At 44.7% G+C, this 277,500-nt stretch overlaps 1 protein-coding gene across 5 annotated transcripts; it reads left to right on the plus strand.

Moving 5' to 3' along the window:
• Positions 1-61,927: 61,927 nt before the first annotated feature.
• P2RX1 (purinergic receptor P2X 1) lies at positions 61,928-218,038 on the plus strand. Of its 5 annotated transcripts, none has more exons than XM_075589992.1 (14): positions 61,928-62,311; positions 98,665-98,812; positions 101,186-101,257; positions 107,525-107,594; positions 119,560-119,592; positions 122,836-122,932; positions 123,241-123,321; positions 143,490-143,631; positions 148,315-148,445; positions 148,887-148,977; positions 212,956-213,021; positions 214,700-214,795; positions 215,724-215,851; positions 217,151-218,038. In XM_075589992.1, exons 1-13 carry the CDS (start codon positions 62,175-62,177, stop codon positions 215,820-215,822), a joined length of 1,263 nt encoding a protein of 420 aa, XP_075446107.1. In that variant the 5' UTR covers positions 61,928-62,174; the 3' UTR covers positions 215,823-215,851; positions 217,151-218,038. The 5 variants fall into 5 exon arrangements, with proteins under 5 accessions (XP_075446107.1, XP_075446110.1, XP_075446106.1 ...); XM_075589991.1 differs by having other exon boundaries at positions 61,930-62,311; positions 215,721-215,851; positions 217,151-218,035; XM_075589996.1 differs by lacking the exon at positions 61,928-62,311 and adding an exon at positions 90,903-91,085 and having other exon boundaries at positions 215,721-215,851; positions 217,151-218,035.
• The last annotated feature ends 59,462 nt before the right edge of the window (positions 218,039-277,500 follow it).

Here is a 277,500-nt window from a genome sequence, read left to right on the forward strand (position 1 = left end):
AGAGAGAGTGTGGTCTGAGAGAGAGTGAGGTCTGAGAGAGAGAGGGAAAGAGAGTAAGGTCTGAGAGAGAGAGAGAGTGAGGTCTGAGAGAGAGAGAGAGAGAGAGAGCGAGTGAGGTCTGAGAGAGAGAGAGCGAGTGAGGTCTGAGAGAGAGAGAGAGCGAGTGAGGTCTGAGAGAGAGAGAGCGAGTGAGGTCTGAGAGAGAGAGAGAGAGCGAGTGAGGTCTGATAGAGAGAGAGAGAGCGAGTGAGGTCTGAGAGAGAGAGAGAGAGAGAGAGAGAGAGAGTGAGGTCTGAGAGAGAGAGAAAGAGAGAGAGAGTGAGGTCTGAGAGAGAGAGAGTGAGGTCTGAGAGAGAGAGTGAGGTATGAGAGAGAGAGTGAGGTATGAGAGAGAGAGTGAGGTCTGAGAGAGAGTGAGGTCTGAGAGAGAGAGTGAGGTCTGAGAGAGAGAGTGAGGTCTGAGAGAGAGAGAGTGAGGTCAGAGAGAGAGAGTGAGGTCTGAGAGAGAGAGTGAGGTCTGAGAGAGAGAGAGAGAGAGAGAGAGAGTGAGGTCTGAGAGAGAGAGAGAGAGAGAGAGAGTGAGGTCTGAGAGAGAGAGAGAGAGAGAGTGAGGTCTGAGAGAGAGAGGTCTGAGAGAGAGAGAGTTAGGTCTGAGAGAGAGACAGAGTGAGAGTGAGGTCTGAGAGAGAGAGAGTGATATCTGAGAGAGAGAGAGAGTGAGGTCTGAGAGAGAGAGAGTGAAGTCTGAGAGAGAGAGAGAGGGGTCTGAGAGAGAGAGAGGGGTCTGAGAGAGAGAGAGAGAGAGAGAGAGGTCTGAGAGAGAGAGAGAGAGAGAGAGAGGTCAGAGAGAGAGAGAGAGAGGTCAGAGAGAGAGAGAGAGAGAGTGAGGTCTGAGAGAGAGAGTGAGGTCTGAGAGAGAGAGTGAGGTCTGAGAGAGAGAGTGAGGTCTGAGAGAGAGAGTGAGGTCTGAGAGAGAGAGTGAGGTCTGAGAGAGAGAGTGAGGTCTGAGAGAGAGAGTGAGGTCTGAGAGAGAGTGAGGTCTGAGAGAGAGAGAGAGAGAGTGAGGTCTGAGAGAGAGAGAGAGGTCTGAGAGAGAGAGAGTTAAGTCTGAGAGAGAGACAGGGTGAGAGTGAGGTCTGAGAGAGAGAGTGAGGTCTGAGAGAGAGAGAGTGAAGTCTCAGAGAGAGAGAGGGGTCTGAGAGAGAGAGAGGGGTCTGAGAGAGAGAGAGGGGTCTGAGAGAGAGAGAGAGAGAGAGAGAGAGAGAGAGAGAGAGGTCTGAGAGAGAGAGAGAGAGAGAGAGAGAGAGGTCAGAGAGAGAGAGAGAGGTCAGAGAGAGAGAGAGAGAGAGTGAGGTCTGAGAGAGAGAGTGAGGTCTGAGAGAGAGAGTGAGGTCTGAGAGAGAGAGTGAGGTCTGAGAGAGAGAGTGAGGTCTGAGAGAGAGAGTGAGGTCTGAGAGAGAGAGTGAGGTCTGAGAGAGAGAGTGAGGTCTGAGAGAGAGAGTGAGGTCTGAGAGAGAGAGAGAGAGAGAGAGAGAGAGAGAGTGAGGTCTGAGAGAGAGAGAGAGAGAGAGAGAGAGAGAGAGAGAGAGAGTGAGGTCTGAGAGAGAGAGAGAGAGAGAGAGAGAGTGAGGTCTGAGAGAGAGAGGTCTGAGAGAGAGAGAGTTAGGTCTGAGAGAGAGACAGAGTGAGAGTGAGGTCTGAGAGAGAGAGAGAGTGATATCTGAGAGAGAGAGAGAGTGAGGTCTGAGAGAGAGAGAGAGTGAAGTCTGAGAGAGAGAGAGGGGTCTGAGAGAGAGAGAGAGAGAGGAGAGAGAGAGAGAGAGAGAGGTCTGAGAGAGAGAGAGAGAGAGAGGTCAGAGAGAGAGAGAGAGAGAGAGAGGTCAGAGAGAGAGAGAGAGAGAGAGGTCAGAGAGAGAGAGAGAGAGAGTGAGGTCAGAGAGAGAGAGAGTGAGGTCTGAGAGAGAGAGTGAGGTCTGAGAGAGAGAGTGAGGTCTGAGAGAGAGAGTGAGGTCTGAGAGAGAGAGTGAGGTCTGAGAGAGAGAGAGAGAGTGAGGTCTGAGAGAGAGAGAGAGGTCTGAGAGAGAGACAGGGTGAGAGTGAGGTCTGAGAGAGAGAGTGAGGTCTGAGAGAGAGAGAGAGTGAAGTCTCAGAGAGAGAGAGGGGTCTGAGAGAGAGAGAGGGGTCTGAGAGAGAGAGAGGGGTCTGAGAGAGAGAGAGAGAGAGAGAGAGAGAGAGAGAGAGTGAGGTCTGAGAGAGAGAGAGTGAGGTCTGAGAGAGAGAGAGAGAGAGTGAGGTCTGAGAGAGCGAGAGAGAGAGTGAGAGTGAGGTCAGAGAGAGAGAGAGAGAGAGTGAGGTCTGAGAGAGAGAGCGAGAGAGAGAGTGAGAGTGAGGTCTGAGAGAGAGAGAGAGTGAGGTCTGAGAGAGAGAGCGAGAGAGAGAGTGAGGTCTGAGAGAGAGAGATCTGAGAGAGAGAGAGAGAGAGAGAGAGAGAGAGAGAGAGATAGAGAGTGAGGTCTGAGAGCGAGCGAGAGAGTGAGGTCTGAGAGAGAGAGAGAGAGAGAGAGAGAGAGAGAGAGAGAGAGTGTGAGAGAGAGAGAGAGTGTCGTCAGAGAGAGAGAGAGAGAGAGAGAGAGAGAGAGAGAGAGAGAGTAAGGTCTGAGAGAGAGAGAAAGAGAGAGAGAGAGAGGTCAGAGAGAGAGAGTGAGGTCAGAGAGAGAGAGAGAGAGAGAGAGAGAGTAAGGTCTGAGAGAGAGAGAGAGAGAGAGAGAGAGAGAGTGAGGTCTGAGAGAGAGAGAGAGAGAGAGAGAGAGAGGTCTGAGAGAGAGAGAGGTCTGAGAGAGAGACAGTGAGGTCTAAGAGAGAGAGAGAGTGAGGTCTGAGAGAGAGAGAGAGAGAGAGAGAGAGTGAGGTCTGAGAGAGAGAGGGAGGCCTGAGAGAGAGAGTGAGGCCTGAGAGAGAGTGAGAGTGTGTGAGAGTGTCTGAGAGAGACACCAACTGCGCACTGCAACAGTTAGGTATGTACAGTATATACACCTTTGTTTGTACTTTGGGCGCCGCAGAAAAATCCTGATCGCCTTGGGGAGCCTTGAACAGAAAAAGTTTGGGAACCACTGGGTTAGTGCCTCCTCCCTCTGGTGGATAGATAGAAAAGGCATAGCCTTGGCTTTCTCGCGAGCCACTCACAGTACGTGGGCGTGGCTCCTGCTTTCACGCCGAGTGTGGCAGGACGGCCTGTAGCCGAGGTCAGGGAACAGTCCAAACGTGTAGTTTCAGGATAATGAAAACGTTCAGTGGCTTTATTTCTCCACAACATAACATAACATGTGGGTACACTGTCCCTTTAAACCAAACAAAACCTGCTCCACATTGGGAGAACTGACTAACACTCCAGGCCTATCTAGCAGGCTGGCTGGCTAAACCATTTACCAAACCATAAGTGTATATTTAGCAGTCAGTAAAACAAATGAACAATTCTTACTTCGCTTGCAAGAGTTAGTTGGTGAATCCGTCTGGCTAGCAGCTCACATAGCAGAGTTCTCTGATCTAAGTCAGGCAGCTACTGCCAGTAACAACATCCTTTTATACCTTGCTGGTTATCAGGTGTCAGCTTACATCCTGATTACCTAGCTTCCTCCTGAGTAAACCTTCTGAGTGCTGGATGAAGCACTCAGACATATGTTTCCCAGGCATAACTGATAGGGGTTGACTTCACCCTATCACATATCTCCCCTGTTTGTGTGTGGCTAGGGTCCCACACGGCTGAAGCCCGACTCTCCACTCCTTCTCTTGACAAAAAATCGGCATTTCCATGGTCCTTTCCAGGTCTATGCTGTATATCAAAAGAGAAGGGTTGGAGGGCCATATACCACCTGTCAACCTTGAGTTTGTGTCCTTCATGGTGTTTAACCATTTCAAGGGCGCATGGTCAGTGACCAGGGTGAAGTGTACTACGGCGACATAATGTCTCAAGGCCTCAATTGCCCATTTTACAGCGAGGCACTCCTTCTCAATGACGGAATACCTCACTTCCCTTGGGAACAGCTTCCGGCTGATGAACAGTATGGGGTGTTCAACACCATCAAATTGCTGGGACAGCACTGCTCCCAGTCCTACTTCTGAGGCATCGTCTGGATGATGAAGGGCTCTTTAAAATCTGCGCTCCGAAGAGCGGGACCCTCTGACAGGCACTTTTTTAGCATGTCAAAGGCGTCTTGGCACTCCCAAGACCATTTAACTTGGGTCGGGGCACTCTTTTTTGTCAGATCTGTTAGGGGTGCAGAAATTTCTGAAAAATTGGGGATAAACCGCCTGTAATACCCTGCTAACTCCAAAAGGGAGCGGACCTGTGTCTTTGTCTGTGGGGTGGGTACTTCCTTTATGGCGGCCACCTTGCTAGCTAGTGGCCTTACTATCCCTCCCCCAACGGCATAGCCCAAGTGTCACGGGAGACTCCTGTGGCGGGTAGGATCTCGGTGGCCGGAACAGCAGGAAGCGAAGTAGGGGTCACAAGCAGGGGTCCGAGGCAGGCGGCAGGTAGCGAAGTCAGGTAACAAGCAGGGGTCCGAGGCAGGCGGCAGGTAGCAAAGTCAGGTAACAAGCAGAGGTCAGCAACGAGGAGACTGGAACAGGACAGGCAGGGCGGGACAGGGACTGAGAACAGGGAGCAGGGACTGAGACCGGGGAGCAGGAATAACCAGGGACAAGCCAGATTACTAGCAAGGACCTTTACTGTGAGCAGACTGCAATACAGGTACAGGTACATAAACAGATCAGGATCAAAGATGTGCATGGGAGTCTGACTAGAAGCAAAGGCAAAACCAACAGACAGGAAGCAAGCTATAAGGACAGAGACAGGAGCAACAAGAAGACAGACAGACAGAGGAACCCAGAGCCAACAGAAGGCAGCAGTACACCCAGTGGACAAGGAGGCTATGGCTAGGCAGGAGGTCTAGGCAATCCTGACATTACTCCCCCCTCTCAAGAGCGTTCTCCGGACGATCCTCCAGGCTCTTCCCGGAGGCCTTGATGAAAAGTGGACTCAAGGTGACCCACCTCTGGTGGTTTGTCAGCGGGCAGAGAGTACTCCATCGGTACAGACTGAAAAAGTCCATCAGAAAGCCGACAGAGGAATTCAATTCTCTCTTGGAACAGTTGAATGTCAGGATGCATCAACCCAAATGCCAGAGAATCTGTGAGCAGTAAGCTTGACTTTGCAGAGTAGGTCACAGGCTCAGCAGAGGACGCATCAGATATTCGTAGATAAACGGAAGAACGTGCGCTTGTCTTTACAGCAGGAGCAGAGGAGCCAGTAGATCCTCCTGACAACCCTCCAGGTTTAGCAATGTGTCCCTGATGGAAGGCCGACTCACGATGGCCTTCGGACAACACTCCATGTTTTGCAGGAACATAGGGATCAGCAACAACTCCGGACAACCCTCCAGGCTCTTCAGGGAAATCTTGATGGAAGGCCAACTTAATGTGTACGTCAAGTGCTGATGGGAATTCTGTGAGAGGTGCATTTATCCTTATCGCAAGAGCGTTGGCATCAGCATCAAGAATATTAGGCATAGCAAGGAACTTCACCAGGGATCCGTCTAACGTCATAGCAGGGGCATGGGGAACAGATACATCAGGCTCTTCACATGCGGCAGAGGGGACATATTCACTTTCCGTGGTCTCTTTTTGTGACCAATATATCTCTTTTAGTTTTGGAATCTGGAACTTCCCAATGGATACGTTCAACTCCATTGCAGAGGCATGGACATCAGGAATGTGGGCATCAATGACGGGTGCAGACTTTTCACATGTGTAAGTGGGAACATAGAATTCACGCTCCATGGTCTCCTTTTGTGACTGCCGTTTCGTGGTATCACCTAAAGTCTCATTAAGACCAGCTATTTGATTTTTCAGCTCTTGAAGCTGTCCTTCTGCACTTCTTTTCCCACTCAATGCAGTTGTCAGTTCGGCTTTTTTGGAGTTGAGTCGCGACTCCATATCTCCCAGCTGACTCAGAGTAAAGCTTAAATATGTTTCATCTTCTTCATTTCTGATCTGCAGCTGCCGGTACTCCTCCCGGGCATTGTCCAGCTCCAGCTGCAGCCGGACCTTATCACGGGCTGTGTGGTCCAATAATTTGCAGGCATCGGCCATTTTGACCTCATAGCGCTGTGTCAGGCCAGCCACTTGACAGACGGAAACCTTCTTTCTCTCCTCCTTTTTGGCAAGCTGTGTCTTGAGCTCAGCGATCTGCGCCTGCAGCACTGTGAGCTGCTGAGATGTGTGTTCAGCTGCTAGCTTTAGCTCTTCCTCCAGGGAGGCTCTGGTTATGCTCAGTGTGGCCTTCAGCTCCTCATGCTGTTCTTTGGGGACACACTGGGTACTCAAATAATCTTGCATCATACTTATTTTGTAGGCAGTCTGGAAACTTTCTTCCTGCAGAACTCGCTGCTTTTCTTCAGCATTTACCCATTTCTCTTTGGTGTCCTGCAGATATGTACGCAGTTCTCGCAGCTGACTCTGCAGCATATTTTCTGCTTGTGTGCGCCGCTCCAGGGAGACACGTTCTTCTTGCAGCACTCTCTCTGCATTCTGCAGTGCTGTCTGCACGTCTAACTTTTCCTGGGCCAACTGTTTCTTCTCCTCTCCTAATTCATGGAGCTTCTTATCTCCTTCACTGACTTGGACATAGAGATTCTTGCACTCTTGGGTTACAGTTTCAAAACTGATATTTAACCCTTCGAAGATTTCTCTCATAGAACGTATCTCTGTTGTCAAGTAGCATCTCTCCTCCCGATCGACTTCCATCTCTTTCTTGAAGTAGCAAATATCCTCATGGGAGATTTTAAGCCCGGTATTAAGCCTGTCAATTTCCTTCATAGAGATTTCCAGGAATTCGTTACTTTTAGAAGCGTGGCGCCGATTCTCAGCAGCATCAGCATATGCCTTTTCCAGCTCACCTGACATGACATCCAGGTCACTTTCCAACTGGTGTTTTTCTTTTTTCTGGAGAACACACTTAGCAATTGCTGAGGATAGACCGCTCTGTAGTGCAGCCTTAGCTTCTTGCGCTTTATCTAAACATCCATGAAGACAATCAATCTCTTTTCGTGCAGCTTGAAGCGTCTGAGTAGGAGCATCTTTCTTCTCTTCCACTATTCTTGGGATACGTCTGTGAGTTGCCTTAAGCTGCAGCATATCTCTTTCATCAAATGCAGACTCTGAGGTTAAATTTTCATTCTTAATTCCTTCTGCAACTTCCACAGTAATGCCTCCCTTCTTTTTCTTCTTCTTCTTCTTCTTCTTCTTCTTCTTCTTCTTCTTCTTCTTCTTCTTCTTCTTCTTCTTCTTCTTCTTCTTCTTCTTCTTCTTCTTCTTCTTCTTCTTCTTCTTCCTTGCTTTGAGAAGTTCTGAAGAATCAGTGGTACTGTGTTCACATTTACTGCTCAAGACTGTTTGAGTGGGAGCCATAATTAAACCACACTTCCCAAGAAACCAGTAAAGAGGAAATGTGTTTCCGAAACAGAAGCATTAGAATGAACAACAGGACTATTAGACACAGAGAGACACAAGATAGGAGAGCTGACCCTTTGAGACTTTAACATCAGTCACAGAGATATAAATGCAAGGAAAAAACATATACAGAGAAACCTGCAGTTATATCTGAATCTTTAGGCATTAGGCGTAGGGATATCATACAGACAGAAAAAACCTTCAGTTGAATCTGAAACTTTAGGCATTAGGTGTAGGGATATCATACAGACAGAGAAAACCTGCAGTTACATCTAAATCTTTATGCATCAGGCGTAGGGATATCATATAGACAAAGAAAACCTGCAGTTGAATCTAAATCTTTAAGCATCAGACGTAGGGATATCATACAGACAGAGAAAACCTGCAGTTACATCTAAATCTTTATGCATCAGGCATAGGGATACCATATAGACAAAGAAAACCTGCAGTTGAATCTGAAACTTTTGATATCAGGCATAGAAATATCATAGACAGCAGGAAACTAATACAGAGAAAACTTGTAGTTAGATCTGAAACTTTTGACATAGGAATATCAGACAGAGAACCCTGCAGTCAAATCTGAAACCTTTGATATCAGGCGTAGGGATATCATATGTTGCAGAGAAACAAACTTTAGGGGAACTTGCAGGTAAACCTGAAACCTTAGAACCAATCATATAAAAACTACAGATTGCAGGAAAAATCACAGTATGCAGTAACAAAATAATAGAAGCACTCTTGTCTTTTGAAATGAGAACCCTTTGAACAGCAGTGGTCCAACCAGTGATGCAGAGACAAGCCTATCCAGGAAATGAAAAGTCAGAGTCTAAAAGGTGGCAACAGGTACTGCAAGGGTTAACACAGGCACTGCACAAAAATAAAAATCTCAAAGAAAGCTGCAATAGTCTCTGCAGCAATAGTTCTAGTCTCAGAAAAAAATTTTTTTTTGTTATGAACGCAATAATTCTTGCAGAACACTTAGCAGCAACAAAAAAAAACCTTTCAAAATCCCAACTTGGATTTCCAAAAAAGAAACGAAAGTACTTATCTTCAACCATGCAGATGTGGTCTGCTGCAGCAGGCAGGAAAGGGTGCAGGCAGAAGAAGAATCTGTTCCAGCGAGACCCAGAAGTGGCCTTTGCTTTCTGTCACGGGAGACTCCTGTGGCGGGTAGGATCTCGGTGGCCGGAACAGGAGGAAGCGAAGTAGGGGTCACAAGCAGGGGTCCGAGGCAGGCGGCAGGTAGCGAAGTCAGGTAACAAGCAGGGGTCCGAGGCAGGCGGCAGGTAGCGAAGTCAGGTAACAAGCAGGGGTCCGAGGCAGGCGGCAGGTAGCGAAGTCAGGTAACAAGCAGAGGTCGGCAACGAGGAGACTGGAACAGGACAGGCGGGGCGGGACAGGGACTGAGAACAGGGAGCAGGGACTGAGACCGGGGAGCAGGAATAACCAGGGACAAGCCAGATTACTAGCAAGGACCTTTACTGTGAGCAGACTACAATACAGGTACAGGTACATAAACAGATCAGGATCAAAGATGTGCATGGGAGTCTGACTAGAAGCAAAGGCAAAACCAACAGACAGGAAGCAAGCTATAAGGACAGAGACAGGAGCAACAAGAAGACAGACAGACAGAGGAACCCAGAGCCAACAGAAGGCAGCAGCACACCCAGGGGACAAGGAGGCTATGGCTAGGCAGGAGGTCTAGGCAATCCTGACACCAAGTATTTTGTAGTGGATTTACACAGGGCACATTTTTTTGGATTTGCAGTGAGCCCTGCTTCTCTTAAGGACGTTAGGACTGCCCTTAACCTTTTTATATGAGACTGCCAGTGTCTGCTATAGATGACAATGTCATCCAAGTAGGCCGCGGCATATGCCCTATGGGGTCGTAGTACCTTGTCCATTAATCTTTGGAACGTGGCTGGAGCCCCATGTAACCCAAATGGCATAGTGACGAATTGGTATAAACCGAGAGGGGTGGCGAAGGCAGTTTTGCATTTGGATTCTTCCGCTAGAGGTATCTGCCAATATCCTTTCGTGAGATCTAGGGTGGAGATATACTCTGCTTTACCAAGAGAGTCAAGCAATTCATCCACCCTAGGCATTGGGTATGCATCAAATCTGGATACAGCATTTACCTTTCGCAGATCCACGTAAAACCTCACCTTCCCATCTGGTTTAGGGACCAACACTATAGGGCTACACCATTCGCTGTGGGACGCCTCAATCACTCCCAATTCCAACATGTCTTTTCGGCCCTCTGGCAATCTATATATAGGGACGGGACCATACTTTTACGCCAGGTTCTGTCTCAATCCTATGGGACACTAAATCAGTCTGCCCTGGCAGCTCAGAAAAAACATCTGGGAACTGGTCACATAATTCTAGTAGGTCTGACCTTTGTTCCGTTGTTAACTGCCCCCCCATGGGAACCTGATGGTCATTGCACGTACTACCCTTTGGAAGCTGTGGACCCAAATCCGTCTCTCCTTCCCGAGGGTGGATGAACAGCAATCTCATCGTTTTCCAGGGTTTCAGGAGGTTTACGTGGTAGATTTGTTTACCTTTCCTGGACCCTGGTTGAGAGATCTCATAGTTCACCTCCCCGGTGCGGCGGAGAACTTGGAAAGGACCCTGCCACTTCGCAAGGAGTTTACTCTCGGATGTCGGTAGTAGTAGCATCACTTGATCCCCAGGTTGGAAGACCCTCAAGCGAGCATTTTGGTTGTACTGCCTTTCTTGACGTTCTTGAGCAGATTGTAGGTTTTCCTTAGCAAACCGACCTATCATGTCTAGGCAGTTTCTAAGGTCCATGACATACTGAAGGGTATTCTTGGAGGAGGAGGACTCCTCCTCCCAGGATTCCTTCAGTAGGTCGAGAATACCCTGAAGTTGGCGTCCATATAGGAGCTCAAACGGGGAGAAGCCTGTGGATGATTGGGGAACTTCTCGTACCGCAAACAACAGGAAAGGGAGAAGTTCATCCCAAGCTCACTTTTCAGTGTCCACAAACTTTCTAAGCATGGTTTTTAAAGTACGGTTAAACCTCTCTACCAAGCCATCAGTCTGAGGATGGTAGACTGAGGTCCGGACGGATTTTACCTCCAATAACTTCAGGACATCCTGCATTAACTTTGCCATGAAATTTGTTCCCTGGTCAGTTAACATTACTTGGGGCAGTCCTACCCTAGAGAACAGTTCTAACAGCCTGTGAGCAACCTGTTTAGCAGTGGCTGATCTCAGAGGGAAGGCCTCAGGATATCTGGTGGCATAATTTACAACAACGAGTATAAATTTATGTCCCTTCGCAGAGGGTTCTAAAGGTCCGACCAGATCTACCCCAATTCTCTCAAATGGGACGGCTACCAAGGGCAGAGGGACCAAGGGAGCCGGCTTCTGTCCTTTTTGGCTAGTTAACTTGCATTCAGGACATGTCTCACATAGTTTCATGATGTCACCATGTATGCCTGGCCAGTAAAACCGGGACGAGATCCGTGGTCTTATCTCTGCCCAAATGACCACCCCATGGGAGAGAATGGGCTAGGGTGAACACTGTTTTAATCAACCCTTTAGGGACTAGCATCTGTCGAATGACCTCCCCTGTTTGTGTAACCTTATTCACACGATATAGAATGTCATTTAACAGTTCAAAATGTGGAAACACTTTTACACCTTGTTTGTCCATTATCTTGTTGTTGACCTGTACCACCTTGTCTAGCCAGAGCTGGGTCTTCCCTCTGCCTCTGACGGAAGTCAGGAAGATCCAGGTCTGGCAAAATTCCCGTATCTATCTGTTCCCCACCCTGGTCATCTCCGGCCATGACCTGCAGTCTTTTGGGCTGACTAATTTTACCAAGAGTCCCAGCCTTTCTTAACCAGTCCTCTTTTTCTGCACATCTCTGTTTACGTGTCTTTGGGACGTGGTGTCTACGGGGGAAAATCTCTGGGGAAAAAGGAAACAAGTCTCCGGGCTTCTCCGGAACCAGAGATGTAGGCTCCATAGGAGTAGGGGCCAACAATGTTTCAAAGTAGGGCCAGTCTCGGCCAAGTAGAACAGGAGCAGGTAGCCAGGGAGATACTCCCACTGGTAGGCTAGCTTCTTGATCCTTGATACGCAGTAGAACGTTCGCGGTCGGGTATCTCTTTGTATCCCCATTGATACATTCGATATTCCAAGGAGAGTCATAGGATAGTCTGTTGCTTGGAATTAGGCCCTCTAGGATCAGGGTTTTTCCAGATCCCGAGTCCAGCATGGCTTTTACTATTTTCCCCTCCAAAGATGCTGGGACTAACCATGGATTGTGGACCCTTCGGAGAAAAGCTGTGGCAGTGGTTCTGCCATATGAACAGTCCATCTCATCATCTCCTGAGTCTGCAAACTCGGTCATCAGCGGAAGCTCTCGACGGGGTTCGGTGTTTGGACTTCTCCGCTGTTGGATGGGATCCTCCCTTCTGGTTGGTGGTGGTATCCTCTCCACCGGATGGGTGACGGAAGCCCAGGTTTTCGGGGAATACTGTGGGTGGCAGCCTCCCTTGAGTGATCCAATAGCCTCGGACCCGGGACGGGCGTCTCTGCGGGAGTTTGTACCAGGAACCCTCCGAGATGGGAAAGGGTCTTCCGATCGGGTTGACTGGACCTCCCGAGCTGGCGGGTTGTAGACCCCTCGATTGTCTGTTCGCCTGCCTCTGGTATCACCGGAAGCAACTGGTGTTTGCACGGACCGTTCCCAGCTATCCTGTTGGGTGTCGTCGCCAAGGAAGTTTTCCACCAAGCGGACCGCTGAATCCAGGGAAAATGCAGCGTGTCTTTTTACCCAGGAGCGGGAGGAGGGGGGCAGTATCTTTATGAACTGCTCAAGCACAAACTGTTCAAGGATCTCTGCCTTGGTATGCTTCTCCGGTTGTATCCACCTGGTACATAAGTCTACTAAGCGGTGGGCTACGACCCGGGGTCTGTCTCTGTTTGTATATTTGACTGTCCGGAACCGCTGACAGTAGGTCTCTGGAGTAAGGCCTAGGCGATCCAGAATAGCAGCCTTTAGTTGCTGATAGTCCATGGCCTCGTCTGCTGGAAGAGCTTGATAGGCTGCCTGAGCTTCTCCTATGAGAAGTGGAGCCAGAGTCGTTACCCAGCGTTCAACTGTCCAGCCGTGGGCCGTGGCTACCCTTTCAAAAGTTAGGAGAAATGCCTCTGGGTCGTCGGTTGGCTTCATTTTAGGCAGCATCACCGGTGGGTTATTTGGAATCCCTGGTCTGCCTGGGGCTGGGCCTTCGACCAGCAGTTGGAGTAGCTTTTCATCTCGCCGGGCCTGTTGCTCATCTTGCTGGGCTTGTTGCTCAGTTTGCTGAGCTTGATGTTCTGCTTGCTTGACCTGCCATTCTATTTGACGGGCCTGTTGCTCAGCTTGCTTCTCTGCTAGCTGGAGCTGTTGCTCAAGGAACTGAGAAAAAAAATTCTCCATTTTTTTTTTCTGTGTGGCCTTTCAGATACAGGGGCCGTCCGACATCCCACTTCTGACACCACCTGTGGCAGGACGGCCTGTAGCCGAGGTCAGAGAACAGTCCACACGTATAGTTTCAGGATAATGAAAACGTTCAGTGGCTTTATTTCTCCACAGCATACAGTACATAACATGCGGGTACACTGTCCCTTTAAACAAAACAAATCCTGCTCCACATTGGGAGGACTGACTAACACACCAGGCCTATCTAGCAGGCTGGCTGGCTAAACCATAACCAAACCGTAAGTGTCTTTTAAGCAGTCAGGAAAAACAAATGAACAAGTCTCTTACTTTGGTTGCAGTAGTTAGCTTGATGTATCTGTCTGGCTAGCAGCACATATAGCCATGTGCTCTGGTCTAAGGCAGGCAGCTACTGCCAGTAACAACATCATCTTATAGCTTGCTGCTTATCAGGTGTCAGCTTACATCCTGATTACCTAGCTTCCACCTGAGCTAACCCTTATGAGTGCTGGATGAAGCACTCTGACATATGTCTCCCAGGCATAACTGATAGGGGTTGACTTCACCCTGTCACACCGAGCCACTCAATTCGCAGGGCATAGCTTAGCTTTGTGCCAAGCCCTGCACAACTTTTGCAAAGAAAAGCTTGCAACTTTGCAAACTTTTCCACATGGTCCTCCTGTTTTGGCAGAAAACCACTATTTTGGCAGGAAACCACTCTGGTCACTCACTGCAGTTCTTCTGAGGTGGGAAAGTACCCCTGGTTAGGCAAAACCCCCTCCAGTATGCTGCACACGTTGGCAGTTCAATTCCAAGTACACTGTGGTTCCCTGTGCCTCAAGCTGCTAATAGTATTGTGGTAGTTCCTCAAACGGAGATTCTGGCGATCCTGACTTTCAATACCCCACTCCCTTGCACACTATCTATCAATACTGTAACACCACCCCATTTGGCCCTAATACTGTAGTCCCTTTCCAAAGGTTTCTGGGCCCCTGGCAACCAAAATACCCCCTCCAGGCGTCTTAAATATCAATCCTCAGGGTGACAATGAATGAGAAACATTAGCATGTTGCTTCAGCACAGGTTCCCTCATTAGGGCAGCGCAGGATGCAGCTCCCTGGCGGAGAAGTTTGTCCCTTGCTATGGTAGACAAGAGTCCCCTGGAACAACACCTGGCCCCCCACATCCTTCTTTGTAGTTAGCTTTAAAGTGTACCTTCTTTCTCTTTCTTTGGCTTTCTTTCGCTGTAAAAGCCTGTCCTGTTGAGTATCTCAGCAGCACCTCCAAATCTAACAGTGTTTCCCCCACCCTCTGGGAGATTTTCCTGTGACAGGGTACCTGCTGGTTCACAGAAGCTCTAAGGTTCCACCGGTGTTAGTGGGGAAGACAGGACAGGCTTTAGAGGTGATAGATGGTTCTTTCTCACTCTTGGTTCAGCACCTCCATCTCTTGCAGGGTGCAGGCGGCAATACTTGCAGGAGAACCCTGTGATACTCCCCCTGATAGATTGCAGACTCAGGCAGGAGTATATCTTATGAAACGGGAACAGCTTTTATTGTCCAACAGCAATAATTGGCATACTCTGCATACTCTTGGTACCCAGCCTTGTGATGGTCCCTAGACTCAACCCCCAGGCATGGGCCCCAAAGATCGGCACTTGCTCTTACCCTATTCCCTGATAGAGTAGGAGGTATAGTCCTCACATCCACTCCCCTAAGGGAGGGGATGGAAGGTGGCCAGAGCCCTGCACACACTCATCCGTGGGACAGTCTCTCTCAGGGGAGAGATCTGACTGCACAGCTGACTGAACACTGCCTGCACGGCTACCAGGACTTACATGTTAGGCAGGGTAGATTAATAGCCAAAACCAGGCATGGCTACTGTACATATATAGAATACACAGATACCCAGTAAGCTCATTTAAGCCCCAAAAGTTACCACAAATGTAACAGTGTTTTCCCTGGGCACTTCTGATCCTGACCCATATGTAAGAAAATCCCCCCATTACATGGATGTGTGATATGTGGTGCACCTGCTGGTAACAGTTCTTCTGCGTCTCCCGCTGGGTTGGTATGGTGAGTATCACCATGACAGGCATCTGAGGTAGTGTTCTGAGTCCTACTCACATTCGGTACAGTGCCTCCACCCCATCAGGATCCCTACGGCAGCAGGGGGAAGTATCTGATGGGGAACTCCTTATTGGTGCATCCTTCCACTGAATAACTCCACACTCACACAGAAGGGATCTTTTGAACCAGGGCATCTTTAATGTCATCTCCTCTGGCAGACTGCCCCTCATCGCGGTCGTACTTAGCCGCGCATTGTCAGGCTGACCATTTTGAGGAAGGTTCCTTCTGCTCCTCCACTCTAATCAGCTTGGTTATTCCACCTCTCCCCTAAGGGAGACCACAGCTGTGCCAGATCCCTGGACACAGTGTGTAAGCAGCTTGTCTCTCTGCCACTTCAACTGCACAGCCTCACAGCTCTTGCATCAGACATCTGCACTGTCTGGATCTCATCTCCCACACTGCTACACTGTTGCAGACACTTGAACAACTAACTTCAGGAAGTGCTGTGTAATATATCAGCTTCCAGAGAGACCCACCTCTGTGTCACTAATAGTGGACACAGAGCATGCTTTCACTTCCTTTGCTACTATCTTACACATCACAGGGGTTGAGGGCAAACCTCCATGATGACTACTGACAACTCTGTCCTTTTAACAGGAGTTACTGCCAGCATGAGGAAGATATGTACACCATTTTTACACTTGGCTACAATCTCCCCCTGGTGGAACCCAGCGACCCCTGGTGGAACCCAGCGTCCCCTGGTGGAACCCAACGTCCCCGGCTGGGATCTAAATTTGCGGAACCTTCCTTCAGAGGCAACTGCAAAACATAACAATACAATACATTATTACACATTATGATGAACGCATTTCCATACTGTACATATAACCAGATACATCCTAACTTAGATGGTGTACAACCAGGATTACTCCCTGATGGAATATCCATTTTAATACTAATGCCTGAGATCAGGTTTCTTTACTACCTTACCCTCAGGAAATCTCTTGTACTACCATACCCTCTTAAGGTGGCCTGCGCACAGCATGGTCCACTGGGTTTAGAGCAGCAATACTATAACACTCTGGGTGACATACGGGACACCCACAATCAGCCCATAACTCTGGCCTGGATGCTAGTGGACTGAGAGGATCATGCCCATACACTTCCTTAAGGCATCTCCTGGAGATGTAAGCTATCTTTCCTGCTGTCTAATTATACCAATTCTCACCTGATACTTCACGATCCCAAATTTCTATGGAACTATCAGTATACCAATTCTCCTCGTCTCATCCTTCCTCATCATCAGAACTATATCCCCATCCTCATCAGTGGAACCCATCTCAAAATCAATTTCTCCCTCCCATGGATGGTGAAAATAAAGTAATAACTTTTGGCGATTCCTGGCCACTCGGTCAAACACTGGAGGTACATAGGGGTTTACCTGAGCAACAGGCACAATAGGAGCAACATTACCCAAATCCCCAGATTTTCCACTGGAATGAGTAGGCATACCATAATGCTTGAATTTCCCTTTAGCCACATGCTTAACTATAGTAGGGTTCATCACCGGAGACTTCACATATATTATCACTTCCCTCCCAGATCCCTCATCATCAGAGGTCACACAATCACCCCAGTCCTTAGGCCTTTCCTCGGAGGCACCCCGTGACTCCCCAGACCACCCTGGGCTCGAGCGGGACCCCAAGGGAGACGTGACAGGGGCAGGGAGTTGGGCAGTGGTCTTGGGCAAGGGGAAGGGGGACGTGTCCTTTACGCTGCGGTATGATGATCCGCAACTTGGTAATGCCCCGACCGCTGCCACCGCTGGGCAGGTCAGGCTCACCCGTCTCCTGGTTTCCGGGCTTCCGCAGGGTCTGCCAGCTCTTGCTCTTCTCTCCTCCAGACGATCTGGTACAGCACGGTGGTTGCGAGGGCACGGCCATCTTCCAACCGGTTCCGCTGTGTCCGGCAGAAGTGACATCATTGATCTCGCGGGACGAGGCGCTGCCATCTTGGGTTGGGTTCCCCACCGGAACCTCTTCCTCCAGAATGACATCCGCCGCCGGAAGTGATGGTTCTTCTTGCCGCTCTGCTTGGGCCTTGGTTGGGCCTTCCTTCGCTGTTGCCTCCATCGGAGCCTGTGGAGGGCAAGGGGGTATCTCACTGCTCCATCGGCTCGGGATGGTGTCCTCTCCGCCTTTCATGCTGGGAGTCGCCATGGCCGTGAAACTCATCCGCTCCGGTCGCACCAGCGCAGGTGACCGCGGACTCTCGAGACTCTGCTCCGCTATATCACCGGTAAGTGCCAACTCTTTTCCAGCACCGCTGTAGTGGTCCGCCGGTAGGCGCATCACCACTGATGTTAGGGCTTGCTTGCTCGTCCGACGAGGCAGACTCGGATGCTGGCAAGGGTACCTCTGCAGGGGACCGACAGCGAGGTTCCGGGTTCTCGCTGCGGTTGCAGGCCCCAATCTCTTTCTTTGTAGTACTGGTTAGGGAGACACTTTGCACAGTGGTCTCTCCTGTTCACCAGCTCCTCGCAACTGAGGGGCAGAAAGCGCACGTCCAGCTCCTCCCTCAGCTAGCTCCACTCTCATTTGACAAAGATAAGGACCCCTCCCCCTGGCAGATATTAGGGGAGGGTCCCACAGATTCACTGGGTGACCCAGAATTGGATCTGAGCCTGTCACAGTCCAGGAGGGCGCGGCCACAGCTTTCGCGCCATACCCCCCAGCAGGGTGGGGTCCTCATTTTGGCGCCAATCCCGGCCAACTTTCTGCAATCTTAGCATTTGCAGAATTCTCTTCACTCGGTCCACGTGGTCTCCCAGGGAAGCGGGAACCGCCATCTTGGTTTGCACGGCCATTCACTATAGCAACTGAGGTTGATACTTGTCTAGGGATCACCGTCTGGCAATCAGGTTCTCCATCCACTCCGCGCATAACAACAATGTCCTCCACACTGTCCTCCAGGGTAGCACCCCTGGATCCTAGGCAGGACAAAAATGGCGCGGCCACGGCCTTGGCGCCACTCCATAACAAACTGGCCAAAGTCACTTCAGTAGTCTGATCCTCTGTGGTATACACACCACGTGCGCTCTCTCTGTCTGGCGCTGGCCGCCATTTTTGATTCTCCGCACCGCGCGGAACTTCACCACTTGCGGTCGCCATCTTTACTTTGTAATTTCTACTATCACACATGGTGCTTTTCTCTGCGGGGCAGCTGCCATTTCGATGCAATAAAGAATGCCAGTGTACCACCTACATGAATCTAATGTATGTTTGACTCATGTTGCACTACCTCAGGCTAGGCTCACTCTCTCTGTGTATGCTGTGTCCACCTTCCTCCAGTATGTGCTCTGTGGTAAGTGTTCTGGCTCCTGGCTAGGGTACTCTGGCTTCTCCCATGCAGTACTAGGGCGTCTACGTACTGTTGGCTACCACTAGTGCAGGTCCACTCTGGAATTCCTGACCCACGTTAACCAAGCTATTCCCATGAGCATGGCATTCCACAACTAGCTGCATCAAGGCGACTAGAACAGCTACTATATAGCCCTCTCTCCAGATCCACTTTACTCCTCACAGGGTCCCAAGGGCGTGCTTTGCGATGTCACCACGACTTTCCTGACTACCCTAGGTCCCGTCCCATCCACAGCACTGAATGGCAGCATACACTCTCCCTGTTTCCTAGTGTGCCTAGCAAAAGCCTGTCCTGTTGATACAGTATCTCAGCAGCGCCTCCAACTGTAACAGTGTTTTCCCTAGGGTCTTCTGATCCAGACCCATATGTAAGAAAATCCCCCCATTACATGGATGTGTGATATGTGGTGCACCTGCTGGTAACAGGACTTCTGAGTCTCCCGCTGGGTTGGTATGGGGAGTATCACCATGACAGGTGTCTGAGGTAGTGTTCTGAGTCCTACTCACATTCGATACAGCACCTCCACCCCATCAGGATCCCTACGGCAGCAAGGGGAAGTATCTGATGGGGAACTCCTTCTTGGTGCATCCCTCTGCTGAATAACTCCACACTCACACAGAAGGGATCTTTTGAACCAGGGCATCTTTAATGTCATCTCCTCTGGCAGACTGCCCCTCATCGCGGTCGTACTTAGCCGCGCATTGTCAGGCTGACCATCTTGAGGAAGATTCCTTCTGCTCTTCCACTCTAATCAGCTTGGTTATTCCACCTCTCCCGTAAGGGAGACTACAGCTGTGCCAGATCCCTGGACACAGTGTGTAAGCAGCTTGTCTCTCTGCCACTTCAACTGCACAGCCTCACAGCTCTTGCATCAGACATCTGCACTGTCTGGATCTCATCTCCCACACTGCTACACTGTTGCAGACATTTGAACAACTAACTTCAGGAAGTGCTGTGTAATATATCAGCTTCCAGAAAGACCCACCTCTGTGTCACTAATAGTGGACACAGAGCATGCTGTCACTTCCTTTGCTACTATCTTACACATCACAGGGGTTGAGGGCAAACCTCCATGATGACTACTGGCAACCCTGCCCTTTTAATAGGAGTTACTGCCAGCATGAGAAAGATATGTACACCATTTTTACAAATGGCTACACAAAAAAAATATATATATGTGTGTATAAATGTCAAGACTGAGCGCTACTGGGCATGGCAATACATACTGTAAACAAACACAAACAGAGCCCAGTGCTACATCCAATGGCAAAAATACACAGTGAAATACCTATATATTCTCTTGTGAAAAGGGTAATTTAGTTTAACCCTTTGGCCAAAGCGTCTTAAGCCTGCTGCCACTTACAGCATTCTGTCTGATCATTCTTCCTAGTATTGTACAGGTTATTAAGAATTTTAATTAGTGTCAGGCCTTGCTATGGTCATGCCGTGTAAGTGGCAGCAGGCTTAAGACGCTTTGGCCAAAGGGTTAAACTAAATTACCCTTTTTACAAGAGAATATTTCACTGTGTATTTTTGCCATTGGATGTAGCACTGGGCTCTGTTTGTGTTTGTTTATAGTATGGCTACATATATGTAAGAATATATTTATTAAGAAGTTGTACGTCGAGAATATATATATATATATATATATATCCCAGAATCCTTTGCTGCAGTGGAAGTGCTGTATGCTGGGTGATAATGGGGAAAGGCGGGGTTGCAGACCTGCCTAAGACATGCAGATGAGCATACAGCTATATTTGCATATTTGCTTTCCTGTGGAGGGTTTTTGTCACTTTTTTTACTCACCATAACTTAACTCAGTATTATGGTTTAGCCTATCCCATAGCCTCTCTTGCATTCCCAGTAAAATCAACCCCACACTGATGAGACCCATCAAGGTCGAAACAGCTGTGTAGCTGAGACTGTGCCCTCTTGGCCTTGAGTCATCGTTCCGGAAGGGACTTAAGACTCATGCTGCTATTAGGGGGGTACGCCATCTCAGGCAGCGGGAGTTGATCAAGAGCGGACAAGGAGAGAGAGAGAGAGAGAGAGAGAGAGAGAGAGAGAGATGGTGAAGGGCCGGCACCTTGGCCTTGGGGGATCGTCCTGATGGACTAAACCCCCTCGCTGCTTTGGGGGTGCCGCACCAGATCCTTGACGGTCGGACAGACGGAGCATGACAGCTTGAGCGCAGGAGGCGGTCAGGAGCGGACAAGCACGTGAGCAGGAGAGAGAGAGAGTGACGGGCCGACGCCTTTGCCTGGGGGGATCGCCATAATAGGCTTAACCCTCTGCTGCTATTAGGGCGTCGCACCGAAGCTCAGGATGACGAGGACAAAGACGGCGGCGATGGAGAACCGAAAGCAGACCATCAGATTCCTGGTGGTTGAGGCGGAGAGAGCCCGGGTGAGACTCCAGTATATCGTGGAGGAGATCTTGATTGACCTGGTGGAAATGAAGATTGCACAAGTCTACTGTCTGCAGGACTTCCAGGAAGAGGGAATCTTTGATGTGACCTTCCGCAAGGAGGAGGACTGCTTGAGTGCATATGAGAGATGCAAGAAAAACGCGAGTGACCAGAGGATGAAGGGGATCAGTGTTATCCCAAGTTTTTTGTTGGAGGAAAGAAGCATAATTGTGCACATGTATGATCCTTTTGTGAAAAAGGAGGAGATAGCCTTGTTTTTGAGACATTATTGTGCAACTGTAAGAGATGGTGAAGAACTTTTGAATTGCTATGGGATATTTAATGGCAAGCGGGAATTTCACATACGTCTAAGACCGGACCCAGCATGTGCAGGGGGAGTGATGCACCCCCCTGCTGTTTTCAAGGTGGGTGGGAAAAAAGGCTTTTTGGAATATTGGGGCCAACCCAAGACATGTAAGAACTGTCAACAATATGGACATTTGGAAGAGAGATGTGGGGAGGTGGGAATGGTGTGTCACAACTGTGGTAAAGAGGGTCACGTGGCTGCAAAATGCAGAGTACAAAAGAAATGTGACTTTTGCTATGAGTCTGGACATTTGGCGAGAAAGTGTTTAAAGAAGAGTGAGATTTGGTGCACAAAAAGGAAAAGTACGATGTCATCAATTGTGGGTAATCGTGCTAGACAAATGACGAGACAGAGTCCAGAAAAGACTAATGTACAGGTGCAGAATAGTGAGAAAGGTCAGCTCAGAGGTTATGTCAGTGAGGATGGAAAGGGAAAAGAAGGAGAGGCGGGAAAACTTTTGGAGTTTGTGAGTGAAATATTGTGTGAGTCTGAAGAGAAGGAAGTATATCAGCTTACAACAGAGGAGAGGTTATTTTGTGACTTTCTGTGTGATTATAAAGAGAATGAAGAATGTCAGCCTAGAGTAGAGGAGGAGGTAGAGGTTGAGAGGGGAAGTAAGAAGGGTCTTTCTGTGGAAAGGGAAAAGTTAGTGGAGGAAGACTGTGAGGACGATTGGATAATTAGAAATGCAGCAGAGGTAGAAGCAGCATCCTGTAAAGCAAAAGAAGAGGAGAGGAGGAGAGAAGAGTTTTGTTCAGGGGAAGAGGTGGAAAAAGTTTTGGAGTTTGTGGGGATTGTAAATGGGGAGGAAATAATGGAATGGGTGTATGTTAAAAAGCAGGAAAAGCAGAAAAAACAGAAAAAGAAAGCAAAAATAAAGAAAGGAGGTTTAGAAAAGGAATAGAGGTATAACATTATGTAAAGAAATGAAGAGGAAAAAGAGAAAGAAAATGTAATGAGAATAGTATATATAGGGAGAATATGAGAATCCAGGTGGTGTTAGTTGAAGGTGTGGAAAAGTGGTTTTGTTGTTGTGTGTTTAGAAGGAAAAGCTGTGGAATGACAAGATAAATTCTGACCTTTTTTTGTAAAGAAAGTAATGTATTTACAGTATGTGTTTTTGAAGAAATGTAATTATGTGATTTATTATCTTTTGGAAAAGTTCTCATTTTCTGTTTGTAAATATATGTGATGTGAATAAAACATTAAAAAAAAAAAAAAAAAGGTCGAAACAGCTGTCTGTGGGTGGTTTTCTGGGTATGCACCTTAACCCTGGCTGTGCTCAAAGCTGTGACCATGCAGCAAGCTTAAGCCTATAGGGAACCATGTTAAAAATGGTTATTGAGGCAAAAAGTGTCACTGTGTGCTCATTTGCATGTCATTTCCCAGAATCCCTTGCTGCAGTGGAAGTGCTGTATGCTGGGTGATAATGGGGAAAGGCGGGGTTGCAGACCTGCCTAAGACATGCAGATGAGCATACCGCTATATTTGCATATATATATATATATTTTGAAAAAGAACGCTGCGGCGTTCGAAATGCATTGGATGGGTCTTTTGCCACATTAAAGTGCCCTTTTAATCATTTTTTTGTTCTGGTTTCTTCCTGCTCCGTTTGTGCTGGTGCGCTTTTTGGTCTCCCTTTTCCCTGTATTGCATTGAGTAGCTGCACAACCTGCCTGCCTGCCCTACCAGGATGTGAGTATTTGCATATTTTTCAGGGGAACCTGCCAATGAGACATATGGTGAGTGGGTTGCACCACACACCACCTGTCTTCAGGAGGATAGTACCCATTATATGACACAATAGGTACTATATCAATTGTTAGTACCCTGGTACAGTGGTCTGGCTTATTATCATTTTGAGATATACCTGCATTTGAGCGCTTCAGCTATTTTCCATATCATTCCATAAATGATCTAAAATCAAAATCCTCAATGGAATGTTTAAAAGCACCCAAGAACGGAAAACATTTGAACTCAGAATGATAAGACTCTTTGACACCAAAACCAAAGGACTTAATGCGTACATGGGTTTTCTCACACCCTATCAAAATTGCTTGTAATTATCCTGCTTGCCTCTATTCTTATCCCCACTTTCTCTCCCCCCCAGTATCCCTCCCTCCCCCTCCCCACCTTTCTTTGACACTGTCCCCTGGCTTCAAACACTTAACACCCTACCTTATCTACAGTAAATATCTGTTGTTGTTTTTTTTTCCTCTCTCCACACTGTTTTAGCCATAGATTCCTTTGTATATCAGTATTGCTGACCTGAAGAAGAGAGGAGAACTCTCGAAAGCTTGTCCTATGACATAAATTGTTAGTCCAATAAAAAAGGTATCACCTAATACTGAAGAACTTTTATATATATATATATATATATATATATATATATATATATATATATATATATATATATATATATATATAAAATAAACGAGTTCTTCAGTATTAGGTGATACCTTTTTTATTTTGACTAGCAATTTATGTCATAGGACAAGCTTTCAAGTATGGGCATAAGTCCTATTAGGCACATTTAGTCAATAGGACTATTGCCCATTACTGGGGGGGTGGAGGAGGGTGGAGAGAAGAGAGAGAGAAAGGGATGACTTGTTGGGGGTATGGGGGTGGGTGATGAGGTAGTTGCCCTGGGGTAGGTGGTTAGGCATCCCAGGTGGATGTGGTAGGAGTTAACCCTTTTAATTAATTTAGCGGTGTATAATGCTTTACTAGGCACTAAGGTGGGCAACGGGGTTAGGTAGTGTAGTTTTAAAGTAATATTTTTTTATCATCTATTTCAGGTTGTTTCCAGTATATTGGCCATAATACACATAGGAAAGACAGGGCTAATGCCAGCCTTGACTATGTGATACATTATTTGCGGTATTTCTGCTGTTCATTCCGTTAAATCTCAGAAGTTGATGTATGGAAGTTTTTACCTAACAATGCGGTGTTACAGTATGTCTGGTTTTTTTCTAGGATCTGATGCTTTTTATGGACCAGATTAAAAGTGCCTTATTTTTGGGGGTGCAACGTTGATGTATTGCACGATAACAATAAGGTACTTTTCTGGGCACTAATGCCGCATTATTAGATTACAGCAGATTGATGTATCTGGGCCCAAAGTATTGCATCTAGAATATATGCTACGTGGGTAAGAGTGCTTTTGAATGCTGTTTGTGTTCATGTAACTTTATTTTCTTGGGATATACTGTATGAAGGAGACTCTAGGGCTTATAAAACACTGCTATTCACCACTATCTGTTTGTAATTCAGAAAGCATACTAAAAGATTTGTCACACCATTATAAAATATGCCAAATGCAAACATAGTGAACTGGGAACGCAAGTTTATGAAACTGCTGGAAGAAAAAATCCATTAAGCAAGACCTTTCAGGGAAATGTGCTCATGCTTGGGTGAAGGGAAGTCAGTGCTTCAAAGGCAAATATCTGAATAGATCTCCCAGACTTCCTGGCTTGTTGTATACTTCTGAATATGCCTGCAATAGATAGACCAGCATTAAATTGTTGCATGCCGCCACAGTAGATAAAGAGTTAATTTGCTCTTTTTTTATATATATATATAGTTTTTGCCGCAAATCAGAGGCAAGAAAATTCCCAATAGGATCATTCAAAAGTACTCTTACCCACTTACTGTATATATTCTAATGTAACCCATAGACCCCCAACCAATCGCATATCAGGTCCCCTAAGGTGTTCTGTGGTCTGGCTACATGTCTCGGTGTGGTGCATACCTGCTGGCAACGGGAGGGCCTGAGTCTCCTGCAATGACATGGGGGACAACAGGACCTGTTTCTGGGGTGAATGCCTTCGTTCTCCTTCTACTGGTGCAGCGCCTCCATCTGTAGTAGGCCCCAGGGATACGGGGTGGAATCCCTACTGCAGAATCCCCTCCCAGGGATGAGAGATTCCAGTCTCACACAATAGGTCTTTTTCTATAGCAGCAGCTCTTTATTTCTCTCTCTCTTTGCAGCATACAATCAGGTATCACATAGGAACCAGCAGCCAGCTGTACTCCTGTAGGATGTCCCTGCCTCCACTCTAGACCTAGGGCCATCCAGAGTGGGTCTAGCTCTTCCCTTACCCCCTAAGCAGGGTAAGAGGTATTTGGTCCACCTCACTATCAGCTCTACTCATAGGCTTCTCACTCTCCTCTTCTCTCTAACTAACTACTAGACTTCTGTGTCCCACTAAATTGAAAGTGACATTGCTCTTTGTAGCTTCCAATAGGCACCGCCCCTGTGTCTCTTGATTGGACAGAAGGTCAGGTGACCTACCTTCACTGACTCAGCACAGTGTCAGGAGTAGGGAAAATCCATGATTACTCCTGTCACCCTGTCCTTAACAGGGATTACACACAGGAGGAGGATAGACATATAGCCCCTAATCTTACCAGGGCTACACTAATATATTGCATGTATTCTAATTACAATACCTTGAGTATTAAGACAGTTAATACATTCAGTAACATTTTAATTGGTGTTTAATAAATTAAGATTATATTTGTATTATCTATACAAATTAATCATGAAAAAATATCTATAAAAACTACATGACCAAATCGAGAACAATGAATACAGCAGAAATTTGACAACCGAGTTATAAAACCGTTCTCTGGAAACTAAATATGCAACTACAAAAAATAACTTAGTGTTATTTGACTGCTTGAGGATTTCACAATGATTAATGTGCTCCTGATGGGAAAAAAAGGGTAAGGCCCTCAGTGACTTTAATAACATATGATAGATAAAAGCAAACTTCCAGGTAAGTGAAAGAAGAATTGTTCAAAACCATGACAGGCCCCTATTCAACATGCTGTGAAGCCATTTTTCCTGATGCTGGACAAGATTTAAGCCCCTTTCATTTTAATGGAGCTGAACTCTTCTTTAACGTGGGGAACACGGATTTAAAGCATGTGGGTAGCTCCGCTCTCTGATACTATACATCTCATATGTATTTACTCTAACACGCTCCTACTGTCTCTGTAAGTTCTCCCTATTCCCATTATGCGTATTACTGCTGCGAAGCGCTTACTGTACATGGATGGCGCTATATAAACATATACATACATACAGTATATACAGTACATATTGAATAGGGGCCATAGACAAACACTAAATGATGATGTGATGGGGTGGCACTTGACTTACAGTTTGAAAAACTAACTGCCGTATAACCTTATGTGTAATTGGGAGCTAGCACAAATTCCAATATTTCCCATTTGGGTGTTACCCGTTACGCAAATGTACTTAAAATATGATTGAAACTCTAATCAATGTCTAGAAGTATGAAAACTGATTAACACAGGGAAAAATCATTGGGAATTTGATGGTTATTGTCCCACTAAATAACATGATCTATTCCAGCAAGCATTTAAAATCACATTGACCAAAGGACCAAATTGACCGAATGATTCAACAGAAACCGGGGCTTGTACGGCTCCATCTTAAAACAAATGTGCCATGTTATCTTTCCTCTAATTGTATCAATAGCAAGAATGACTGTTCCATTACAAAAGTCATTGGATTCATATTGGGATGAGCTTACTAAAGCTTACCCAGCTTCCAATCATCTGTATTAGGACAAGTGTCTTAAGCACTCATGCTGTAAATGTTTATGCTAAGCAGGATGGTGCTGCCTTGTTTTGTCTCCATAGAAGGCAAAGGCGACAGGGAGCTCTGGTAATGGAGCAGGAAAATCCGCACCCAGAGCACTGGGCCAGATTCTTTCCATTCTGGTTTCTGTGTATAGAAGAAAAGAACGGGACAACGGAATAATGCATTATCACTTCATACAGGGAAGAGAAGTGGGTGATAAAGAGGTTGAAATAAAGAAAATGTAACCTTTTAACCTCTAATACAGTATGTGCATGTTCTTTACATGTTGAAAATTGTCTTTATAAGAACATAGAGTAGAATACAGGCAGTCCTCGGTAATCTGACACAATGTGTTACTCAAAATGGCGTTGGATAGCGAAACGTTGTGAAGCGAAACACGTTTCCCATAGGAACACTCTTTAAATGAAAGGTTCCTGAAGGCACGTTTAACACTAAAATTCACCAAATATTTTACGCAGGCAATAAGATATGCAGCACACACATAAATTATATAGTGTATATACTGTATAATATATATAATATAACATAATAAATAATATATTATATAGTATAATATTATATTATATAGTATAATATTATATATATGCTCTTACGACGCTTTGCAACGTTGTGTATGTGTGTATATACACACATACACATAAACAATGTTGCAAAGTGTCGTAAGAGCGTTGGATAAGCAGTTTTGGCGTTGTAAAAATGAACATAGGTATGCATTGCATAGCGTTGGATAAGCCATTCGTTGTAAAACGAAGCGTTGTAAAACGAGGACTGCCTGTACAGGGATAAGTGAACCAAAAATAAAAGTAAATATGAGTAAGAAATCCACGAATAGCTGACAGTCTTGGAGGTATTATCACACAATAACACATTACCGTTGATGCACACATATCGTGCGATTTGCTGCAGTAGACAAATATCACGATTTGCGTGCTACCAAGTGGTAACGGCTGCAGTAACATCTGCTACATCTTTATATTGGGAGACTTACTGAGACAACAGGGGTAGGTATAGTGTACAAGTATTGTATTTGTAGTGCCTGGCTTGGAGAGTGAATGCATTTGGAAAAGGTCATGGAATCAGGACTCATAGCTACTAAAAAGCTAAATCCTGTGACTGCTGGAGGGGCCCAAGATGCATTGTAATTCACTTCAAGAGCACTCTGGCAGCTGACGTGCTGAAAGGTTTTCAGGTTAAGATGGGGGCAGGGGGTGGGAATGTGTTCAGGTGGATGTGGAAAGAAAGGTCTCTCCAGCACTGGAGAGGTTACAGCAACTTGACTTAGCCATGCCTCGAGCTGGACCCGTCTCCAATTACCAATAAACACACCATACAACTTCTTGGAAGAAATTAACGGCCACATCTTTATTTATTACATCAGATAAATATCTCATATTTATCTTCCCCTAGGGACCCAGCAAGATCACATCTACCAGAGCTTGAGGGATACCATCAGCTCATGCTCATCTAGTCATTCAGCACCTTAGTCTGAATGCACAGAGCCCTAGAAGGTCACCACCACACCATACGAGCCTAGTCTGAATGGTACCGCCTTACCCAATTAAAATACTTCCGAGGTTTGCGACCTCCCTCCAGGAGCCAATACCCGACTGAGTCCCCCTCCCAGAGTAACATTACTCCCGCCACACGCAAGGTTATTTAACAGGCCTTAAACTGGCCTTGCGAGCCGCCACTAGCCTCACTGCCTTTTCCAGCATGCCTTTCCACTTTTGAATAATCTTTCTCACTGTAGAATGATGGACTTTAAATTGTTTGGAAATTGCCTTATAACACTTCCCAAATTGATGGGCAGCAACAATTGCTTCTCTAAGATCATTGCTGATGTCTTTCCTCCTTGGCATTGTGCTAACACACACCTGAATGCTCCAGACCAGCAAACTGCTAAAACTTCGGCTTTTATAGAGGTGGTCACACTTGCTGATGATCAATTAATCAAGGGCATTTGATTAGCAGCACCTGTCTGCTACTTAGCATCTTAATTCCTATGGAAGCAGTAAGGGTGTACTTAGTTTTTCACACATGGCTTCTCCATTTTGGCTTTATTTTTGTTAAATAAATCATGACACGGTGTAATATGTCATGTGTGGTTGTTCATCTGAGGTTGTATTTACCTAATTTGAAGACATGCTAAGGAACAGTTGATTGTTATTATGTCCTGATATGTAAAACCATAGAATTCAAAGAAGGTGTACTTTCTTTTTCACACAACTGTATGTAATATCAACAAAGTGAAAAATCTATACACAATGTGAATAAAATCCCCTCAGTGAAACTGGACCATCTATGTATGGTGTAATAGGATTGAAGGTTGCCCTACAAGGTCGCATAGAATATAATCCGTGCTAGCCTAGGCTATTTCTTGCATAATAACAGTAACAATAATATATGTGCTCATATGTAGCTGAAATAATAAAAGCAACAGAGAACCTTAAAAAAAATGTCACCATCGTCAAACCAGTGTAACCCTGTTTCCCCCACCCAATCTCATTTAGGGTCTATCCTGGGGAAACCTGTGCTGTTACTCATGGTAGTGTGGTGCATACCTGCTGGTAAACAGTGGCCCTGAGTTTCCCGCATGGTGTTATAGGGGAGGTCAGGACATGCTTCTGGGGCCTTGCCTGAATCGTACTCACGGTGACAGCGTCTCCATCCCTTGCAGCCCCCAGAGCTGTGGGGAGAAGTCTCTGCAGGAGAACTTATCTCTTCTCCTTCCAGATAGATTTCAGTCTCAGCCAAGGAGTATGTGAAAACAGGTGTTCTTTATTCTTGTTACTCTCTCTCACACCAATCAAAGGCAGTGTTCAGCTTACACTGCAATCAATTCTCAGCAGCAGGGTCTTCATCCTTAGGATGTCCCTGGAACTACACTCCTGGCCACTGGCCACCAGAAGCAGTCCTTGCTCTTCCCTTACCCTCTGGTAGGGTAAGGGGAATAGTTTTCCACCTCTCCCCGCAGGGAGGGCCTCAGTAAGCAGAGCCCTGCACTACTGGGTTGGATAGACTAGCCTCTCTCAGTGGTCGAGGCTACTGGCTAAATTGAGGAAGTGCAGCTCCTTAAGTCAGTTCCAGTAAGAACAAGCCCCCTGCCCCTGATTGGATACTGGGCCTGATTGCACTACCTTCTCTGACTCACTGAGCTGCAAGTGTGGGGAAAACCCATGATTACTCCTGGCAACCTACCCTTATTAGGGATTACTGCCAGGAGGAGGGCAGACTTTTAGCCCAAAGCCAACCAGGGCTACACCAGCTATGAGGAAGTAGGCGGTAGATGATATATGGTAGTGTAGAGGGTTAACCTTAAATTATGTAAGAGTTGTATATACACTGACTAGCTTAAAGTAATCTTCTTTGCATCATCCCCAATATCAGCTGTTAAAACGGAAGGATGTGTCAGTCGTATTATGCTTCAAGTAAGGAAAAGGGCACAACGGGTCACTCTGAAATGGTATCTAATACCCCTTAAACCTATGTAATACATTGCATCATATGGTGTGTGTATAGGATAAGGTATGAACAACAAATAATCAGCTATCATAACACAATGCAGCTCCTATCAATAGGCGGACGCAAGGACACTGAAACTGTAGCAACCCGCCTCTAGCACTCCGACATCAACAGTGGCTATCAGCTGAGTTCTGTGTCTGTGTCAAGTTCTGTCAATAAAGAGAGCCCGCAGCTGCAAAGTTCAGTCCCGCGTATCGCTATGTGTCTGCTGCCTGCATAACAAAAACTCTACTTAACCATCGGCAGATGTATGTGATATGTGCAAATACACGACTGCAATCTAGCAAACTTGATGGAAAAAAAGGCACAATGGCCAACGCCATACAACCCGTCTCCTCGCCGCCGCAATACTCCTCCCAGTCCGCTCACTGTGTGGACGTCAGCGTCATGACGTCACTGCTACTCGACGCACATGAACCCGCTAAGGTAATGAAGGGGTTACGTCCAACTGCAAGGGCGCCGCAAGGCCTAAACACCCACCATGGGCCAAATACCACCTTCACCAACCCCCGCTACCCACAATAAGCATGGCACAGATGGTTAACCCTTTCATTTCCTTAGCGGTTAGCCGCTATGGTAATGAAGTGGCCAGATTCATGTCAGAGGTCTCCGGTGCTGATATTAATGGATATCAGCTCCGGGGTCTCCGTCATCAATCCGATGCAGGGAAAATGCATTTTTTTTCCTAAGTGCCGTCTCGACGCTTCTCGGCAGCTGCTTGCCAACTTTTTGTGGTGAGGCGATTTGGAGAGGAAATCTCCATTCTAGAGCGGAGATCAGCCTCGATAAGCCGATCAGGGCTACTAGAATTGAGTAAGTTTGAGAAGCTGGCGATAAGCGGCGATTTTTTTTTTCTCTGCAAAAAACCCCCCCATGATTTTTGCTCTTATCGCCAACTTATCGGGCTTACTGAGTCGCTGTAGGCTTTTTTTGGTGATAAACTGGCGGTAAGGGGCTTATTGCTGCTTATAGGTTGAGGCCCATTGTCTGTTCTTGTCTTAGGTAACCTTTTGAGTCCTGATTTACAATAACTGAACTTTGTAGATTTAGCTCTTAATGCGTTAAATACAGATAATGTGCATTTTAAAAATATCAGACTAAAGTCTAAGAATCTTCACGTTGTTATTTAACTTTTCATGTTTCCATGGTACTCTAATGTTCTCAGGATCTTTATCCCATTTCTTTTGTGATAAGGCTGCTTGTGTAATCTTGTATCCACGGGTAATATCTTCTTCCTTCATTTGCTTTTTTGTAGATTAATTAACCGGACTCAAATACTGTAAGTATAGTTTTCCCTTTAGCAGCCCTATATGGCGGTTCAACCAAAATTAATTAACAACTAGCTACCTTAGAAATATTCAGTCCCCAATAAAGTAACAATTTCACTTCTCAGTATCCTGTGAAACATCCTTTCCTTTTGTACAGGCCCATTCATTGCATGCATACCAGCTACAGTACATGTGTTTATGGGGGCTATGCACTAAGCTCCGAGCTATTGCGCTGGCCTGAAAAAAACCAAACACGTCTGCTAAAAAGTGAAGCCGGAGACGCGATTCACTAAGGAGATCAGCCCATTTTGTATTGTACGTGCTCAAATCTGCCAGATCGTGCGTGTTGTATTTCCCCCCCCCCCCCGTTATCATGCTTAAAGTAGGGAATAAAAGCGATCGTGCATTAACAATATTCATTTTAATAATAGTGTACATGAGCAGGGGGTCTCCGGAGCTGAACCGCATCCCCTGCACTGTATAGCTTCCGCGTCAAGTGACCGGGACATTTAAATTCTGCAGGGGATACCGGCACCCCATAACAGGGCCTGTATCTCATGAAGTAGGGGGTCCCCGGACCTCAAACCAATGCGGTTTAGCTCCGGAGACCCCCTGTTCATGTACACTACTGTCAAAAACACCAATAAAAATAAAAATTATTTTCTTACCGTTGCGGATATCCGCCATGGTTATGAAGCTGCATTCGTGTAATTTTTATTTATATTGTGCGGGAGCAAGGGGTCTTCCAAGCTGAACCGCATTGGTTTCAGCCTCTGGGCACCCCTACTTCATGAGATACAGGCCCCCTTTATGGGGTGCCGGTATCCACTGCAGAATGTAAATGTCCCAGTCACGTGACGCGGAAGTTTGAAATGTACAGTGGATACCGGTACCCCATAATGGGGCCTGTATCTCATGAAGTAGGGGGGGGGGAGCAGAGGCTGAAACCAATGCTGTTCAGCTCTGAACTAGAAGACCATTTTATTTAATAGATATTTATACATATATATTTAGGCACTGTTACCGTGAATGAGTTTCACTGGATGTGCACTGAGCTCTGTCTGTGTTTTATGTTCTGTCTCTGGTTTTAAATATATATTCCAGACAATATAAGAGAAATGCTGCACACCTCAAAAAGAAAAATAATGATACAGTTACTGGTGCTCCAGTGTTTGCACGAAAGCCTGCAATCAGTCCTGAACAGATGAACAAAGGAACATAGGGCACAACGGGTTTAGCAAATCAAACTCATTTATTCACGACGTTTCGACCATAATGGTCTTTATCACGTGACAATGGCATAAGTACATATAAATAGTGCCCCAATGTCCAGTCTGTATCTCTTGTTAGATAACCCCAACAGCTGTTAGCAATCCTCGTGGAGTTTACATTCTCATCATTTCTGTGTATCCTGGCATCCATCTTGCTGACGTTATCAATCCGGGTCCTTAGCAGTTGGAACGCTTGCGTTTCAGGTTCGCGCATGTGCGGTAGTTATCCGCTCGATCCTCTTCACCCTTCTATAATTTTGGAACGCAAAAAGCGCAGACTACTTGTGAGTCATTGCGCACGCGTGAGCCAGTCTCCCTGCGGTCCTGCAGGCATAAGGGGGGTTAGTTGATCTTCCATTTTCATCCAGCTGACGTCATCAGTCCGGGTCCTTAACAGTTGGAACGCATCCGGATGTCTCATCTGGTGCGTTGCAAGTTCGCGCAAGTGCAGTAGTTGTCCGATCGATCCTCTTCCCCTTCTGTGATTTTGGGACGCAAAAAGCGCAGACCAGTTTTAAGTCATTGCGCACACGTAAGTCAGTCTCCCTGCGGTCCTGCAGGCATAAGGGGGGTAGTTGATCTTCTGTTTTCATCCATTCACATCCATCTTTATCTGTCATGCAGTGGGGGAGGATATCTTCGTCATCAGAAGTCCACGATGTGAAAAGAAGGAAAAAAAGGGGGGGGGGGTTCTGAATCAGCATAACACTTTTTGAACAAGATGTATGATATACAATCTTACTGTGAAAAGTGATTAACAATAAATAAAAAGGTTGGTCTTTGTCAAGTCTTTTCAAAAACATAACCCACAAGGTGTATTCACATGACCATTTATTAATATAACTACAGCAGGCAATGACAGCAACCTATGGAGAAAAAAGGGTTTTATCTCTCCTCAATGAAACAGCTCAATGAAAAAAATCATTCAGTCCATTGGGAAATACAGTGTCTAATGTGTGGATCCAGAAGGATTCCCGCTGTAATAGTAAAACATCCTTGTCCTGACCTGCCCTAGCTTTATTAATATGTTCAATACCCATTAGTTTCAATGATGATATTGGGTGACTAAATTCGGAGCAATGTTTGATGAGAGCGGTATCCTCTGCACGATTACTGATTTTACTCTTATGTTCTATAAATCTGGTTTTGAGCATACGATTGCTCTTCCCAATATAACATAGTCCACAAGGACATTTAATCATGTAGATTATGTCTGTAGTTGTGCAGGTGATCCGCTCTTTAATACTGAACAATCTGCCACTCCTTGGGTGGTAAAACGTACCCCCTGTGTTCAGACTGTTGCAAATGCTACAACCATAACACTTAAAACAACCCACTTTGGGTGAGCTCAAAAAGTGTGGTGTCATATAATGTTTCTCATTATCAGCCTTAATCAAGATGTCCTTAAGATTTTCTCCACGTTTATAAGCAAAACGTGGGAAATCCTTACAGACCTCCTTTAGTATATCGTCTGTCTGTAGTACTTTCCAGTGCTTTTTGAGTGTTTTTTTAATAAAACCACTGGCAGTTGTGAATTTACTTACAAATGTCAGACGATCACTTTTAGAATTTGATTGCGGTGTTGTGTTTAAAGCCGTGATAATTTCAGATCTGTTGTGTCCCCTCTCAACAAATCTATCCTCAATCTCCTTTAGAGTTTCCTCCAATTTAATAGGCCTATCCACTATGCGTGTAGCCCTGATCTTTTGAGAAAATGGTAGCATTTGCTTCAATCGTTCAGGGTGGAAACTTGAAGCATGTAAAGTGCTATTTTTGTCTGTGGGTTTTCTATAAAGATCACTATGAAGTTCTCCATTTTCATATGTGAGGAGCACATCTAGATACGAAATCTGCTTAGTGCTCCAATTTTTGTAAACCTTACTGTGGTGTTCAGCCCATCCAGATAATCAAAAAAATTGACAAGTTCTTCCTCCGTACCCTCCCAAAGAAATAGCAGATTGTCAATATATCTACAGTAAAATAACATCTTAGTTTAATGTTCTGTAGGATAAATACATTTCTCCTCAAAGTCAGTCATATATAAATTAGCATAGGACGGGGCCACATTGCTGCCCATGGCTGTCCCTGCTGTTTGTAGATAAAAAGTCTGCTCGAACTTAAAGTAATTCTTATATAAAACGAAATGTAGGAGGAGCATGATATAATCCACAGGTGGATTTGATTTATGAGAATTAGTCAGATTTTGTCGAATGATGTCTAAACCACCATCGTGAGGAATTATGGTGTATAAATTAGTTACATCCATAGTTACCATGATAATGTTTTTTCCAATCAATGGTACTGTGCGTATTTTTTTAAGAAAATCAAAGGTATCCCGTATGTAAGATTTACTTTTAGTCACCAAAGGTTGAAGAAAGGTATCAATAAAAACTGCTTAGTGGTTGGTTAATGGAACAGGTGGCTGATATTATAGGCCTACCAGGGGGATTTTGCAAACTCTTGTGGATCTTGGGCAATAAGTAGATGACTGGGCGCCTTGGGTTTTTCATAGTAAGAAAATTTACTATTTCGTCACTAATCCATAAATTATTTAATCCTAATTGCAGTATCCCCTTGATTTTTGTTTGATACCTTAAGGTCGGGTCCATGTCAAGTTTAATATAACACTCTCGATTCTCTAATTGCCTCAAAACCTCTATTTTATACACACTGTAATCCTGCACTACAAGTGCTCCTCCCTTGTCCGCTTTTTTAAAAATGATGTTACTGTTTTCCCTAAGTTTCTTTAAAGCCTCCTTCTATGCAATAGTCAGATTGTAATGTGTGTAATGATGCTTTTTAAAATATTGTTTGACATCATTTTTTATAAGGCGCATAAATACATTTACACCTGAGTTTTTGAAGGGTGCAATAAACCTTGATTTTAGTTTGCACCGATTAGGGTTTACCTGCTCTTGTTGCTGCCACTGCTGATCTTGCTGATCTGTGGGTCTAGAGAAAAAAGATTTTAAATTCAAATTTCTTTCAAATTTAAACAGTTGAACCTCTAATGCAAAGGGATCAGGTCTTGTAGTAGGAACGAATGAGGGACCTTTGGATAAAACACAAATATCCATTTCTGTTAATTCATGAGAAAACAAATTAATGATCAAATTATGCTTTGATGGTCGTGGGCGAAGTACTGGAGGCGTTCTTTGAACTTCTACGGCCCCTCCTTGTCTTTGGCCCTTGATGTCTGTCCTCGTCCCTTGTCTAAAAAAGACCTCCCTGGGGTTTGGGTTACTGCACTCTCCGCTGATGATGTGGTATCAGAGTCACTCGTGAAGCCTGTGGCTTTTTTGGCCACCTTTTTGGATTTTGTTAAATTCTTTGAACATCTATCTGCCTTTCTCCAAAAATAGACATTATTATCTTTATAATCTGTCACTACCTTTTTAAACTTTTGTTTCTTGAAGTGGATTAAATCATCCTTAAATTTTTGTAGCTTGGTTTTAAGCTCATGTAATGATTGGACAGTGATGTCATTCTATATATATATATATATATATATATATATATATATATATATATATATATATATATATTGCCATGCTCAGTAGCACTCCTCTGTGACACTCATATGCTTATATATATATATGTTGTGGTTATTTTGGGGGGGTTCAATGGGAGCTTGTTATGTGTCCAGTATGTTTTACAATTCTTGTTCAGCTAGTCTTAGCTGATTGGAGGGTGGCAACCTCCTACCTAATTGAAGCTTACCCCCTTCCACATTTAAATGGTTAAAAGCTCACTCCATAGCATCTCCCACTCTCAGGGGAACTTGCTTGCTTGCAGTTTGGTTGTGACAAATCTAATACAGAGTGCTTTTCCTGGTAATGTACAGGTGAATAAAAGCTTCAATCAGACTTAGAACTTTGCAAATAATATTGACAGATTTATTATAAATCATTCTTCCTGGTATTCCACAGGTTATTAAGAATTTATATTAGTGTTAGGGACCCCTGGAAATGTGGTCTGCCGTGCAGTGGCTCAGGGGCTTACAACAATTTTGGCCAAAAATGTTAAACTAAAAGACCATTTTATTTAATAGATATTTATACATATATATTTAGGCACTGTTACCATGTATGAGTTTCACTGGATGTGCACTGAGCTCTGTCTGTGTTTTATGTTCTGTCTCTGGTTTTAATCAGCTCTGAAGACCCCCTGCTCATCTAAACTATTATAATTTTAAATAAAACTATTTGTGAAGAAGTTTTGCATTTCAACGCTAAGGCAATTAATGTCCCCTGATGTTCGTGTACAGTATGTCCCCTTAGTTTACTGGGGGTATCTGTGTGAGAGTCCATGGAAGGAGTCAATCCCTTCACTATAGTATGGTTGTAAATTATTTTGTATATATTTTTGTTTATTGGTTTATTTATGGAGATGGTAGTGTAGGTCAGGCCTGCATAACTCCAGTCCTCGAGGGCCGCAAACAGGCTAGGTTTTCAGGATATCCCTACTTAAGCATAGCTGGCTTAATTAGTGACTCAAGCTGTGCTTAAGTAGGGATATCTTGAACACCTAGCTTGTTTGCGGCCCTCGAGGACTGGAGTTGTGCAGGCCTGGTGTAGGGGTTAAGTGCTGAAATGCTGAAGTGATGATAATTAGTCAACCTCCTAGACAATCATTTGAATCACACTTTCGCGTGTCAATTTTAATTGTTCACCCTATATAAAGAGCCCATTTTCTGGATCATGTGTCGGTGCTGTTGGGAGGAAGGGCGAGATAGACAGAACTTAGTGGTAGGAGGAGAGAGTTGTTGATTATTGAGTGAGTGGTCTTGTGTTATTATATTTTTTTCTCTACATTTTTGTATTGTTAGTGTGAAAGAACTTTTTTAGTGTGTCATTTATGTTTATATTTGTTTTTTGTGACTGAGTAAGTGACTAAGTGAAATAGGGGATGAGTAGACGTGGGAGTGGTGGCGAGTGGAGGAGTGGCGGTGGCTGGAGGAGTGGCGGTGGCTGGAGGAGTGGCGGTGGCTGGAGGAGTTGTGGGGAGTGGAGGAGTGGAGTGGCACGTACAGGTATGGTCCATCCTGCCAGGGCATGTACGTCCTGTGCCGGTCCGTCCCATTATACTACCCCAGGTGGGGAAGTGCAGGTGGGGGAGGGTAGCAAGTGTAGTGGACAGGGAGAGAGGGACAGTGTCCAGCATCCGACCAGTGATGCTGAGCAGGCTGATGGAAGTGATGAGGGGCCACCATCAAGACAGGCTCGTGCTGAGGGCATCCGAAACCCACGGTTTACCCATCGTGAAACTGAAATACTTGTGGAAGGTGTCATGGCTTCGTTTGACCAACTATATGGCTCAATGTCATGTAAGAATTTTTTTAAGGATTGTATTCAAATAATGATATTTGTATTTTATTAAAACATTCTGTTTCTGAAATAAATTAGTTACGTAACATTGAGTTGATAAACATGTATGCTATAACGGATGTGTGCAGCTGATTGGGCACATTTTCATAATCACAAATGCACGCATGACATAGCCTAATAGGTGTGTGTAACTATATAAAAACACAAAAAAGAAAGCGCCCGATCCTAGTGCAATATGTCCAAAAAATACACATTTATTTCCCTAAAAAAAATCCAACAAAATGCTAACTCACAAACAACAGATTAAAACAAGCATTTTATGAGATATACTCATGCACCGGACGAGGGAGGATACAGCTACTCAGCTCACTCCGTGTCGTCACCGCATGAATCTGCAGGGCTCCACTGGGTCTCCGTCCAGCAGGAACTCAGGAAGCGACACTGTGGTTCAGATAGTCCTCCGGAAACAAGGCTGGTGTAAGACAAGTTCCGGGTACAATTGTGTACTGTGTCTGAGCTGGAAAATAGTTGCCTCTTTCATATGTTGAATCCAAGATGCAGAAGATAAGTGTCCACTTCAGCAACGCAACATACACCCTACGCATTTCTTCACATTACGTGATTTCATCTTCTTCACCTTCCCCTGATGAAATCACGTAATGTGAAGAAACGCGTAGGGTGTATGTTGCGTTGCTGAAGTGGACACTTACCTTCTGCATCTTGGATTCAACATATGAAAGAGGCTCCACTCAAGAACCTTCTTTCTATGTTGGGCAGAAGTGAAGAGACGGTCTAGAGGCGGCGAGATGCCGGAAGGAATATGACTCTGTTGACAAACAATGTCCTTAAGAGCTCCAAATGAGGAGGCAGAGAGAATATATTTGGGAGAAAGAATTAGTTTCTGCTGATCCTCAGAAATATCATCCATAGAAAATTGACGGGATAATGTGTCAGCCTTGATATTCTTAGTTCGAGGAAGATAGGAAATTATGAAATTGAATCTGGAGAAATATAGTGACCATCTGGCTTGGCGGGCTCCAAGGTGGCGAGCTCCTTCGATGTAAAGTAAGTTCTTATGATCCGTGAGGATCGTTATGGGGTCGTCAGTGCCCTCCAGAAGGTGTCTCCATTCTTCGAGTGCCAGTTTAATGGCCAAAAGTTCACGGTTCCCAATATCGTAGTTGCATTCAGCCGCAGGATTTTTTTTCGAAAAGAAAGCACAAGGGTGCAACCTGGACAAATGATTCTTTTTTGGGAGAGAACAACACCTACCCCAACATCAGAAGCATCAACTTCAAGGGTAAACGGAAGTTGGGGGTCAGGGTGAACGAGAACTGGAGCGGATACAAAAGCCTTCTTAGGAAGAGAAAAGGATTGAAGAGCCGCTGGGGACCAGGAGGCCGGGTCCGCTCCTTTCTTGGTTAATTCAGTCAAAGCAACTACTAGAGAGGAAACATTTTGGATGAATTGACGATAATAATTAGAAAATCCAAGAAAGCGCTGGACCGCCTTGAGGGTGGTAGGTTGAGGCCAATCTATGACTGCTCTGACCTTGGCAGGGTCCATGGTGAGACCGGTGTCTGATATGACATATCCCAAAAAACTGGTAGATGGAATGGACATTTTTCAAGTTTGGCAAAAAGTCTATTTTCGCGTAACCGAAGAAGTACCTGTTTTACGTGAGAGACGTGTTCTTGAATGGATTTAGAAAAATTAAGAATGTCGTCGAGATAGATGATTACAAAGGAATTGAGAAGGTCTCTAAAAACTTAATTTACAAAGTCCTGAAACACGGCTCGGGCATTGCAAAGACTAAAAGGCATGACTAAGTACTCATAATGTCCGTCCCTGGTGTTGAGAGCAGTGTTCCATTCATCACCCTGGCAGATCCGGATAAGATTATAGACACCACGTAAATCTAATTTAGAGAAGATGTTAGCTCCTTGTAATCGCTCGAATAATTCAGAAATGAGAGGCAGAGGGTATTGATTTTTCACAGTGATTTTGTTAAGTGCTCGGTAGTCTATGCAGGGGCGTAAGACTGTGCTCAGCGATCTCTGACTGCAGACTGAAGGTATAAATAGGAGGAGACGCCAATAGCCAGCCAGGGCGGAACCAGGAAGTGGGAGAGTATTGGCTGCTGGTGCACACAGGTGTGCCCTAGGAAACAGCCTAATCAGGGTTGAGTGTAGTAGTGCTTGCGCGCCGTCCCACACGCGTCACAGAGGCTAGGGGGCGCAGTCTGAGTACAGCGTCGCTCCCACGCCGATTCATGGGAGCAGAGGAGGCGGGACCCATCGCGCGCCGACCCGCGCGCGTCATGGAGGTAGAGGGGCGCGGCCTGACTCGCGCGTCAGCAGGGAGGCTGGAGGAGCGTCCACGACGTGTGACAGGGCGAGGAGCGGGATCAGGGTCTGTGGCAGCATGAACAGGTAGCGCAGGATCCGCGCGCGCACGTGTCACAGGACCAGGAGATTGCGCAACTTGAGTGTCTGCTGCAGAAGGACCCGAGAGGTGAGGAGACGGTCTTTGCGTGCCAGGATGGCGAATCCTCACAGTGCGGGGGGCTATGTGCCTCACAATACGGATCCCCCTCTCTCCTCTCTCGCCTCTCTCTCCACTGCAACATAATCTCTCTCCTCCTCCTTGCAAAATACAACACAAAACCGTAATCTGGTTGCACATTCATAGCACACTGGAAGGTAAGTGCCTCCTTCTATCGTTTAAATAGGCAGCCTAATAAGCAACATGATTGTAAATGATGACACGTGTGTTGTAGTCATTAATTGAAGTCATTCAAACATTCATTATAGTTTAATTGAGATGTGTTACACACATAATAAAATGTGATGTAATCATGAAATATACACCATTCATAAATCCACAGTCAAAGCGATGCTGCGACACAATATGAGTAATTGCTAGAAAATAATGACACAATCATGACATTTGTATGTAACATGTTGAGTCATGAAGGTGTTACATCACAAGAGGTACTAGTTTGTTTGTATAAAGGTGTGGCTGAAGGTTGGATTATTGACAGGATGGTTGTTTTCTGATCACGGAGTATTGCCCTTTAAATTAACACCCTGCTAATGTTTGCTGGTACACGATCAAGTTAGGAAGATAGATGTAATTACATTGTTATTCATTTAAAAACAATAATGTGTTCTCCTTTAATTCAATTAATGATAATCAGCTCAGCGGGACACAGAGATATTCTCGCCAACACCCGGGGACCCCCATACAGGCGCGATGACAACCCGTGGACCTCTCTGACTGCTAAATGTATGTCCTTTATTATACAGCTTAATGTATGTCAAATGGTGAAATACAGTATTATCCATACAGTATGTAGATAATATTAATTTTGCACAATACTTTAGTGTATGTGTTAAGGGGTTGTATTCATTTAAATGTATATATTTTTTTGGGGGTGCCACAGGATTGGTACCGCATGCCCGTTGACAACCGCGGCCACCCGCGGCCTCCCCCGGGGATCACCCAGTAACACCTGCGGCCTCCCCCGGACTCCCGCGGGGATCACCCAGTGACACCCGCTGGCCTGTTGTATGGATGGTGTGCCTGCAAAAATGTAAACAAAGAAATTTTTCTAAGTCCTGCTCCTTTAGCGCCTGCCTTGGGCTGGCGTGTTTTTTCAAGCGCGTTTTTAAAGAACGATCTCTTAGCGTAGCTTAGAGAATCCCGCAGACTGGCAGAAATCAGCGTATTTAGCTGATCGTACGTGTTTGGTGGGACTTGAAAAAAGTTCAGGAAAAAAGCCAGTTTAAGAGCGTAAAGTGCCTGTTAGCGCTGCTCTGTGAGTCACGCTGAGCGCAATATCACGTTCTAAAAGCACTTTGCGCTCTTAAAGCCACTTTACGGAGCTTAGTGCATAGCCCCTTATGTGTTTGACTAATGATGGCTTCATGCTTAATATATGAACAATGGGCAAAACAAAAACAACAACTTACATACTGTATAGATTTGAGGATTGCCAAACCGTCATCACCAAACGACTTTAGATAAAAGAATTGTAAAAACCCTCCAGAGCATTTGTTTTTCATATATATGGTAAATGGTGAAACAAATTATTTAAAATATTTTTAATTCGGAAAAAAAAAGTGTTTTTTTAAACTGTTGAATATGCCCATATATTTAGCCCATGCTGGCCCGGGGAGGGACCCTTTAAAGGAGACTGATGGGGATGTTTACTAGGTGGGGCTATTCTAATACACCTTATCCTCCATTTACTTGAATAGGCCATGAGGTGTCTTATGGAATAGTAAATATACACTGAATCTTTCTAATGTTGCATATTGCATTGGCACGCTTCAAAAAAAAAAGAATCTTGATTGCCACTTGGGGACAGCCCAGTTGTAATACAACAATAAAATACAGAAATAAGAACATTGTGCATAAAAATGAAGATTCAGTACTGTAGGCACTTGAGTTCCTGCCCAGAAGAGCTTAAAATTTCAGTGAACTAGGAAACACAGAAATAGCTTTAATGCATTTTTGCACCTTGCTGGGTATATTCTGTTGAAAGTATTAATTAATATATTTACATTTTCTTCCTTCTCAATACTTTTTCTGAATTGTTTAAAGCTTTTGAATCTTAGAGCTGATTTATTTTTAAGCTTTTACTGGTCTGTACTGTCATTTCTCCATTTTGTTGCAAACCCGTTCCTTTTAACAGAAAAATGGTATGAACAGGAACCTACTTCATCTCTCTCTCCTTGGTGATAAAAGTCGGCATGTTCACCACATTGGGAAACATCTGAAAACTTCCAGGGAGGTTTGGTAGGAAAACACAGGGAATCTCTTCTCCTCAAAATGACGCATAAGGCCACGGTTATAGTGCCGGCGATGCCGTGCGTCGCCGGAACAAATACATGGATTCGAATGAAGCTGCGTGCGACCGCGAGCTATGGAGCAACAGACTGGTGAGGAGACAAATCAATTTGTTTTTTTGAGCGCGAAGGTCGTGTCACGGCCGAGTCACACGAGTAGTTCAGCCAATGAGGGCGAACTGCTCACGTGATCCTCCCTTATCGCCTCCCGATGCCTCCTGCCTGCAGTGCAGTGCAGGTTTTACGTGCGCACAATGTGAATGCCGGCAGTATAATCGCTGCCTTAGGTTGAGGGAATTTTTTGTTCAGGGAGAAAGTAAAGACGTGTAAACTTTTCAGAGAATTCTGAGGAAGTCTCCCTCATAGACACGGACTGTTGGACATTATGATTCACAGATGTACAGTGCTGCTTTCGTAACAAAATGCAGTGTGGTTTCCGTTTCCCGTTGGGTAGGAAATGCACCAGCTACATATCCTGCTGGCTGTTAAATTTGTTAGATAACTATAGTAAAAGATAAGGAAAGCTTGTGTATTTGTGTAAATATGCACATTTATGTTTGCTTTCAGCCAATATAATTTGCAACAAACATCTGATTGAAAAAAATACAGATAGAAAAACATAGATTTACAATATACCCACAATTATAAGCAACATAATGTTACAGCCATAATAGTCCAATCAAATATACAGGAGGAAATGTATCAACACCACAGATGTTTTTGATAAAATGTTTAATGGACTAACAAATTTTTACATTGACAAGCCAACAGGATGTAGCTTGCTCCTTTAATTACAGAAGGATGGAGATATTAAAGCTGCAGTTCAAGCTCCCTTTTTTTTTTTTTTTACTTCAATAGTTTCATGTGGGCAATCTCTAGTTACCTAAAGAACTGCATAGCTGCCGGTCAATTCGTTCTCCGTCTATTGATCGGTCGAAGTTTGGCGACATCTTTAGATATGGGGAATGTAAATGGTTGCTATAGTAACAAGCATGCTTGTTAAAATAGAATACAAGAAAATTGGTCTTTCAAAGTTGTTGTTTTTAAAACAGAAAATTCTAAAAGTATTTTTTTCTTACTACAGAACTGATTTATTAAAAAAAAACACATGCAGGATATTGCCTGAACTGCAGCTTTAAGCTTTGTTGCGAAAAAGGCATACAGTTCTAGAAAAACAGAGGTAATGAAACTCCACTTGAAAAGACTGCTAGAGCAGTCGAAACATCACTTATGCTGTTGGCCTAATACATTATTTTTTGTGGCAATCCGTAGTGCCCTGACTTGTTTTCTTATCTGGATCTAGAAAAACAAAGATAATGAAATCTTTAACAGTTTGTTGGTCTAGTCATTAATTCAGTATTGTATGACACAGGTACTGTACAATTAATCAGCAATCTGCAGTGCAGATATGTATTTGGAGAGGGTAGGAGGCGAAGTTTAGGTGTGTACAGTGATTACAAGTTCTGTTTATACAGTATAGAGCTGACGAGGCAACATGCTTTTCTGTAATGTCTCTTCTCCTGCCTCTGAACATCCTCATCAACCTATTTCTAAACTTGGACAAAAACATAGAAATGTAAGACAGTATCCTGATGCAAACCAAAAGCTGAATGTATCTTAGTTCATGTGTTCTTCTTTCCTGCGTGTTTTTAAAATGGCCTTTGAGAATTACAGGGGTAATATGGATGTCAGGCAGGCAGTGTCCTGTTCGGGAAATGTGTTGTCCCACAGGAGTTCTTGTATTGGTATCTTACTGTATGAATCTGTGTTGATTCACCCTGACCTGTATGGTTTCCTCAACATAGTTTATATTGGTGTGTTTCCTACATTTTATAAGATACACCACATTGCTGGATTTGCAGGTGAATGATCCTTTATATTGATCTTATTGTCCTGAGCCGCGGTGATGGTGATTTATGTGCATGTACGTTTGCCAGTTTTATATTTCTTTGCAGGGATGTGTTCCCTTTCATTCTATTGTCTGGTGAGATGTCACGGTTTTTCTAATAAGCGCCTTGGAGAGTTTGGTTGGCTATCATGGGTGGCTATGGAAATATAGTTTTTATTCTTTCGTGATGATACCTTTTTCACTTGCATGTGGAGGGGATTGCATGTTATGACTAGATGTATCTGTTCAGTTTTGCTGAAAATGTATTATTTTTCAACTTTCTTCCTGAAATTATTTCCCTTATCCCAATGCAAGTCAATGGAAGTGTTCAAGATCTCATTTTAAACCTCACTGAAAGACCTTTTACAGGCTGGTCAGCATGTGAGGGCTTCAACCTCAGACATTTAGGAAATGAATGAAGTACATTACAACATCAAACAATATCACCTCAAAAGAGTACAGTAGGTACAGGATAATTACTCACATTTCTACACAATATGCACAGTATGCAATGCTTCATGACAATTTATACAATCAGCTGCTTTCATTGCTCTGGCACCCACCTGTTACACCCCTTGCCACATGTGTTAAAGCCGAAAAATTACAATAATACAATAAATACACAAAATAAGTTATGCGTAAAAAAAAAATGACAAAAATCCACCACCGTTTGGTTTATGGACCTGTCTGAGACCTGACGGTGCACATAAGTGGTACTAATAAAAACCTTATTTTAGACATATAAATATATATTGAGTAATGTTATGAATGTTTTCATCATTAAAATATGTTTTAAAAGTGGGACTACTACACTGTGAATCATTTTTTACGCTTATGCTATAAAAATTAAGATCAATTTTTGTGGAAATTAGATCCTTTTTTGGCTATATAAGTTGTGTAGCTGTAAATGAATAAATAATAAACTTTTAAATAAAATTCTTTTGGCCATCAACAGTGGACTTTTCTCTCTGACTTCTCCATTTCCCCCTTTCCTCTCTCTGACCATCACCTCATCTCATTTTCTCTCTCTCGCTTTTCCCCTTCTCCATCTCCATCTCCCCCTCGTTTCTGCTGAGACCTGCACTCTATTAACCTACTAGCCTTTGAGTCCACTTTACGCTCCTTCTTCTCCTCTCTCAGTTCTGCTCCAGACCCTGAAAACCTGGTCAGGAACTACAACTCTGCCCTATCCTCCTCTCTTGATCTACATGCCCCGCTTTCTCTCTGCCGTTTTCACCCTTCTAACCCCAGACCCTGGCTAAATTTCCCACAGGTGCATGCTGCGTTCCTCCACTCATTCCTCTGAACGCCTCTGGAGGAAATCTCACACTCTCGCAGACTTCCTTCACTACAAATTAATGCTATCCTGTTTCAATTCTGCCCTCTCTGAGGCTAAACAAATGTACTTTTATTCACTAAATCAACACAAGTCTAACCCATGCCGAATCTTTTCTGTCTTTGACTCCCTACTGAGACCAACCTCTGCTGCCTGTTCTTCTTCCTCCATCTCACCTCAGGACTTTGCCGACTATTACTTTACAGGAGGGGTACTTTACAGGAACAAATCCTCCCTAAGTCTCCTGGTCAGAAAGCGTATTGCACAGCAGATGCTAATGCCAATTATTGACTATGGAGACATAGTATATGGCTCGGCTCCTCAAACCCACCTTAGCAAACTTGACACCCTCTACAATTCAATTTGTCGTTTTGTTCTCCAATGCAACTATAACACACATCACTGCGAAATGCTCAAAGAACTAGATTGGTCATCACTCCAGTCTAGGCGCAAAGTTCACCTTTCCTGTCTCACCCTCAAATACTTTCTGGGCAAGCTACCCAGCTACCTGAACAAGCTCCTCACCCCTACCACATCAGACTCCAAAAGACTATTCATGGTCCCAAGGCTCAACAAAGTATCCAGACGTTCCTCCTTCTCCTTCCGTGCACCCCAAAACTGGAACAACCTACCAGAGACTCTCATATCCACCACCAGCTTAAGTTCTTTCAAATCTAAGGCTGTCTCACACTTTAATCTGGTCTGTAACTGTTTCATACGCTCATAATATATATTTTCTTTAACTGTGCACGCAATGTCTCTGTATATAATGTATACCTTGTTCATTTATGTAACTGTACTTGTAACCATGTATTATTTGTTTTACTCTGTGCCCAGGACATACTTGAAAATGAGAGGGAACTCTCAATGTATTACTTCCTGGTAAAATATTTTATAAATAAATAAATAAATATTTCAAGGAAAAGGTGGAATCCATACATCAGGACATCCCCTCTGGACATCCCCTCTGTATCCCCCTCTCATCCTGCACCTCTTCCTAACTCTCCTCCTGCCAACCTTGACTCTTTTCCACTGTCACAGAGTAGGATGTCATTGCTGATCACTTCTTCACCCTCTACCACCTGTCCTCTTGACCCCATTCCCTCCCATCTCGTAAAACCTCTTGCTCCTACTATAATCCCTACGCTCACACACATTTTTAACTCCTCCCTCTACTCTGGTACCTTTCCCTCTTCCTTCAAATATGCAACAGTTAGACAATTACTCAAAAACAGCAAGCTTGACCCTACCTGTCTTTCTAACTATCACCTCTATGCTGATAACACACATTTACTTCTCAACCCCTGGCCTTACACCTGCTGTACAGACCAAACTTTCTGAATGTCTCTCTGCTATATCATCCTGGATGGCCCTCGCCGCCTTAAACTCAATATGGCTAAAACAGAGCTCCTCATACTTCCTCCCAACCCTGAGCCTACTACCTCCTTCCACATTAATGTTGGAAGTACTATCATTCACCCAGTAGTCCAAGCATGCTGCCTAGGGGTCACATTCGACTCCTCTCTCACATTCCCTTCTCACATTCAAAAGGTAGCTAAAACCTGTCTTTTTTCCTCCACAATATTACCACCTTAAACCTTTTTCTCTGACTGCCCCACACCTCTGGAATGCCCTTCCCCTCAGTACCCGACTAGCACCCTCTCTATCCACCTTTAAGACCCACCTTAAAACTCACCTACTTAAGGAAGCATATGAGTAGCTCCATGGCTGATAATTAACACCTCATACATGAAACTTGGCCCCCTGCAGACGCACTTACCAGAACTCCCTCCTACTGTCTCTGTACGTTCTTCCTACCTACTGGTACCAATTCGATTGTAAGCTCTTCGGAGCAGGGACTCCTTTTCCTAAATGTTACTTTTATGTCTGAAGCACTTCTTCCCATTATGTGTTATTTATATTACAGATGCAGCGGCCGTTATTGAAACACTTCACGCGGTGTATACCTCGTAATACCCATGTCATGGCGCGGGATTTCTTCCAACCGTACCGCGGCGCAGGCGAGTGCAGAAAATGGCATTTTAGTGTCCTGGCTTTTAAATACCTGAAAATGACACAGTAGCACAGTACTGTACACATTCACTCATTTCATTGCATTTCATTGCACACAATCCATGAAATTCAAACAAAGCAACCGCGATAAACACGCGTGCCTGGGACGATTGGCCGCGTTAATGCCGCGTGGAGTACAGCAGCGCACACGAAAACGGCGCGTGATTTGTTTGAATAACGGCCGCTGCATCTGTGTTATTTATATGATGGTAACATATATTACTGCTGTGAAGCGCTGTGTACATTAATAGCGCTATATAAATAAAGACAGACATACATGTAGTGTACCACCAAACAACACGTTAATGAAAACATTTAATTATGTAACAATATTTTATAAAATGGACACGTAGCATGACTATGTATATTTGTGACAAGTCGTTTAAAGGTGCAGTCCTTACTGTATGTGACCCCATCTTGCAGTAAAAGGGATAACGAGATATTGGTGATTAACAATCATATGCACTGTCTCCTGCATTGCTCTAAATATATTACAGTACTGACCGAGACTATCTGCTTGACAAATAAAACTACGGATTCACTAAATACAGTATGTGTTTTAACTTGATGATAAAAGATTAATGGCATGTTCATTGGTAAACTTGTTTTACTTAATCTTATATTTTAAAGCAGCAAAACACGTGAAATTTATATAATTAATCAGTTCTGTGGTATTACTGTATATAATAGTGACAGTTTTATTATTATTATTATTATTATTATTATTATTATTATTATTATTATTCAACTCTTAATGTAATTTTTAATGAGTTTTAAAGCATCCTTTGATTTCTATAGCAAGTTTTAACCCACCACCCAAGCAATGCAAGATCTTTACAATACTTTCCTGTTTGGGATAATTTGTTGCAAATGTTCACAGCAGTTTGAGCTGTAAACTATAACAATAGATAATGTTGCCTTAGTAATATAAGGATACATTGTAACTGCTGAGTTACACTGACTGAAGCAGCCATTATGTTAGGCACACCATCAGGATTTTGACAAATTTATAACAGGAGCACCAAACGATTGTCATCTTAGGTAATTATATATAATTATATATGATATGTGTATATATATAATTATACATTGTCACATGCTTTAGGCTGCAGCCACGCTGCCGCTGAGCTCACTCATGCTTGAGAGCGGTGACATCACCAACTCTCCAAGCATGAGCGATCGGCTGTCCTGCAATAATTTTAGAGCAGGAGCGGGGGGCGTGGCTATTAAGCAAGGGGCGTTTCATTGGCTGGATCGGGGCTGTCTGTGTCTCTGTGTGTGTCTCTGTGTGTGTCTGTCTGTCTGTCTGTGTGTGTGTGTGTCCCTCCATTCTCTCCCTCCCCCTCCCCTCCATTCGCTCGCTCCCCCCTTCTATCCATTCTCTATCCCCCTACTCAACTCTCTCCCCCCCTTCTCTCCATTCTCCCCCCCTGCACCCCTTTCCTCCCCTCCTTCCCCTCTCCCCTTTCACCTCTCACAGCTCAGCCCCGCCCCCCTCCCTCAATGCACATGCCCATGTTTAGCTTTGTCAAAGCATAGTCGGCCCCCCATACAGTAAGGGAATGGAGGTTTACACGAGCCAGCAATATTCTGAGTAGGGGATTGCTCCAAAAATATAAGCTATGATTACTATATTTAAAACGTTGTTTTTCCAGTGATTAGCAAGGTATTTATTCCTGACCTACAGTATTTCTGCTTGTGCACTTTAAATGCTGACATCCAAGTTGCTCTACTTAACTTGACAGTGTTAACCCGTCCATCTCTCTCCACTCAGCCCCCCCACCTTCCACCTCTCTCGGCTCAGCCACCCCTCTTCCACCTCTCTCCACTCAGCCCCCCCACCTTCCACCTCTCTCGGCTCAGCCACCCCTCTTCCACCTCTCTCCACTCAGCCCCCCCACCTTCCACCTCTCTCGGCTCAGCCATCCCTCTTCCACCTCTCTCTACTCAGCCCCCCCCTCCTCTTCCACCTCTCTTCCACCTCTCTTCCACCTCTCTTCCACCTCTCTTCCACCTCTCTTCCACCTCTCTCCGCTCAGTCTACACTGCCTCTCTCTCCCCATTGGTCAGAGCAGGGTCATGTGACCCTGCTCTGCTCTCGAAAATCAAATTGAATTGTCTCCCCAAGCACCAAGCTTGGGAGAGCTTACGTGCCCGCGCGCTGTGTGAGCTGGGACTTGAGTATTAAGATTCCAATAAGTAAACTCGGCAAGCGCCGTGCGCTCAGCGCTAGCGTGGACGCAGCCTTACACATCCAAATAAGAAAAAGAAAAAAAAAGTGGGAAAGTAATATTGCTGTTTTAAAGTAAACATTAGCAATATAAACTTTACCAATTAAAGTTTATGTCCATTGATAAAGTGTCAGCCTTTTAACAGCTGGTCCAGCAATATATTTCAAGTCCCATACGACAGTAACATAGTTAAAGCTCTTAGATATGTGACTTATTCTGCCAGCTGTGCACTGATAGTCACATGCATCCCGTTTTATATTTGTCTTTTTGATACAAGATAAGCAATGATGTTTCCAGCTCAGGACATGACATGCCGTTTTAGAGCCATGCACTGCTCCCTCTAAGAAGCACCATATCAGTTTGAAAATACAGTAATAAATACTTTTTATGATGGTTAGTATCTGCTAGGTTTGTCTGTTATAGCCGGTGACTCCCAAGTTGCGCAATAAATTGAACAGATAAAGTAAAGGTAAGAATGTAGTCATCCCACACTTTTTGATTTAGGAATATACGGTAGAACTCATCTACTGTACTGTAAAATTCCCCTTCTAATGATAACGTTCTATCCTTTTATTTATTTGCTGGAGCTCACAGAAAGATAGAGATATCACCAGAACATTTAAGTGCATATTTTATGACTTGTATTTAGAACTGCAAAGAAAAAAGTTAGTTAATTCCTATACTCCCACAACAACCTGCAAGCATTTCTAGATGCAAAAGGTTTACATTTCCAAATGAACAGAGATGATCAAGACTTTGTGGCTCTTCAAGTCTTTAGTTATTGTTCTTTCTTATTAACTCGTATTCGATTCAAGCTACAATTGACATACCACACCATCACTACCATATGGAGCCCTTTGATTTTCTTAAGTTAAGCTGCATAGCATCATTTGAAAAAAAATGTGTTTGAGAAATTAAAGAACTATATGCACAGGAATACAAAAATACAGACATTTATTAATTGAATTTTGAAAATGACTGATGTTTTGCCAAATATTTTTCTATATAAACCTTTTTATAATGTTTACTATAACACTTTCCTGTTATACTCCATGAATGGTGTATACATAGCGTGCATGCCATCAGCTCAATACATTTAACTACTGTATATACTGTATGTACTTTGAATTTGGTCTATAAACCACACTGTTACTGTAAATTAGTTGTTAGTGTGTTCCATAAAAAAGCATAGTGGAATCAACTAAATGTGCTTCAAAATAAGCCAGTTTCCATCATATACAGTACAGTACAGTATAATGGATAGAAAAATAGAAAAATATTGATGACAGTTTGTTATGGAAACAACATGATCCCATTGCACATTATAACAATGTCCAATTGGAGTTGGAACTACAAAAAGCTTCGCATTGATATGAAGGGAAAGCATTTTGCAGAGGGTTAACTTAAATGTAAATATCTGAAATTGTTTAAGCTAGAAACCTGCAGCTTTAATGATTTACACATTATATGCAATGGCCAGGGCGCAAATAGACTCCAGATGGGTACATAAAAAATAAACAAAATAAGATGGAAGTAGATTAGAAAAAAATATAGTGTACAAAATGTAGATGGACCTCCTTAGTAATTGTTGACCCTATGACAATGCACTCACAAGTGTGTCTCTTTAAGCTGTAGGTCTCACTTGTAGGCTTCTTACCCTCTTTCTATTAATGCTCCAAGACATACAGTAGAGGCAACTCTTATTCGAACAAAAACCAGTGGCAATTCCCCAAAAAACCCAGGAAACACCCAGGTACATTCTGAATACATGCCTTAAACTTTCCTTAAACTAGCCCCAGCATTTCTGCATTGATTAATGGCCTATCAGATTAACAGCGGGGGTCCCTGGCAGTCCCATTCAAACTGAATTGGACTGCCAGGGATCCCTGCTGTGTTAATCCTATGGGTCGTTAGTCAATGCAGAAATGCCTTAAACGTGCCTCAAACTAGCCCAGAACATACCCAGCACATACCCAGCACATACCCAGAATGTAACCCGGCTAGTTTACGGCAAATGTTAGAATAAACGTTGCCTCTACTGTATGACATTACACAGAAATGCCAATTTAGTGTTGTAATTCTTTAAATATACACTACGCACAATCTTGAAATTGTATTTATAAAAGTATTTTTTCCCCCGTAGTTTATTTCCCTGTGCTCTATATCTACAGGTGTCCATCCCCGTATCTTCATCTCGCTGCAATACCACCTCCATCTGACGTCACCCCATGGCTGCACGTCTGGGTTTCTCTTGCGTCACACGCTTCTTAGCAACTGCCCTACACATTTCCACAGCACAGTGATATGAAGCCTCACAGCTTTTTCTGATTCTCCCGGTGCGCCGTGACCTCACACGTTCTCACACCTCTCCCTCTTCACCTGCTTCCGCGTGTGTAGTGACATCAGACGCAGCACTGTAGATGATTCTGCACCAACACACAGAAGATCCTATTGACTTGAATTAGCCTTTACATTTGGAATCCCAGAAATGTTACTATTGTACTCTATTGAATAAGCCTCTATGCGTAATATGTACTAAGCAGTACTAGGCCATAAGACAACTTTACAGCCCATTCAAGTAGCTGGTGGGCCAGATTTACAAGTGGATTTCTAGCTCCAGAACACTCCTTACAGCTACTGCTGTATTTAAATCTAGAATGATACTGTATCTCTTTGCACTTGTATGATGCAGTTGGATTCTGAAAGATGCATTACAGAGAATATCTTCCGGTTAAAAGGAAGGTCTCGCTTTTTACTTTAAAATGATCAACTTAGGCCGCGCTTATAGTGCGGGCGACGGCGACGCGACGGATGACGTCACCCGTCGCCACTAGCAAAAGTTGTAATTCGCTTTCCGGCGACGTTGCGGGCGACCAGGCCTTTGATTGGTTCAGAGGCTGTCACATGTTGGGACAGCCTCTGACAAATCAAATTTGACCAGCTTCAAAATTTCGCGCCACCAGCATCGCTCCCGAAGCTCTGTGCTTACTATAAGCGCACACGCGACGGCGGCAATACATTTGTTTTGCCGCGACATCGCATCGCCAGCACTATAAGCGCAGCCTTGGGAGTGATTGTAGAACCTAGAATCACAGTATTTGTGGAGAAGATGCATAACCATAAGGGAGCAATGAGTGGACATAAACCACCATATATGAGATAAGGATGAAATCTTCCCACAGCCTCTGAAATATCTACTGTAGTGGAGGAATAACCCACCCCGGGTCAACTACCCCTTTCACCCACCCCCTCTATGCCCAATAAACATTCAAATACAATACAATACAAACACCAATACTAGCCAAATACACCCATTGATTGTCAGTGTCTTTACTTATGCCTTCAATGGGAGCAAAGATAATCCAAATGGCAATGAATGGGCACCCTAATACCCACCCCATCTACCCCAGCCCCCTCCGCTGCCCAACACATACAGTAAAGTAATGGAAAAGATCCCTATTATCCAGACCTGGATAATAGCGCATTTGCCCATTAAAAATATAACAATACCCAGCCAGCATATAGGAAATACAAGTTGTACTTAGCCCTGTAAGGATGAAGGCCGTCCTCCTCCTCGGCTTCAGTGGGTGCCGACAGTAAAATAAAAAACTAACTACTGGCTACCGCTATTATAATTAAGGGGTTAAAATAACCTCCCCCCACCCTCCCGCTACGCATTCAGGAGAAACTTAACCAGCTGCCATATGGCAACTTCCCCCACTCCCTCTACCCTTTGATTGTCACAGTGGCAATGATTGGGGAAGCAAAAAATTAAAATCAATCACTAAATAAAATACATAAAAATAAATAAAATAAAAAAACATCTTCCAATAAACCCATTGAGCTCCTCCCCGGCTGTCCAATAGTAACGGTCCTGCTCCGGTCAAATTTCCCTGCTTCCATCGGCACCGGCTGTGAAGGACATCTTCTGCTGCTCCCACCAGCTGAAGAATGATGTCACCACCTGAAGAATGTCTGCCATTGCTCACACTGCCACCAGGATCTCGCCGTGTACCTCCTCACCTTCCGCCACGGTCCTCCTCACCCTTCGTTGCCGGCTGCAGGTAAGTGAAAAGTACTTGGCAGGGTACCTGGTATTTTGAACACATGATACATAAAGCTTGGTCCCCTGCAGACGCACTTACCAGAACTCCCTCCTACTGTCTCTGTACGTTCTCCCTACCTAACAATTAGACTGTAAGCTCCGCGGGGCAGGGACTCCTCTTCCTTAATGTTACTTTTATGTCTAAAGCACTTATTCCCATGATCTGTTATTTATATTATCTGTTATTTATTTGATTACCACGTGTATTACTACTGTGAAGCGCTATATAAATAAAAACATACAATACAATACAATACCGGCCTAGCAAATTTCTATTTTTTTCCCCAGGTACCTGGCACTTTCTAGGACCCAGTACAAAACTAATATATATGACTCTGGCTATAAGATGAACGATCTGAAGGTGGCTATACTCAAAGGTAATTTTAGAACACCCTCAAAGAGAGACGGTTGCATGAATACAAATGTATGCAACTGTTTGGGACACTTAGCGGTGGCCTAAACCGAGACTGCAGCTTCATGAGTCACTAAACTGAAACTAGAGAACTCTCTTCCCATGAGTGCTAAAGGCCATGTCTATACATAATGCGCTATATCAGCGTTTCCCATATGGTGGCCGCGTGGTGTCCCCGTTTCTCCCCCCCCCTCAAGTAAAAAAAATGGCGGCGATTCCCCCGCGGTCCCGCGCGCATGCGCAGGACAAGCAGGCCCCCCCCCCCCCGCTCCCAATATGGGACGGAGGGGGAAGTACTAGCTCCTACTGCGACCCGCTTCCCCCCGCGGCCAGCTTCCCGTGCTCCCCCCGAGCTCACCTCCCGTGGCCCCCCCTCCCACACCTCCAAGCCCACCTCCCGTCCCGGGCAACTGCCTTTGGGATATCAGGGGCAGCAGGGGAAAGCGTCCGGCGGCAAGGTAAGTCAGCTCACCCAGTCACTGTCATCCACCCAGTCACTGTCACCCACCCAGTAACTGTCAAAGTCACTGTCACCCACCCAGTCACTGTCACCCACCCAGTCACTGTCACCCACCCAGTCACTGTCACCCACCCAGTCACTGTCACCCAGTCACTCTCTCCCACCCAGTCACTGTCACCCAGTCACTGTCTCCCACCCAGTCACTGTCACCCAGTCACTGTCTCCCACCCAGTCACTGTCTCCCACCCACCCAGTCACTGTCACCCAGTCACTGTCTCCCACCTAGTCACTGTCTCCCAAAGTCAGTTGGTGCGGGAGATAGGCGCGGGGGTGGGCAATAGTGGCTGAGGGGTCGCTGGTGGGCAGGGGGAGGCGGTGGAGCCGCCTGCTTGGATCGCAGTCCTTTTCTCTCTCCCCCGCCTCCCCCTCCCTCCAGTCACTCACATCCGTTGTTGCCTATAATTCACTGTGTGTGTCTGTGTGTGTATAGGGGAGTGTGTGTGTCTGTGTGTATCAGTGGCTGTGTGTGTGTATCAGTATCAGTGTGTGTGTGTGTGTGTGTGTGTGTGTGTGTGTGTGTGTGTGTGTGTGTGTTTGTGTATCAGTGTCTGTGTGTGTGTGTCAGTGTCTGTGTGTGTGTGTGTGTGTGTGTGTGTGTATCAGTGGCTGTTTGTGTGTGTGTTTATATCAGTGTGTGTGTGTATCAGTGTGTGTGTATCAGTGTCTGTGTGTGTGTATCAGTGTGTGTGTGTGTGTGTGTGTGTGTTTGTGTGTGTGCGTGTGTGTATCAGTATCAGTGTGTGTGTGTATCAGTGTCTGTGTGTGTGTGTGAGTATATCAGTGGCTGTGTGTGTGTGTGTATATATCAGTGGCTGTGTGTGTGTATATCAGTGGCTGTGTGTGTGTATCAGTAGCTGTGTGTGTGTATATCAGTGTGTGTGTGTGTATCTGTATCAGTGGCTGTGTGTGTGTGTGTGTGTGTATCAGTGTGTGTGTGTGTGTGTGTGTGTGTGTGTGTGTGTGTGTGTGTGTGTGTGTGTGTGTGTGTGTGTGTGTGTGTGTGTGTGTGCATCAGTGTGTGTGTGTATCAGTGTGTGTGTGCATCAGTGTGTGTGTGTATCAGTGTGTGTGTGTATCAGTGTGTGTGTATCAGTGAGTGTGTGTATCAGTGAGTGTGTGTATCAGTGTGTGTGTGTATCAGTGTGTGTGTGTGTATCTGTGTCTGTGTGTGTATGTGTAGCAGTGTCTGTGTGTGTATCAGTGTGTGTGTGTATCTGTGTCTGTGTGTGGTGTGTATCAGTGTGTGTGTATGTGTGTGTGTAGCAGTGTCTCTGTGTGGCTGCGTGTGTGTCAGTGGCTGCGTGTGTGTCAGTGGCTGCGTGTGTGTCAGTGGCTGCGTGTGTATCAGTGGCTGTGTGTGTGTACCAGTGGCTGTATGTGTGTACCAGTGTCTGTGTGTGTGTGTGTGTGTGTGTGTGTGTGTGTGTGTGTGTGTGTGTGTGTGTGTGTGTGTGTGTGTGTGTGTGCATCAGCGGCTGTGTGTGTGTGTATCAGTGGCTGTGTGTGTGTGTGTATCAGTGGCTGTGTGTGTGTATCAGTATCAGTGTGTGTGTGTGTGTGTGTGTGTGTGTGTGTGTGTGTGTGTGTGTGTGTGTGTGTGTGTGTGTGTGTTTGTGTATCAGTGTCTGTGTGTGTGTGTCAGTGTCTGTGTGTGTGTGTGTTTATATCAGTGTGTGTGTGTATCAGTGTGTGTGTATCAGTGTCTGTGTGTGTGTGTATCAGTGTGTGTGTGTGTGTGTGTGTGTTTGTGTGTGTGCGTGTGTGTATCAGTATCAGTGTGTGTGTGTATCAGTGTCTGTGTGTGTGTGTGTGTGAGTATATCAGTGGCTGTGTGTGTGTGTATATGTCAGTGGCTGTGTGTGTGTATATATCAGTGGCTGTGTGTGTGTATATCAGTGGCTGTGTGTGTGTATATCAGTGTGTGTGTGTATCTGTATCAGTGGCTGTGTGTGTGTGTGTGTGTGTGTGTGTGTGTGTGTGTGTGTGTGTGTGTGTGTGTGTGTGTGTGTGTGTGTGTGTGTGTGTGCGTGCATCAGTGTGTGTGTGCATCAGTGTGTGTGTGTATCAGTGTGTGTGTGTATCAGTGTGTGTGTGTATCAGTGAGTGTGTGTATCAGTGAGTGTGTGTATCAGTGTGTGTGTGTATCAGTGTGTGTGTGTGTATCTGTGTCTGTGTGTGTATGTGTAGCAGTGTCTGTGTGTGTATCAGTGTGTGTGTGTATCTGTGTCTGTGTGTGGTGTGTATCAGTGTGTGTGTGTATGTGTGTGTGTAGCAGTGTCTCTGTGTGGCTGCGTGTGTGTCAGTGGCTGCGTGTGTGTCAGTGGCTGCGTGTGTGTCAGTGGCTGCGTGTGTATCAGTGGCTGTGTGTGTGTACCAGTGGCTGTATGTGTGTACCAGTGTCTGTGTGTGTGTGTGTGTGTGTGTGTGTGTGTGTGTGTGTGTGTGTGTGTGTGTGTGTGTGTGTGTGTGTGTGTGTGTGTGTATCAGCGGCTGTGTGTGTGTGTGTGTGTATCAGTGGCTGTGTGTGTGTGTGTATCAGTGGCTGTGTGTGTGTGTATCAGTGGCTGTGTGTGTGTGTGTGTATCAGTGCCTGTGTGTGTGTGTATCAGTGCCTGTGTGTGTGTGTATCAGTGCCTGTGTTTGTGTCTGTGCAGGCCAGTAGTGTCTGTGTCTGTGTGGGTGTCTGTGTGTGGTCAGTGTCTGTGTTGGTCTGTCTGTGTGAGTGTCTGTAGGTCAGTGACTGTGTGCGTCTGTGCAGGTCAGAGAGAGAATGGGGGGTGGGGAAGAGAGAATAGAGAGGATTGAGAGAATATATTAAATCTGTATGGACATTCATAACTGTTTTATTTTACCTATAGGCGATAGCATTTTTAGTGGGTCACGAAGGAGAAGTTAAAAAATAACCGGGTCACGGAAAAAAAAGTTGGGGAAACGCTGCGCTATATGAATGCACATACAGCTGTCTCATACACATACATATGTACAATGTAATTCTATCCTTATATACCAATAGGGACCATATAGTATCCACACACATCAACAGTAATGCTACAGCCTCTTTCATTTCTACACCTACCCACACCCTTGGTATACACACCCACTCCACACACACCTTTTGTAAAGCGCTGTACTGTATACTGTGGGCACTTTATAAATGTATATTTACACATATACACACACATATAGTTGTGTGAAAAAGAAAGTACACCCTCTTTGAATTCTGTGGTTTTACATATCAGGACATAATAACAATCATCTGTTCATTAGCAGGTCTAAAAATTAGGTAAATACAACCTCAGATGAACAACAACACGACATATTACATGTCATGATTTATTTAACAAAAAGAAAGCCAAAATGGAGAAGCCATGTGTGAAAAACTAAGTACATCCTTACTGCTTCCATAGGAATTAAGATGCTAAGTAGCAGAGAGGTGCTGCTAATCAAATGCCCTTGATTAATTGATCATCAGCAAGTGTGACTACCTCTATAAAAGCCGAAGTTTTAGCAGTTTGATGGTCTGAGCATTCAAGTGTGTGTTAACACAATGCCAAGAAGGAAAGACATCAGCAATGTTCTTAGAGAAGCAATTGTTGCTGCCCATAAATCTGGGAAGAGTTATAAGGCCATTTCCAAACAATTTAAAGTCCATCATTCTACAGTGAGAAAGATTATTCAAAAGTGGAAAACATTCAAGACAGTTGCCAATCTTCCCAGGAGTGGACGTACCAGCAAATTCACCCCAAGGTCAGACCGTGCAATGCTCAGAGAAATTGCAAAAAAAATAAGAGTTACATCTCAGACTCTACAGGCCTCAGTTAGCATGTTAAATGTTAAAGTTCATGACAGTACAATTAGAAAAAGACTGAACAAGTATGGTTTGTTTGGAAGGGTTGCCAGGAGAAAGCCTCTTCTCTCTAAAAAGAACATGGCATCACGGCTTAGGTTTGCAAAGTTGCATCTGAACAAACCACAAAACTTCTGGAACAATGTCCTTTGGACAGACAAGACCAAAGTGGAGATCTTTGGCCATAATGCACAGCGCCACGTTTGACAAAAACCAAACACAGCATATCAGCACAAACACCTCATACCAACTGTCAAGCACGGTGGTGATGGGGTGATGATTTGGGCTTGTTTTGCAGACACAGGACCTGGGAACCCTGCAGTCATTGAGTCGACCATGAACACCTCTGTATACCAAAGTATTCTAGAGTCAAATGTGAGGCCATCTGTCCGACAGCTAAAGCTTGGCCGAAATTGGGTCATGCAACAGGACAATGATCCCAAGCACAAGAAGAGTGGGCCAAAATTTCTCCACAACGATGTGAGAGACTGATAAAGTCATACAGAAAACGATTACTTCAACTTATTGCTGCTAAAGGTGGTTCTACAAGCTATTGAATCATAAGGTGTACTTAGTTTTTCACACATGGCTTCTCCATTATGGCTTTATTTTTCTTAAATAAATCATGACACAGTGTAATATGTGTGTAATATGTCATGTGTTGTTGTTCATCTGAGGTTGTGTTTACCTAATTCTTAGACCTGTTATTATGTCCTGATATGTAAAACCATAGAATTCAAAGAGGGTGTACTTTCTTTTTCACACAACTGTACATACACACACACAGACGCACACGTACACACACATACATACACACACATACACACACACTCTTACTATACATCACTGACATACGGGGACCATTTAACACCTTAAGTCATAAATCGCATACTGCATAGGGGGGGGGGAGATAGGCTTCAATCACAGACACATTCCAAGATGCACAGTTTTTATGTAAAACCCTTTCTTGCTTTATCCATTGTAACATCGCTGGAAGAAATGATCAGTGTATCTCGAAATCTCGCACAAATAAATATAGTAAATGAATAGCGCCAAGTGAGATGGAGATAATTAACATAAAATTAGAAAAATATGTGACTGTATATCTAAATAAGGAATTGTGATAAATTCACATGTGATAATAACAAGGGAATACAATCAATTAACATAAGACATAAGAACTAGCCTAAAAACCTAGCATATTAATATATCAATAGTTAATATGAATAACCAGTGGGAAAGACTCTTTAAAATGAATGTATCAGATCAAAGCATCCCAATCCAGACCCTATAAAGAGAATAAGATGTCCTCCTTAACAAAGCCAAATGTCCAAATGAACAGGAGACTTTGGCACCTTTCTGTAGGACCAGCCATATCCTGATAAATTCTATTAAAAAAAACTAAAGAAGAAAGTGCACGCTCCATAGCGTAATAAAAGTATAAAAAGAGAGAACAGAGATGCACTCACAATAGTAAAAATGTTAAAAGCAATATAGGTGATATGTAATAATCAGAAGCCAGCATGTTCCCAGTACGATGAACGTTTGCAACCTTGGATAGGTGAAAAAAGTCAAGATGGGTTAAACTCAGAGAGGTTCAAGTCACACACCATGAAAAGTTAAAAATCCAGAGCTAATATTATATATTTTTCCCAAGCGTCACAGAAAAAAATATAATGTACTTTTCTAAATGATGAGCGTATTTAACAAAAATAATTAAAAATAGGCTATTTTTAATACTTTGTTTTTAAAACCTTTAAAAATACTTGTTTTAAATCAATACACTGATATATAGATTGTGTGAGTGTAACATTGAATAAAAGATTTTTACAAATTCATATTTACTTTATTCGATTATAAAGTATTTGGGAAAAAAACTACTTTTTTTTAGCATTTGGACTGACTTTCTTTGTGTAATATCTGAAAATAACATTAAATAATGGATATCATTATAATGTAAAGGCTCTGCTGGAAGGGAAAAAAAGCATACAGTATACAGTATGATTTGTCTAGGTTTATACATTGCTAGCACTAAAAACTCCCAAATTCCTTCAGACCTCAGCACAAACACCTTCAGTTCTCTCATTCGTTAAAATAAGTAGTGCTGGTACTAATAATAATGGTAGAAGTAATTAAAAAAAAGTTCTAAGTCTGTTAAAAATTGGGTAGTGCTCATAAGATCTCATTTTAGTGGTCTGGGGTTCAGCGACCTTTTTTTTAATTAACAAACCTATAGTTCCCACTATTTTTTATTCACACATCTCCACTATGCTATTGTGCACTAAATAGCATTGAATTATCTGCTGCTACACGCGCTACTGTGGTGCGGGGCTGGATGTTGAAAGCAAGTAAATGATGACGATAACACGCCCCTTACAAAGCCACCCCCAGCCTAACCAAACAGGACATGGACAATTTGGAGGAGGCAGTAGGTTTTTGTAAATTAAAACTTTGGGGGCTCTTAACATTGCTTGCCACTCAACCTGCCTGCACTGAAAGCAAATTCCCCCAGATGTCAACAGAGATATTTCTTTTTATGCCTCTTAAGCAAATAAGGAGTTACCAAGATACCAGGGACTAAGGAGCTCCACCCTTGCACTCAGAAGAAGCTGCTGCTCTGACTTGGTGGCGTTGAATGAAGTGAAGAGAGAGATGGGGCACAAGATCAAGGAGAAGCTCTCCACTTTTCTTTTCGAGTATGACACCCCTAGGATGGTGCTGGTCCAGGATTTGAAAGTGGGACTGACATTCAGGCTTATCCAGCTTGGAGTTCTGGGCTACATTATAGGGTAAGACGGCTGCACTGCAAGAATGCTGATCAGCTGGGAGTGTGGGGACATAACAGCGGTGCTGCTATTTCCAATGTATACAGCTATTACATGCATCATGCATTGAAGTCTTATTGCAACAAGCAGTTACCAGTGACCCAAGTGTCCTTAAAAAGTAGTGGTATTGTGCCTGATCTAAAAGAAATACATTACATATACTGTATTTAGACACTGCACAAAGGTTTTCATGGAGGCATTTCCAAATAAATGTTTTTATTTTTAATGCATTCTGATTAAAAAGAAAGCAGAACTGACGGTTTCTATGGTATATATAAATGTAAATGTACATTTGGCTTGCAAATAAAAAGTAGTGGTACCCTTTAACTGTAATACAGTGTTTGTTTTAAACCCCTTCCAATCATTTGGCAAAAAAGGTGCCTTCTATTTTATACCATGCTGGAGTTAGTCTGATTCATGTTCATAATGTTTTTTTATTATTGTTTTGACATTAAAACTCAGATTCAGGTGCATTTTTTTACACACACACATTTTTTTAGCATGTTCTTGTATAACACTGCTAGTTTTACCAGGCGCTTTACAGGGATATTTTGCAGGCACAGGTCCCTGCCCTGTGGAGCTTACAATCTATGTTTTTGCCTGAGGCACAGGGAGATAAAGTGACCCTGAAATATAGTCTTTGATGCAGTGGAGAGGGAAATAATGCTGGGAAATGATGCCTAATTGTGGCGTTACTAGAAGTGAGTAACGCCAAGTTTACGTATAAGTTAAATAATGTAATGTTAAGTCCCCGCATTAAGCTTAACGGACTTTTATGGATATGCGTAATGTGCATATCATTTGCATGTCATTATCACTAATGTCCGTTATAGTTAACGCTATGCTCTTTACAGGAGAAAACATGCTTAACAGTATGTTTTTGTCCTTTAACCCCTTAGTGGCTACGTCATGGGCTTTTTAATCTTGTTTTCCGTGGGATATCGGGTTCGGCGCTCCGAATGTGATCTGGTACGCAGGGAACCAGAAAAGGAGGACTCCTGCTCTTCGTTTCCTGAATTGTGTAACGCGGAGACCACATGACCGCACAGCGGAGCGCCATGTGATCGCGATGGGCTAGAGGGGCCGTAGCACCCTGCTGTTCCAGTGTACACAGATGCAGTAAGACTTAGGCTACGATGCAGTAAGACTTAGGCTACGATGCAGTAAGACTTAGGCTACGATGCAGTAAGACAGGCTACGATGCAGTAAGACTTAGGCTACGAAGCAGTAAGACTTAGGCTACGATGCAGTAAGACTTAGGCTACGATGCAGTAAGTCTTAGGCTACGATGCAGTAAGTCTTAGGCTACGATGCAGTAAGACTTAGGCTACGATGCAGTAAGACTTAGGCTACGATGCAGTAAGTCTTAGGCTACGATGCAGTAAGACTTAGGCTACGATGCAGTAAGACTTGGGCTACGATGCAGTAAGACTTAGGCTACGATGCAGTAAGACTTAGGCTACGATGCAGTAAGACTTAGGCTACGATGCAGTAAGACTTAGGCTACGATGCAGTAAGACTTAGGCTACGATGCAGTAAGACTTAGGCTACGATGCAGTAAGACTTAGGCTACGATGCAGTAAGTCTTAGGCTACGATGCAGTAAGACTTAGGCTACGATGCAGTAAGACTTAGGCTACGATGCAGTAAGACTTAGGCTACGGCCCCAGTTGTCATGGCTGCACACACGCCAGAGCATCTTGCGGATCATGCACCCGTTTCAATTGTGTAACGCAGAGACCACATGACCGCACTGCGGAGCGCCATGTGATCGCGATGGGCCAGAGGGGCCGTAGCACCCTGCTGTTACGGTCCCCCCAGGACTCAAAGGGTTTAAAACACACTGTTAGTCTTAACATCAATTTAAGTTAGGTTAATGCCACTTAAAGTGGAGCTTTGTGGATCTTAGCCTAGAAGAGTAAGGGTTCTATGGCCCTTATTCTGTAAACTGCAATAGTGCTAATCCGGCATTATCGCATGGAAAGCCCTATTGAATTCAATGGGCTTTTCAGTGCGATAGTGCCACATTGGCGCTATCGCAGTTTACAGAATAACCCCCTATGTGTGGATTCAGGAAAGATCAGTGCTACTGATAATAAAAAGTTTGTAACGCTTTTTAAACCACGAGTGCATATTTTCTACCGCTTAATAAAAGAAAAACACAGAAGCGCACCAAGGGTTAAGAAATATGTATTACACAGTTAGTATAGTAACAAGTAAAAACTTACATATCAAAATAAATATGTCCAGTAGCGGCCAGTGCATGGATATTGGGTCCAAAAGAGTAGGTAGGCGCAGGAGGTATTTGCTGGTACTCGCAGATCAGTCCCGCGCGCTGGGGCTGACTTGCCCGGCAAAACTCAGTTCTTACTTCCGGGTTGCGGGGTGTCGCAAGACCCGTATGGAGTTGCCCTCCGATCATCTGTGTACTTCACGTCCCACTCGAGCGAGCAGATAGAAACAGCTCAAATCTTCGTGAGAAAACTGGGACTAGTGCAGCCACACGTCTGGACACCAACATGCACTGTGTGAACTCCGCAAAGCATTTCACACAATTCAGTGCTTCATCAAACGGCCTGATGAAGCACTGAATTGTGTGAAATGCTTTGCGGAGTTCACACAGTGCATGTTGGTGTCCAGACGTGTGGCTGCACTAGTCCCAGTTTTCTCACGAAGATTTGAGCTGTTTCTACCTGCTCGCTCGAGTGGGACGTGAAGTACACAGGCGATCGGAGGGCAACTCCATACGGGTCTTGCGACACCCCGCAACCCGGAAGTAAGAACTGAGTTTTGCCGGGCAAGTCAGCCCCAGCGCACGGGACTGATCTGCGAGTACCAGCAAATACCTCCTGCGCCTACCTACTCTTTTGGACCCAATATCCATGCACTGGCCGCTACTGGACATATTTATTTTGATATGTAAGTTTTTACTTGTTACTATACTAACTGTGTAATACAGGGGTGAGCAAACTTTTTATGCCGAGCCCCCCTTTTCATCCATGAAATTTCTCGGGCCCCCCCTGCCTGATGTAATCAAAATCACATGACGTCAGTGCATGTGCAGTGCATGACGTTAGTGCGAACCAGCTTTGTAACGCCCCCGCCACGCGTCTACAAAAAAAGTATTTATAGCACAAATTACATAACTTAAAAATAAATATTATAATATTTGTCTAATAGCGTTCCCATTTCTGCTGTATTATTAATCTCTCTCTTCCCGCCACATTAGAACACCTCAGGACCTCTCTAACCTCTTCCAGTCTCTCCCTGTATTTCTCACTCCCCCTCCAGTCCCTCTCTATTCCTCCCCTCAGTGTCTCCCCCTCCCCCCCCACTCTCTCCCCCCCACTCTCTTTCCCTCCCCCCAGTGTGTGTCTCTTTCTCCCTCCCCCCATTGTCTCTCACTCTCTCCCCTCTTCCAGTCTCACACTCCTCTTCCAGTCTCTCCAACTCCCTGTATTTCACACTCCCCCTCCAGTCCCTCTCTATCCCTCCCCTCAGTGTCTCCCCCCACTCTCTTTCCCTCCCCCTGTGTGTCTCTCTCTCTTTCTCCCTCCCCCTAGTGTCTCCCTCCCTCCATTGTCTCTCACTCTCCTTCCAGCCATTGCCTCTCCCTCCCCCCAGTGTCTCTCTTGCACTCTCCAACCAGCTATTGTTTCTCCCTCCACCCGGTGTCTCTCTCACACTCTCCCTCCAGCCATTGTGTGTCTCTCTCCCTCCTGCCAGTGTCTCCCTCCCTCCCACCAATGTCTCTCTCATCCCCATCCCCATGTAGCTCTTTCACCCCCCCTCCCCATGTCACACTCACTCTCACCCCCCTCCCCATCTCACACTCTCACCCCCCTCATGTCACTCACACCCTCCCCATGCCTCAGTCTCACACTCACTCCCCCATGTCCCAGTCTCACACTCACTCCCCCATGTCCCAGTCTCACTCTCCCACCCCCCATGTCCCAGTCTCACTCCCCCCCCATGTCCCAGTCTCACTCCCCCCCCCATGTCCCAGTCTCACTCCCCCCCCATGTCCCAGTCTCACTCCCCCCACATGTCCCAGTCCCCCCCCACATGTCCCAGTCCCCCCCCCATGTCCCAGTCTCACTCCCGCCCCATATCCCAGTCTCACCCCCATGTCCCAGTCTCACTCCCGCCCCATGTCCCAGTCTCACTCCCCCCCATGTCCCAGTCTCACTCCCCCCCCATGTCCCAGTCTCACTCCCCCCCCCCCATGTCCCAGTCTCACTCCCCACCATGTCCCAGTCTCACTCCCCCCCCCCATGTCCCAGTCTCACTCCCCCCCCCATGTCCCAGTCTCACTCCCCCCCCCCCATGTCCCAGTCTCACCCCCCCCATGTCCCAGTCTCACTCCCCCCCCATGTCCCAGTCTCACTCCCCCCCCCATGTCCCAGTCTCACTCCCCCCCCCATGTCCCAGTCTCACTCCCCCCATGTCCCAGTCTCACTCCCCCCCCATGTCCCAGTCTCACTCCCCCCATGTGCCAGTCTCACTCCCCCCCCCATGTCCCAGTCTCACTCCCCCCCATGTCCCAGTCTCACTCCCCCCCCATGTCCCAGTCTCACTCCCCCCCCCCCCCATGTCCCAGTCTCACTCCCCCCCCATGTCCCAGTCTCACTCCCCCCCATGTCCCAGTCTCACTCCCCCCCCCCCATGTCCCAGTCTCACTCCCCCCATGTGCCAGTCTCACTCCCCCATGTCCCAGTCTCACTCACCCCATGTCCCAGTCTCACTCCCCCCATGTGCCAGTCTCACTCACCCCATGTGCCAGTCTCACTCACCCCATGTCCCAGTCTCACTCCCCCCATGTCCCAGTCTCACTCCCCCCATGTGCCAGTCTCACTCCCCCATGTCCCAGTCTCACTCACCCCATGTCCCAGTCTCACTCCCCCATGTGCCAGTCTCACTCCCCCCATGTCCCAGTCTCACTCCCCCCATGTCCCAGTCTCACTCCCCCCATGTGCCAGTCTCACTCACCCCCTCTCCCCATGTCGCTGATGCTGCTGTGTACTGTAGCACAGCGCAGCACAGCGCCACCTAATGGCCAAAAGAAAAATTGCAGCTGCAGACGGCTTTTTTCCCTCTGCTCCTGGCAAAATCGCCGCTGCTTCCTGCGCCCCCCCTAAACAATCTTGCGCGCCCCCCAGTTTGCGCACCGCTGGTGTAATACATATTTCTTAACCCTTGGTGCGCTTCTGTAAGACAGGCTACGATGCAGTAAGACTTAGGCTACGATCAGTAAGACTTAGGCTACGATGCAGTAAGACTTAGGCTACGATGCAGTTAGACTTAGGCTACGATGCAGTTAGACTTAGGCTACGGCCCCAGTTGTCATGGCTGCACACATGCCAGAGCGTCTTGCGGATCATGCACCTGTTTCAGCCGCGACCTGCGGTCTGCGGCTGTGCTTGATGCGACAGGGGGGTGTGGCGGGGCGCGGCCATGACGTCACGCGGCTGGTTCGCCCTCTGGCTGAACCGCCGTCGTGACGTGGCCAATGCGATCGCGCTAGGCGATCGCGCTTTGCGGCTTGTGCGCGCACACACGCCGACTGGGGCCTGTCCCATAGAGGGCTGTGTCTTATGTGAGGCAGGCACGCTGCAGCAGCTACTGGGGACATAGCCTTACTGTCCTCTGCACCATGGACAAACAAACCAATGAGCGCCAGGGACAGTGTCAGCCACGATGGAGCTGTGGGGGGTTTATGCTTCTGAATGGTACCCCCCCGCATTGTTAATTTTTTGGTGCTGTAACCACAGTAGTCACGTGACCAGGCGTGGCAGCGTCACCGAAGATTGTTAGGCTTGTTACATCTGTCAGAGACAAAAGAAGACAGCCCAAAAACGCAAATAGTGAAGTATATCAAATATAATTCAATTAAAAATAAGGGTAAGTATTCTGCGTACATAAAATCAATAGAACATGGGCATTGTATGTGATCAACACAGAGGTTACCAAACGGCAAAACCGGAAATTCGAGCAGGGACAAATGTCTCGGGTGATTTTGTGATTTACAGTCTCACAGAGCCTTAGGCTGAGTCCATAGAAGGACAAGCAGCGCTGAGCCGTGCGGACGCTCTGCGCTGAGCCCCTGCATCCTCCATGAGGATGTCTTTAGAGGGGGCTCACGCGAGCGTCCGCAGGCGTGCTGAGGTGCTGGATTTTTCAGCCGACAGCCAAACTGTTTTTCAGAGCACTGTCGGCTGAAAACATCCAATCAGCGTGGAGCAGCGTCAACGTCACGTTGCTGTGACGTCGGCGCCGTGACGTTGACGTCGGTGCGTCGCGAGCGATTGGCCCAGCGACGTCACTGCCCCGCCTCCCTCAGTCTCCCCCCGCCTCCCGATCGCGCCCGCTGGCTCGCCTGCATGGGCATGAAATCGCGCAGATTTCAGTAGGCGAGCCTCAGCATCAGCGCGATCCAGCCCTGCTACCCCTTCTATGGCCCCAGCCTTATGCTTATCCACAAAAATAAGAAAGAACACAAAAAAGTTGACAAACAGATTGATGTAGCTTTTATTACAAATTATAATTCAGTGAATAAAAACATAGAAAATATAATCTCTAAACACTGGGGTATTTTATGCAACAATCCCATTTTGGGTGCTCATCTTGTTAAATCACCTAGATTTATATACAGGAAGGCTAAAAATCTGAAGAACACACTGGCCCCCAGTGATATTGGCCAGGTACTCTGGGAGACTGTGAATAAAGGGTGGTTTAGTTCACAAATCTTGGGGAATCACGTCTGTGGCAAATGCTCTATTTGTAAATTCCTTCAGCCAGATAGAAAAAGTATCATGTCTAAAACAACTAAGGAAGTCTTTGTTATTGACGACTTCATTTTATGCACTTCTACCTTCATAGTGTATCTCCTGGAATGTTGCCTGTGGGTTACAATATGTTGGCAGAACCAAGCGTAGCCTCAAAGTACGCATTCAAGAACATATCAGAAACATCAGTGTTGCAGGGTACATGCAACCACACATGCGGGTTCTTTGGATAAGGCTTATTTATTTGAGCCTTAAAACATACAGCACACCAAAAACAAATAGCTTCTCATCAGAAAACAAAAGAAAATAGCTTCTTCTTCAGAAGACAAAACAAAATAGCTTCTTTTTAGCAGACAGAACAAAATAGCTTCTCTTTAGCAGACAAAACAAAAATAAGGCAGCTTCTCTTTTGTATGCAGGAGACAGACGGTTCATCACCCATGTACTTTGCAACACAGACCTTACAGCAGTAATCTCTTCAGCATTTTCGGTCCTGTCTCCTCACCAGCTCTCTTGCATGTGTGTACAGCCTGGGGTTTTAACACCTTGATTATGCAGCTGGGGTCAGACTAATTAAGCAGCCCTTCTCAACTTAACCTCGTCACTGCTGCACTGCAAGCCTAAACATAGGTTTTCCAGGCATATGGTTGGTGACGTTCATTCACCCTGTCACATTCCTCCCCTGTTAGTGTGTGGCTGGAGCCACACACGGCTGAAGCCCGATCCTCCACCCCTTCTCTAGAAAAGAAGTCAGCATTTGCATTTTCTTTTCCAGGCCTGTGCTGAATCTCAAATGAGAAGGGTTGGAGGGACATATACCACCTGGTCAATCTAGTATTGGAGTCCTTCATGCTATTTAACCACTTTAAAGGAGCATGGTCCGTCACCAGAGTAAAATGGACTCCAGCCAGGTACTGCCTCAAAGCCTCGATTGCCCACTTTACTGCGAGGCACTCCTTCTCAATCACTGAGTAGTTTTTTTCCCTCGGGAACAATTTCCTACTCAGAAAAAGGATCGGATGTTCCACTCCCTCAAACTGTTGTGACAACACTGCCCCTAGCCCTATCTCTGATGCATCGGTTTGCACTACAAAAGGCCTGTTGAAGTCTGGGCTTCTAAGGACGGGACCCTCTGATAGACACCTTTTTATGTACTCAAAGGCTCTCTGACACTCCCTTGACCATACCACTTGTGTAGTGGCAGACATTTTTGTGAGGTCCGTTAATGGGGCTGCAACTTCCGAGTAGTTGGGGATGAACTGCCGGTAGTACCCTGCTAAACCCAGCAGAGAGTGTACCTGCGTTTTTGTTTGGGGGGTCGGAACTTCTTTATGGGCAACTACCTTGTCGGCTAGTGGCCTTACTTTTCTACCTCCCACTGCATACCCTAAGTATTTAGTTTCCGCCTTACCTAAGGCACATTCTTAGGGTTGGCTGTGAGCCCTGCCTCTCTTAGAGATTTGAGGACCGCTTTCAACCTATTTAGATGGGCCCACCAGTGTTTACTATAAATGACACTGTCATCTAGGTAGGCTGCGGCATAAGCCCTATGGGGTCTCAGCACCTTATCCATGAGTCTCTGAAATGTGGCTGGGGCTCCATGCAGTCCAAATGGCATTGTCACAAACTGGTTTAAACCCATGGGAGTGGCAAAGGCTGTTTTGCACTTGGACTTTTCCTCTAAGTGTATTTGCCAGTATCCTTTTGTTAAGTCCAGCATTGATATATATTCCGCGTTACCAAGGGCGTCAATTAACTCGTCCACCCTTGGCATCGGATATGCATCAAACTTGGATACTGCATTGACCTATCGGAGGTCCACACAAAATCTTACGTTCCCATCGGGCTTAAGGACCATAACTAGTGAACTACACCACTCATTGCATGATTCCTCAATCACTCCTAATGTAACATTTCTTGTACCTCCTTCTCTACCAGAGCCCTACGACTCTCAGGCAACCTATAAGTACTTTTACCCCAGGTGCTGTGTCGATCACATGTGAAATTAAATTAGTTTGCCCTGGCAAATCAGACAAAACATCATGGAATTGTGTAATTATTTCTAACAAGTCCCCTTTTTGTTCAGAGGTCAACTGTCTACCCATTGAGATTTTATTGTCACCCACGATGTTCTCCCGTGGGGGCTGAGGAACCAAATCCATTTCCTCCTCCACCGGGTGAATGAATAGAGACCGCTGCATCTTCCAGGGTTTCAGCAAGTTCACATGGTAAATTTGTTTACCCTTCCTGGACCCTGGTTGAGCGATCTCGTAATCCACATCACCCGTGCGGCGGAGTACTTCGAATGGGCCGTGCCATTTGGCTAGGAGTTTGCTCTTACAACTGGGTAACAACAACATTACCTGGTCTCCCGGGTGAAACACTCTCATGCGAGCATTCTGATTGTAATGTCTCTCCTGACTGTCCTGGGATGATCTAAGATTCTCCCTAGCAAAATGGCCGACCACATCAAGGCGCTTCCTAAGGTCTAGTACATATTGCAGGGTATTCTTAGAAGGGGACCGCTGTTCCTCCCAGGACTCCTTTAGGAGGTCTAGGATACTCCGGGGTTGGCGGCCATACAGCAGTTCAAATGGAGAGAATCCCTGGGAGGCCTGGGGAACTTCCCGCACTGCAAACAGCAGAAAAGGGAGAAGTTCATCCCAGGCTCTCTTCTCTGAATCTACAAATTTCCTCAGCATCCCTTTTAGAGTTCGGTTAAATCTTTCCACCAATCCGTCAGTCTGTGGATGGTAGACCAATGTCCCAACCGACTTGATCTCTAGTAATTTTAAGACATCCTGCATCAGTTTAGCCATAAAATTTGTACCTTGGTCTGTCAACATAACCTGGGGAAGTCCAACCCGTGAGAACAGCTCCAACAACTTGTTGGCTACTTGCTTCGCCTTTGCTGTTCTCAGGGGGCATGCCTTGTTGCATAGTCAACTATTACAAGAATAAACCTGTGTCCTTTCGCAGAAGGATGTAGAGGTCCTACCAAGTCTACCCCAATCCTTTCTAAGGAATTGACACTAAGGTAGAGGAACCAAAGGGGCTGTTTTTTGTCCCTTCTGACTAGTTAGCTGGCACTCCGGACATGCCGCACATAACTTAGCAATATCACTATGCATCCCTGGCCAATAGAATCGGGACGAAATACAGTCCAATTTTTATCCCTTCCCAGGTGACCACCCCAAGGGACAGTATGGGCTAGAGTGAACACAGATTTAACAAACGCCTTGGGAACCAATATCTGTCTGGTGACCTTCCCTGTTTGTGTCGCCTATTCACCCTATACCGGATATCATTTGATAATTCAAAATGGGGGGATACTATCACCCCCTGTCCATTTAAAATCTGCTCATCAATTTTTACCCCCTTGTCATACTGTCTTGCAAGGACTCGGTCTTCCTTTGGCCTCTGGCGAAAGTCAGGGAGGTAAAGGTCTGATAAATCTCCAGGGCCCATATCCCCCTCCCTCTGGCCATCTCCAACCATCACTTGTGACCTCTGGCTACTATAATGGTCACCTTGAGACCCAGATTTCTGCAACCAGTCCTGTTTGTCAGAGCGTCTTTGCTTCCTAGTCTTTGGAACCCGGTGTCGGCTTGGGAAAAGGTCTGCCGAGAAGGGGAACAGTTTGCCATGGTTCTCCTGAGCCACAGAATAAGGCTCCTCGTGAGAGACTGGGGCCATTAGGTCTGAAAAGAAAGGCCAGTCCCGGCCGAGCACAACGGGGGCAGGGAGCCAAGGAGTGACTCCTACTTCGAGGTAGGCCTCCTGACCCTTTACATGTAGCCGGATTTTGGCCATCGGATACTGTCTTACATTGCCGTGTATATATTCTATGTTCCATGGAGAGTCAAAAGAACACACGTTAGGCGGTAACAGTCCCTGGAAGACCATAGTTTTCCCAGAGCCCAAATCGACAAGGGCCTGGATGGTTTTTCCCCCAACCTGGGCTGGAAGTAGCCAGGGCTTGTAGTTTTCTCCAGTGGAGGCCGAGGCGACGGTCCTGCCGAATGAACAATCCATCCGTGGACAGTCCACATGCCGGTGGCCTTGTTCTCCGCAGGCAGAACATGGAGAGGGTTCCCTCGTAGGAGGGGGCCGTGGATAGCGCTCTGCTGGACCAGACACTGGAGACCAGGCATCTGGTGGGTCCTGTGGGCGACGTCCTCGGAAGCTCCTCTCATTTTGCGACGAGCCAACATCAGGAAGTAGATGAGGGTCTCGGCGAGGACCAGCATTTGGACTCCGCCCTTGCTGGAACGACTGCGCCTTCCGTTGGACTTGGCGGTTGCGCGTGGATGGCCGTAGGTTCCCCGTTGATCCGACCTCCTTCTTTGGGCGTCCGCAGGTGCCAGTGGAGTCGGATCCGTCGGGCCCAGGACACTCGTCTGCTCCTCAGCCCCAAGGAAGTTTTCCACGAGTCGGACCGCCAAAGCTAGGGTTTCAGCAGTGTGGCATTTTACCCACGAGCGTGCGGAATTTGGTATTATTTGTAGGAATTGTTCCAAAACCACCTGCTCAAGAATTGCCTCCTTAGTGCACTCCTCGGGTTGTATCCAGCGCATACATAAGTCTAATAACCGCTGAGCGAGGACCCGGGGTCTCATCTTAGCGATGTACTTCATGTTCCAGAACTGCTGCCGGTAGGTCTCTGGGGTCAGACCTAAGCGATCCAGTATGGCGGCTTTTACTTGTCGGTAGTCCATTGCCTGATCTGCAGGTAGGCCCTGATATGAGGCCTGGGTTTCTCCTATGAGGAGCGGGGCCAAAGCAGTTGCCCAGCGATCTGCAGCCCAGCCCTGAGCTTTGGCAACCCTTTCAAATGTCAGTAAAAAAGCCTCTGCATCCTCGTTCAGAGCCATTTTCCTCAGGAGTACCGGGAGTTTGTTTGCAAGTTCTGGACTGGCAGACCCCTGGAATTGGGTCAGCAGCTTGGCCATCTGCTCCTACTGTGCTGCCTGCTGCTGGGTTAGGAGCTGGGTTTGCTGCTGCAATAGTCTTTCATCTCTCTCTGCTTGTAGCCGGGCCTGCTCCTGCATTAACTGTCCCTGCTGTCTGGTCTGCTCGCACAGAAACTCTTAAAAAAATTCTTCAATTTTTCTCATTCTTGTGTGTGTGTGTGTGTGTGTGTGTGTGGCCCTTTAACTGCAGGGGCCTTTCAAAATCCCACTTCTCACACCATATGTTGCAGGGTACATGCAACCACACACGCGGATTCTTTGGATAAGGCTTATTTATTTGAGCCTTAAAACATACAGCACACCAAAACAAATAGCTTCTCATCAGCATACTAAAGAAAATAGCTTCTTCTTCAGCAGACAAAACAAAATAGCTTCTTTTTAGCAGACAGAACAAAATAGCTTTTCTTTAGCAGACAAAACAAAAATAAGGCAGCTTCTCTTTTGTATGCAGGAGACAGACAGTGCATCACACATGTACTTTGCAACACAGACCTTACAGCAGTAATCTCTTCAGCATTTTCAGTCATGACTCCTCACCAGCTCTCTTGCATGTGTGTACAGCCTGGGATTTTAACACCTTGATTATGCAGCTGAGGTCAGACTAATTAAGCAGCCCTTCTCAACTTAACCTCGTCACTGCTGCACTGCAAGCCTAAACATAGGTTTTCCAGGCATATGGCTGGTGACTTTCATTCACCCTGTCACAATCAGGAATGTCTTTTACAAGCACAGTGTGTCGCGCCATTTCTTGGCGCACCACAATAAGGATCCTTCTTTGCTAACGTTTAAAGGAAATCAACACGTTCCGTGTAATAGGAGGGGAGGAGATAGAGTTGAGACTCTTTCAGCCCAAGAGACATTTTGGATACATAAGTTAGATACAATGTCACCTAAAGGGTTAAATGAAGACGTAGATGTCTGGGCGTTATATTAACCTACCTGGCTAGCTTTATAGTGATTTAGGGCCTTATGCAGTAAGCGCCGATAAGGCTTTTTTCGGCATTTTTTGCCCTCTCGATTCAGTAAGCTCCGATAAGTGGGAATTATCGACAACTTTTCTTCCCGATAAAAAATTATCGGCAGCCGGCTGCCGATAAGCCACTTATCGGCACTTTTTGAACTCGGTGGAATTCAGGTAGCCCCGATCAGCTTTTCGGTGCTGATCGGCACTCCAGAATGGAGAGTTTATCGGGAATCCAGCCCGCCAACTAAAGTTGGCAACTTGGTGGAGGAGAAGCATCGACAAGGGCGACACTTAGAAAAAATCAGGCCTTTTTCCTGTCTGTGATTGATGCCGGGGGTCTCCGGAGCTGATATCCGCACCGGAGCCCCCCGGCATGCATGCGAGGCAGGGAAAATGCATTTAAAGGCCACTTCATTACCTTAGCGGCTAACCGCTAAGGCAATGAAGGGGTTAACCCACCGTGCCAGGTTTATTGTGGGTAGCGGGTGTGGGTGAAGAGGGTATTTGGCCCTTGTTCTTTGTTTAGGGCTTGCGGGGGGGTTGCGGGTGCACTTAACCCCTTCACGACCGTAGCAGTTAATACCGCTACGGTCATGAAGGGGTTAAGCCCTACCGCTACCCACCCGCAAGCCCTAAACAACCACCGTTGGGGCTAATACCCCCTTCACCCACCCCTACTACCCACAATAAAAAATAATTACACACAGCAGCCCCACACGAAATAAATAAATCTAAATAAATAAATAAATATCTCTATATAAATAAATAAATAAGTATATATATATATATATATATATATATATATATATATATATATATATATATATAACCCCAACAACCCCTAACATACACATATATGCACATCAATGATACTATAGGCCGGCGGGGGCCCTCGGGTGTTACCCGCAGGCCTGCAGTACCAATTATGTGCCCCCCCAAATTAATGTCTAAACACATACATACTTATAAAGAAATAACCCCCCCCCCTTAACACATACAGTATAGTAATGGCCACAATTACTATTATCCACAAAGGGATAATAGTGAATGTGCCCATTTAAAATACATAAACAGCAATAAATACATTAAATACATATAGCACTCACCCATGCCCGGCTGCCACGATGAAGGCCATCCTCCTCTTCATCCTGCCCATGCCTCCTCCGCTGCTGCAAAACAGACACAAAAATGAAAACATCCAATGTGATGTCCCCTAACCCCTTAATCACCATAGCGGTTATTAACTGCTACAGTCATTAAGGGGTTAACCCACCATCACTCACCACTCGGGACGCCTACATACCCTCCCACACTAACCCCCCACCCCGTGAGGCCTAACCACCCTCACCCACTACCCACAAGGGAGGCCTACCCACATACCGTTGGGGAATCCGCCCCCCCCACCCCCAGTACCCACAATAAAAACAATACAGTGACACAAAATAAACATCATTATATTTATTAAATACATTACCCACCCCCTGTGCCTCCCCATAAATATAAGATTTATCCTTTTACAAACAGGGTTCATAACACAGCCCCACGCGAGTCTCCGGTGGGCTGGCGGGGCACCTGACAGACCTACAGGGTACCAGCAGCCCTTTTCAAACAGGTTCTGGAGGCCTGTTGGTGGGTCCCGCCAAGCGCCATGGCCCCCAGGTGGTCTCCTTGGGTCACCGTGGGCCACAATTGGGTCCCCACGGTAGGCCCAAGGATGTCTGGGAGCCCCAGATCAGACCCACAGGTGTCTGCGGGGCCTCGGGTGGTTCCCACGGGGGTCTGGGGAACTCACGAGTGCTCACTACGGGTCCGCGGTGCCCCCGCGGATGTGGGACCACCGCTTCATCCCCGCACCTATGGGTCGGCGGTGCCCCCACGGATGTGGGACCACCACTTCATCCCTGAAGACTACGGGTCTGAGGCCACCGCTTCATCCCCGCAGGTATCACCCGTGGAACCACCAGTGGGAACTCCATCCCTACTCTGTTTGTAAAAGGATAAATCTTGTATTTATGGGGGGGCACTGGGGGTGGTTAATGTATTTAATAAATATAATGATGTTTATTGTGTGTCACTGTATTGTTTTTATTGTGGGTACAGGGGGTGGGGTGGGGTCCCCAACGGTATGTGGGTAGGCCTCCCTTGTGGGTAGTGGGTGAGGGTGGTTAGGCCTCACGGGGTGGTGGGTTAGTGGGGGAGGGTATGTAGGCGTCCCGAGTGGTGGATGAGGGTGGGTTAACCCCTTAATGACTGTAGCAGTTAATAACCGCTATGGTGATTAAGGGGTTAGGGGACATCACATTGGATGTTTTCATTTTTGTGTCTGTTTTGCAGCAGCGGAGGGGGCATAGGCAGGATGAAGAGGAGGATGGCCTTCATCGTGGCAAACGGACATGGGTGGTGAGTACTATATGTATTTAATGTATTTATTGTTGTTTATGTATTTTAAATACACAGGGGGTGTATGTTGTTTATTGCAATGTTTATTGGGGGCAAATGTCCCCAATAAACATGCTATTCTGCCTTAACCCTTCATTGCCTTAGCGACTATCCGCTATGGTAATGAAGCAGCATTTATGTATTTTTAATAATATTGTGCGGAAGCAGGGGGGCTCCTGAGCTGAACCGCATTGATTTGTGGCTCAGAGACCCCCTGCTTCCCGAGTTACAAGCCCCGGTTTGGGGCACCGGTGCCAGTGTCGCCGCCATATTTATAGCGGACACGGCGCGAATGGGACGCTATAAAGATGGCGGCGACACTGCCACCCGATGACACATTCCGGGGCCTGAAACTCGGGAAGCAGGGGGTCCCTGGTCCACAAAGCAACGCGGTTCAGCTCAGGGGACCCCCTGCTCACAGTACACTATTATTAAAAATACATTCATGCTGCTTCGTTACCGTAGCACATAGCCGCAAAGGTAAGGAACGAGTGTTTATTGATATGTGTGTTTTACTGATAGTGTAGATGTGCAGAGGGTCTCCGGAGCTGAAGCGCTTTGGTTTTAGGTCCGGGGACCCCCTGCTTCCCGAGATACAGGCCCCTTTATGGGGTGCCGGTATCCCTCTGCTTTTTTTAAATTCCGTGGTCACGTGATCGGGACCTTTAAATGCAGCGGGATACCGGCACCTCATAAAGGGGCCTGTATCTCGGGAAGCAGGGTGTCCCCGGACCTGAAACCAATGCGGTTCAGCTCCGGAACCCCCTGCACATGTACACTATCAGTAAAAGTTGTTTATAAATACTTTATTTTTTGCCGATGTTTGCGCTGAGAGAGCGGCTGGTCTCTCTCTGCTGCAAACACCTATCGGCAGAAAAGGCGTATGGGAAGGCTTATCGGGAGCCAGGCTGTATCGGCACAGGCTCATCGGCAGTTTTGCTTTCCCAGTGATTCGGCAGGGATCGGCATGGATTCGGCCCTTACTGAATACTGCGAGGGCAAATCGCCAAAAAAAGGCCTATCGGCAATACTTGCCGAAGAGATTTTATCGGAGCTTACTGCATGAGGCCCTTAGTTCTTTCCTCTCTGTTTACATTATTACCATAGTTGTTGACTCTGTATTATATTGTCCTTCTTCATCCATTCTAATTACTGTTTTTCTCATTACAGATTTTATACGGCTTATGTTTAAATAAATGTATTGTGTATGCTTATCATATGTAATTATTTCCCAGCTGTCGCGATTTCCTCCGCTACTAACCCGATTGGTTGTTTGTGTTTGGTCAGTTAGCCAATGCGGGAGGTTCGACAGTTATTTAGCGTCTCTTGGAAACATTGTTGAATTAACCCCTGATGAAGTAGCATTTCAGCTACAAAACGCGTAGGATTATTGCTTTTTATTCTTCAATTGCTAATTTTAGCCATATTAGTTCTATGGGTTACCTCCCAACACTGTGTGTGTGTATGCAATAAGTCTGATGCTCTGTCTCTGCGACACACCACTGAGGAGGGGGTTGCAAGTAGCGGTGACGTCACTGACCGGTGCATTACACCTTGAGTGTTTATCTGAGGTTATACCCTGTATTAAAGCCTTACTTTGTGATCCATGGAATGGTAATACATAAATGCGTGTACCTGTGGGCTTACCGTCATCGAATCATTTATATGGTGCGATTACTGCATCTAAGAGCATTATTCCGCTCTCTACCTTGGAACTGATTTAAACAGGGAATAATGATTGGTATGAGACTGCCGCGTCCCTGAATAAAGCAACCTCAGCTCACCAGGCGTGGAAGGTTAAAAACGGTTTATTTGACTACATAAAAACGAAAAAAAGAGACAAACAAATACAAAAAAACACCTACGCGTTTCAGGCTCTAGCAGCCCTTTCTCAAGGAGTATAGTTGGGTCTGTGAGATAAGCTCATTAATATAGCCCCTCCTGTGAACTGAACAGCAGCTGTGGATTGTTATGTAATCAGACAAAATCACATTGGTTGTCATGACAATGGGAATAACATGCATGGTATAAAAAACACAACTTGATTCATGAAATTTCCTGTCACGAAATAACTGACTTTCATTTTACTGGCTGTTTCTGGACTGCAGACCGATTGGATTGATTATTTGTTTGAACTTAGACTGTAGAAGGAACATTTGTTGATTGATTCCATAATAATTTTTCCTACCACCCTACAAGATGGATTCAGAGATTGAAGTTGATACAGATAAAGAGCCTACTAACAGGACACATTTTGCATTTAATTGCTTTGACCTTACTGATTAAAAAAGGCCAATTCTGTATTTGACAAAGACCATGATTTAGTATGTGAAGATGCACAAGATCTTAAGAAATATTTTCAACAATTGGAGAAATTAATCTCACATGATCGAAGGGTTTGGTGGGAAATCACTACACTTGAAAATTAATAAATGAATAAGAGGATCCCTAGAGGGTTAAGAATGAAAAAATCTGGCTGAAAAAGAAGTACAAAAATTACAGGATAAATTACAAGAATTTACCCATATGAGTGAATTTAATGAGCTTGACGAGAAACTTGCTGTGAATATTACCAAATTTGAAAAAAATCTTATGCAAGCAAAACAAATAAAATATGATCGTGATAGACTTGATTACGAACGCAATCAAGTCTATCTATGGCAAAAGACACAGCCAACTCAAAAAGCTCAGAAAAAACACTCTAATGAAAATAAAACACAAGGTTATAATAAACCCACTAAATCTATTCTGAAGAAAGCCCAAAAAATGAGACAACAAAATAGAGATACAACTGATGCAGAAACCACAGATAATGAATCAAATGCACATGGGGTGTCCTTCTCAGAATATGACTCATTAGCTTCCTCTACTGAGGAAAGCACTACGTTTGGACACACTGGGTATAGTCCTAATCTTATTTCGAAACGCCAAACTATGTCAAAAAACGGAGAAAGAAAGGCCACAATCCAAAACCAAATATAGGGGGAAATCCTTCGAAAAAGAGACGCCAATAAAAATTGAGGATACTAATGTTATCAACTTGTCACATCACACTCTAACAACATCTGAATTAAGGGTCTTAGACCTCGGTTTATCATTTGCTCCTGATAGAAATTTTGATCTATTTACCACAACAGTAGATTTATTCAAATTTGTTAGAAAACTTTCCCTAAAAAGATTTTTCAAACTGAAGGAACAAAATATAGAGCATTCTACACAGACAGTTTCAACAAATAATGATAATATAGGAGACACAGAGGTGAAGATATTTGACATGCAGAATCAACTTACATTTAGAGATCACTGTTTTTTTAATGACATGATGGAATTATTAGATGAACACAAACCATTAGTAGATCCTAGTGTTAACTTTTTGGGATGCAAACCTTCGGGACTACATAACAAATCCAAATTTTGTCCGGATAAAATGGGAGGCACAGCAATAGATTTATTCAGTCAGGCTGTACAAAGAGATTTACTTCTGTTATCTAAAGGTATACAATTTACCAAACAACCATTGAACCGAGAGAATGTGCACCCAGAACTGAGACATGCGATCTCTTCCTTAAAAAACAATGACAAAATCGTAGTCAAAAATGCAGACAAAGGAGGCGCAGTCGTAGTTCTGGACTATGCATATTATCAAACAGAAGCATTAAGACAATTAAATGACCAAGCCTCTTATCAGATTTTGTCCATAGATCCCACGAAGAGGTTCCAAACTGAACTCAATGACTTAATAGAAATAGGAAAAGATCTTTATATCTTATCTCAGAAGGAGTGTGACTATCTACATTGCTTGCACCCTATTATTCCTGTTTTTCATCACCTGCCTAAGGTACACAAATCCCTTGATGCACCACCGGAACGTCCAATAGTTTCGAGTATAGGAGCACTGGGTGAACACTTATCTATTTACATTGATTATTATTTACAACCCATTGTACACACCCTCCCTTTTCACTTATTGGACACTTCTCACCTCCTCACACTTTTTCAACACTACCCTTGGTCTTCGGATTTTCTCTGGGTGACCTTGGATGTTTCTTCTCTATATTCTATTATTGCACATACACATGGCCTTCAAGCCACTAGATATTTTTGGGAATTAGACACATCACTGTCACCACTTCACATAGCTTTTTTATTAGATTGTATCCACTTTTTACTCACTCACAATTATTTTTTATTTTCAGGGTCCTTCTACCTCCAGACACGTGGGACTGCCATGGGCACATGCTTCGCACCTTCCTATGCGAATCTTTTCATGGGTTGGTGGGAAGCAACCCACGTGTTTGGAGATAGGAACATTCACTTTTATCGTCGCTACATTGACGATCTCTTACTCATTTGGAATGGCACAGTAGAAGAATTAAATTTGTTTATTGAATATATTAATTTTAATACACTAAATTTGATTTTCACCTCACAATATCACTCTACCTCTATACACTTTCTTGATTTGAGACTTTATGTAGGTCTTGATCAACAGGTACATACGGACATTTTCCGTAAAGAGAACGCAAAAAACACTCTATTACATGCAAGCAGTGGACATAGTCGGAGTCTTTTCAGAGGTATTCCCTATGGCCAATTCATACGCCTTAGGAGGAATTGTTCAAACACGGAGGACTTCCAGTTGAGATCTATGGAACTAACAGATCGGTTCCTATCCAGAGGCTATAAAAAAGATATTGTATCTGAAGCATATCAAAATGCGTTACAACTAAACAGAGACGATCTTATACACAGATCCCTGGAGAAGAACAAATCAAAGATGAATAAAAATGACAAAAAGAAACTCGGAGGTTTTGCAATAGATACACCGTATTTTATTACAGTATTTAGTAAACAGGCAGATGCAATAAGAAATATTGTAAACAAACATTGGCCCATCTTGACGATAGATCCCCTACTTAGAGGGATGACCACAATTAAACCCGAGTTTGTTTTCCAAAAAGCTCAGACGTTGGGCAATATGGTCTCTCCTAGTGTCATTAGGAAAGATAGATTAGGCACTAAGAAGGAATTCTTTCCTAATTTAGTGGGATGCTTTGCTTGTGGGAAATGTAAAATCTGCAAATATGTTCTACGGTCCAAAATGTTTAGCAATATAGATGATACTAAATTTTAATATATCCCCTGTTTCATAAATTGCAAGACCGAATATGTGATCTATATGTTGATTTGTGGGTGTAATAAGAAATATATAGGTCTCATTGCACGTATGTTCAAAATAAGAATTCTTGAACACGAGACTTATTTTGAAACAAGATCAATTGCACCCAGTGTCCAAACATTTTAGTACATGCCAGAATGGGTCTCTTAATAATTCTAAATGTATTGGTATTGAACATATACAAATCCACTACAGAGGTGGTGATAGAGTTAACACACTCTATCGCAGAGAGGCCCACTGGATTTTCACACTGGATACATTGATCCCAAAAGGGCTTAATACAGAGTGGGACCTGAAATATTTCCTCTAATGTAATTTATATGGTCTTTACTTGTGATTAATCTGCTATGTTCTGATATCAACCTCTCACATTGAGAGAAAATACATTCACTGTATAGTTGATACATACAATCTATGTTGAGTATCCTTGTGTTTTCTTTTGCCTTACGACACTTATTATACTATGATTCTTAAGTTCTCTTCTGTTTTTCCTATAGTAGTTTCTATGTTCATATTTGTTGTATCAGACAGAAGAATTAACTGTTTTCCATATTGATGTGTATTTTGCCTTGTGCAATTTATTATTAATCAGTTTTTCTTTGGTTTAAACTTGTTACTTGATGTTTTTTCTATTACGATGAAATACAATATAGATATAATATACTTTACGTATTACATATATCTTTTGGTTTTAGAGAAATTTCATGAATCAAGTTGTGTTTTTTATACCATGCATGTTATTCCCATTGTCATGACAACCAATGTGATTTTGTCTGATTACATAACAATCCACAGCTGCTGTTCAGTTCACAGGAGGGGCTATATTAATGAGCTTATCTCACAGACCCAACTATACTCCTTGAGAAAGGGCTGCTAGAGCCTGAAACGCGTAGGAGGTGTTTTTTTGTATTTGTTTGTCTCTTTTTTTCGTTTTTATGTAGTCAAATAAACAGTTTTTAACCTTCCACGCCTGGTGAACTGAGGTTGCTTTATTCAGGGACGCGGCAGTCTCATATCAATTATTATTCCCTGTATGCTGTTCTTCTGCTTGGAGAGACGCACTGTGGCCTGGAGGACACGTCATATGGGATTTGTTGCTGCACGGAGATCACTCACGGCACTCACGGAGTGAGGGGAGCGTTCCCGGACAGACCGGAAGTAGGTGTACATGCCACCGGCACTCGGGAGCTCCAGCAGCTTGAGAAGGAAGCAGACGGCAGCAGGTTGGAGATTTCGTGAGGTCTGTACCAGGACCGGATCAGACGAACTTGTGGAGGCAACGGAGGCTACACTGAGGGATCCAAAAGAGAGGTAACATACATTTCCTCCACGGTGTATATATCCCAAGTAGCGATATCCAAAGGAACTCCCACTCCACATACTCCTATCTCTGATCCTATCTCCAATCAACATAAACCACATCCCACGTCCTTTATTCTACCTCAAGACACAGACCACAGTTGTCCCATATATTATTGTTCATTATCTACTATTTCTATGCTCTCCGTTTAGAGCTTTGGGTAGCTTTCCTTTTGAGAACTGATTTAAACACCTGATGTGGGGAGTTTCCACTGATGAGACATACGCTCCGAGATGGACTGATATTGCTGCCTGTGAGGGAAGCCACCGAGACGACCTCCCGATATCATCCAGGACTACTCAACCGAGGGATGTGTACCTGCTCGAAGTTCCGGTTTTGCCGTTTGGTAACCTCTGTGCTGATCACATACAATGCCCATGTTCTATTGATTTTATGTACGCAGAATACTTACCCTTATTTTTAATTCAATAATATTTGATATACTTCACTATTTGCGTTTTTGCGCTTTCTTCTTTTGTCTCTGACTCTCTAGGGTTTAGGGGTGTTTAGCCACACCCTTTGATACGGCTGCAGACGCTCTTCAAGACCTGTCACATTTTTGTATGTTTTTACAGTTATCAGTCTCTGATCATAATATTTATGAGCTGTAGGGTATATGACATTTGCACTTTATATATTTTGTCACTTTTTGCACATATTTATCAGTTTGTAGTTGAGTTTAGCTGCGCACTTTATTCCTTTATTGTTACATCTGTACCTTCTTCTGGTGTACCTTTAACCCTTAGGGACCATGTGTGTTTAACGATTGAAGCTTTCCCCAAATCCCACAATATATCTCTCTTTTTGAGTATATAGAACTGTTTCCCCCCCCCCCCCCTCTGGGAGATTTTGCCTAGGCTACTGGTACGTGTGGTGCTGGTTACCTGTGAGGGTCCAGGAGAGATGAGCTTCTGCGATGTTGTTGGAAACAGGACAGGCTTTAGGTGATCCTCAGGTTCTTTTCATTTGGTGACAGCGCCTCCAGTCATAGAAAGCTACAGCAGAGCTGCAGGCAGTCCCTACCAAGACGGTTCTTTTCTCCTATACTTCTGTCCAATAGACTGTGACTTAGCCAGAAGTACAGTATATAAAAGGGGTCTTTATTTGATGAAGCCACTACAGATGGCGTTTGCATATAGTGGAGAATGGGTTTCAGGCCCTTGGATGGTGCTGGCCAGCAGATAATTTTGAAGCCTTGTGCTATGCACAGATCTTGGCTCACTCAGCCCCAGGAGGGGCTGAGCTCCTCTCCCTTTCTCGGGTAGGAAGGCACTGACTCTATATAATTTGGAAGGCATCCTCCCTAATGCAAAAGGGATGGCCACAGGGTCTGCACAATGATTGGCTGCAACACAAACCAAGGGTCACCTTCTCTCTTGCCACTCAAGGAGGCTGTGTGAGGGGGGGGGTAAACCCCACAGGATAGCCCCCACAGGATAGCCCCCACAGGAAATCCTGTCACTACCAGTAGCTACTAGGACTTGCGTGACAGGAGGGCAGAAAGATAGTCTGGACCAGCCATGGCTATACTCTCCCCTAGGTGAAAATTTCCATGTCCTCACTGGGATCCAATTTGGGCACCATCAGTAACCTGAAGCCTGCAAAACAGAACAGCTTACCGCAGATGTATAACATAACCATAAACAGTTACACAGACAATTAGCCATATCATCCACCGGTTTGCAGCGATGATGAATACTTAGCTATTCTTCCAACGGGAAGAAAAAGAAAACCCTCACTTATAATATTTAGGGTATAGATTTTTTGCTAGCCAAACATCAAATAACTTGGTGCAGATGTAATACACCTTGGGAGGACCAGGGCACTGCCTAACTTCTACCCTATCCTTGTAGATACATGTACCCATTAGCCATTTGCCCATAACAGAACGTATTTTGGAGTCAATAATATATCTGTCATCAGAAAATTTGGTCTTAATGATTTCTACAATATATATATATATATATAATGGACATGACGTCATCGCGTTGACGTCGTGGAGGGGGAGCTAGGGTGAGATTGTTCCTGATACTACTGATGGGATAGTTGGAGCCGAGTTACAGCGGGGCTGTGACTGTACCTTGATCACGGAGGTACTAGCTTACAGCACGGATATTATGTCAACCACATGCTGATATACCTAATTGCGCTGCAAATGATCGTAAGATACATTAGACTGGTGGAGGTAGAATTTGTGTTATGTGAGTAACCAGACTGCTGGAGGTATTATTGCTGACATAGGAGTTGAATATACATGCTCATCTGACAATACTGCCTGTATACTCCACCCAGAGATAATGCTAATACCCCCATCTAACCTTCTAGCACTGAGTATTACACCAGATATTGCTACTAATGGTGCGCTACTAATCTGTGGTGCGCTGTGTTACACCTCTAACTGTTTAGGTCATGACTGTTAGATATCATCAAATACTTATTGATCCTACTAGCTAGAGCTCTCCATAAAGAGTTTAGCTAATTATTTGCAATCACCCACTGTGTCTCAGCTGTAGTTCAGGACATTCAGTTAAGGGATGTATTATATGACATTATTTTGGGAATTGCCCTAGATATCCCTTAACCTCACTCTCCCGTGAATTAGTGTTTTAATTGGTTTTATATTAGTTAGTGTTATTGCGTCGAGTATATCATTTGTGAATAATGTATTTTTTATTTTTATATCTGCATTTGGTGGTAATTGTCCTCCCACAGTGTTGGGAGCGGTTACTTGATGGTACCCCATACAGCCCTTTTCACTATATTGCTAGTGGGTATTTGAACCCTGCTTTATTAGGTTCAGCTTTGTTGTGCAGAGATTGGGGATCTTCTTGGGAATATCTCTCTGTTTCCCTTATATGTTTTGTCTGATTTCTACAACAGCCTGTCTGAGCCATGCCTGACTGTTGTTGTCTATCTCATCCATAAGTGGTTCAGGTAAATATGGAAAGGTATATCCATGAGCCTGACGGTACCAGTTAAAGATAGCCCTGTCAGCTCTACTGAACTTCAAAATCTTACGGTTAGCTCCCTGACCAGGCAGTACCCAACATTAAGGTTCACTGAGCTCTACCCCCATGATAGAATAAAGAGGGGCCCGTGGGGACTCTCACCCCTAAATTAATATTGCCCACCCTCTTACGAAGGGCTTCAGGTATTTCCTCCTGGCACAGTTGACCTTCTTCCCACCAGTGGTCCACGATAGAACATGGCTACTGCTGGTGGATGGTTCTATTTAAACTGGGTGAATGGCCCTGAAACAGAGGGTCCCACCACTTAAGTGATTACGAGGACTAATTTTTCTCATGTGGACTACTGGACCTTGTGTCCATCTGGGAGGACACACGAGAAATAGAAGTTTGCTGGGACAAGGATGGGACCCTAAATGACTTAAATGACCATGGGGACTTAGCTACCGGTATCCGGTTTGCATAGGATATTTCTCCCTCAGAATCATCCTCTGACCATCCATCTTTAACACCAAAGTCCCAGTCCCTCAAGTCCATTGACATACCAGGGGACAGCTTATAACTAGGGAACTTGGTTAACACAAAGGGATCGGTAGCAGGGGCCAAAATATTGGATTAGGAGCCAAGGGCCGAAGCCTAGGATGATCCCATACATAACGCACAGGGTTGGCTTTACCCTTACTCCCAGAGGATGGTGTTGGACTGGATACAAGTGTGTCTCTGTTTCCCCATGCTGTGTGTGTCTCTCTCTCCCCATGCCTTGTCTGTGTCTCTCCCCATGCCTTGTGTGTGTCTCTCTCTCCCCATGCCTTGTGTGTTTCTCTCTCTCCCCATGCTGTGTGTGTCTCTCTCTCCCCATGCCTTGTGTGTGTCTCTCCCCATGCCTTGTGTGTGTCTCTCCCCATGCCTTGTGTGTGTCTCTCTCTCCCCATGCCTTGTGTGTTTCTCTCTCTCTCCCCATGCTGTGTGTGTCTCTCTCTCCCCATGCCTTGTTTGTGTCTCTCTCCCCATGCTGTGTGTCTCTCTCCCCATGCTGTGTGTGTTTCTCTTTCCCCATGCTGTGTGTCTCTCCTTCCCCATGCTGTGTGTTTCTCTCTCCCCATGCTGTGTGTGTGTGTCTCTCTCTGCCCATGCTGTGTGTGTCTCTCTCCCCATGCTGTGTGTGTCTTTCTTTCCCGATGCTGTGTGTGTGTGTGTTTCTGTCTCCCTATAGTGAGTGTGTGTCCCTACCTGTCACTCTGGAAGGTTGGGAGCGGGAAAGCCATCTTGAGCCCTGGCAGCAGACACCGGAAGTTCTCACTGCTGAGGCTCCAAGCTCTGTTCCTGCTCTCCTCCCTGCATTCTTGCTCTCTGCTGCCCCCCCCCCCCCTGCTCTGATGGTGAAAAACAGAACAGCCACAAAAAAAGGGACATTTGAAAGAATGTCGAACAGCCGGGACACACATTAAAAAAAAACGGGACATCTGGTCACCCTACATTTAGTTGTATGCTGCGCACCAAAGGAAGTCACGTAAAGATTTTAGTGAGCCTTGAGTGAAGCTAACACCTGCAAAATGTGCATTTTCTGCCACATGTTTTCAACTAAGAGCTGCTTAGCACTGACTGTGCCGCCCCCTCCTCCCTCCCCCCCCCTTACACATGTACAACATTTAGCTAGCTTTGCCTAGCAGGATTATTCTCTACTACAGGGGTGCAAAGTTTTTTTGCTGCGCCCCCCCTGTGTGCCGGCTCCAGAGCTCGCGCCCACCCTCCCCAGTGACCTGGCATCAAATGACGTCACGTGACCCCGCAGCGTCATTTGACGCCCGTTTCCATGACGACGCGTCATGTTACATGACCCCGCGGCATGTTGTCATGGCGACGTGACCAGAAGCCGGATGAATCCCGGTAAGTTCAAGTTGCAGAGACCTCGCGGTCCCCTCCCCCCCTCCCCCCCAGCATTTAATTGAAATGCCTCGGGGAAGAGCGTGGGGTCTCTGCAACCGCCCGTGCCCCCACAGAAAAATCCCACACCCCCCAGTTTGCGCAACGCTGCTCTACTACTGTACATTGAGAAACTGACCCTCTACCTTTTTTAACTTAAACATATAATTATGTTTTCAGGTGAGATCAGGAACAAACTGTGGTACTAAGCATTTTACAATAGCAAAGCACTGCAAAACACTGTGCCACTAATAGCATGTCACCATGCCCTCACCTTGCAGATAAGTACAAAAAATCAACTAGCCTGCCATTTATTTTACCTGCCCACCCCTGCTTACCTTTATTGTAATGCTGATCTGTTTCATAGCAGTGCTACACGTGGTCAGTTAACCCTTTAGATGTTCAGTTATTTAATTATTACTATAGTATTACCGAATGTCCAGTTAATTTTGAAAGGATTGAGGATCTGTTCAATTAATTTAATCTCCGCCCCCTCTCTTTAACTCTCCTCCCTTGCTCTCACACACCGCTTTCTCTCTCTCAGATCCTCTCCACCAGGCCCCACCTATTGAGCAGGGGTTCGGGCTCTAGCTAACGCTGGAGGGGGGCCCCTCCAGTAGCAGAAGTTGGGCCAGACTTGCGGCGGACCTAACTTACATTTCCTGAGCATCTGGAGTGGATATAAGAGGTTATGGGCCTGGTGGGGATGAAAGGGGGCAATTGGCCTGGGGCAGGATGTAAGGGGTAATCTGCCTGCGGGGGGGTATAAGAGGGTAATGGGCCTGGGGGGCATGTAAGAGGGTAATGGGCCTGGAGGGTGCTATAAGTGGTAATGGGCCTGGAGGAGGCTATAAGGGGGTTATGGGCCTGGGGGGGGGGGTATAAATGGGAACTGGGCCTTGGGGGGAGGTATAAGAGGGCAATGGGTCATGGAGAGGACAGAAGCATGTGGGCTTACCTGGGGCCCTCAGATTGGCCTGCGGTTGAATAAGAGGGCCCTGCAAGTCCGGCAGAGGCCTACAGAAGGAGAGCCTGGGGAATGTGCCCCTTCCAGATGGGCATTGGTTAGCAAAAGGAAGGGCCCTACAAACCTGCAAGGGGGCCTGGGGAAGTGGTTGGGCCTTTTTGGCTGCACAGGCAATAAACTGTCGGGTTACCCCCCTGCCAGGCCCCTTGACTGGCTTGTCCCTGAACTACAGTCCAGACTGTCGCCCACCTGTCTGCGGCCCTGTCCCTGCACCTCCCTCTGTCGGCAGATAATTACCCGGCATAAATTGCCACTCACCTTGATTAAGTGGACAAGTGGCAATCTGCAAGGCTGCCTTTAATAGGAAAACACTGTTTGACAGTATCTAAAAAGCAAACACTCTCAGTGTACTGATCCTTATCATAGCAATTAACAGGACCGCAAATAGAAATCTTGGTACCCAGGAAACAATTTTAAAGGCCCCCGATCTGAGTGTGTCCACTGCCTTCGAAGATTGAGGGGGCCTGTTAAGAGCCCTGTGGATGAGGCCTGCAGAGCTGCCTGCTGGGAGGTGCCCATGGAGGTACCTGTCAGGGGAGACTCCCTTCCACCACCCTACAGCATGTTGCCTGGGCAGGCACCTCTACAGACACCTTCCAGCAGGCCCCCTTTTGCAACCCATTTCAAAAGGCGCCCTCGATGGATCAGGCCACCTACCTACAGGGTGCCCAGGCCCCTTTACTCACCGGGCCCGGGACAGTATTCCCAGCTGTTCGCCCCTGTTGGGAAATAATGACTAAGCTTTACAACTGCCTGTGCTTTCGAGTGGCCATGGCATATAGAAGTGTAACCCCCCTTTGGGTTACTAAATGTATATCAGGGGTTAATGTCTGGTGAGTTGTTGCAAGGCAATAACCTTTAAGGTATTTTTGCAATTCAGCCAACTGCCATGTAAGCCCCTCCCCTATTCTAGAAGGAGTTCACACATGATCTTGCCCAGTAACAGGGGTGGAAAATGTGATGAGGAGCCGAGCCATGCCTCTGTATCTATGGTGACCTGTGAGGTCACTAAGTGGTATAAAGGTAGAGGTAAAGGGGGTTGGTCCTTAGACCCCAGGAAGACCACAGGAGTGCCCCATCAATATCAGAAGGACTCCAGGTGTCTGCGTTTAGGCCTAGTCTAGTAAGTGTAAAACTCTATGTTTAAGGATGTAAGATCACCTTTGTTGTTTTATAGTCAGTGAAATATCCCTACATAGATGAGCCACTCACTAGCTAATGGGAAGGCCATAAGGATATAGTGAAGGATTGTGTGCATGGCAGTTGTCCTTTGCATGGGATTCCCAAACACATGGGGTCTCCAGGGCTGTCACATATCAAGGTTGTAACAATACCAGCCTTGGAAGAAGTAAGCACACCAGGTCACTAAAGAGGACAGCTGGGGTCTTGTATTAATGAGGGGTAGATGGGAACCCTGATGGCATTACATCCCCAGGCAGAAGTTCTAGGCAAGTGCCTGCATGTGGACTCCAGGATCTTAGAGATTATGGAAATGGATATTCCCCTTTGACTATGTTCATGACAAGAGTGATGTAAGCCATGTGTGCCACCCTGTGGAGATGTATGGACTCCAGGAAGAGAATGTAAGAGAGAGAGCCTCTCCTGTCAATAAAGCCTGTCCTGTTTGTATAAATGTTCCTGGCACCCTTCATTACCACCCCGAGAGCTTACACTACCAGCCAGCTAAATGCCAGCACCCTGAGAAGGTAAAGAGAGTCTATGGCACCACATCTACACAACCTTATAGTAACACTCTTTAGGAGCCGGGCAGGGGGGGGGGGGTACAGAAGGATACACAATGTGGTGCCAACTGATAAAAATGTATCTTCATGTGTCTCTTAACATCAGAAAAATCATGTGTGGCAGATTTCAGCACAGTCACAGTTTGATTACAAGATGTTTCTAAGGACGAGAGACGTTTCAGTTTGTTTTACTTGAGAATTTTATTGGTCTTTATTCCACCATCTGCTATAATGCCGGATCATGAATAAATCCCTAAAGTTAATGAATTTACATTACATGCAATAAAATGCAAGAGGCCTCTCATAAAACAAGATTACAACATTAAAAAAATGAAAATGTTGTGCTGGAACTTGTTCACCAGCTGTCAAAGCTGCTCCGGATGTGAGGAAATTATTAACTTAAATTAAATATTGAGAGAAAATAGCTGCCAGATCCTACGATACCCATGATTCAGCTGATGATGACTTACAGTAGGGCAACTTTTGTCAAATACTTTCTACTTGTCTGCAATTTCTTGAAAACACATACTAGTGTACAGTATTTTAAATTGGAATTCCTGTCATTTATTAGACCAATCTGAGCTACAGGTGTTGTAAGATTTAGGGGTATGTAAGAGATGTGTGCAGAGTTATGCAAATGGAGACCTTTTATGGTGAAATTAACATAGGGCTTTATTGAGCCGGTCTCTTTAAACAGCACAGCAAACAAAACTATACAAAAGCAACAAACACCTATCCCTTTGTAAGGGCTAACTTACTTCCCCAGTCCCTCTCTTACAAGACTGGGAGGAAAAGCCCCTTACCAGTTTATCACCCCCCCCCCCCCCAAAGTCTCAAAAAGGTACCTCAATGCAGGTGGCCCTTCAAGCCAGTCTCTGGTTCTGGATGGATGAGTGTTTGTTGAGGGTCCAACCTCAGGTAGGTTCCTGGGTTTGCTGCACCCATGAAAAGAGGGCTGTTCCCTTGGTATCTTGTTATCAGCACACAGTATCCTGTATGCTCAAGAGAGTCTCTCTCCTCATGTCAGCACCCTCAGTGCTGAGGAAAATCTCTTTCCTGTGTCTCACATAAGGCATTTTTACAGAGCTCTCATTAGTCCATGTGGAGACTGGCTAATTGAGTGGATGCAATTAACCAGCTCCATGCTGGATTCAGAGTACTGTTGTACCGGGTAGCGATTTAAAAAAAAAAAAATAGGTAACGGTACCCGGCCAAAATCAATGGTTCTACCTGGCCGGTTACCCGGCTACCCGGCTACCCGGTTTGAGACTTACCTGGCGATAGTGTCCTCCGGCCGGTGGAGGACAGCAGGAATCCCTTACCACGCGGCTTGCTTCCTTAATGCCTGCAGTTCACAGATCACAACACGCCCGCCCCACCTCCGCTCCTGCCCGCCCCACCTCCCCTCCTGCCCGCCTCACCTCCCCTCCTGCCCACCTCACCTCTTCACCTGCTCGCCCCATCTCCACTCCCCCCACCTCTGCCGCACCTCCGCTCCCGCCTGCTCCTCCACTCCCATCCACTGCACCTCCGCTACACGTCCGCTCCCGGCCGCCGCACCTCCGCTCCCGCCCGCTTCTGACCTCCGCTCCTGTCTGCCGCACCTCCGCTGCTCCAGACCTCCGTTCCCGCCCGCTCTTCCTCCGCTCCCGACCTTTGCTCCCGCCCGCTCCTCCTCCGCTTCCGACCTCCGCTTCCACCCGCTCCTCCTCCGCTCCCGCCCCGCTCCTGTCCGCCGCACCTCCGCTGCTCCAGACCTCCGCTCCCGCCCGCTCCTCCTCCGCTCCCGACCTAGGCTCCTGCCCGCTTCTCCTCTGCTCCCGACCTCCGCTCCGCCTGCTCCTCCTTAGCTCCGACCTCCGCTCCTGCCCGCTCCTCCGCTCTTGTCCGCCTCACCAGACCTCCTCTCCTGTCTGCCGCACCTCTGCTGCTCCCGACCTCCGCTCCCATCCGCCACACCAGACCTCATCTCCCGCCCACTCCCGACCTCTGCCGCACCTCCGCTCCCGCCTGCTGCTCCTCCTCTCCCGCCCGCCATCGCACCTCCGCTCCCGTCTGCCGCACCTTCGCTCCCACCCGCTCCTCCTCCGCTCCCGCCCGCCGCACCTCTGCTATAGAATCCTGCTGTCCCACGTCAGCTGAAAGGTAAGTAATTAGATTTTCAGGTACTCTGACATTACCCGGCGCCGGGCCCATTTCTCAGTTGCCTGGTCCGGGTAAGGTCCGGGCAGCTGATAATGTGCCGGGTTACGCCAGGTACCGGGTAATTCCGGGTACTCGGTACACCACTAATTCAGAGTTCTGCGGAAGCTTTATCCAAATAGGGCTAAGTCCCTGTTACTATACGTTGCGAGATCACCGGTCTGACACAGAAGCCACATTGATTTTAGAGTTGATAGATTATACTCCTTTGTGTTTTTGGTACTGCCGCCACATGTGGTCACGCGACAGTGGTGGTGGTAGCAGCAACAAAGGATTAACGCAGTAGGGCGTCCCGTTCGAATGCATGAACCCCTCCCCATGGCTCCATCGCAGCAGACACTGTCTCTGGCGCTGCTGCTTTTTAATTGTTTGTCCTCAGTGCCAAGGACAGTAAGCCTTACTACTTCTGTATTCCTTTCAGCCTGCTTCAATTTACATGATAAATCCAAGACTTAGCAAAATGAGATAACTCACAAAAAATGGTTGAAAATGACAAAATGGATTTGCTTCTTTATATATTACATTGGTAAATAACCCAGAGTGTGATTTAAAGGAGTAATTCCCCCTACTTGATTTTTTTTGTATCCTCACCCGTTTTTTACATAGCTGGGAAGCATGGTGTCCCTGGAGCTGAATAGTGTTAATTTTAGCTCCAGCGATCCCTGGTTCCCGAGATACCTGTGTAGAGCTGATACCGTCCCCGGCAGGACAAACACTGCAGGTTTAAATCTCTGTGTCTTGTGGGCCATTAGGAAGCTGCAACATAATCCGTTGCATCTTCCTGCTAGCCTGCATGACGCAGTGGATTTAAATACAAAGTACCGGTGCTACATTTCCTGGTAAAATAAATACACAATAGTGCTATATGTTCCCAATAAATATGTGGTAGGTATCATCACATTCTATGAAGGACACTTGCCCACTGCTAGTGCGCATGCGCGATCATAGTTTGGCGATTGCGCATGCACGGTCCGACAAGTTGTGATTGCGCATGCGCGCCCAATGCAGAGAAAAACTGGGACAGTGGCCAGGAAAGTCAGGACCCGGGACAAGTGGTGAATAACTGGGAATGTGCCGACTAAACAGGGATGTCTGGTCACCCTACTTAATGGTATTTTCTATGTCTCAAATATACAAGAAAGAGACTACATAGTGCAGGAGATCTTGGATACAGAATATACTTTATATGAATAAAAACGGCACGTCAAAGTGTACATTCACACTTTGCCACTGTAAAATGTGCATATAACAATGTGAACACGGAATACATTTAAATATTACAGAAGAAACTAGTCACTTTGCATTTTGCAGTTAGAATGTTTTTATTTCAGTGAAACTCCCATAAAGTAGTATGAAAGTATAATAATGTACAGTATGTCTCAAAGTGCCCACTCTGATTAAAATATAAAAAAGTAGAAAACACTATATTATGAGTCACTGTGCATTGCATTTACAGTGCTTAGCGGTCACCACATTTTTATTTCAGTGAAACTCCCCTAGTATAAAAATGGATATCTCTATGTGCCCACTCCAATTAAAATATAATACTTGCTATACTTGCAGAAGTAAAGGCCACAGAGGATGTGTGTATGCACATTCTTGTCTATGGAACGCATAGGATATGTGTGACTTTGAATTGGAATTTCCGAGGAGGAGGGCTGGAGAGTGGGGAGGGGGTGGGCATGAGTTTCTCAACACGTGAGGGAAAGGCTGACACGTGAGAAGGGACCTTAGACACTGGTATTTCGCCTCGGGAGGGGGGGGTTGTCCGCTTGCTAGAATTTAAGTTGATGAGGGGGGACTGCTTTGTCTATGCATCCATGAAGTCGATAGTGTGCAAGATCCCACAGCACTAATATAGACACTGAATACCTATAAATATTTCAGAAGAAACAAGTCACTTTGCATTTACATGTTTTGCGGTTACAATGTTTTTATTTTAGTGAGACTCCCATACAGTAGTATAAAAGTATAATAATGTACAGTATACATATGTCACAAAATGCCCACTCCGATTAAAATATATATAAAAAAAATTAAAAAGAAAAAACTGTACTACAGCAAGTCACTGTGCATTGCATTTACAATGCTTTGCGGTTACCACAGAAGACAAGTTCGTAAAAACTGTTTCATGGAAACTACCCTAGTATAATAGTATAATAAAATATGTATCTATGTGCCCACTCTGATCAAAATAAAATATCTCTACAGTATTAAAAAAGTTGAAAATATTAATAGTTTTTAGATTTCAATTGACATCTTCTGTATGTCAGTTTGACAGTTTTATTCTGTAAAATAATTGAGAGATTATTTACTGTACCTATTAATAAACAAGAAATAATTCATGCATAAAGTACAGTGTCTACAGTATATGCATGCAGGTCTTTGAATGTAGGTCTGTGGCATGCATATGCAGGTCATTTGAGAATGATAGTTCTACTGTTCTGTATGTAAACTTATATTTACCTTGATTATACACAAGCTGAAAATTGGGGGCAGCAACCCATTGTTGATGCAAGGGCTGTGTTGTACATAGTTGTTAGAGTCAATCATGTAGTTGGGCTCTAGGTTCATCTCATTTTCGGAGCTGGCTAGTTCATACTTGTAATGGTATTGGGGCAGGTACTCGGGTGGAGGCAGGTACTAAGGTGGAGGCAGGTACTAAGGTGGGGGCAGATTTGAGTGATCAGTTCGGGAAGCTCTATTATTCAATCTCTTTCTCCTTCGAAAATTGCCATCATTGAACATACCCATCCATGATGCGTACAGGGCCCAGCACCCACCCCACTTGCCGGTGCGCAGTGTTTTAACAAAGCAATCATTCATGCTTAAGTTGGTTCGAATAGAATTCCTCCAGCCTTTTTTATTTGGTGTTTTTGCGTAAAATGGGTACATGTTAACTATATAATGATAGATTTCAGGTAGAGACACACTCTTATCTGCCCCGACTTGAATTGCACAATATATCAGATAGGCATAACAGCCTATATAATATATTTTCTTGTGTGGCCTGGAGAAAGCGCCATGCCCCATGCATGTACAGTATAAACGTTATGAGCCAGATTTGGTTAATGCATAGTGTTTTTTTAATAGAGTGCGAAACTGCGCAGTAGAGATCTGCAAGGTTATTAGACAGAGACGTGTACATTTTATCTTGTATTCAGACACCTGCGGGTGTACTACTGAACTCCTACTATTTCCCGATGGGTGCTTCGCTGGACCACACTCACAGTCGCCCTGCACCCCCTTTATCCTGCATCCGCTGACCTTGTGCGGATCGCTGTCGCCTGGCTCTTTATCACCACCGGTAGTTGTGAGATCCCTCAGGATGCAGAAGCTCTCCTTCCCGTATGCTCCACCAATGCTTCTTTATTTCTCCGCTCCCCCTTAGTCTCTACTCTCTTAAAGCCATTCCCATTATGAGTCACATGCTGAGTGCACATTGGAGAAGAGTCTGGCAGAGGGCAGTTTGTGTGAGTGCTGTATGCATTTTAGAAGGGGTTACATCACCAAGGACTTTACTTCACTTTTTGCATCGTATACTGTACGTCAACTTGTGTTTTGAGGAGTGTCAATAGGAGGGGTTTGGGAGGAGTTACATAGTGCACAGATTATAATGAGATGTATCAAACTGTGCACCTCTGTGTGTCCCTTTTTCTCCTTTCAATCTGCGCCCCAAAATCCGCCAGGTCTGAGGTGACGTTAATTTTGTTGCTTAAAAATGTGCGCCTTATGTATGGAACAGGAGGAACAAGTTTGGTACATATGACGCAATTTTGAAGCAAAATTGGAGCAATGTGTTAAAACATGCTTTTCTGTATGTTGGTACTGTACATAGGAGCCATTGTGTTTCCACTCTCCTTGTCAATTAGACTATAAGCTCAATGGAGCAGTGATCTCCTTACAATATGAGTGTATGTCAATGTTGTCGTTTTGTGATTATTGGCTTCACACCCCTTTTGTACTGTACTATGCTGCACAATATGTTGGCACGTTATCAATTAAATAATAATGAAGCTGTGCATACATCAGCTCAAGATTTGGGCACGGTTGGTACATTGTAGCAATAAGTAGTGAGGATTTGTATCTCTTCCTCATGCCCCATAACATGCTTTTTCATTGGCTTATCAACAAACAGAAAAAAGTGTTAGGTGTACAGTACCTAAAATCACTTTGAGAGTATGTACTGTACGTAGGCCCTTGGTGACTTTTTACAAAGCATGTCTCTGGCAAACAGAGTACTTAAGTAGTAGGTGATACCGTTTCCTTTGATCAAGCAGCGCTGCGCCTACATAAATGCTACATACTGTACTTTGTAAAATGTGTTATTCACAATTGACCCAATAACCTGTAATTCCCAGAAACTCATAGAAGCTCACATGAAAAAAATATATTCTATTATACAATATAAGAGAGTAAGAGAGTGTATGTATGTATATATAAAGCCTTTTTTTTTTAATACATTTTTATTTGATATCAATCTGAGTGCTGTCTCGGTTCTTGCTGCGTGGTCTTGGACTCCTGGTCTGCCTGGTAAGGAATCTACATTTTATATATATATATATATATATATATATATATATATATATATATATATATATATAAATAATCACCTGTTAATGATGTACTTAATTATTTGTTGCTCCTTGAACTCAAAAGTTCCCTTTGGTACCGACCATTTTTTTTTTTTAAACCTGTGCTTATTCTGTAAGTAATCGTTATAATATATTTTATTGTGGTTTTTCCCTTTGTGTTTAGATGGGTGTTTCTGTATGAGAAAGGTTACCAGTCTGTGGATGGCATCATCAGCTCTGTCTCCATTAAAATGAAAGGCTTAGCCATTACCAACGTATCAAACTTTGGCCTGGAAATCTGGGATGCTACAGACTATGTTTTCCCACCCCAGGTAAGAGTTATGTGTGTGGTCTTTGTAATGGCATCATTCATTTGAGGAGGTAAGTACTGCAGGCTAAGGGGGAATATGTTCTCCCCTGAAAATTAATCTGGTTTATTGTTTAATGGCACTTGGTATATTTATGTTTCTATGTCTTCCCACAGCTCATTCTTCATAGAGAAAATGCATTTTAAAGCCATGGTTCCTTTTAGACAACCCAATTAATAATAATGAAACATGTAACTTAACAAGTCTAGAAGAGATTTGACGATTTGAAAGCTATGTACGCTATAATTTCATCTAATACAATCCATCAAAAGGAATCACGGCCTGGAACAAATCCCAACAAATATGAAATGTTTCTTTTGCTTGTTTATTTATATAAAGACATTCAGGAGGAGATGACCGCTTCTCTGATAAAGTCTGAATGAAGAATGGCTCTGTGCTGCCTCAGTCCCGACTTCTGTGTTTTCTCTAATTAACACAAATGTAACCAATTATAGTAGCCTTAATTATCCCAGTCACAACTTGCTTAGGAATGTATTGCTCTGAAAATAAAGCCCACGAGGACTGAACTTCAGCGCCGCTGATGTCAGTACGTCTGTCCTCATAACTGTAATTTTCATCAAAACTGCTTTTAAAACGTAGGCCACGTAGATAAATATTTGAAATCACTGCAGGTTTCTTTTGCTCATTTAGCTATACGCCCTTGATTACAGTAGTCTGCAATGACAGTAGGTATATTCTGTGGTATTTAAACCTTTATTTAACCTTTATTTATTTATAGGTATTTAAACCTGGTGCCCCAGGACATAGCCACAACGTCATGGGGTCTGGAACGCAGGGAGTCATGCTCCTTTTGTGCTCATTTTCCCCTATCTGAAACACAGCGAAATAGAAGAGGAGGGCTGCTGTTCTGTTTCTGGGTTTAGGGACACTGCGATCACGTGATCGCTCTCTAAGGAGTGCTCACGTGATCACGATTTGCCAGAGGGACCATGGCACTCTCCAGGACCAAAGGGTTAATATTGTACTTTTTGCAGTTAGACCTTTGGGCCTAAATTTTGCTGGGCAAATTACTATGTACTAAATAATAACATCCATTAAAAAGATGTGTTACACGTCAGATTGCTTTCACTTTCTTGCAGCACAAACTAAACTGGACTACATTTTTAAAGTAGCCAAGATCTGTAAAGCATTTTGGCGAATAAACTGTTACATTTAGACAGATGTAGCAGGCTTCAATGTTCCTCCAGATAACACAGCATATTCTATTACAACAAAGGAAAACCACAGTTTCCAAAGGTAACAATGCAGTGTTTTTGCAGAATATCCCACCATATCCCAGGAGAAGGGGACAATTAAGTCTTCTACATACTTTAAGTATAGTGCTCACACCAGCTACCCTCAAACCCACAGTATTAATAATAACCAACAGTGGAATTCCTTTACTGTGTTTTGGTAAGGGTTGAAGTACATTAGCATCAGGCTGTGAAGGCGTAAAGGGGTAGCTTAGCATTATAGATGTGCAAACTTTTTGTGCGCTTAGTCAAACTTGTCGAATATCACCTGTTTCGATTTGGCGACGAAAATCGTGGCAAATTAGATTAACGCTGTAAAGGCAATGGCCATTGCATTCTTGATTACTCTCACTTTTAAAATTCGAGCAAACATAATGAAAAAATCATGGGGCTGGTATTTTACCACTTTAGGAAAGGTGAAATAGCACATTTGTTCAAAAGAACATTTGGTGCCAAAAGTTGGATCAAATTTTTGCTGCGAATCTCAGCAAATTTACACATCACTACTTAGCAGTAGGGATGCTGCCTTTGAATTGGATACATTTACAGTTTTCATCACAGTGTCATCTCTCATTGTGAGAGCAAGTCGCTTCATTTCCCTATACCTTAACCCTTTGAGTGCCAGAGGGGCTGTAGCACTCTGGTTCTGTGATCACATGATGTTCTTCAGAGCATTCACGTGATTTCTGCGTCACAACTGATGATGGGAAACGAAGAGTTCTCCTCTTCTGTTCTCCTGCTGGCTAGATTATGTTCAGCGGTCCACAGGAGCTCAGAACGAGATCTCCCCTAGTAAATGAGCAAGAAAGCCCATGACGTAGTCACTATGTCCTGAAGCCCCTGGAGTGCCAGACATCGTGACGTGGTGGCTATATCATGGGACACAATTAGTCCATCTGGATGTACCCTTGCCTGGAAGATAGAATCCTAATCAAACGACAGTCATAGACTGTTTCTGCAGTTCAGTGAGAACAGGTCACAGGTCACATGGGAGTTCAGTTTACACTTCACCAAAACTAGAGACTCTGAACTGAAGCCTCCAGCTAATTTCTCACATGGTGTCATTTTTCTCCTCTTTCTGCAGGGGGACAGCTCTTTCGTGGTGATGACTAACTTTATTGTTACCCCAGAACAAAAAATGGGGTTCTGTAATGAGGTAAACACAAATAAACTGTTGTAAAGATGAAATGGTCATTTCTTATTGGTATAATTTCATAACAAGATGTTGGGTTCTATTATGCTTGTGATGGAGATGGTAAAACAGTTCAACTTCAGTGCAGTATATAGACATACTGTTGCAGATGTTATTGCACCATTAATGCAATGTGCTGCGTGAACGCTAGCACGTTATTTAACAGGTATACTATTGAAAACAATAGCTAAGGAAATAACACGTTATTTAATGTTATTCTGTGATGTCAACACGTGTTTTACTGGGGTAATAAATGTATTATTTATCGGATCATAATTTCTGTCCTTATCGTGGATATTTCACAGTGTCCAAGTAAAGGCCCGAAATGTTAATCCTATAAATAATACATTTTTCCTGATTATTCAAAGACCACGTGAGTGCCGCATTCATCATTCAACTATCTACTCTCTACAGTTTTGCAGAGTCCCTGTGGCAGATGGACACATTGGGGCCTATTCTAGTAGGTTTGATAACCAACTCATCGAGCTTTTCTGGCACTTCCTGTGCGATTTGGCAGATTTGCTATTGAGAAAGCTACGATGAGTTGCCAAACTTGGACGGGAAGTGCATTTTCCAGAGTGGTCTCACTCTTGGCCAAACACACCGAGTGGGAGCTTCAAACAGCAAAATAGCACCATTTCGATAAGATCACGCTTTTCTAGTAGCCTTTAATGACATCAGGCCTCTGAAATAGCGAGCTTATCACAGATCTCATCTCGCTATCCCAAGGGTGGCGAGAAGGGAATTGAGAGTTGGACTTAGAAATTTATTTTTATTTTTCCTGCATTGGATTGATGTCGGGTGTCTCTGGAGGTGCTACACATTAATACCAGCTCCGGAGACCCCCGGCTTCAATCCTATGCAAAAAAAATACATTTGCAGGCAGCTTCATTACCTTAGTGGCTAACAGCTAAGGCAATGAAGGGGTTAAATACTATTTTCCTGTTTATTGTGGGTAGCAAGGGTGAGTGAAGGTGGTATTTGGCCCATGTGGGTGTTTAGGCCTTGCGGGGGGGGGGGATGAAGGAGGAGTTAACCCCTTGATTACGTTAGCAGTTACTACCGGGAAGGTAATGAAGGGGTTAACCCATCCCACTACCCACATGATAGACATAAACACCCACCACGGTCCAAATACCACCTTAACCCACCCCTGCTACTCACAATAAACATTAAAATACAATACTAGCCAATACACCCATCATTGCCAGTGGAATTACCTATGTCGTCAATGGGAGCAAAGATAACCCCAATAGGAATGAATGGGCACCCTCTCTACCCCAAATAAGCCCCCCAACACATACAGTACAGTAATGGGCAAAATTACTATAATCCAGATTTGGATAATAGCTCATTTGCTGATTCAAAATAAAACATAATCTAGCCAACATAAAGTAAATAAAAGTTCTACTTACCCAAGCCAGGATGAAGGCAGTCCTCATCACCATCCTCCGTGTCCATGTCCTCCGTGGGCTGCAACAGTATAATAAAAATACAGACTAATGGCCACTAATCCCTTTAATCACCATAGCGGTTAGGAACCACTATAGTAATTAAAGTGTTAACCCCCCTACCCCACTACGCACCCGGGAGGCCTAACCTACCTCCCGGGGGCAACAACCCCCACTCTCTACCCATTGACTCGCACAGTGGGACATCATGCCCATATAATATGGGCATGATTCACCACTATGGCAGTCATTGGGAAACCTAAAAAAAAAAAAAAACTAAATACACAACAAATTAAAAAACCAGCACCAAATATGTATAATTAAGCTGGTTAACCCTTTAATTACTATAGAGGTTACTAACCGCTAAGGTGATTAAGAGGTTAGGGGCCATTAGTTTGTATTTTTATTGTACTGCTGCAGCCCACAGAGGACATGGACGGGGAGGACGGTGATGAGGACGGCCTTCATCCTGGCAGGGGTAAGTAAAACTTTTATTTACTTTATGCTGACTGGTTAATGTTTTATTTTGAATGGGCAAATGTACCAAATCTGGATAATAGTAATTTTGCCCATTATTTTATTGTATGTATTAAGGGGATTTGTTGGGGGTAGAGGAGGTGGGTAGTAGGGTTGTTGTGTTTTTTAATGTTTCTTGGGGGCAGAGGGATTGGATGAAGGGTGAGTGGTTGCCCAAAGGGTGGGTGGTAAGGCCTCTAAGGTGGGTAGCGGGAGTGGTTAACCCCTTCATAATCATAGCGGTTACCACAGCTATGGTAGTGAAGGGTTAACTCCTCCCACAAACTTCCCGGCAGGCTTAATCATCCATCCTGGGACACTACCCCCTTCAGCCAACCCCTCTCTTCCCCCAATAAACAGAGTACTCAGGTTTAACTCCTTCATTAAGGAAAAGGGGGAGTGGACTGGGCACTTCTAAAGTGATACAAAAGTGATATTAAATAAATGTAATCACATGCAAAGTGCAAAGTGAATAAAGTTTAAATACGTGATTAATCAATATCTTTCACCAACCCATAGTGAGAAGTAATGATGAAACAATATATACAGTGAATGAATAAAGCTGCTCAACATCCAAGTGGGACTGTTCTTTGTCCCAAGGGTAATGGATTTCTTCTTTGAGAGGAGGAGCGCTGAATATATCCAATAATATGTGGAATGAAAGAAAACAAAAATAGTGCAGATGGTATATGACAGTGATTGGATAAACAATAAAGCTCTGATGAGATTGCACTCACAATACTTCCAGATAAAGAGAGTGTGTCAGAGATACATCTCTCTCTGACTGGAGCCCTTTTGTGGAGAGATGGTGTAGTCACAGGATATCCCTCAGTATGTATGTATTTATTTATTTATTTATTTTATTTATTTATAAAATATTTTACCAGGAAGTAATACATTGAGAGTTTCCTCTCGTTTTCAAGTATGTCCTGGGCACAGAGTAAAACAAATAATACATGGTTACAAATACAGTTATATAAATGAACAAGGTATACATTATATACAAGACATTGCGTGCACAGTTAAAGAAAATATATATTATGAGCGTATGAAACAGTTACAGACCAGATTAAAGTGTGAGACAGAGACAGAACATAAAACACAGACAAAGCTCAGTTTTAGCACATCCAGTGAAACTCATACACGGTACAGTGCCTAAATATATATGTATAAATATTTATTAAGTAAAATGGTCTTTTAGTTTGACATTTTTGGCCAAAATTGTTGTAAGCCCCTGAGCCAACGTCACGGCAGACCACAATTCAGGGGTCCCTAACGCTAATATAAATTCTTAATAACCTGTGTAATAACAAGAAGAATGATTTATTGTGGTTATTTTGGGGGTTCAATAGGAGCTTGTTAGGTGTCCAGTATAAAGTGTGAGACAGCCTTAGATTTGAAAGAACTTAAGCTGGTGGTTGATATGAGAGTATCTGGTAGGTTATTCCAGTTTTGGGGTGCACCGAAGGAGAAGGAGGAACGTCCGGATACTTTGTTGAGCCTTGGGACCATGAATAGTCTTTTGGAGTCTGATCTCAGGTGATAGGTGCTGCATGTGGTAGGGGTGAGGAGCTTGTTCAGGTAGCTGGATAGCTTGCCCAGAAAGTATTTGAGGGTGAGACAGGAAAGGTGAATTTGCGCCTAGACTCTAGTGATGACCAATCTAGTTCTTTGAGCATTTCGCAGTGATGTGTGTTGTAGTTGCATTGGAGAACAAAACGACAAATTGAATTGTAGAGGGTGTCAAGTTTGCTAAGGTGGGTTTGAGGAGCCGAGCCATATACTATGTCTCCATAGTTTGTAGTATGGTTTGTAGTCGTCAGATATACAATGAGAGAAAGATGCCACAATAGTGTGTAATGTTTCACCAAATATATTCACAGATATAGGATAAAGAGTAACAAATTCACATTTTCCATATTAAAAAATTCATTGGAGAGAACCGCCGATATAATGGAGCACTGCGCAGGTAGAAACAGCTGTGTATCCCAGTTGCGTCTCAGCTAACCCTTCCGCATACGTTACTTCCGGACGACATCACACGTGTGGGCGGAAGGATATCTTGCCTCTGGGTACAGCTCCGAATGCCCGTGCTTCCAAGTTCCAGTTCTCCCAAGCTAACACTCTGACTCCACGCGTTTCACTCGTTTGCTCCATCCTATATCTGTGAATATATTTGGTGAAACATTACACACTATTGTGGCATCTTTCTCTCATTGTATATCTGACGACTACAAACCATACATACTGAGGGATATCCTGTGACTACACCATCTCTCCACAAAAGGGCTCCAGTCAGAGAGAGAAGTATCTCTGACACACTCTCTTTATCTGGAAGTATTGTGAGTGCAATCACATCAGAGCTTTATTGTTTATCCAAACACTGGCATATACCATCTGCACTATTTTTGTTTTCTTTCATTTCACATATTATTGGATATATTCAGCGCTCTTAACCCCTTCATTGCCTTGAAATTGTTCGGAAATAGCTTTATAACCCTTCCCAGATTAATGGGCAGCAACAATTGCTTCTCTAAGATTATTGCTGATGTCTTTCCTCCTTGGCATTGTGTTAACACACACCTGAAGGCTCCAGACCAGCAAACTGCTAAAACTTCGGCTTTTATAGAGGTGGTCACACTTGCTGATGATCAATTAATCAAGGACATTTGATTAGCAGCACCTGTCTGCTACTTAGCATCTTAATTCCTATGGAAGCAGTAAGGGTGTACTTAGTTTTTTACACATGGCTTCTCCATTTTGGCTTTATTTTTGTTAAATAAATCATGACACGGTGTAATATGTCATGTGTTGTTGTTCATCTGAGGTTGTATTCACCTAATTTTAAGACCTGCTAAGGAACATATGATTGTTATTATGTCCTGATATGTAAAACCATAGAATTTAAAGAGGGTGTACCTCCTTTTTCACACAACTGTGTGTGTATATATATATATATATATATATATATATATATATGTGTGTGTGTGTGTGTGTGTGTGTGTGTGCGTGTGTTTGCAGAATACTTCTGTAAATTGCATGGTATTATACATTTTATTATTTGCTAAAGGTGTGTTCTCATGCATGACATTCCTTGACATGCCCCCTCACGTCATGACCGCGCCCACCCCCTTGCTCACTTTCCAAAAACCTACAGTCCACACATCGCCGGAGAGGCAAGTAGCACTCGCGCTCGCTTTCACTATGGACAAAGCCTAAGTTAACACATGTTAAAATGAAAAAAAGAGAAGAGAGAGCGCACGCCCCATAGTGTAAAATTGTACATTTATTGGAAAGGAGGAGGAGGGGGGGGGAAGAAAGGGGGGGTGAAAATTCACTCACAAAAGTAGGTGAATAAAATGCAATGTGTGATAAAATCACAGCCAATCTGGTTAGTCAGCATGTAGAATCAGCAGTCCAACTCTCACTTGACACTGCAGACAGATGGTAACTGATGCAAGACTCCAGAAGCTCCTTCCGACAGGCAAAACCAAGTTTGTGGAGATCAAATCGTGTCTCCTACAGCAACTGGCCTTAATGTTGATCTGCGCTCGATGCGGCCCGTCATGCGCATGCGTGGTGACGTAATGCCGCTACCCTGAAAAGGACTGGTTAACCCCTTCTTTCCATTTTTATTGTTTATTACATATTGATGTGATATATAATGTATTCACTTAATGAGCACATAGGATATTATTAATATATTATTATAATATAATTTTTAATATTTTTTAGGATATTATCAATCCATATATTTTTTAATATCCTTTAATTGGTATCACATCATTATTGGCGCTACTTTTTATCTCTTCTCACATGTTAAAATGAGTACAGTATTCCCTAAAACAAATAATGTGACCTTAATCCAGTTTTACAACATTGAAAATGTGGTGTTATTTTTTTACCCCATGTATTCCTAAATCAAATGTATCCCAGATTCACTAAGCACCGTTATGAGTAACGCTGAGAAATATGCTTTTGTTATTTAATTCTCCGCTCTCTCGCTCGCTCTCTCATGTAAAACCACTATAAAACATACTGGACACCTAACAAGCTCCTATTAAACCCCCAAAATACCCACAACATATATATAAGCATATGAGTGTCAGAGGAGTGCTACTGAGCATGGCAATATGCATTAAAACCAGAGACATAACATAAAACACAGACAAAACTGAGCTTTGTCTGTGTTTTATGTTATGTCTCTGGTTTTAATAAAACCACTATAAGCCAGAATTCTCACCAAATCTCTTTGTTGTTGTAGCTTCCAGATGCAGCACCATGCAAAACCAATGATGACTGCCAACAAATCACATTTACTCGACAGGGTCAAGGTAAAAGACATTTGCTACAATTGCTTTGACATATATTTTTAATTCTTCCTAAAGCTATTTAAGTCACACTTACTGTAATGCTGGCGTTACTTGCATCCAGACAAAAGTCCTATTTCAGAGTCTGGTTAGGAGTAACCCTAGAGTTACAGTAGACATGACTTAAATAAAGTAGCATTATTTACCTTTTCTCTCCTCCTCAGCAAAAGCCTTATTTAAGGGTATGGATGAGAATGACGTCAAGATGTAAATAATGTCAATTTATTTGAAGACAATGTTACCCTAAAATAACATAATGTTACTCCCACACCAATGACCTCAAGTACCACTGTTATTTTTGCATATAATTATGGTTCCAGTCCTTTCATAGGGACCAGTGTCAGAAAATTGCCCTTTAAGTTAATTCTTCAAACACAATCCTGCTGATTTGTGGCGTCCCTCAGGGACCTGCCATTGCCCTTGTTCAATTCAATACATATGTTAAAGCTCTAGGGGACATTATATAGAGAAAATAAATTCAGGTCCATCAGTATGTGGATGATATCTAGTTGATGTTGGACATCTCTAACGATCCATCTCTAATTGGTTGGCATTGCACTGGCTACAGCTTAATGCCTCTAACTCCGAGCTGCAACTGATTGTGCTTTAGGGCCTAACAGATGCTATGAGTAACGCCTTCAAAGACCTAAAATTCAATAACTCCACCATTCCAAGGAAAGAGAAGGTGAGAAGCCTTGGAGCTATTTTTGACAAAACATCATTGATCGGCCTCATATTGCAGCTACAGGGCAAGTTAGTGTTTCATGCGCTCCAGCGCTGGATTCTTATCCCTCATATAATTGACATGATAATATAGACACAAACACTGAATATTGGGGCTAGTGAGGTATGACAACATAAATCTTGATAGAAGTGGAGTCAGTGAAGGGACATATTAATCTCTGAAGGTCAAGGCTGAGGGTTGTGAACCCAGTCACAAACTTAATTGGGATAGTCCCAGGCTCACAGCTTAAGATATGTAGAATAAGATAGTTGTACTCACATAGATGTAGCCCAGTCCAGTGTGTCTTGGTAGGCGTGCAGCCAGAAGAAGTAGTAGAAGTCCACAATAGAAATGATTCAGCGTACAGCCAATGGAGTGGGTCCCAAACAAAATTAGTAAAAATAATCTTTATTGTTCCATGGTTAAAAAACGGAGGTAAGCACCCTCCTAAGCATTTCGTGCCTATATGCCTTTATCACTTTATAGGCACGAAACGCGTAGGAGGATGCTTACCTCCGTTTTTTTAACCATGGACCAATAAAGATTATTTTTTACTAATTTTGTTTGGGACCCACTCATTGGCTATGCGCTGAATCATTTCTATTCTGGACTTCATATTGCAGCTATTTTGGAGAAAAAAATGTTACTTCTAATTCCATTGGCTGAGACCAATTAAAACGTTTCTCTCGAACACCAATCTACAGATAGTAGATCTGGCGCAGTAGACATATTATGGTCCATTCAGTTGTCCTTATGGGCCATTATGTACAGCAGGGGTGCACAAAGTGGGAGGCGCGCCTCCCAGGGAGGGCATGAGAATTTCCAGGGGGGGCGCGGCGGCTACAGAGGTCCAGATATTCTCCCCCAAGGCACTTAAATTAATTGCCGGGGGGACCACGCGAGGCCTCAGCAGCTTCTCATACCTGATATTCGACGACGTTTCGCCATGGTAACCGGCGTCATTTGGGTGACGTGATATCATGTTGACGTGACATCATATGACCCTGCGACTCAACGCCGGAGCCTTGCAGGAGAGGGGGCGCGAGCCAGGAGGTGAGAAGGCCCCTGATGTACAGCATATTTTTTTTAGGATATAAAGTGTGAAGTGTTTTTAAACTTGTGCCAATGTTCATGCACAAGGGATAAACACACTTCTCACAGCTTTATTTACAACATTAAATGTGGTGTGTTTTCGCCCCAGTAAATTGTCTTTGGGACTATCTAGGTAACAATCCATGTTGGTAATTCCACAGATTGATAGCAGAAGGTCACTGCTTTTATTTTATGTATTTTTGTTTTCTTGTTGGGACTCTTTTAGTTATTATTAAAAGGAATACAATTTTCAAATGTACAATACATTAAAAAAACTTTCCCTTTTTGTTTTTGTTTTTTACACATTTGCATACTAACACTAGAAAAAAAATGTGGGATTATATAATAATATTAATGAGCTTGATGTGTTATTTTTTTAAGTACATTTTGTAATCAATGCAATTTTTGACTTCTATTAAAGAGGTCTGACTGCCTCTCTGGTGGAGTAGAGAATTGTCTGATGCTTATCTTTATGGGGTTTTTTTTTTGAGTGAGTTAAAACAGGCAGACACAGACAGAACTGGAAGCCCCGGGAGATGAGAATATGCCAAAGATGTGAGCTAGGAGAGGTAGAAGATGAAACGCACTTCCTGCTGCGCTGCACACAATACTCTGAAGTGAGGAGTGCCCACCTAGAGAAACTAACTGCTGTTATCCAGAACTTTAATAATATAGAGGAGAACCAACAAATAGCGATCCTCCTGGGAGAAGATGAAACCACAGCAGAACTGGCTGCACACTACATCAGCACCTGCCACAAGCTGAGAGACTAACCCCCACATGCCTGTGTGAAACTGTTACCCATATACCGTGCAATCATTATACCCTACCCCCTATTATTCACGCTTTGGCAATACTGAAATGTTCTTTCGTCATGCCAATAAAGATGATTTGATTTAAAGGCAGCTCTTGCCCTAAGAGCCAGAAGACTACTGTAGCTCTGTGTGCCAAGTCTAGGTTTTCCTGTATATACTGCATTAACAAACCAAAGTTATTCCTAGCGCACTTCTATTAAAGATGAAAATCCAAATAAGTATACTGCCGGTGCTCACTGCTCATGAGGATCTCCCTGCCCGAGTCCCAAAGTATATGCAAAGTCCTCCAGAAGTACGCACAAAAACTTAATACAAAGAAATCAGTGAATTTATTGAGCCATAAATCCAATGTTTCGGTTGTAAAGACAGCCTTTGTCAACGAAACGTTTTATTCATTTAATGTAGATGCATGTGTGGTTTTTGGAACGCATATGTGGGTCATTTGGGAATGACGGTGTACAGTACAGTTCTGTATGTAAACTTTTGTACATTGTTTACATTGGTTAGACATCTTGAAAATTGGATGGCAGTGACCCATTGTTGATGCAAGGGGTGTGCTGTACGTAGATGCTCAAGTCGATCATGTATTTGGGATGTAGGTTAATCTTGTTTTTGGAGTTGGTTGGTCCGTAATGTTAATGATATTCGGCAGGTACTTAGGCAGAGACAGGTACTGAGGCTGGTGCAGGTACTGGGGTGGAGGTAGGTAGTTGGGATGTAGGTTGATCGCGTTTTTAGAGTTGTTTGGTCCGTACTGGAAGTGATAAGTGTTTTAGGGCAGGCACTCAGGTTGGAGCAGGTACTCGGGTGGAGACAGATTGGAGGGACCAGTTTGGGAAGGTCTATTATTTAATCTATTGTTCCCGACCCATCTCTTTCTCCTTCGAAAGTTGCCATGATCGAACATGCCCATCCATGATGTGTACAGGGCCCAGCACCCACCCCTCTTGCCAGGACACGGAGGTGTTCTAATAAAGCAATCATTAATACTTAAGTTGAGTCTAATAGAATTCCTCCACTATTTTTGGTTTAGTGTTTCTTTGTAGACTTTGTACTTGTCAACGATATATTCATAGATGTCAGATACAGTTGCTCTCATCAGTTCTGACTTGAATGGTGCAATATATCATATAGACATAACTGCAATCCTGTCTAGTTGGGCAAGGAGTAAGAGCCATGTCCCATGCCATGCATAGCTCAAATGTTATGACAAATTCCATAAATGCATAGTGTTTTTTTTTAACAAAATGTGAAACTGCAACAGTACTGCACCGACACACTTTATTCGAGCAAATACCCGGTATGTACCTGGCAGATACCTGGAATGCGCCACTCCTAACCTCTGACAAGCCCCGTTGCATTTGCCTTCCCAGCCTGGGTTCATGCCTGGCTGATGGGCGGCTGATCTGTTAAATGATAATGATTAGGATTTAATAGGCTGCAATGCTTCGCGTGTCTACCAGATGGCATAAATTCATGAATTGTAATGCAGTTTATATATATATACTGTGCAGTATTGCAGCCAGCGGGAATAAAATGCTTCAATCCCTGCTTGGAAAATAACTCAATGTACTCGGGCAGAAAACAGTCACAAACCTCAATACACCCGGGTATACCCGAATTCGTGGGACTAGCCAAGCTCGAATAAAGTGTGTCGCCAGTGTAGATATGTGCATTATTGTACAAGATCATTAGACAGAGAGGTGTACATTTTATCTTTTCCTCCAAACACCTGCACTCACTGCATTGTACCATTCAGAGTATCATTGGCAAAGATATTCAGTGCGTAACCTGCCGGACATGCACTGAACTGCAACACCACAAATAATAATTCTGTCTGACCACAACCAAGGTCCATGTGCCCAGTTGCGGTTCAGCACGGCGAGGCTACGGATGAAGTGCATATTTTGGGGCCTGTGGCAGGATGGCCTCGTGGTGGGATCAGTAAGAGTCCCAAACAGTGGGTAAGGCTTTAACTTCAGTGGTTTATTTTCCACAATCAACCAAACAATAGGCACACAGTTCCTTTTAGGAAAAAAACATAAAATAAAACCCTACTCCGCTTAGGAGATTAACTATATAGTATTCCTTAGCTATCCCCCTGGATATGTCTGGAGTGATATGCAAATGTCTTGGGTGAAAATATACAAAATCCTTATCTGTGTTTAAAGAACTCTGTCCCAAGAGAGTCCATGGAATCCCTTCTGGATACTGCAACGGCAGCTTTAATTCCTCCACAGGGTTGTAACGCTGGTTCCTCGTAGACAGGGCTGTGTCCAGCAGGCTTGTCTCTTCTCGTGGCAATCCTCTGTCTGGGGAACCAGAGCCACCAGCCTTCTTCCTGGTTTGGAAAAGTCTCTCTTACTTCCTGCTTATGTCTGGCACTTTATACAGCTGCCTGTTAGCTTCCTTAACTCAGCACTGATTGCCCTGGTACTCTGATTGGGTTAACCCTCTGACTTCTGGTTTCAGCAGTCAGAGGTATGTTTCCTCGGCATAATTATCAGATAACGACCTCACCCTGTCACAAGGGCCAATTACATATAAATCATGTTCCATCTGTACTGCATTAATAACATGCATCATGTCAGTAATTTACTATTCTGCCATTAGGCACCTACAGCCTGCGATTTTTTTTGTCACTGTATGTATGACATACCTACTGTAAGTGGAGTTTAGTTCATTCTTAGATAGTCATTGCAAGGTCAGAACTGGTATTTAATTGTTGCACAGTAAAGTCATGGCAGTATACAGTATTTCATACAACTCTTTCACTAATTACCCTGATTGTCCAATGCAACCACTCCCATATCACATTTTTTAATGGAGCAAAATTGAACAGCAACTTTTCATCAAAGCCACAAAGTGTTACATAGAGTACAGTATAATTAAAACATATTTTTTAGTACAAAAAAAATGATTATTTGCTGTATTTAAAAGTTTTCATCTCTTTGCTCATTTACAGCATCAAAATTATTTATTTATTTAGAAAATGTTTTACCAGGAAGAATACATTGAGAGTTACCTCTCGTTTTCAAGTATGTCCTGGACGCAGAGTTAAGATGACAAATAATACATGCTACAAATACAGTTACATAAGTGAACAGGGTATACATTATATATAAGACATAGCATGCACAGTAAGAGATAATATATATTATAGACGTATGTAGCAGTTACAGACCAGGTTAACATGTGAGACAGCTTTGGTTTTGAAAGAACTTAGACTGTTGGTGGCTGTGAGAATCTCCGGTAGGTTGTTCCAGTTTTGGGGTGTATGGTAAGAGAAGGAGGAGCGGCCGGATACTTTGCTGAACCTTGGGACCGCGAACAGTCTTTTGGAGTCAGATCTCAGATGATAAGTGCTGCATGTGGTAGGGGTGAGGAGCTTGTTCAGATAGGTGGGTAGCTTGCCCAGAAAGTATTTGAAGGCAAGACAGGAAAGATGAGCTTTGCACCTAGACTTAAGTGATGACCAATCTAGTTCTTTCAGCATTTCCCAGTGGTGTGTGTTGTAGTTGTATTGTAGAACAAAGCGGCATATTGAATTGTAGAGGGTGTCAAGTTTGCTAGGGTGGCTTTGGGGTGCCGTGCCATATACTATGTCCCCATAGTTAATAATTGGCATTAGCATCTGCTGTGCGATACGCTTTCTGACCAGCAGACTTGGGGAGGATTTGTTCTTGTAACGTACACCTAGTTTGGCATACAGTATGTTTTTGATGTCGGGGTATCAATGTGCATCCCGAATGTTAAATGAGAGTCAAACCATATGCCCAAGTATTTAAAACTAGAGCGGGAGTTAGGGTGGTTTTAGCGTTGGTTCTGATCTGGAGCTCAGTCATTGGAAGCTTTCAAAATTTAGCCTGGTTCCCAAATACCATTGTTACAGTCTTGTCAGTGTTTAAAAACAGTTTGTTTTGGGAAATCCAATTTTCAAATCTCAAAATTCAGATTGTATATGGGGTTTAAAAGTGCAAGCAAACGAGCATGAGATCATAGTGTGGTCAGAGTAGCTCACCGTTTGTTGACTTGTGTAGAAGAGTTTGCAGAAAGATGCAGTCCCCAGTCACCTCTAGTCAAACTATAGTCTAACTACTGTATATATTCTCACTTAAAATGATCACTTTAAGATGCCAATGCGTCACTTAGACTGGTGTTCCTTTATACATCTAAGCAGTCACATGACCCTCCCCACAATAAATCTGCCTGCTAGACAATTAGCAGCACACCGTTAAAAAAAAAATACACCTTTTGATATTCAAACATACCAAGATCCAAAATTAAGGTGGGGTGGGTATTTCTTTTAAGACAGTGGGTTGCAGATCAATCAGTGGATTAAGACATACCTGTGAATTGACAATGCAATTAGATCCATGTCACATCAGCTGAAGTTATAGATCTTGCATGAAGAACAATAAATATATACACTATAGTCTAACTATATATTCTCACTTAAAATTATCACTTTAAATACATCACTCTTAGATGCCAATGCTACCCTGAAATTAACAACATTCAAAAATGAAATTAGTAGAGCCACTCTCTTTACAGTGGTTTCCTTGTTCAAGATTATCAAACGCTTTTGTCATACTGCTGCGGCTCATTTTAACCTACAACTTACCCGCGATGGTTCGGGGCTTTTTTTTTTAGCCACCGAACTCAGCCGCATCTCGGCCGCTTGCCAGCCCCTCTGCCGTTCAGCGCTAATGGCGCTGAACAATGGAGCAGGCGCGCTGAACAATGGAGCAGGCGCGCTGAACAATGGAAACTAGCGGCGACAACAAGAAAAAAAAACGCGTCTGCCCGCACATTTGGAATACCCGCGGTGGCAGCCGCAGGAGAATAAATGCGTCCGCCACTGTACCTACTAATATGTATAACGGGCAGTGGATATTCAAAGTCGAGTGTAAATAGCTGCTTGGCTATTCGCACTCGTGGAAATAGCCAAGCGGCTATTTACACTCGACTGTGAATAAAATGGGAAAAAAAAAAACATCCGAGCCAAGAATTGAACCCTGGTTCACTCAACTCATAGGCAGCAGCACTACCACCCAGCTATAATAGCTGCTGTTGCATACTAGTGAATAAAGGCATTTAAGGTAGACACAACACTCCCCTATTGACATTCCAGTCTAAATAGCTGCTTGGCTATTCGCACTCGAGTGTAAATAAAATGGAAAAAAAAAACATCCGAGCTAAGAATCGAACCCTGGTTCACTCAACTCATTGGCAGCAGCACTACCACTGAGCTATAATACATACTGATGTATTGTAGTGAATAAAGACATTTAAGGTAGACAAAGGTACACAGAGATGTGAAGGGGGGATAAAACGGAGAGATGTGAACGGGGGGGGGGGGCAAACGGAGTGGTGGTGTGGGGGGGGGCAAATGGAGTAGTGGTGTGGGAGGGGCAAACGGAGTGGTGGGGGATGGGGGGAGAAGAGAAGGGGGGAGAGAGGTGAAAGGAGAGAAGGGGGAGAGAGAGGAGGGGGAAGGGGGGAGAGAGAGGAGGGATGGGGGCATAGAGAGGAAGGAAGGGGGGAGGGAAGGGGGGAGAGAGGAGGGAAGGGGGAGAGAGGAGGGAAGGGGGAGAGAGGAGGGAAGGGGGAGAGAGAAAGCAAGCGGGAAAGAGGGGAGGGTCGGGGGAGAGCGGAGAGGGAGAGAGCGGGGAGGGGGAGGGAGAGAACAAGGAGGGGGAGGGAGAAAGCGGGGAGGGGGAGGGAGAAAGCGGGGAGGGAGAAAGCGGGGAGGGAGAGAGCGGGGAGGGGGTGGGAGAGAGTGGGGAGGGGGAGGGAGAGACCACGGGGGAGGGAGAGCGCGCAGGGGGTTGAGAGCGCAGGCGGTAGAGAGCGCAGGGGGTAGAGAGCGCAGGGGGTAGAGAGCGCAGGGGTAGAGAGCGCAGGGGGTAGAGAGCGCAGGGGGGAAGAGAGCGCAGGAGGGGAAAGAGCGCAGGGGGCGCGGGAGAGAGAGCAGGTGGGGTGGGGAGAGAGCGCAGGGGGGGGCGGGGGAGAGAGCGCAGGGGGAGTGGGGGAGGGAGCGCAGGTGGGGCGGGGGAGAGAGCACAGGGGGCAGGGGAGAGCGCAGGGGCGGGAGAGAGAGAGCGCGGGGCGGGAGGAGAGAGAGCGCGGGGGCGGTAGAGCGGGGGAGAGAGCAATGGGGGGGGAGAGAGAGAGATGGGGAGAGAGATAGAGATGGGGGTGGGAGAGAGAGAGGAGGGAGGGGGAGAGAGGTGAGGCGTGTGCGCTGGTGGCGGCGCCGCCGAGGAGCGTGGATAGCAGTGTGACGGGACCGGAGAGAGGGAGGGAGCGGGTGGAAGGGTGAGATCAGCAGCGATGAGGCGAGGAGCGTGGGTAGCGTTGTGAAAGGAGTAGCAAAGTAGTCACTGTGGTCCTGCCAAGTGAGCTGCCAAGTCCAAGTGAGGCCAAGAGGAGCATGCGGTGTGAGGGGTACGCCGTGCTGTGACGTCAGCCCACCCTCAGGCCAATGAGCTGTGGCCGTCCGTTGGCCAATCACAGGGGGAACAAATACACACCCAAACATTTTTTAAGTCTTATATATATATATATCATATATATCAGTTGGCACACTGTAAACATAAGTAAGATGCTGATGCTTGCCCCATATGCACATGTAAAAAGTAGAATTTACCAGATTGGAGTCCGGAAAAAACGAGACAGCACACAGTCTTAGTAGTTCCAATGCAGTTGTAATCAGAGTAACATGGCACCACCTCCAACGTTTCGGTACACTCAACGTGACCTTCCTCAGGGACGTGCGTCCCTGAGGAAGGTCACGTTGAGTGTACCGAAACGTTGGAGGTGGTGCCATGTTACTCTGATTACAACTGCATTGGAACTACTAAGACTGTGTGCTGTCTCGTTTTTTCCGGACTCCAATCTGGTAAATTCTACTTTTTATATATATATATATATATATATATATATATATATATATATCCCCTCTCTCTGCCCCCCTCCCTCTCCCCCCCGCCCCCACTCTCTCCCCCTGTTTCTCTCCCTCTGGCTCTCTCCCCCCTCCCTCCCTCCCTCTCCCTCCCTCCCTCCCTCTCCCCTGCTCTCTCTTCCCCCTCCCCCTTCTTTCCCCCCTCTCCCTCCTCTCTCTCTCTCTCTCACCCCCCCATCTCTCTCCCACCCCCTCCATCTCTCTCCCCACCCCCCATCTCTCTCCCACCCCCTCCCCCATCTCTCTCCCACCCCCCCCCATCTCTCTCCCACCCACCCCATCTCTCCCCCGCCATCTCTCACCCACCCCCCCCATCTCTCTCCCACCCCCATCTCTCTCCTACCCCCATCTCTCTCCCCCCCATCTCTCTCCCCCCCCCTATCTCTCTCCCCCCCTATCTCTCCCCCCCCCTATCTCTCCCCCCCCATCTCTCTCCCCCCCCATCTCTCTCCCCCCCCCATCTCTCTTCCCCCCCCCCATCTCTCTCCCCCCCCCCCATCTCTCTCCCACCGTAGAGAGACAGCCCCTCAGGCCCATCTCTCAGCTCCAAAATCCATCTCTCAAACATACATTGGACTAGCATCACTTTGCAGAAATAAATAAAGCATGAAGTCCTGGGGATTGTCATTTGAGACAAAACTAAATAGGTAAATGCTGCACTGAGGTTTTTTTGTTTGTTGTGAAACAAAATAGGTAAATGCTGCACTGAGGTTTTTTTGTTTGCCTACTGTACCTCAGCATCAATGTAAATACACTGTGGGCTTTATTATATGTAGCCCTTGTACCCCCACCCTAAGTGATATTGGGGTCATCTGCTTCTCTGGCTACTCCATTTAGGTGTTGTGCTATACCTGTGTGGCAACAGAAGGGCTGAGTGCTCCGCGGTGTTGTGGGGAGAACAGGACAGGTTTACAGGTTACCTTAGTCGTGGGTGCAGCGTCTCCAGTCAGCATGGGTCCTTTGTATGGAAGGAGAATCCATACTGACACCTAGTTCTTGATTCTCAGACAGTGATCATACTGGTGATGGTACAACTGTGTTTATTGGCAGGTACATATCTCACAGCATGGCATTGCTTTCTTCTTTGGCCTACTCATATTAATGGTTCCCCTCCTAGGCCTCCTAGTGAGACCCAGGGCAGTTGATCCTCACTCCACAGGGGGAGGAGAAAGACAGAGAGAGAGAACCCAGAACTTTGTGAGAGTGCCAATATTTATATCCTTTGGGTGTCACTGTAACTCTGACTCATAACAAGCCAGATCTAGATACTGATAGGCCATCACATTTAGTATGTTGTCCAATCAGTACCCCCCCCCTCAGGCTTACACTCTCAGGCTTTTGCTAGGCCCGCCATTGGATACATCTAATATACCCAAAGCTGCAAAAGCACACAGCACATAAAAATTGTGGTAATAAGACAGAGTATTTTTTTTTATTGGGTGTGATGTTAACTCCGTATTAACGGAGGTTCATGTATCTAGGCCATAGTTATGTCACGTTGATATTGAATAAGTAATGAAAGCCGGAAGACAAGTCTAATGGTATAGCATTACTTAGTAGATATGGGCTTACATCTTTCATTACTTATTTAATATCCACGATGAAGTAACAGAAGGTGTATTATTGCTTAGCAATATGGTCCATAGTCTTTCTGGAGTTGACACATGCAGCCATCCCCAGAAAGTATAGTACTGTAGTTGTAAGTGTATACAAAAAAGTTAGTTTGACTAGTATTGGGAGAAAATGACAAAATCTACAAGTCACAGAGTAAATACAGTAGGTATTTTTTATGTGGCCTTTCTGCATTACACTTAATGTTTTGTTAGTATTACTTGACTGCAGCGTAACCAGTTATATCTTGCTTTGTTGATAATGTCACTTACAAAATGTTCCTAGGTTCCTACACACCAAACATGGTCAGAGATGGGTCTGACACGATATAATAATAATAGCATGTTCTTGTATAGCGCTGCTAGTTTTACATAGCGGTTTACAGAGACATTTTGCAGGCACAGGTCCTGTGGAGCTTACAATCTATGTTTTTGGTGCCTGAAGCACAGGGAGATAAAGTGAGTTGCCCAAGGAGCCAACAACAGGAATTGAACCCGGTTCCCCTGCTTCAAGCTGAGTGTCAGTGTCTTTACTCACTGCTCCGCTCCTTCTTCCAATATATGATTGTGACATTGGGTCATTGTTAGACTCCAGCTATTCTTCTGTTACTGTACAAATATACACTAACCTTTACAGTATAGTAACTAATTACTTTGAGCATGTGGTGAAACTTGTTTTTGTTGTTTCTTTATTTTTTTTGCAACATCCCATGATAACAAGGAGAGAACAATGGCCCACCAATGAGTCTTTCAGGTAACTTCAGAACAGCTAGTTATACTTTGGTGGTGGGTTTAAACTGTGAACTAGTCCTGTTAGTTCAAATGGAAATAGGAAAGCAATACATTTTTGCACCAGATTTATCACAGTATTAGTGAGTAGAAGTACTTTATTGTGGAAGAGAACTTTAACACATTAGAGTTGTATATTACAGTGAAAGAGGTAATATCATAATAAAGGCAGGCTAGACCGTTTCTACAATATTGTCCTATAGTATACTGTATACTGTATATAATGTCAAAGTTATTTTCTTTTAAACTATTAGTGCTCTAGTTTATCAAGTGCCATTATTGAGATGTATTTTGCCCTCTGATATATATTTATAATGGGTTTCCTAATCCATTGTGTGCAGTGTTTATTTGTCTAATGTCAATATTCTTGTTCTGTGTTTTCCCACGAAAGCTTTGCCTCTGACACATTTGCCAGCATGTGTCACTTGCTGCAATAATCAGTAGCTGAACAGTGGGCAGATGTTTTTAATTGAATGCAGAATAAAGTATATTACCACTGGTTTTATGTGGTACTGCTCCATTAACTTCGGTGGGAACAGTACAAATATATCCACAACATCTGTTAACATGAAAGAAGTGACAAACTTATAAAGCCTAATCCTGCGGACAGCAGCAATTTTTCCAGGATGTAGGAATTCCAAGCAGTAGTCCAAGAAAATGTTTAGTCCTCGTCTTCCTTCTCTGCCATGTTCTTCTGCTTTTTTCTGTATACTGGTTCCGGAGTAACTACATCTCACTGGAGTTTACCTGACCTGTATCCTACAAGGTGTAGAAATGCCTAAACCACAAGTTTAATCTCCATAAATTATGTAAACAGCATAAAATACAACATACATTTATATTAACTCTTCTATCACTGCGTGTTACATAATAAACAGCGATGGCCTAAAAGGAGAAGAGGCAGAGAAGCAGCACACGTTTTGAGAGGAATGGTTGTAGGTGAGGAGGAGGAGAGAAGCTGCTGAAGTAAAAGCGCGTTAGGGAAGAACAAAAGGAGATACTGTATGGGAAGACACAGAAGGAGAAATTTAAATGAAATCCAGATACCTGGGGGTTATTTATTAAAAACGGGCACAAAACTAGTGTAATTCATTTTTCTACAAGATGTATCAGAGTATTTGAAGAGTTGTATATTACAGTGAAAGAGTGTGTCACCATGAAGGCAGGCTACACTGTTTCTAAAATATTATCCTATATATGAAGAAAAAAAAAAATGTTATTTTAAAGCTCTACTTTATGAAATGAGATCATTGAGTTTTATTTTGCCCTCTGATTCTAGAGGCTGCTACAGTATCTTAGATTTGTGGTATAATTTATGAATGGCGCCCTTAAGTGGATTGAAATCACTACCCTATTGTAACATCTTATTCTGAAGCGGCACATTTGCTTCCTTCTTTTTTAAATAATAATGCAGATGACAATAGCGTGGAAAGGATATAAAAGACGGTTTCACATGGGCTTCAAAACAGTGCGAGATAGGAACTGACAAGAGAAATCTGGTCTTTCTTACCTTCTCCAGCTTCCAGACTGATAAACGGTCTATGGGAATTCCTGCGGATAGGTCCTGCCACAAGGGGGGGGGGGGGGGACTTTCAATTTTGTAGCATCTCCAGTTGCACAGTATATACATCCCATCAATAAATTAGGGATACATGCTGTGCTGAAAAAGGAGCAAACCTGAGATAGATGCTAATGGCTGTACATGCGAGTCCCATCCCACACTTCCTAAAAGGATTTCCATACCAACTGTTCTGTCATAAGTTACATCCCAAATCAAAGATGGCTGACTCCTCACTTATTATATTTTGGCTTTGTGACTGTCTTATAGTGTATATTTACAGTTTAAGAAGTATAACCTGACTTGATTGATTAGTATATGTAATAGCAACCAAGCTACTAATATTTAAACTGCAGACAGCATCATAATAGTGTTGAAAAAAACTCCCAGTTAAAACTGTGTTGTGATCTACTACACCCAGAACATTTGGTGGAACAGTAGCAGATGCAGCACACGTGGCAAAATGTCTATGCATTTGTGGGTATGGGAGCAGTGGGACAGGGCAAACAAATATGCTTCTCCTGGGTCTCATCAGTCTCTTGTCCTGCCCAGAATAGTGATAATAGATATGGGGTGGCCAACTGCAGTCCTCAAGAGCCACTAACAGGCCAGGTATTAGGGATATCCCATCCTCAGCACAGGTGGCTGAATCAGTGGCTCAGTTATTTTGACTGAACGACTGATTGAGTCACCTATGCTGAAGCAGGGATATCCTTAAAACCTGACCTGTTGTTGGCCCTTGAGGACTGGAGTTGGCCACCCCTGTAATAGATTATTTACGAATTATCCCATGAAAGGGAATGTAACCAGTTACTGCCAGCGAGTCCTTCATTGCATTGTGGTCCGCTCTGGTAGGGGTTAAGGGACCAGCAGTTTCTTGACTGTCGGATTCCTCCATTATCCTAACCTAACAAGCCGACCCACCCAAAGCCCAATAAAACAAAAAAGACACCAACTTTGGATGTGAAACAGTCACAGCATTATCCTTTACAAACATAATATTTGCCAGTCAATTTACATTCTTAACATATTTACAACCATATGTCAGCCACTGACTAATACCAAGTGGGCATCCATACCCCCTTTACACCAAACGTTAGATCAACCCCTGCCATAAAGCTTTTATGTGTTATTCCTTTCCCAAACTCCATGGAGGCCAAACAACCTTGTCCATTGATTAATATTTTCCTTCAGCTGGCAAGGAATCCTGCTTGTATGACCATACATATAGTACATCATAATAAAACACTGCCAATATGCTGTACATCCATCTTTTTAAAATACATAACACACAATGATTGAGGGGTGAGGGAAACGTAGCCCTATAATGCTCGATATAAAATGGTTGCCCTGGACCATCACTGTTTGCCCAACTGCCCAGTAGGCTCCGCCCACTTGTCAACCACTATTTCAAATTTTATAAACGTAATTCTTCATTTAATCCTTCGCTTGGCGTCACCTCAGTCATGAGACCCATTCCCAAAAGGTCCATGGGTCTCTGCCCCCTCCACACATGAAACAGTTAATAGGCCTGTATCTTACACAAAGCAATGTATAAGGAGAGTACAGTATTATGTATGGTGTCACACCGAGGAGCAGTACGTGCTTCCTTCACTTTAAGTATGAAGCTTTTTATTGTACCTTTCACAGGGGTGTTGACTGGAAACTGCAAACCTTTCAATGACACCATCAATACCTGTGAGATCTATGCTTGGTGCCCTGTAGAAAATGATTACCATGTTCCTAAGTAAGTTTTCCAATCTCATGCTGGCAATCTTTACAGTACTTGCACCATGTACAATATTTTAACATCTGTATTGCAGCTTAGCATCTCACACTGCTTCAAGAACTGTCTTCTGATTTATAGCCATATACAAAGTCAATGATTGGCACTATCGCAGTTTCATGAATAACCCCCTCTGTAAATTACTAACGCACTTTATCACAAGGGTCTGCTTTATACATAGGCAACAACATTACATGTTAAGATAACTTGGCAGTTGCTATTGTTTCTATATAAAATATATTTATTTTCATATTTTATTTTATTTTCAGGCCTCCACTACTGTCAGAAGCTGCAAACTTCACCTTATTTATTAAAAACAGCATCAGTTTCCCTAGACATCAAGTTAGTAGGTTGGTATGCACTGACTTTAAAGACATGTATATTTGCTTCAGGTGTTGTGAACAGGTTACAATGGGAATTTTTCAAATCCAGTCTCTGTTATCTTTTCCCCTTTCATAGCTTAAAAAAACTCTGGTAGATCTCAACTGGCATTTACCTCCCTGAATAACAATGTGTCAACGTTCTATGAATGTCACAAGGGCTGGCACCCCAAGGACCCATATGATGCTCAGAGAACGTCACAACTTTTCTGCCTCTTTCTAGGGCTGATCCAGAGAAGCAGTGAATTCTATCGGAACAGAAGTTGAGGGCTCTCCACTTCTGTTTACATCATCAGGGGCCATCCATGGTGATGTGATCACTATCCCTAGTGAGCATGAATTTGTCATCCCGAAGTTAGGTGACACTGTAGGATAAAAGCAGCAATTCCGGGTACTCTATATGTACTTGTATATGAGACAAGGGTTAATACACAGTTGACGTGTGCGCATGCGCATAATGATGTTTACCGGAAGTGACGGGGTCATGGTTACCAGCGCAGCGCAAAAGATACTTTCATCCAACGCGCATGCGCAGAAATGGGGATTGATGCCGCACGCATGTGCAGAAGTGGCAGGAGCCGCATGCACATGCGCAGAAGTACACACTCATGAGAAGGCACAGAAAAACGAAGAGCCGGGTGGGGGGAGAGAGGAAGAGCACAACCTGAGGAGGTACTGGATACACAAACACACAAAAGACTTTTGAAAGTAACAGCATTTGCATACTTTAAAATCAACAATATATGTATATTAATTTACTTATCATAATTCAGTTGTATCATCTATTCCAACTGATACCATGGACATTTCTGCTGGGGAAAAAAAATGTTTACTCTCAAAAGTCTTTCATTTCACATGATTTCACAATCATAAAAATCAAAACACAATTTCACTGACAAAAGACAAAGACGTTTCACTTAACATGCACGCTCTCGGCACTCACCTTTTTTTTCTTTTGAATTAAAAAAATGTATTGAGTATCGAATATTCTCATAACTTTATCCCCATAGCTCCTAGAATAGTGCCACCTACACTGTTGCATTTGTATAATTAATATATACATGTAGTCACCACGTTTGCCAACGTAACTTCTACTTTTGCATGAGAAAACAGATATCAGAGATATAACATAGACCAACCTGTCGTTTTTGGTCTTAACTTAAACAGCGGAACCCACCGGTTAAAAGTATAATCTTCACCTTCTTGTGAACTTTATCGTATGTCACATATCTCACATTTAGTAAATGTATAAGGAAGATGCAATATTAACTTCATGTCACCTTTCTCTGCTACTAACAGGGGTTGAATTTCCAGAATGTAGAGTCCCTTTGAGGATGACCCACAGGGCCTCTGGTATGTCTGGGTATGGTCACCAGACCTCCATAATATACACATATAATTTTAGTGGGCCATCAATGGTAACTCCAGGTTAAGCTCTGGTACACTGGGTACTATTACCTGTCGCCCTCATCTAAACATCTTGTTTGACCCTTTGGCTTACATTGAATAAAAAGAGGTCTTTTAAAAAGGTCCATTAACCATTAGTGTCCCAGATTATTAAAATACAAAATATTTTAATGGTATTATTATGAAATGTACTTACTTTTTTTGTTAAATAACTACAGCCAGGGAGTCCTCTGGATTTGAATCGCGTTATTATTAGCTCCAGATACCCCCTGGTTGCCTGTTTAGCTACTGGTGGTTTCGTCCCCTTCATGAATTCAACATATTGTAGTTGCTAAATCTGAGTCTCGCGGGCCAAATGGAAACTGCAATCTCATTGGTTGCAGCTTCCTATTAGACAACAGTTTAAGTATCCAGGAAGTAACACCGGTAACTAAACTGGTAAGAATATAAAATGGGAATCTGGGGGTCCCCCGATATGAAAACCCCACTGTTCCTCTCTAGAGGACCCCATGGTTCCAACGCTGTAAAAATGTTTATTATGGAAGCGCAGTAGTGCATCCAAAGTTAAAGTTTTATCGGGCTTCCATTATAAGCCCCCTTTTTCAGTTGCTCATAATTCTCTCACAAATTAGTCAATCTATCGGAAATTATCGATTGGTAAGGTGAATGTTTGTGGAAAGTTTTAGCACAATTCGTTCAGTTGTTTTTGAGTTACAGGGGAGTCAAAAGTAGGTGTGTTCAAAATGTGTAGCCTATTGTTTAACATGGGAAGTTGTAGGCACTTGTAACAAAGAGGAAAGAATGGATTTGTGCAAAAGTTGGCATTGAGTTAGTGGCTTATGGAAAGAAGTGCCTTTGAGTGGTTGGTTTTTAAAAGGATAAGGTGTTTTGGAGAAATGTAAGGTTAAAAGATAAAAAATTTCCCAGGCCGCATCATCAACTCCAGACATGTGGGGGAATCTGAGACCTCCACTCTCACGTCTCTCTTTTCAGCCAACGGGTTCAGACTTCAGATCCCCCTGGACCTGATGTCCAATGGATCCGTCCGCACTGCACATCTCTGCTCCACTCATAAGGTCTCCTCTCTGCTCATTCTGTACATCAGAAAATTGGCACCTGACTGTGAGGGGAGGTTACCAAAGTAAACTGATATGAGGGGCAGTTTGTAAGGTAAAATAGATATGGGGGGGGCAATTTCTGATGCAAAATAGATGAGTGGTTAGTTACGGGTGTAAAATAGACATGAAGAGCCGTTACTGAGGCAAAAAAGATATTGGGGCAATTACTGAGGTAAAATAGATAAGAGGGGCAGTTTTTGAGATAAAATGGATATGAGGGGCAGTCACTGAGGTAAAATAGACGAGGGGCTAGTTAATGAGGTAAAAAGGATATTAATTTATTTTACTTGTTTATTTATAAAATGTTTTATCAGGAAGTAATACATTGAGAGTTACCTCTCGTTTTCAAGTATGTCCTGGGCACAGAGTAAAACAAATAATACATGGTTACAAATACAGTTACGTAAGTGAACAGGGTATACATTATATACAAGACATTGCATGCAATGTTAGAGAAAATATATGTTATTAAGAGAAATTGCTGGATATAGATATGAGGGGCAGTGAGGTAAAATAGATATGAGGGGCAGGTACTGCGGCAAAAAAAGATATGGGCAATTACTGGAAATAGGGGGTAGGATGGTCCGTGGTTCACAGCAACTTCAGCAGCCAACACATGGATGTCTAAAAAAAACTTTATTGATCGCTAGCAGCAAACATCAGGCAACCACTCTAACATGTTTCGTCCAGGCTATGGACTTTTTCAAAGAGTGCTGATAGTGTATGGCAGCCAAATAGATATAGGGAGTGGTGAGTGTATGCCACCAATAGAAACAGGGAACGTATTTAAACCTCACCTGTGGTAGATTAATCATTAAAGTGGATAACTATCTCCACAACAATCCCCATAGCAATGGCTGCACAACAAGGTATTTACAACATACACATGAAAAATCTTAAAAACAAAACAGAACATATAATGATACATTTTAAAACACAACTACTGATGTTTTAAGTTACCAGCATCATTATTATTATATAAAGCTGTATCAATTAATGGAAGTATACAGATGTATAACAAAGGATTTCATATATCTAGTACTTATAAAATCTTTTCAGTACTTATAAAGCATTTTCAGTATCAAGATTCACCTTAAAGGGATATAAACATTTTATCAATTTATTCACATAATTCATATCCATGAATACAGTGGCAACCGCATGACAGACAGTAACTTAATATGTCACCTCCCAGATCACAATGTAATTGGGTGAACACTGTGAACCCACCCCAAAACTTAGCGATTACCCCATCAGGAAGTGTTTCAGTTCCCACTCCTGATTGATGCCGGCCGGATGGAGTGTGTTCAGAGTGTACACCCAATACATTTCCTGTTTATTTAATACCCCCTCTCTATGGCCTCCTCTAGCGTTACAAGGGATATGTTCAATTGCCATATAGGAAAAGTTGGCTATTCCCCCTTTAGGGCATCTGGAGAAGTGTCTGGGAACTGGATGAGATACATCATTCTTTTTAATAAGCCTGACATGCTCAGCAATGCGGGTCTTGACTGGCCGAATGGTTCGTCCCACATACAATTTTTTGCAACCACATCTCAAAAGATAAATGGTGTAGGATGTATTACAATTCAAAAATTCTTTAATAAAATATTTTTTTCCATTGATGTCAGTTAGGACAAATTTTGTACTATGAACATATTTACACATGGAACAATTTCCACATGCATAAAAACCTTTAGGAATACTACCAATTCTTTTAAGATCAGTTTTAGTTTGAAAGTGACTTGGCGAGAGGTGTGATGCTAGTGTCTTAGCCCTACGGAATGAAAATTTTGGTCCCTTCAAGGTAAACTCAGCAATATCCTTATCAAGGCACAGGGTGTGCCAATGTTTATGCACAATGTCGTATATAAGCTTGGATTGGCGACTATAAGTCGTGATGAATAATGGACTCATATCACTATACTTGCTCTTAGATTGTATGTACCCCTTATGATGTTTGTCTTTTTTCTTTTTATCGAGGATTCCAGGGCGATCCAAAGTCATAGCGTACTCGTATGCTGTCTGGATATCTGTATATTTGTAACCCCTGGCTTGGAATCTCTCAAATAGTGCTTGTGACTGCAAAGAGAAATTCTCGTCATCAGAACATATCCGTCTCAACCTTACAAATTGGGCCCTCGGAATACTTTTGATTAAAGATTGTGGATGACAACTTTTGGCTGACAGTAGTGTGTTTCGGGAGTTTGGCTTGCGAAATATGTCAGTTTGGATTAGCATGTCATGGTCTATGTAAAGGAGCAGGTCCAGATAATTGATGCAATTTATATTTTGTTCATAAGTGAATTTGATATTAACATTATTGATATTAAGTGTGTTTATAAATGCTACAAGTGATGATTCATCGCCGTCCCATATAATAATGAGATCGTCGATGAATCTTTTATAGTAAATAATTTGTGAACGATAAGAATTATTACTGTGATATATATATTGTGCTTCCCTATATGGCAATTGAACATATCCCTTGTAACGCTAGAGGAGGCCATAGAGAGGGGGTATTAAATAAACAGGAAATGTATTGGGTGTACACTCTGAACACACTCCATCCGGCCGGCATCAATCAGGAGTGGGAACTGAAACACTTCCTGATGGGGTAATGGCTAAGTTTTGGGGTGGGTTCACAGTGTTCACCCAATTACATTGTGATCTGGGAGGTGACATATTAAGTTACTGTTTGTGATGCGGTTGCCACTGTATTCATGGATATGAATTATGTGAATAAATTGATAAAATGTTTATATCCCTTTAAGGTGAATCTTGATACTGAAAATGCTTTATAAGTACTGAAAAGATTTTATAAGTACTAGATATATGAAATCCTTTGTTATACATCTGTATACTTCCATTAATTGATACAGCTTTATATAATAATAATGATGCTGGTAACTTAAAACATCAGTAGTTGTGTTTTAAAATGTATCCATTATATGTTCTGTTTTGTTTTTAAGATTTTTCATGTGTATGTTGTAAATACCTTGTTGTGCAGCCATTGCTATGGGGATTGTTGTGGAGATAGTTATCCACTTTAATGATTAATCTACCACAGGTGAGGTTTAAATACGTTCCCTGTTTCTATTGGTGGCATACACTCACCACTCCCTATATCTATTTGGCTGCCATACACTATCAGCACTCTTTGAAAAAGTCCATAGCCTGGACGAAACATGTTAGAGTGGTTGCCTGATGTTTGCTGCTAGCGATCAATAAAGTTTTTTTTTAGACATCCATGCGTTGGCTGCTGAAGTTGCTGTGAACCACGGACCATCCTACCCCCTTCTTCCCGTGTCATCATTTCCGGAGGAGCACGCTGACGCCAGCTACACCAGAGGAGGAAGCCGCTGCAGAATTCCCTGCACCAACAGGGACGGCTTTTTCGTGAGTACTCCTAACCTCCACGCGGTATTTCAGGGAGATTATTGAGGCGGTTAGTGCCGGGCTGTGATTTACTTGGGGGCGCCCCTTAGGGAGGTGTCCCCCTGTACCTCTATCCGGCTTACTATTACCCAACTCCCTGTTTTCAATACCGGAGGCTTATTGTTTCATTAATCATTGCTGGGTCTCTCTTCAATCAAGTTGCCATAAAGTGTGTGCACTACCTGTTAGCAGCCTCTGTATACTGGGTAATTCCAAATTACTGGAAATAGATATGAGGTAAAATAGGTATTAAGGGCAATTCCTAAGGTAAACTAGATATGATGGGGGCAATCACTGAGATAAAATAGATATGAGGGGCAGTTAGGCAAAAAATATATTAAGGGCAAAACAACTGAATGGATTTGTGAATCTTGGTGAAATTTGGGTTGGAATTAGTGGCTATGGGGTAAACGTGGCTGTGAATGGTTGAGTTTTAAAGTGTTTTAGAGTTAATATAGTTACAAAGACAACACACAGACCTTCTTATAACTCTCCTTTAGTCATGGCGATGGAATGTAATTGCAATAAGCAAACGGGGGTGTAAAATCAACTTTATATTCTTCTGTTATTGTTACTGTATGAATCACACAGGGTCTCCTCACTGTCAGGAGCCAATTGTCTGATGTTTATAGGTTTATCTTCTAGCAGCTTCTTCACAAACCCCATAATGTGATGATTAGGCAGTTAATGGAGAAGTTCCTCCTTTCAGTCTTATGAGTGATATTAATAAGAAGTTTTAGGCTTGTCAATGTGCAGCAGGGGCGTATAGATTGTGGAGATATATAGCACCATTTCCCCCACCCTATGTAAGATTTGGGTCACTACCTGTGTATTTCTGGTGCGATGCATACCTGTTGGTAATCCAGGAAGCTCTGAGTTGTTCCGTGATGTTGTGGGGAGAATCAGGACAGGCTTTCAGGGTGCTTAATTCTTAGTTGTCAGCGCCTCCAGTCATCGAGGATCCTGGAGCCCCAGGAGGATCCATGCTGACACTTTTTGTATGACCCAGACAGTAAGTCACACTATTATATAGTTCCATGATTCTTTATTTTCTTACAGCAGAGGTCACAGCTTCCATGATTCCCCTGAAGGTCACCTTAAGGCTTGAGGCCCATCTAGGCACCCTCCTGAGCTCTCCTGTATCCCATGATGGGATACAAGGTAGATGTTACCCACTCCACAGGGGGAGGGAAGAGACTCTCTGACTTCTGGGAGAGTGCCAGTATATACCTTGGGGGTAGGGCTTGTAACCCTGCCTCATAACAGGGCAGGTCGGATACTGACAGGCATCACATTAACCTCATGCGACCCAGCCAGTAACCTCCTCCAGGCTGACACTCTCAGGTTGTTGCTAGGCCCGCCCCTGGATACAGTAAATGTATCCAAGGCTGCATTGGCAAACTAGGCCTTCATGAGAAATTAAACCTTCCAGTGCCTGTCCCTGGCAGGACCTATACTGTTAGGGCCCAAAAGAAGAAATAGCATTCGGAGGCTATATATGTATATATATATATATATTAAATTATATAATAAAAAACGAATAGACGATACCGTTCTGTGGCTAACTGTAGGCGGACGCTCACAGAGGTATGCAAGGGAGACTGGTTATGGTGAAATTAAATAAGGCTTTTATTGCGCCTGTTTCCTTCACATCAGGAAACCATCCAAACAAGGGGTAAACAAAGCTTCTATACACTTGGGAGTATTTCTAGTGAAATACTATGCAATCCACAAGTCCCTTTAGATAAGCATGTCTCCCAGCCCCAAACATATAGCATGAAATGAACAGATATAAAAAGTCTCATAAATGAAAGTCTTATCTGTTAGCTGGGCTGCTGTAGGGGAAGCTTCTCTGCTCTCTTGGAACCGCACCCTTGTGTGCACAGGAAATATCAGGCTCCAGGTTAGAATCTTGTCCCCTTTGTCTTGTGGTCAGCTTGTCGCTCAAGACATCTGTCCTTCCTTGGTTCAGCCCAGTTGTGGACTAAGGAATCTCTGCTCTGTCACCAAGTTCAGCTCAGGTGTGAGCTAAGGAGTTTTACTTCCTGTATCAAAAGACAGGCTTTTCTAAGCAATCTAATCAGGCAGGTGGTGTTTGTTAATTGACTACCAGCAGTTAACCACCACACTGCTGGATTAGAGGCCCATTACCTGAACAGGGATAACTCCCCTGTTACACTAACGAAATGCTTTTATTTGTGCGAGCTTTCGAGATACACTGATCTCTTCTTCCGGCGGTGTTACAATGGATAAAGCAAGAAAGTTTTTACTTAAAAACAACAACCTATCCCTTCCCCCTGTGCAGTATGCGATTTATGATTTAAGGTGTTATATATATATTCAGATATGGTGGGTGAAAAAGGCGACATATATATATATATATATATATATATATATATCTGGTGCACTCAAGAGCATAAAAAACAAATACTTAGCTTTGTGTGTTGTGCAAGCAGAAGGGCCAGGATCACCAACCTGTCCTGGGGAGTATATAGGAAGAGAGGAATACGTAGCACTCGCCTGATGAAATTCAATATGGAATTTATTTATACCATCTGGTCAAACACATAAAAAAAATGGGCGATGTTTCGAACCACAATTGTCCTTTGTCAAGCTCCTAAACTCAGTGTACCAAGCACTGACTTTTATAGTGAACGTAGAAAGCATTTGGTGCCAAAACCTAAATCACAGCAGTGCCACGGTAAATGGCCACAGGTGTGTATAAAGGAGATATCACAGAGCGCATGTGAAGCATTAGTCCACATAAATCAGGTTAGAAAATGTCAACATAGGCATCCTCAGCATAATACCGGAAGGCCAGCACTGTCCCTGCTCAATTGTGACTCGTGTAGGCATAGCAGACTGCGATTGCCATGTAAGGAGTGTATTGCTATGTTCGCATTTAAGCTGCTGCTGCCGTCGACGATGGCATCCTTAGCGACGTGTGTTTTTAGGGGAAGTACACCCGGGTATACCCGAATTCGTGGGACTAGCCGAGCTCGAATAAAGTGTGTCGCCAGTGTATGGAGCACTGGTTCAGGAACCCTCGGCAACCGTTGGGGTCCCCAGCATACCGGTTGGGCGTAGGTAATCTTGGCTCAGTGGTATGTGTCGTGAGTGCGGGAATGGTTGCAAGTGGCGCGGCGTTGATTGTAGATATGGTCAGGCGTCTAACTTGCTCGGTAAGGGTATCTACGTCTTGTTTGAGTTGGTGACTAGTTGTTCCTTAAGCGTGAATGATCCGGTAAGTTGCCGGAAGCATTCCTCATGTGTGTCTAGGCGTCGGGCCACCTCAGCGGCGTCCATGTTTGTTGGGCTGAGTATATTGTCATGCTGCGCTCACCACAAACAGGACGGAAGACCGCGGGGCTGAGGTGGGGATAGAAAGGCACCGACCCACAACCACGCAGTCCTGTCCGGAATGCGTAGTCCAAGTCGTACCGCGTCGTAGGGTTGGAGAGGTCAGGGTAGTCAGGGTACTTGCCGTGATCCGGGATTGGAGAGTAGAGGATAGTAGATTTCCGTAGCCAAGGTCCAGGGTAATAGAAGGTAGAATGGTCGAGAGCGAAGCCGGGTTCAAAGTGCTGGAGAAGGTAGGAGTCCAAAGAACAGCCAGGTTCAAGTAATCAGGAAACAGACAGGTCAGGCCAAGCAAAGTTCAAGCAACACAAAACAGCAGCGGTGAGCACAATGCATAAACAGGAGTTTATGCTCAGCCAGGAATGCCAGACAGGAGCAGGTATATATGCAGGGAGGATCCAATTACATTGCAGGGGTGTGATCCGGTCCTCCAATGGTGTCCAAGCAGCAGTAATAGAAACAGCCTGCAGGTCATGCTTTCCTGGTGATTGCCTTTGTTGCCGAGCAACCCGCGCGCGTGCGCGATGCGCGTCGCGGAGCGCTGACGTCACGCGGGTGGACGGCCGAGTTCCCTCCCAGTGGGAGGTGCTGGCAGCTTCTCACTGAGCGTGCGTGTACTGCCCTAGCCGTGCGTGTGCGCATAGGAACGCCGTGTGACGCGTCAGCGGGGCGGTCCATGACCGGAGTAGCTGCGGATGTGACAGTATGCCCCCCTTGAGGGGAGACCTCCAGGCGACCCAGAGATAGTTTTTCCGGGTACCTACGGTGGAAGGCATAAATGAGACGGTTGGCATGTACCTGACGATGAGGAATCCACTCTCTCTCTTCCGGGCCATAGCCTCTCCAGTGTACGAGATATTGCAATCCTCCTCTGGACATCCTAGAGTTGAGGATAGTCTGTACCTCGTATTCTCGTTGACCTTCTACCAGTATAGTTTGTGGAGGTTTAGGTTGCCCCTTGGAGGAAGAGTCTTGTAGGTATGGTTTTAGAAGGGAGGAGTGAAAAACAGAGGGAATTCTCATAGAATTAGGCAGTTCTAGCCGATAGGCCACTGGGTTGATCCTTTTAGTGATGCGGAAGGGGTCAATGAAGCGTGGTGCCAGTTTGGGTGAAGTTACCTTTAAACGAATGTTTTTGGTGGATAACCAGACCCTTTGTCCTACAGAGTACCCTGGGACCTCTCTTCGGTGACGATCCGCTTGTCTCTTCTGTAGTCTACCAGCGTGTTGTAGGTTTAGATGGATCTTCTGCCATAAGTCTTGTAAGTGGAGGATCTTGTCCTCTGCGGCCGGGACTCCAGACTTCGAGATGAGAGAAGGGAGTCCAGAAGGATGGAACCCGTAGTTGATCATGAACGGTGATTGTTGAGATGATTCATTCCGAAGATTGTTATGGGAGAATTCTGCCCAAGGAAGAAGCTCTGCCCAGTCGTCTTGAGTATCAGCCACAAAGCACCTTAAGAATTGTTCCAGAGACTGATTGGTGCGTTCAGTTTGCCCATTGGTCTGGGGGGGATAGCCTGACGAAAAATGTAGTGTGACGTCCAGACTCTTACAGAACGCTCTCCAGAATCGTGAAATGAATTGGGATCCTCTGTCAGATACTATGACCCGGGGAGTACCATGTAACCTGAAGATCTCCCTGATGAAAACGTCGGACAACCTAGATGCGGTGGGTAGGCCTTTCATGGGAATGAAGTGTGCCTGTTTTGAAAACCTGTCCACCACTACAAGTATGGTGTCCATGCCTCTAGATTTAGGCAACTCAACAATAAAGTCCATAGATATGTGTGTCCATGGACGTTCTGGGATGGGTAATGGATGAAGGAGACCCGCAGGTCTGTTGTGTGGTGTCTTGTTCCGTGCACAAATAGCGCATGAAGATACAAAAGCTCGTATGTCTCTCCGCATTTTAGGCCACCAGAACGTGCGTTCGATGAGCTCAGTAGTTCTTTTGGTGCCAGGATGACCAGCTGTCTTGGATGAATGTCCCCACTCCATGACTCTCCTCTGGTAAAGAAGTTGAGTGAACAAACGATCCTCTGGAACCTTAAGTCCTGCTGGGATGTTGTTTTGAGCCTTGGTAATATCAGGCAAGGCGCTGAAAGTACTGGCTGCCACAATGCAAGTGGATGGAAGAATGGTCTCCTGCTGTTCCACCTTGCTATCCTCTACCAGGAACTGTCGAGACAACGCGTCGGCTTTAATGTTCTTAGAGCCTGGGATATATGAAATAAGGAAGTTGAAGCGTGTAAAGAATAAGGACCATCTTGCCTGGCGAGACCCGAGTCGCTGTGCTCCCTCAATGTACAGTAGGTTCTTATGGTCTGTTAATATTGTGACAGGTGTCTCCGTACCCTCTAGTAGATGTCTCCACTCCTCCAAGGCCAGTTTGATCGCGAGGAGCTCCCGGTTACCCACGTCATAATTCCTTTGAGCGGAGGAATTTTTTTTAGAAAAATACGCACAGGGGTGAAGTGGAGCTTGAGGATTCTTTCTCTGGGAGAGTATAGCACCTGCTCCTATATCGGAGGCGTCTACCTCTAAGGAAAATGGTAATGAAGGATCTGGGTGTACCAAGATGGGTGCTGAGGCGAATGCCGTCTTTATCCTCTCGAAGGCCTGGAGAGCTTCGTTAGACCAATTAGTAGGGTCAGCTCCTTTCTGAGTGAGCGCCGTGATGGGTGCTACTACCGATGAGAATCCTTGAATGAACCTCCGGTAATAGTTGGCGAAGCCGAGGAACCTTTGGATAGCCTTGAGGGAGAGAGGACAGGGCCATTCGAGTACAGCTTTGACCTTGCTGGGGTCCATAGCGAGTCCAGTGTCCGATATAATATAGCCGAGAAATGAAGTAGATCTTTGGTGGAAATGGCATTTCTCAAGCTTAGCAAATAAGTGGTTCTCTCTTAAGCGCTGCAAGACTTGTTTGACGTGAGTAGAATGTTCCGGCACGGATCTGGAAAAAATTAATATATCATCCAGGTATACAATCACATGACGGTCCAGAAGGTCTCTAAAGATGTCATTAACAAAGTCTTGGAAGACCGCAGGGGCATTGCACAACCCAAACGGCATAACTCAGTACTCGTAATGCCCGTCGCGAGTATTGAATGCTGTCTTCCATTCGTCTCCTTGTCTGATTCTGACCAGATTATAGGCGCCTCTGAGATCCAGCTTGGTGAAGATCTTAGCTCCTTGGAGTTTGTCAAACAATTCTGTTATTAACGGAAGGGAGTAGCGGTTCTTTATGGTAAGTTTGTTGAGACTGCGATAGTCTATGCAGGGTCTGAGGGTTCCGTCCTTTTTCTTGACGAAGAAAAAACCCGCCCCCGCAGGTGATGAGGATTTACGAATGAACCCCCTCTGAAGATTCTCCTGGATATATAGTCTCATAGCCTGAGTCTCAGGTATGGACAATGAGTATGATCCTCCTCTCGGGGGCATGGTACCGGGTAGAAGATCGATTGGGCAATCGTACGCACGATGTGGCGGAAGTTCCTCTGCCTGGCGTTTGTCAAAGACGTCGCGAAACTCTTCATATATCTCCGGTAGATGTATCCTGTCAGGATCCGTGAGTTCCAGACCTGCCACCGATTTAGGAGTCGCTATGCAATGTTCTAAGCAATAGGAACTCCAACGTAGAGGCGTGGACTCTGTCCAGTCGACGACTGGATTGTGGATCCGGAGCCATGGGAGTCCTAGAATAACGTCCGTGGAGGGAGTGTGGATAATATCCAGTGTTAAGGTCTCGGAGTGAGCGTCACCGGTCGAGATCTTAAGGGGCACAGTTTGCAAGGAAATGAACGCAGGCTGCAAGGGTCGTCCGTCGATGGCTTCAAGGGCTACCGGTCGATCTTTGGGTACCAACGGTATCTTATTCTTGATTGCGAAATCTTGGTCAATGAAGTTTCCCCCTGACCCCGAATCCAGAAAGGCCCGTGTCTGTACTGTGAAGGTCTCACCGGATATGGAGATGGGTAGGTAAATCCTAGTAGAGGGTTGAGGAGGGGGAAAGGTTGCAGTGCCCAGCGTGATCCTCCTTATACTCACTGGGCTTTGGCGTTTCCCGGTTTAATGGGACAGTTGAACACCAGGTGTCCGTTATTGCCACAGTAGAGGCACAAGCCCGCTCGTCTTCTCCGTTGCCTCTCAACAGGTGAAAGAGTAGTCCCTCCTAGCTGCATGGGTTCGTCTAGGATGGGAGTTGTGGAGAGTAGAGGGCCTATGGTGGAAAAAGAGGAAGATTGTATACCTCGAGGGTGTTTGTTCTTTTCCATCTTTCTCTCTTGTAGACGCTGATCCATGCGGATGCATAGGTTTATCAGATTCTCCAATCCAGCAGGGCGATCAAGAGATGCCAGTTCGTCCTTCAGACGTTCGGACAGACCCTGCCAGAAGGCAGCAGATAGGGCCTCATCGTTCCAGCCGGTCTCCGTCGCCACCGTCCGAAAATCCAGGGCATAGCGAGCCACAGTCCGGTCTCCCTGGGAAATATTAAGCAGAGTAGATGCGGCGGTAACCTTACGCCCTGGGGTGTCAAACACCCTTCTGAACTCGACGATGAAGAGGGCGAGGTTTGAAGTCAGATCGGGGCGTTGCTCCCAGATAGGGGATGCCCAGGCTAGAGCGGCGTCCGTCAGCAAGGAGAGTATGTATGCGACTTTTGATCGTGAGGAAGGGAAGTGCGAGGGAAGTAACTCAAACTGTACTGTATGGAGCACTGGTTCAGGAACCCTCGGCAACCATTGGGGTCCCCAGCATACCGGTTGGGCGTAGGTAATCTTGGCTCAGTGGTATGTGTCGTGAGTGCGGGAATGGTTGCAAGTGGCGCGGCGTTGATTGTAGATATGGTCAGGCATCTAACTTGCTCGGTAAGGGTATCTACGTCTTGTTTGAATTGGGTGACTAGTTGTTCCTTAAGCGTGAATGATCCGGTAAGTTGCCGGAAGCATTCCTCATGTGTGTCTAGGCGTCGGGCCACCTCAGCGGCGTCCATGTTTGTTGGGCTGAGTATATTGTCACGCTGCGCTCACCACAAACAGGACGGAAGACCGCGGGGCTGAGGTGGGGATAGAAAGGCACCGACCCACAACCACGCAGTCCTGTCCGGAATGCGTAGTCCAAGTCGTACCGCGTCGTAGGGTTGGAGAGGTCAGGGTAGTCAGGGTACTTGCCGTGATCCGGGATTGGAGAGTAGAGGATAGTAGATTTCCGTAGCCAAGGTCCAGGGTAATAGAAGGTAGAATAGTCGAGAGCGAAGCCGGGTTCAAAGTGCTGGAGAAGGTAGGAGTCCAAAGAACAGCCAGGTTCAAGTAATCAGGAAACAGACAGGTCAGGCCAAGCAAAGTTCAAGCAACACAAAACAGCAGCGGTGAGCACAATGCATAAACAGGAGTTTATGCTCAGCAAGGAATGCCAGACAGGAGCAGGTATATATGCAGGGAGGATCCAATTACATTGCAGGGGTGTGATCCGGTCCTCCAATGGTGTCCGAGCAGCAGTAATAGAAACAGCCTGCAGGTCATGCTTTCCTGGTGATTGCCTTTGTTGCCGAGCAACCCGCGCGCGTGCGCGATGCGCGTCGCGGAGCGCTGACGTCACGCGGGTGGACGGCCGAGTTCCCTCCCAGTGGGAGGTGCTGGCAGCTTCTCACTCAGCGTGCGTGTACTGCCCTAGCCGTGCGTGTGCGCATAGGAACGCCGTGTGACGCGTCAGCGGGCCGGTCCGTGACCGGAGTAGCTGCGGATGTGACAGCATGCATGTCAAGGAAGCCTCTTTACTCTTCCTCCAGATACCGTAGTCAGATGCCGCAGAGCATCCTAGGCAACCACACAGGGCGTCCCTCTGCATTTGTCCTCAGAAATAGAGCAGTCGATCAGAGTATTAATGCAAAATAACCTAATCAAAACACACATTACCAAACATAGGGGTGACACAAAGACTCTGTAGAGCAGGGGCGCGCGCGCCCCCTGCCTGCTCTCCTCCGTTGTACACCCCCACGTGGTCCACGGCATCATTTGATGCCACGTTGCCAAGGCAACCGTGACACCACATGACCCCATGGTGTCATTTCACGCCGCGTTGCCATAGTCATAAGTACTGAAGCCGGCTGAATCCCGGTAAGTAGAGGTTGCAGAGGCCTCGCACAGTCCCCTGGCATTTAATTTAAATGTCTTGGGGAAGAGCGTGGGACCTCTGCAACCGCCCGCGCCCCCCAAAAAATATCGCGACCCCCAGTTTGCGCACCACAGTTGTAGAGCATAATAGAGAAAGAGAAAGACACATACAAATAGCCAATGTACTGATACTGAATCAAAGTAGATACCATGCTGAGAGACTTGAAGATAGAAGAAATTACTGTCAGCCATAAGGGTAACATATAGAGACAATAGCCCTAGCAAGGGAAAAGTACCTCCAGAAATATAAAAAATAGTCACGCATATATCTATGCAAATATAACTTTACATGAATCAACCACAAAAAGAGATACGTACAGTAGGGCCAAGAGACATACTAGTATGTATGTATGTCTTTTTTTATATAGCGCCATTAATATACATGAGGGACGATTCACTAAGCAGTGATAATTGCTTTTAAGTACGATAAATGGCTGCCCGATTCACTAAGCAGTGATAACAGTGTTTTATCGTCCGATCTTCCAAAAAAGTGGCAAACGTGCTGTATTTTGCCCTTCAGCACGATTCACTAAGCAGTGATCAGTGAATCGTACTTTAAAAGCATGCCAGATTTTTGCACCAGCTAAAGGCTGGCGCAAAAGAAATGGAGAATAAAATCATTGTTTACGTTTATTTCACCACACAATTAATACAATAGGCCGGCGGGTGTCCCCGGGTTATCCCTGCTGGAGTCCGGGGCCCTCGGTTGATCCCCGCAGGAGTCCGGGCCCTCAGGTGATTCCTGCGAGAGTCCGGGGCCCTCGGGTGATACCTGTGGGTGTCCGGGGCCCTCAGGTGATCCCCGTGAGAGTCCGGGACCGTCGAGTGATCCCTGTGGGTTTCCGGGACCCTCGGGTGATCCCCACAGGAGTTCGGGGCCCTCGGGTGATCCACGCGGGAGTCCAGAGTCCCCGCTGGCCTATGGTACCAATCATGTGGCCAACAAAATAACAGGCAATACTTTGAAAGAAATAAAACAACAGCACAAATAAAACCACATTACAATGCAAAATGAACATATTACTAATGCCAAACCAAACAATTGAATGGCACAGTGGGTACATCATGCCCATATAATATGGGTATGATTTAACACTATACCAGTCAATGGTCAACCTAAAAAAACAATCACAAACATGATCCAATGCTGTTACGGTGTGCTCACCACAAACAAGGTGGGACCTCGGGGCCGAGGTTGGAATGGATAGAAACACCACCCACAGCCGCGTGGGCGCGTCTGGAGTGTAGGTTGGTCGATATAGCCGGGTCGGGGTTGGAGAGGTATGGATAGTCGGTATACTTGCCAGGATCTGGGTTGGAGAGGTATGGATCATTGCAGGTACTATTAGCCAAGGTCTGGATTGGAGAGGTGAAAATGGTCGTTGTCTGAGTGCCGAGGTCAGGGTTGGAGAGGTGTGGATTGTCGTAGATAGCCGGGGTCAGGAGTACGGAAGAGCGGAGTCCAAAAGCGAAGCCGGGTCGTACCCAGAGCGAGAAACAGCAAGACAAGGCAAGACAGTGGAGGCAGAGAAGAGATAAACACAACGCAACTATGATTATGCTCATGTGAAAAAAAGAAAATGTGCTAATAGCGCTGATGCAGTAATTAATAATTCGTGTAATTTACCACTAAAGGTGAATACCCAATAGGTCTTATAAGATAGGCTGCCAGGAAAATGACCACTCAGATCACATATAACACAAAAAACAGAAAATAATCCAGCGCCAAAAATAAGTCCACAATAGCAGATAAAACAATCTGACCATATAGAATGTCCAGTCCTTTTGACCTGGGATCCTTCAGGTATATCTTGAAGGATGTCTCACAATATGTGGAGAGAAACAAAAAAACGATCATAGTGTGTAACTGAATTACTGTTGATATAACAAAACATACAATTACAAATGAGACAATACTAACAGACAAACCAACTTGTGCTAACAAAACTGGACAACACCTAATGATGAGCTAAAATAGACTAATTTAATAGAATTATATAATAACAATAATAACAAAATGTCTCCTACACAGGGAGTGATGACGTGAAATATTCTGCTCCAGTGGGGGGAAATTGTAATCCTACCTACAGCAAGCAGGATTCAGAAGGGCATAGTGGATAGTTTCTACCCTTGCTGGCAGGTCTCAAGACCAGTATGTCCGTTGCACTTGCCCCAGAGTGTTTGCGACAGCGGTAGAAACTATTTAGCCACGCCCACTAGCACTCCGTTTGACACTTATATACATATATATATATATATATTATGTGGTAATGGTATCTGTGTGTTTATTAATTGTATGTATATGGCTGGGTCCAGGATTAAGGGAGATATACCCAGAAGCAAGGTGGAGGAGAAGAAAGAGAGAGAGGAGAAGTGAGAATGGGATTTGTGGGGGTGATTTTTATTGAGAGGTGTAGAAGTTGTTGGGAAGGAGGTGTGTAAATAGTGGTGCAGTGTCTGAACAGGCATAGGCGGAGGGAAGGATAGAGGAAGAGCTGTGGATTGAAGGAGAGGGGGGAAATTGAAGAGAACTAAAACGTTTACAAAGGAGTGAGGAAATGGCAAACAGAAAAAACAATAGGGAGGGCATAATGAGATGCAGGGAGAGAGGTAGGAGGAGAGAGTCCCAGGTATTGGAGGAGATGAGGAGTAGGAGGTGAAAGAGCAGGTTTATAAATCAGGCCTGAGAGCACAGTTTAGCAGTGAAGATTAAATAGCAGCATAGAAAGTTAGTCTTTAGATGTGAAAAAATTGTCAGCATTTACAGTATGATATTCCATTCATTTCATTTGACATGATATAATATGATATGATATTCCATTAATTTCATATGATATAATATTTCATTCATTACTAGAGATAAATAGAAGAATACGGTATGTGTCCCTTTTCCTTGTTTTATAGGTAGGGAAGTGTCCTTTGAAGTTAGGCTCCCTAGTATGAAGGAAGCGGAGAAGGGGGTTACCCTAATCACAGCCCTGGGACTAACCTGGAGTAATAATAATCTGGAGTCCCTGACACAGTACCTTGATAAGGATCCTGTAAGAATAATGTGTATGTCACACCTACCAAATATACCCCGGCGGTGAAGCGCTGCAAAAGAGCTGAGCAGGGCAGAGTCGCGAGTTCAAGACCTCTCTAGCACAGAGAGAAAGCGAAGCCCAGAAAGTTAAGGGAGTATTATACGATGTCCAGTCAATTATGTATATAAACCTAACTAACCAGCCACACGTTTATAGGATGTATCTCTCCAGGAATGCAGTAATGCACCTGGAGAAGACGCTGTAGTCAAATGTTATGTAAATGAAGACTATCTGTTCATAACTACAATGTTCCTGGTGCCCATCATTTCCACCTCATTGCCCAGCTGCACGGATTCAACACCCTGACAATGTAACACACTGAGTAAGCCAATAAAACCTTCTGGTGTAAACTCCCTAGGAGCCGGGCAGGGAGGGTTACATATGGTCCATAGGATAGAAATTACATTGAAAAAACTTTGTTAAAATGTAGCTAAGCTTTATAAGCAAATCCTTCAAAAGTCTGAAAATGTTGAAATTAAGGTGACATGCAACCTCAACTCCCCTATGCTTTGCTGACAATTTACATCACTGATGACATCACAAATGAAATTATCCCATCACATCATTGAATGTGGGGTGGATAAAGGGAATTATGGAATTGGTAAAGTTGACATCACATATGTCAGGATGCATGTAGCACACTTAAGACTATTACTATAGCACCGTGGACAATTCCCTCCCAATTGTGTTCATTCCTCCAAAGCTATCATCACAATGAAGAATGGGGGAGCAGTGTGGAGGGGTCCTGATACTTGTGGGATGTGGAGGATGGGTAAAGAAAAGGATCAGAAAGGACTGATACATGTGGGGGGTGGAGGGATAAAGCATTCCCAGATACATTGGAGGCAAGCAGAACAAAGAGATCACAGAAGCCTCGTGCATCTGTCGGGGGTAGAGTGAGAAAGACATTATCCTTCTGGTTGGCGGGTGGAGAAAGGCACCTGGAAAATATAATGCTTGTAGGATGAGAAGAGAAAGGTATCAGAGAAGCCATATGCTTGAGGGTCGAGAGGGAGTAAGGGATTGGAGAGGTCTCATGTTTCTTGGGAGCAGGAAGAGAAGGGTCCAGAAAAGCCTGATGTTTGAGGAGTGGGCTGGAGGAGAAATGGACCAGAGAAGCTTGGTTCTTTTGGGCTGCATTCCACATACTCTGATGTGATGGGATCATGCCGTTTGTAATGTCATATTTGATGTAATTTGTGAAGTCATGTATGATGACATAGGCAAAGCATGGGGGGGAGGGGGTTAAGGTTGTGTGTCATCTAGATTTAGACATTACCATACTTTTGAAGGGTATGCTTACCAACCTTAACTATACTTTAACAACGTTTTTTCAATTTAATATATATATACCCGTATTATTCTGGGACTGCTGCTTTACTTTTGATACGGAACATAGGGAGCCCATTTCCTTGAGGTCAACACATTTCCCTTTGGATGTTACGGTCTATAATAATTTTGTGCTGTGTAAGTACACTGTACTGTATCTGGGAATGTTTTTTTTAATTTTTTTTTATTATGTGTACTCATCATTTTATTAACTTATTTTTCAGAACGAATTTAGTGGAGTCCGTAACCAGCAATTACCTAAAAACATGTGTCTACCACAAAGAAAAAGACCCATTATGTCCTGTGTTTCAGCTGGCATACATTGTGGAGCAATCAGGACAGAAGTTTAGTGAGCTGGCCTACAAGGTATTGTGTAGTGTTATGAGGATATAGTTTTCATGTGTTAAGAAAGTGATGTACTCTTGTTCTGTCCCAAGCTCACTGTGGCATGTGAGTAGAGACAGACAGCATAACTCATTCCCTGTTGTCATTCCTTCTATTCCTTCTGTAAACTTTATTGTAATACAACAGTAACAAAGGGAGGACTTGGTAGGTAGCAAATATCAGGGAAAGGTAAATTACATTAACTTTACCAGGGGATAGATGAGGTGACTGCTCATAATGACTGCTGGCTGAAAAAGAGAAGACAATATGACCTGACATGCAGGAAAAAAAGCAGAGAGAGACAAAGAGCCAGGGGTTCTGCATCATACCATTCAGCCAGTGAACAACATTTACAACATTAACCACTGTTAATGACAGCAGTAACAGAACAGGGGAAAAATGTACAGAGGCAGAACACTCCCCATCTGGTATCAATAGATACCACTATAATATATATGTAGAATATATAAATAATACAATGAATAACAGTATACGTCCATAGTCCATATAACAATGTGATACCGGCCAGTGCCACTTGGGCTCCAAAGTCCTTTTGGCGATAAGGCTGCCAAGTAGGTGCATCAGTCCAGGATGGATGGGTGCTCCTCAATGTCTCTTTAGGAGCCATAGAATGGGTGGGATCCACAAGTAATAATAGAGACACCCAGGTGGTGGTATCTTCAGTCCTTATAGTCGTGGTAAAAGTTCTGGTTCTGACAATTTCTGAAACTGCAACCATGAATGTTGTCATGGCTCATGGGAGAGTTGAGCTAAACCTGACTCCAGATTCGTTGAGTCTTGTTCGTTGAGCAATTTCAATCGTGAGTTCCCTGCACACTTGGGGATTGGTAAGGCGATCACCTATTCTCATTAGGTTGCCCTTGTTGATTGTAATGATTTAACTTCCAGAAGGAGCTCCCTTCATAGAGGTCCCTTTTTCCACAGGCACAGCTGATCTCATCGACATGTGTTTCCTTCAGGACGCAACTAGAGAGAATCTTCTTGCCTCCGTTATTGTGCTGACGGTGCTTAACCAATTGCAGAAGTACCAACCACGACGGCTGTCTACTTTACCACTAGGGGTGTGGCCGAAAGAAGTGGTTACATGCTTGAGACGTGCAAACGCTCGCTGGAGCATTATCCATTTTGAGGAACAATGGGATCCATGAATATCCTGAGATGTCATGTTTGTGACCACAGGTCAGACTTCAGGGCGGATATCTGTGGCTACTTCCGGAATCATTAGTTCAAATATGTCTGCTAGAAATGATGGCAACTTATCAGGTTGTGTCAGAGACTTTGGTTCTGTTGGTGGTGACGTGATCTGCAGGTGAGCTGTAAACGCTGACCCAGTAGCATGGTCTGTAGGGTTCTGGTCTGTAGGCACATGGTGCCACTGATAGGTTTGTGTGGATTTCTCAATTCCTTATACTTTGTTTAGAAGATGTCCACTGGGTGAATGGAATGGAGGTGAAGCCGTCCAACTGTTTGTCTTGTGTTTGAAGATTTCCTTGTCAATCACCTTAAGGATATCTTTCTCTTCCTTTGACGAAGGTGGTGCCTCATCTTTTGTCATCTGGACTTCTGTACATCCTAGACCATTGTCACATTCCTCATATATAATGATGTCTTTATGGTTTTCAGGGGTATGTTTCTCTTAATTGACAAGCCTTTATTCCACCTGGATATGGCTAGGACATGGTTTGAAGAGGGATGCATGTCCATATTCTGTTATATTTGTTCTTCAGGCATCAACATAGTCTGATTTGTGCCCTTTGTCAACACATGTTGCCCACTATCACCCATCCTAGGTCAAATCTTTGGACATACAAGGCGTTATGGGTTCTGTTGCGCTGTTCACGGATTGTGTGTACCCTCAGGATGTCCCTGCCAAGCAGTAGTCAAATCTGGACATTGTGTTCTAACGGCAGGATGCGGTCGGCTATTCCCCTAAGGTGTGGGTTATGACGTGCCACATCTGGTGTGGGAATCTCATTCCTGTTTACTGCCATCTGATTATACTCTATAAGCGTAGGGATTGGTATTTTGAGTCTACCATCTATGGAACACATGATTTAGCCATTTGCTCTCCTCCCTGTTGTCTCCCTCAGTCCTGCGCATGTTCTGAGTATGTAAGGGAAGGCTCACTTATCTCGGGTGTTGAATAAGTCAAAGAATTCTGACCTGACGAATGATTGGTTACTTTGATCATCGATGATTGCGTACATCCTAGTAGCCCTCTCTGGTTGTCCCTTGGGGTATACTGCGACAAGGCATATTTTGGTGCAGGACCTCCAGTCATGTCCTTCTCCACAAACCTTGTGCACTTACTGTAGATGTGACAGATGGTGATGATGTTTTCTCTTCTCCCTTCTCCCCGCCATACTTTGTCATGGTGGTAGGAGCGTTGAGTAGGAGCGTTGAGTTGGTCAGGTATGAATATTTCTGGGTGTAAAGCTGCTACATGCTTGTCACTATCATATTCTGTGCATTTGATAGCTTCTTTACAGTCTCAGAACAAGTGACTTGTGGAATCACAGCATTTGAAGAAAGCTCCAAGTTCTTTGAGTAGGCTGCTGCGTTCCTCTATGGATTTGGTTTCTTGTATATGGGACATTCCCTGTTTGGGTCCTTTGTCTTTCTGCTTGTAGCTATAGAATGGTTGGGATTTGTATATATCATAGAAGACACGTCTGTCGTGTACACCGACATGGGTGTTCTGGTGTTACCGTATCTTATCACCGGTACTTCACTTTTGAGGTAGCTTGCATTGGGTGCAGTTGGTGTACCTATGGTGAAGCTGGGATCATTTCTTGTTTTAACTGATTAACAAATAAAGTTTGAGAAGAATGAAAAGGGGGGGAAGGCGACTTGTTTCTCCCTTTTGTATCTTGAACCTTGTGAGATCCATCTTTCTTGAAGGTTATGAGGCAATTTCTCCAAGATGAGTTTCACTCCACGAGCGGTGTCTAAAGTTGAGACCATGTAGAAATGGATCAGCTTTTGCAGATTCCAGATACTGCCGGCTGGTATCCCGCAGCGGTTAGCGTAGTGATAGCTGTACTTACAGGTGTCTGTTGCTCTGACCCGTGTCCTGGTGGATGTCCGAAGCGTGACCCTTGGTAAGCCTAGCTGTGGGGATGTAGCGCAGGGGTAGGTCTGAGGGCTGTACCTCACTGTGTAGCTAGATGGAGCAACAGGGGCCTGCAGGCTCTGTGAAGCTGATGCAGCAGCTGCTGTGTGTCTCAGCCTGCTCCTGTAGAGCTGTCCCTAGCTCACTGTGGCAAGTGAGTAGAGACAGGCAGCTTAACTCATTCCCTGTAGATGTACACGGAGTCCTTCTTTTCCTTCTGTTATCTTTATTGTAATACAATAGTAACAAAAAAAGGTTGGACTTGGTAGGTAGCAAATATCAGGGAAAGATAAATTACATTAACTTTACCAGGAGATAGGTGAGGTGACAGCTCATAATGGCTGCTGGCTGAAAGAGGAAGAGGATATGACCTGACATGCAGGAACAAGGGCAGAGAGAGACCAAGAGCCAGGGGTCCTGGATCATTCCAGTGAGCCAGTGGAAGCGTTGCTAGGCAACAGGCTGAGAAGCCAACAAAGGAGGTAAAATTTTACAACATTAAACACTGGAGTGAAGCAGTAACAGAACAGGGAAAAAACATACAGGGACCAAAACAACTTTACAGTATGCGAAATTCACAAAAAGATTTTAATAATTCTTTTTCTGATCACTATCTTTTATGTTTTGTAGGCATTGTTAAAAAAAGTAATGTTAATTAACTTCACAATAGAACACCGTTTTGTTCAATTATATTTCAGAAGCTAACTGAGCCAATTTACTGAACCACTGAAAATGCAACACAATGGCAATTTGACCCTAAAACAATGCATGCATTTCATGATTAAATTATTTGCTTCAAGTGAATTAAGCCAATACATATCATACGCAAAACTATAGGTCATGTGGAACATCGCTATGATGCAGAATATGTGGTTGTGAATAAGAGACAGTTCAGAGTAACCATACAGTAACAACATTTTATTACATTTTATTACATTTAAGCTAACTTTTCCATTGTTTTTTTATTTACAATTGCCCACTGTCCTCGTCTTTCTTTTCATTCAAGAAATGCTATATTACTATAAGTCAAAAAGCATCCTCCAGCCAATTAATTTGAATGGGCTTTACTACCTTTCGGTTTACCACTGCTTAGTAAATATATCCATACGTCTTGTTTTGCTTTAATCATTACTCTTATCACAGGTCGAATCTATGAAACGAAGCTTCTTCCTGTAGGTTTCCACTTCGTTGTGCGTTGTATAGCTACTGTCAGTTAGCACTTAAACTCCTATGGATGAGAATAGGTCCAGGTAGGTGGAGGTGTTTTAACTGTAAGGCCATGATCAAAGACCAGATTCACATTGAGCGAATCTTCCCACACAAGCTACAGTATTAGCCTCAGTCTATGTCGAGTCCCATACTCTGTTGACATATTAACTAAAGACAACATAAATGAATTAAAGCTATTAGCCACAACCTGAGCTTTCTTTAATAAATCTGGGTTTGCACCATTTTGGAAGCCAAATGATTTTGAGAGTTTCTCTCCATAATGTTGATGTGTTATCAGTACTATGACATCATTTGTATTCCAGGGAGGAACAGTTGGCATTGTAATAGATTGGAACTGTGATCTTGACTGGCCTGGGAGGTACTGCAAGCCTAATTATCACTTCCATGGACTTTATGATGCTGAAAACAAGGCCTCACAAGGCTTTAACTTCAGGTACGGCCTGCAGCGAAGGGGATGATATAAAGTAAATTTAGCTGAGATTAAAAATAAAAAATAAACACCAGTAAATAGTTGTGAGGTTATTAGATGAACATATTACATATTTCCTGATTTTACTGGGTCTTCTTCCGTAAGCCCAAGCACTATCATTCAAGGGTGAATTGTGATAAGTCTTATTTTTGCTACTGTAATTAGCACACTTAATTAGAAAGTAGCTGATTTGAATATGATTTTATCTCATGTAAATTGATGAATGCATTGTTAATCTCAATCAATTTCCCATGGCTGTAAAGCATGTGTAACGTATTAAATTAAGCCCAGTTGCTCTTGTCCATGGGAATTTTTCAACCGAAAACTGCCCAAACAGTGGTTTTGGAGAATATAGAATAAGGCCCTAAGTATTGATATTGATCACAATTGTCTTTTTGATAAAAGGCATGCAAGATACTACAAAGAGGATGGAATTAGCAAAAGAACCTTATACAAAGTTTTCGGGATACGGTTTGACATCTTGGTAGATGGAGAGGTATGTTTTATAATATATATTAACATTGATGACAACATTAAAAGGGGATGATTTCACTCACAAGGTAAAAGAATTGTAAGTGGCTAGTTAAAGTTACTATCGTGTAAACAGTCTCTCGGTGATGCGCCTTAGGGCACAGTCGGTTTAATAATGTGGCTGCCTTGAAAGATAACGCTGCAGCTAGGGTTGCCAGGTGTCCGGTTTTCACCCGGACAGGCCGGTAATTCTGCTGCCTGTCCGGTATAAAATTGGAGGTAAAACCGGACACCTATGTGCAGTGGTCGACAAATCACCAAAAAATCTACTCGCCGAACAAGAAAATCTACTCGCCACCTAGTACCACACGTGTGCTGCTTGGGCCAATAGGAGCTCGCCACGATGTTAAATCCATTCGCCCGGGGCGTGCAAATGTATAGGTTTGTCGAACACTGCCTATGTGTATTACCATTGTTGCGGCAGTGGTAGCGCGAGGGCTGGCATGGTCAGTGGCGAGGGCGGTGGCGAGCGTTAGTGCTGAGAGGGCGGGCGGAGACAGTGAGAGGGAGGGCCGGGATGGTGGCCGGGCAGAGCAAGGAGGACTGGCGTGCTGTCCCTGATTGGGGAGAGGACAGCCAACCAGAGGACAGCGGAGGCGGAGCCCACACCCCGGCAGGCCAGAGACATGTTCTGTGCTATCTGTCCTGCAGAAGATAGGTAAAGTACATTTTATATGTATTGGGGTCGTGGGGGGGATATTTTGTATGTATTGGGGAGGTGGGGGTATATGTTATATGTATGGGGTGGTGGGGGTATATTTAATATGTATGGGGGTGGTGGGGGTGTATTTTATATGTATGGGGGTGGTGGGGGTATATTTGATATGTATTTGGGTGGCGGGGGTATATTTGATATGTATTTGGGTGTTGGGGGTATATTTTATATGTATTTGGGTGATGGGGGTATATTTTATATGTATTTGGGTGGTGGGGGTATATTTTATATGTATTTGGGTGGTGGGGGGATTTTTAATATGTATTGGGGATGTGGGGGGATATTTTATATGTATTAGGGATGTGGGGGGATATTTTATATGTATTGGGGATGTGGGGGGATATTTTATATGTATTAGGGATGTGGGGGGATATTTTATATGTATGGGTGTGGTGGGGGATATTTAATATATATGGGGTGGTGGGGGGATATTTAATATATATGGGGGTGGTAGGGGTATATTTTATATGTATGTGGGTGGTGGTGCTATATTTTATATGTATTGGGGAGGTGGGGCTATATTTTATATGAATTGGGGAGGTGGGGCTATATTTTATATGTATTCGGGAGCGTGTTTTTTTTATATATATATATATATATATGTATTTGGGGGGGTCGCAACTTTTACCATTGTGTCCAGTATTTTTGGACAAGCCATCTGGCAACCCTAGCTGCAGCATTCATATCAAAAACAATTTTGAGTGTTCAGTGGGACTTTTTTGTAACCTGTTTTTAATTGTTTATTCAAGACTATTATAGATAATAATCTGATATTTATTGATAAACATCTGATGCTTAAACAACAAGTTTAATGCCAGATTAGATTTGTGCATTTAAGGGATGCATTGAGAAAGAATAACGGTATCTTTATAATATTGCAGTTCATCCCTTAACTACAGCAAAGCCTACTTCCCAAACCACATTCTGATTTAAACAGAACCAAATCAACACACAGGGAGAGATCCATAAAGCTCAGCTAAATCAGGCCTCATAATGTGACATTAACGAAAACATTAACTGATATTTTCCCCGAGGTTAACACATATAAAGCTAGATATGTGTAAAAACAAAGAACAAAGGGGACTCTTGGTAGAAGACACAATGAGATTATGGTGGGTTAAAAAAAATGCCAGAAAGTCCTTACCATAAAAAGTACAATAAAGAAAGTAATTTAAATACCACATTTTGTGGTTATAGAAACCTTAATAATGGCCAGTGACCGTTATTAGATCTACAGTAAACCATACCTATGTAAAAAGGAATGAGTGAAGTTCTCAATAAATTCCCACTAGACTTCATACCAGTATTTGCTGAAGAAATTAGCAATCATTTGACCAAGATTATTAAATATATAAATCAATGGCAATTAACACCGGATCGGAGCTTAATGAATCCTGATGTAAGAGAGATCTTCAAAGTGTTACTAGTCCTTGGGAGATATTACTGATACCAAATCACTAAAAGCTTTTCAAGGTAGTAAAGTAAGGGGCTTTGTACAGAACTTAATTTTTAGTTATTTAGCATAGAAAATGCTTAATAAAGAAACTGCTTGGAGCTGGAGCATTCCAAATGAACATTTATTACTAGAATCCTATAGAGAAAACGTATGTTTAAACATTATACGTTATATAGTGCCAACAATATACAGTACAGTATGCAGCATCTTACAGTACAAAATAGACATTGGAATACAAGGAATTGTATTACAATTAGTGTAACAAAATGAAGAACATGATAGAAAAATTCATCTCTTTCCGGGAGAGTTTATCATCTATATTGACACACGGAGTGCTCATTTGCATATCATTACCCAGAATCCCTGGCTGCAGTGGAAGCACTGCATGCTAAGAGATAATGGGGAAAAGCAGGGTTGCAGACCTGACTGAGGCATGTGAATGTGCTCAGAAGTGGTATTTTTATTTGATGTAATCTATGTGTACAAGGATTTTACATAGAATGTTCCTAAAATGCACAACATTTGAGTATTCTTTTACGTTTGGCTGGTATTATAAAACATGTTTGTGCATGTGCTTTTATCCTAATATTTGTGACAGTTCAGGGGATTCCTTCCCCTCCATGTGTCCCTGATGCCCCGCGCTTGCCTACCTCTTCTGATCCTTCCCTGACTTTCCCTGCTATTCTCCCTTCCTCTGCGGCAGCCTCTGATGTCATCCCGGTGTCAGCGCGTGCTCCCCACAAGTCACGCGCACCCACTCGGTCTCCCATTCCCTGCTGCGGTGGTCCCTGCTCACAGTCCCCCTAGGTTCCTGCTCCACTCCCCTGACCTCCGGTGGCTTCTCCCTCTGTTTGCCCTCCTTCCTCAGCGGGTGCTCCCGCGGCTCCGTGCGCCTCGTGACGCAGCCTGTGCGCGCGCACTCTAACCTTACAGAGGGCGCGCACACACGCTCCTCTTGTAGGCTCTCTCAGACTCCTGGCTCCTCCTCTCATGCTCTTCAGGCTATCTCCCTCACTGGCTCACCTGTCTCCTCCTCTTCTCCTCCTCACCTATCCCTGCCGCCTCCAAGCAGATGTGCAAAAATGGAAGGTGGGCTGCAAGGAAGCCATTAATAGTACAGAGACAGAAAAAGAAGAAAATTTAAGATTAAAAAAAGAAAATTCGGAGTTGACAAACCACGTCAATGGAAAGAATGAAAAGCTGCACGAGCTTGAAAAAATAAAGAAACGGTTGGAAGATGAGAAATTTGAAGCAGAGCACCGACTGTAGAACCAACTGCAAGGTCTGCGTACACCTCCAGAATGTCGAGGAGAAGCAGCGAACTTTGCAGGAAGAAAATCTGCAGGCTGCTAAGGAAATACAACTGCTGCAGGAACGTCTGATTACCCAGTGCGTCCTCACAAAGCAGCAGGATAAACTGAAGGCTACCCTGACCATCACCAAAGCATCGCTAGAGGCTAAGCTTAGAGACCAGGTGACTCGGTACAAGAGGGAGCACAAAAAGGTCCAGAAAGTGAGACGAGTATCTGCAGCCCAAGCGAAGAAGTTCACAGTGCTCCACAAAATAAAGAATGATAGGTGGAAGCAAGCTCGGAGAAAGCACAGGGAAGAAATAAAGACCCTGAAAGGAGAATGGCAGGAAACACTCAAGAAACAGAGTGAGACTCTGCAGTCCACTAACTTAGAGATGCCTCCAATACAGGAAAAGGTATTGGCTCTGTCCAAGCGTCGGTATCCCACAGTAACTAAGACCCTTGAGGACAAGTGTACAGTGAGAGCTGGGGACACCACTCACCTTCAAAACAAGATTACGAAGTTTGAGCCACCTAAGAAAGCACTAGCCAAACCTGCAATCGCCCAATAGGCAACAAACAGAGGTTGGACTACAGAATCTAAGCCAGAAGAATCCTTAGCTGAGGAAGCTGAAAAGATAGGACATTCTCTGGAAATGGAGCTGGAATCGCAACTCAATCCCAAAGAAGCTGAAATGGTGACTACATTGTATGGGAAAAGTGCAGGAAGACAGCTTCAAGAACTGAGGGCTCAAATGGCTGTTATAGGGCGCTCTGGTGATACCAGGAAATGGACATGTTGTGCTAAAGTGGAGCACATGGGAAGGATGGCGAGAGAGCGATTTGCATAGGCGATCTGCGACAGTCACCATAAAGTCTGCCTACAAAAAGAGGAGTGCCCGACACAGGGGAAAGCTCAGGAACACATGGTCAGTAGAAAGACTATACTTGGGAAAAGTTCTCCTTGAGCGACTGTGGACTGCTGAACTCAAACACCTTCTGGAGGAGACACTACTAAACTGGAGGAAGGGCTCCAATCCCAGCAGGACTGAGGGTTCTCCTCCATCCACTCTCATTCAAGTCCCAGAGATATCTCGAGTGAGAGTGGAAGGATGGGCTTTGGCCGTGGCAAGCCCGAGCTTCCCACAAACAGGGGAGGTATGTAACAGGGGACTTACCCTGTTCAGAAAACTTGCCTCTAATCCAGCAGTGTGCTGGTTAATTGACCAGCAGCTGGCTGATTAGAGGTGTTAGAAAAAGCCTGCCTTTGAGACAAGAAGTAAGACTCCTTAGCTCACACCTGAGCTGAACTATGAGACAGAGCAGAGATTCCTGAGTCGCACAATTGGGGAGACTGACCAGAGGAACTGCTGTCTTGAGCTGCAGAAGGACTGGACTGTATGCTGATTGCAAGACAAGGGGACCAGACTTCAAAACCTGGACAGACATTGCTGTAGCACACAAAGGTGCTTACCCAGGAGAGCAGAGAGGACTTCCCCTACAGCTTCAGGAGAACAGATAAGACTTTCTTTTGGAACTGTAATATATCTGTATATATGTTTATATTTTGGGGCTGGTAAATAGCTTAGCTAACCAACCCAGTCAGAGAGGGCTGAGCTACATGTGTAGATAGTCTCCAAAGCAGAGATAGTTTTTTTGTTTGGCTTATTTTCATATATTTTTGCTGTGTTTAATGCGACAGGCACAATAAAGCCTTGTTTTAATTTCACCTTAAAACAGTCTCCATTGTGTACCTCTGCATATGTCCTCCTACAGTGGAGGGTGCTGCTTCTAAAAGGATTGGCCTTACATTTATGAAAGAAAAAAAAGAAAAAATTAATTATTCCTAAGCTCCTACCAATTGGGTTAAAATATACTAATGAGATGTTTACATTTAGAGCCTAAGTGTGTGTAACAAAAGAGTCATTTGGTTGCATCTTTTGATCAAAACATGGTTCAAGCCTGCCAACCTCGTCAAGGTAGACTTTGTTTAGCAGGTACCTGCACTGTGTGTGTGTTTGTGTGTGTGTGTGTGTGTGTAAGAACAATAAACATGAATAATAACACAATATAATATACCGGGGGAAGTGCTACCAGTAACTTGCTTTCCCTATTACAATGCTGCCATTTAGGTCCACGACCCCACCACAGTCAAGAGGATTAGAATGGCGTAGATGACCAAAGGGGAGGGACAAAACAGAGTAGTATGTCTGTGCTGTATAATATATATAGATAAGAGAAGCACTTACAACTGAAGAGATGAATATGGATTAGTCTTTCGTACACGTGAAGCTTGATCTTAACTGTCAGATACCACAATTAAATGCTCTCCAAAGAAAATGGCACTAGTGAGGTAGCCCAATCTTTCACCGCATACACAGGAACCGTATTGTCATTCAGAGATCAACATATTCAATTGGCTTGTAAAAATAGAGATCAGGTATTATCTTCGTAGACCAATGTAAGTCAGAGATAGATAGTGCGCATACAGTAGATTAAAAATGTATAGTTATTAAAAAATTAATCAGCCTGAAAAATATCAGTGCTATAAAAAGCAAATTGATTGCAGAAAAAAGGGAGAAATCTATATTGGATCAATGAGGCTGTATAAACAGTATATGCCGAGTCCTAATAGTGTAAAAGTCCTTTACAAGCTATATCCCAGGTTTTGCATATTAAGTTAAAGGCACATCCCATGTGAGAATTAGTGTCTCAGCCAACAATAGTTTAGCAGATTGTTCTCCTTACCCCCTACAATGACGCTCTTCTGGGTGGTGGGACCGAAGGTATACTCCTATGCCAAACAGTACACAATCGGCTTATCCCCGGCTTCTCCTCCTGCACTCACCGCTTCCGCATCACGTGGGGTGGTTGGCTCGCGTCTCGCGAGATCTGCAATGGTTGCCGTTCACACACTTGAACTCCACTACATCCCACACCGTTCTCACAGCGCTCTCTGAGCTTTCCTATCGGCAGGTAGTTTGGACACTGAACCAACAAGAGTCACACAACTTCACCGTTGATCCTCCACTGATTCTCTCCCATAAAAGTAATTCCCTACGCGTTTCGACTCGTGTCTTCGTCAGGGGTTGATAATACACTATCTTTCCCTACCTACTTATAGAGGCACCTCCTCCCTTACATTGATTAATTAATAAAATGATCAACGCAGTTGTATCAAGACCTCTTAATTGAAATTGGAACTACTATGAACGTAGATTTATTGTTCATACATAAAAAAGCAAACTAAGATATTTGGAAAAAAATATAATCAATGGGTAGCATATGGTATATAACCAATATACTTCATGGATACCAAGTTCCATATTAAATTAACCCTGCAAGATATGAGTAATGTCTTTCCATAATCTTTATGACAACCCACATATGTGAGAGATAACAATGGAGGCTATATAACAGTACTCAATCAATTAAAGCTACAGGAATTGGCAAAAAAGTTTCCCTTCTTAATCAAAACATAATTACGTATAGGGATCAGGAACATAACAAGCAATTGTAGACACCATAGTTGTAAAGATGGACGCTCATGTAATTATAGGCATTATAATACTAATTAACACCTAATATTCTAAACTTATATGTTGTTGATATAAAGATATCAAAATAACAACATATGAATACAGGTACTTCTTAATCAAATGAAGATAATTACAAATCATGAGACAAAAGAGGGGAGCCCTCTCAGAGGAACTATAAATGCATATTATTAAATCCACCACGGATATATAGATGCAGCGGCCGTTATTGAAACACATCACGTGATGTATACCTTGGAATACCCATGTCATGGCGCAGGATTTCTTCCAACCGTATCGCCTTAAGACGCGAGTGCAGAAAATGGCATTTTAGTGTTCTGGTTTTTAAACACCTGAAATTGACACAGTAGCACAGTAGCACAGTACTATACACATTGCAATTCATTCATTTCATTGCATTTAATTGCACACAATCCATGAAATTGAAACAAAGCAACCGCGATAAACACATGTGCCTGGGGCGATTGGCGGCGTTAATGCCACGTGGAGTACAGCAGCGCACACGAAAATGGCGCCGTAATTTGTTCGAATAACGGCCACTGCATCTGTAGCCTACACTCTGATCTTCTAAATCGAACAATTGACAGCTGACTTTATGAAAAACATGTTAAGGTATAAATAGAATAAACCCTATATGTAATCTAGAATCAAACATCCATCTAATAATGAATATTCCTGAATAAAAGAATGCACACAAATTACCTAAATCGAACAATGAGCTATATAGTAACTGGAGAAAGACCTACATCGCACAATGAACCTAAAATAGTAGAAATAACCCTATATGGGATTTATACAGCAGTCTAAAGGTGGACACATCTGGATTATACTAACTCGGAAATTGCTTAGAGAAAAACTTAAATCGCACATTAGACCTACAAAGATAATAAAAATAACCCTCTATGGGGTCTACACAATAATCTAGAATTGTAAACATCTGGAGACCAAAATATGCAACTATCAACTATAGCAACATTTGCCTATACCTAAACTCATATTGAGAACAGTAGGTGCAGAGAAAGGTGAAGAAATTGTGTCCCTATAATATATAGTAAGCACAGTAAGAATAAATCTGCAGCATGAAATATAACCTGAATCAAACATTTGCTTATACATAAACTCATATTGAGAATAGTAGGTGCAAAGAAAAGTGAAGGAATTGTTTTTCCTAATATATATATATATATATATGTAGCCATGTGTAAAATTGGTTTACATATCTCCTTCATACTGGCAGTAATCCTGGTAAGTATGCAGGTTTGCCAGTAACAATCATGGAGGTTTGCCCTCACACCCTGGTGAGGTGTCATATGTATACAAAGGAGGTGACAACATTCTTTGTGTCCACTATTAGTGACACAGGGGTGAGTCATTTCTAGAGCCTATATAAGACACAGAACTGCCTAAAGTCAGTGTGTCGATCAGGAGTTCAAGTGTGTGTTAATCAAGGGATCAGTATGGTCCAGTTCTGTAGGTCTGCAGCAGTTAAGGCTGTCAGATATACCAAATAGAATCTACACTGTGATCAGGAACCTGACACAGGTGGTGATCTCCCTGAGGGGAGAAGTGACCCAACTCCATTGGGAGGGAAGGACCTTCTGAAGGGAGGTACAGCATAACGATGAGCAGCTAAGAACAACCACTGTGAGGGGCTGGCTGCTAAAGATGCTAATAAAGATGCCCAGATTCACCAGACCCTTGCTGTGTATGTGTGGAGTCATTGCACAGAAGGAGGCACCACAGAGGAGGTCCTCATCAGTTACATCCCCCTGCGTACGCAGAGATCCTGATGAGGTGGAGGCGCTGCATCAGATGTGAGTAGGACTCTAAGCACACTACCTCAGATGCCTGTCTTGCTGATATCCCCATACCATCTAAGCGGGAGACTCAGGAGTCCTGTAAGCCAGCAGGTGCACCACACGCGACATACATGTAATGGGGACCAGTTAGACCACAGGGGCCAATGTGAGATTGGGTGGGTCTGGAAAAACCGTTACATATATATATATATATATATATATATATATATATATATATATATATATATATATATATTGTGACAAACGGCTTACTCCGGGGCTCCGTCGTTTGTCCGGGACTGTTTAGAACACGGTCTTTTAGGGTAGGTTAAATGATGAGGCGTCACGTACTGTTCCTTTAAACAGGCTATGCCTGGTTTATTCAGTCCCAGGCACTGAGACTGCCACAGTGCATACAACAGAAAACAGATCAAAACAAAAGCTGCTCACCTGAGCGATAACTTAACTTAGATATCCCTGACTCAGGGTTGGAAGTGGCTTTTCCACTTCCAACATCAAAACACGGTACTTTTGCAGTCTTACACAAATGAACAGAAAGATTGAACCTGTTTGGGGAAGAGGCTTCTCCCCTCTGTAGTTCAGCAGCCTTCCAGCCTCCTGGCTCTTGTGGGGAGACCAGAGCAAACAGGAAATCAGTCTTTCATACCTGATTCCTAATTAGCATGACAGGTGACAGAAATCAGGCAGCAGACAAACTCTGGTCTGGATCTCTCATCCCTCAGTTCCAGCGCTTGCCAAACTGTGGGATGGAGTGTATGTATTATAAGGCTGCACTCCCAGGCCAAACAGGATAGAAACTGTCTAGTATCCTGGGAGCCCTATATACGGAATTTATTACCATCCCCTGTTTTCTGTCACATATCCTCCCCCCCAGCTCAGACCTCGAGGGATGAGCGACCATGGATATTAGGGAGTGCATCCTTGACAACCCGTCAGCATTGCCATGTTTGTGCCCTGACCTGTGTTCCACAGAAAATTTAAAGGGTTGTAGGCTTAGGAACCACCTGGTCACTCTAGCATTCTTTTCCCTGTTTTGACACATCCAGGTAAGGGGTGCATGATCTGTGACCAACCGGAATTTTCTCCCCAACAGGTAGTATTTGAGCGTCTCTACAGCCCACTTTATTGCGAGACACTCTTTCTCTACTATGGAGTAATTTTTCTCCTGGGGATTTAGTTTCCTACTTAAATAAAGGATGGGGTGCTCCTCACCTTGAGACTCCTGGGAGAGTACCGCCCCCAGCCCTACCTCAGATGCGTCGGTTTGGACTACGAACTCTTTGGAGAAGTCAGGTGTGACCAACACTGGTTGGGCACAGAGAGCTTCTTTCAGGCTTCTAAAGGCCTGTTCGGTTTCGGGGGACCACTTTACCATTAGCGGTCCTCTTGCTTTTGTGAGGTCAGTTAGTGGGGTTGCCTTAGTTGCAAAATTGGGAATAAACCTTCTATAGTACCCAATTAACCCCAAAAAGGTCCTTACTTGTTTTTTTGTAACTGGCCTTGGCCAATTTTGTATCGCCTCCACTTTGAGTGTTTGGGGTTTGAGTAAACCTCTGCCAATAGAATATCCCAGATACTTGGCCTCCTCCAGACCAATAGTGCATTTAGCGGGGTTAGCAGTTAGTCCAGCAGACCGGACTGCGTCAAGCACAGCTTGGACCTTTGGAAGGTGGGATTGCCAATCTTCACTATGGATTACCACATCATCCAGGTAGGCGGCAGCATACCGAGCATGTGGTTTTAAAATTTTATCCATCATTCTTTGGAATGTGGCGGGAGCTCCATGTAAGCCAAAAGGCAACACCTTATACTGAAAGAGGCCGTCTGGGGTTGAGAAGGCTGTCTTTTCTTTTGCCCTTTCTGTGAGGGGAACCTGCCAGTACCCTTTTGTTAGGTCTAGGGTTGTGAGATATCGGGCTTTGCCCAGTCTCTCTACAAGTTCATCTACCCTGGGCATAGGATAAGTATCAAATTTTGACACCGCGTTTAGTTTCCGGTAGTCATTACAAAACCTTGTTGTACCATCTGGCTTTGGGACTAAGACTATAGGGCTGTTCCACCCACTTTGGGATTCCTCAATTACACCTAGTTTTAGCATTTTTTTAACCTCTAAACTTATAGCCTTTCTTTTGGCCTCTGGGATTCGGTACGGTTTAAGGTTAACTCGGACCCCCGGTTCAGAGACTAGGTCATGTTCAATTACGCTAGTTCTACCTGGCCGTATAGAGAAGATTTCTTTGTTTCTTTTCACTAAATTCTGAACCTCTCGTTTCTGATGAACAGACAGGGTTTCAGCTATGCTAACCTCTGGGTCAGTTTCTTGATTCTCTGACGGACCTGGGGGTACTAGGGTTAACAAGACTTCTCTATCTTTCCAGGGCTTGAGTAGGTTTATATGGTAAATTTGCTCAGGTTTCCTCCTACCTGGCTGTCTTACCTTATAATTTACTTCTCCCACTCTTTCCAAGACCTCATATGGCCCATGCCATTTAGCAAGGAATTTACTCTCCACGGTGGGAACCAGAACTAGTACCCTATCACCTGGAGAAAAAATTCTGACCCTAGCACCCTTATTATATGTATTCCTCTGTGCTTCTTGAGCTTTCTCCATGTGTTCCCTCACTATGGGTAGGACTGCAGCAATGCGGTCCTGCATCTGGGCAACATGCTCTATTACACTTCTGTAAGGGGTAACCTCGTGTTCCCAAGTCTCTTTGGCTATATCCAGTAAGCCCCTTGGGTGTTGGCCATACAATAGTTCAAACGGGGAGAAGCCTGTGGATGATTGGGGAACTTCCCTAATGGCAAATAACAGGTACGGTAACAAACAATCCCAGTTTTTCCCATCTTTATCAACCGCCCGCCGTAACATGCTCTTTAAGGTTTTATTGAACCTTTCCACTAATCCATCTGTTTGTGGATGATAGACTGAGGTTCTGAGATGCTTGATTTTTAGGAGTTTACATAGCTCTTTCGTTACTTGGGACATAAATGGTGTTCCCTGGTCAGATAGAATCTCTTTAGGAATCCCGACCCGGGAAAACAGAACTACTAACTCTTTTGCTATGTTTTTAGCTGAGGTGCTACGTAGGGGAACTGCCTCCGGATATCGGGTGGCATAATCTAATATTACCAATATATGCTGATGTCCCCTAGCAGACTTTATTAGGGGTCCTACTAGATCCATAGCAATCCGGTCAAATGGTACCTCTATTATGGGAAGGGGTACCAATGGGCTGCGGTACGCCTTGAACGGGGCGGTGATCTGACATTCTGGGCATGAGGAACAATAATTCGTAATTTCTGCCAGAACCCCAGGCCAATAGAAGCTTCGGAGAACCTTTTCTTTTGTCTTTTCCACCCCTAGGTGTCCCCCCAATGGATGACTATGTGCGAGGTGTAATACTACGTTACGGAATGTCCGTGGTACCAACAATTGTTTAGTTGTAACTGATTTCCTTTTATCAACCCGATATACTAGGTCGTTCTCTACCTCGAAGTAGGGGTAAGCAAGTGACCTATCTGGTTGGCCAGGAGTACTATTCTGGTCCCGTATATTTCCCCTTGCTACCGCTAATGTGGGGTCCTCCCACTGGGCCTTCTTAAAACTCCCAGGACTGACCTCTAGGTCAGCGAGGGTCTTATCCGGTTCTGGGGTGGTAAGTGTCTGCTCAACATCTTGATTTGGGGTATTCCCTACCAAAGTAGTGATGGGGAAGGGAATTTTACAGCACTCCTCCTTTTCCCCCTTCTTATTTGGGCCCTCGTCAACCTCTATTTCTGAAAAAGGGAAAGGATTTGTTTCTTCTAATACTTCGTTATGGTCCGCTATTGAACTCTGGGCGCTATTCTGAGCGGGGGACCACATTTTTAGAAAATGGGGAAAGTCGGTCCCTATTAACACATCATGTGCCAGTTTGGGTACAATACCCACCTTGAAATCTAAAGAACCAAACTCTGTTTCAAAAAAAACATCAACAGTGGAATATTCATGATTATCCCCATGTATACAACAAATTGCCACTCTTTGTGAACTGTTTCCCTGTTTCTTCTTAATGGGCAAGAGGTATTCGGACACTAGTGTGACCATGCTCCCAGAGTCAAGAAGTGCCCGAACCCTCTTACCATTAACCTTTACAAATGCCCACAGATGGTTATTCAAGGGGTCCTCTGGGCTAGGGCCCATACATTGGGACAACAGCGAATAAGGTTCCACGCTGTTGCATTGCATGGGCTCATCATTTAGTGGGCAGATTTTTGCTGTGTGGCCCCTCTCATGACAATTTACACATTCAGGTACATAGTCTGTGTCCCACTTAGAGCCTTTTCCCGGCTCCCCATGTTGGCTATTGCCCTTAGTGTGCGAACCACTGTTGCTGGTGCTGCGTGAAGGTGGTCGCCGCTCTTCAGCGCCCCTTAACCCCGGTACCCTTTTACCGTCTCTGGAAGAGTCCTGGAACCTCGGGTAGTGGGGTTGCTCCACGACTGTGGGTTGCGGGTGCTCTTCTGCTGCATTGTACCTTTCTACGAGGGCCACAAGCTCATCCGCATTGTGGGGGTCACTCCGACTGACCCAACGGCGTAAGGCAGAGGGAAGTTTCCTCAAGAACTGGTCCATGACCAACCGTTCCACGATGTGGCTGGCTGAGTTGATCTCGGGTTGTAGCCACTTCCGGGCGAGGTGGATTAGGTCATACATCTGGCTTCGGGTGGCTTTATCCATCGTGAAGGACCATGCGTGAAACCTTTGGGCGCGAACAGCCGTGGTTACGCCGAGGCGGGCGAGGATCTCGAACTTCAATTTTGCATAGACGTTAGCTTCGGCTGGCTCTAGATCAAAGTAAGCCTTCTGGGGTTCGCCGCTTAGGAAGGGTGCGATTAGACCAGCCCACTCAGCTTCTGGCCATCCCTCTCTCTGTGCCGTGCGTTCAAACGTGAGAAGATAGGCTTCCACATCATCCGAGGGTCCCATCTTCTGTAGGTAGTGGCTTGCCCTGGTCATTTTCGGAACTGGGGCTGCCACTGCCAGTGGAAGGTTACTGATAGTCCCCCTCAGGATCTCGAGTTCCTGCTGAAAGCCCTGAGCGAACCGCTGTTGCTCCTCTCTCAGCAAGCGGTTTGTCTCTTGCTGGTTTGCATTCGCGTTTTGCAGGGCTTCATTCGTCTGTTGCTGGTTTGCATTCGCCTGTTGCTGGTTGGCATTCGCCTGTTGCTGATTGGCATTAATCTCTTGCTGGGCTATTAGCAGCTGTTGCTGGGCTGCATTCGTCTGCTGCTGGTTTGCATTAGTTTCTTGCTGGGCTATTAACAGCTGTTGCTGGGTTTCATTTGCGTCTTTCTGGGCAGCGACATTGCGTACCAGCGCACCCACCACGTCTTCCATCTTGTTTGCAGAGGATGAAAAAAACTTTTTTTTTTTTTTTTTCAAAGTTCTTCAACCCGCAGACCCCCTAGTGTTCTGCCCGCATTCTCCACCATATGTGACAAACGGCTTACTCCGGGGCTCCGTCGTTTGTCCGGGACTGTTTAGAACACGGTCTTTTAGGGTAGGTTAAATGATGAGGCGTCACGTACTGTTCCTTTAAACAGGCTATGCCTGGTTTATTCAGTCCCAGGCACTGAGACTGCCACAGTGCATACAACAGAAAACAGATCAAAACAAAAGCTGCTCACCTGAGCGATAACTTAACTTAGATATCCCTGACTCAGGGTTGGAAGTGGCTTTTCCACTTCCAACATCAAAACACGGTACTTTTGCAGTCTTACACAAATGAACAGAAAGATTGAACCTGTTTGGGGAAGAGGCTTCTCCCCTCTGTAGTTCAGCAGCCTTCCAGCCTCCTGGCTCTTGTGGGGAGACCAGAGCAAACAGGAAATCAGTCTTTCATACCTGATTCCTAATTAGCATGACAGGTGACAGAAATCAGGCAGCAGACAAACTCTGGTCTGGATCTCTCATCCCTCAGTTCCAGCGCTTGCCAAACTGTGGGATGGAGTGTATGTATTATAAGGCTGCACTCCCAGGCCAAACAGGATAGAAACTGTCTAGTATCCTGGGAGCCCTATATACGGAATTTATTACCATCCCCTGGTTTCTGTCACAATATATATATATCTCAACTTGAGACCTGTGGGTTAAAGATTAACATTATGACCAGCTTCTTCTATGAAGATCAAGATTTATAATATTAAACACTACCATGGACTTAAAGTAGCTATTATGCTCCTGGACATTCATCTGGACCAACCTCACTGTAATTCATCCTCAACACTGATTTTTATTTATTTGTGTGAGCAAACCTCTCTAAATGAGATGATCTGGGGTTCAGACATTTTCTTCTGATAATATTTCTCGTGTTCAATATGGTTGACAGGTGTGGGGCTTTGCACATCTTCCTAGACAGCATCAATTTGCTTATATGCGATTGTAAAGTACCTCTTGCGTATGCGCGAGTTTAATGTAATATGTAATATGTATAATGCAGATATGCAACTCTATCATGTATACATTGTAGGGTTACCTTGAATTTAGCTCCAACTATGCACAAGAACGTTTCTTGATGGACCCTGTCCAATTAGTATAGTGGATGAGTATTCCCCGCATTGCGCTGTTTTGCGCATGCGCACTATACAATATGGCGTCAAGTAGGTTGTCTAGGTATTTACCAATGTTTCTTACAAATCCACCTATTATGGCTGCATTGCGCATGCCCTTTATGCTTATGTTGCGCATGCGCATCACGCTTTAAGCCTGAACATAATTAGTATATGCTACCACATTGTGCTGCACTAACTCCTGTGTCGCGGTTACAATGCGCATGCGCATTACGCATAGTGATGCCACACAGGAACTGAATGTAGACACCATGCGCCTCACCTTGACACACGGAAGTATGGACTATCAATTATAGTAAGGATTATGCACAGCTGTTTACCTCCTCTTTTGGCGTGAATAACCACCCTTTTTAAACAGTGTTCTGTCCTAGCTTCCTCACCACTCCAAGTTTAAGTCCTCTGACGAAACGCGTAGGAGTGGGGGCGCTAGGCAGGACCCCTGAATTATGCAGTCACGTAACTATGCTACCTAACATTGCTGTGATAATTTTTCTGGACATTGAACGCTTTTGATACTTATGTGTGCAATATACAGGCTATTTAACTTTGCACTCGTTTGAGAGCACGTATCCTTCATGTTACATGCGTGTTGTTTTTTGTATAGAGTGATCCTCAGAGCTCAGCAACCAATTTCCACAGAGACTCAAATTGCTGTGGGTCTGGATATTATATCTGCTTTTAAGAGGCAGAATTTATGCTTGATGAGGAAGTATTTTATATACTGGCTAATCACTCCATGTCCTTGGGGACTTATTCCACCAGATACATGTCTCATTAATTTGGAATTTGAAATAGCCTGTCAAAGAGTTTTTTGCATATCAAAGTGATTCTTACCTTCTTGTCTACACTAGGCATTGGGGTTTACACTAATAGTTTACCCCTTCTTCATGCAACAGTGTTTCTTTTTGATAGTATTCGTGTCAGGGGTCCTAGCCTATTTTTTAATATTTTTGTACTGTTACCTATTTTTCTTTGTGTCAAGTAATAAATTGTTATTTCTTTTACAGTATACCTGAGTGCTCCTAAGCGGGTCTCTTTCTTCTTCTTGTTATATATATATTTATATACAGTGGTTGACAAATCACCAAAAAATCTACTCGCCACACAAAAAAATCTACTCGCCACCTAGTACCAAACGTGTGCTGCTTGGGCCAATATTTACTCGCCCGGGGGTTAAATCCACTCGCCCGGGGCGAGCAAATGTATAGGTTTGTCAAAACCCTGTTTATATATATATATATATATATATATATATATATATATATATATATATATAAAGAATAAATCTACAATATGAAATATAACCTAAATCGAACAATTTGACATACATAAATGTAGATCATAGGAACAGTCTTAATTCAAACACTTAACAACACAGTTGTAAACATCAGAGCGTAATACCAAACAGAACATATATATATTTAACAGTATAATATTCAACCAAAAGTGGACAATACATATTGTCAATGAAAAGATGTGTACAATGGAGTCAGAACAGCTTATTGACTCCTAAGGTCTCACTCAGCATATTAGTCTCTAAGAAATGATCCCAGGTCTATGTCAAAATTAAGCCATATTGGGATAACGTTTTGAGAGTATAGATCCAGTATGTTTCTTGTTTGGAAATTTGGGTTGTTTTATTACCACCCCTCCAATTATGTTTCACCTTATCAATCCCCATAAATTTCAACCTCTTTGGTTCTTGATTGTGATCATCCTTAAAATGTTTTGACACGCTATGCTGAGTGAGACCTTTTTCAATGTTCACAATATGTTCTGCAATTCCCATGTGACGCGGAAGTGGTGAGTGCGGGAGGAGAAGCCGGGGATAAGCCGATTGTGAACTGTTTGACATAGGAGTATACTGCTCCGGTCCCACCACCCAGAAGAGCATCATTGTAGGGGGTAAGGAGAACAATCTGATAAACTATTGTTGGCTGAAACACTCATTCTCACATGGGATGTGCCTTTAACTTAATATACAAGAGCTGGAAAGGCCATTTACACTATTGGAACTTGGCATATACTTTTTATACAGCCTCATTGATCCAATATAAATTTCTCCCTTTTTTCTGCAATCAATTTGCTTTTTATAGCAATGATATTTTTCAGGCTGATTAATTCTTTAATAAATATAGATTTTTAATCTATGCACACTATCTATCTCTGACTTACATTGGCCTACGAAGATAATACCTGGTCTCTATTTTTACAAGACAATTGAATATTGATCTCTGAATGACAATACTTTATATATATATAAACCTCGTTATAACGCGGTACTGAACCTCGTTATAACGCGGTACTCGGGGTCCACCCGATGCCACCGCATTATAACCGGATCTTGGAAAAAATGGCCAGGAGTTCCACGTCCGCCGGAGGAGGAGAGCTGGGATAACTCTCCCAGCGTTCCCAGACCCGGCAGGGCAGTGGCAACTCCACGCAGGACTTACCCGGCATCTGGCAGCTCTTTCATCTCCCTGCTTCAGCTTCCCTGCTTCAACTTCCGTCTGACAGCGTGCGAACCAGCTCCCTTAAAGAGACAATGAGTGTGTGTGTGTGTGTGTGTGTGTGTGTGTGTGTGTGTGTGTGTGTGTGTGTGTGTGTGTGTGTGTGTGTGTGTGTGTGTGTGTGTCTGTGACTGTTTGTCTGTGTGTGTGACTGTGTCTGTGACTGTGTCCATAATGCATCACCTGATTGCATAAAAAAGTAATTGATTTCTCACAACTCTGCAGTGAATAATATACATTTGTGGTAATTTAGTGAAATTAATGAGGACATGTTTATAAAAGACCCTGGATAGGACTGAGAACCAAAGTGCCATAAATGAAATACAGCGGGCCTGAGTTAAAGGAAGGAAACAGAATTTATACTGCAATGTGTGTCTTCAATGTGTTCAAATATGCCTATCAATCAATCAATCAATCAATCATCAAGAGATGGAATTTTGTTGTCCTTAATTTGAGCGGAAATGTGAAAAGCTAATAAACATACAGTACAGTACCGTGGTTAGGTTTGCATGAATAATTTCCTCTTGTGCACGATCGACTTAACATATGACTTGTCTACAATATGATCTAACAAATGACATCGCAATTACAGTAGTTTCATATCAATATGCACCACTGCATGGAATTTATTAAAATATTTTCCATTTGATAATACATACATATAGTATGAGAGTTAATCACAGCATTGTAATGAATACATTTCGTCATTTAAACACTGTTATTACCCTTTCCACCTTACATTTTCCTTTTGTACCATGCTCACTACAAGATGTTTAGGTAAATTAGGCTAAAGCCTATTTAGGTAGAAAGGGTAGAGAAGAACCCAGTGTAGCACTCAGGTTCACCCTCTGGTGATTAGTGTATGATTTAAAATATAAACTTTATTAATACAACACATATATAAAATTATGGGTGTTAAAAGGACGTACTAGAGGTCGTAGGATCGTAATACTGACAGCCATAGGGCTCGCAATCAATATAATAGACGTCTCCTGTTGTGTATCAATATCACACAGGAAACTAAATCCTGATAAAAAACCTCAGTGAGGGTGAAAGGTAGGGTTAACTCGACGATGTACTATATCACCAGGTCACAGTAGGCAGTATATGCATAAACCATAAGTGGTAATGTTGTGACTGGTGGTGACTGGTGTACTGAAACAAATATATTGTGCACCAGTAGGTCTCAATGTGCAGTCTGAAAAACCTTCCTCACGGGTTATGAATGTGCGCACAGTGTTGTGTGGAGCTGATCACAGGTAAACCCCAGGGGTTCACAATATAGACATATAGTACCCTATAGTGACCTCTGCAACACTGTCACAAATGGTGATAGTTGATAATGTGCTTAGCGTGAAATGGTGGGCACCCTAATGTGACCAGCTGTGCACATGGATAAACACTGCATGTGAGGAGGCGGAGGCTGTATATAATAGTGATATTAGCTCAGTAGCAGTATATTACAGCACATATCTAACAGGACTGCAGTAAGTACTAAGTGGGGAGCAATAACCCTAACAATATTACATGACAAGAGGCTCTAAGTGTCCATCGGGGCACTGGTAGCCTGTGTAATAGTGTGGGCAGGACACCGCATTAACTCGCGGTCAGAGACATGAATGCGGAAGTGATTACAGCCCTGCGCTTGCACGTGTGGAAACAGAGCCGACGCGCGCGTTTCGCGAGGGGCTTTCTCAAGGCGAAACAGTAAGAGTTACTAAGGGTACCCTGCAGGTGAGCAGGTATATATAGGGAGCCTCCAGATTGGTGACGTCACTGCTTAACCCTTGATGTGCCCGGCTTTGCGTGGAGCTGCAGCAGAATCGCAGTAAGTATACCACAGTATATGACTGCAGAGCTGGCACAATAAAAATTTATCTGTCTGATTCATAATTATTACTAGTATGGTTGTTACAGGTAAGTCAGGCTTTCACACAAGTAAAGGTTAAATTACACTCTATTTGGGCTGCAAGGGTAATGTACAGATGATGTAGTCAATACAGTTAATTAGATAATATTGGGGGATGCTAGGGTCCAGAGATGCCCTAAATGGATTCTTAAATACTAAAGTAATGGATTGATAATCAGGATCTGGAAAAACCTGATATAGGCACAGCAGAATAGAAGATACATCTGTTATTATACACATAGATGACAGTGTATATAATGAGCTTGACAAAGCGCCCAACATAGTGGCTGTCACAAAAAAGGAGTGTACAGGCATCCCTCATTGAGTCCTCTCGGAGAGAGTGTTCCAAGTATGTAAATCCATCTGGACTCTTTTTGGAGTAGTACCTTGTCCCAATCTCCTTTTCTCTGTCCTCGCAAAGGGTGTTCGATCCCGCAGAAAGAGACCGCCTTGAGATCACCGTCATGACATAGATTCACATGTCTCGACAGTGGTTTATCAGCCTTATTCCTGATGGTGCTGATATGTTCCAGCACCCTTAGTTTCAGACATCTGCTAGTTTTTGCAACATATACCTTCCCGCATATACATTTGCCCTGATATATGACCCCAGTACTCAGGCAGTTGATAAAGCTGCGTATTGGGTACCGCTTGGTATCATCCCAATTACCAAATTGTTTGGTGGTGGTCATATACTGACATGCCTTGCATCTCTGGCAGGTGTATGATCCGCTAGGTTTTGGGGGAAGCCAGGTCCTAGGTGTCTCTTCCACATAATGACTATGTACCAGTAGATCGCGCAAATTCTTTGCCCGTCTACCGGTCATTGATGGATAGTCTTTTGTGACCCCCTTTAGCAGATCGTCTGCTCTCAGGATGTGCCAGTGTTTCCTCAGGATGGCTCGTGCCTTAGGCCATTCTCGATTAAAAGTGCCAATAAAGCGAACCACGCGATCTTTTGGACTGGGTGGTTTGTCCATAATGAGTGATCTCCGTGCGGTGTGTTTGGCTCTCTTATAAGCCTTTTTGATACTCCTTCTGCTATAGACCCTGTCCTCGAAGCGTTGTTTCATCTTGATGGACTGGCGTTCAAACTCCTGGTCAGTGCTACAGTTCCTTCTTATCCGAAGGAACTGGCCTGTAGGTATGCCATTGACCTGAGCTCTTGGGTGATGGCTACTTGCTTCCAAGAGGTTATTAGTAGCTGTCGCTTTCCGATAAATGGTGGTGTGAAGGAAACCATCATTCCCCCTCGAGATCCGCAGATCTAGAAAGCACATGGTGTCTTTGTTGTGTTCCAGAGTGAGATGTAAGTTGAACATATTAGTGTTCAATATGCTGATAAACTCTTTGAGAGCTCCCTCTGGGCCCCGCCACAGGACAAACACATCATCGATGTAGCGGACCCAAAGGTCAATATGCTCTGTGTGTACCTCCATTTCTTCAGTAAATACTACCTGGGATTCCCACCATCCCAGGTAGAGGTTGGCATAAGTAGGGGCACATTTAGTGCCCATTGCCGTACCCCTCAATTGGTGGTACACTCTATTATCAAAGAGAAAATAGTTTCTGGTTAACACAAACTTGAGCAGTTCCAAGGTAAAGATATTATGTTTCGTGTACCAGCCACCCCTGGTATTAAGAAAGTGGGATACTGCTTTTAGGCCATAGTCATGGTCAATACTTGTGTAAAGACCTTCTACGTCTAAACTCACTAGTATTGTGTCTTCGCTGATGCAAACATCATCTAGTCTCTTAAGGACATCTTTAGTGTCCTTAAGGTAGGATGGTAGGGTCACCACGAAGGGTCTCAGAATCTTATCAATGTAGGCACTGGCCCGTTCAGTGAGGCTTCCTATTCCTGATACGATTGGTCTACCAGGTGGAGGGACCTTATTCTTATGCAGTTTGGGTAAACTATAAAACGTAGCGATTTTCGGTGTTTTCACCCATATGTAGGCTAATTCATTCTTAAAGGAGAATTTAAGACTCCTAGCGGACCCCAAGTGTTATGAGGTATTGGGAGGGGATCCCACCAATACTTTCAATAAAGAACTTAATACAATTTTACAGAAAGGGCTAGATGACAAGGTCATCGACAAGAATGAATTAGCATACATATGGGTGAAAACACCGAAAACCGCTACTTTTTATAGTTTACCCAAACTGCATAAGAATAAGGTCCCTCCACCTGGTAGACCAATCATATCAGGAATAGGAAGCCTCACTGAACGGGCCAGTGCCTACATTGATAAGATTCTGAGACCCTTCGTGGTGACCCTACCATCCTACCTTAAGGACACTAAAGATGTCCTTAAGAGACTAGATGATGTTTGCATCAGCGAAGACACAATACTAGTGAGTTTAGACGTAGAAGGTCTTTACACAAGTATTGACCATGACTATGGCCTAAAAGCAGTATTTAAAAGCCACTTTCTTAATACCAGGGGTGGCTGGTACACGAAACATAATATCTTTACCTTGGAACTGCTCAAGTTTGTGTTAACCAGAAACTATTTTCTCTTTGATAATAGAGTGTACCACCAATTGAGGGGTACGGCAATGGGCACTAAATGTGCCCCTACTTATGCCAACCTCTACCTGGGATGGTGGGAATCCCAGGTAGTATTTACTGAAGAAATGGAGGTACACACAGAGCATATTGACCTCTGGGTCCGCTACATCGACGATGTGTTTGTCCTGTGGCGGGGCCCAGAGGGAGCTCTCAAAGAGTTTATCAGCATATTGAACACTAATATGTTCAACTTACATCTCACTCTGGAACACAACAAAGACACCATGTGCTTTCTAGATCTGCGGATCTCAAGGGGGAATGATGGTTTCCTTCACACCACCATTTATCGGAAAGCGACAGCTACTAATAACCTCTTGGAAGCAAGTAGCCATCACCCAAGAGCTCAGATCAATGGCATACCTACAGGCCAGTTCATTCGGATAAGAAGGAACTGTAGCACTGACCAGGAGTTTGAATGCCAGTCCATCAAGATGAAACAACGCTTCGAGGACAGGGTCTATAGCAGAAGGAGTATCAAAAAGGCTTATAAGAGAGCCAAACACACCGCACGGAGATCACTCATTATGGACAAACCACCCAGTCCAAAAGATCGCGTGGTTCGCTTTATTGGCACTTTTAATCGAGAATGGCCTAAAGCACGAGCCATCCTGAGGAAACACTGGCACATCCTGAGAGCAGACGATCTGCTAAATGGGGTCACAAAAGACTATCCATCAATGACCAGTAGACGGGCAAAGAATTTGCGCGATCTACTGGTACATAGTCATTATGTGGAAGAGACACCTAGGACCTGGCTTCCCCCAAAACCTACCGGATCATACACCTGCCAGAGATGCAAGGCATGTCAGTATATGACCACCACCAAACAATTTGGTAATTGGGATGATACCAAGCGGTACCCAATACGCAGCTTTATCAACTGCCTGAGTACTGGGGTCATATATCAGGGCAAATGTATATGCGGGAAGGTATATGTTGGAAAAACTAGCAGATGTCTGAAACTAAGGGTGCTGGAACATATCAGCACCATCAGGAATAAGGCTGATAAACCACTGTCGAGACATGTGAATCTATGTCATGACGGTGATCTCAAGGCGGTCTCTTTCTGCGGGATCGAACACCCTTTGCGAGGACAGAGAAAAGGAGATTGGGACAAGGTACTACTCCAAAAAGAGTCCAGATGGATTTACATACTTGGAACACTCTCTCCGAGAGGACTCAATGAGGGATGCCTGTACACTCCTTTTTTGTGACAGCCACTATGTTGGGCGCTTTGTCAAGCTCATTATATACACTGTCATCTATGTGTATAAAAACTGATGTATCTTCTATTCTGCTGTGCCTATATCAGGTTTTTCCAGATCCTGATTATCAATCCATTACTTTATTATTTAAGAATCCATTTAGGGCATCTCTGGACCCTAGCATCCCCCTATATTACCTAATTAACTGTATTGACTACATCATCTGTACATTACCCTTGCAGCCCAAATAGAGTGTAATTTAACCTTTACTTGTGTGAAAGCCTGACTTACCTGTAACAACCATACTAGTAATAATTATGAGTCAGACAGATAGATTTTTATTGTGCCAGCTCTGCAGTCACATACTGTGGTATACTTACTGCGATTCTGCTGCAGCTCCACGCAAAGCCGGGTACATCAAGGGTTAAGCAGTGACGTCACCAATCTGGAGGCTCCCTATATATACCTGCTCACCTGCAGGGTACCCTTAGTAACTCTTACTGTTTCGCCTTGAGAAAGCCCCTCGCGAAACGCGCGCGTCGGCTCTGTTTCCACACGTGCACGCGCAGGGCTGTAATCACTTCCGCATTCATGTCTCTGACCGCGAGTTAATGCGGTGTCCTGCCCGCGCTGTTACACAGGCTACCAGTGCCCCGATGGACACTTAGAGCCTCTTGTCATGTAATATTGTTGGGTTATTGCTCCCCACTTAGTACTTACTGCAGTCCTGTTAGATATGTGCTGTAATATACTGCTACTGAGCTAATATCACTATTATATACAGCCTCCGCCTCCTCACATGCAGTGTTTATCCATGTGCACAGCTGGTCACATTAGGGTGCCCACCATTTCACGCTAAGCACATTATCAACTATCACCATTTGTGACAGTGTTGCAGAGGTCACTATAGGGTACTATATGCCTATACTGTGAACCCCTGGGGTTTACCTGTGATCAGCTCCACACAACACTGTGCGCACATTCATAACCAGTGAGGAAGGTTTTTCAGACTGCACATTGAGACCTACTGGTGCACAATATATTTGTTTCAGTACACTAGTCACCACCAGTCACAACATTACCACTTATGGTTTATGCATATACTGCCTAGTGTGACCTGGTGATATAGTACATCGTCGAGTTAACCCTACCTTTCACCCTCACTGAGGTTTTTTATCAGGATTTAGTTTCCTGTGTGATATTGATACACAATAGGAGACGTCTATTATATTGATTGCGAGCCCTATGGCTGTCAGTATTACGATCCTACGACCTCTAGTACGTCATTTTAACACCCATAATTTTATATATGTGTTGTATTAATAAAGTTTATATTTTAAATCATACACTAATCACCAGAGGGTGAACCTGAGTGCTACACTGGGTTCTTCTCTACCCTTTCTACCTATTCAGTGTATACCCAGAGCACCGTTCACCGTTCACGTTCATATTCTATGAGGCAGCAGCAGGGGCTCCCCTATTACTAAAGCCCATTTAGAGCAGACAAAGGTACTGGTTTGAACTTTCATATCTAATTTATTCATGAAGCAGAGAGGGTGAGTCTGGCAGCGTTGTGCATCATTCTGTCAAAAGGACTTCTCATCCCCACAACAACTACAGTGCTGTACTGTAACACAGAGAAAACTAACCATTTGTCACAGTCCGGGCCACACAGCCAAGAGAAGTCTTGCCATTTCAACTATTAATAGATTTTATTTGATATTTACTACTAAAAGTAATTTTAAAGCAATACAATAGTTACAGTACCTCTGCTGGATTTTAAAAAACACGTCCATTGGTTGATAGAAACCTAACTAGTGAGGAGAGAGAGGAGAGAGAGAGATGTCTAGTGATGTATTGTAATGACAAAATTTTAGTCGTGCAATTCAATGTCCGAGAGCCCCACGGCATTGTTGGTTCTGAATGGAGCCTCCCATGTAATGTGTCTGACATAACGCAAAGCTTTTCTTGCATTATCAGCCTACAATACCTGTCCCCGTCCACTTCGAAACCCCCTTTCCCAGCACTACTTCACTTTTCCGTCAGGGGAACTTTGAATATTTGCTAATAACACACTATTCTGGGCAGCATTGTGAAAGCCGGATCATTTCTGGAACATACAACTGAAGGTGTTCAACATGTGAGTAATATAATGGAAATAGAGTGGGGGGGGGGGTCTTTTAAAGGGTAATATTGGATACATTATTTAAAATAAAATTAAAAACATGACTTTTGTGATTGTAATAACCAGGACAGTCCCAGGCTAACAAGGACATTTGGTGACACATTGTACACTAATAGGATTCCGAACATTGACATTCTGATTCAGGCGTCCGATTTGGGGTGGAACTCTTTTTGAAGTTCTGTTTCCATTGTGGAGCCTTTTTTTTTTTTTTTTAAAGGGGGAGGAGGATGTTCTCGCTATATGAATGACCTTTATTTGTTTTGATTAATAGGTTGCTCTGTTTTGCTTCTCCCCTCCCCCCAACCCCCCCCCCTGCATTCAAAGAATTACAGTACCATCTTTCATAAATAAGAGGAAATGGGGAAAAAATTAGGCTGGCCTTAGCCCTTTTAGTCGTCATGAAATGCGCACTTGTGGAGTAAGCAATTTTCCCAATCTGCCTGCACATCCATCTTTTTCATGAGCCTTGTTTATAACCCGATTGCACGTTTATAGACACCTAACCTATTTACATTTTTGCCCCCCTTTAATTAAGAGAAGAACCAGTTAAAAGAAAGTAAGACGAAATATTAATATGATCTGATTAATTCAGCTAGCAGGAGGTTATGGGGTTCCAAGGTTATTATAACCTATAAAGGTAGCGTGAAAAGCTCTGTTCATTTATAATTGTACTGTACTTGCAATTGTGAAATAAAAATTTGTAAAACAATGGTAGGAAAGGTACAGTACTGTGGTGAAGAGTGGTTCCACTTTACTGGAGCTGTGATATATGGAGTTTAGAGGCTTATGCTATTCTAGCCGAAGCAGCAAACACTACATAATTAAGTCAATCAGGATTTTGAAAAATGGTCCGATTCAGCTTATAGAATAAGACCCTAAGCGTGACAGCACCTTAAACAACTTAAAACCCTCTTGAGCTTCAGTAGTCCACAGTGCATGTTAGATCGCCCTGTACATCACATATAGAACATTGTCATTGTACTGTATATTGAAAGGTACTGTACTGTACATTTGTTTCCTAAATGTTTTGTGTGTGTGACAGTGACTGTGTGTGACTGTGACGGTGTGTCGGTGTGTCTGGGTGTTTAAAACCACCGCTATAGACTAAAAATACAGAAACAATGTACAATTGTATTGTTTAACACTTTTATTGATGCATTCTACTATAAAGTATTTATCAATAATAGTGTTGTACATTACTCATAAATACTGTTCGATAAAGAACATTTTGCTCCACACACAAAAACATACTGTAGATACAGTACTGAACTCACAGCTGCTTTTATACGATTAACATTCCAGTTACATTGCTGTTTTAAAATTAACTATGGGGCTATAATGCTGAAGAAAAGGGAAAACAGTGTAACACATTCCGTGTTCATTCAACAACCGTACTACAAAAACATACTGTACATAAACAAAAGAACTTGAGTTTACGCTTTAAAGTCCTTCATTTTTTTTAAAACTATCGAGGATTGTCTGTTTCAGTGCATCTCTTTGCTTCTTTTTAACGATTTCAATCATTCGTTTTAATTGCAAAATTGAAATGGAATCTATGTTTTCTGTTTCAAGAAATTGAAGTACAGTTTGCAATCCTGCGATCTTAGGTGGCGGCTCTGGTTCCTCGTCTTCATTGTCTTCTAGGTTGCATCCAAATCTTGACTTTAACGACTAAAGTTTTGGATTATTTCAGAGTCAGTCATATGCTCATAGGTAGGACAGCTGCTGTCCCCATCTACCCAAGATTCAATCGTGGCCCCACTTTCCGTATCAACGAACGGTTGCTGTACTCTTTCTGCATTGGCCATGTCTATTTCTGTGAGTCCTTCATTAATGTAGCTTTCAAATAAGAGATTGGCGGTGGCGACTTCTTCCTCTGTAAATCCCTCAAAGTCATCATCTTCTTCACTGTCACTGGCTACTTCAAAGTTAGCCGGTACCAGACTTGCACCAGTTATGTTTCTCCAACATTTAGAAATGCACATTTTTTTGATTGCTTCCTATGCTTCACCACCAATGTAAAACACTTAATTTTCTTTAAAAATGTAGTAACAGAATCGTCACCTGTGATTATTCGCTGTATCAGCGTCTTTCAGAAGTTCATCTTGAAGGTTGCTATAATCCCTTGATCCAGTGGCTGTATTTTTTATGTGGTGTTTTTTGGGCAAGTAGCTGACTCGTAGTTTGCCATCTCTGCTTATTAGACTATCGGCCGACGGATGGGCAGAGCAGTTATCTAGCAAAACAAAGCTTTGGTCTCTGATCTTTGTTGCCGTAAGTGTTTACAGTACGTACCTCGGGTACGAACTGATGAAACCAGTTTTCAAAATTGCTAGCAGTCATTCATGCATTTTTACTAAAGTCATAGGGGAAAAGCATAGTGCCCATATCACATGGTGGAAGCACCGTGGTGATTTAAACTTGCCTATACAAAGTGGCTTCAGTTTGTGATTTCCAGTTTGGTTCACACAAAAAAGTATGATCACTCTGTCTTTCATTTGTTTTAAAGCCTTGTTTTCTCTGTTCTTCATTCTTACAAGCCAGAGTAGTATTTGGTAACATTTTGAAACACAGTCTGGTCTTATCACAGTTATAAATCTGTTCTGCGGTATAGCCACCATCTTCAATTATCTTCTGAAGCTGGGCAGGGTACGAGCATATGCAGCTTCATCATCAGCTGAAAATATCTCTCCAGATACAGCACCGACAAAGTTTATTGCAGCAAATGCCGCCGGTTCACTGGGATTTACTCCGGCTGGTGCTGAGGAAAGTCAGCACATCAGCCGCATCCAGCCGCGTCCCCTCCGTTCCCCCCCCCCCTCCAATCCGCGCGCAATTTAAACATCTTCCCGACCCTCTAGCTGCGCCTGCTGTGCCCCTCTGCTTCCCCGCTCCCCCGCTTACCTCACTTCAAACCTTCAGGGGAGTCGGGGAAGCCGGGGAAGCCGGGGAAGCCGGGCGCTCGCTTGACTGTGACGTCACCGACGTCACGCGAACGAGCCGCTTCCCAACGCTTCTCCACGCTGCCGCCACGCATCCTGCCGAGCGGCATTTGCTCGAATAAACTTTGTCGCTACTGTATAGTGGTTTTCCTTATTCCATGTCGCCTTTTAAAGCGATTTAGCCATCCACTACTTGCTGTGAAGGATGTTGACGCATAGCCGTGAAGTTGGGTGTGAAATTTTTTGGCTTGTGTTTGCAGATGGGGTCCAGACAGAGGCGTGCCTTCAGATCTTTCTTGGACAAACCACTGGAAAACAGCTTTATCCAACTGGCTATCTTGAGGTTCATGCAAGCGATTACGTTTCAGTCCATCATCTGTTTCTATGGACTTGGCTGCATCACAAAGTTTCTCCTCCTCCTTTTTCCATCCGCGAACTGTACACTAGTTCAGTCCTAGGTCTCTAGCTACTTTGGTTTGCTGGACTCCAGATTTTATTTTTTATTTTAAAGTAAACTTCTTACGTTTGGTTGAAGTTTCCGCCATTTCTATCTGCGAGGGGTCTTCCCTATGCCTTTTCCTGGTGTTAAAAACCTGAAGCTTTTAACAACTGATCTGGAGGGGTTAAATACCTGAGTATTTTACTAACTCTCAGACAGCACAGTGTGTTGTAGGATAACACTGACAGAGATATCCCTGAACAGAGAGGATCAGAGTTTTTTTAGGTTTCGCTTTATTATAATGTTTTATTCTTATAAAGTTTATGTTGTATTATATTTTATTACTGCATTTGTGTTGCTTATTGTCCAAATGTTGCTTATTTTGAATATTTGAATACTTATATGTAATGTTTATGTTCCACATTTATTGCGTCTCTATGGTAACCGGCGTCAAATGACCCTGCGGGGTCACGTGACGTCACGTTTCCATGCCATTTGATGGGATGCCATTTGCCATCCCATTTGTCATGGGGTCATTTTATGTCGAAGCCAGGGGGAGCAGGGGAAACACGCAGCACGCACCCATAAAGAAGAGAGGTAGGTATGGCCGGATCACTGATCAAACCACCTTGGCCTAAGCAAAGAGCTGATTAAACTGAGTCTCATAACCTTTCATACCTCCACTTTGGTACCTTATATCTACCCTTCTGGATAGGGGATAGCCAAGGATGAGTGGGCCACTAAAGCTTCAGAAGAAGGAAAGCCCACCCACGAGTAGCAAAAAGCAATTTGTGGTACGGTGCCAGGGTGGTCCGGGTCCAGCAGCCGGATGGGGGGGGGGGGCTATCATTCCCTCCCCCCCTGACCATTAATTCCTCCCGCTCCTTCCCTTTTCCCTACCCCTATACCTTCCCCCTCCAACCCTAGACCGTCCCTACCCATCTTTCTCTTTTATTCTGTTACTTTCCTCTCTCTCCTCTTCGGCTGGCCATTTGAACCCCACGGTTTGGGGATTGTCTGTTTCTCAGTCTGAGTTGAGGGAATTGTTCCCAACCGATGTAGAAATCAGACGATAAGACAAAGATCTTTCTCAACTGGCCAATGTTCTCTAAAAAAAATAAAAACTGATTGTATTAGGTACGGAAGAATACCTGTAATGTCGTTTTATCTGATTTGTAACATCTACCTAATAAAAAATGTTTATATATATATATATATATAGTTAAGTTATGGTGAGTAAAAAAAGTGACAAAAACCCTCCACAGGAAAGCAAATATGCAAATATAGCTGTATGCTCATCTGCATGTCTTAGGCAGGTCTGCAACCCCGCCTTTCCCCATTATCACCCAGCATACAGCACTTCCACTGCAGCAAGGGATTCTGGGAAATGACATGCAAATGAGCACACAGTGTCACTTTTTGCCTCAATAACCATTTTTAACATGGTTCCCTATAGGCTTAAGCTTGCTGCATGGTCACAGCTTTGAGCACAGCCAGGGTTAAGGTGCATACCCAGAAAACCACCCACAGACAGCTGTTTCGACCTTGATGGGTCTCATCAGTGTGGGGTTGATTTTACTGGGAATGCAAGAGAGGCTTATGGGATAGGCCAAACCATAATATTGAGTTAAGTTATGGTATATAGGGAACCATGTTAAAAATGGTTATTGAGGCAAAAAGTGACACTGTGTGCTCATTTGCATGTCATTTCCCAGAATCCCTTGCTGCAGTGGAAGTGCTGTATGCTGGGTGATAATGGGGAAAGGCGGGGTTGCAGACCTGCCTAAGACATGCAGATGAGCATACAGCTATATTTGCATATATATATATATATATATAAATTTAAAAAAAAGAAGAGAGGTAGGAGATCTTCAGCTTCTGTCCTATTCAATTATATTCTTCTGTTCTATTTTGCTGCCAGATCTCAGTGGGTTTGTGTTTTGTCTGAAGTCACATGTCATTCTTCCCAAACTCCAGGTAGAAGATTCCTCTCTTTCTGTTGCGGAGACCTTTCCTCTGAATTCAACTTTATTTTTATCTTTATTTTTTTATTGATTTGTGGCACTGCTATAGGGCTACAGTGAGTGAATGATCTAGAGTACAGAAATAATACATCTCCTGTGTGTGGTCGTGGTAATTGACAAGGTTTTGCTACAATGTCGATCTGTTGCCTGATACAAACCAAAATGGTAACATGTAGGAATGCACTTCCTATTTATGTATTATAGGATTATGTTACAATGAACTTAAGCCTCAGTGTATTGCTTCAATGTGAATGGAGTAGTCTTGACTCCTCTAGTGGCTACTACAACTGCGTCCATGTATAGTGTATTACTGTACCTCTTCATCTTATGCAGGTACTGTATACTGACACTATTACCATAGCAGCAAAGCCTTTATTCATGGTTTGCCCCTAGTTCACTTTTTAGGCATATGGAGTATTGTAGACCTAAAGATTAGGTATATTTGTTCCTTTGTCTGGATCCAGAGTAAATCTCTTTAATCGCACACCTCATTTGTTGAGCCCTTGGTATTTTAAGTTTCTATTCACACTCTGGACACTCTGTGTGTCATTTTCTTCGGTCTAAGTGTGTCCAACCCTAAATGGGTAAGGGGGGTTAGGGCTGGCAGATAAATATATGTGTGTATTCTGTTTAGCACATACTGTAATTATTACCAGTGATATATCCTATGGGGTTAGTATAAACACTATCTGTCAATGTACTGTATAAGTTATTGCTCATATGACGTTCATGCTTTGCTGACATAATAGCTGCCTGACCAGTGCAGTGCGCTTTATCTGTTTTTTTGTCTCAGATAATTGTTTGAACACTGTGTCCCGTGCCACATGTAGGTCATAGCTTAGCCTCATAGACTAGTACTGTACATATAGTCTTCATGATACAGTATTACGAACAGACCGTTTAGTACTAGACATGATGTCAGTCTAATTACTATAACCCGCTTCTTCCGTCTAATCACGGGTGTCTATATTGCGGTTATTAGTTTCTTAAGCAATTTATGCCACACAGAGATACTCAACCCGTGTGTTCAGAGGCAACCTTAGGACTTGGTGAAGTGGTAAAGTACTGTATGTTGTTCCTCACACAGCGCTTGTGCTAAGCTAAATGTGAAGCTGCCTAATTGGTGCAGCCCGACAATTGCGCTGTGCTGAGCATAATAGCATACCTTACATTTTAGTTATAGCAAGGTTAATCTCATTGGTTCTTGAAGGAAAAAGAGAACACAGGAAAATAAAGTCATTATTTTCATATATTCTTCAATAAGAATGATAGACTTCATTTATTTTTTAAACTTTTTTTGGGAAGCGATTTGGAGACAAGGTTCGAGGCAGCCTACTTTCCACTAAATACAGTAATGTAGAAATTCCAGGAGTAAGAGCTAAATACAGTATAGTGTACTTGCTTCATCAATACAGAAATGGCTGGTTGTGAATAATTTAACTGCCAGTGCTAACATGGTTTGGAAGCTGAAAGCAAACAGGGAAGAGGTGGTGCAGAAAAAAAAAGACAAGATAATTCTTAATAGTGTATTCTTGAATGTCGATTTTGTCCGTTAGCAATAAAGATTTGGATTGAATAGAAAAAAAAAGCCAACCACAGCCAAGCTCATTCATGCGGCGCCGCTTCCGGGTCAGTCACATGTGTGTCAGAGGAGCTGGGTCGCGTCATCAGCCACGGAAGTGCCGGGGGAATTAATAAAGGTACTTTTTCGAATTCGGGAGCCACGCTCATACCGCGTTATAAGTGGATCCGCGTTGTAGCGGATCGTGCTATAACGGGGTTGAGCAGTATATGCAATTTCTTATTGTTCAATGGACTAAACTTTGTTAAGCATGTGAAAGTGCCCTGAAGTGGTTAAATAAATAAAGCTTATGCTTATTTCTGAATACTGCAATTAAAAGCTGGCCAAAGCCAGTAACAAAGTTCCCTTATTATAATGGTAAACAGTGAGTGCACAAATACCCTAGTTTGAAATAATAAAACTTACACATCTCTTCTTTATGTCAGCCATAAACACTCACCTACTCTTCCGTGGAGGGTGATGTGTAGACTGACAATTGGAAAATTGGTAAGAGCTCTATTTTGGTACTCGAATGGAGGCAGAATGGAGGGACCGGTTCGGTAGGGTCTATTATTCAATCTCTTGGTCCCGACCAATCTCTTTCTCCTTCGAAAGTTGCCATGATTTAGCATACTCATCCATGATGCGTGCAATGCCTAGCACCCACCCCTCTTGCTGGGATGCAGAGGTGTTCTAATAAAGCAAACATTCATGCGTTGTGACTAATAGAATTTCTCCACCGTTCTTTGTATGGTCTTTGTTTGTAGAATTCATACTTGTCAAAAATATTCATAGATCTCAGATAGAGTTGCACTCTTATCAGTCCCGACTTGAATGGCGCAATATTTCAAGCAGGTCTTTTGTGGCAAGGAGTAAGCACCATCTCCATTTCACAGCACAAAAGTTAAAAGTAAGATTCCGTAAATGCATAGTGTTTTTTATGAATTCTGAAACTGCAACAGTAGATATGTATTTTACAAGGTCATTAGACAAAGAGGTGTACATTTTATCTTCACTTCAGACACCTGTATTCAGAGTATGAAAAGATAGGAAAAGATATTCAGTGCACCACCTGCTAGACACACACGAAACTGCAACAACACAGATAATAATTCCATCTGTCCACAAATGAGATCAGTAAGGGCTCAGTGCCACAAGGTGCACATTTTTTGGGGACAATTTCACATAGAACATGATTTATCTGTATGTAATGGGGTGAAACTGACACCCTTTCAAGATGCAGGAATGATTAAATAAAAGACTTTGCTGCTGCTGAGCAACTGCTCATTGAACCTGCAGAGGAGCTGTCTTCGAGGGGTTCTATAGAAGGCAGCTATCAGCACATAGTGACAGTTGGAATTTGAATGGGAAGTTGGCAGTTGATTGCAAAGTGAGAGACAAGTTTAGTTTGATGAGGAAGGAAAAGGTCAAACAACTGCAAACTACCCATTGAAGATTCAATGGGTACAAGAAAGGGACAGAGAGAAACCTGTGCACTGAGGCAGATTTATATGGAGAAAAACAAGTAAAGGATGGAAACAGCAGGACTGTCACCAACTAACAGTGCAGAGAATGGGCACAGAGTGAGAGGATTTACTGGGATGGGAGTAATAGAGTTCAGTTATAAGTTTCAGTTGTATTATAACTAATAGCAGTTTATGTTTTCAAAGAAAATGAATACATTTATTGTTAATATTCAAAATGTACTTATGATTAAAGAGGTAAATGAAGTAATTATTTTTGCCCTGTGTAATCAGGGAATTGAATCGGCGACCTGAACACAAACACGGCCCTTCCACCACTTACAGCTAGGTCATGGGCTTTTGCTCTTTGCTAGGGGAGACAACGTTTACGCTGAACATGATCTAAACTAAAGAGGAACGGAGGAGAAGTGGCTTCCGCTTCTGTTTGCGTCAACAGTGATATCCCAATTGTGTGATCCTGAGGAGCATGTTTTATTTATTTACTACAACAGTCTCCTCTCTGCTTCTCTCTCGCTCTTTCTGGGTTTTGCCATCAACTGCCAAGTCCGCATTGAAATTCAAACTGTCACTTTGTGTGCCGGAGGGGCTGTGCATTTTGAAGGGTCAAAAATAAATGGATTCACAGCATATTGAATAAGGGGTCTATGTATGGCTACAGAGAAAAGTGTATTTTGATGCAATGCACCAATTTTTAATTGAGTCAAATGTAAGAAACGGATTCTTCTATCTGGTGCAGTTTATTAGTAGCAAGAAAGTTACACCAACTTAATCTTGGTTGATTGTTGGACGAAGATTGCAAGGGGGAACAGTTACGCACAAGGGAGCGCAATTTGATATATCTATTTGTACAGCAAATAAAAATACCACGTGTGAGCACATTCAAATGTTGCAGACCGGCCTGCAAACCTGCTTTTCTCCATTATCTCTTAGCATACAGGGCTTCCACTACAGTCAGGGTTTCTGGGTAATGACATGCAAATGAGCACTCAGTGTGTCACTTTTTGCTTCTTGTCCATTTTAACATGGACCCTTAAAAAATGTATGCTTGCTGTATTTTTTCAGCACAGTCTGAGTTAAAGAAGTGCATACAAAAGAAAACGTATCAAAATGTGGCGCTCTAAATAATCAAATGTTTACCAGTGATAATAATGTAAAAAATAAAAATAATAATACACAGTGATACTTATACAGACATATAGGAAGATGTAGCTGTGACCCAGTTGAGGTTTGCTCGGTCAATCCTCGTGATGTATAGTAGCGATGAAGTCTCCGGGAAGCGCAATATATGTAAAGAAAAATAAATAGTGATAGTGCAATATTGTAAAAATTAAGCTCAGAAAATGATGACTCGGCTCTCTATTATATACTCACAAACGTGAGAGGTTTTGCAGGCACATAAAGGTATCTTTTAGGGACGCTCTTAGTTGTCACTCAATCACCAGGAGATGCAGAAATCAATATTTCCCCGAATAGATAGACTCCCAGGGACCTTGTTTAAAAGATACAACTGGACATAGTGCAGACCGTATATATAGTTTATAGATTAAAATTGGATCAAATTACACTCACATGGTTTCAGATACAAGCAAGCATTTAGATCTCAATGGATCTCTCTGGCCGGGTTAAAGAAGTGCATAGCCAGTAACTCTATATCTTTTTATAATCCATGCATCATGTAACTTCTTCTTTTGACATTCCCCTAATCACAAGCTGACATAAATGGGACACAAATTGTAACAAAAACCCAGAAAAGTCCTTCACTACATAAATATATTCAAAGAAAATAAATGGGTATAGCTCAGGTTTTTAACATACATTCCAGTAATCATAAACCATTACATTTTTAGGCGGTGCAAGGAACTTAGTAAATATATATATATATTTAATATAATATATATACACACACATACAGTAGAAAGAAAAGAGGGAATGGAATAATTCGCCAAAGGCTGTTTCACCGCTTAAGTTTTAAGTTAAGGTTTAAGCTTTGTACAGTTTAGGTTTTTTAGGATTAGGGGTTCCATTTATGATTAGGGTTAGGTGTTAAGGTTAGGAATATTATTGCAGCCCTGGGTAGATTTGGGCTATAGGTCTGCCCTCCTCCTTGCAGTAATAAAAAGGAAGGGCAGGTTTGTCAGGAGCAATCATGGGTTTCCCCCACTTCTTGCAGTGAGTAAAGGAAAGTAGTGTAATCAGGCCTTGTGCCCAATCAGAGGCACAGGGGTGGTTCCTACTGGAGGCTACTTAATGCATCGCACTTCCTGATTTAGTAGTTGGTCTCTACCTTTGAGAGAGACAGGTTCACAAGTACTAAGCTGTCAGGGCTCTGGCAGGCTTGAGGCCCTCCCTCCGGGGAGAGGTGGGGAACCATACCTCCTGTCCCATAAGGGAATAGGGGAAGAGCAAGGACCACTCTCAGTGCCCTTTGGCTAGGAGTAGGATCCAGGGACATCCTGAGGGTGGATACCCTAAGAACTGCTGTGATCTGTGGCAGCTGAAAAAGGAACCCAAATAAAGATCCTGTGTTTTTACCTATACCTTCCTGGTCTAAGACTGAAGTCTATTAGGAGGAGGGGGACGAGAGTTCTTTTGCAGAGACTTCACCCCATATATCTGGGGGCTGCACAAGATGAAGGCGCTGCACATGTGAGTACAGTTTGGGAAAGACCCCAGAAGCCTGTCCTGTTATTCCCCTACAACACCATGCGGGAGACCCAGGGCCCCCTGTTACCAGCAGGTATGCACAACACAAAGCCATGTAACCAGAGTAGCATTTCCCCTAGGAGACTGTAACAGGGGATTTATCCCTGTTCACAAATGTGCCTCTAATCCAGCAGTGTGGTGGTTAACTGCTGGTAGGCAATTAACTAACACCACCTGGCTGATTACAGGTGGTAAAAAAACCCTGCCTCTGAGACAGGAAGAGAGATTCCTTAGTCTACAACTGGGCTGAACCAAGGAAGGACAGATGTCTTGAGCGACAAGCTGACCACAAGACAAAGGGGACAAGATTCTAACCTGGAGCCTGGCGATTGCCTTAGCACACACGGGTGCGGATCCAAGAGAGCAAAGAAGCTTCCGCTACAGCAGCCAGCTAACAGATAAGACTTTTCATATAAGACTATTATCTATGTCTATGTGTATTGATAAATGTCCCCATGATTTGGGGCTGGTAAATAGCTTAGCTAACCAACCCAGTCAGAGAGGGCTGAGCTACATGTGTAGATAGTCTCCAAAGCAGAGATAGGTTTTTTGTTTGGCTTATTTTTGCTGTGTTTAAAGCGACAGGCACAATAAAGCCTTGTTTTAATTTCCCTAAAAAAAAAACTCCATTGTGTACCTCTGCACATGTCCTCCTACATATGGTGTCAGAAGTTTGGGATGAGAGGTGGCCTTTGAAGTTAAAAGGCCCGGAGATGGCCTGTGGAATTTTTTGTTGTTGTGCTTTTTGCCTACAAACATCCTGAGCAACATAAACAATCACATGCAGCAGAGATCAGAGTTAAAGCGACACAACCAGGCAGGAAATCTTCACTGCACTGAAACTCACAAAACCACAGATGGACTCTTTTTCCCAATCCCAAGAGGAGAGAGAGACTGCTGAAGCAGGTAAACCTTATTTGCCTATCACAATAAAGTGTAATATAGTCATTGAAATAGGGGTTTTGCCTTCCAGCCGTAGTCAGGGTTCAAGAAGTGAGTTAGCCCTTAAAAGGGATAGGTGTTTGTTGTTTTCAAATGTTTCGCTGAAGCAGTGAATACAGATGGTGACCCACGAGCGGTACTGATTCTGCAAATAAAGGTTGCCACACCGCATAGGACTACCAGCGGTGAATGGAGTATATGCAGAAAAGTGTGAAAATTGATGCAAGACTGTGTTGAAGCAGGGGAATTTTCAGCAAACAAATGCTGAGTGTAAAATTGCCCTACCAGGGAAAAAGGGATTGCTGAACTGTGTAAAAGGTATCCAAAAGCCAATTGCTGAGTGTTAAGTCACCCTGCCGGGAGTGAAAGAAATATTCCTTGGCAAAGAAATAGAACCCTGGGAATTTAAAATGGCCACCCAGCTGAAGTCAAATACAGACTCTGTAAAAATAGGAAAGAAAATTTGTTCCTGGTGTAAAGAACCCCACCACATGGAGCAGTGTCCATTCAGGCCTTTTTCAGATGATGAGAATAAATGCATGCACAGTAATGCTAATGTTGTAAAACTTACCCAAGGGAAGAAAAAGTCTACAGAGAGGCCTGTGAGAGCTACGACCTCTACAAGCAAAATATGCCCACCTGTAGGACTACAACCATTTGGGGTTCTAGCAAATACAGTGGCAACAGCTGCAATAGCGCCTCCTGAGGTCAGGAAGAAAATTACACCTGATAGCCCCAAAATGGAGGACAAAATACAGCGTTCCTGTAATGAACCCTACCCCACGGAATAGTGGCCCTTCCAGTCCAATGAGGAGGAAGACATCTCTTATGGGGAACCCAAACCGAGTCACACCCACAAAACACCCCAAGAATGGTGGGGGTGCCTGAACTCGGTACGAACCGGAAAAACCGCTCCCTATGATGACGAATATGATCGGCGGGAGAAAGAGCGGGAGCAGTGGATCACCAAATATTTCCGTCAGCTATTACAGTTGCAAGAAAAGCCAGGTGGATCCAGTGACGCTGCCAAAATTGCAAATGAAGATGGAGACCCCAGTATCCTTGACGGTGTCATCCAAAACACAAAGGCGAAAAAAGAAAAGCGGTTCTTCACTTACCGTGGAAGGAACAGACACATCTGCAGATCTTGCGGAGGAAAAGGGGGTCCGAAATGCCCTGCAGCCTAGAGAAAATGGAGAAGTCATCCCGTGGATGACCGAATATCCAGAGGGCCCAAGGCAGAAGTCATGCACCCCAAAGAAGTGTCTGTCTGGTACTAATAGTGAGAAACCCTCGACCAACCATCCCAGGGAAGCGGAGCCGGAACCGGTGAGTGACGATCCCTTGACCAGCCATGGGGATGCCCTGAAGTTTGCCAGGCGTTACTGTGATCAGCTCCGGGAAAATAACGTGAAGCTACAGGAACATGTGCTCGCAATGTACTCTTCGGCCAGGACAGAATTGGACGATCTCAAGACTGAGCTAGATACTGCAAACGCTACTATTTCTGCCATGGATGAAAAGCAGAGCCAATCTGATAAAATGATGGCTAAGCTGAAGCGGAAGTATGAGGAGGCACTGAAGCAGATGACAGTCTTCCAGCAAGAGGTTCACACTCTTCGCATAGAGCTGAATGCCTCACAACAGGAGGTCAACAGTGTCCGGACAGACATAGACATATCTCAGAAGGAGGTTCATACACTCCGTAGAGCACTGGATGCCTCACATCATGAGATCAACAGCTGCAGCACAGAACTGGAAGTCTCCAGAAAGGAACTTCACAGTCTCAATGAGGAGCTGGACATTTCAAAGAAAACTATCCTACATCTTAACTTAGATCTCAAAGTCTCTCAGAAGGAGCTTCAGAACCTAAACCGGAGATGGATGTCTCACGCCAGGAGACAGCCGCCTCCAAGCAGATGTGCAAAAATGGAAGGTGGACTGCAAGGAGGCCCTGGATAGTACAGAGACTGAAAAAGGAGAAAATTCGGAGTTGACAAACCACGTCAATGGAAAGAATGAAAAGCTGCACGAGCTTAAAGAAATAAATAAACTTTTGGAAGATGAAAAGTTTGAAGCAGAGCACCGACAGCAGAACCAACTGCAAGGTCTGCGTACGCACCTCCAGTATGCCGAGGAGAAGCAGCGAACTCTGCAGGAAGAAAAGCTGCAGGCTGCTAAAGAGGTACAAGCGCTGCAGGAACGTCTGAATACCCAGTACGTCCCCACAGAGCAGTATGAGGAGCTAAAGGCCACGCTACATGTCATCAGAGCATCATTGGAGGCGGAGCTTCGATACCAGGTGACTCTGTATGAGAGGGAGCGGGAGAAGGCCCAGAAACTGGAGCAAGAGCTGGAGAGACAGAGAGACTGTTCCATTCCCTTGAGTCAGTACACCAAGGAGAAAACAGACGCAGCGGCAACCTTGACGACAAAAATTACAGAGCTCCAGAATATGAAGCAGACACTGATACAGACACAGAGAAAGCAAAGTGTGCAGATAAACTCCTGAGAAGAGACTTGCAAGACGCACTCAAACAGAGTGAGACTCTGCAGACCAGTAACTTACAGATTCCTCCAATACGGGAAAAGGTATTGGCTCTGCCCAAGCACCGGTATCCCACAGTAACTAATGCCCGTGAGGACAAGGGTACAGTGAGAGTTGGGGACTCCACGCACCCTCAAAACAAGATTACGAATTTGAGCCACCTAAGAAAGCACTAGCAAACCTGCAGCTGCCCAACAGGCAACAAACAGAGGTAGGAGTGGAGAATTAAAGCCAGAAGAATCCTTAGCTGAGGAAGCTGAAAAGATAGGACGTTCTCTGGATAGGGAGGTGGAGGTGCAACTCAGTCCCAAAGAAGCTGAACTGGCGGCTCTGTTGTGTAGAGGAGGTGCAGAAAGACCGCTTCAAGAGCGGAAAACTCTAGGGGCTAATCCTAACTGCTCTACAACTGTTGCCATACAGTTTGTCTACAAAAAGAGGAGTGCCCGACGCAACGGAAATCTCATGACCGCGCACTCGGTAAAAAGACTTTACTTGGATAAAGTCCTCCTCGAGCGACTCAGGAGTGCTGATCTCAAGCACCTTCAGGAGGAGACAAAAATAAACTGGAGAAAAGGCTCGAATCCCAGCGGGACAGAGGGTTCTCTTCCTCTATCCACTCTCATTCAAGTCACAGAAAGATCTCGAATGAGAGTGGAAGGATGGGCTTTGGCCGTGGTAAGCCCGAGCTTCCCACAAACAGGGGAGGTATGTAACAGGGGACTTATCCCTGTTCACAAATGTTCCTTTAATCCAGCAGTGGGGTGGTTAACTGCAGGTAAGCAATTAACTAACACCACCTGGCTGAATACAGGTGGTAGAAAAACCCTGCCTCTGAGACAGGAGGAGAGATTCCTTAGTCCACAACTGGGCTGAACCAAGGAAGGACAGATGTATTGAGCAACAAGCTGACCACAAGACAAAGGGGACAAGATTCTAACCTGGAGCCCGGCGATTGCCTTAGCACACACGGGTGCGGATCCAAGAGAGCAAAGAAGCTTCCCCTACAGCAGCCCAGCTAACAGATAAGACTTTTCGTTTAAGACTATTATCTATGTCTATGTGTATTGATAAATATCTCCATGATTTGGGGGCTGGTAAATAGCTTAACTAACCAACCCAGTCAGAGAGGGCTGAGCTACATGTGTAGATAGTCTCCAAAGCAGAGATAGTTTTTTTGTTTGGCTTATTTTCATATATTTTTGCTGTGTTTAAAGCGACAGGCACAATAAAGCCTTGTTTTAATTTCACCTTAAAACAGTCTCCATTGTGTACCTCTGCACATGTCCTCCTACAGAGACCCTATGTGAGATTGGGTGGGGGAAACAGGGTTACATTATATTTAGGGTTTTTAGGGTTAAAGTCAGGTTTGGGGGTTAGGGTTTAAGGTCCTAGTTTGCAGTTATTGACATTACCCAAAATGACCCAGACTCCCCCAGGCACCCTGAGTCATCAGTTGTGGCTAACTGTCCTACACCTGGTTTGCTATGTGTTGTGATATACAGCAGGGCCCCGCTTCTCTGCGCCCCGCTTTTCGGCGATCCGCTGATACGGCGGCACCGAGAAGGGGACCGCCATCTTTGATTCCGAGTCGCGCATGCGTAGAACGGGCGGGTGCGCCCGGTGCGCATGCGCAGACCATTATCTGCGCGCGCAGACCATAGGCCGCGCATGCGCAGAATGTCGAAAACGCCGTTTTGTGCATGTACAGAACTGAAAATCGCCGGATCTTCTTTCCGGCGATTTTCACTATACGGCGGGCCCCTGGAACGGAACCCGCCGTATACCCGGGGCCCTCCTGTATATCAAAGAAAATTATTCCCAATGAAAGCAATAGGATTCTGTATCTGATGATTAGGATTGATATGACTGTTTAGGATTTGTTGATTATGAAAAAGCATTTGATTCTGTCGACACCTCAGCAGTCCTAGATGCATTAAGAAGACACAATGTTGAAAAAGTGTATGTTGATACTATAAAGAACATTCACATCAACCTTTAGATTACACGATGATGCAAGCAAGATAAGGATCCGCAAGGGATTGTGGCAGGGAGACACCATGTCAACATAGCTTTTCACTGCAAAACTTGAAGAATTGTTCAAGACATTTGATTGGAAAGAAAAAGGAATCAAAATCAACTGTGAATATTTGAGTCACCTACAATTTGCAGATTATTTTTTATTTTTGCCACAAGTCCAGAAGACCTCCAGCAACAAATTGGACAACTTACCGAAGCAAGTAAGAATGTGAGCCTCTGTGTGAATCTTAGCAAGACCAAAGTGATGTTCAACAGATGTGTCAAGTTAGCAAACATTAAAATGAACGGAATAGAACTAGAAGTTGGAGACTACTTACCTTGGCCGTCAAATAATAATTGATGGGAACATTTTGAATGAAGATGGGATGGAGAACATTTGGAAGAAACAAGACAATATTTCACTGGAACCTTACACGGTTCCTCAAGAAGAAAGTTTTTGACCATTGTATTCTGCCTGTGATCACATATGGATGGGAAACTTTGACCCTAAATGCAAAGATAATTCTGAAGCTTCAGACAACAGAAAGAAGTATGAAGAGATGTATGCTGGGTGTTACCCAAACATAGAGGAAAAAGGATGACTGGGAACAAAACCAAACAAAAGTCTGTGACATCATCACAAGTTTGAAGAAATTAAAATGGCTTTGGACCAGACACATCGCAAAAAAAAATGATCATCGTTAGACAAAGATAGTCTTCAACTGGATTCCAAGAGAGATTTAAAGACCAAGATGACAACCAAAAGTAAAATGAGAGGATGAAATCAGAAAATGTGTTTAACAACGTGAAGAGAGGTTTGTAAGTGGAAGATCATTGGTTAAGCCTTCATCCAGCAGTGGATAGACAAGGGATGAAGATGATGATGATGATGATGATGGTGATATATATTGTGATACCATTACTGTCTCTAGGTGCTGGAATAGGGCAGCTATGGGACTTTCCAGTGTACAGAAAGTTAATTTCCCCTATTGTAGCTAGTTCAGCTGCAGATAATCAGGATGAACTGCTGAATGAACAAGGAAGTGTTTAAGGCAGACACAGGGGGGATGCCATGCTGAGAGAGACTGCTGTTCCCATAGAAGGGGGACAGAGAAGAGTTCTCCCCAGCTGTGGAAGCTGGCTTGGTCCCCTAGACCCGTTGGATGGTGGTCACGGAGTCTGCTGGAACTGCCTGTATCTTAATCTCAGGAAGAGGAAGGACGTGAGACCGTGCTGAAGCAGGGACCTGTCCTTAACATTGGACTTAGAGGAGAGATTCTCTGAACTCTTGCACAGTCCAGAGGGAATTACCTGGAGCTCCAACAGAAAGAGAAGAGCTAAGTAACATATTAATGTACTGAACACTCTATTGCATGTGCAGAAACTGTGTATGTGTGAGGACTCGGGGGTCACGGCGGTCGCAGCGTGACCTCCCCTCACCTCTTTTGGCTTCCGCTGCTGTGGGGCTCCGTCCTCGCCGCTCCCGCCCGACCTCCGTGGTGGGGGGGCTGCCTCATCCTCTCCGTCGGGCTGCCGCTGCTCCGCGTGCGGCTGGTGCTCGGGAGCCTGCCATGGCCCCTGCGCACGCATCCCCTCCCGTTACGGAACGCGTGCCGACACAAGTTAATTTATTCACTGCTCTTGCAGTGAAGCCATGCCCCCCGCCCACGCGCTGGTTACCAGTTAACCCTAAACCTTACCACCTGGCGGCCTATTATGGGGACCAATCTTGGACAGCTCCTCGGGTTCCTCCAGGCCTGCCTCCGCTACCCATTGGTCAGCCACAGTATTTAGTACCTGTCCTACCTCTCTCACATCGCTCAACATAGTCTCTCTCGTGGATGTCTATTCTGGCTCTCCCTATTGTCTTTGTTACTCAGGTTACGACTCGGCTCGGCGGACTTCTCTCTTTGGCTCTTGCCCCCGGATCTCCCTGACGACACAGCTTCTTTCGCCCCTGGAGCCCTGCTCGGACCCCTACCTTCCTGACCTCACCTATCCCTGGCTTTGGCTAACGGCAACTACTACTACTCTGCTTCCGGCAGCAGCAAGTATTGCTACAGCTATTCCCACCTGGCCAGGCAACCCCAAACACCACACTCCGGACACGCTCCTTCTGCTGCAGGTGCGTGCACATATACATCCCCACCTCAGTATAAGGGATGGGTCTGGTCTGCGGGCAGCACCAGCGTAACAGTATGTTGTTGCATATGCCAGGGCATGTTTTGGGGTGGTAACCACCTTAGCTATCCATCCAGTTAGTAAGGGCTGAAGCTGCAAGTATAGTTAGGCTTTGCTTATAGTGCCGGCGACAGCGACGCGACGTAGCGTCAAAACAAATGCATTGCCGCTGGCGCGTGCACTTATAGTAAGCACGACGCGACAGAGCGACAGCTTGGTCGCAATCGCTGGAAGTCATCTCAATTAGATTTTTCCTGCGACCGCAGCCTGATGTCGCCGGCACAATAAGCATAGCCTTAGTCTCCTAAAAGGAGTAGGTGTTTATTTTATGACTTGTTTTGACTTAAAGTGCGGTGGGCCTGTTAGTGTATAATTTATCCTTGTAAATAATCCTTGTAAATAAACTCTATGTTTCCTGCCTTAATCAGGGACTAAAAGAGACTGCAACGTGGTGTGGGCATCATACATACATACATACATACATACATAACCTTTTGTTTATACTCTGCTGATTTTTAATTGTAGCCTATTAGTATAGCACTATACTATTGATACCTCACTATGATATATCTATACACAGTAAATGAAAGACTAAGGGACCATCTGTCTCTGGAACAATAATAGTTTTTAATGTCTACTTCTAGATGTATTATTGTGAAATAAAAAATCATCATAAGAGGAGATAACGAACCCTACGCTTTCTTTGCTATAAGTATATATCTACTTAGTACATAAATAACTGTGAAAGCGGTGATTAATGCAATATTATATTTGTGTGTCGCTTAATTTGTTGACACATTGATATGAATAATATGCTTGATCATCAGTTTAATGGTAAAATTGATATAAAGTACTGTACAACTAGGACTAGATCCACAAAGCTCTTTTAAATTAGGGCTCATAAGACGTTACCTAAAACAGTCATAGACATTATTTTCCCGAAGGTTAATACATATCAACACAGCTAATTATATGCAAAAACAACAGCTGTTCTTTATCTCATTAGCATAAGCTTGACGTCACGTCATTGTAGCGTAAGGTTGACTTTGTGATTGGGCAACCTAACAGCACCCCGCCACGCATGCCGATACACCTGTGTGTGATCGGCAAATCATCGTGAGAGTGGGCGGATTTGTTTTCGGCTTGATTTTGAATGTATTCGGCACTTACTGCATACGGAGAGGGAAAATCGTGTGATTGGCTGTACATTTGTTGTCTGTTTTTTGTGAGTGCTGTAAGTATGCCCGCAAAGCGTGGGAAGAGTGATGCTGGTGGGAGTGGGAGTGCTACTCGTGCGAGTATGCGTCAGAGTGAACGTACTGTTCCGGGGAGTGAGTGGGAGTGGGAGTGCTGGTGCTGGGAGTGCTGCTGGTGGCACAGTTGCTGATGGGGTGTCTGGTGGTGGCGTGCTTGCTGGTGGCCAGCTTTTGGAGTCTCTTCCATTGGAAGAAGGAGAGTCCAGTCAGCAGCAGCCAAGCTCTGAGCCTAAACCTGCTCGGAAGAAACGTGTGGAGAAGCCACGTAATCCTCGCTTCAATGACCAGGAAAATAGAGCTCTTGTCACTGGGATTCTGGAGCACTATGACAGTATCTATGGACATTTAGTAGGTAAGTGTACCTTTCCATTTATTCTTCAAATACATGTGATCCTAGGTCACCTGAGTTTTGTTCATATGCAAATATGGGTACAGAATATCTGTCTATGTTAATTATTGTGGAAACACAGCTTTTTATCATGCGTTACAAGGACAACTAAACACAGGCGTTCAATTTGCCATAACTGCTTACAATATGAATGCAAGCTTGATTACATGTCTTGGTTTAGTAGTGAATGCTCATGTGCTTCGCATATTACACCTAAAACAGCATGTTTGCTATCTCTTGGAACAGCTAGCAGTGTAGGAAACTGGTGCTTGTATTATTATTAATTAACCTCATATATTTTCTATGTTTTTCAAGGGCGGACAAGTTCATCAAGCAAAAAAGAAATGTGGGACACAATAGTCATTGGTGTCAATGCATGTGGGAATAGTGTCAGGGACAAGCGGAATTGTCGCAAGAGATTTGACGATATTCGATCAAAATTAAAACAGAAAATACAAGACCATCGCGTGCATGCTACTGGCACTGGAGGTGGGCCGACACCACAACGTCTGATATTAACTCCATTGGAGGAGCTGCTTCAGGGAAAATTACTTCCCGTCGTCGTGGAGGGCTTGGCCGGTGACCGTGATATTGGAATTTATCCCTCACAATTTCCACCAGGTGAGAAATATTACTGTACTAGGCGTGTCGTTGCTTACAGTTATTTTGCATATTTCCGCTGCTTTTTATACTGTCTTCACAATATAAGCATACCTGCATCTATATATGTATATGTCTGATTCTGTATATATATATATATCTCAAAATAGACATATATGTTGTAGTCCTACTAAAAGCAGTAACTAATATAGCACGTGCCATTGCGTGGTCATTTACATGTGAATTCCCAAAATACATTGCTGCAGTGGAAGCAATTGATGGTGGGCGAAGATGGGGAACAATAGGGTAGTACGCATGTGTAACACATGCTAATGAGAAATTATTACTAGCTACAGGTACAGAACATAAATATGTATAATATTATTGTGTATTTTATTTATTTTACTCCTACAAACACGACATTACTGCCTATTGTAAGCATGCATCAAATATATTGCATGCAACGGCCTACAAAAATCACTTGCACTAACACATCTATAGTTGTTTATGAAAAGGTCAATTTTTGCTTTATGTCATATACAGACAGCATAATGAGGCACACGTAGCATATGTTATGTCATTGTGTTCATAACTTAAACACTGCAGACGACTATTTAGCTCCTCTACCATTGTGTTAAAGCAGCTGCAATGAATATCTCATCACAGCATACACGTCAACAGAGGGGGTGGGGTTCAGCACACACACAAATTACAGGGTCATCTTAGAGTCAACTTAGTTCACACCATTTTCACCTGTTTGAAGTAATTGAAAGTTCTGGGTGATTAGGCTTTTTGGGGAAGGGAATACCGTTCTTACAACCTGACTAGCACAACTGAAGTTAATCACACTCATTTGAAAGCTTAACTCTAGCTACTAAATGCCCCAACAAGTCATTAGTTATCAAACCGTACGTCACACATTAGTTCACTCATATCTATAGTTGAACTACTATCAACGACACATTATCACACACTGCATGTGTTGTCTTGTTGAGTGACAGCCACATTCAGGTGTGCCACATCTTCTATTAATGTACCACACATATCCGGAACAAAAAACAAAACTTTTTGCAATATGACCACCTTCATGATAACCATTGTGAATGTTCATCTCATGATAGTTATGTACATTATGATACTGATATGACTACACAACATATGATTTTTATGTACTAATTTAATCCATTTATCCTCACGCATTACTGCAGAAACATAGTATGTTGTATGTTAGGGAACTCAAAAGTTCTAAGTACACAGGCATGTACATTGTTATTACAACTATTTATGTTCACTTTCACACACACATTTTCGGTTAAGGAACTGATGCTGTTAGGTACTCATAAATACAGAACATACAATAACTGTTTGTTCAATATTTATACATGTAAATGTACAACTAATGTTATTGTTATATATAGTTGCCCCTGGAGGACATGTGTCACCTGAGATGGAACAAGTGTCTTCACCTGTGTCATGCAGCTCAACACACCTAGAAGGTGAGTGTATCAGTTGGTGGCCATATAATATGTGCACTTCTATATGTTATGTTGTCATGTTCATTATTTGTTTTGCACATGTTCTTTAAATAGGATTACTTAGTGTCAGTGAAAATGAAGTGTAAGGCAACATGTATTGTGTTAGTGATGTTAACTATCATGTAGGAGTTCTGAGTTTACAGCAAGTGTTCATTCATTCATATTTCATACTGAGTCCAAACATTATTCGTAAGTCAAGGTAGATTTTAATGTGAGGTTATGAAACGTATGGAAACATGTTAGGTGTTACTTATGACACAGTATAATTACATAGTAAAACAGCAGAGATTAACATGACATTTAATAATGTGTACATTTATTTTTAGAACATGATGATGAAGATGATGATGATGATGATGCCGCCATAGACACAGAAATACAATCAAGTGACCATGAAGAGGTTCCAATTGAAACAGTTATACCGCCAAATCGTCCATCAACTAACACATACGATGCAATAGTAGCTTCTGAGGGAAAAATTGTGGAAGCAGAAAATCGTCGCCATTCTGATCTGATGACAGTGCTGGAAAGGATGATTGCACTGCAGGAAGAAACGATATCACAATTGGCACATCTCCACAGAGTCTTCATTGAAGTGCCTAAACAGTTGCAAAAAATCAACACCTCATTCGAAGCATTAGTTGTTCAGCAAACCCAAGCAAATTACTTGAGAATGACTACTGTACCACATTTCAACTTCAACACCTCACAGGCAGGATCTTTACATGCTGGTAATTTTTCACCACATGCATCTGAGCTTCATTCCCCAGGTCCGAATGTTACCGGTCAAGTAGCAGACATTGCTGTGCGCGTTCCTAACGACATCCTACCGCTGCCATCTGTAGAAAATCAGGAGCTGACACCTACAAAGGAGGCGACAAAAACAAAACAGCACAAGCAGTTACTACTGACCAGTTTTTGGACACACACAAAAAAAGACACACATGAAACAGACCAACCATCACTTGTGCAGTGTCTACCAACTTGCTCACATGTGTCAGTGGGCACAAGCCCTGTCGGTGAGTCACTGGCCAAAAGCCCTGTCGGTGAACAGTCACTGCCCACAAGCCCTGTAGGTGAGTCACTGGCCAAAAGCCCTGTAGGTGAGTCACTGGCCAAAAGCCCTGTAGGTGAGTCACTGGCCACAAGCCCTGCCCGTGAAGTGCCAGAGGCCACTCAAAGTGGCTCTGTTGTGGCTAAAGTTGTTGCAAAACGAAAAACGAAAATCCAAGAGACAACAAGCAGGCCTGTTACTCGCTCTCAAAAGGAACAAAAAAAATAAATGGTATAATTCACTAAATATGTGTTTGGCCTTGTTTTGTTGACTTCAGATTATCTAATTAATATTGTATGTATGCTGAAGACTGTGTTGTTTCCAAACTTTCAAGTATGTTCAACAGTCCTAATTAATGAATAGTGTTATTAATATTGATGTATTAATCGTCTGTTCAGTAATGGTCCACCAGGAGTCAGTTGCTATGTTTAGAGAATCTGCCATTGAATCTGCCATTGACTTTCCTGCAAAACATTGTATTTGGGTGTGTTACTTGATGTAATCATTGCATGTGCATATTATTCACATGCAATTAAAAACACACATCTATTTAACTGCAAACATCTTTCTTGTCCGTGTACAGCAGGATTATGTGTAAAATATTACTTACCTTTGCCTTGCTTGGCCATTGTAATGTTGTCATTTAATCATTTATGTGTTCTCGTTTCAAGAACATCTCTGAATGTATACTAATATATATATATAGTATGTATGGATATATGCACACACACACACACACACTGTGTGTGTGTGTGTGTGTGTGTGTGTGTGTGTGTGTGTGTGTGTGTGTGTGTGTGTGTGTGTGTGTGTGTGTGTGTGTGTGTGTGTGTGTGTGTGTGTGTGTGTGTGTGTGTGTGTGTATGTATATATAGTACTATCTAAACTGGTATAGATGTATTTACAAAAAACATACACTTCATGCTTCCTTGTGAAAACACAGTATTTTAATAATACAGGCCTAATGTTTGTGAACTATACTACCTGTGAGCCTATAACAGTATTGGCCTAAAACAAATTTTTATTACTTAATTCACTCATGTTTATCACCATTTAAATAGGTTTCATACAAGGCCTACTTACTGGCATCAATATGTTGTGTGTACTCCTGTATTATATATATATATTATTGGTTTTAACACTACAGCCCTTCTAAATAAAAAAGAAACATTTTTTGATGGTAAATCACATTTACCATACAGGTCAATGCAATAGGCCATAAAAGTTTAAGCCTCTATTATGTTAACCTTTAAATAAATCACACCAATATAAAAATCCCTCTTTACATATAAGCCCTTAAAAGTTGTAATATACACACACAGACATGTACAGTTTGTTTTTACAGACATATTGTAATATATATATATATATATATATATATATATATATATATATATATATTGTGACAGAAACCAGGGGATGGTAATAAATTCCGTATATAGGGCTCCCAGGATACTAGACAGTTTCTATCCTGTTTGGCCTGGGAGTGCAGCCTTATAATACATACACTCCATCCCACAGTTTGGCAAGCGCTGGAACTGAGGGATGAGAGATCCAGACCAGAGTTTGTCTGCTGCCTGATTTCTGTCACCTGTCATGCTAATTAGGAATCAGGTATGAAAGACTGATTTCCTGTTTGCTCTGGTCTCCCCACAAGAGCCAGGAGGCTGGAAGGCTGCTGAACTACAGAGGGGAGAAGCCTCTTCCCCAAACAGGTTCAATCTTTCTGTTCATTTGTGTAAGACTGCAAAAGTACCGTGTTTTGATGTTGGAAGTGGAAAAGCCACTTCCAACCCTGAGTCAGGGATATCTAAGTTAAGTTATCGCTCAGGTGAGCAGCTTTTGTTTTGATCTGTTTTCTGTTGTATGCACTGTGGCAGTCTCAGTGCCTGGGACTGAATAAACCAGGCATAGCCTGTTTAAAGGAACAGTACGTGACGCCTCATCATTTAACCTACCCTAAAAGACCGTGTTCTAAACAGTCCCGGACAAACGACGGAGCCCCGGAGTAAGCCGTTTGTCACATATGGTGGAGAATGCGGGCAGAACACTAGGGGGTCTGCGGGTTGAAGAACTTTGAAAAAAAAAAAAAAAAAGTTTTTTTCATCCTCTGCAAACAAGATGGAAGACGTGGTGGGTGCGCTGGTACGCAATGTCGCTGCCCAGAAAGACGCAAATGAAACCCAGCAACAGCTGTTAATAGCCCAGCAAGAAACTAATGCAAACCAGCAGCGGACGAATGCAGCCCAGCAACAGCTGCTAATAGCCCAGCAAGAGATTAATGCCAACCAGCAACAGGCGAATGCAAACCAGCAACAGACGAATGAAGCCCTGCAAAACGCGAATGCAAACCAGCAAGAGACAAACCGCTTGCTGAGAGAGGAGCAACAGCGGTTCGCTCAGGGCTTTCAGCAGGAACTCGAGATCCTGAGGGGGACTATCAGTAACCTTCCACTGGCAGCGGCAGCCCCAGTTCCGAAAATGACCAGGGCAAGCCACTACCTTCAGAAGATGGGACCCTCGGATGATGTGGAAGCCTATCTTCTCACGTTTGAACGCACGGCACAGAGAGAGGGATGGCCAGAAGCTGAGTGGGCTGGTCTAATCGCACCCTTCCTAAGCGGCGAACCCCAGAAGGCTTACTTTGATCTAGAGCCAGCCGAAGCTAACGTCTATGCAAAATTGAAGTTCGAGATCCTCGCCCGCCTCGGCGTAACCACGGCTGTTCGCGCCCAAAGGTTTCACGCATGGTCCTTCACGATGGATAAAGCCACCCGAAGCCAGATGTATGACCTAATCCACCTCGCCCGGAAGTGGCTACAACCCGAGATCAACTCAGCCAGCCACATCGTGGAACGGTTGGTCATGGACCAGTTCTTGAGGAAACTTCCCTCTGCCTTACGCCGTTGGGTCAGTCGGAGTGACCCCCACAATGCGGATGAGCTTGTGGCCCTCGTAGAAAGGTACAATGCAGCAGAAGAGCACCCGCAACCCACAGTCGTGGAGCAACCCCACTACCCGAGGTTCCAGGACTCTTCCAGAGACGGTAAAAGGGTACCGGGGTTAAGGGGCGCTGAAGAGCGGCGACCACCTTCACGCAGCACCAGCAACAGTGGTTCGCACACTAAGGGCAATAGCCAACATGGGGAGCCGGGAAAAGGCTCTAAGTGGGACACAGACTATGTACCTAAATGTGTAAATTGTCATGAGAGGGGCCACACAGCAAAAATCTGCCCACTAAATGATGAGCCCATGCAATGCAACAGCGTGGAACCTTATTCGCTGTTGTCCCAATGTATGGGCCCTAGCCCAGAGGACCCCTTGAATAACCATCTGTGGGCATTTGTAAAGGTTAATGGTAAGAGGGTTCGGGCACTTCTTGACTCTGGGAGCATGGTCACACTAGTGTCCGAATACCTCTTGCCCATTAAGAAGAAACAGGGAAACAGTTCACAAAGAATGGCAATTTGTTGTATACATGGGGATAATCATGAATATTCCACTGTTGATGTTTTTTTTGAAACAGAGTTTGGTTCTTTAGATTTCAAGGTGGGTATTGTACCCAAACTGGCACATGATGTGTTAATAGGGACCGACTTTCCCCATTTTCTAAAAATGTGGTCCCCCGCTCAGAATAGCGCCCAGAGTTCAATAGCGGACCATAACGAAGTATTAGAAGAAACAAATCCTTTCCCTTTTTCAGAAATGGAGGTTGACGAGGGCCCAAATAAGAAGGGGGAAAAGGAGGAGTGCTGTAAAATTCCCTTCCCCATCACTACTTTGGTAGGGAATACCCCAAATCAAGATGTTGAGCAGACACTTACCACCCCAGAACCGGATAAGACCCTCGCTGACCTAGAGGTCAGTCCTGGGAGTTTTAAGAAGGCCCAGTGGGAGGACCCCACATTAGCGGTACCAAGGGGAAATATACGGGACCAGAATAGTACTCCTGGCCAACCAGATAGGTCACTTGCTTACCCCTACTTCGAGGTAGAGAACGACCTAGTATATCGGGTTGATAAAAGGAAATCAGTTACAACTAAACAATTGTTGGTACCACGGACATTCCGTAACGTAGTATTACACCTCGCACATAGTCATCCATTGGGGGGACACCTAGGGGTGGAAAAGACAAAAGAAAAGGTTCTCCGAAGCTTCTATTGGCCTGGGGTTCTGGCAGAAATTACGAATTATTGTTCCTCATGCCCAGAATGTCAGATCACCGCCCCGTTCAAGGCGTACCGCAGCCCATTGGTACCCCTTCCCATAATAGAGGTACCATTTGACCGGATTGCTATGGATCTAGTAGGACCCCTAATAAAGTCTGCTAGGGGACATCAGCATATATTGGTAATATTAGATTATGCCACCCGATATCCGGAGGCAGTTCCCCTACGTAGCACCTCAGCTAAAAACATAGCAAAAGAGTTAGTAGTTCTGTTTTCCCGGGTCGGGATTCCTAAAGAGATTCTATCTGACCAGGGAACACCATTTATGTCCCAAGTAACGAAAGAGCTATGTAAACTCCTAAAAATCAAGCATCTCAGAACCTCAGTCTATCATCCACAAACAGATGGTTTAGTGGAAAGGTTCAATAAAACCTTAAAGAGCATGTTACGGCGGGCGGTTGATAAAGATGGGAAAAACTGGGATTGTTTGTTACCGTACCTGTTATTTGCCATTAGGGAAGTTCCCCAATCATCCACAGGCTTCTCCCCGTTTGAACTATTGTATGGCCGACACCCAAGGGGCTTACTGGATATAGCCAAAGAGACTTGGGAACACGAGGTTACCCCTTACAGAAGTGTAATAGAGCATGTTGCCCAGATGCAGGACCGCATTGCTGCAGTCCTACCCATAGTGAGGGAACACATGGAGAAAGCTCAAGAAGCACAGAGGAATACATATAATAAGGGTGCTAGGGTCAGAATTTTTTCTCCAGGTGATAGGGTACTAGTTCTGGTTCCCACCGTGGAGAGTAAATTCCTTGCTAAATGGCATGGGCCATATGAGGTCTTGGAAAGAGTGGGAGAAGTAAATTATAAGGTAAGACAGCCAGGTAGGAGGAAACCTGAGCAAATTTACCATATAAACCTACTCAAGCCCTGGAAAGATAGAGAAGTCTTGTTAACCCTAGTACCCCCAGGTCCGTCAGAGAATCAAGAAACTGACCCAGAGGTTAGCATAGCTGAAACCCTGTCTGTTCATCAGAAACGAGAGGTTCAGAATTTAGTGAAAAGAAACAAAGAAATCTTCTCTATACGGCCAGGTAGAACTAGCGTAATTGAACATGACCTAGTCTCTGAACCGGGGGTCCGAGTTAACCTTAAACCGTACCGAATCCCAGAGGCCAAAAGAAAGGCTATAAGTTTAGAGGTTAAAAAAATGCTAAAACTAGGTGTAATTGAGGAATCCCAAAGTGGGTGGAACAGCCCTATAGTCTTAGTCCCAAAGCCAGATGGTACAACAAGGTTTTGTAATGACTACCGGAAACTAAACGCGGTGTCAAAATTTGATACTTATCCTATGCCCAGGGTAGATGAACTTGTAGAGAGACTGGGCAAAGCCCGATATCTCACAACCCTAGACCTAACAAAAGGGTACTGGCAGGTTCCCCTCACAGAAAGGGCAAAAGAAAAGACAGCCTTCTCAACCCCAGACGGCCTCTTTCAGTATAAGGTGTTGCCTTTTGGCTTACATGGAGCTCCCGCCACATTCCAAAGAATGATGGATAAAATTTTAAAACCACATGCTCGGTATGCTGCCGCCTACCTGGATGATGTGGTAATCCATAGTGAAGATTGGCAATCCCACCTTCCAAAGGTCCAAGCTGTGCTTGACGCAGTCCGGTCTGCTGGACTAACTGCTAACCCCGCTAAATGCACTATTGGTCTGGAGGAGGCCAAGTATCTGGGGTATTCTATTGGTAGAGGGTTACTCAAACCACAAACACTCAAAGTAGAGGCGATACAAAATTGGCCAAGGCCAGTCACAAAAAAACAAGTAAGGACCTTTTTGGGGTTAATTGGCTACTATAGGAGGTTTATTCCCAATTTTGCAACTAAGGCAACCCCACTAACCGACCTCACAAAAGCAAGAGGACCGCTAATGGTAAAGTGGTCCCCCGAAGCCGAACAGGCCTTTAGAAGCCTGAAAGAAGCTCTCTGTGCCCAACCAGTGTTGGTCACACCTGACTTCTCCAAAGAGTTCGTAGTCCAAACCGACGCATCTGAGGTTGGGCTGGGGGCGGTACTCTCCCAGGAGTCTCAAGGTGAGGAGCACCCCATCCTTTATTTAAGTAGGAAACTAAATCCCCAGGAGAAAAATTACTCCATAGTAGAGAAAGAGTGTCTCGCAATAAAGTGGGCTGTAGAGACGCTCAAATACTACCTGTTGGGGAGAAAATTCCGGTTGGTCACAGATCATGCACCCCTTACCTGGATGTGTCAAAACAGGGAAAAGAATGCTAGAGTGACCAGGTGGTTCCTAAGCCTACAACCCTTTAAATTTTCTGTGGAACACAGGTCAGGGCACAAACATGGCAATGCTGACGGGTTGTCAAGGATGCACTCCCTAATATCCATGGTCGCTCATCCCTCGAGGTCTGAGCTGGGGGGGAGGATATGTGACAGAAACCAGGGGATGGTAATAAATTCCGTATATAGGGCTCCCAGGATACTAGACAGTTTCTATCCTGTTTGGCCTGGGAGTGCAGCCTTATAATACATACACTCCATCCCACAGTTTGGCAAGCGCTGGAACTGAGGGATGAGAGATCCAGACCAGAGTTTGTCTGCTGCCTGATTTCTGTCACCTGTCATGCTAATTAGGAATCAGGTATGAAAGACTGATTTCCTGTTTGCTCTGGTCTCCCCACAAGAGCCAGGAGGCTGGAAGGCTGCTGAACTACAGAGGGGAGAAGCCTCTTCCCCAAACAGGTTCAATCTTTCTGTTCATTTGTGTAAGACTGCAAAAGTACCGTGTTTTGATGTTGGAAGTGGAAAAGCCACTTCCAACCCTGAGTCAGGGATATCTAAGTTAAGTTATCGCTCAGGTGAGCAGCTTTTGTTTTGATCTGTTTTCTGTTGTATGCACTGTGGCAGTCTCAGTGCCTGGGACTGAATAAACCAGGCATAGCCTGTTTAAAGGAACAGTACGTGACGCCTCATCATTTAACCTACCCTAAAAGACCGTGTTCTAAACAGTCCCGGACAAACGACGGAGCCCCGGAGTAAGCCGTTTGTCACAATATGTATATATATATATATATATATATATATATATATATATATATATATATATATATATAGCAGTATATATATATATAGCAGTATATATATATATATATATAGCAGTATATATATATATATATATATATATATATTTATATTTAGGAGAGATATATATATATATATATATATATATACATATAGACACGTAGTTAAACTGATGCAGACAGGGAGTTAACCAGACTTTCAAATACACACAGAAATGTATGAGGAAAAAAAACATTTACTTTTGCAGGTGTGTGTGTATTTCATTATATGGCTGTGTAAGCACTATTTTCAGACAGTGGTCAATGTTATTTTTCCACAACCCACAATGTTTCTTAATTAAAAGTCTAGCAATGTTGTGAGAAAGTAGATAAAAAATTGATACATGTTGGTTTGACAAACGGCTATCACAAACCACAAACGTGAAACCAATTATTTCTACACATCCAATTGGTGCTTCAAACAAGGAGTACAAGTTGATACTTTTTATGACCTTGAAAATGAAAGACAGCAAATAGTTAGCAATTGAGCAGTTTCATTCTTATGAGCAAAGAACAGAGAACTGCAGACATCTTTTCTGTTAATCTGCAATGGCTGTTGAATTATTTAAAAATATGCATCCGCACAAAGGATACAAATTCATGATAGCAGAAGCGATTTTGTCCGCGTCAGGACACAAAGCTAACACGGGCCAAATCTATGATTTGATTAGAGCCAAGTATCCTTATTACCAAGAACGTGGGCATGGCGAAATTTGAAATCCTCAGTAAGATTCACTTTATCAACTAATGACTGTTTTGAACGTGTGCAGGATAAGCTACAAGACAGGTATGATTTTTGGAAGCTTGCTAAGGAAAAACATTTCACCGTGAAAGAGGGCACACATATTGTGCTAAATGGCATATTTATTCCTAATGCCAATAGCAATGGATCCGCTACTACTGTTCCGTGTGAATCGATACCTGCTGCAATATCTGCACCCTCCATTCCTGAAACCCACATTGTACAAGAACATAACTACTATGATTATGTACCAAGCCTTTCAGCTGAAAATGCATTGGAATGGGTACCCGAAGAAATGAACCTACCTCCAGACCAATTGTTTGAAGAAAGCTGTGGAGATTCCTATGAGCGCTTTATGGAGGAGATGTGTGTCATACAGGATTCAGCGTTTGGGTCAAGCGTGGATGCAAATGCCTTGCTTTTCTGGAGCGACCAGTTGCAGCCAGACGAAGTGTTAATTCTACAAGAATGGTAAATATAACAATCGTTATGCGTTGACTCTGCGTTTATTTATTTTTTATTTTTTTCCGAACCACCATTTTCACTTTAAATGCGTGGATACACCATAACATTGCAGACTGCATAACATGTAGCGATCACAAACAAATTCTTTCCTATTACAATATAGTAGAACCTGAAAGAGTAGTACACATTGCTGACGGAATAAATATACGTACTTTCCTATCCATTTAAAAATATTAGCAACATGTTACCATAACTCTAACACATACCTGTGTTGTTATCATGCAACATCTACAAAATACAAAACCGGGGCGACCACGTATGACGTGGGACCCTTGTCATGTGCCAAGGCGTCCTTAAAAAGGATTACGGATGTAAGTCCCACCCCCAAACGACGTGCGCGCGTCAAAGCCTATTGGCTGTGTTGCTTTGTTATAGTTATGGTAACTGCAGTGTGTCATGCGTGCGGCTCAGTGTTTGTAGGCGTACACTGGGCGTTAGCCGAATGTTAATTGAGTGGGAGGAGTGTTTGCGTGCGCTTCACGCTGCCTTAACATGACGTCACACGTATTGCATTTGCGCATTGTGTTATCGGCCGTGCTTTCTGTCCACACACGTCTGTTTAAAAAGAATACAGATGTACTCGTTTAGAACGAATGTAGTTTCGCCTTCATAGTATTTGAAATAAATATTTTATGGTTAATGGTATTTTCAACATGTATTGAATGCACAACGTACGCATTGTTTTGCGCATGCGCTAACAGTTAGTCGACCCAAGCGTGAAGTGCGTGCGCACACTAAGATGTGCGCGCACATTTTTCAGTATACAGGCAACGTTCACTTCATATACATAGTTATGCCTGCTAATAATTTAATGACAGATTACATAATGATGTACACTTGTAGTTCTAACATATAAGTGACTGACGTCTGTATCTACACAATCATATAGAGCTGTGTAACGCGTTGTCACGGATACATATATAGTAAGGTGCCATCTTTGACCATCATGTGTTTGCTGTATTTCAGAGATGTCGGGGAAGATACAATCGGATCAATGTATGATTTCAGAAGAGTCTACCTTTATATGAGATGATTGTGAGGAGGAGCCACCGACTACTATACTACATATGGAACTAATTTTATATTGCTTGCAGCGCTTATTAACAAACAATTAAAAATGTGATACCCTTATGCCTATATTGCATAAGCACTTAATTAACATAATGATGTTGCAAAAGAGTGCCTCATGAATTTTTATTGAGTGTTCTTTAATTACTACTAGCATTTTATGGCATGGTGTGTTTTATATATAACAACCATTCCCACTCTGCTAACACATTTGTGTATTCTATTGTGTAATGGAACGTATGACTGTCGAAACTATGTAACAATAATAATAATAATATGAGCATGTTCATGTATAGCGCTGCTAGTTGTATGCAGCGCTTTACAGACACATTTTTTAAGCTGAGGTCCCTGGCCCGTGGAGCGTACAATTTATTTTTTGCCGCCTGAGGCACAGGGAGATAAAGTGACTTGGCCAAGGTCACAAGGAGCCGACACCGGGATTTGAACCAGAACTCCCCTGCTTCAAACTCTCAGTGCCAGTGTGTGTCTTTACTCACTGAGCCACTCCTTCTCCCAATGTAAAGGACACTTACAACCAACTAGCCATTTCTTGTTAAAAATCTCTTGTTACATGGGTATGTTGATAAAATGGTTTGGGACTGTAGCAAATAATGTTATTGCCTAGATGTTGTGGTCCCCTACAATGCATGATGTTCTGAATATTACATCAACATCATGTAATGAAGTACGTTTCTGTGTATATTTCATTAACCTAACTAACTATAGTTTACTGTGTTTATTAAACGTTCTAAAAATAAATAGTACAGTCAATATGATGATATAAGCTACCATAATAAAGCTGCTGTTATCATTTGTCGGTGTTATACATGGATCCTACACAAATTGATACAGACACAAACAGTTGTCTTAAAAAGTGTGCCTATGCTAATGTGCACGTGATTGACGTTTAAATTTTGAGAATACTTGATAATTATCATCATGATAATGATGAAGTGACGTGAATGACATTCCAAATATATTACCAACATTGTCATAGTGGGAAATTAGAAATGCAAAATTACAGTAACATTTGCGACAAAATTGTGGTTTCTGTTAACAGTTTGACACTTGGTACATGTAGGTCACATCCACACACGTGTGACTTATACATACACATGTCACAAATTTAAATTAATGATGACTATTAATTCCTAGCATTAATAAACACCTACATTGCTAAATATAAGATGTACTACGCATTGTTGTGATTACAGGCATTCATGCATGGAGTGTTATGATCAGTCAATTGCATCCGTGATGAATGAGCTCCCGTAAGTAAACAAATAAGTACAGTGATCCCCTTTTCTCCAAACACCTCTATATTACATTAATGGAATTTATAAGGAAACATACATAAAATGTGATGAAATGGGAGTAATCATTTTCTAATACAATGCACATGAAACCTCAAGAGTAGCTAAATGCATATACATGATACAGAAAGTACATGTATTTGTCTTTAAACCAATATGTTGGGTTTTTACTTCAAATAATTATACGAATATTGAGGTAGGCACATCTTATGCCAGATGTCAGCAAATATACATACCATGATCAGTCATACTGGAGATATACCTATAATGCAATGGAACAATATTTAAATTGCAAACATTGACATGCCATCTTCAGTAACGTAAGCAACACAGCAAAGTGTGTATTTGGTGTTAAATGTGCAACACCATGTATATTTAATCACATTCAAAATGTAAAGCAGGCTGGTGTACACATCATATGGATGTACATGTTACACTGCACCAATAACATTGTATGTAAGCATACTGCAAGAATGAATGACTATGCCCATACTATGTGTATTGTGTTAGCATAAGGAACAATACAATGCTAAAATATTACTGCTTTGTTACCCCAGTTGTATTCACATACACACAACTAATGTACAATTGAAGAGGGATTATATAACCTGTGCAACAATAACATACCGGTGCCACATCCCTTTGTGCACACAGCAGAGAAAAGAAAGGTGTGCAACCCATATTCATCTGTGTCCTAACAGAAGGTTATATAAAGAAACATTCTTGTTCATATAACATAATTAAACTATAAAAGTAGTACTAGGAACATATATGTTTTTACTTACAAGAAAAAAATGAATTGATGAGATTCTGGCGTGTCTGGCCACCACTGGCTGTTTGTTCATTTTCAGCAGCTACATGGGTGGGATGCTTGTCTACCAAAGGCTCAGCTAGGTCTGATTGTACATTGTGCCTGAGTGCAACATTGTGCAAAATGCAACAGGCAAGGATAATATCAGACACTTTTTGAGGCTTGTATAGAAGAGCACCACCAGTTCTGTCGAGACACCTAAATCTGGTCTTGAGTAGGCCAAATGTCCTCTCTATAACAGATCTTGTAGATATATGGGCTGCATTGTACCTCTCCTCTGCTTCAGTTTGAGGGTTTAGCACCGGAGTCAATAGCCACGGCCTAATTCCGTATCCTGAGTCACCTATAATGAATGGAGCACACATAAGCTTACATTAGTGATAAGATTCTACAATGAAAACATTCCTAAAGAAAAATGTGTTTTGTGTTACAACATCCAAATGTGTACACACCCAGCAGCCAACCATGTTCAAAATGTCCCTCTTCGAACGCATGGAAGACTGAAGAGTTCCTCAGGATAGAGGAATCGTGACTGGAACCAGGGAATTTGGGTACCACATGCATTATCCTCATCGTGGCATCACATACCACCTGTACATTGAGTGAATGGTAGTGCTTACGATTGCGGTAAACATGCTCACTCTGACTAGGTGCAATCAAAGCAACATGTGTGCAATCGATTGCACCCAGCACACACGGTATCCCTGCTATGTTATAAAAGCCATTCCTGACTTCCAGCCACTCTGTCGCCTCTGTAGGAAAATGAATATAATTCCTAGCGCGTCTATTGAGTGCATAGAGAAACTGGGTAAAGGCCCGTGAGAATGTAGATTGCGAGACCCCGCCCACTATGCCCACAGTTGTCTGGAATGACGCGGACGCAAGATAATGTAATGAGCACAGCATTTTAACAAGCCCAGGGACTGCACGACCTCTGGCTGTCACAAAATCTAAATCTCCCCTTATCTCCTCATAAAGAGATAAGATTGCTGCTGAACTCAAACGATAGCGACTTACTATCTCCTCCTCACTCATCCCATCTAACAGGGTTCTCTCCCTGTACACACGCGGACGAGGCACAACTTGTCTCCTCTGTCTTCTCCTCTGATCTCCTGTCCCTCTACCTGTCCCTCTCCCTGTCCCATCCGCGTGCCTGTCCCTGTCACTGTCCCTCGGTCTGTCCCTCCCTTGCCCTATATCATTCTCTTGATTAGCAAGCATGTCATAGAAAAGAATGTTCCTCAGTCTCCTAAACAATCGCAACATTTTGAAATGAGTAGCTGTGAATGAGCAGGTAATGGGCGTCCTTTAAATAGGTATGTGATGATGTCAGGTGACATAGTAAAATGCAAGGTGTTACATTAACATAATAAAGTACTTCTGTGCCAAACTGTGTGCAGTTGATGTTAGAAGTATTTGTTGTGTGTATTCTGCAGGGAATGATGATATTTGCCAATGATGTGACGTGAAGCTTTGTACAAACATTGCTTGAAAATAAATAGTTTAATGTGCAATGCATGTAACACTTGTGAACGCAACAGTCAGTCATGTAATTAGACAAAAAGGCTGAGATTGACGTGGGAAAAGTTTGCTGTAACATGTGTAATTAGCCATGTTATTGTCACATGTTGACAACAATGAATTGTCGTGTGCATATGCATGCATTTCTGTAATGAGGATAGTTGCTATAGAATGAGTTTACAAGGTGTCACAATGATTAATTACTGTACATGTGTGTAGAAGTTAGGTTGAAGTGCTTGTAATGCAACGGTTACAATGTAAACATGCAATGTGATTGAGCGTCCAATAAGTGACGTCATGAAAATAGGGAGGACCCAAAACTAGATGTAAACATGAGAAGAAAGATGTACATGAACGTTTAAAGATGCGTCACACATTACAAGCATTGTGTAATGTAAAGGAACATGAATGTACGGTGTATGTGTGACATGTGTGACATGTGTAACATCATGTAAATAATTGTCGCTCAGTTCAGTAAAATGTGTGATATGATGTGAGGTTCTCCTTTAAGAGTTGAGTATAGGATTTTCCCTTGACACATCATCACATGATGAGTAATGTGACACGCAAATGATGAAAACATGTAAAAGTACAATGTTATGCAAATAATACACGTCAGCTGTGACACAATGCAGGGAATGCCCTCCACACTGTAATGCAAATCACCTTTGTATTGTGAGCAATGAAACATAAACAGTACTATACTGTTATACGTCCCCGCTCCATTGACTCCATTGATGTACATAAGATTTTTTTTTTCTAAGTGCCGTTCCGGCAGCCTTAGCGATCGTTCTCCCCTCCAACCTGCCAACTTTAGTTGGCGGGAGAAATTGGCCATAACATCTCAATTTCGTAGTGCCGATCAGCCCCGATAAGCTGATTTTGGTTCTTGAATCCAGCCGATTTAAAAAAGTGGCGATCAGTGGCGAAAACAGGCTTATCGGCAGCCGACTGGCCATAACCAAATTATCGGCTCCGAAACCTGCCGAAATCAAGCACTTATCGGCGCTTACTGAATCTCAAACCCAATTTTGGCTATAAAATGCCGAAAAAATCCTTATCAACGCTTACTGCATGAGGCCCTAAATATTTATTACACTTTATCTTTTATTCATGAAATGTTTGTACTTTTATTATAGGGAGGAAAATTTGATATCATTCCAACAATGACAACAATAGGCTCAGGAATTGGTATTTTTGGAGTGGTAAGTATAGAAACAAATGAATACAAGAGTGCTCCTTTTTATTTCTAGTGTTTTCTAAGGAGAGTTTAGTTGTAAATGTGCTGGTCTTTGAAGTTAATGGCCCGTTCAAGACCCTGGAATGTTACTTCATATTATTAAAATGAACACTTGGGGTCATTGGAGGAGGGATTCATTGCCCTTATAAATTCCGCTATTATTAACACACAGTATATAGAATCATTCTGTAGTATAGGCACAGACACATAGTAATCCTAACTTCTTAGAGATCGTATTAAAGTATACACAGTCTTAGCAGTTCAATCTAAATGACCCATACTTATGAAAAGAACAAACAGATAGTATTAAACATAATAATTTGTCATATTGGATGTAGCATTGGGGCCTTTTTGTCTATTGTTGTGTACATTAGGGCACTATCCCAGTAGCACTCCAATCAACACATAAATATATATAACGTAGTGGGTTTGGGTTTTGAGCTTGCTAAGACTGTGTACAGTATGTCTAATGTAAATTGGAAACAATATGTGGTTGGTCTGTGACCCGCCTTGGTCGTTTAAACTCACCCATCCCCCTTTTAATAAGCAAGTCCTGAAACACACACACGAATGAGCAGTCTACTGACAGATTTGTTCCCCCAGGAGAGAGGTGTAGAGTGCATTTGCTGTTTCCACAAGCATGTGAAGTATATATATACGGTGTGTGTGTGTGTATATATCTATATATATATATATATAAAATGAAAACGTTGTTTGTTTGCTGAAAACGTTGTATATTTGCTGTGCTTATGGGCAATGTGATTGGTCCGTTGGTCTGTCACTCACCCTCTGGCCAATCTGATTGGTCCGTGGCCCGGCCCCGCCCCTGCACACCTCATTGGCCTGCGTGGTTCGTTAACATCACAAACCCAACTGCCACACTCAGAACATTCACTGCCTTACCTCCTGCTCTCACCTCCGCTGCGGACTAGACACCACCTCAGGTACCGTGCGCTGTGGCGTGCTCGCCCCTCCCAACACCACCCCCCACACTAAACCCCCCGCTCCCTTCCCCCCACCCCCTTCACCAACACCGCCCGGTGCAGTCACCCGCTAGCAAACCATACACCGTCCGGTCACCCCCCCCCCTCACGCACACCCTCCGTTGCTGACACCCAAATGCCACCCCCACCCCACACACAACTGACACCACCACCACCACCACCCCCCCTCACCCCTACCGTACACCCTCCGGTGCAACCGGTACTTACACTCTCTCACCCGCAGCTCACCTCCCCGCCGGCTCCCCCCCCCCATCACCCCCCCTCACCCGCAGCTCTCACCACCTGCGGCCCCGTTTTCTCCCCCCTCAGATTCACCCATCCACACACCCACTCAAGATTACAACCCCCCACCCACCCAAGATTCACCCCACACAAAACAATTATTAGGGATTCACATCCCGGGCAACGCCGGGTCTCTCAGCTAGTATATCCATATATAAATTTGCACTTGTTTTTTTGTTTGTTTTTTTACTATATTCATGAGGACACTTCTGGTTTCTAACCAGTTGTAACTGCACTGTAGTGTGTTGCTGCCCCCCGCTGGCAGCAAAGAAGTTAACATATTGCAAGCTTGGAGACAATACTCAACTCTAATAGTACATTCACAAGTGTCCATCTCTCTTTATTTGATATATTTAGGCAACTGTCGTATGTGACTTAATGTTGCTACATATTCTCCCAAAAAGGAACTATTATAAAGAGAAGAAGTTCAAATATGCAAAAAGCGATCAAAATGTAAGTGGAACACTTCTTTTTCTCACCATTTTTGCAACTGTTATTGTATAATTATTTTAATTATATTTACTACAATCAACCAAATGTGTTTAAGTTGCAAATGGATATAAGCAGCATTACCACCCGTCCTCCTCCCATATTTGCTTTAGCTTACCTGAATTGGGGCTTTCCCTGAAGCTGATCCATGATCACCAGACCTTCGGGCACCTTTCAAATTCTGAGATATTTGCAGACTTTTGCCAGTTTTGACACAGAAACAAATACAAAAACGGTCTTGGGTTCACAAATAGAAAGTCACAATGTCATCTTCAGACAGCTTCTAAATTCAATATTTGTTATCCTTTAGTTTTCGTCATTGATCCATATTGAGCACAGACCAAATCTAGAAAAAGTGTTAACACACATGTGTCTGTGTGTTTGTGTGCTCACGTATTGTAAACTGTGAAACATTTCTCTAGCAATAGCTGAAATACTGTAGTGTGCAGATCTTTGAAAACCATAAAGCACGCGACTCTTTTTGTTCTGGTGTGTATTGATCATTTGTACCTGTAAGATTTCAAAAGTTCTGTACGCTACAGTTTCAACTATGGAGATCTCTCCAGTTGGTCCCATAAAAGTAATAAAAACCCATAACCAGTAAGCACTGCTCTAGGATCTCCAGCAACAATTTAAAGGAGAATGATCTAATTTAACTGGAATAATTGTATTAATAACATAAGGTTATATAATATTATACCCAACCCCACCTGAGATGTTGCCCCATCCCAGCTCGCACCCACGCCCACCCCCTGAACTGCCACCGCACACCCACCCCCTCGCTTCCCCCTCAACAGATGCTGTGTGGCTTAAGGCCAGGGGTCAGTCCCGTGGCCCCCGGGAAAACCTGTCAGAAGGGTGTGGTATTACATATCTGTGTTCATTTCAGAAGACCGTAGAGAAAGACGATGCCTTATCCCATTCCAGCAACAGCAAACAGGACAATGCAGAGTGCTTCGAAAGTGATTACAGCAACTCACCAAGAATTTAGGGAGCTTTGTTATTAGTCAACAGAACAAGGTAAACCACAGGCTAAAACAAAATGTACCTTCTGCATATTAAAGTTAGTCAAGTGGGAAGACTGGATGGACATATTGACATTTGGCTGCCTATACAGAACATTATAAATACATGCTGCTAAATTCTTTATCCTATGGCAGTGGTTTTCAACCTTTTAAGAACTGTAGAGCCTTTTAATAATATATAGTACGGTGACTTTGCAGAACTGCAGAAAGGTCTCAATAGACCAGTCCTGCACATGTATATGGAAAAACCTGCTAATTATCTTTTTATATACAGTATATATATATATATATATATATATATATATATATATATATATATATATATATATATATATATATATATATATATATATATATATATATATATATATATATATATATATATATATATATATCGTTTTTTCACGGTATATTTTCTGGACCCTTGTTTCAAGTCTTTTATACATATTCTTTTTTCACTGAATACACTTGAGGTGTCTCTATATATGCTGAGAATTTATATGTGCATTTAATTAACAAGTGTTATACACTTTGATATTAGTGTTACTGCACATTTATCCGTTTGATAAATATATTTATATTTTCGGGATATACATGGCGCCCCCCCCCACCCCCCCACCGTCATTGGCACGCCCAGCCGAACCATTTTGTCCACCCTCCATACCCCCCCTGCACCTACAAAAGTTGCCTGCAGATCGCAAGGCGAGCATGCAGGCACGTGCAGCGGGACCTTAGCCTTAGACACAGTCCCAGGTAAAACATTAATCAAAGTCTCTGCCGACATAGTATCTCCACCCAAATATACTCCACTAAAGCTGCACCGATACAAAAAACTGAACCAAAATACCAAATGGCTCCTTTTTATATATCCATCTCTTTCTTTATTATTTTCTTTTAATATATACTGTACATTATCAGAACAAACGCATAAACATGAAGCAATAACAGTCAAACAATACTAACAGTTTGAAAATTTTGGGGAGGGAGGCCGGGCTGCTTTTTCCTGGTTATGGGAAAAGAGGAGCCCCTCCCTCTTGCAGCCTGACCTTTAAAGGCCCCTGGACGGACCACTCCACCTCACGCTTAACACCATGATACCACAACCCCCACAGCAATGTGAAAGAGGAGGAACGGGGGAGGGGGAAGCCTCGGCCCTGCGGTCTTGCTGCACCTTCCCCTATGGGTCTTTTAGTACATAAGATATGTAGTGACTTAGTGTACAGCACACTGTGGGCTATACAATGAGTCAATGTAAGAAAACCTAGTGATGGTGTCCTTCTTTGTTCTTCTGCAGGAACCGCTGTGACGGATGACCCTTACCGAAAATATAATGTTCTGGCTATTTAAAGCTTAACAAATATAATATTACATCATTGATTCCAGATGAATGTGGACACCCGCACATCACAGTACATGTTTTGTTTTTGGGCTTTTCAGAAAAGTGTAACTTACAGTATTGTTATATTGTATGTGTTTTAGTGTAAAAGCAGAAAAGTGCAATAAACAATTTGCACGGAAACATACTGATAATCAGTCACACCACCTTACCCAAAATACAATGCATCAAATAATGCAAACACTTGGAATAAAGCTATTTATTTAGCTAATACAATATTAAATGAAGCACAAAACTACTGTATAGGCTGACAAAATAGTTACAAATACTATTAAATGCCTTCATTTCAATATCCTTCCAATTGAATTTCTTAATTGAACAATTATTGAACACCTCAGAATTGCTGTTCTAGCTTAACTTTATTATTATTATAATTTATTTGTAAAGCGCCAATATATTCTGCTGGACGGTACAGAGGGGGTAAATAAACTGAATGACATACCAGTAAGGACTTGTGAGAGTTTACAATCTAGAGGGCAAGACGCAATATTGAAACAAAAGATAAAGTGGCAGGATGGGGTATGCCTCAGTGTGGAATATGGTCTATTAAAGTTTGGGGGTGTTAATGTTAGGGGTTGTTAGATAGCATGGTGTTTCATCCAGCTGGTTATCAATAGGGTTGGAAGGGTGGATGTTAGGCGTATGCCAGAGTTCTGCATGTTAGGAGTGTGCCAGAGATCTGCATGTTAGGACTGTGCCAGAATTCTGCATGTTAGGCGTGTGCCAGAGTTCTGCATGTTAGGAGTGTGCCAGAGTTCTGCATCTTAGGAGTGTGCCAGAGATCTGCATGTTAGGAGTGTGCCAGAGTTCTGCATGTTAGGAGTGTGCCAGAGTTCTGCATGTTAGGAGTGTGCCAGAGATCTGCATGTTAGGAGTGTGCCAGAGATCTGCATGTTAGGAGTATGCCAGAGTTCTGCATGTTAGGAGTGTGCCAGAGATCTGCATGTTAGGAGTGTGCCAGAGTTCTGCATGTTAGGAGTGTGCCAGAGTTCTGCATGTTAGGAGTGTGCCAGAGTTCTGCATGTTAGGAATGTGCCAGAGATCTGCATGTTAGGAGTGTGCCAGAGTTCTGCATGTTAGGAGTGTGCCAGAGTTCTGCATGTTAGGAATGTGCCAGAGATCTGCATGTTAGGAGTGTGCCAGAATTCTGCATGTTAGGCGTGTGCCAGAGTTCTGCATGTTAGGCGTGTGCCAGAATTCTGCATGTTAGGCGTGTGCCAGAGTTGTATTGTATTGTATATCTTTATTTATATAGCGCCATTAATGTACATAGCGCTTCACAGTAGTAATACATGTGGTAATCAAATAAATAACAGATAATATAAATAACAGAGCATGGGAATAAGTGCTTCAGACATAAAAGTAACATTAAGGAAGAGGAGTCCCTGCCCTGAGGAGCTTACAGTCTAATTGGTAGGTAGGGAGAACGTACAGAGACAGTACGAGGGAGTTCTGGTAAGTGCATCTGCAGGGGGCCAAGCTTTATGTATCATGTGTTCAGAATGTTCACAGTGCTATTCGTATGCTTCTTTAAGCAAGTGTGTCTTAAGGTGTGTCTTAAAGGTGGATAGAAAGGATGCTAGTCTGGTATTGAGGGGAAGGGCATTCCAGAGGTGCGGGGCAGAAAGTAAGAGGTTTAAGGCGGGAGGGGGCTTTAGATACAAAGACGGTAGAAAGAAGACATCCTTGAAAATAACGCAAGAGTCTGGATGGTGCATAACGAGAAATTAGAGCTGAGATGTAAGGAGAGGCACAAGAGTGTAAAGCTTTAAAAGTGAGGAGAAGAATGGAGTGTGAGATGCAGGATTTGATCGGAAGCCAGGAGAGGGATTTCATGAGGGGAGATGCTGAGACAGATTTAGGAAAGAGTAGAGTGATTCTGGCAGCAGCGTTTAGGATAGATTGTAGGGGAGACAGGTGAGAGGCAGGAAGGCCGGACAGCAGGAGGTTACAGTAATCAAGACGGGAGAGAATGAGGGCCTGAGTCAGAGTTTTAGCAGTCGAGCAACAGAGGAAAGGGCGTAGCTTTGTTATATTGCGGAGGAAAAAGCAACAGGTTTTAGAAATGTTTTGTATGTGAGGGGCGAATGTGAGAGAGGAGTCAAGTGTGACCCCTAGGCAGCGTGCTTGGGCTACTGGGTGAATAATCGTAGTTCCAACAGTAATGTGGAAGGAGGTAGTAGGGTCAGGTTTGTGAGGAAGTATGAGGAGCTCTGTTTTAGCCATGTTGAGTTTAAGGCGGCGGAGGGCCATCAAGGATGATATAGCAGAGAGACATTCAGAAACTTTGGTTTGTACAGCAGGTGTAAGGTCGGGTGTTGAAAAGTATATTTGTGTGTCGTCAGCATAGAGGTGATAATTAAACCCAAAAGATGTTATTAGGTCACCTAGAGAGAGTGTATACAGAGAAAAGAGAAGAGGTCCCAGGTCAGAACCCTGGGGTACCAACAGAGTTCTGCATGTTAGGCGTGTGCCAAAGATCTTCATGTTAGAAGTGTGCCAGAATTCTGCATGTTAGGCGTGTGCCAGAATTCTGCATGTTAGGCGTGTGCCAGAGTTCACATGTTAGGCGTGTGCCAAAGATCTGCATGTTAGGAGTGTGCCAGAGTTCTGCATATTAGGAGTGTGCCAGTGATCTGCATGTTAGGAGTGTGCCAGAGTTCTGCATGTTAGGAGTGTGCCAAAATTCTGCATGTTAGGAGTGTGCCAGAGATCTGCATGTTAGGCGTGTGCCAGAGTTCTGCATGTTAGGAGTGTGCCAAAATTCTGCATGTTAGGAGTGTGCCAGAGATCTGCATGTTAGGAGTGTGCCAGAGTTCTGCATGTTAGGAGTGTGCCAGAGTTCTGCATGTTAGGAGTGTGCCAGAGTTCTGCATGTTAGGAGTGTGCCAGAGTTCTGCATGTTAGGAGTGTGGCAGAATTCTGCATGTTAGGCGTGTGCCAACGATCTGCATGTTAGGAGTTTGCCAGAATTCTGCATGATAGGCGTGTGCCAGAATTCTGCATGTTAGGCGTGTGCCAGAGTTCACATGTTAGGCGTGTGCCAAAGATCTGCATGTTAGGAGTGTGCCAGAGATCTGCATGTTAGGAGTGTGCCAAAGATCTGCACGTTAGGAGTGTGTCAGAGTTCTGCATGTTAGGAGTGTGCCAGAGATCTGCATGTTAGGAGTGTGCCAGAGATCTGTACTGTATGTTAGGAGTGTGCCAGAGATCTGCATGTTAGGAGTGTGCCAGAGTTCTGCATGTTAGGAGTGTGCCAGAGTTCTACATGTTAGGAGTGTGCCAGAGTTCTGCATGTTATTAGTGTGCCAGAGTTCTGTATGTTAGGAGTGTGCCAGAGATCTGCATGTTAGGAGTGTGCCAGAGTTCTGCATGTTAGGAGTGTGCCAGAGTTCTGCATGTTAGGAGTGTGCCAGAGATCTGCATGTTAGGAGTGTGCCAGAATTCTACATGTTAGGAGTATGCCAGAGTTCTGCATGTTATTAGTGTGCCAGAGTTCTGCACGTTAGGTGTGCCAGAATGCTGCACATTAGGAGTGTGCCAGAGTTCTGCATGTTAGGAGTGTGCCAGAGTTCTGCATGTTAGGAGTGTGCCAGAATTCTGCATGCTAGGCGTGTGCCAGAGTTCTGCATGTTAGGAGTGTGCCAAAGTTCTGCATGTTAGGAGTGTGGCAGAATTCTGCATGTTAGGCGTGTGCCAAAGATCTGCATGTTAGGTGTGTGCCAGAATTCTGCATGATAGGCGTGTGCCAGAATTCTGCATGTTAGGCGTGTGCCAGAGTTCAAATGTTAGGCGTGTGCCAAAGATCTGCATGTTAGGAGTGTGCCAGAGATCTGCATGTTAGGAGTGTGCCAAAGATCTGCATGTTAGGAGTGTGTCAGAGTTCTGCATGTTAGGAGTGTGCCAGAGTTCTGCATGTTATTAGTGTGCCAGAGTTCTACATGTTAGGAGTGTGCCAGAGATCTGCATGTTAGGAGTGTGCCAGAGTTCTGCATGTTAGGAGTGTGCCAGAGTTCTGCATGTTATTAGTGTGCCAGAATTCTACATGTTAGGAGTGTGCCAGAGTTCTGCATGTTATTAGTGTGCCAGAGTTCTGCACGTTAGGTGTGCCAGAATTCTGCACATTAGGAGTGTGCCAGAGTTCTGCACATTAGCAGTGTGCCAGAGTTCTGCATGTTAGGAGTGTGCCAGAGTTCTGCATGTTAGGAGTGTGCCAGAATTCTGCATGCTAGGCGTGTGCCAGAGTTCTGCATGTTAGGAGTGTGCCAAAGTTCTGCATGTTAGGTATGTGCCAGAATTCTGCATGATAGGCGTGTGCCAGAATTCTGTATGTTAGGCGTGTGCCAAAGATCTGCATGTTAGGAGTGTGTCAGAATTCTGCATGTTAGGAGTGTGCCAGAGATCTGCATGTTAAGAGTGTGCCAGAGATCTGCATGTTAGGAGTGTGCCAGAGATCTGCATGTTAGGAGTGTGCCAGAGCTCTGCATGTTAGGAGTGTGCCAGAGTTCTACATGTTAGGAGTGTGCCAGAGTTCTGCATGTTATTAGTGTGCCAGAGTTCTGCATGTTAGGTGTGCCAGAATTCTGTACGTTAGGAGTGTGCCAGAATTCTGCATGTTAGGAGTGTGCCATAGTTCTGCATGTTATTAGTGTGCCAGAATTCTACATATTAGGAGTGTGCCAGAGTTCTGCATGTTAGGAGTGTGCCAGAGTTCTGCATGTTAGGAGTGTGCCAGAATTTTGCATGTTAGGCGTGTGCCAAAGATCTGCATGTTAGGAGTGTGCCAGAGTTCTGCATGTTAGGAGTGTGCCAGAGTTCTGCATGTTAGGAGTGTGCCAGAGATCTGCATGTTAGGCGTGTGCCAGAGATCTGCATGTTAGGAGTGTGCCAGAGATCTGCATGTTAGGAGTGTGCCAGAGTTCTGCATGTTAGGCGTGTGCCATAGTTCTGCATGTTAGGAGTGTGCCAGAGTTCTGCATGTAAGGAGTGTGCCAGAGTTCTGCATGTTAGGAGTGTGCCAGAGTTCTGCATGTTAGGAGTGTGCCAGAGTTCTGCATGTTAGGAGTGTGCCAGAGTTCTGCATGTTAGGAGTGTGCCAGAGTTCTGCATGTTAGGAGTGTGCCAGAGTTCACTTGTTAGGCGTGTGCCAAAGATCTGCATGTTAGGAGTGTGCCAGAGAACTACATGTTAGGAGTGTGCCAAAGATCTGTCTGTTAGGAGTGTGTCAGAGTTCTGCATGTTAGGAGTGTGCCAGAGTTCACATGTTAGGCGTGTGCCAAAGATCTCATGTTAGGAGTGTGCCAGAGTTCTGCATGTTAGGTGTGTGCCAGAGATCTGCATGTTAAGAGTGTGCCAGAGATCTGCATGTTAGGAGTGTGCCAGAGATCTGCATGTTAGGAGTGTGCCAGAGCTCTGCATGTTAGGAGTGTGCCAGAGTTCTACATGTTAGGAGTGTGCCAGAGTTCTGCATGTTATTAGTCTGCCAGAGTTCTGCATGTTAGGTGTGCCAGAATTCTGCACGTTAGGAGTGTGTCAGAGTTCTGCATGTTAGGAGTGTGCCAGAGTTCTGCATGTTAGGAGTGTGCCAGAATTTTGCATGTTAGGCGTGTGCCAAAGATCTGCATGTTAGGAGTGTGCCAGAATTTTGCATGTTAGGCGTGTGCCAAAGATCTGCATGTTAGGTGTGCCAGAATTCTGCACGTTAGGAGTGTGTCAGAGTTCTGCATGTTAGGCGTGTGCCAGAGTTCTGCATGTTAGGAATGAGCCAGAGTTCTGCATGTTAGGCGTGTGCCAGAGATCTGCATGTTAGGCGTGTGCCAGAGATCTGCATGTTAGGAGTGTGCCAGAGTTCTGCATGTTAGGAGTATGCCAGAGTTCTGCATGTTAGGAGTGTGCCAGAGATCTGCATGTTAGGCGTGTGCCAGAGATCTGCATGTTAGGCGTGTGCCAGAGATCTGCATGTTAGGAATGTGCCAGAGTTCTGCATGTTAGGCGTCTGCCAGAGTTCTGCATGTTAGGAGTGTGCCAGAGTTCTGCATGTTAGGAGTGTGCCAGAGTTCTGCATGTTAGGAGTGTGCCAGAGTTCTGCATGTTAGGAGTGTGCCAGAGTTCTGCATGTTAGGAGTGTGCCAGAGTTCTGCATGTTAGGAGTGTGCCAGAGTTCTGCATGTTATTAGTGTGCCAGAGATCTGCATGTTAGGAGTGTGCCAGAGATCTGCATGTTAGGCGTGCGCCAGAGATCTGCATGTTAGGAGTGTGCCAGAGTTCTGCATGTTAGGAGTGTGCCAGAGTTCTGCATGTTAGGAGTGTGCCAGAGATCTGCATGTTAGGAGTGTGTCAGAGTTGTGCCAGAGTTCTGCATGTTAGGAGTGTGCCAGAGTTCTGCATGTTAGGAGTGTGCCAGAGATCTGCATGTTAGGAGTGTGCCAGAGTTCTGCATTTTAGGAGTGTGCCAGAGTTCTGCATGTTAGGAGTGTGCCAGAGATCTGCATGTTAGGCGTGTGCCAGAGATCTGCATGTTAGGAGTGTGCCAGAGATCTGCATGTTAGGAGTGTGCCAGAGTTCTGCATGTTAGGCGTGTGCCAGAGTTCTGCATGTTAGGAGTGTGCCAGAGTTCTGCATGTAAGGAGTGTGCCAGAGTTCTGCATGTTAGGAGTGTGCCAGAGTTCTGCATGTTAGGAGTGTGCCAGAGTTCTGCATGTTAGGAGTGTGCCAGAGTTCTGCATGTTAGGAGTGTGCCAGAGTTCTGCATGTTAGGAGTGTGCCAGAGTTCACTTGTTAGGCGTGTGCCAAAGATCTGCATGTTAGGAGTGTGCCAGAGAACTACATGTTAGGAGTGTGCCAAAGATCTGTCTGTTAGGAGTGTGTCAGAGTTCTGCATGTTAGGAGTGTGCCAGAGTTCACATGTTAGGCGTGTGCCAAAGATCTGCATGTTAGGAGTGTGCCAGAGTTCTGCATGTTAGGAGTGTGCCAGAGATCTGCATGTTAAGAGTGTGCCAGAGATCTGCATGTTAGGAGTGTGCCAGAGATCTGCATGTTAGGAGTGTGCCAGAGCTCTGCATGTTAGGAGTGTGCCAGAGTTCTACATGTTAGGAGTGTGCCAGAGTTCTGCATGTTATTAGTCTGCCAGAGTTCTGCATGTTAGGTGTGCCAGAATTCTGCACGTTAGGAGTGTGTCAGAGTTCTGCATGTTAGGAGTGTGCCAGAGTTCTGCATGTTAGGAGTGTGCCAGAATTTTGCATGTTAGGCGTGTGCCAAAGATCTGCATGTTAGGAGTGTGCCAGAATTTTGCATGTTAGGCGTGTGCCAAAGATCTGCATGTTAGGAATGTGCCAGAATTCTGCACGTTAGGAGTGTGTCAGAGTTCTGCATGTTAGGAGTGTGCCAGAGTTCTGCATGTTAGGAATGAGCCAGAGTTCTGCATGTTAGGCGTGTGCCAGAGATCTGCATGTTAGGCGTGTGCCAGAGATCTGCATGTTAGGAGTGTGCCAGAGTTCTGCATGTTAGGAGTATGCCAGAGTTCTGCATGTTAGGAGTGTGCCAGAGATCTGCATGTTAGGCGTGTGCCAGAGATCTGCATGTTACCCGTGTGCCAGAGATCTGCATGTTAGGAATGTGCCAGAGTTCTGCATGTTAGGTGTCTGCCAGAGTTCTGCATGTTAGAAGTGTGCCAGAGTTCTGCATGTTAGGAGTGTGCCAGAGTTCTGCATGTTAGGAGTGTGCCAGAGTTCTGCATGTTAGGAGTGTGCCAGAGTTCTGCATGTTAGGAGTGTGCCAGAGTTCTGCATGTTAGGAGTGTGCCAGAGTTCTGCATGTTATTAGTGTGCCAGAGATCTGCATGTTAGGAGTGTGCCAGAGATCTGCATGTTAGGCGTGTGCCAGAGATCTGCATGTTAGGAGTGTGCCAGAGATCTGCATGTTAGGAGTGTGCCAGAGATCTGCATGTTAGGAGTGTGCCAGAGATCTGCATGTTAGGAGTGTGCCAGAGATCTGCATGTTAGGAGTGTGCCAGAGTTCTGCATGTTAGGCGTGCGCCAGAGATCTGCATGTTAGGAGTGTGCCAGAGTTCTGCATGTTAGGAGTGTGCCAGAGTTCTGCATGTTAGGAGTGTGCCAGAGATCTGCATGTTAGGAGTGTGTCAGAGTTGTGCCAGAGTTCTGCATGTTAGGAGTGTGCCAGAGTTCTGCATGTTAGGAGTGTGCCAGAGTTCTGCATGTTAGGAGTGTGCCAGAGTTCTGCATGTTAGGAATGTGCCAGAGTTCTGCCTGTTAGGAGTGTGCCAGAGTTCTGCATGTTAGGAGTGTGCCAGAGTTCTGCATTTTAGGAGTGTGCCAGAGTTCTGCATGTTAGGAGTGTGCCAGAGTTCTGCATGTTAGGAGTGTGCCAGAGTTCTGCATGTTAGGAGTGTGCCAGAGTTCTGCATGTTAGGAGTGTGCCAGAGTTCTGCATGTTAGGAGTGTGCCAGAGTTCTGCATGTTAGGAGTGTGCCAGAGATCTGCATGTTAGGAGTGTGCCAGAGATCTGCATGTTAGGAGTGTGCCAGAGATCTGCATTTTAGGAGTGTGCCAGAGTTCTGCATGTTAGGAGTGTGCCAGAGTTCTGCATGTTAGGAGTGTGCCAGAGTTCTGCATGTTAGGAGTGTGCCAGAGTTCTGCATGTTAGGAGTGTGCCAGAGTTCTGCATGTTAGGAGTGTGCCAGAATTCTTGCACTTTAAGCCCAGATCCACAGAGGCCTGTTAATGATTTAACAAGATCTAACCTAAGTTACCGCCTTGTTAAGTGCTAACATGTATCTTCAGAGCTCAAAAATACAATGTTGAATGCTGTTTTTGGACAGAAAGAGCATTGCGTTAACCATAACAGATGTTAGTGCTAATGATATGCAAAAGAGGTGTTCCACTTAACAACGTATGTAAACAGAGCTCCTCAGGGATTTAATGAGGTGCTATTTAAGTCATACTTAACTGTGACGTTATTCCCATCCTGACCCTGAAATAGGTGTTTTGGGGAAGAGCGAGAGAGAGAACTATTTTACTATTGTCCCAAGTGACCTACATACTATACATCCTCAAATACACCTTTAAACCGCACATGTGCCTGGATACATCAAGCATCGGAAAGCCAAAAATGCAGTATTATCGACTCACAAAAATGCAGTATTTTTATGGTGCACCATGTTGGACCGCTACAAATCATGATTTTTTTTACCGCAACTGATACAAATATCTGGACCAGTATCAACATGACTAAATACTGCCGTTTTAGTCCTGTTGATGATGGCATCAACTAAATCATAAAGACCCAATAATTATCAGGACCGCAGTAACACCAATAAATACCGCATTTTTTATCACCTACTCCAGCCTGGCTTTAGCCCTATCTTGCCTATGTATATAATGTCCAATATATTTGACCTTATATACATAGGCAATATATTCTAAACCAGCAGAGCAGGTACAAATAAAACATATCATAGTACATATTACCCCCTTAGTAGCCCAAGTGGTAAGCTAGTAATGGGTTTCCATGACTAGCTGACCACTAAAGGCTACAAAGGGGTTAATATTAACATTAAACTTCACTAACTACCCTCCTTGGCTACCTCAAAGCCTAGAAAAAAACATTGCTATGTAATACTTTACTAACCGCTAAGGCAAACAAGGGCTTAACCCCTACCACCACACAGCCCCTTGGGCTCGAACCACGTCCAGGGTAACTCCTTCAAAACACATATTTCATGTTCTGGATGGGAGTAAAGCTACCTTTAGTTAAGAAAGGCATATAGCAAGCCATATTATTTTAAGCTAATGCAAGGTAGTGCTAACTTAACATAGCGTTAAAAATAAATATATATATTTTTTTTTAACGCTATGTTAAATTAGCACTACCTTGCATTAGCTTAAAATAATATAAATATATATATATATATAAAAACATAGGTGCAAACAATGATAGGTGTTTACCATACAGAGTATCCGGGATTGAGACAGACCAGGGACAATTGAAGAACAAATAGGTGATGACTCTGAAAGAATAAGAAAGAAGAAAAATATGGTGAAGTACGCGTGTATTCTTTAACTGCGCAAAAGATAGAAGCTACTTACAAAGTAGCAGGTATAACAGGCATGTAGGATATATACAATCCTTTCCTCACTGCTGACCTGTGTAGCGGTCTGTCCTGGCTCCACGTGGAACGCCGAGACCCCGCGCGGTGTATCAGATGCGTCCGCAGCTGCCTCCAGTTTCTTCCTGGTATCCCTTAAGTCTCACGAGACTGCGAGTGTGACGTCAGCATGTTGTTGGATCCGTTGACGGGGAACGTAGGCGGATATTGTCCAGCAAATAATGATAGCAATAATGCCAGCTAGTGTATGCTGACAGTCCAGAGACTTATGGAGAACTTATGAAAGTATATTTCAGCCTCCACCCTATGCGTTTCGTCTTAGTATACAGACTTCATCAGGGGTGTAGTTATGTAATTAACAGGCATATTTATAGGCTGAACTAGTTCCCAATAGGTTAATTGGCTAGCCAATGCCTAAACTCCTTGTAGATACACAAATACATGTATAGAATAACAGACAGACATGGTAAGCCCATGAATTTAACGTTAAAAATATTATAATAAACTTAACAAACAATTTTAATATACGAATAAGAATAAAAAAGAGTAAATTAATATATAATGCAAAGAATTTAACATATGTATGGATAAATTATAATATTCCAACCAATAATCTATATATAAAATTATTGTTCCTATAAAAAAAAAGGAACATATAATCTGTATAAAATTTACAAAATACATAAAAATATATATATGAATGCCCACTGACCACTATATACACTCTTCTGCTTTGTTCTGTTTCAATATATTTACATGATTTTTATGTATATTTTTATATATATTTATGTATTTTGTAAATTTTAATACAGATTATATGTTCCTTTTTCGTTATAGGAACAATAATTTTATGTATAATTATGCCCCAGAAGAAGTCTAAACTCAGACAAAACTAGTAGGGTGAGGGTCTCTTAGTAGATCTCCCTAGTTTCTGTTTTCTTCAGGACTTTTAACTGTCTTTCTATTTGCTGCAAAGTCTTATTTAAAGGCTATTAGGACTGTTATATCAAATCTCGGAATTGAGCCCTGTGGCTAATCTCACCGACTGAACGGAGCCAGCGGTATCCCCATTTAGGGGAGTGACGTCACCATCAGAGGATCTGCGCAACTGCTGATTACAGCTGAGCAGTGAAGCTTCCGCGTCTGAGTACACAGACGGAGTGAGCGGCTCCTGAGATTATCAGCCCCTTTGATGCAGCGATCTGAAAGCATTTTACTGATAATCCTGTTATTTATGCTACATTGTAAGTAGCCTCTGTTGCTTGCGCAATAATTTTATTCATAAACGTACTTCACCATATTGGTATCTTTTTCATTTATAGGTACATCTCGTTGTGGAATTCGAATATAAGACTTGTTCACGTATTTATCCTTCAGGTGCTGTATATCCATGCACCTGTGTCTCTGATTTGCGCCTTTTGTGCACCACAATTATTAAGGTTATGGTGGGTTATATATAGTGATATCATCACTGTCCTCAAGGGGCTGAATAGGGTAGCTATAGGACTTTTTCAGCACACAGAGTTAATCCTCTCTGGAATAGCTGTTCACCAGCTGGCTAATTAATCAGGATGGACTCCCTCAGTGAATAAGGATAATCAGTGTTTAAGGTGCAAATAGAGTGATGCCATGCAGAGAGAGGACTGTTTTCCGCAGAGAAGGGGGGAGATAGAAGTACTCCCCAGCGGTGAAAGTTGGTTACAGAGGAATATTGTTATATATATCAAAGGGATAGCCACACCACAAATATGCAAAAATGGTTTTTACTGGTCCAACTTTTTCGCTACTCTCTGGAGCCTTTAATCTCTTCAGACACTTGTTAAATATGAAAAAATGGTACTTTTGGTACCCAACTCTTTAATATAATAAAATTTGACACATTTAAACTATATTGTTTTAAGATCTTTTTATTTTGTTATTGAGATTTTCTTTCTAAATAATTTGCATTGACAGGCTTCAGGGATATTTTGACAAAATAGATAACATACAGTAGTTTGTAATTGTACACTGTGATTAAAAACAATATTTTGTAGCCTCGTTCATGGTTTCTTTTGAACATGATTAACTAATTGAAAAAAATGTGGTCATGGTTGTGTATATTGTGACAAAGTCACTATCTCTGTATGCTCAAGTATGGTATGGTATTGTATGTCTTTATTTATATAGCGCCAAAAGTGTACTCAGCGCTTCACAAAGAATACAGTACAGGGAATTAAAATAATACAAATAGTGCAGTATGTGTGCTTTCCAGTATGCAGGCAGTTTAATTCCTCCTGCAAAGGCTGGCTACAGGTACAGCTAATTAAGCCAGAACTCCTGAATGAAATGGAGGTTTAAAATGTATGTAGAAAGCTGCCTTAGAGAGACTTTCCCCAACCTGGAGGACATTGGTTGGTCTGGCTTCCAGATCCTGCAAGAGGTAAGGTCACGCTGCTCAAGGGAATGCCATGAGAGACTGTTAGAATGCCACAGAGGCTACCTGTTCCAGAACCTGCAGAGACAGGTCAGGAGGCTGTGGGAGAGGCCCAGTGCGTGCCAGCAGCTCGGTGTGGGACAGAGTGGGAGGCCCGCAGAGTGGGAGTCCCGCAGAGAGGGAGGCCCGCAGCTGGGGAGAGCCAGGGTCTGGCGGCAAGAGGACTGGCAGCTGGGCCTTGCAAGAGATCGGGCCCAGCTTGCCATGCTGGCTGGCCAGGCCCCCCGCAGCCACCTGTCCCACCTTTCCCCCTTGTTGGTGGCCCTGTCTGTAGCTAGCCTCTCCAAGAGAGATATTTAACACAATATGGGCATGGATTACCCTGATGGCTGTGAATGGGCAAGCTACAAATAAATAACAAGCACTAAATAAAATACATTACATTGAAATAAAAACAAACATTTGCCAATAAACCAATCGATTGTCACTGTGGTAAACCATGCCCACAATATGGGCATGGATTGCCAGAATGGCAATGAATTGGCAACCTAAAATTTTAAAAAAAGCCACAATACATTACATTTAAATAATAAAAAAATTGACAAAGCTTAAAAAATGCATTGATTGTCACTGTAGTTATCTATACCCTGAAAGGGGCATAGATAAACACATTGCCAGTCAATAGGCAACCTAAAGAAAATACACAATTAAATAAAATGCAATCAATGTGTTTCTTACCTTTGCCGGGATGAAAATTCCCCCTCCTCATCCAACTGCGGCACCAACTCTTGCCCCATGACACTATGATCCTCAACGCCATGATGTGAAGAAGCCAATGATCCTCAGTTGATTGCAGAGGAGTCTCCGGTTAGTTCTTTCTTCTTTCTTTTATTCCTTGTTTTATTCTTTCTTCTCTTCTTTGTAATCCAACAGGTCAGGTCCAGGACAGAAGATGTTGACCCGGCAGCTTCTTGGCATCAAATGAGACATGACAGGCCTTATATAAGGCCTGTGATGTCACATTTGACTGACAAATGGCACATCAGCAATCCGATTGCTTCCTTTTCTTTTAATTATGTGACATCATCTTAAAGGGAAGGAAGCCAGCCAATCAGGTAGCATATGCTTCCCTCCCTTTAAGATGATGTCACTTCAGCAACAACAAAAATGGAAGCCATCACATGGTACATGATGTACCATGTGATGCCTTTCCTTTTTTGGAGTGATGTGACGACTCCAAAAAGGGAGGCATCCTGGTAGACTTGCTTCCCTCCCTTTTTGCAAATGCATTTATAGGAACCCACAGCTTGCTTGGTTATAATGTAGGATCTATATCTGGACTGAATCACACAAGCAGCTTTATTCACATTCCTGTAGTGCTTTTGCTGCTGATACTTTTGAACACTTGACTGGAGTGTATTGTATTGTATTGTATGTCTTTATTTATATAGCGCCATTAGTGTACATAGCGCTTCACAGTAGTAATACATGTGGTAATCAAATAAATAACAGATAATATAAATAACAGATCATGGGAATAAGTGCTTTAGACATAAAAGTAACATTTCGGAAGAGGAGTCCCTGCCCCGAGGAGCTTACAGTCTAATTGGTAGGTAGGGAGAACGTACAGAGACAGTAGGAGGGAGTTCTGGTAAGTGCGTCTGCAGGGGGCCAAGCATTATGTATCGTGTTTAGAATATCCACAGTGCTATTCATATGCTTCTTTAAGCAAGTGTGTCTTAAGGTGGGTCTTAAAGGTGGATAGAGAGGGTGCTAGTCGGGTACTGAGGGGAAGGGCATTCCAGAGGTGTGGGGCAGTCAGTGAAAAAGGTTTAAGGCGGGAGAGGGCTTTAGATACAAAGGGGGTAGAAAGAAGACATCCTTGAGAAGAACGCAAGAGTCTGGATGGTGCATACCGAGAAATTAGGGATGAGATGTAAGGAGGGGCAGAAGAATGTAAAGCTTTAAAAGTGAGGAGAAGAATGGAGTGTGAGATGCGGGATTTGATCGGAAGCCAGGAGAGGGATTTCATGAGGGGAGATGCTGAGACAGATCTAGGAAAGAGTAGAGTGATTCTGGCAGCAGCATTTAGGATAGATTGTAGGGGAGACAGGTGAGAGGCAGGAAGGCCGGACAGCAGGAGGTTACAGTAATCAAGGCAGGAGAGAATGAGGGCCTGAGTCAGAGTTTTAGCAGTCGAACAACAGAGGAAAGGGCGTATCTTAGTTATATTGCGGAGGAAAAAGCGACAAGTTTTAGAAATGTTTTGAATGTGAGGGGCGAATGTGAGAGAGGAGTCGAACGTGACCCCTAGGCAGCGTGCTTGGGCTACTGGGTGAATGATTGTAGTTCCAACAGTAATGTGGAAGGAGGTAGTAGGGCCATGTTTGGGAGGAAGTATGAGGAGCTCTGTTTTAGCCATGTTGAGTTTAAGGCGTCGGAGGGCCATCCAGGATGATATAGCAGAGAGACATTCAGAAACTTTGGTTTGTACAGCAGGTGTAAGGTCAGGTGTTGAAAAGTATATTTGTGTGTCGTCGGCATAGAGGTGATAATTAAACCCAAAAGATGTTATTTGGTCACCTAGAGAGAGTGTGTACAGAGAAAAGAGAAGAGGTCCCAGGACAGAGCCCTGGGGTACCCCCACAGAGAGATCAATAGAGGAGGAGGAGGTGTTAGCAGAAGAGACACTAAAAGTACGATGGGAGAGGTAGGATGAGATCCAGGATAGAGCTTTGTTCCGAATACCTAGAGTATGGAGAATGTGGAGGAGAAGAGGGTGGTCCACGGTGTCAAATGCTGCAGAGAGGTCGAGTAATATGAGCAGAGTGTAATGACCTCTGTCTTTGGCAGCATGGAGGTCGTCAGTTATTTTAGTGAGGGCTGTTTCGGTGGAGTGAGCAGTGCGGAAGCCAGATTGTAGAGGGTCTAGGAGAGAATAGGTGTTGAGAAAATGGAGCAAGCGAGAGAATACAAGACGTTCAAGTAGTTTTGAGGCAAAAGGCAGGAGGGAGACAGGTCGATAGTTAGAAAGACAGGTAGGGTCAAGCTTGCTGTTTTTGAGTAATGGTATGACTGTTGCATGTTTGAAGGAGGATGGAAAGGTTCCAGAGCAGAGGGAGGAGTTAAAAATGTGTGTAAGCATAGGGATTATAGTAGGAGCTAGAGGTTTTAGGAGATGGGAGGGAATGGGGTCAAGAGGGCAAGTGGTAGAGGGAGAAGAGGAGATCAACAGCGACACATCCTCCTCTGAGACAGTGGAAAAAGACTCAAGGAAGGCAGGAGGAGAGTTAGGAAGAGGTGTAGGATGGGGGGAAGAAACAGTTGGGATGTTCTGCCGTATGGATTCCACCTTTTCCTTAAAATAGTCAGCAAAGTCCTGAGCGGAGATGGAGGAAGGAGAGGCAGCTGATGGTGGTTTGAGTAGAGTATCAAAGACAGAGAACAGTCGGCGTGGGTTAGACTTGTGCATGTTGATTAGTGCAGAAAAGTAGGCTTGTTTAGCTTGCGAGAGGGCAGAGTTGAAACAGGATAGCATAAATTTGTAGTGAAGGAAGTCTGCGAGAGTGTGAGACTTCCTCCAGAGGCGTTCAGAGGAACGAGTGGAGGAACGCAGCATGCGCGTGTGGGAATTTAGCCAGGGTCTAGGGTTAGAAGGGTGAGGGCGGCAGAGAGAAAGCGGGGCATGTAGATCAAGAGACGAGGACAAGACAGAATTGTACTTTCTGACCAGGTTGTCAGGGTCTGTAGCAGAGCTGAGAGAGGAGAGGGAGGAGTGTATAGTGGACTCAAAGTCAGGTAAGTGAATAGAGCGCAGGTTTCTGCAGAACCGGGGGGTAGATGGAGGTGGAGAAGGGGAGAAGAGAGATAAAGAGAATGAGATGAGATGATGGTCAGAGAGAGGAAAAGGGGAAATGGAGAAATCAGAGAGAGAGAAGTTTTTAGTGAAAACCAGGTCTAAGTAGTGGCCATCCTTGTGGGTGCTGGCTGCAGTCCACTGTTGAAGGCCAAAAGAAGAGGTAAGAGAAAGAAAGCGGGAAGCCCAAGAGAGAGAGGGGTCATCAATGTGGCAATTGAAGTCCCCAAGGAGAAGAACAGGGGAGTCTGAGGAGAGAAAGAAAGAGAGCCAGGATTCAAAGTGAGAGAGAAAGGCAGAAGGGGGATGAGTAGAGGTAGGTGGGCGATAGATGACCGCCACATGAACAGGGAGAGGAGAGAAGATCTGGACAGTGTGAGCCTCAAAGGAGGGAAAAGCAAGAGAGGGGGGAATAGGAAGGGTTCGGTAACGGCAGACAGAGGAGAGCAGGAGCCCCACGCCTCCACCCCTGCCATCAGGGCGCGGAGTGTGGGAGAAGGAAAGGCCACCATAGGAGAGGGCAGCTTCCAGAGCAGAGTCAGACTGAGTGAGCCAGGTCTCAGTTATAGCAAAGAGAAGCAGGGAGTGAGAGAGAAAGAAGTCATGTACAGAGAGGAACTTGTTAGAAAGAGAGCGTGCGTTCCAAAGGGCACAGGAGAAAGGGAGAGAGGAGGGAGGGTGGCAGGGGATGGGTATGAGGTTGGAGGGGTTGACACCAGAAGGAGTAGAAGTTGCATGTGGGAGGCGAGGACGAGAGCAAGTTGAAATAAGACAGGGACCAGGATTGGGAGAGATATCCCCAGAAGCAAGGAGGAGAAGCATGGATAGAAAGAGGATGTGTGAGGAGGATTTGTAGGGGTGTTTTTTAGTGCAGGGGATATAGCTGTGTGGTGTCAGAGGACGCAGGTAAGAAAGGAGTTCATGTGAACAGAGAAGTGATGAAGGAAGGAGAGATGGAGATATATGAATAGAGTTAGAGACATACTGAGGCTGGTAAAAAGAAGTGCATAATTTGAGAAGAAGTGAAGTCACAGCAATTACACATTGCTTCAAATATCCATACTTCTTCCTTTGCCGTTGCATTCTCCAAAATGACTAAAGCATGCAGGCTGCTTTATTCAGGCGACAATGCTGATGAGCTTTCATCCCTCTATAGGAAGCCTGTATGACGACAGTTGCAGAGAATTTATGCACACAGCAATCTCTTTCCATTCTTGCTTGGATATGAGCTCTGTAATATTTCTGAAGTGTCAGAACGCTTCTCTTCTTACTTTCAGAGTCGCTCTGATCTGAGAAAATTCTACCTAAAGACATAGGGATATGTTCTCTTCGTGATTCAAAGCAGACTCTGATTTTTCCAGTACTAATAGTAGCTCTGACTTTTCTTGTTCCATTTGCTTCACCTTTTCTACTTCATGAAGCTTCTCACTTCTTTCACAGACCTGGTCAGGCAAATTTGAAACTTCCTCTTTCAGACTTCTGTTCTCTCTTTTTACAGTCTATAACATATTCAGGATCTTTTTATCAGCATCTTTCAGTTTACACACCTCTGTGCTGAGACCCCGGCCCTCCTGGCAAGAGATTTCCAAGTCTGTGCTGAGGCTGTAGACCTCCTCTTCAGAGACTCCCAGCTCTGTGCTGAGAATGCAAACCTCTTTCTGAGAGACTTCAAGCGTTGCACTGAGACTGCAGACCACCTCTCTAGAGACTCTCAGCTCTATGCTGAGACTATGGGCCTTCTTCTAAGAGATTCTAGTCTCTCTATGCCTCCTCATACATCTAGTTCAGGTTAGCAATAATTTTGTCAGAGTGACTCTGCTTCTCCTCTATGGCAGTAACATGTATGACAGTATGGCATAGTCAAACTCACTACGCAAGCAATGCTCTCTTATCTCCCAAGTTGCATTCTCAAGGTAAGCTGTGAACAGAGACCTCTGTAATTTGACCTCTGTTTCTTGCTCTTTATTCAATCATTCACAGAGGTCATGTCTGGCAGGTTGCAGTACATTTTGAGGGCGGTTCAAGGGATCTTCACTTATTAGTTTGGGCTCTGCTTTCCTGGTACTGTTTGTTGAGAGATTCTCAATGGCAGAACCAGATAGATTCCTCTTCAGGTTTCACATTTTCTGCCTTGGCCCCTCTGGAAATTCTGTCATTCCTGGGATGAATCCACCAGTCGTTCTAGGCTGTTGAACGTCTCCCTTATGACATCACAGGGTCATCTGCAAATGTTTCTGCAACTGTAAGCCAAGAATCACTTTTCTATTTCTTTCTCTTCCGCTTTACCTTGTCAGACTTTAATGCATGAGTAGTTCTGAGCGCCACTTTATTGCTTGAAATTTCTGCACTTTCTCTGCGCCCACCATGCTTTATGTGTGGTTGCAGTAGCCAAATCCGCCAACAGAAATCTTGGAGCCCAGGAAAAATGAATGGAGCAGGGCTCCCACTTCCCAACTCCTTTACATCTCCCCCACCTCCCCCCCCCCCCCCCCCCCCGGCGTAAATGGGGAGAAAATGTACTGGCCTGGATTGAGCTAAGGAGGTATGGGGTGAACCTATTGCGGGGACGGACTATGGGGAAAGTAGGAGCTATGTGGGGGGAGAAGGAGCTACGTGGGGGGGAGGAGAAGGAGCAAAATTGGGGAAGGAGGCGTTACATGGGGGAGGAGGAGAAGGAGTTACGTGGTGTACGGGGTGGGAGGAAAAGGAGATATGTGGGGGTGAGGAGGAGAAGAAGCTACGTGAGGAGAAGGAGCTTTGTGGGTGGAGAAGGAGCTTTGTGGGGGGGGGAGGACAAGGACCTACGTGAGGTGTGAAGGAGATACATGGGGGGAGGAGAAGGAACTACGTGAGGAGAAGGAGCTTCATGGGGGGAGGAGGAGAAAGCTTTGTGGGGTGGAGAATGAGCTTTGTGGGGGGGGGAGAACAGAAGGATGTACATGGTGAGAAGGAGGTAAATGGGGAGAAGGAGGTAAATGGGGAGAAGGAGGTAAATGGGGAGGAGGAGCTATGTGGGGTGGGAGAAGAAGGTACATGTGGGGGGAGAGAAGGAGTTACGTGGGGTGGAGGGAAATGAGCTATGTGGTGGGAGAGGAGAAGGAGCTACGTGGGGGGGAGGTGAAGGAGCTGTGGCAGGCGGGAGGAGAAGAAGCTGTGGGGGCTGGAGAAGGAGCTGTAGGGGATGGAAGGAGAAGGAGCTGTGGGGGACGGGAGGAGAAGGAGCTGTTTTGGGGGCAGGTGGAGAAGGCTATGTGGGGGACGGGAGAAGGCTCAGTGGGGCGGGAGGAGAAGGTGCTGTGGGGGGGAAGCTATGTAGGGTGGGGGGTGGAGAAGGAGCTATGTGGGGGGAGGAGAAGGAGCTATGGTGAGGGAGAGGTAAAGGAGCTGTGCGGGAGGAGAAGAAGTTTGTGGGGGGAAAGGTAAAGGAGCTATGTGAGGGGGAGGTAAAGGAGCTATGTGAGGGGGAGGTAAGGGAGCAATGTGGAGGGAGAGAAGGAGCTGTGTGTGGGAGAAGGAGCTATACGGGGGTAGGTAAAGGAGGTACGTGGTGGGGGAGGTTATCATTAAACAGCTTTCTTCTACACAACAATTCTGGTTTCATACTGATTAATTTCACACAGTTTTGGGATGGTGGAATCACTACGTATATGTTCCTGTAGCCCCTTCAACATTTGACACATGGAGATCCACCACCTTTGCCGCTGGACGTAGGTACTTCCAAGCTATTTATTTGGAAAGCCCCTAACCAAAGCATCTTAACACATTACAAGTACTTATAAGTACAGCTTATCTAATAGAACCCCAAAACATGTAGTGTACATACTAAATGGGTACAGTAGGAAAGTATTATTCTGAATAGATTGATGTTTAGATATGATTGTCCTCATTTTTAAGTTGGCTTTTGGAGTTATTTAACTGAAATCAGAAGCACGCATGCTCATAATCAGGTGACCACAAGTGCCCGTGGCATGGTCACGGTGCGTACTTTCAGTCGCGCGGTTGTTCTCTGCGAGGCTGTCTGCTCTCCGTAGCTGTTGCTAGGTGGTAATCCTTTTCACTAGATCATACATTTCCTGCAAACCCTATTTGTGATTCAGTTTCCTTTTCACAAGAATTTCTAAACACCATAACTTACTTTGTAAACTTTCTAAACAGAATATTGCTTTTCTTAAACTTTTGGACCCTAGGTGCATCTACTGTTAATTGTTAGAATGTTCTATGATATAAATGTCTGAATTTTTTTTCCTCATAGAAAGTAATGGCTGTGCTTTCTCTGGAAGTTCATAATACCGTAAGTTATCTCTAGATATGCCTAGGGAGTCTAAAACCTGACTGAATATACAGTATTAAATGATGGAAATACATTTGCACGAGTGAATTCATCCTCTAAATACGACGTAATGTTGGCTATTTACCACTAGAGAGCACTCAAGCACTATTTAAAATGTTAACATCTATGCAATGTGTCCACAACTAAATATTCTCAGTGAACATTCAATACTGTAAGGTCGCATCCATGTTCGTCGAGACCGCGCAGAGAAGTGCACGCGCCGCGGCACAATTACAATGCCTTAAGGCAATGATCGCGGCCATAGACGGTTCATGCACCAGCGCGATGGGGTGCGCGAAGAATCTGATCAATTTGATTCTGCGACGGCCAGGTCACGTGAGTGGTTCGCCCCATCGGGGTGAGCGTGCTCCGTGACGTCATTGCCAACACGCCCCCCTCCCGACACGCCTCCCCGTCGCGTTTACCCAGGCCACAAATCGCTGCAGCTAAAACGCGAGCGCGCTCTCATCATGGACCCAGCGTAAGTGTCTGCTACCCAAGATCAGCATAACTACAATACTGCAAGCCTAACTACACTCACTAAAGAAGGCTCCAATTTTCCATACAAATGCTGAATTATTCAAAAATTAAATTCACTGAAAAACGACTGGATCAAAATCTCTTGCTGATGTGGAGTCGTGTTAGCAGTACTGTGACAATGCAGGTTTTCAAACAGGTTTTAAAACATGCCTTAGGCTGCCCTTTGCTTCACATGGCACAGGCTCCAAGCATTGTTTACCAGAATCATTGTTCTGATCTATTTGCTTAGTTGCATGGGACTTCAATGGGGAATTTCTAAAAACAGCTATATCAGCCGCTTGGGCACATATAGAATGAGCCCCCAAGAGTTTTATTTTTGCTCTTGTAAATAGGACAACAGGTTGCAGAATTTGTTAAGCTCACAATTTTTTATTTGTCAGTTCTGTCCTTTAAAAAACCTGCTTCCCAGCACATTCATTGTGTTTGTGCAACAGATAAAAGCAATTGTTTACAGCGAACACACAATTCATACTGTTGCAACCAAGGCTATTTTTGTGGGAACTCAGGGTAACGGAGATCTGGCACCAATTTGTGGGATCAACAAAAAACTCTACACAGTGATTATAAAATATTAGGGATAGAGCTTTTTCTACCACATTTCTTTATTAGATATTGAATGATTTTTTGTAATTTAAATATAAACTCATTCTTATTTGTTATGGGCTCCTATAACAGCACCGGTTACAACCTCTTGTGATGTTCACTGAAGTGCACTGAAAAGTTTAAATAGCACATATTCATACAGACATATACATAAACTGTGAACATTCAAACAAGCACAACCCAAACTGCGGATTTGGTAGACAGATTGTGAGAGGCTGTGACTGACCCGGTGGTCTTGGTACACACTGGCACCAATGAAGGATCCAAAAAAAAAAAATCAGGGATCTAGGTTACAAGCTTAAGGCAAGGACCTCCAAGGTAGTATTTCCTGAAATACTGCCAGTGCCATGCGCTGTCCCAGGGAGCCAGTTGGAGACTAAGGAGGTTACTGCATGGCTAAGAAAGTGGTGTAGGAAGGAGGGTTTGGAGTTTTTAGAGCACTGGGACTCCTTTTCAGAGAGGTGCTATCTCAATGCTAGGGACGGATTGCTCCTCAATGAAGGGTGATCTTCTGTACTAGGGGGGAGAATGTTAAAAAGGTTAGATGAGATTTTAAACTAGGATGGAGGGGGGAGGGACAAGAAACAGATTAACTAAATAAAATAGATGGGGATGGGGAAATAGCAAAGGGTCACGGAGGTAGAATGGGGACAAGTGAGAGTTTGGCAAGCAGGGAGACACCCATATTAAATACAGATAATACTAAAAAAAAACTTCTGAAGACTACATAAAATTGGAGAAGAAAGACAGGAGCAGATAAGATAATAGCAGTGGAGGATAGAAATTAGCAGTGGAGGTAAAAATACAAAGAAAATGTTTGTAGGGCTATGCTATAAACCACCAAATATCTGTGAGATAGAGGAAGCCAAAATACCGTATTGGCCCGAATATAATACGGCCTCGCACAGAATATGACCCTAAAGTTTTGAAGCTGTTCTACATGAAAAATAAAAGGTGTTAGGTTGCGCATATAATACGAGTGCAGTTTTCGGAAGGACATTTTTTGGAAAAAACCATAGCACTATATTCGGGACAATACGGTACTTTTGCCAATGGAGAAGGCATCACAACTAGGTCATGTTTGCATAATGGGTGATTTTAATTATCCAGACATAGACTGGTGCAAGGAGATTAGCATTACAACAAAAGGAAACAGGTTTTTGAGGGTCCTAAAAGACATTTACATGACCCAAATTTTTGAGGACCCAAACTATTGAGGAATCAACCAGGAGAGGGGCAATACTGGTTTTGGTAATATCCAACAATGTTGAAGTAATAACAAATATTCAAGTCCTGGGAAATTTGGATAACAGTGATCCTAACATGGTCTCATTTGAAATAAATGATCAAAAACCATGTTACATGGGTTCAGCAAAGACATAACATTTTAGAAAGGGTAGATTTTAATAAACAGGAATAATCTACGAGGAATAAATTGGGATGATGTTTTTGCAGGGAAAAATGTGGAAGATACATGGGCAGTCTTTAAAACATTGTTAGAAAAGCAAACTCATCAGTGTATACCCTTGGATAATACATATAAAAGAAACCAGTCTAAACCAATGTGGCTAAATAAACAGATAGGGGATGAAATGGAAAAGAAGTGGAAGGCATTTAGATTTTTAAAGTCAGAAGGGATGGAGGCATCACATCAGAATTATAAGGAAGTAGCTGATATACCCGGCGTTGCCCGGGATGTAAATCCGTAATAGGTATTATTATTTATAAATAGTTGAAAAGAAACATGGAAGAAAATGTAATACTGTAAGGAATCCACTACTGGTTTTGACTTTTGCCTTGCAGACCTGTGCAGTTGCAGGCTTCCTCTGGCAATCTATGGCACAGGTGCTGCCTCTCATTGCAGCTTCTGCCCTGTGCTACTTCATTGGAGGAATTCTCACACACCCTCCTCCTGTGATTGGATCTCCGCCCTTTATATTCTAGGCGTTGGCTCTGAACCAGCGCCGAGCATAACTATTCCTACCTCTATGTTACTGTCTCTGCCACAAACCACCCCAGGCCTCTCTCCTAGCGTTCTTACCTTCCAAGTTCCTGAGTATCCAGAGGCCTGGTCCTGGACGTCTGTGCTGAAGCGTTGTTGCCAGCACTGGCCTGCTGCTATCTCCTTGCAGTGGCCTACCCTGGACGTCTGTGCTGAAGCGTTGATGCCAGCACTGGTAACTGCTGCATTCCCTCCTAGCAGTAGCTACCCTTCCTGTCCTGTGGCCTGCCGCTATTCTCCTGTAGTGGCCTATCCTGGACGTCTGTGCTGAAGCGTTGATGCCAGCACTGGCCTGCTGCTATTCTCCTGCAGTGGCCTACCCGGGACGTCTGTGCTGAAGCGTGTTGCCAGCACCGGTACCTGCTGCATTCCCTCCTAGCAGTGGCTACCCTTCCTTTCCTGCGGCTTGCTGCGATCCTCTTGCAGTGACCTGCCTTGGACTTCTGCGCTGAAGCGTTGGTTCTTCCCGACGCTGCCCTGCGGTGAACTTCGGCCAGCCTGCTGTCTCCTCCTGCTGAGATCGGCGTCATGGGCCGAGGCCGCTCCTCGCGCAGAAGCCACCCCCGCGCTCACGCTCCTAAGCTGAAGCGGGGAAATCCTGACTACCTGTTGCCGAACTCCTGCTTCCATAACGACGATGCTGCCTTCTCCAATCCTGACCCTGCGATGTACGACTACGAACTGCGCACTCCGGATCAGTCTGCGTGGACTCAGGTCGGTGATTATATAACCCCACCTCAGCCCCGCGGTCCGGTCCCGGTTTGTGGCGAGCATCGGCGTAACAAATACGATATTGTTGTTTAAAAATGGTTTATTGTAAACACACCACAGTACAATGTATATTTTGGTGACATAAGTGATGTAAAAATGTGAGGTGTGTCCCGCTAGGGTGTGAGGCATCGGGTGGGTGTTCAGTACGGGTGGCGGGTTGGTAGTGGAGTGCTGGCTGTGGGTGGGAGTCCCGCTAGGGTGTGAGGCGGCAGGTGTCTGGTGAGTGCGTGCGGCGGCTGGTCAGTGATGTCGGTGCGTAGGGGTGTGAGTGTGGCGGGAGGTGCCTGGTGGGTGGTGAGTGGGTGTGGCGGCTAGTCAGTGATGTCGGTGCGTAGGGGCAGGAGGCGGCGGGTGTGTGTCGAGTGTGGCAGGTGGGTGAGAGGCGGCAGGTGTCTGTTGAGTGAGGGCGGCGGCTGTGGGGCGCAAGGGTGTGAGGCGGCGGGTGGCTGAAAGGCAGAGGTGGGAGTCGGCGGGAGTTCGGGCGGCGGGTGGGTGAAAGGCGGGAGGGCGGCGGGCGTGTGGGCAGCGAGTGGGTGAAAGGCAGAGGCGGGAGTGCGGAGGGTGGGTGAAAGGCAGAAGCAGGAGGGCGGGAGGGCAGGAGGTGGCGGGAGTACGGGCGGCGTGTGGGTGAAAGGCAGGGGTGGGAGGGGGGTGAAAGGAGGGGCGGGGGGGAAGGCAGGGGCGAAGGCAGGGGTGGGGGGAAGGCAGGGGCAGGGGTGAAGGCAGGGGCGGGGGGGAAGGCAGGGGAGGAGGGGGGAAGGCAGGAGAAGGGGGGGAAGGCAGGGGCGGGGGGAGGCAAGGGGGGGTGTCACTGTGTGTCTGTCCCTGTGTGTGTCATTGTTTCTGTCCCTGTGTGTGTCAGTGTGTCTGTTCCTGTGTGTGTGTCAGTGTGTCTGTCACTGTGTATGTCGGGGAGGGGGTGGGGAGGGGCTGGGGGGGTAAAAAACGGAGCTGGGGAGGGGTCAAAAATGGAGCTGGGGGAGGGGTCAAAAACGGAGCTGGGGGAGGGGTCAAAAACAGAGCTGGGGAAGGGGTCAAAAACAGAGCTGGAGGGGGTCAAAAACGGAGCTGGGGAGAGGTCAAAAACGGAGCTGGGGGGGTCAAAAACAGAGCTGGGGTGGGGTCAAAAACGGAGCTGGGGGGGGTCAAAAACAGAGCTGGGGGGGTCAAAAACGGAGCTGGGGGGATCAAAAACGGAGCTGGGGGGGGGTCAAAAACGGAGCTGGGGGGGTCAAAAATGGAGTTGGGGGGGGGTCAAAAACGGAGCTGGGGGGGTCAAGCAACCCCCCCCCCCCTCCAGCAGTAACAATTCCTCACCTCAGGCAGCAGCAGCAGCAGTGTGGCCAGGGGTTGGGGAACCCTGGGTTAGAGAGCACCGGCCAATGAGAGCCGTTGGGGGTGAGACATATGTGTGTATATATACTGTTAGACCACACCGGCCAATGAGAGGTGTGCGGGGGCGGGTGGGCCAAGGGAGCCATCTCATTGGCGAGAGGCGGAGTGACGGGCCAAAGGTCCAATGTGATTGCCCCTAGACACAGGGACATACAATGTTTTCAAAAATATAGATATAGATGTAACATAAGTTGCAAAAGGGCAATGAAATTAGCAAAAATTGAAAATGATAAAAGGATTGCTAGAAAGTAAGATCCACCTTAAAAAGTTCTTTAAGTACCTTAATAACAAAAAAAATAGAAAATAAAATATAGGACCCTTTTAGTGTGAGATAGGAAGGCAAATTATTGGAGATAAAGAAATATTAGAAGTTTTAAACAAATTCTTTGCCTCTGTATTTACCATGGAAGAATCAATTCCAATAGTATTGCCGCAGCAGGAAGCCACAACCTCTATAATAGAGGTGGGCTACCTATTTTTCAATGTAGCCACAGGTATGGCGAATGAGAAGTGAAAATCGCCACATCATGTAAAAATTGAGACATTAGGTTGCTCACTATCACCTGCTGCAGCGTCACTCACCTCAGCACTATCACCTGCTGGTTCACTCCCCTCAGCACTATCACCTGCTGCTGCTGCTTCACTCACCTCAGCACTATCACCTGCTGCTTCACTCACCTCAGCACTATCACCTGCTGCTGGTTCACTTCGTTGACTCATTCAGAAAGCAGAAACCAGCACACGCCATCAGGAAAAACTTTATTTTACTGTGGGAGCTGGCAAAATCAAATTCGCCACACTTTCATGGCCAATTCGCCACTTGTGGCGATTGGTGACAGGGTTTCCCACCTTGGCTCTATAATAACGTGGTGCCTATATTTAAAAATGGAGCGAAATCACAACCAAGGAATTACAGACCTGTACGCCTAACATCAATAGTGGGGAAGCTACTTGAAGGTTTAGTACGGGATATTATTCAGGAATACCTAAAGCATAACAAAATTATTAGTAACAGTCAGCATGGATTTATGAAAGTTAGGTTGTGCCAAACAAACTTTAGTAGTTTCTTTGGGGAGGTAAGTAGGAATTTAGACCAGTAATGCAGGTGGTCTACCTGTACTTAGATTTTTGCAAAGGCTTTTGATACAGTTCCACACAAGGTTTGTGTACAAAAGAAAGCAAATTGACTCAGTAAAAATATATGCACCTGGTTTGATGGATAGACCAATGAGAGTTGTCGTAAATTGAACTTTTTCAATTTGGGCTAAGGTTGTGAGTGAAGTACCTCAAGGATCGGTACTGGGACCCCTGCTTGTTAACTTGTATATTAATGACCTTGAGGTTGGCATAGAGAGCAAAGTCTCCATCTTTGCTGATAACACTAAATTGTGTAAGATAGTAGAATTAGAGCAGGGTGTCATTTCTCTCCAGAAGGACTTGGAGAGACTGGAAACTTGGGCAGGTAAATAGCAGATGAGGTTTAATACAGGTAAATGTAAAGTTATGCAGTTGGGAAAAAAGAACAGACAACTTACAAATTAAATGGGGATAAATTAGGAGAGTCCTTGATAGAGAAGGATTTAGGAGTGCTTGTACAATAGACAGCAGGTTTAACAATTGTCATGCAGTAGCTGCAAAGGAAAACAAGATCTTATCTTGCATTAAACAGGCTGGAAGGGAAGTAAAGGGAAGGGACGTAAACATAATCATGCCCCTTTATAAAGCATTAGTAAGACCACACCTTGAATATGGAGTACAACTTTGGGCACCACTGCATAGAAAAAACATTATGGAACTAGAGAGAGTACAGAGAAGAGCCACCAAATTAATAAAGGGGACGGACAATCTAATTTATGAGGAGAGGCTAGCTAAATTATATTTATTTACATAAGAAAAGAGGCGTCTAAGAGGGGATATGATAACTATATACAAATACATTAGGGTACTGTACATGGAGCTTTCAAAAGAACTATTCATCCCAAGGGCGGTACAAAGGACTTCGGGTCATCCATTAAGTTTAAAAGGTTCATAGATGACGGGCTCAAGAGTGATCAGACAATGGAGGAGAGACTATTGAGGTTTCCCCTCAGTATACATAATGCTTATATATATATGAGAAAAAAATGAGCAGTTTCATACTGTATATTCATAGAGGGAGTGTCAGTCTGGGGGTGTCCAGTAAAAGTTGGAACAATTAGATGGCGCCTACCTGGCCTCACTCTCAATCAGAGCCCGCAACATCCAGAAAATATAATAAATGATGCCCAATTCTCTTATCAGTTCATCAAATCCCTGGCATAATCCCCCAAGTAATGACTACACCTGGACCGAGTAACTCACTGTTGCCATACGGAGTGAGATGTGGCTCTTGTCCTCCTCCGTCCGTCCATCAGGGCAGGATCGGAATCCTCCGTCAGGGCAGGATCGGAATCCTCCGTCAGTCAGGGCAGGATCGGAATCCTCCGTCAGTCAGGGCAGGATCGGAATCCTCCGTCAGTCAGGGCTGGATCGGAATCCTCCATCAGTCGGGGCTGGATCGGAATCCTCCGTCAGTCAGGGCTGGCTCGGAATCCTCCGTCAGTCAGGGCTGGCTCGGAATCCTCCGTCAGTCAGGGCTGGATCGGAATCCTCCGTCAGTCAGGGCTGGATCGGAATCCTCCGTCAGTCAGGGCTGGATCTGAATCCTCCGTCAGTCAGGGCAGGATCGGAATCCTCCGTCAGTCAGGGCTGGATCGGAATTCTCCGTCAGTCAGGGCAGGATCGGAATCCTCTGTCAGTCAGGGCAGGATCGGAATCCTCCGTCAGTCAGGGCAGGATCGGAATCCTCCGTCAGTCAGGGCAGGATCGGAATTCTCCGTCAGTCAGGGAAGGATCGGAATTCTCCGTCAGTCAGGGCAGGATCGGAATCCTCCATCAGTCAGGGCTGGATCGGAATTCTCCGTCAGTCAGGGCAGGATCGGAATCCTCCGTCAGTCAGGGCAGGATCGGAATCCTCCGTCAGTCAGGGCTGGATCGGAATTCTCCGTCAGTCAAGGCTGGATCGGAATCCTCCGTCAGTCAGGGCTGGATCGGAATCCTCCGTCAGTCAGGGCTGGATCGGAATTCTCCGTCAGTCAAGGCTGGATCGGAATTCTCCGTCAGTCAGGGCTGGATCGGAATTCTCCGGTGTGCTGTCCACGATGGTTCTGCTTCAGATGAAAAGATGGAGAAAAACTGCGACGCACCACCAGTTGAAATAAGGAGGGTGACTTCAAAAAATAAAAAAGTTTATTGAATCATGCGCAATAAGACCAAGATTTTTTTTTTTTAGAAAGGAAAGGTATACTGGGATATACCAAATAAGTCAACATGGGAAGGATGTTGATCCAGGAAGTAATCTGATTGCCAATAAGGAAGTAATTTATTTTTCTCCTTAAGCGATATCATTAGCGATATCATTAGATGATGTTTCACTGGGGTTTTTTGTTTGCCTTCCTCTGGATCAATATACTGAAAGTACAAATATAGGATAAGTATCTGTCATCTAAATTTAGCATACAGTAGTTTGAACTTGATGGACGTATGTCTTTTTTCAACCTCATCTACTATGTAAATATATAAGCATTAACACACAACAAACTTAATACAATCAGAATTAGGGAAAAACAAAAACAAACTCGGGGAAATAAAATGCATCTCCCTTTATTTTGATTAATCATTGTTGTAGCGGTCATGTAAAATGGCTACAGTCATCTCTCCTGCTGACAGTAAGGCCTGGTAAGTTGTGGGCATGCCAGTAGTAATTATGGAGGTTTGCCCTCACACCCTGGTGGGGTGCCCTGTGTATGGATGGGAGTGGTCACATGCTCTGACTCCATGGTTAGTGATGTCAGAGGTGTGTCAGCTTCCAGAGTGTACATAAGGCACAGCACTGTTTCTAAAAGTAGTTCTAGTACAAGTTCAGCTAAGAGGAGGAGGAGTTCAAGTTTCAATCCTAGTCTGAGTTACTGGTTATGTTGTAGTAACTGTAAAGAGACTGTGTCCAGGGACCTGGCACAGGATAGAGATATCCCGGCTGGGATAGGGAATCCCTATTAAAGGAGAGCTCACCTTTCAAAGGGAAGCATTGACTCAAGATGAGTGGCTAGAGATTCTACTGCGTGGGGCAGCTAGCCCACCTCAATCAATAAAGATGCTCTTATTCGAACACCCTCTCGTGTACGTGTGTGGAGTGAATGTACAGAGAGGAGCACCACCGAGGAGTTCCTCACCAGGACCATCCTCAAGTGATCGAAGGGACCCTGATGAGGTGGAGGCGCTGCACTGGAACTAGGTAGGACTCAGCCCACTACCTCAGCTGCCTGTCTGGACGGGTTCTCCCCACACACCATCATGCGGGAGACTCAGGAGTCCTGTTGCCAACAGGTGCACCACCAGACACTACCACACTGTAATGGGGACCGGTTAGACCACAGGGGCCAATGTGAGATTGGGTGGGTCAGGCCGGTTCAGAAAACCCGTTACATTTGGAGGCGCTGCTGAGATCAGATCTGTCATCAGGACAGGCTCTAGCTAGGCACACTGGGAAACAGGGAGAGAGTCTGCTGCCACTCTGTGCTGCGTAGGGACGGACCTAGGGGTGGTCAGGGGGCTGACGGGGTATTGTCAGTTCGCAGGGACGACCTAGGGGCCTGAAAGGAGTGAGGGGTTTGGAGCCGGGCTATAGCTGACCGAGTCACCTTGAGGTAGTGCTAGTTGGTAGGACGCCAGAAGGGATAGCCTGTTAACATGGTCAGGAATCCTGGAGAGGGTCTGCGCTAGGCTGACCAAGAGAGGTAGACGCCCCAAGTACTGCATGGCAGAGCCAGAGTACTCTAGCCCATTCCAGACACTTACCATAGGGAGCACAGACTGGGAGGAAGGAGTTACAGCAGACACTGAGAGAGTGAGCCTAGCCTGAGGTAGTGCAACATGAGTCCAGCCTAGATCAGGTACACATGTGGTGGTGCATCTGAGCAATCTTTATTGTACTGGTGTGGTGGCTGCCCCGCAGAGCGGAGCCCCATGTACGATAATTGGTACGAGAGAGTGACAACCCAAGGAATGGAGGATCCGCGTGGTGCGCAGAGCCCAAAATGGCGATCAGAGGCTGATGGGGAAGGCACCCGTGGCGTGCGCCCCACTGAAGAGCAAACTGTCGCTGAGCTGTCTTTAACTAATCTGCTCTGGAGTGGAGCGAAGGCCGTGGCTGCCCCGTTTTTGTCCTGTCTGGGACACCGAGGGGCCACCCTTGAAGAGTATGAGGACATTGTGATAACTGGGGGGGAACCCCGCGAGGAGAGCAAACAAACTGACATTTCGGGCTTAAAAGCCAACCAAAATGGCGGTTCCCGCTTGCTAGGGAGACCGCATGGGCCAGTCGCAGAGAAATTGGCTGATACAGAACTTGCAAAGAGCTGGCCGGGAATGGCGCGAACAGCAGAGCCCCGCCCTGATGGGGGGCATGGCGCGAAAGCTACGGCTACGCCTTCATGGACAGTGACTCACTCGGCCCCTGTGCTGAGTCAACCGCTTAGTCTATGGGACCCTCCCCTGATTTCCACCAGGGGGAGTGACTTTCAATTATGGCCTGTGGGAATGCACCCACTGGGGCCCAGGGACTGATATCCAGACGGCGCCACTACAAGAAGTAGTTCCGGCCGCGGAGGTAACGTGCAAAAAGGAGGGATATTTTGCACGAAAAGCAGCAGCTAGGAGAAGGCGGGAACTAGCCGCGGCCCAAGAATCCCACTCTGATGAGGAAATTGGCGCGAAAACGCAGACCGCGCCCACCAGGACTGAGAAAGGCGCGGCCTTAATTAAGGGGCATGCTATTCCCCTGTGGGATCCGCCCATAATTGCAACCCCTGGGGGCGGGTTCCAGCTATGCCAGCGGAAGGAGGAGCCGAAGCAGGAAGTGGCTGGCCCAGAAGCTTCTACCGATCAGTTGCGAGGAACCACTGACCTGGAGAGACCCATACTGAAAGTGGTCCCTACTAAAAGAATGGCCTGCTCCTCCACTGTGGGCACGATGGTCTCCACCCAGCCCTACTCGGTACCCGGCGGGCTACTGGTAGTAAGGGTGGCAAATACCGAGACGGTGGTCGGGCTCTGCCTACAATGCGGGCTGCCCGGAGGCACTGTCAACTCGGTGGCACGTTGCCCACATTGCGGGACATTATATTTGTGGCCCATGCCCACATTTATACCTATTCAACCTGCTGACCCCCCGGGGGATACGGCTAGGCGACCCGCCGAGTCCCCTGGCGCACTATGGATCAGCCGTGCGAGTCCCGGGGAAAGGGGACTGGAGTCGACCAAGTCGGCTGGGTCAGCAGCAACCGAGACGGTCGGGTCACCCCCCGACCGCGCAGAGAAAAGACTTTCGCCACGCTCGGTGACCCCGAGATCAGGGAAGGGAGATTACTCCGACGAGGATCTCCGTGAGCTAGCGGTGGCGAAATCAGGACCAAAGAGGGACCCAGGACGGACGACACCCCGTGGGGTGAGTGGCAGTCTGGAGAACAGGGCGTCCCCCGCAGATCGGCGAGCCGAGAGACGGAGTCCCGCCGTCCCAGGACCTGGCGGCGACGGGAGAGAGACGCCAACGCCCCTGCGGACTGGTAAGAGAAGCAGCCCCATCACTTACCTAGTCCCGGCAGACAGCGCAGCGGAGGAAGGGCCGTGCCAGGCCCGAGGCGCACGTGGAGAGACGGCATCACTTCCGGTGAAGACGACGGCGGAGCTTCCGGATGTCGTCATCGAAGAAGAGATCCCGAATGGGGATCCGACCCGAGATGGCGGCGTTTCCGGTTCCGGGGAGGACATCACTTCCGGTGGCAACGGCGGAACCGCTGGGAAAGACGCAGCGACGCTTCGGCGATCGGGGGAAGGTCCACGATCACCTCAAAGGCCCAGGAGTTGGATGGGCGATCCGAGGACTGAGGAGGGTGAGATGTCCTCTTTGGACCAGTCTACGCAGCCGGGAACGGGTAGTAACCCCGTGGGGTCCCATCGCTTGCCCTTATGCCCCATCCCACGCCCTAGATAAAACCCCTGCCCCTGTCACCGGTTCCACGGGATCCCCGCCTAGTTTAGAATCGTTGGACATACCCTCGGAAGAGGAGGTGAAACGGACTGGGGGAAGACAGCGCAGTTGCGCTACGGAAGGCACTTCTCGGGGGGGGGGGGGGGAGTTGAGAGTGGCCGCGGTAGGCCGGTGGTTGCCCCCTGTAGCTCCCGACCCAGTGAAAAAGGCCCCGGGGTCTTGCAGGTGGTCTGTACCGCGATCGGCACGGACATCGGGGGTATTTTCCCTGGGGGATGAGAGTGATTCAGGGGAGTCACACAAATTCAGAGAGCACCGTTGGTGGGCTCCATTATTTGAAGGGTACTCCGCATGGATGGACCGCACTCGGTTCCTCATCCGGCGAGAAGATATAGTGGATTACTGGTGGGCTGCGGGAGAGTTCACCCCTGAGCAAAGGGATAGAGAGTTGCAGGAGCGGTGGCTTCAGATCGAGCACAGGGAGATAGAACCCATGGGTCCCAGCATCCTGTCAGATCCCGTGGACCCTGATGAGCCCCTATCATGGGTGTTACCTGGGAGGGCCGGTAGGGCTGACCTGACCAGGATAAGTAGGGCCGAGTGGGCCATAATGGCTCGTTATAAATCATCCCACGGGTTGGAGTACCTGTATGTCCCTGAGCCTCTCATGGACGAAATAGAGGAAAACAGAGGGAGGTGGCTTAGGGAGGCCATTGAGATGTACTTGGTCGGTAGGGGAAGTGCAGTGATAGGGAAGAAGGCCGAGGAGCGGATAGAGCACTTAGTACGCATATGGGGCATAGGAAGGAACATCTACAAACATAAGGTGACCTATAGGCCCGAGAGGGGACTGCCGAGACATTACTATGTTACGGTACTGGATATGGGTGGTAGGGAGGTAAGAAAACCTGACCCCAGTCACTACTTTTAGGAGGTACTATGTATTACGCGGGTTCGTGGCTGCTGGTCGAGGCGGGCTTGGCGGAGTGTACTGTAGAAATTGTTCTGTATGCATTATGAAAATTTGTAAGATGTTCTAATTATATTTTGTGTTTCAGTGCTTCCTGGAAAAGGGTATACAAATTTAGGTCCCAGCGAGGACGATGGGATTCACCAGGGGGATAATGTAGCGGTCATGTAAAATGGCTACAGTCATCTCTCCTGCTGACAGTAAGGCCTGGTAAGTTGTGGGCATGCCAGCAGTAATTATGGAGGTTTGCCCTCACACCCTGGTGGGGTGCCCTGTGTATGGATGGGAGTGGTCACATGCTCTGACTCCATGGTTAGTGATGTCAGAGGTGTGTCAGCTTCCAGAGTGTACATAAGGCACAGCACTGTTTCTAAAAGTAGTTCTAGTACAAGTTCAGCTAAGAGGAGGAGGAGTTCAAGTTTCAATCCTAGTCTGAGTTACTGGTTATGTTGTAGTAACTGTAAAGAGACTGTGTCCAGGGACCTGGCACAGGATAGAGATATCCCGGCTGGGATAGGGAATCCCTATTAAAGGAGAGCTCACCTTTCAAAGGGAAGCATTGACTCAAGATGAGTGGCTAGAAATTCTACTGCGTGGGGCAGCTAGCCCACCTCAATCAATAAAGATGCTCTTATTCGAACACCCTCTCGTGTACGTGTGTGGAGTGAATGTACAGAGAGGAGCACCACCGAGGAGTTCCTCACCAGGACCATCCTCAAGTGACCGAAGGGACCCTGATGAGGTGGAGGTGCTGCACTGGAACTAGGTAGGACTCAGCCCACTACCTCAGCTGCCTGTCTGGACGGGTTCTCCCCACACACCATCATGCGGGAGACTCAAGAGTCCTGTTGCCAACAGGTGCACCACCAGACACTACCACACTGTAATGGGGACCGGTTAGACCACAGGGGCCAATGTGAGATTGGGTGGGTCAGGCCGGTTCAGAAAACCCGTTACATTGTTATTCTACACAAAACAGTTTGCACCACTTTCCCCGCTCCCTCTCTTACACCCCCCTCTCTCTCTCTCATTCTCTCCCCCTCATTTAACTCAATCCCCCAACACACTAAATTCTTTCCCCCACACTCAATTCTCCCCCCACACTCACACTTAATTATTCCCCTCCTCTCTTATTCAATCCCCCTCAACACACTGAATTCTTCCCCTCACACTCAATTATCCAATCCCACCACAATTCAAGAATATCTTGGGGCCTGCTGTAGTCCTGCATCGCTGGAGTGGCCACGCGGGTGGATGTGGAAGTTGGGTCTGACTTCCTGGCAGGCCCAGCTTCAGGCACCCTGTGCCAACAAGATACACAGGCCGGGAAGGGATTGGCTGCAGCGTGAGGGCCCGGCCCCAGTAGCCAGAACGCTTGCAGTGTTGGCCGCCACATGTGTGTATGCAAAGAGTCGTTGCTGAACCCTAGTCTAGTGCAATAGTGTATATACCAATAATTTAAACAACATTCTAGCCATACATTACTGTATGTTAGCAGTCATGCTTACTACTATTAGCGCACATAAGCGATATGTAAAAATTCCTCCCGTTAACAACATTTTAATGACTTGTTTTCAGGAGTTCTCTGCATACAACTAATTTAGTCAATACATAGAAAATTCGGTGAAAATAATGTGCATTCCTTCTTTCGGTAGCATAACATTATCTTCACCAATTTAACCATGATGTCACATGATCCCGCGGCGTCATTTGACGCCACGTTGCCATGGTCACGCGTGCTGAAGCCGTCTGAATCTCGGTAAGTAGAAGTTGCAGAGGCATCGCGCGGTCCCCCGGCATTTAATATAAATGCCTGGGGGGAGAGCGCGGGACCTCTGCAACTGCCTGTGCCCCTCAAAACAAATCTCCCGCCCCTCCTGGGGGTCACGCCCCCAGTTTGCGCACCGCTGGGTTAAAGCAACAATCCAAGCGAACCGTGTTTTTTTTGCGTTTTTTCTTATTTTTTTTATATAGAATTGACGCAGGGGGTCTCTAGAGCTGAACCCCATTAATTTCAGCTCCAGGGACCTCCTGCTTTCCAAGACAACTCCGTAGGGTGCCAGTAGCAACTCAGGCTGGGTAGCTGGGGTTCTCGTAATGGCGGCATTCAATGCTCCCACGTCCCTTGGGCTAATAGGAAGCCATGACATCATTCGGTGCAGCTTCCTATTGACCCGCGTGATCAAAACCTTTAAACAGCTCGGGGATACTGGCACCCCATATGGAGGTAAGTATCTTGGGAAGCAGGGGTCCATAGAGCTGAAATTAATGGTGTTCAGCGCCGGAGACCCCCTGCTTCAATCCTATGTTTAAAAAAAAACACGCTTGGATTGCTGCTTTAAGGTTGAATTTTCTTTTGAGGAGTGCTTTGAGTATATCTATTAGATGCATATATAGACACATCCACGTGATTCAGTAATCACTATAAATGAAGGTACGATATATACTATTACCCATAGGAGCATATCTGACTTATAGGGCAATATTTACAATGCCCTAAGATCCCTTTCTGATGACAGAAGACACCTCACTACCCATTTACTTGGATAGTGATTACAGCACAAATTATTTCAATGGGCTGGAAAGAGCCTAGGGTATACCTGAGATACTAGATGACAGCGCCTCCACCTGTACGGGATCCCAATTGGTTGGGATAACCCCGTGCAGGAACAAATAATAATACCACACAGAATATAACAATAACCTTTACTAAGCACACATATCGATATATACCTTAACCACTCTATAATGCATAAGAGGTACAATTGCCCATGCACCATGCCCCGCTGTAGTAACCCACCACCGTGTTACCCCCACACCGTGTGCACAGTACTGTCCGAGGCCCTTGGTCACTCTACCACGTAAGTGTCCCCAAGTAGAACCCCCACCCTTAGTCGTGATCAGCGCGGTACTGTACAGTGTTGGTGCACTTTTAGAACGATACCTGCCCGGGGCTCCTGCACCTGGGTATCGCAGAATACAAGAGGGAATCCGTCCGGCCCGACGTCATCATCAGCCACCGGGTGGAGTGAATTCCGGCATGGGCTGCGCACAGTGCCGTCTTAACGCATGGGCACACTTGGCAGTTGCCCGGGGGCCCCACGAGCATAGGGGCCCCATGCTTATCTATGCACAGACCAGAATTTAACACTAATTTTCCGATCACCTACCTCAACATTCAAATCTCCCGCTTACTCGGTAGAAGGAGAAAAATGACGACTTGTAGCGGAGAGTTGGCATGTCTGCATTCGCGAGAAAAATGTTGCTGTTTTTATTGCTTGCAATGTTATGGAAGCAGAATATTGTAACGGATTCGCGGGAGGCAATTAACGGCTGGGGACAACAATTGCTGACAGTGTGCATTCCAATTACACTGATTTTGTTGGAGGTACTAATAAATATAAGTTTATTTTATCGATATTTTACATTTACATTTTTATTCCTGTGAGTGGTTGTGTAGGAAGGGCCCTGTGCACTGCTTTGCCCGGGGGCCTATAATGCTGTTAAGACGGCCCTGGCTGCGCAGCATGGCAGCTGTGTCCCTGGCTATACCAATGCTAATGGGGCAGAGTACCTATCTAAGGGCCTGTCCCTAAAGCAGCACAAGCTTTACAAGTGAGTCGGGGCCTAGCTGGGGCCTAGGGGGATATCTGGCCTAATGCAGAGGGTTACGGACCCCTGCACACACCACCTCCTCTAACCTTGTCCCAGCACCGACTGGCGTGGTCTCCGCGCACCAAATGTATCAATCCCCTGAGCAGGGGAACCAGGCTGCGTGATTGGCCGCCTTGCAGCATGTGATCAGCAGCCCCAAGGGCTGCTGGGAACAGTAGTTCCCCATTGAGCCTTTCATCTCTAATGGCCGTCGCGGGGACCCCTCTGCGCATGCGCAAGGGGGTAGCAAGATGACCGCCGTACTCCCAACCTGCATGCGCGAGGTGAAACAGTTGCCGCTGGACTGCGCATGCACAACTCAGCACAAAATGGCGACGCCCTGCAAATGGAGCCGCTAGCGACACGATCGCCTCCTCCACCACACCCAGAGGGGGATATCTTGACTACACTAATATAAATGTTTTTAATAATACAACATTTTTGCACATTGTGATGCCACTTATTAAAATTCCACATACTGTAGATGTTGTTGTACATACGTTTTCTAAACCACACAGGTAAAGCATTCAGATGTGGGAGTCTGTCACGTGTAGTTTTGGTTCCCCCCCCCTCTTCCCCCCCTCCTCTGGGAGATCTTGGACAAGCTTTTGGTGATCCTTCAGGCTCTTCTCATGGTGTCAGCACCTCCAGTCATAACAGGCTCCAGGTGTACTGGAGACAGTCCCCACCATGACAGTCTTCAAGCATACCTCTACCCAATAGACTGTAACTTAGGCGGAGGTATATAAAACAGGATCCTTTTTTGTAGCAACCACTGCAGTTGTTATTACAGTGTATGCATAGGGTTTTAGGTTAGGTCCCAGACCTCTGGATGGTACGAGCCGTCTTGAGGCCTTGTCCTCTGTTCAGATCTTTGGCTGCAGTCAGCCCCAGGAGAGGGAGATCTGAACTGCATGTCTTTACCCCAGGAGGGGGAGACCTGGACTGCACAACTCTACACCAGGAGGGGGAGATCTCAACTGCACGTGTCTACCCCAGGAAGGGGAGACCTCAACTGACTATAATTTAGAACACTTCCTCTCTAAGGCACAGAGCGGGAGGGCACAAGGTCTGCACCATGATTGGCTGTACACAGACCCAATTCACCTCCACCCCGGCCACTCAGAGAGGCAGCATGAGGGGGGGGTAAACCCCACAGGATAGCCTGCCACTGCCTGAAGCAGCTAGGACTTACGTGACAGGAGGCAGAAAGTATAACCTGGACTAGCCATGGCCGCACTCTCCCCTAGCTGAAAAATCCCATGTCCTCACTGGGAACCAATTTAGGGCACCATTCATTAACCTGGAGCCTGCAATACAATAACAGTTTACACATGTAAGATGGTATGACATTAACCAGAGCACAGATGGGAACCCATGTCATCCACTGATTACAGTGATGATAATAACTGAAAACTCTTCCAACATAAAGAGTATAGGATCCCTATTTGTAAAACTTTGGGCCGGGTTTCTTAAGTACCCGCCCATCAAAAGCGGCATAGTTCTACCCTGTCTTTGTAGATGCACCTGCCCACTACCCATTCTCCCATGATAGAACAGATTTTGGATTTGGTTATTGATTCCTGGCGGCTGGTTTTGGACTGGAGATACTCCGTCACAGCCTGCCGTAGCCAGTCATGCCTGTTGTCTTCAATTTCTTGCATGATAGGCTCGGGTACGTATGGGAATTCGTACCCATGAGACTGACGGTACCTGAGTATTATAGTCCGTCAGCTCTGCTAAATTTCAATATTTTCCATCCAGCCCACTGGCAAGGCATAACCCAAAATGGAGACTCCCTAAGTTCCACCTCTTGGTACAGGATGAGGGTCCCTTAGGTGTCACTACCCCTAGCTTGATTTCTTACACCCTTTTACGGAGGGCTTCAGCTTTTTCCACGGGAGAATATTGACCCTCCTCCCACCAATGATCCACCATAGGACCGTCCACCAGAAGGAACCTATTCCTGTTCAGACTTTAAAGAGACACTTTATTAAGGCTAATAATACCTCTATTCCCGCCATTTCTGATGTTCCTGATGACGGACCCACTCCAAAAGTAACTGATGTAAACCAAGGGTGTAAACACACTCCTTTTCGGGCACAGTCAAAATTCTATCCAGCCCATTCAAAGGGTCATTTCATTGACACCTTTTTTAATATGGTTAATAATAAATTTAATATGTTGACGAAAAACTTCAAAATTGGTGATATCAAACAAAATCTTACTATGAAAGAGAATTTGGCGTTTTAGTTTCTTCTTGAGAACAAGAATGTAATTGTCAGGCAAGCAGATAAAGGAGGTGGTGTGGTTTTGCAGAATCGTGATGATTATGTAAAAGAAGCACACAGACTCCTTTTATGATGCATCCTTTTATAGAAAATTAAACAAAGACCCGACAAAGGAATTTGTAGATCTTTTTGATGACGCTATGCTCCATTCTGTTATAACTAATAATGTGTTTTCCGTCTTGTTTTCCGATTCCCCAAAAATTCCAATATTTTACCATCTACCAAAAATACACAAATCTGTTTCTAATCCACCTGGAAGACCCACCATATCGGGAATTCAATCTCTTAAAGCAAATCTTTCCCAATATGTTGATTTCTTCTTACAGGAATATGTAGTGATGCTCCCATCACATCTAAAATATTCCTCTTCAGTCCTTAACCTCTTTGAAAACTTTGAGTGGAAAAATACTTATAGGTGGCTGACATGCGACGTCCAGGCTTTATACACCCATATACCACACGATAGGGGTGTAGAAGCTGTGGAAACCTTTCTAGCCAATGATTCCCAGCTACATCAGCTAAATAGGGAATTTATCCTTAGAGCAATACATTTTATATTGACATAATTATTTCCTATTTTTATCAGAATTCTTCCTATAGGTTTGCGGAACTGCGATGGGGACACGCTTTGCCCCTAGTTTCGCGAACCTATACATGGGAGAACGGGAATCTTCAAACATCTGGGCTAATAACCCGCTTAGTGCCAATATTATTATTTGGCGCCGCTATTTGGATGATATCTTGATTGTATGGAAGGGGGATTTGGAATCGGAGGATCGATTTCTAATGTACACTAATAATAATGATAGGAATCTAATTTTTACGCATACTACTGATCCCAAGGAGGTCAATTTTCTTGACCTAAAATTTATGGCGTCTGTGGAAGGTAGTGTTACTACCCAAATGTTCTTTAAAGAAGTGGACACAAATAACTTATTGCTCGCCTCCAGCAATCACTTGAATACCTGGATTAAGAATATCCCTGGAGGCCAGTTTATGAGAGTTAAACGCAATTGTAGTAAGAATGATATGTTTGAAATTCAAGCCAATAAGTTGTTCAACAGGTTTGTAGAGAGGGGTTATCCGGTGGTTAAAAAGATCTAGACAGAGTAAGGAAAATGGACAGGACGCTTATGCTCAAACACAATTGTGATAAAAAGAAAGATCTTATCAAGAGCAAGGCCGATGTTGCTTTTATAAATAACTACAATGCAGTCAATAAACAAATTGAGCAAATTATTAGACAACATTGGAATATTTTATGCAATGACCCTATTTTGAATAACCATATTCCCAATACACCCAGATATTGGGCAGGTTATCCACAATGCAAGGGATATTGGTTGGTTAGGTGTTAAACCTATGGGTAATTTTCCCAGTGCAAAATGTTCCATTTGTAAATTTCTGCACTCTGATAAAAAAGACCTTTAAATCTAATACTACAAATGAAATATCTGAAATTACGGATTTCATCAGTTGCTTTTCAACTCATATAGTATATCTTTTGGAGTGTGCCTGCGGGTCCCAATATGTGGGCCGCACTAAACGCTGTTTAAAAATCCGTATTCAGGAACATGTCAGGAACATCAGAAATGGATTTGAGAAACACAGCCTATCACGTCATTTTGCACTAAAACATAATAAGGATGCTTCATCTCTTCTGTTTAAAGACTTTAAAATTGTGCCTCGTGATAGAAGGGGGGAGACAGAAATAAAAAGCCTTTCAGCACAAGAGACGTATTGGATCCACAAATTGAATACTTCAGTCCCAAAAGGACTAAATGAGGACTGAATGAGGACTAAATGAGGAGCTATGCTGAAGTAGGTGTAGCCACGTGTAAAATTGGTGTACATATCTCTTTCATACTGCCAGTAATCCTGGTAAGTATGCAGGGTTGCCAGTAACAATCATGGAGGTTTGCCCTCACACCCTGGTGAGGTGTCATATGTATACAAGGGGAGTGGTAACATGCTCTGTGTCCACTGCTAGTGACACAAGAGGTGTGGCTGCTTTCTGAGTCTATATAAGGCACAGCACTTCCTAAAGCAGTGCTGTTCAGTTGGTGTTCTGACTCTGTTCAGGAGAGTCATGTGGAGGTCTGCAACAGTGTTGCAGTGTCTGATGCAATAGCTGTGAGTCTGTGCAGCTCAAAGCAGAGAGACAAGCTGGTGAATCTCCCTGAGGGGAGAGGTGGAGAGCAACTCTATTAGAGGAGAAGAACCTTCCTAATGGCGTGCAGCAGAGAAATGAGCAGCTAAGCACGACCGCTGTGAGGGGCAGTCTGCCTGAACATGCAATAAAGATACCCAGTTTCACCAAATCCTTGTTGTGTAAGTGTGGAGTTATTACACAGAAGGAGGCACTATGGAGGAGGTCCTCATCAGACACATCCCCCTGCGGACGCAGAGATCCTGATGAGGTGGAGGCGCTGCACTGGATATAGGTAGGACTCAGATCACACTACCTCAGATGCCTGTCTTGCTGATATCACCACTAACATCATGCGGGAGACTCAGGAGACCTGTTGCCAACAGGTGCACCACCAGACACGACCATGTAATGGGGACTGGTTAGACCACAGGGGCCAATGTGAGATTGGGTGGGTCAGCAAGGCCAGAAAATCCGTTACATTGGGATAATCTGAAAACCTGGCCTGTTTGCGGCCCTCGAGGACTGGAGTTGTGCAGGCCTGCTCTATTGATTATCTGAGTACCTATGCCTTATTGTTTATATATTTTTGTTTTCACTGTTTCAATCCGACCAATATCTTATTGGTTGTAATCATGGCTATTTCTCCATGGTTGCTTCCAAAAACTGTTTCCAGTTAATAGAGGTATCTCTATTTTTTGCAAATATATGATAGCTGAACTTTATGTGATATTAGCTACTCCTTACCATTTTAACTGTATTGTTATATGTGATCCTTATATATTTATTTCTTTTCTTACAGCTAATATATCTATTATTTTAAGCTGTTTATACTGTCTCATTATAGATTGTTATTAAACTGAGTAATTAGGCTGTCAGCTGTGTGAGTTCCCATAGGATAGTTCGGATTGGCTGCTTGTGTTACAAATGCCTGACCAATCAATAGATGCTATGGGGTATTTAATACACCTGTACAGTCTGATTTTTTATCTCTGATGAAGTGGCGTTCGTGCTACGAAACGAGTAGGATGGTCCTATTTTAATTTTGTGTCCTAATCTTTTATTTGATCTATCGATACTGTAGCACCTTTACTGCTCTGAATACTGCTGCTGTTTATATCAATGAGCTGCGATCACCTGTGGACTGTTACAAGTGTTCCCTGTGTGCTAGCACGCTCTCTTGGCTTCAGCCTCAGTTTTTTCATGTGCATCTGATGTACGCAGAATACTCACCTTTATATATTTTAATTTTAATAATACAGACTTCACTATGAGCGTTCCTTGTGCTGTGTTTTTGTGTCTTTTTTCTTCTAGTCCTGTTCATATTGGCGGCATAGCCCCAAAACGTAGTGTCCCACCATTTAAGTGGTTCCCCGGACAACTGGTTTGGTTTTGAGCTACTGGACCTAGTGTCCATCTGTGATGACACTCCAGACGTGGTGGATTGTTGAGATAAAGAGGATTCTATAAAGGGCATGAATGACCCAGGAGATTTAGCCAATGGTACAGTATGCGACTGGATGCAGGTATTGCTCCCTCTGACTCATCAGACCAACCATTCCTCCCCAAAAAATCCCAGCCCCTTAGATCAGTGGACAAACCAGGGGACAGATCATCTCTGGGAAAATGGGACAGCACATAGATGTGGTCAGCAGGAGCAAAGCTAATATCCACAACACGGGCATATGTAGTGGAGCGGGTCATGGCACTGCCCGGCACAGGCGTGGCATGGGAAGGGACATGGGGGGGTAAGGCCGTTGAACAGGGCCTAGCAGTGTCCATGGCCAGTCCATGTGGGTCAGGCTTACCATGGCCCCAGGGGGGTGGCATCAGGGATCCGGTGACCCCTTCCTCTTGATTGGGGCCTGTGTAGTGGAGTGTCAGTAGGAGACTGTCCAGAACTCATCGCAGCAGGTCTCAGCGAAGGTACCGCAACTGCAATAGGCGCCATCTTGGTGATGTCAGCAGAGATGGATGATCTCGCGAGAGGCCCAGGCTGGCACAAGCCCAACGGCGAGGATGATGTCACGTCCGGCCGCGCCGGAAGTGCATCAGTCCGAAAAAGGTCCCGTCTGGCTCCTCATCCGGGTAGGCCACAGCAGGATCCTGGTGAAAGTAAGACGTTGGAGCCTCACCCATCCAAAAGGTAAGGGACGTCCTCTGGCTCTACAGGATTCACCGCAGACGGGTCCTTCACTGCTCCAGTGTCTTCCTCGGATGCACCACAGCCTTCTGGATGGACGCCTCTGGATCGGGACTCCGCCTCCGACTGCACGGTAGCTTATGACAAGATATAATGAACACCAAATATCTGGGTTGAACTGAACGAGGCTTAGATATAATAAAATATAATTTATTCCTTAAATAAGGTGAACACATCAATATAGTACAATTAACAGACAAGAAGATAACACTTACTTAGGGTTGGGGGATGGAGAAGTATCCACTAGCAATTCTCCAGCAGTCCAGTGACATTCAAGATGAAATCAGAAGCATAACTCCAAACTGTAGGGTTGACACAGTTTATATACCTGTGCAACCCTATTCTTAACATTGAACACAGCCTATTGGTGAACAATTATCTGTATCCACTCTCTAATGTGGAGACACAGACTAACAGACTAACCCATGCCCTCAGGTAACAGTTAGTCTGGCAGAGTTTGTTGATTGACTAATACTTAATCCCTAGACATTGGGTAACAATCAAGGCAGTTACTTTTTGATCACCGTGCTTAGGCTACTCAGCCGTCTGCCCTTCATGACTTATTAGCCTAGCAAATGGCATCTGCATTTTCAGAACAGATCCAAAATAAAATACATATACACTTTAATATCTACACATATTAATAAGTTTCATTCTGGTGGGCTCAGTGGGTCGACCTTTGCCAGTTTTTAATGCCTACAGTGACTCCACATACTGTATTGGCCAAATATGAACTCTCTGCGACCTCCACAATTGGAGATACAGAAGTGCACTTTAAAACATTAAAATACATGCTTATAATGAAAAATGGGAACCGGGGAACATACATTTTCAAGGTACAACAAGGTGCAAACCTCATCCCTGGACCGCAGTCCAGTTAAACCCTTGTCTCTCTGGTGAGGTCAGGGGATGGCCATATGGGGTGCAACCCCTTTAATACCGGGCCACCCCCTTTCTCCCTCTACACCTCCCCTTCTTAATGGGTGACCGGTGGCCCACTGGCCCTAACGGGGAGTGGGGCACTTCTGGCACCCTTAACGAACTCAGTCTCAGAGGGATAGTCCTGACGTGCAAGTCCATCAGCATTGCTGTTTTCACTACCCTTTTTGTGCTGAATCGTAAACTCAAACTCTTGCAAGGCCAAGCTCCACCTTAGCAACTTGGCATTCTCCCCTGATGCCCTCTGCAGCCAACTCAACGGGTTGTGGTCTGTGAGGACCGTGAAAGCCCTTCCATACACATAGGGCTGGAGTTTTTTGAGTGCCCACACAATGGCCAAGCACTCTTTCTCAATGGTGGCATAGGCCACCTCTCTGGGAAGTAGTTTTCGGCTGAGGTACACCACAGGGTGCTCTCTACCGTCGTCCCCCACTTGGCTCAACACAGCCCCAATGCCATAGTCCGAGGCATCAGTCTGTATGAGGAAATGTTTGGTATAGTCTGGGGCAGCTAGTATGGGGGCCCCAGCAAGTGCAGTTTTCATTGCCTGGAAAGCAGTTTCACAGGCAGGAGTCCAGGTTATAAGCACAGGCAGTTGCTTCTTAGTCAAATCAGTCAGGGGTTTGGCCACGGCGCTGTACTGTGGGACAAACTTCCTATAGTACCCTGCGGTGCCCAAAAATGCCATGACCTGTTTCTTGGTTTTTGGAACAGGCCACTGAACTATGGCTTCTACCTTGGCTGGCTCTGGTTTGAGGTGCCCTCCACCCACCCTGTGCCCTAAGTACAGGACCTCTGCCATCCCTACCATACACTTAGTGGGTTTCAAGGTAAGCCCAGCCTCCGTGATCCGATCTAGCACCGTAGCTACATGTCCTAAATGGGAGTCCCAGGAATTACAAAGACAGCAATGTCATCTAAGTAAGCCCTGGCATAGCTCTGCATCCCTTCCAGTAACCTATTGACCAGGCGTTGGAAGGTAGCCGGGGCATTCTTCATCCCAAATGGCATCACTAAAAACTCATAGAGGCCACTTGGAGTGATGAATGCTGACTTCTCCCTAGCCTCCAGGGTCAGTGGGATTTGCCAATAGCCTTTGCTCAAATCCATGGTGGTCAGGTACCTTGCCCCGCGAGTTCATCCAGTAACTCATTCATGCGGGGCATGGGGTAGGCATCTGACACCGTCCCAGCGTTGAGCAAGCGGTAGTCCACACAAAACCGGGTGGTCTTGTCCTTCTTAGGAACTAGCACTACAGGGCTTGCCCAAGGACTCTGGGATGGAGTAATAACCCCTAGGGTCAGCATCTCCTCTATCTCCCTCTCCATACTGGTCTTGACCTCTGCTGACACTCTATAAGCGTGCTTATGCAGAGGCTGCAGGTCCCCTGTGTGCACTGGGTGTTTTGTGAGATGTGTGGTCCCTGGCATGTCAGTGAAGAGGGCCCCATACTTAGCTAGCATGTCCCTGGCTTCTCCCTTCTGCCTAGCACTCAACTGTGCCCCTATCTCCACCTGCTCCACAGTGTTTCCCTGTCTGCTAGAAATCATATGGGGTCCTACAAGATCCATCGCTACTTTCTGGAAGGGTTCCCCTATTATCGGTAGGGGTTTCAGGGGTGCCTTCACACGGTCGCCCGCCTTACCCACTCGCTGGCAGGCATTACAAGAGCGGCAGAAATTGCCCACATCTCGAGATGCCCCCGGCCAGTAGTAACGCTGTAATAACCGGGCTCGCGTTCTGTTGACCCCCTGATGTCCCGCTAACGGAATAGAGTGAGCTACCTGTAACAGTTGCTGTCGGTACCCCTGGGGCACTACTAGCTGTCTTTTACCGGTCAATCCCTCCTCTATCCCTGGGTTCCCTTCTTCTCTATACAGGAGTCCCTTATACCATAGGCAGCGCTCAGTGCCCTCCCCTGCCTGAGATTCGGATGCCCGAAGTCTCACGCCGGCCAGGGTAGGGTCTGCCTTCACTGCCTCCCTAAACTGGGCTCCTAATTCTGGCCACCCCCCAGTCATGTCATTGTCCGGAGAATGTGGAAGGGTGAGGGGAAACAGTAAGTCAGTCTGTGGTTGCAACTGATCCTGGCTTACCTCCCCGGGCTCCTCTGCGCCCTCCGCTAACGTTGGTCCCAAAGGCTGGGGGACTGCCGCCGCCGCCATTGCCGCTGTCTGGCTCCGGGTAACCGCCGCCACTGCAGCGGGTTTGGGCACTCGGTCATAGGTGCAGGTCATCGGTCCCAGATCGTTGCCAAGAAGAACATCGGCATCCAAACCGGGTAAAACCCCCACCTCCCGCACACCCTGGCCCTCCCCCCAATCCAAAAAGATTCTGGCCACTTGCAGGAAACGTGGCTCTCCGTCGGCCACAGTGATCTGTATCCCAGGGCCTGGGATCAATTCCTCTGGCCGGACCATATCAGGTCGGACCAGGGTCACTGCAGCTCCTGAATCCAGCAAGCCGACTGCTTGCCGGTCACCGACTGTGACCGGGGTGAGATGTCTGCTCCGGCCGTCCATCTGCTGCAGGTCCGCGCTGAGATGTCCTCCGCTCCTGGCTGTGGGCACTGATGAAACCGGGACATGTGCTGCATGGGACGTCTCGCTGGGAGTTGTCTCCAGGACCGGTCCGGCTGCTTCGGTGGAAGAAACCCGCATGCGGGCTACCGGCTTCACAGCTGAGGTGCGTTGCCCCCGATGGGGTCCGCCAGAACGCAGGGGTTCCGGGCAATCTGGTCTGATGTGACCAGGGCGCTTGCAGTTGTAGCACCGGCGCTCGTGCCGGAGCTCCCCCGCCTTCGGTGAACTGCTGCCTGCAGGCGGCCTCTGAGTCCATTGGGGGGTGTTGGCAGACCTTCTGGCCGGTGCCGCTGCCGCCGCCGCCTTGGCTACTGTTTTGGCGGTCATCAGGGCTCGGCTGGCCACATAGTTATCTGCAAACCTCGCCGCCTCCTGGTAAGTCTTGGGCTTCTTGTCATACACCCAAGCCCTCACCGCCGGCGGGCACTGCTCCATGAGCTGCTCCTGAAAGATGAGGTCCAGCAGGCGTTGGTAAGTCCGTGCCTCCTAGCCCTCCACCCAGCGTATCCCGTATAAAGCCATGCGGGTCACGTAGGTAACATAGGACTCCTGGGGCTGCCTCTCCTCCTCCCGGAATTTACCCCGGTAGGCTTCAGGGGTAAAACCGTACTGAAACAATAACAGTTCTTTCAGGTGTTCGTAGTCATCAGCATACTCATCTGGAAGCGCCATCATTGTCTGCTTAGCCAAGCCGGACAGTAAGGGGTCCAAACGTGCAACCCTATGCTGGGGAAGCACTTTGTACCGCCGGCACTGCGTTTCAAAGTTCTTTAAGAAACTGTCAATCTGGTCAGTGCCTTCCATGAACTTGGTGAGACTGTGCTGGTCCAGCTTGAGTTCATCTGTGTTGGGTTGGACACGGGGGCAATAAGCGGGTCTGTTCACTGCCATAGTGATAAACTGCAGCCGCTCCTCCGGTGTCCCTCTGTCTCCCCACGCAGTAATCAGTGCCAACATTTCAGGGGTGAACGGACTGGTAGCCGCAGCAACCAATACCCCTCCTGTTGCACTGCTCCCGGGAGGTGCACTCGTTCCCTCCCCGAGATTCCGCCGCCCCGGCACTAGTTTCCTTCCCTGATCTCCGGGTGGCTGTAAAAGGGCAAGCTGAGCCGTATCCTGAGGCTCTGCAAGCCGGGCTTCATAGTCACCAATTGCGTCAACCATGTCTGCGACCTCCTGGTTCTCATAGGGCAGTCCATATTCACGGCACTTGTCCTTCAGCTGAGCTCGGGTCCACATGGTCGCTCATGGTGAGGTGGTGTTACAACTTGTGTTAACTGTTGCACTACTGTGTGTTCAATATCTTTAGTCCCAGGAACTTGCAATTACCATCAAGTTCCTACTATGTTACAGTATCCCGCAGTATACTGTAACACAGGTCCAGTTCAATCCCGCCGCTTGCCACCAGTTAATTATAGAGCTTGTCACGGTAGCTTATGACAAGATATAATGAACACCAAATATCTGGGTAGAACTGAACGAGGCTTAGATATAATAAAATATAATTTATTCCTTAAATAAGGTGAACACATCAATATAGTACAATTAACAGACAAGAAGATAACACTTACTTAGGGTTGGGGGATGGAGAAGTATCCACTAGCAATTCTCCAGCAGTCCAGTGACATTCAAGATGGAATCAGAAGCATAACTCAAAACTGTAGGGTTGACACAGTTTATATACCTGTGCAACCCTATTCTTAACATTGAACACAGCCTATTGGTGAACAATTATCTGTATCCACTCTCTAATGTGGAGACACAGACTAACAGACTAACCCATGCCCTCAGGTGACAATTAGACTGGCAGAGTTTGTTGATTGACTAATACTTAATCCCTAGACATTGGGTAACAATCAAGGCAGTTACTTTTTGATCACCGTGCTTAGACTACTCAGCCGTCTGCCCTTCATGACTTATTAGCCTAGCAAATGGCGTCTGCATTTTCAGAACAGATCCAAAATAAAATACATATACACTTTAATATCTACACATATTAATAAGTTCCATTCTGGTGGGCTCATTGGGTCGACCTTTGCCAGTTTTTAATGCCTACAGTGACTCCACATATTGGCCAAATATGAACTCTCTGCGACCTCCACAATTGGAGATACAGAAATGCACTTTAAAACATTAAAATACATGCTTATAATGAAACATGGGAACAGGGGAACATACATTTTCAAGGTACAACAAGGTGCAAACCTCATCCCTGGACCGCAGTCCAGTTAACCCCTTGTCTCTCTGGTGAGGTCAGGGGATGGCCATATGGGGTGCAACCCCTTTAATACCGGGCCACCCCCTTTCTCCCTCTACAGATCTTCCCTCCGCAGGTCTCAAAAGGCTTGCCTCGTCTTCTGAGGAGGGCAAGGACACCTCCTCCGGGGAGCGACATCAAGGCACCCCGCATTCCCTTGTGGCCATTGGCATGGAGCTTGCCCACTCCAGCGCCGCCAAGGGAAGCGCACCCCTGAGGCAATCAACTCACCCTCCCGGTCATCGGGTACAGGTTCTGTTCCTGGAACCGTCTGGGGTAGCACGGTGGATACCGTCTCTGGCACTGCTACACTGGGGGACTTGGTCACAGGAAGTGAGGCACACGGGACCATGGATGGCCCTGCATTGTATAGGTCACAGCCCGCCACACCAGAGAGCGTAAGGGCTTGGTTGTAGGTGGGGGAAGATACCTCTTTCACCGGACCATGTGGGTATCCGGGTGGTGTGGATTGATTGATGGGTTGGAAGGAGTCAGTGGGCCTAGGCTGGCAGGCCGCATGAATAAAGCCCTGGAGTGTTGGCACTGAGCCGTGGGGCTGGCGTCGCCCCCAGGAAGCGGGCATATGCACTGCAGGTGGTGCTGTCCCTGGATGGTGACTACCAGGTAGCCACCTTGTAGGTAGTAATTGGCAAGCTCTAGATCAGGCATTCTTTTATCAGATGGGGTAGTGTAGACAGAGGTTGTACTGTGCATCTACTCTCTTCCTCAGCTCCATGGAACTGAGGTCGGCTCCTCCCAGGGCAGCAACAGCCTCCGATTGGTCCGCGTTTGTGCACCCTCACCAATTTAGGGAAGAGGCATAGAAGAACAGGGTGTGACCTGGCTCTGACTGAGCCAGTCACAGCGATGGATGGTACCTTGCTTGGCGCCGAATAGCTTGCAACTGAATTTGCAGAGAAAGCTTGCAACTTGGTTTGCAAGCCTATGTGGTCCCGTTTATCTGGTGGGAACGCCATTTTAAGAGCACAGTCCATGCGGTGGACTCCATTTTGAGCACAATAGCACAGTCCATGAGGGCAAAAGGTACACGGGGTCCCATTCCTTACACTGTATTTTTGCAATAAAGATGGTGAGGGTTACACGCTCCCTGGACAGTTTCCCACAGGGTGTGCCCCAGCACAGTCCAATTTATACAGCTAGAAGGGTACACGCTCCCTGGATTTCCCATCAGGGTGCGCCCCAACCACTGTTCTGAGGTAGATGAAGGGTACATGCTCCCTGGACAATTTCCCACAGGGTATGCCCCAACAAGCACAATTTCTTTTAAAGCAGCTAGAAGGGTATCCACGCTCCCTGGATAATTTCCCACAGGGTACACCCCAACATAGTCTCTTACTTTCCGTAAGGGTCTAGGCAACCCCCTCCCTGGTGCAGCCTCAGAGAGAGGTTCCCCCCTTCCTTAACTTGAAATGGGTGCCCAGGGTCCCTGGTGAAGCCTCAGGGGCCCAGCCCCTACCCCCCCCCTCTGGCAGAACTTCCTAAAGCTACAGGTCTCATGGTGCTCGTTAGTCTTAGTGCTGTCTTGCGCTCCGGTGATAAACTGGTACACAATGCAATATTGAGCAGTTGAGCAATTGAAAGAAAGAAAAAGTATCCGGAGCCACTGCAGCGTCCCGACAATCAGCAGACACGAACCCAGGTAAAGAAAAAGGCTTTTATTTCTGCACACACATAGTCATGTATAACTTGTCCTCCCTCTACACGTTTCACGCCGACTAAGGCTGTGTTCCCGCTAGCGCTGAGCACCTCGCGGTGCTTGGCGAGATGACTTGCATATATATATATGCAAGTCCCCGCTCACGCGATGCGCTTAGGTAAATAAATTTTTTAAACTTTCCCGCTCCCTCAACTATTCGGCAATGCCGCCTCCCCCTTCCCCCCCCGCAAGCGCGCGAGCAGACGCAGGACACCCGCCACGCATGCTTTGAGTGCCAGCGCGCTCAGCGCTAGCGGGGATTCAGCCTAAGGGCGCTTCGTCTAGAAGTAGGGAGGCAGGGAATGAACACATCTTTAAAACACAATGAAAGCCTGCGAAAACCAAGCTGTCTCCTGTTAGTTAAAATTACAGTACACTGATATAAAGCAACCAATAGTATTAGGAGAGATAATTAACTCTCGAATAACCTCTACATTGCAGAGAGGGATAAGACAAATCTTTATGGCAAAATAATGTAAAACTAGATATGATATTGGAAAACATGAGATCTAAAGCATGATAATTTGTACAATCCATTGTGATGTATACTTGATCACAAAAAAGCATAGTATGAGACATCGCATGAACATAAGGTTCTATGCGATCTTTGTCATTAAATATACAAGAGACATCAATTGCTCAATAGAAAAAGTCCTCCCGATGGGCAACAAATGGATAGATGTAACCATATTAAATGAAACACTGTTATTTACAAATAGTCTTAGAGACTATTATGATCTATAAGCCATTTTAAAGTGACCATTAATTAACCCTAATTTCACCTTGTCTCTTTATATCTTATAGCGAACATGTTCTAACATCAGAAAAACAGAACTCTATCCAAAAGTTGTACTGGTTGCAACAGTATAAAGACTCTTAAAAAACTGCAATACACATGATCGACATGTAGATCTCATACAATACAATTCTTAACTCCTTAATATATAGAGATACTGTACAGTATGCTAATTACCATTATTATAAACGTAATTAAAGTCGTCATCATCATCCTTAGAAGAAAAATCCTTCTTAATATATCTCGTATTTTGCATTTTTCTTCCATGATATACAAAGAGTTAATGGTAAATCTAAATGGTGAAGAGTTAATTAAACTATGTTTGAGAGAACAAGAGAACTTTGGCAAGTGCATTGAATTCATGTCAAAAACCAAGAACACTATAGAAAACACTTTAAATCCCACTCTGTGTTAATCCCATTTGGATAAAGTGTGTTTAAGGTAAAAATGCAATGTGCCTTACGTTGGTGTAGGGTTTTAACCCTATCACCGCCCAGTATTGGAGGTGGAATATGTTCTAGGGCTATGCACCACAAAGCTTTGGCGGAGCCGTTGGGACATGTAGTAAAGTGTTCCGATACAGGATGCATCATATCTTGTTTATTAATCAATCTTAAGTGTTCAAGGACACGAACTTTGAGTACCTTAGTAGTTAAACCTACATACGGTTTCTGGCACCCACATGTCAAAAGATACACCACGAATCTTGATTGACATGATATAAAAGTATAGATTTTGAAGTTTTCTAAGCCACACAGGTAAAGCATTCAGATGTGGGAGTCTGTCATGTGTGTAGCGCTGCTTCCCCCAACCCCCCCTCCCCCCCCCCCCCTCTGGGAGATCTTGCTAAAGCTACAGGTGTAATGGCGCTTGTGACCTGTGAGGGTTCAGGAGAGATGAGCGTCCGCGATGGTAAGGGGAAACAGGACAGGCTTTTGGTGATCCTTCAGGCTCTTCTCATGGTGTCAACATCATCAGTCATAACAGGCTCCAGGTGTACTGGAGACAGTCCCCACCATGAAGTCTTCAAGCATACCTCTACACAATAGACTGTAACTTAGGCAGAGGTATATAAAACAGGATCCTTTATTGTAGCAGCCACTGCAGTTGTTATTACAGTGTATGCATAGGGTTTTAGGATAGGTCCTATACCTGTGAATGGTACAAACCGCCTTGCAGTCTTGAGGCCTTGTCCTCTGTTCAGATCTTTGGCTGCAGTCAGCCCCAGGAGAGGGAGACCTGGACTGCATGTCTCTACCCCAGGAGGGGGAGACCACAACTGACTGGGGGCAGAAAGTATAACCTGGACCAGCCATGGCTACACGTGGAAAAGGAACCTGTGAGATGTCACAAGTTAATGTGCAATAACTTTTGTGTTTGTGCAATAAAAAGTACAATTTCCTGCTAAAATTACAGGTTTCTCAGGGACCACAAATTGTACAAATTGCTGAAAGATGTCAGTTTTCTTTTTGTCAGTTGTATTTTTATAAAATAAAAATACATGGAGCTAGCAATCTTGTTTTCAAGTATGTTCGGGATAGAAAACCCCCCCAGAAATAATACATCATACAGAATCAACAATGACATAATGCTGAGGACTTATTGCCAATTAGAAATTTGTTGTTTGGCAAAGAGGCCAGCAATTTGCTGAGGAAAAATAAAAGAAGTGTTTAGGGGTTGACTTGACCCCCATTAACTTTAAAGGAGGAATCCTGTGATTTGAACAGTACATTCAGTGTCCAATTTCAATAAACCATTGCTCTGCAATAACATTCCTGGCCTCTGTAACAGGGAAGGTTTTTTTTTCATTTATGAATTTAGGGCCTTATTCTATGTACTCCGAGGCGGCCATTTTAAATCAATGGGGGATTTTTGTCCAGAATCGACCCAAACAGCCTCTTCAGTGTATATACTGTACAATAAAACCCTTATTGCTTGTCACTTGACAAAATCTATTTCTGTATTATTTCTGACTGCCATACTCCTCAATTGTATGAACCTAAATCAGCACAATATGCTCTTGGCAGTACAGATTTTTACAGGGGCGCTATAATTCTAGCGTTCAGACGATTGCCTCACATGTCCAAGAAAGAGGCACAAGCATTGAAGACCGTAACAAAGAAAGCTATTTAACCGTTTGCGTGCTGGAGGGGTTGCGACACCAGCTGAGCTGAAGAAAAAGCACTCTTTTGGGCATGACGTACCCACCCCATGGAATGTCAAGACGTCATGATGTAGTGACTAATAGTTTAATATGTAACATTTGTGAAATATTTCATGGGATATTTATACTACACAAAATAAGATCACGTCAACTTCCCCCCCTCCCCCCCTAGATAGCAGTTATCAGGACTATTATTATGTTTTATTTGTATAGCGCCTGCATATTCCGCAGTGCATTACAATGTGGGAGGGAGCAGATTGTGTAGCATTGTATGACAAGAGTCCATATATGTTACAAGAAACTGAGACAATAGGTTACTGCACCAAGGACCTTACAATCTAGACAAGGGGTGCGCAAACTGGGGGGCGTGAGATAATCTCGGGGGGAGGAGGGGGGGCGCAGTGGTTTCAGAGGCCCAGCACTCTTCCCCAAGGCATTTAAATGAAATGCCGGGAGAGCGCGCGCGAGGAAACTGTAACTTCTCTTACCTGATTTCCGGCGGCTTCCAGCGACGCATGGCCATGGTACCGACATCAGAAGACGCTGGAACCAGGTAAGGGGGGGGGGGAGGGGGCGCACGAGCAAGGGAAGAGCAGGCAGGGGGGTGCAGACTGAAATGTTTGCGCCCCCCTGATTTAGACTACCAATTTTAAATGGACAAAAAGAGACTGCTATCTCTCAAACATTTTGTTCACGTTTTCCAATATTCATTTATTTAGTCACAAAGGTACTTTTACATATTTTTACAAAGATGTTTCCAAAATGTTACGGTTATGTCTAAAGCACTTCTCCCCTTTGTTTGTGTAGCCCTGTTTCCTTCTGAATACAGTGTCCCACCAATGCTGTCTAACCTGTTGGCTTGCAGGGCCTAAGCCTCTGCCACGGGGAGCCTGGGGCAATATATATATATGTAGGGGTAATCTCTTACCAGGTGCAACACCTCCACCTGTGATGGCTCCCAGCCAAGCGGGAGTTGTTCCTCACAGGACAATAATACAGTACTACTCACACAGCTTGTAAAAGAAACAGTAGCTTTACTAGCGGTAACCATAACCATGCATATATCATCTCTATAAATGTTACTATTCAATGAGACACAATAACTAACGCGTCTCGCAGGACGCGACCCTTCACCGTGTTCCTACACCGTGTCCAAACCCCACACCATAAACCCCCAAGGTGAATGTATGTGTGTGACTGCGCAGCCACTAATATGGACAGTGTTATAGTTGGTGCACTTTATTGGATGTTATCTGCCGAGCGCTCCTGTGCTCGGGCCCGCAAATGGTCTTCACAAAGGATCCGACGACTTAGGGCTGTCTGTGATGTGCTCCGGGGCGATCCCACTTGGCGACTGATGGTGTTCCTGGAGAGGTCTGGTCCCAAACCTCTGGGATGCAGCTGTGACAGTCTCTGTGTCCCTAGTTCCACCCACTAACGTGACAGGTTCCTATTCTAGGGCCTGTCCCTTATTAACCAGACTTGACTGGGGACTCTGGGCCAATCTGGGCCTGGGGTATGCAGGCCTAGTGTAGAGGCTACTTACCTCTCTACTGTTACGCTGTGCTCACCACGGACAAGGAGGTGAGATGGGGAAACTGAGGTGAGATGGGTAACAAACTGCACCCACAGCTACGGGGACACGCCTGGAAAGTGGAAAATAGGCGTCTGGAACCGTCTGGGAGTATAAGATAAAGTAAGATACTCGACAGACGAGAAGGGAGATTCTAGAAAATAGGTGGTACCGAGAGCCTGGGGTCCAGAGCCGGGAGGTAGGTCGGAATACGCAAACCGAGGTAAAGGGGTCGGGGTGTCCAGAAGGTCAGGATACAGACCAGGGGTGTCCAGAAGGTCAGGATACAGACCAGGGGTGTCCAGGAGGTCAGGATACAGACCAGGGGTAGAAGACCAGAGCGGATCCACAGCCAGGCCGGTTCGGTACGCAAGGGATCACTAAGGAGACAAAAAGAGACAGGAACTGAGGCAGGCACGACCGTGGTTAACACAGGTCATACAAAGCTATGCACAGCCAAAGAATGAATGGCTGAGCAAGGTATAAGTAGGAGGAAGGACCAATAGGGAGAGGGGGAGTAACGAGGGAGCGGCCCCAGGGAAGATGGAGATTGGAAGGGAGAAACTTACCACAGCTGCGCTGGATATGCAGCTTGTGAGCGGTACACGCGCATCAGGCGTGTGTGCCGTGCGGGAGAGGCGCGCGCGGCCTCAGCTGGGGGCGGGAACTCCCCCTGAGGGAGGACGTAAAAGTCCTCGGCCGTGCGTGCGCATGCGTGTGTTCAATAGCCGCCGCGGGGAGCGGAGGGGAAGGAAGATGCCGCCCGCGGCGGCGAAGGGGGAGAGCCGGAGCGCAGGGAAGTGAGGTCGCGGGAGGAACCCCTTAGGGAGAGGTGTTCCCCCAGACTTACAGTACCCCCCCCCTTGAGGAGCGGCCTCAGGACGACTCCAATATGGCTTTTGGGGAAATTTAGAGTGGAAGAGTCTCAGGAGTCTGGGAGCATGTATTTGATGGTAGGGTACCCAAGATCTTTCTTCTGGGCCAAAGCCCTTCCAATGCACCAGGTACTGCACCGAACCCCTCGTCCTCCTGGAATCCAGAATAGACTGAATCTCAAACTCTTCCTGCCCCTGAACTATGACTATGGTTTAGGGTCAATCTGTGTCCTATGGAACCGCGGACTCTGGGACACAGGTTTCAGCAGTGACACATGGAACACAGAAGGTATCCTCATGGATGAAGTTCCAGACGATATGCCACAGGATTGATCCATTCTATTACTGGGAATGGACCCAAGAACCTGGGAGCCAGCTTGTGGCTTGGAGTCTTCAGTCTAATGTTCTTGGAGGAGAGCCAGACCTTATCCCCTGGTTTGAAGACTGGGGCCTGACGACGGTGATGATCTGCCTGTGTCTTTTGTCTTTGGGTTGCGTTTCTCAAAGCCTCTTGGATCCTTTTCCAGGATTCCTGAAGATCCTTGATTCGGTCATCGGTCGCTGGAACCCCGGAAGGAACTGAGGTGATGGGCAGCTGACCCGGGTGAAAACCATAATTAATGAAAAAAGGGTATTTCAACGTGGAGCTATTCTTTAAAGAGCCTGACGCGCCCCAAGGCGACGTGCACTCTCAATGTAAAGTAAGTTTTTATGATCAGTAAAGATCGAAATGGGGGTCTCCGTTCCCTCCAGAAGATGTCTCCATTCCTGAAGGGCGAGTTTAATAGCCAGGAGCTCTCTGTTTCCAACGTCATAGTTCCGTTCTGCTGAAGAATTTTTTTTTGAAAAGATCCCAAAGGGATGAAGTTTGGCCTGTGGGGACTGTCTCTGAGAGAGAATGGCGCCAGCACCGACGTCGGATGCGTCTACCTCTAGGGTAAGAGGAAGCCCGGGATCAGGGTGACGCAAAATAGGAGCAGAAGCAAAAGATTTTTTGAGGGAGTCGAAACCTTGAAGAGCTACAGGAGACCAGACTGCTGTGTTAGCTCCCTTTTTCTTGAGGGCAGTAATGGGGGCCACGGTAGAAGAAAAATTCTTGATGAATTTACGATAGTAATTCGCAAATCCCAAGAATCGCTGTATGGCTTTCAGGGAAGTGGGTTGTGGCCATTCTAAGACAGCCTTGAGTTTGACAGGGTCCATAGAGAAGCCAGTACTAGAAATAATATATCCAAGAAAGGGAATGGAAGAAAGATGAAAAGAACATTTCTCTAATTTAGCATAGAGGTTGTTCTCCCGAAGGCGGGACAGGACTAATTTGGTGTGTTGAATGTGGTCAGAGAGGGATTTGGAAAAAATAAGGATATCGTCAAGGTATACGATAACGAAGCTGTCGAGGAGATCACGGAAGATCTCGTTGACAAACTCCTGGAAGACCGCCGGGACATTACACAGGCCGAAAGGCATGACTAGATATTCATAATGCCCATCCCGGGTGTTAAAGGCGGTCTTCCATTCGTCGCCCTGACGGATGCGGACAAGGTTATAGGCTCCGCGGAGATCAAGTTTGGAAATTTTTTTGCACCCTGTAGGCGATCGAAGAGTTCGGAAATAAGTGGCATGGGGTAACGGTTCTTGATCGTAATTTTGTTAAGACCTCTGTAGTCAATACAGGGGCGCAAGGAACCATCCTTTTTCTTAACAAAAAAAAATCCAGCTCCAGCTGGAGATGAAGAATTGCGGATAAAACCTTTCCTCAAGTTATCCTGAATATACTCGGTCATGGCCTTGGTCTCGGGTATGGATAGGGGGTAAGAATGGCTCTTGGGTAAGGTAGCACCGGGAAGGAGCTCAATGGGACAGTCAAAGTCTCTATGGGGAGGTAACACTTCAGAACGTACCGTATCAAAAACGTCCGCCAGGTCCCAGAAGACCGTTGGAAGGGAAGTTTTATACTCTGCGGGTAATTCCACTCCAGCTAACGTCCGTTTGGGGGGAAGACAGGTCTTAAGGCACTGGGGGCTCCATCGTATGGGCTCCTTACCAACCCAATCTAATTGTGGGTTATGAAGTTGCAACCAGGGGAGTCCCAGAATTACATCTACCGATGGAGTGTGGATCACGTCCAAGATAATCTTCTCTTTGGTGACCGTCCTCCGTGGAGAGGGATAGAGAACAAGTCTCCAGATAAATAAAGGCTGGTTGGAGTGGACGCCGTCTATGGCCTCCAGACCAACTGGAACAGCCTTAGATCGGAAGGGAATCCCATTCCTATAGGCAAAACTCTGATCAATAAAGTTCCCCTGAGACCCAGAATCTATAAATGCAGAGGCAGGGATCAGGGAGTTATTCCAGGCCAGAGAAATAGGTAGCATTATACGATTGGGACGTACTTTAGATGAAGAAAGAGGAGAAGAGATTATGCCCAATGAGACCCTCTCATACCTTATTGGGTCCTGGCGTTTCCCGGTCGCAGAGGACAGCTTACCAGCAGATAACCGGGATGACCGCAGTAATGGCACAGTCCACCATCTCGTCGGCGCTGTCTCTCAGACGCGGATAGAAGATGACCTCCGAGCTGCATCGGTTCGGGCTCATCCATGGGTTGGGGGACGTGATGGACGAGACTGCGGCTGGAAGATCGAGAGGAGTTGGTACGAGGAAGAGCGCGTTCAAGTCTCCTCTCTCGTAGCCGCTGGTCCACGCGGATGCAGACCGCAATGAGATCCTCCAATCTGGTGGGTCTCTCCATAGTGGCCAGCTGGTCCTTGATGTCATCCGACAGACCCTGCCAAAAGACTGCTGACAGTGAGCCATCATTCCAGGAGGTCTCCGCCGCGATGGTCCGGAAGTCCAAAGCATACTCGGCGACAGGACGAGTACCCTGGGAAATATGGAAGAGAGAAGAATCTGCCATAATTTGACGACCAGGCGTATCGAATACTTGGCTGAATTCTCGAAGAAAGCGAGAATAGTCAT

This window comes from Ascaphus truei, chromosome 3 (assembly GCF_040206685.1).
Source record: "Ascaphus truei isolate aAscTru1 chromosome 3, aAscTru1.hap1, whole genome shotgun sequence".
Lineage (NCBI taxonomy): Eukaryota > Metazoa > Chordata > Amphibia > Anura > Ascaphidae > Ascaphus > Ascaphus truei.

Excerpts from the sequence above, each read along its gene's own strand:
- P2RX1 (XM_075589991.1), top strand. The coding sequence starts at position 62,175 with ATGGGGCACAAGATCAAGGAGAAGCTCTCCACTTTTCTTTTCGAGTAT. Across the intron at positions 98,813-101,185 it reads ACTATGTTTTCCCACCCCAG|GGGGACAGCTCTTTCGTGGT; the intron begins GTAAGAGTTATG and ends CTCTTTCTGCAG. Across the intron at positions 148,978-212,955 it reads ACATCTTGGTAGATGGAGAG|GGAGGAAAATTTGATATCAT; the intron begins GTATGTTTTATA and ends CTTTTATTATAG.